General features: G+C 44.7%; 6 protein-coding genes, 2 non-coding genes and 2 pseudogenes across 12 annotated transcripts; 4 read left to right on the top strand and 6 right to left on the bottom strand.

Moving 5' to 3' along the window:
* Positions 1-5,741: 5,741 nt before the first annotated feature.
* Cx3cl1 (C-X3-C motif chemokine ligand 1) lies at positions 5,742-14,668 on the bottom strand. The gene is made up of 3 exons (XM_027405652.2): positions 14,599-14,668; positions 8,391-8,511; positions 5,742-6,699 (listed from the first exon to the last, which is right to left on the bottom strand). The coding sequence occupies exons 1-3, from the start codon at positions 14,666-14,668 to the stop codon at positions 5,742-5,744; spliced, it is 1,149 nt and encodes a 382-aa protein (XP_027261453.1).
* Positions 14,669-25,077: 10,409 nt separating this feature from the next.
* Positions 25,078-26,050, bottom strand: LOC100763777 (annotated as a pseudogene).
* Positions 26,051-34,873: 8,823 nt separating this feature from the next.
* Ccl22 (C-C motif chemokine ligand 22) lies at positions 34,874-39,277 on the bottom strand. Its single transcript, XM_027406111.2, has 3 exons — positions 39,205-39,277; positions 37,936-38,059; positions 34,874-35,496 (listed from the first exon to the last, which is right to left on the bottom strand). Exons 1-3 carry the CDS (start codon positions 39,275-39,277, stop codon positions 35,412-35,414), a joined length of 282 nt encoding a protein of 93 aa, XP_027261912.1. The 3' UTR covers positions 34,874-35,411.
* A 40,722-nt stretch (positions 39,278-79,999) lies between these two features.
* Trnal-cag lies at positions 80,000-80,082 on the top strand. The gene has a single exon. It is a non-coding gene; the product is annotated as a tRNA-Leu (tRNA).
* Positions 80,083-80,359: 277 nt separating this feature from the next.
* On the bottom strand, positions 80,360-80,442 carry Trnal-cag. The gene has a single exon. It is a non-coding gene; the product is annotated as a tRNA-Leu (tRNA).
* Positions 80,443-90,732: 10,290 nt separating this feature from the next.
* LOC118238501 lies at positions 90,733-94,240 on the top strand (annotated as a pseudogene).
* A 6,326-nt stretch (positions 94,241-100,566) lies between these two features.
* Positions 100,567-107,980, top strand: Pllp (plasmolipin). Its single transcript, XM_035441687.1, has 5 exons — positions 100,567-100,622; positions 101,323-101,644; positions 104,722-104,895; positions 106,831-106,953; positions 107,678-107,980. The coding sequence occupies exons 1-5, from the start codon at positions 100,567-100,569 to the stop codon at positions 107,792-107,794; spliced, it is 792 nt and encodes a 263-aa protein (XP_035297578.1). The 3' UTR covers positions 107,795-107,980.
* A 4,355-nt stretch (positions 107,981-112,335) lies between these two features.
* On the bottom strand, positions 112,336-121,167 carry Arl2bp (ADP ribosylation factor like GTPase 2 binding protein). The gene is made up of 6 exons (XM_027405649.2): positions 120,904-121,167; positions 120,172-120,233; positions 116,884-116,990; positions 115,662-115,747; positions 114,754-114,850; positions 112,336-113,755 (listed from the first exon to the last, which is right to left on the bottom strand). The coding sequence occupies exons 1-6, from the start codon at positions 120,939-120,941 to the stop codon at positions 113,654-113,656; spliced, it is 492 nt and encodes a 163-aa protein (XP_027261450.1). The 5' UTR covers positions 120,942-121,167; the 3' UTR covers positions 112,336-113,653.
* Positions 121,168-127,285: 6,118 nt separating this feature from the next.
* On the bottom strand, positions 127,286-172,779 carry Rspry1 (ring finger and SPRY domain containing 1). 3 transcript variants are annotated; one of them, XM_027405636.2, is made up of 16 exons: positions 172,282-172,779; positions 167,999-168,086; positions 158,822-159,323; positions 154,210-154,262; positions 153,279-153,391; positions 151,221-151,347; positions 150,453-150,511; positions 148,394-148,460; positions 146,931-147,062; positions 145,276-145,391; positions 143,790-143,933; positions 140,752-140,863; positions 136,305-136,407; positions 135,836-135,988; positions 132,217-132,321; positions 127,286-128,650 (listed from the first exon to the last, which is right to left on the bottom strand). In XM_027405636.2, the coding sequence occupies exons 3-16, from the start codon at positions 159,169-159,171 to the stop codon at positions 128,554-128,556; spliced, it is 1,731 nt and encodes a 576-aa protein (XP_027261437.1). In that variant the 5' UTR covers positions 159,172-159,323; positions 167,999-168,086; positions 172,282-172,779; the 3' UTR covers positions 127,286-128,553. The 3 variants fall into 3 exon arrangements, with proteins under 3 accessions (XP_027261437.1, XP_027261436.1, XP_027261438.1); XM_027405635.2 differs by lacking the exon at positions 167,999-168,086; XM_027405637.2 differs by lacking the exons at positions 132,217-132,321; positions 167,999-168,086.
* A 250-nt stretch (positions 172,780-173,029) lies between these two features.
* Positions 173,030-206,298, top strand: Psme3ip1 (proteasome activator subunit 3 interacting protein 1). 3 transcript variants are annotated; one of them, XM_027405647.2, is made up of 8 exons: positions 173,030-173,225; positions 185,881-185,974; positions 186,442-186,578; positions 187,279-187,377; positions 187,959-188,080; positions 193,988-194,118; positions 198,665-198,729; positions 205,355-206,298. In XM_027405647.2, the coding sequence occupies exons 3-8, from the start codon at positions 186,452-186,454 to the stop codon at positions 205,570-205,572; spliced, it is 762 nt and encodes a 253-aa protein (XP_027261448.1). In that variant the 5' UTR covers positions 173,030-173,225; positions 185,881-185,974; positions 186,442-186,451; the 3' UTR covers positions 205,573-206,298. The 3 variants fall into 3 exon arrangements, with proteins under 3 accessions (XP_027261448.1, XP_027261446.1, XP_027261447.1); XM_027405645.2 differs by having other exon boundaries at positions 173,030-173,229; XM_027405646.2 differs by lacking the exon at positions 173,030-173,225 and adding an exon at positions 173,248-173,541.
* Positions 206,299-206,789: the final 491 nt, after the last annotated feature.

The raw sequence follows: 206,789 nt of genomic DNA, 5'->3' as shown, positions 1-206,789 counted from the left end.
ATATCCTGCCCCCCTACTTGCACCCCCCCATTAGGCGTGGTGGCAATCCCAGCACTTGGGAGGAAGAGGCAGGAAGTTCAGGAATTCATAATCACTCTTAGCTACACGGTGAGCTCAAGGCCGGTCTGGCCTATGTGAGACCTTGTCTTTTTTCATTATTTATTTGTTATGTATATGTGTGTGTCTGTGTGTGAGTATGTGTACATGATATGGTGACTTTGGAGTCAGAAGAGGGCATCGGATCCCCTAGAACTACTATTATCTGAGCTGCCTGCTGTGGGTGGGAGAGCAGCGAGTGATTTTTAACCTCTGAGCCATCTCTTCGGCCTCAAGATCATGTCTTAGAAGTGTGTGTGTGTGTGTTTGGTGGGGGTATCAAACCATTTGGAAACATGGATCATGGGTTCTGTTTACCTCCTGGGAACCCATGGGGCACATCACTTTTCTTAAAAGTTTGGAAAGGATTATGTTATGACTTCTTTACTCTGAGATTAGTTATTATTCCTCTTTTATATAGGAGAAAAACAAGATCCAGGGAGGTTAAGTAACTTGGTTAAAGTCACACCGTCCCTGTATTGCTAGAGACAAGGCACTCATCCTGAACAGTTCTGTTCTGCCCCCTAGGGACAGCAGAGTCCCCTGGAGGTTAAGGAAGGACATCTGCTCTGGAATTCTCCTGGCTGTGGAGGCAACACTGACTGCAAAGTGTTGACATTACAGAGGTCCCTCTGGGGTCCTAGCTGCTGAACTTGGCTGCTGGTTCAGGCAAGCCAGCCTGGAACTTGGTTTTCAAGTCCTTGGAGTTGAAACATTATTTACTGAGCACATGTGCATGGTCCCTTGAGGCCCTTGAGTTCTCCCCACCATTCAGAGCAGCTCATACACTTGAACATACATACTCTACATGCATGTGCACACACACACACACACACACACACACACTAATACACACTCACACATACACATTCACACACTCACAATACACATTCACATAAACTCACACACACATTCACACACACACAATTACATTCACACACACACACATTCTACATACTCACTCTCACACATATTTACACACACACACACACACACACACACACACACACACACACACACACTCCAAAACATCTATTATTCAGCTCAAAGCTGGAATTTCCCAGTCATTCATTTGTATGTTTTTTTGTCTGGCCTCACCCTTCTGGGGAATGCACATTGGAGCCACAGATGGAAGGGATCTAAGGGCAAAAGGCCTAAGGTGGGAGAGCTGAGGCTGGCTACTGCCTAGGGTCCCTGATGCCCTGGGGGGAGGCATCTAAGACTCTGGCCACATGGCAAAGTCTAAATGTGAGATGGAGGCAATGGGAGAGGAAGAGGGGCTGCAGCTTGGTGAGAGGCCAGGCCCACACTCCTAGGGGCTGTGTGCAGGAGGTATCAGGGGGCTCAGGGGTCTGCACATTTAAAAATTCAGGGCTCATGCTTGCAGAAACAGGGCTTCGTTGGGCATGGTGGCACACATCCATGAACTTGGAGGGGTAAGATGGGAGGGTAGACCATCTAGGCTTCATTTGGCAGGTAGCTCAGCTCCTCTATGCCTGCTGGACTCCTTGCAATGTAGTAAGTAGAGAAAGGTCAGGAGAAAGAGCATCAAAGCCAGCCTGGGTCACACAGGGGGAGCTGGTCTCATGAGCCAAAATGAAAGCCCTCAAAGCCTAATGACACATTCCCTAAGATTTGAACTCTGGAGAAAGACTTGGTCACGTCCCAGCTCTGCAGTACCTGTGGACTGGAGCAAGTCACACATGTCTATATCTTGCCCTGGGGATGGATCAGGTGCTCTACCACTGAGCTGCACTCTCAGCCCAGTTCACATATCCTTGGCAAACTTGCACGGTAAAGCTCACTGCTGGAAGAGTTTGCCACACAGGCTGGCATGTGGAAACCATGAAGAAAGAATGGCACCTACCAGTATGATTGCATGGGGTTTCAGAATGACTGCCCTTTCAAACTCGACATTGGTGGTAGGAATTGCTTTGGCTAAGTCTAGCTTGCTAAGTGAAAGAGAAAATGGGAGGCCACAGTGCTGCAAGGTCCCTGGGGAGCCCTGAACTGAGACCAGGTTTCCCCACTCCCTTCCTCTTCCTGAACTTTCGTAGGATGTTGCTCACACCTCCAGAAATGCCAGCCAAAAGCCAAGTCCTGCAGAGTAGGAAGAGCCTGGGAAAACAGGCTGCAGTGGTTCCTTCTTGGATGTGGGAATCAGGTCAGTAGGATGCAGACCTGAAGCGCTCCCACCACAGAGGGAGGGCTGGCTGCTGCTGCTTGCGCGGAGGTGGAGAGGTAGCCCCATCCTTCAGGAACTGCAAGTCCCTGCTCTTGATGCAAATGGGTAGGAAACACTGGAGTAAGGAAGGCCCCAGAAGTGAGGGGAGTGAAATCATGGTCTGCCTTTCATTGATGTGTTTTTGATAAAGACAGGAGCACCAAGAAAAATATTCTTACCATAGGAAAGCTAGGATGATGATGATGACAAATGGCGACTGTGAGCCTGGAGCACCAGGAGTGACTGAGATGCAAAGGTCAGCTGATACAAGGCTCTAACTCCCTCTCTCAACCCCTACATGTCACCTTGAGGGAACACAGGCCCATGGGGTTGGATCTTTCAGAGTCACTGAGAGAATATAGAAAGATGAATGTATGTGCCCCCCCCCCGATTTTAAATGCTGTCTCTAATTTTACTTTCAAAGAACAACTTATTTTTATTTTATGTGTTATGTGTGGGTGTCTGCATGTGTATGTTAGGTGCCTGTGGAGGCCAGAAGAGAGCATCAGATCCCCTGTGAGCTGCTTGATGTGCATGCTGGGAACCAAACCTGTGCCTTCTGCAAGCAGCAAGCACCCATAATTGCTTAACTACCTCTCCAGCCCCATGTTGCCTCTAATTTTAAGACTCTGATATAGACACTGAATCTAAGATGCTATTGATAGAAAGATGTTCTGATATTTAATAACAACAATATTTAATAATTACAGAATATGTAATCTTAGCTTCTCAAGAGGTTGAAGCAGGAGGATTGTAAGCCCTGCTTGGGCTACAGAATGAGTTCAAGGCCAGTCTGAGCAATTCAGACAATGTCTCACAAAAAAACATTGAAAAGAGCTGAGGGTGCAGGTCAGGAGTACAGCACTTTCTTAGCATGCTGGAGGCTTTGGGTCTTAGTATTACTCCAAAAGAATAAAAATAAGTAAATAAGTATATAAAATGAAGAGAGGAAGGACCTGCTTTTAAAAAATGTCCATCTTAGAATTCACGAAAGATACTAATAGGCTAGACTTGACCTTTGACACCGTTATGCTGTTCTCAACCAGTACAACAGCTCACACATGGGTCATGCCTTTGAACTTCCTGGTCTCTTGAGAAGATCTAGCCCCTCTGTAGACACTGTAGAGGAAAATGTGGACACCAGACAAGTGACAGCAAGATCGGGGTACCTAGGTCGTGATATCTGGGACACTGAGGAGGACCCGCAGGGATCCTGAGTCTTGCCAGACCAAGAGACCAGTCACACCCACATGCATAGAGGCCCAGAGAGGTGAAGGCACTGGCTTACCATTGCGCAGCAAGGCAGCACTGAGGCCAGCCCAGGGCCCAGTCCTCCCTATTCCCATCTGCAGTGCCTTCTCTAGAATCCCTGTCCCTGGTGCAAATGAGCTAAGGACAGGGTCTCGGAATTTGCCCCCTCTCCTGTCCCATCCCCCCCATTGCCTCTGTCTCCTATTCCACCCCATTGCCCCCTCTCCTGCCCCTGCCCAGGCCTGCCCCAGAGAAAAGCACCCTTATTTGGTTCACAAGACTTTTAAATTTTATTAGTAAAATACAAAATGGCACAGACATTGATAATGATGCTTGAAAAAGCCAAAGGATTGACCAACTCCCTCCAAAGGCCTCCCCAGATCATCTTGGCCCACATCCTGCTGGGGAGAACCCACAAAGTCCATCAAGGGGACCACATGCCCCAGCAGCTTTCTCAACAGGGAAGGGGGCATCCCAACCCTTGAAGGCTCCCTACTGAAGGAGCCAGGGCAAAGTGCACTCAGGCTGCTGCTCCTCCAGCCCACAGTGAGTACCCAGGAGCTGGACCAGAGCCTCCCACAAGCTTCCCAGAAGGGAGGGTCACCAAGGGGCTGGCTTCCTCACTCTGGGACAGAGCCGACTCTTCTGAGCTTCCACCTGTCAAGGAGTGAGTCACTGGGCGAAGCTTACCTATGGGAGGCTCTGAAGGTGAAGGGTTGGGGCTATTAGGAGCAGGGTGGGGAGAGCTGCCACCAAGGGCCCTGAGGGGTGAGGTCTGCAGGTACAGCTCCACTAGGGTAATACCCAACTGTCCCCTGCTGGGCACACTAGAGGCTGTAGCAGTCACTTTGTGCCCAGGTCAGAGTCCATTCCAGGAATTTCCATAGGGCTCTTGGAATGTTATGAGAATGTTATGAGAGTTCTGGCCCTGCCTGTAGTGGGGCAAAGGTGAGACCTTGGCGTGAACAGTGCTTTCAGAGTTGAGTGAAGATCCAGCCTCCTAACCATCTGGGCTGTGCAAGTACAAGCACAAGTTCCTAAACTTAAATCAGGTGTGTGGCCACTCCAGGTGCCTACCCTGGATCCTCTGCCTCCCAGGGGCTTGTCATCCCCTTCCTTCTGTGGCTTGTCCTTCAGGCAGAGTAGAGCTGTGGCTGTAATCTTGGTGAGCAGGGTAAGGGTGCCCAGTGAGGACACAGAGGGGCCTTCTGAGTTGGCCTTTGTTCCTGCAAGTCCCCAATTCAGCCTCCATTTGGGAGCCCACAGGGTAGGACCTGAACTCTCAAGTCATCGCTTGCCAGCCCTTGGAGTCACAGGGTACAAACGTGTCAGTCCAGTGGGATGACAGTGACTATCAGTGTTGATAAGGGCTGGGAGCTGCGTCCAGGAATGCGGACAAGGATCTCAGAGAAAGTGATGATATCAGGGCCATGGGTTATTGCCATCTCTGGGCCACGCTTCTTTTCTTTTACAGACAGGGCACCTTACTGTGCAGGTAGCTTAGTGGGACTAGGCCCTGCCTTCAGATGCAGCATGCCTTCACAGCAGTCTGGGGAGAAATGCATCAAAGCCCCACACTAGCTCATCTCCCTTCCCAGAGAGCTCCAGGAAACACAGCGTTAACCTCATGCAAAAAAGGACACAACACGGTGTTGATGGTGATGGTGGTGGTGGTAGTGGTGTGTGCTCTGTACAAGGGGCAGAGAGAGATAAGAGAGATAGCACCGCAGCTGGCCAGGGAGGAGGAAGGACTGGCGACTGCAGCAAACCCAGGAGACAACGAGGAGGTCAGGGGGCACAGGCAGATGGCCTGACCTGCTGCTTGTGAGATGGGTGGACCACGGTGCTCACAGGAAACAGGTGTCATGGGGGCTGGGGACTCAATAAATAACTGTTCACTAGGGTTGGGGTGTCAAGGGCCCCTCCAACCAGCCAGCAGCAGAGGAGTCTCTCAAATATTGGTGAGTTGGAAGGTCACCTGCTATCTCTGATAAGTGGATAATGGTAAAAGGTGGCCTCCAGGGCCACAACTAGGGGCCTGGAGCACACGGCTCCTGGAGGACCCAGCCTCCCCATTCCCATTGCCCCAGCTTGGGTGAAGGTGGGTATGCGGATGGGGGTCCCCAGACAGCTGTCTGAATCAAACTATGAACACCAGCAGTCAGATAGCTCACACTGGCACCAGGACATATGAGTTACTGCCACAGCTGCGGGGGACATAGCGGAGGCCTTCTACCATCTCCCCTGCCATTTTGCGGGGACAGCCCTGGAGGCTCTGGTAGGCAAACATGGCCACCCCCAGGCAGAAGAGTAGGCCCAGGAAGGCCAGCAGCCCCACTGCCTGCCTCCGGGTGGCTGCCTGGGAGTCAGGGACAGGAGTGATAAATACACTCAGCTTCTGGGGATCTGCAGTAGCATGGATAGGCTCCTCTGCCTTGGGAGGCCAACTGCCTGAAGCCACCAGGTCCGGGCTGGGGGTCCCTTCAGAGGAAATGGGGGCCACTGAGGGATGGACTGTGTTGCCAGGCTCCCTGTTCTGGAAATTATCAGTATGAGCTTGATTTGTCTCCTCAGACCCTAGAGACATCTCTAGACTGGGGGTCTGACCTTTAGACCCAGCATTCCCTGGGGTTGAATGTGAAGTTGTGGGTGCCTGGGTAGATGGGGCTGAAGTGGATGGGGACTCAGTAGCCTTTTCCTCAGGTTGGAGCCTAGATTTAGATTGGTAGGCAGCAGAACTCTGCCAGATGGTGGTCGAGATGACAGCCTTCTCAAAAATCTCAGTGGCTTGAGGCCTAGCAGCAAGCTCTGTATCCTGAGCCTCGGAAGTGGAGGGAGATGACCCAGTTACTGGGGCTGCTGGCTCCTGGGAAGTTCCCATAGGCCTCTGGGACTCCTGGGAAATAGTAGTCAGCTCCAAAGTCACTGTGGTTTCAGGCTCTGTCAGTACAGATGGTGACAGTCCCTTGGTGGCCACGGTGATCCCAGATGTCACATTGACTAACTTCTCAAACTTGCCACCGTTCTGAGCCGGGGCAGCGGCCTGGCGGTCCAGATACTTCATGGCGTCTTGGACCCATTTCTCGTTTGGGTCAGCACAGAAGTGTCTGTGCTGTCTTGTCTCCAAGCTATAAGGAAGATAGGGGGCTGGTGAGGCCAGATTCTAGACAGCCAGACTGGGGTGGTGGTGGGGGCACTGCCCACATGTCCTGCGGGCAAGCTGTCCTGACTTACTGCATGAGACGTTGGGTCACTCCATCCCCTATGTCTCATAGCCCTTGGCTGAGACATGAATGTGATCTGGGAGGGAATCCACCACCTCAGAGTAGGCATTCTCAGCCTGAGGGACTTCCCCTTTCAAAACCAGGAAAGTCCCAGGCAAATGGGAACCCTACTCCTTGTTATTGTTAAGCAAAATAAAGACCTAGAGAAATGATGGAGTCAGAGCAGGCATCATAAAATTCAGGAATAATTATAGTGTTAATAACTACATCACTAGCATCCAGGCAAGCAGCTCTGGACTCAGGTCTCCTGGGGATGCTATAGTTCTCTGGGGATGCCTGGGGATGCCATAGGTTTTCTCTGATACCAGGAATGAGACAAGGCAGGTTTCCTCACTCTGGAAGGATCCTGTACATAAGCTCCCTGTCCCATGGTGATGGCTTCCCTCTGGACCCCAACTTCCTCCTCTAGGTTTTGTCCAGACTAAAGCAGCTTCTCAGAGCCAAAGCTTGATGGTCTCTTCACTGGCATCCCGAGTGTAGTCTAAATCTAGAGCCTCCCATGAGGCTGTGCATGGCTGCTTCTCCCGACAGCAGCTCAGAGCTGATTACCATTCCATGCTACAGCCTCTGCAGATCATATACAGTCTGCATTGCAGCTACCATGCTAACCCCATTTAACCGGTGGGAAGATGAAGTTGACAGATGAGTGTGCCCAACAGGGATATCCTGGGAAGCCACTGCACTCCCAAGGCTGCCATGTTCCCCTCTTCCACTTTCCTTAGAAGACAGAAGGAACTATTTGGGGGAGTCTGGAAGAAGCAATCCATGGTTGAGAAATAGAGAGGGCAGGCAGGAATACATTTTGAATCTCACCCCTTGGGGGAGCTGTCTAGGGGACAGGAAGCACTGGACTTCCGCTAGCAGAGCCTGAGTTAAAAAGGACTCTGGTCATTTCCTGCATGGCTGAGGTGCTCGGGGGCCCACCGTCAGTCCTGGGGAGCAGACTCAGACTGAGGAAATGGGCAATACTCACCATGTGCCCCAGACAGAGCAAGGGACCAAACTGGCCAGGTAGAAAATGACTGACTGAGCCTGTTTCCGCCTCAGACACTCTGAGGGCTCTGCTCCTCTGTCACTTGGTGACAGCCATCCTCGTGCCTTCCAAGTGCTTAGCCAATCACTTTAGTTCCTCCATGTCCTCTCACCCTCCTGCTACCCATCTCCCAGGTAAGGAAACCAAGGTATAGAGGTAAGAAGTGATCAGGGCCCCCGGCTGACTTGCTGGAGTCTGGATCCTGCTCTGGTAGGCCACCTCATTCAACCTCCCCATGGGGTCTAGTGGGCTCAGGGCTGTGTAAACAGGACTTTATCCTGGGAGAAAGCACCATCCTGGGTGTTCCCCTGGACCACTTTGGGCCATCCAGGAAGCCATTCCTCACCTTTGTGGCTAACCACTGATCTTAAGGTCAGTGAGATAGCTTGTGGGCCTGGAACAAGGGGGTACTTGCCAAAGCCTTTGGCAGGAAGCCCAGGGTGAGGCAGGAAGGAGAGGGTTGGGATGTCCCAGGGCCTTCTGAGGCCCGAGTGATACCTACACAATTGCGCGCCTGCCGCATGATTCCTGGTTCGGCCGATAGTGGATGAGCAAAGTCACTGGGATTTGAGAGGTCATCTTGTGGCAGGTGATGTTGCATTTCGTCACGCCGAGGTGTTGACCTGAGTCCACAGAGGCCCCCAGTCAGTAGGACCCCTGGGCATCTAGTGTCCCATCCCCATCTCAGCCTCTTCTGGCTACACTCCCAAGTCAGAGCCCTTGACACACATCCATATCACTCCTTGACAGCCTGCCAGACATCAGGAGTCTGCCTCTGGAGTTGTTTTGGACTGGTAAACCTTTATCTATAAAGCTCCCTTTGCCTGGCACCTAGGAGGCATTTAATTTTGTTGTTTTATTTTTTGTTGTTGTTGTTGTTTTTGTTGGTTTGTTTTTGTTTTTGTTTTTTGAGACAAGGTTTCTCTGTGGCTTTGGAGGCTAGCTCTTGTAGACCAGGATGGTCTCGAACTCACAGAGATCCGCCTGCCCCTGCCTCTTCCTCCCAAGTGCTGGGATTAAAGGCGTGCGCCACCAATGCCCGGCAATTTTGTTGTTTTCAAGACAGGATCTTTCTATGTAGCTATGGCTGGCCTCGAACTCTCCAACATCGACTTGCCTCTGTCTTACGAGTACTGGGATTAAAGGTGTTTTGGACTGGGCCTTCCTGGCACGGCCCAGCCAGGAAGGGTTTAATTTTTAAAATGAAGTCATAGCAGGGGAAAGGAATTTAAGGGAGACAAGGACCTGCCTATGGTCCCCTAGCCTGCATGGTGAGGGAGTGACTCTGCTCAGTCCCATTCCCTGGCCTGTGGTCTTACCTGCCCTGCCCAGCTCTGTCTTTGGCACAGTAAGTCATGTACTTAGTCATCAACCTACACCTGAACCCTCCTCCTGCTCCTCACACGTGGAACAGGTAAGCTTTCCTGCCTGGAAATGGGGGCGGGGAATCTGCTGAGCAGGTTGCCCCTGTGTTCTGCAGAATGAGTGAGATAAGTTCAGAAGAAAAGGCAGGCAGAATAGGGTGCAATGGCATCCAGATAGCTATGTTGCAAAAGCCCCTGGGCAGGGGTTTCTGTGAGTGGAGAAACCCAGTTATCTGATATAAACATTTGACACTTTTTGCATTTTTTAGCATTCTATTTCTGTCAATCCCTTTCTTTCTTTTTTTTTTTTTTTTTTTTTTGTTGTTGTTTTTTTTTGTTTTTCGAGACAGGGTTTCTCTGTGTATGTAGCTTTGGAGCCTATCCTGGCACTCGCTCTGGAGACCAGGCTGGCCTCGAACTCACAGAGATCCGCCTGCCTCTACCTCCCCAGTGCTGGGATTAAAGGCGTGCGCCACCAAAGCCTGGCCTGTCAACCCCTTTCTAAATCAGTGGTTCTCAACTTTCCTAATGCTGCAACCCCTTAATACAGTTCCTCATGTAGTGGTGACCCCCCAACCATAAAATCCTTTTCACTGCTACTTCATAACTGTAATTTTGCTACTGTTATGAATCATAATGTAAACATCTGATAGGCAGATGGTCTCATGAGACCCCTGTGAAAGGTTATTCGACAGTTCCCAAAAGGGTCACAGCCGGCAGTTGAGAGCCACTGTTCTAAATTTCCAGCAGAGTGCCCTGTCATCTAACTAATGTATACTCATGGAATATGGGGAGGAAAAAAATGAAGAGGAGCTCGGGTTCTGGACCTGGGTAAAGGCCATTGTTGAACATCTAGAACCTGAGACACTCCAGGAAGTAGTGTGGAGAGGCTGAGCTGATTTGGCTCAGTCTTTAGGACCTAGGAGCCTAGATGCTCTGCAGCCCTCACTGAAACACATTGCTTGTGCATAACACTTACACATATACGGATATGCAAGCACACCTTGCCAAGAATGACACAAGAGGCTGGAGGTGCAGCTCAGGGATACAGTGCTTGCCTGGTATGCATGAGGCTGGCTGTTCTCAGTACAACCCCTAAAAAAGAACTAGCCAAAGGCAAGCACACACCCAGACTTCCAAACCAACTCGCCTCCCCATTGCTCCTGGGCCATGGGCCACTCCACATTGTGGGAATGGAAGCTTGGGCTTCGGGTCTGAGCTGGGTTATCAAAAGCCAGCACTAGTAGCTCCTGAACTCATTGGTTGAATCACAGTGCTGTCCTCTCCCCCCCAAGAACCAGGATATGAAAGTCACAGTTCAGGGCTAGGGAGGTGGTTCAGTAGGTAAAGTGTTTGCCACACAACTTGAGAACCTGGTTTGACGCCCCAGAAACCAAAAAAAAAAAAAAAAAAAAACAGGCATGGTGGTGTGTGCTTGTAATCCCAGCACTGGAGGAGCAGAGACGGGCAGATTGTTGGGGCTCACTGGCCAGCCGGTAGAGATGAATCAATGAGCTCCAGATCCCAAGGAAGAGACTGTCTCAAAATCAAGGTGGATAGTGGATAGTTCCTGAGGAACAACTTTGGGGTTGATCCCTGGCCTACACACACACACACACACACACACAAACACAAACACACACACACACACACACACACACACACACACACTATAGCACAGACTTGTCACCATCCTCCATCCCCAGTGGACCTAACAGTAACTTTGCTGTACTCCCCCTCCCCGCCCAGTCCCTGGTAGCAGTAGCTTGGTGGCCACTCCTGCCTGGGTCTGGCAGATACCTTCCTGAGAAAGCCCAGGGATGACCTCCGATAGGAGGAGGAAAAGGAGTTTGTGTGCCAGGGAAGAACCCAGACTAGGACAGAGAAGACCACTGTCACCTGCAGAGCAGTGCAGAACCAAAAAGCCAACCTCTGGTATGAGCCCCTTGGCTGGGATCAGAACTTGGCCCTACTAGGACAGCTATGTCACTGACTAGGGGAGGCCTTTCCCTTCTTTAGAACAAAGTTCCCATTTTTAGAAAGGGAGGCAGAGCTTCTGTGCAGCCAGCCGTCTACTGTCCACCAAATGAGTCAGGGACAAATGTGCCAGAGATGGCATTGTGTCTGTCTCACTGTCACCGTGTATCTCTGCACTGACCACAACATGGGTCAGTTTCATAAAATAAAGTAATATTTCAGTCTACTTGTCCCTCCTTTAGACAAATCCACCCACTAATCCATCCATTTACTTATCCATCCGTCATCCACCAATCTTTGTACCCTCTTACTTCCTCCGTCCTCCTAGCTACCTTCTACTCATCCCCATCCATCTATCTACCCACACAACTCACCCACCTGCCCATCTGTCATTCTTTCAAAGTCCCACCTTTCCCATCAATTTCTTTTCACCTACTGCCTGTCACCAATCCACTCACCAGTCATCCATCCATCCATCCATCCATCCATCCATCCATCCATCCATCCATTTCCTTAATCAGCCAGCATTGGCTTGAATTACTTCCGAGTCTATACACAGCCAGGAACATTCTTGTCTTTAACACTGAGAGCTTCCTCCTGCAGATGCTGATGTTGTTTGTGGTGATCACTGTTTATTGAGGCAACGGACAAATGCTGGCTCCTCTCTCTTGTCAGGTCCTGTGCTGTGGGGCATGGAGGAGGGTAAACAGGGCCTGTCTCTTTCTTCAGAAGGGTCCCAGATTTACAGGCAGGCAAGATAATGGGGATGAGAACCTCTCTGCTAGCACCTACTGGGCATCAGCTCCTGTGCAATCTGCCCCCAGTCCCTGCAAAGGATACATTGTTACCCTCTTCTTACAGATGCAGAAGCTGAAGATCTGAGAGGTTCAGATCACAGAACCAGTCTACTTTGTGGCAGAGCTGGTTTAATCCTAGGAAAGGGTTAAAATGTTCTGGGCATACACAAACATACTAGGATTTACAGGAATGTGAGATAACTTTCAAATATGAGTAACTAGGGGAGGCTTCCTGGAAGAAGTGTGCTTTAGGTTGTCCCTTAAGGACTGTGAAGACACACTTGGTCCTGGGTGCACTAGCAGAGAGGGCTTGAGCCTTTACTCATCTGGGTCTTAATTTTCTCACCTTCAAAATGGACGTGACAGTATGCAATGGCTAGAGACTAGATGTTTTGTAATGGTTGGAGCATTCTGCCCTTGGGGCAGCTTTTCTCAATGGCCATACTGTTCACACTTTGGACCTGCACATTCTTTGTTGTGGAGGCTGATGCTGTGGACTCTATGCCAGGAGCCAAAAATATTGGGACATCTGTAATAATAAAAAATGTCTCTGGGGATTGTGAGGACCATCACCCTAGAGAGAGAGCTCATTGGTTCCCTAACATTCGTCCGTAGATAATGCCAACATAGTAGGCCAGGGCCAGTACATTTCCCACCCCAGTCCTCTCCCAGGAGGCTGAGACAGGATGAGCATGAATTTGAGGCCTGCCGGAATACATGGAAAGACCCTGTCTCAGAAACACAACAAAAGCCAAGCAAACCACACAAGTTGCAATGCTCCTTCCTCCCAATAGACCAAAGGGCTTACTTAGGGTTTATTTTGTGTACTGCAGTCAAATTTCAGCTGGGCTCCTTGGGCCCTTTATTCACTGCTAAGGTCCCAGCACCCAGACTTGTGCTTGTCACACAGCAGGTGTCCTTCTTGTGTTTGCCAAACACAAGAAGAATGGACAAGATGAATTGGGAACTGCTTACCGGCATATAAAACCTTGACCAACAGAGAAGTGGGGGAGCTTTTAATTAAATCCACAGGGCCCTGGATCTGACACCGAAGCTGTCCGTCCCTACCCCCCTCCACCCCCACTGAGGGTGGGGGAAGCAGGCTCTAAGAGCCTAAAGCAGAATTTTCTCTTTTCTTTCTTGCTGAGACTTGAGTGGGAGTGAATGCGTCAGTGCTGGGGAGCAGTCTTCCCTGCTCTAACTTGCATTTGCAGGTTTGTTACATAAAGCACTGAGCTATCGCCTGAGACAGCCCCGCAAACCCACATTTGGGGACTGACGCAGATGCCCTGCACCATCCATGCACCTGCCTCCAGAAGCACTAAAGCCTGAGACCCCTGCTGGGGAGCGCCAGGGTGGACCTAGCTGAATACCTCATTTAGGGGAAGAAGAAACTGAGGGTTGCATCATGCTTAGCAAAGACAGCAACTATGATTAGGGTCCTCAGACCTCAAACATTCAGGGTCTCCTTTCCAGTCTGGCCTGGGATTTTCCCACAAGCTTAGTAAAAGTGATACCCCTCTGCCACCATACACACCTTCCAAAATGCCTCCCTAGACACTAGAGCCTTCTTACCAGCAAGCAATGGCTATATTGACAGGCATAGCAGCCAAGACCAGAGACATCAAGACCCAGCTCAGGGGCACACAGCAAGTGATGGCAAAGCATCCTTCATCTGATTTCCATTTTCCAGTGCTCACTGTCCCCAGATATTCCCAGGCCTGCAGCCAGAGCTCAGACAGCAGAAAGCCAGGCACAATTTTATTCCACCACCCCCACTCCCCACCCACTCATCACCAGCTCCCTGTGGTGATTTAGTTCCATGGAGATATCCTGGAAACTGGGGGTTGGTTCTTATTCTCCCAGTTTCACTGTGTGTCCTAAGGCAAAGTGCAACCTTCTCTGAGCATCAACCTGCCAAATGGCCTGGGTCCTCCCAGAGATGGGGCTAACTCTAGAGGTTCGCTGAGGTGGGGCAGTCAGCATCACCCTCTCCAGTCCTGAGTACTGACTGAGCATCTTCAGATCCTTAACCGTCTCTGGGTCTCCATCTTTCCTATGTCACTAGGAATGTCTACACCTTGTACTACCAGGTAGTGGAGTCCAGAAAGCAAGTCCGTGGAGATAAAATATTTTCTAAGCTGGGTTTGGAGGAGGTGGCCAGGATGATGGGGGAGACACAGACAGAGAGAGGGACAAGCTGCACGACAGTACAAAGACAAGCCCCATCCATAAGCTGCAGTGACCTTGACCTTAACTACTCCTGGGGGCCTTGAAAATCAGGGCAGAGCAAAGTCTTCACTCTTTTCTGGCCTCGGGCTTACACAGGTTATAGTTAACCTCGGTAGGAAGAACTAGACCAGTCCACCAGACAGGAGCCTGCTCAGGTTCTCCCAGCCCTCACTCTCCTCCCCACACACCTTGTGCCTCCCACAGACCCTCCAAGCTTTCGCCCCCTGCTCCTGCCCCACTGGGATGGCCTGGACTAGCGCGGGGTGGAGGGGGAGTTCCCCCAGGGAAATGCTATCTGCACCCCAACACACTCCTCCCTTCTACCCCAAGACCCACTCACCCTCCAGCAGGGTGCATAGATGGCAGAACGCGGCCAGGCACAGCAGCCACGCGAGCGGCGAGGGAGCCATGGCTGGAGTGCAGGAATCCGGTGGGTTAGAAGGCTGGGCCGCGTCGCAGCTCCGATTAGTGCCTCCGTCACCAGCCTCGGTTGCTTTTTATAATGGGCTGGCAGCCTCCGCCCCCAGCGCCCGCAGTAGGAGGCGGTGGGAGGAGAGAGGAAGAGCCTGTGGCTGCGGCTAGATTCCTCCCAGGTTGCCAAGGAACCATTCCCGCGCAGAGCTCTGCTCCCGGAGCAGAGCGGCGCAGCGAGAATCCGGGGACAAACTGGGCCACCTTCCCTGGAGAGCCTAAGTCTGGTCTAAGTGGACACTGAATCAAGGACATGCAGAGCGCTAGACCCTACCATTCCGAATCTGCCAAGCCCTTTCTTATCTGGGGGCAGTCGGGGTCTTCCGCACATGTGATGCAAAACCCCCAGCCTTCACTCCTTAGAACCTCCAAGTACCTTTCCTCCAATGCATCTGCGGGGCTCAGCACACAGCCCGGCAAACAGTTTGCTCAAAGAATGACCCAGTCCTCTCGCCTATGGACAGATGGGGAAACTGAGTCCCGGAGAAGGAGGGACCATTCTAAACCATACAGAGCTTCACTGTGTAGAATAAACTTATCAGGACTATAGAGGAATAGACAGCAGAGTCGGGGACTGCCTAGAACATGGAGGGAACCCGGGCCTTCAGGCCTCCTTTGCTGTTGTTTTGTCCTGGAAGCCTGGTAGCCTTTGCCCTATGTTCTGTCAGCTCTGCCTCCTGCCAGCACCCAGAACAGCACAACCACGAACTTATTGTCGGAGCCATGGGTCTCTTGGCTCTCCCTGAACCCTAACGAAGAGCCTTGGAGAGGTCCTGCCTCCCATCAGGACAGCTCTGTTGCTGTAAGAGAAGGGTCTGATCTTCTAGAAGCTGAGACCAGGCAAAAACTAGCAGCAAGGCTTGAGGTACTGCACATAACCTGCTTTCACAGCGGGCTTTCCTGAAAACAGAGGGAAGGGGCACAATCCTGGGAGTCTAGAAAAATCAGCTAGAGCCTCTCCAGTCTTGGGCCACAAGTGAATTGCGCTACTCTTTTGGGCTGCCAGCCAGCGGGAAAAACCAGTTTGTCTAGAAAAGTGTCCCTGGCTATGGAGCCAGCTGGATCATAGCCAACCTGGTCCAGACTTGGCCAGGCATCGAGGTTGCAGCTGCCACACCAGAGGATCTCTGTTCTCCCCTGGTACCCACTAAAGCAGAGCTGGCACCTGTCGTGGGTGTGGGGCAGCTGGATACTTATAGAGTTGGGGGCGGCTCCCCTGGCAGAGGTCAAGGTTCAGCTGGGGCCCAGATGACCTGCCCTTACCTGGCCAGATAAGCTGGGAAGCCTCATTTTACAGCTGGAGAGACTTAACAAGGGATGATAAAAAAAAAAAAATGGAGACCCCCGGTCAAGTATGGTACCTCATACTTGGAATCCCAGCTCTGAAGAGGCTGAGGGAGGATTGCCTGAAGTTCCAGGCTAGCCTGAGCAACATAGTTACTTCCAGGTCAGCCTGGCTAAACAAATACAGAAATCCAGAGGCCCAGCCTTCTCTATGCTGTGCTATGTAAGAGCAGAAGGTAGGATAAGAGAAGGCAGGAGGAGAGAGAGCAGAGGGAAAGGGAGAGAGAGAAGAAAAGGGAGGGTGGGGAAAACCAGGGAATATTGTGGGAAAACAGCACTTGCATTTAAAAAAAAAATTATTAGTTCAAATTAGGAACAAGCTTGCTTCACATGTCAATCCCTTCTTCCTCTCCCTCTCCTCCTCCCCAACCCCCCAAGCCCCCACCCATCCCCCCTCTGCTCCCCAGGGAGGGTAGGGCCCTCCATGGGGGCTCCCCAAAGTCCACCACATCATCCTGGGCCGGGTGTAGGCCCTTCGCATGTGTCCAGGCCAAGAGTGCATCCCTTCACGTGGGATGGGCTCTCAAAGTCCCTTCTGACACCAGGGAAAAATACTAATCCACTACCAGGGGACCCCTAGAGTGCTGAGGCCTCCTCATTGACATCCGGCAGCACTTGCATTTTTAAAGGAGAAGGATGTAGAATTAAAAACCTGGAATCTCTGACTTAGTGGTGTGCTCCAGAGGAGAATCTGGAGGGAGGGGAGAGAGGAGAGACAGGACGCAAGCCTGATTCTGGAGTTGTTGGACAATGTTTGGATTCTGTAAAACCGGGAAGGAGGTACTAAGTTGCTATGAGCCAGGTATTCTCTAAGAAGGCTTCCCAAGGTGCTGGAGTCGTAGCTCAACTAGCATGAAGAAAGCTTGGAGTCTATCTCCAATACCACAAAACAAAACTCAAGAGGGTTTCCACGACTGGCCCATGTAGTCATGACCACAAACCCAGGGTATAAGATTAATACCTATCACTGTGGTAGCTGAAGACAGGAAGTGAAGAAGGATGGCTTGACCCAGCTAGCTGTCTTTTGAGTTTGAGTCTCCATCCTTTGGCAAGGAACCATTTGACATGCAAGTGTCCAAATGCCAACACGGCAGGTGAAAAAGACAAAAAACAGCTTTATTCTAACTTGCTCAGTTCCAGAGACAGCCTATGCTCCCCATGGGTTCAACTTCTCACTTACAGAAGGTTGTTGCCACCCATCTCACCCAGGTATCAAGAAGTAACTGTTGAGGTGTAGTTTGGACACAGCAGCCAGGCTTTCAGACCCACTGGATCCAGTACAAACACAACTCTGCCACTCCTAAAGTTCTCACTAGGCAGGGTGCAGTATCCCCATCTATACAATGAAATGCTAATGGCCACCTCAGCAAGTCTCTGGGGAGTGAATAAAACTAATGGCTTTCTTGGTGCCTGGCATGAAAGAGTGGCAGTTTACAAAGCCCATGTGTGTGTCTGGGACTGTGGTAAGACAAAAAGACCCAGGGGCAAGCAACTAAACCATAACCCTTGGCCTCCATGAGCCCCAGTTCAATACTAGGAGGGAGATACAAAGCCTCCCAAGGGCTCTCAGGCTGTGGGGCTGAGGCAGGAAGCAAGAAAGCAGTAAGCTGGAAGTGTAGCTCAGTGGTAGGGTATTTGGTTGGCATAAGTGAGGGCCTGGGTTCCATTCTTAGACTGTAAAAATAAATAAATAAGAAAGGGAGGAAAGGATGGCACTGGGAGAGTGGTTCATTTGGTAAAGTGCTTTTCTACCTTTACAAAGCCTTGGGTTTCATCACCAGAACCACATAAAACCGGGTTGTTGGCTCATACCCCTAACCCCAGTACTTGGGAGGTGGAGTCAGGAGGATCAGAATTCAAGATCATCAGCTACCTAGCCTTCAATATATGAGACCCAGGAAGAAGAGGAGGAGGAGGAGGAGGAGGAGGAGGAGGAGGAGGAGAAGGAGGAGGAAAAGAGAAAGGAAGGAGAGGGAGATGAATTCTTAGCTCAAATATAAGCAAAGGAGATGTGGTTCTTCAACCATTTTTTGAAAAATTTCAAACAAAATAGAAGAGTGACACAAAGGGTTTTCATATTTTAACCTCAAGATTCAACAGTCAACATTTTTCATATTTGTTTCAACTTTTTTTTTCTTGGCCAAACCATTGCAAAGTAAATTCTGGATGCTTGACATTTTGCCTCTAGTAAACCAGTGTGTACCTCCATTTTCACTCATAAGTATGATACAATTATAATTGTTTCATCTCACAGAATTAGTAGTAACTCTTCTATGTCATCCAATACCCAGTTCACATTCAGATGTATTCTTTCTCTTTCCCTACCTCAAATCCTTTTCTTGCTTTCTGTTTTGATCTTTTTTCTTTCTTTACTTCAGGACGTGCGTGCGTGCGTGCGTGCGTGTGTGTGTGTGTGTGTGTGTGTGTGTGTGTGTGTGTGTGTGTGTGTGCCACCTGTGTGCAAGTGCCTATTAAGGTCAAAAAAAGAGTATGAGATCCTCTGGAGAAGGGTGACAGGCAATGGTGAAATTGGTTGCTGGGAACTGAACCCAGGTCCTCTGCAGGAGCAGTAAATGATTTAACTGCTGAACCATCTCTCCAGCCCTTCTTTGTCTTTCCTTCCCCTTCCACCTCTCTTTCACAAGGTCTTAATACATAGCCCAAGAAGGCCTTTAACTCAAGATCCACCTGCCTCAGATTCACTAGTGCTGGAATATCCAGGCTTGAGTCACAGTTAGCAACTCCTGCTTTTATTTCTTGAATTAGGCTAAAACTAGGTATGTGTGTTGTGCACAGTTATTTTTCTGTTAGCCCCGGTAGATCATTTAAATGTTCTTATTTTTATGACATCGACCTTTCAGAGTCAAGACTATGTTTGTACAATGTTCTCATTCTAACTTATCTAGTTACTTCCTTATGAGTCATCCAATTTCCCCTTATCCTGTGTGCTTCCTATAAACCAGAACTTTAACCGACGTGTTGGATGAGACCCAGAGTACACATTCAAGGCAAGACACTAGTGTGAGGCTCGTATGCCCAAGATGCTCACACTTTTCCTTTTAATGGAATAGATGGATTGGCGGGTGAATGAGTTTACTTCATGTGTAACTACTATTGTCTAGTGACTCACAAACTTTGGGGGCATGCCCTAGCCCTAGAATGTGCATACTGGCAGGGTTGTTTATTGGTTTATTTCTTCATTCATCCATTTATCTTTCTCTGGTGTAGTCCAGGCTGGTCAAGAACTCACTATATAATCCAGACTAACCTTGAGTTTGGAATCCCCTGCCTGCACTTCCCAAGTGTGCAGTGATACCAGGCTTACAGGCAGTGTTCAAACCAACTCTCCAGGCAAGGAAGAGCCTGTTCCAGATGAAGGTGCTGGCCCCTTCATAACAAGGGGGATGTCTATGCCAGTGGCTCTGAGGAAGGGGCTCTGGGGAAGCTGCAGCTGGACCACAGCCAAGTAATGACAGAGAAAAACTAGGGATGGGGGGAGAGACTTTGATCTAAGGAATGACCAGGGAAGCAATTTTAAATTGTGCAGCATGAGGAAGGGGGGCTTCCTATAGCCACATTGAGGGTGACTCTGAGGTCACCTGGGGGGTCATAGCCTTTTCAGTGCCCCCCAGCTCTTCTCATTTCACTCTGGCCAATCAGGATGGCACAGCCACATTTCTGCTCTCTCTTCCTCCAGCTCCAACCCATAGACTTATATGTTCAAGGGGCTGTTGACTGTCCATGCCTCACCTGTTCTTCTGTTCTTATTTTCACCTCATTTGTTAGTTTATTTGTATAAAATGTGCATTTCATTTCATATCATTATATAGTGGGTATTTTCTGAGTGGGGGAGCAGATTCTTATGTAGCCCAGGCTGTCTTTGGACTCTGGAGCCTCCTGCCTCTATCTCATGAGTGTTGAGATGCCAGGCATATTCCACCAGGCCCCAGGTTTTTATGTGAAAGAGGTAGAAGCCAGGGCTGTGGACATGCTGGGCATGCACTCTACCAATTGAACTGAAACCCAGGACGATGCGGTATAACCCCAAACAACAGGCAATAGAGTGGGTTGTTGTTACTGTTTCATTCCAGATGTTGAATGTTATTGACATATTGAGCATGAAGATGGGTTAGTTAAATTGTCATGCAATTTCAGAGATGTTTAAGGGATGTCTGTGTGGCTCATATGTTAGCCATAGACAACAAGTTGGGTAGTGAGGCTGTGGAGTTGGAGAAAGGGGACGAGATGGCGAGTGTGAGGGATACTGAGGTCAGTATCTACTACTACTGAATTTTCAGGGAAACCAGTGGCTGAGGATCCAGAGAGAAACTGGATTTGCAGATAGAGGGGATGGAGTCTCCTGCCAAAAAACTTGAACAAGACACTAGAATTCTCTGAAGGTCTCCAAAATCATTATCTGTGCAATCTTAGGCATGGAAATTATCTAACAGCCTCCCTGGTAAGAGCAAACAGTCAGATTTGAAAACCCTGGAGGGGTGTGGTATTCACCCTCACTGTGTGAGCTTGCATAAGAAGGGCAGCTTTCTCATTCATATTTTATGCTTATGTGGCACTTCAAGGTAGGAAAGCATATCTGAGATCTAGGGAAATGAAACAACATACACTATACATAGTCCACCCTTCTCTGCCACCAAGCAAGTACAGATAAACTCAAGCATAAATATAAAATTGAATCTGAGGCATCAGGTTTGCTATATTCTTAGGTAAAACTGCTTTTAATCCACAGACCATAGTCTTACACATTTTTCTCTTTAAAATCACATCCCCAGCACCATATAATTAATGCTTTTCATCAATAGTTCTATGAAGTACCTTCCCTAATCCTTTATCAACACAGAAAGCTGGGAAGACTGGAAACCTACACTAAATGCCATCTCTCAGAGCTGGTTCAAGTTCCTGGCTTCAGGGAACACAGACATACAGGATACTGAGTCTCAGCTCATGGAAAAACTCAGGACAAAACACTTAGTGTCTACAGAATTCTAAACAAAAGACCACAGGAGGTAAAGTGTGGTGTGTGGTGGTTCACACCAATAACCTCAGCCCTAAGGGCGCTGCATCAGGAGGATGGGGAGTTCAAGACCAGCCTTAGATGTATAGGAAGACCTGTGGTATACAAAAATAGAAAGCATATTTTAGGCCCCTAGGTGCCCATCCAAACCCTGTAATTTGGAAAGAAAAAATAATCCTTCTTTTGCTCAGAAGACCACAGGGAACTTCTTAGAATTTTTGTTTTTAGTACCCCCCAACCCACAAATGGTTGCCTCCCAGTAAATGTGTGGCTAAATACAACAAAGTCACATCATCAGTCTAAGAAATGGCACTTTTTTCTTTTCTTATGTCAAACTGCTTTATTACATCTTAAATAGCAGTATAGTTTAATATAATATCTGTCTTGCATCCAGCCTCCAGATTCCTTGCAGTATACTGACTTTAAAATTAAATACAAAAGCTGAAAAGGGTGCAGACATGGAGAGTTCTGCAGTCCTTTGGTGGAAAGAGAAGGGGCTTCACTGTGTTCTGTCTCCCAGGTCCAGGCCTACAGCACAGTCACAGCACAGTTTTGTACAGGATACCGCTTTAGAAAACAAGAAAACAACAAAAACCATGATTTCTGCTATAGGAAACAGAATGAGGAAGCCACTACCACTACTACAGGGTTATGGGGTGTGTGTGTGTGTGTGTGTGTGTGTGTGTGTGTGTGTAAGATACAGGGAAATGGGAAGGTTCACAGAACACTGTGCTCCAAATGCTGCTGCTGAACATGGCTCAAGATGAAAACCACAGAGATCTGCATGGTGTAAAAGTGGTCTTCCTCAGATGAAAAATGTTATTCCGTGGAGACCGGCTTCTAGGAGGTGACAAAGGTATCAGGTGTCTTTCCTGCCCTGCCTCCGAGAGTCCAACAGCAATCATTCCCAATAGAACTGTGTCCTTTTTTTGTTGTTTTGTTTTGTTTTAAGTAAAGAAAAACAGTGGCTTATCCCATTACTCAAACTCGTAAAGCCCTTGCTAATCCCAATATGTTTGCAGAGTAACAGCAGGAATGGGCAGAACCACCACTGTTAAAATTCAAAGAAAACAAACATCTAAGGACTGAGTCCTGTATTCACTAAAGAGCATTTTCTACAGCAGTTCTAAAAATAAACCTACCCAATACGGCAAAAAAATAAATCAAGTTGTTTAAAATTTAACTTAGAAAATCTGAGATCATTATTTTCAAAATACTGATTTGTACACTGTGTCACACACAAATAACCAACTGACTGTCCAAGCACAGGGCAGGCTCCTCTCTGGACAACTTTCTGACAGGAGGGGCAGGATGGCTATTGTCACATGACTACAAACTTCCCTCCAACTTCCCAGGAAACCCAAGGTACGGGCAGAAACTAGACAGTGAGGTGAGGAGGGAAGGTGTTGGAACGGGTTCACTGAACAGCAAAGGGGAAGGGTTCCGATCACACATTCACGGCCATTGCAACCTGTGCATGGCTACTTTGCTTCTGAATCTTTTTCCTGCCACTCTGCTGTGTTGTGTGGAGCAGCCATCTATGACATGAGACAGAACAAAAAACAAAAACCAGGGATAAAACTGCATCACTGACAAGTTGGGGACTGCCATCAGCTCTGGTGCTCTCTCTCTCTCTTTTGGAGGCGAGGCATGGAGGAAAGGGTTTATTTGGCATACACTTCCACATCTGTAGTCAATCCCTGAAGGAAGCCAGAACAGGAACTCAAACAGGGCAGGAACCTGGAGGTGGGAGCTGATGCAGAGGCCATGGAGGGCTGCTTTCTGACTTGCTTCCTCTGGATTTCTCAGCTTCCCCCTCCCCTTTTATTGGAAATAGATTTTCTCATATATTATATCCAGATATGGTTTTCACTCCCTGTACTCCTCCCAGCTCTTCCCCACCTCCACTCCTACCAGGATCCACTCTCTTTCTGTCTCTTATTAGAAAAGATCAGGCTTCTAAGAGATAATATTAAAATATAACACAAAATGATAAGATGAAAACTATCACATCAAATTTGGGCAGGACAAGCCAACAGAAGGAAAAGAGCCCAAGCAAAGGCATAGGAATCAGAGACTCATTTGCACATGCAGGAGTCTCATGAACACACTGAACTGAAAGCCATAAGATATACACAGAGGAGCTGGTGTGGCCCTGTGCATGCTGCTTTGGTCTCTGTGAGTTCTCATGGGTTTTGTCCATGTTGAGGAGGGTCTTGTTTCCTTAGTGTCCTCCATCCCCTCTGGTTCTTACACTCTTTCCACCTCCCCTTCCTCTGGGCTCATTGACCTCTGCGGGGAGGGATTTGATGGAGACATCTCATTTAGGGCTGATTGTTCCAAGATCTGTCACTCTCTGTTTAATGTGTGGTTGTGGGTCTCTGTGTTTGTTCTGTCTGCTGCAGGAGGAAGCTTCTCTGATGATGGCTGAACAAGGCACTGGTTTTATTCCTACCCCCTTTTGACTAATAGTATTTGGTTTTATGCTAGGTCCCCGGGCTATTTAGTCTCTGGTTCTTAGTAAATCGAGCAGTGTCAGGTATGGGTTCCATCTCATGGAATGGGCCTTAAATCAAGTAAGTGTTGGTTGGTTACCTCCTCAAGCTTTATGCCACCATTGCCCTAGCATATCTTGCAGGCAGGACACCATTGTAGATCAAAGGGTTTATGGCTGCCATGGTGTTAACATTTCTCTTACGGTAGCCTGTACAGTACCTTCCTGTACCAAAGACACTAGCACATAGGGATGAAGGCTCTATGTAGGCACCAGCTTCAGTGAGTTGTGTAGGTGTTGTCTTCAGAAATGGGGACTTGCTGTCAGTTTATGGAGAACAACCTATTGTCTTGGCAAAAGCCTGGGTTGTTTGGGGATTCCCATAAGACCCCTTTGGCCAACAACTCAATTAGATGTAACCCAGTCCTGGTCCTGGAAGCTTCATTCAGAGACAAGAGATAGACAGTTAGGATTCTGTCTTCCCCATTATTTGGAAATTTCACTTAGATTGCCTTCATCTATGTATATATTTTAGGAAGTTTCTACTGTATTAGGTTTCCATACTACCTCTCAAATGCCCTTTAATTTTAGTTGTTTCTCCTTGTATTCCCTCCTTCAATTCCCTCTTCCCTCCCCCTCCCCTCTCGATCCTCCCATTCTAATCCCCCCAGCCCGCCCATAAGTATCTATTCTACTTCCCTTTCCTGATAAGATCTTTCTGTTCCCTCTAGTCTCACTCTATACCTATGCTCTGTGGTTCTACAGATTGTGAGCTCTGGTTCTCTTAACTATTGAACATAAAGGGATATATTTAAAGAAGGAAATGGGAATGTTCCCAAAACCTTGCTACAAATGACTTGATATTTAAAAACAATTATATATAAACCAAGTCTTCAACTAGTTTTTGATGAAGCCACAAAACAGGATCACTATGTGATCAGATAGTCACCAGCTCTGGAGACACCACATGTGCCTTGTGGGATATCAAGAAGACAGGCCAGCGGACAACCACATAACTGGACACTCTGAGATGCTGTGACCCTTTCCTCACATCACCAGACTGTTTGTCTCTGTCTCTGGTGCTTGTGATGGTTCAGCCAAGCTCTGGGATGTTCCAGAAGGGATGTGCCTTCTGTGAATGATCTAATCAAAAGGTATCTGTTTCATGATTGCACTCAGGGTTATCTTCTGATAACATTTTTACTGTAGTATTTCCTTTTAAAATTCGTTCAGGATGAAAAAGAAAACAGAGACAATGACCCAGAAGAAGTGCACAATGTGGTTTAGTTTATAGCACAGAGATCCTTCTTTAATGGGAACTGTGTTCTTGGCTTCAGCAATAAGTAAAAGGGAAAAGATCTTGCCCCTTTGAAGCTCTGAGGTGTCTAAGTCAATATGGTTGGATATGAGATGCTATTGCTATATAATTCTTCAAGGTTGAAATGGTCATCCAGTCACTGTGGCATCCACTTGTGGCCTTAGTTCCAGATCTTGAGAAAGCTGTCCCAGGACCCTGTTGTTACAGCCATGCCATCTTCAGTCATCCCCAAGCAGCTGATGCAGTTGTGGTATCCAGCTAAGATACCTGCTCTGTTGGCTTTGAGTGCATCCCAGGTGTCACTGTTGAAGACATCATTGTACCCAGGGAGGAGGAGGCAGTGGCCACTCTTGGAGAAGAATACAGATGTGATCCCACAGATGATGTCATGAGCTCCTGGTTTGCATGGATGGTAAATAGCACGTAGCATCATCTGAGCCAGTGGCAAAGGCATTGCCATTGGGAAAGAAGCAGATAGCTTCAATGTGAGACTCATGTCCTGTCAAGGTCTGCTGGCACATCCCTTCTGGAACATCCCAGAGCTTGGCTGAACCATCACAAGCACCAGAGACAAACAGTCTGGTGATGTGAGGAAAGGGTCACAGCATCTCAGAGTGTCCAGTTAATGTGGTTGTCAGCTGGCCTGTCTTCTTGATGTCCCACAAGGCACATGTGGTATCTCCAGAGCTGGTGACTATCTGATTGCTGTCCAGGAACCAGCAACAGGACAGATAATCTGTGTATTCTTCCAGATTGCAACTGTCACACACATTCCCTCAAGAAGTTTCCAGATTGTAAATGGAGAAGATGTTATACAGGCCACCACAGGACATATAATTCCCAGAAAGAATGTCTGCATAAGTCATGACCCAGGAGGAGTGAAGAGAGATGGCATGGGTCTTGTTTGTGATGTAGCTGTCCCAGCTGATGTGTTTTCCATCATGAAGGAACTGACAAGGAGCCCGGAGTCTGTGCCTCAGTGTATGGCATAAATCTTGGCCAGATGACCCCAGCATTCTCCTGGTTCACATCTGGATTATTCCCACTGCATCCATGCTGTTTGTGATCTGCAAGAGAGTTGCATCTGCATATGCTTTATGAGCATCTATGATCTGCTTCTTCAGCTGCTCAGCCTCCTGCAGTGCCTGGCCAGGCCCATTCATCTTTAGGTCTCAGTGCTTTCCACGCTATAGAATCCGTGATCTTAACTCAGAAGAGTTTCTGATCTGGTGTCTCACACATGTAAGCCTATCTCACTCTCGGCTGTCCTGGCACTCCTTCTGTCTTGGTCTTAGCACTCCTGGACTGCGGGCAGGACCCAGCAAGCAGGTCAGTCTGGGTAGAGGCTGTTCCAGTCCAGGTCCCCTACCTGAGCCCACAATTGCCATCCTCCAGAAGTGGCACATTTGACCCACATTGCCCCTACACAGGCTCTCCTTGGGTGCACCCCAATGCCCCCTTAACTGGTTCTTTCGGAGGCTTCCAGCACATTACACTGGCTGACCATAGCAGTCCGTCTCTGGAACTCTCACCTTCCCTCACTGAAACCATCAAAAGATGACTGGCTTCCCTCTGCCCCAAGTAACCACTATTTCACTTTTTGCTTTGTTTTGTTTTCCGTCTCTTTTCCATTTTACTTTTTGCCTTTGAGATTTTTTTTAAAAAGTGTGTTGTATTTTAGTTATTTTTATCCCCTATTACCTTCTCTCATCCCCACACTTCCACCCCTGCTAAAATTCTTTGTCTTAGCCAGTGTGCTATTATTGTGAAGAGAGAGCATGACTACAGCATCTCTTATAAAAGAAAACATTAATTAAAGCTTGCTAATGGTTTCAGAGGTTTAGTCCATTGTCGTCATGGTGGGACATGGTGGCATGCAGGCAGACATGGAGCTGGAGAAGGAGCTGAGAGTTCTACATCTAGACCCACAGGCAGAAGGAAGGGGGGGACACTGGGCCTGGCTTGGGCTTTTGAAACCCCAAAGCTCACCTGCAGTGAAACACGTCCTCCAACAAGGTCACTCCTCCTAATCCTTCCCAAGTAGTCCCATTCCCTGATGACTAAGCATTCAAATATATGAACCTATGGGAGACCATCCTTATTCAAATAACCACATTCCACTTCCCGGACCCACTTCTGGAGGATGGCAATTGTGGGCTCAGGTAGGGGACCTGGACTGGAACAGCCTCGACCCAGACTGACCTGCTTGCTGGGTCCTGCCCACAGTCCAGGAGTGCTAAGACCAAGACAGAAGGAGTGCCAGGACAGCCGAGAGTGAGATAGGCTTACATGTGTGAGACACCAGATCAGATAGGCTTGCAAGCATATCACAATGAAAAAGATGTATTCAGTTCAACTTCAAACGTTCCCATAGCCTATAACAGTCTCAACATTGTTAAAAGCCCAAAGTTCAAAGTCTCTTCTGAGAGACTTTTTATGGCAGTTTAAATGTAACCCCCTGTAAAATCAAAAAAGCAGATTACATACTTCCAACGTACAATGGCACCAAATATATTTTACAGTCCAAAAGGAGGAAAAAGGAGCATAGTGAGAAAGTACTGGACCAAAGAAAGACCTAAAGTCAGGCAGACAAACTCCAAACTCTGGAGCTTCGTGTATGTTGTTAAAGTGCTCTTCAGGTCTCCAACTCCTATCTGTTCTGTTGACCACAGCACACCTCTCTTGTGGGCTGGCTCCACTCTCTCTTAGCAGCTCTCCTGGGCAGGTATCTCACAACTCAGGTATCTCCAACATCTTGGGATCTCTGAGGCCATCCAGGTTTCACCTTCACAGCTTCGTGCAATGTCCTTTCTGGGCCTCCATACAGGGACACCCCTGATACATGCCTGGCCTCAGCAGCTTTCCTTAGCCACAGAAGGAGAGTCCATAAGCCCTTTCTTGTATTCTTGACTCTAAAGCCAGAACCATGAGGCTGAAGCTGTCAAGCTCTTTTGCTGATTGGTGCTAGAACTTGGCTCCCTTGTTCAAATACTTTCACCATCTTTGGCTTTGATGGTTTCCATCACTGCTAAAGCTTTTCCTTAATTCCTTTTCACAAGTGGGAAGCTTTGATGGATGGGATCTTGCCCTGAAGTCATCCCTCTCTTTATCCCATTTAGCATTTAACTTTTCTTTAAATTTTGTATCTCATTGAACCCTGAGCTTAGCTCCATTACATGCACATACATCTAAATAAAATAATAAATCTTCAAAAAGTATTTCCTAGGCATTTTTCATAATTTTTTAAAAATTGATAATTTGTTGCTGTTGCAACTGTGTGTGCTTGGTGGAGATGCCCATGTGCCCCAGCGTGTATGTGGAGGTCAGAGGACAGTTCTGTGGACCCAGTTATCTTCCACCTTTACATAGGTTCCAGGGTTTGAATTCAGGTCACTAAGCTTATGCAGCAAGCACCTTTGCCTTCTGAGCCATCTTTCTGGCCCTCCTTTACCATTTGCAGTTCTTTTGGAAACGCTAATCATTTCCATAACCCTCTTTCTAACTTTGTTCATTCTTTGTCTTTACTTATCTATTTCAAAGTAGGGTCTTTTTCTTTTTTTCTTTAGGATAAATGAAGTGATCTGCACTTTGCTAAAAGTGATTTCACCTGAAATGCATTTCAGATTGCTTTTTAATTTTTTTTATGTTTTAATTACTATTCATATTTACATATCCATCCCCCCATTCCCTCGCCCTCCCATCCTCCCATGTTCCCCACCAACCCCCCCAACTCATCCCCCAACTCCTCCCCAGGGATAGTAAGGCCCTCCACAGGGGACCTTCAAGGTCCATCATATCATTTGGGGGAGGGCCTAGGCCCTCCTTGCTGTATCTGGGCTGCAATAGTATCCCTCCATAGGGGATGGGCTCCCAAAGTCCATTTGTGCTCTAGGGATAAAGACTGGCGCCACTGTTAGAGGTCCCATAGACTGTCTTGACCTCCTAGCTGGCACCCACATTCAGATGGCTTGGTTCAGTCCAATGTTGTTTCTGCAGCTTTATGACTAGGGTCTCCATGCTCTCACTAGGTCAACTGTTTCTGTGGTTTCTGTAGCACCATCTTGGCTCCTTTGCTCATCCCTCCTCCCTCTCCACACCTGGATTCCAGGAGTATGGTTCAGTGCTCAGCTGTGGGTGCCTGTTTCTGCTTCAAACAGCTACTGGATGAAGGCTCTCAGGCAGCAGGCAGAGAGGGCAGACCTCAAGGCAGGGTCATATTATGCAGCAGTGTGTTGCTTGGAACTCACAATGTAGTCCAGGCTGGCCTCAAACTCATAGAAACCTACCTGCCTTTGTCTCCTGAGTGCTGAGATTAAAGGCAATGCACCACCATGCCTGGCAGTTGTTTGTTTTTATTTGATTTTTCAGTTCAATGTTCTCTGTGTAGATTTGTCTACCTTGGAAATTACTTTGTAGATCAGGCTGGCCTTAAACTCAGAGATCCACCTGCCTACACCTCCTGAGTGCTGGAATTAAGTTCATGGACCACCACACCAAGCTGAGGTTGATGGTTTCTTGATGTTTAACTTTTTTTAAAAAATCAAGTCTCTGTGTAGGTAAATGCATGTGTGCCTGTACCCTCGGAAGCCCAAAGAGGGCATCAGATCCCCAGGAATTAGAGTTACAGGTGGCTTAGCCACCCTACATAGGTACTGGGACCCAAAATACCTTGAAGTCAGCACAAGACATACCAAGACCAACTTCTCAGCATAAAGGAGATTTACTTGTCCCAGAAGGACAAAGGAGAAGGAATAACTCAGATATGAGATAGAAGACAAAGGAGAAGGGAAAAGGAACAAGGGAGGTGGGGGACAGAATACTTGCCCTGGAGGGACAAAGGACTACCTCTGGACAGAGAGGAGACAGATGTGACCTGTAGGCAAGTGGCAGTTTATACAGGAAAAAGGGGAAGCCCTGTGTTAGGATGAGGTGTTTAATTTTGATTGGGCATGTTAATTAGGGAAGTCAAAGGGGGTCTTTTGATTGTGGATTTCAATATTTTGATAGCTAAACCTTGGTGGTCAGCCTCAGGAGGAGAAAGTGGCCAAATAAGGGAATAGACCTTGGTGGCTATTAGGAATGTAATCTAATGGTTAGCAAGGAAGAAAGGATGGGGGAAGGGCAAAGCCCTCCATGTTTGCCATGCTCTGGCCTGCTAGAGCCCTTTCAGGACTCAAACTCTGATCCTCTGCAAACACAGCCAGTGCTCTTAACCTATAGGCCATCTCTCCAGCTCCCCCTCCTCCCTCTTAAAGGCGATTGTGGATGGAATTGTTAGCCTGATTGTTCAGTATGTCTGTCTTTGATATTTAGTGATTTGGGGCATGTTAATTTTGTAACCTGCCATTTTGTTGAAAATGTTTGTAAGATCTAAGCATTTTCTGTGGCATCTTTGGGGTCTCTCATACACAGAATCATATATCATCTGTAAATATGGATACTTTGACTTTTTCTTTCCTATTTGTGTCCCTTTTATTTCTTTCTCTTGTCTTATTGCTGTAGTTAGACTTCAAGTTCTATATTGGATAGAAGAGAGTGTGGACACCTTTGTCTTGTTCCTGATCTTAGTGGGGAATGCTTTGGGTGGTGTGTTATATAGAGCCTATCATTTTAAAACATGTTTTCTCTATTCCTAGTCCCTTCAGGGCTTTTATTTTGAAGGGATGTTGGAGTTTATGAAAGGCCTTTTCAGGATCTATTGAGGTAACCATATGATTCTCATCTTTAGTCCATTTATGTGATGAATTGTATTTATTGATTGCTGTGTGTGGAATCACTCTTGCATGCTTGGAATGGAGCCACCTTGATCAGAGTGTGTGATCTTTTTGATGTGACATTGAATTGGGTTTGTACTTTATTGAGATTTTTTGCGTCTATCGTCATTGGGGAGATTGGGCCTATAATTTTCTGTTTGTTGTGTATTTATCTGGTTTTTGTACTTAAATAAAACTGGCATCCTAAAAAGAATTTGAAAGTGTTTCTTTCCTAATTTTAAAATTTTGCTTATTTATTAGCATGGGGTGTGGGTGAACATAAAAACAAGGGGACAACTTTTTAGGTTCTCTCTTACCACCTTTCTGTAGATTCCAGGACCTGTAGCAAGGACCTATAGCTGGTGAGTCATTTACTGGCACCCTTCCTTTCAGTTTTGTGACATAACTTCATATTGTTATTCATTCTTCTTTTTGAAGACATGGTAGGATTCTATATTGGATTCACCTAGCCCAGGCCTTTTTTCAGTTGGGAGATTTTTAAAAAAATATTACTACAATCATGTTGCTTGTCATGCATCTATTTAACTTTGGTAGGTAATTGTCTTAGAGTTTCTTTTGCTGTGAAGAGACAGTGACAACTCTTATAAGGAAAACATTTAATTGGGGCTCACTTACAGTTTTAGAGGTTCAGTCCATTGTCATCATGGCAGAGAGCATGGCAGCATGCAGGCAGACATGGTGCTAGAGAAGGAGTTGAGAGCTCTACGTTTTGATCTGAAGGTAGCAGAAGGAGACTGAGTGCCACCCTGGGCCTAGCTTGAGCATATGAGACCTCAAAGCCTACCACAACAGTGACACACTTTCTCCAACAAAGCCACACCTACTCCAACAAAGCCATAACTCCTAATAGTGCCACTCCCTATGGGCCTATGAGGGCCATTTTCTTTCAAAACACCACAATCATAATAATCTAGAACAGTGGTTTTCAACCTATGAGTTGTGACCTCTTTGGGGTTCAAGCAACCTTTTCACAAGGCTCGCATATCAGATATCCTGCATATCAGATATATTCATTGTGAGTCATAATAGTAACATAATTACAGTTATGAAGTAGCAACATAATAATTCTATGGCGGGTTGTTACCACATGAGGAACTGTATTAAAGGGTCTTAGTGTTAGGCAGTTTGAGAACCACTGCTCTAGAGAGTCATACACTTCTGTTAGATCTTCCAGTTTAAATGAGTTTTACTCATTAAAACACACCCTAATGATTTTCTGATCTCCTCTGTCATGTGGTGTCTCCTTTCTCATCTCTGACTTTGTACATTTGGGGCTTCCCACCTTTCTTCTGGTTAATTGGCTGAGGGTTGGCCGGTCTTGCCTTTTTAAAGAACCAACTCTCTGCTTCATTGATTCCTTATATTTGCTTCATTAGTTTCTCACCTGATATTAATCACACCCTGAGCTTTTGACTCCTCTTAGGGCCTTCTAGGTCTGTGGTAGAGCACAAACCTTGCAAGAATTAAGCCCTTGGTTCAATCACCAACAGGGGTAGGGGTGGGTGAGGGCTGTCAAAAAAAGGATGAACAACAGCAAAAAAATCCCCCTACAAACAAAAATAGAATAGTTATTCCTTTGTGACTGGATAATTGTATTTCCCTTAGTATAATGTCCTCAAAGGTCATGCATGTGATAGCATGTGTCAGAATTCTCCTCTTTAAACTCTGGCTGAGCTGTGTCTCCATGCCTGCCACCGCGGACACCTTGTCTATTTTGTTATTGGGTTGGTGGCTGGAATTTTCTTGTCTTGTCAGTTTCTCACTGATGCATACTGTTTTCCTCCTTGCTCACACAGAGAGAACTGAGGCTCTGGGGCAGAGCATCTTGGTACACCCTCAGAAGACTTACACCTGCCTGAATCCTTCCAGATACATCATTGTGGCAAGTGCTCTGCATCTGCAGCTACTGCCTGGAGAGTCATGAAGCAGACATGAAGGGAACCCTTGTTGACAGGATTCAAGAAGACAGCAGTCAGTACAGGTTACCTCAAGACCAAGTTCTCAACACAAAGGAGATTTATTTGTCCCAGAAGGACAAGGGCGGGTAATAAGAGACAAAGACAGGAGACAGAGGACCAAGAAGAAGGGAAAAGGAACAGGGGAAGAGTTACAGGATATTTGACCTAGAGGGACAAAGGACTGCCTCTGGATAGAGAGGAGACAGACATTGGGCCATAGGCAATAAATGGCAGTTTATAAAGAGAAAAGGGGAGACTCTATGTTTTAATTGACCATGTTAATTAGGTGAGTCAAAATAGGCTTTTGATTGAAGGACTTTAATACTTTGGTAGCTGGACTTTGGTGGTCATCCTCAGGAGAAGGGAATGGCTAAATAAGGGAATAGAACTTGGTGGCCAGCTTTAGGAAGGAAGAGGGAATGGGGGAGGGTAAGATCTGCTAGAGCCATGTTTGCCAACCTTAGGTAGGCTTTGATGTTTCAGATGTTCAAGCCGTGCCCAGTGTTTTGCTCTTTTCCTGCTGCCTGCTTATCCAGATGTAGAACTCTCAGCTACCTTTCCAACACCATGTCTGCCTGCATGCTACTCTACTTTCCTCCATGACAATAATGGACTGAACTTCTGAACCATAAGCCAGCCCCAATTAAGTGTTTCCTTGTAAGAGTTGCTGTGGTCATGGTGTCTCTTCACAGCAAAAGAAACCCCAAGACAGTATGAGGACCCAAAAAAGGGTTTGGACCTGTGAAGAATTGAGGAGCCCAACCCCAGGGAGCCCCCATATTACCTGACTCTGTTTCCCAGCTTCCCGTGCAGTCAGGACACCCATGTGACTGAGTCCTACTAAGGACACATGGCACAATGGGTGCACACTCTCTCCCACCATCCCACAAGCCTCCCTTCCCTTCCATGGAGAAGTTCAGACCCTGGAGGAGGGCACAACCAGGAGAAGGAAGGCTCTATGTCCCTGGGAGGCTGTCTATTGATCAAAATGTTGGATGTGCCTATATGAGAAAGAACTCTTCTATTGAATGAACATTCTGTGCCTAGCTCTGGACCTGGGGGCAAGCAATGATCTTATGCATGGCCAACCAGGTCAGTGGGGGACTGGGGACAAATTCCCAGCTTTTCTGTTCGTATTTGTGTAGCTGCCCCCCCCATCAAGCCTTGTATCCACCCATAGGGTGACCTCATACAAGTCTCTTTATATTTAAATGTCAAACCTTCTCCAGCAAATGGCACAGGTTATGGTGACCCATCCTATTTTACAGCGGCACAAATGACAAGGAACCAAGACAGACACTGTTGGTGAACATTTATTTTCCCAGAAGTAGGAGAGGAGGTGGGTCTCAGGGCACTTGAGGCTCTGTGCATAGAGAATGGGTAGACTGATGGTGCTCCTGGTTGGCAGATGTTCCTCCTGGGTTCTGGAAGGACATGAGCCCTGGACACAGCTGTGGCTGCCAGTGTCAGTTCCGATGGCTTGGATTGAGCCCTCCTTAGTCCCATCTTCTGTCAGCTGAGGCTCAGAGAGGTAAAACATTGTCCTCAGGGTCACACAATTCAGTCACTCCAGAGGAGCAAGCAGCTTTATTCCCCCACCCCCAGGACACTGCTGTCCCCAGCACAAATGGATCTTAAATCTTTGGCCTGGTCCCAACCACCCAAGAATAATTCCCAACCAAGCTCTTTAACTTAACTATGCCGCCCACTGACATTACCACAATCAACTGTTTTCTGAGGACAAGAATGTATGGCCCTCCCTGACCCCAGTCCCCAAAACTCTCCAGTTCATCTGTTTGGCCTGCTACATATTTATCCTCTTTTCCTCTATAAATATAACTATAGCTTATAATACCAAGCCATGGTAGTCACTGACACCATAGTGTGAATTTGATTATCAGCAATTCAGTCAAGTAGTCAGGAGAAGTAGAGTGAGGAAGAAAAAGTAAAAGACCCCAACATATGGTTAAAGAGGGATAGAAGGTGATTCTCATAAATTTAGGGTTTCACAGTTGACTTATATAGCCCCTTTCTAACAACCCGAGTCTCTGTGTTAACAATAAACGGTCCTGTATCCAGGGATGGGGGAAATATTACTTTTATTGATGGAGTCTGCAGCTCCTTTCGGAATTCTGATTCTGCCCCTTGCTCCTGTGCTCCCTACCCCATGCCCCTGTGTCCCCTGCCCTACACTGGAGGCCAAGAGATAGGAGGAGCTCTGGTGGGGACCTTGGCCTAACCGCAGGGCCTGGTGGGCCAGCATGAATCCCTGAGGATTCTACTGAGAGACGGTAGAGGCTAGGTGGGTGCCCACTGGGATTGACTGAAGCCTGCGAGTTGAGGGGCACTGGACCAGTGCAAGTAGCATGAATAACATTTGAGTATCAACAACCTCCAGGGAAGTGGAATTGAGTAGCACAGACTTGAAACATTTTGGTCTTCCCTAGACTGGGGAGAGGGAAGATACCAGATCTGCAGGACCAGGACACCAAAGCAAGGGCTGCGGCCTCATCTAAAGCAGTGAGGAGGGGATTCTGGGAAAGGGTGGGCCTGAATGTGCTCCCTCAGCTGCCATATTGGAAGAGGATGGGTTAGAGAGGTTGGAGGGGAGGTGGAGGGACAAGAGGCCTGACAGAGTGACAGCCCAGGGCATGGTGGTGAGCGAAGGCAGCATTGTTGGCAAGGCTCTTGCTGGGATGGCAATGGGATAGGGCTTGCTGAGCCTTCCTGGAGAGACCACGCCCATGGCCATCAGGCTCTCTTCAGTAGGCCAGCTTATGGATAATCCTCTTCACCCAGGGCAGTCTGGGGTCAGCACAGATATCCCGGTTCTTGATGGTTATCAAACTGAAAGAGATGCCAGGGAGTAAGTAAGCATTAGTAGGCTAGTAGCCACAAGGACTCTGGAGCTGGCCTATCGGATTGGATTCTAGCTTTGCTCCTTGTTAATAAGTTAGGTAACTTCTCTGAGCCCTGGTTCCCATATCTGTAAAATGGGGTGGCAGTCTTGCCCAGCTGCGTGAGATTTTGATGAAGCTGTGATTATATATTCTGACCTGCAAGAGCTATAGCACTATATGATTGTCAGAAGATGGCCTCAACTTTTTACATTGGTTTCTCTCTCTCTCTCTCTCTCTCTCTCTCTCTCTCTCTCTCTCTCTCTCTCTCTCTCTCTGTGTGTGTGTGTGTGTGTGTGTGTGTGTGTGTGTGTGTGATGGATGCCTGTGCACAGGCACGTAGAGGCCAGAGGTTAACATAGAGTGTCTCCCTCACTTGCTCTCCATCTTATTTTTAAATAAAGTTCACTGAACTTGAAGTTCCGATTCAGCTAGACTGGCTAGCCAGGATATTCCTCACCTCTCCAAAACTGGGTTACAGGCACATGCCCTTTCATCTGGCTTTTTTGCATAAGTGCTAAGGATCCGAACTTGGGTCCTCTGCTTACTTTCCTAGCTGAGCAATTTCCTCATCCCCTTGTATAATGGTTTCCTTAACTCTTGCAACAACTCCATGTGTCCCTGCTCTACCTACAGATGTAAAGAAATTTGGATTAATAGTAGAAGGAGTAAAATATATGTGAGGTGGGGGCTGGACTGTGACCTTAAAGAACATCCCTCCCAGGCCTCTTCTAGAGTCCTAGAGCATCTGGTGGAGAAATAGGTTTTCCCTGTGGTGATGGAAGAGTTAGCCACCAATTGTCAGCATGTAGGATCACTTCGGAGACCTCTGGGTATTATGCCTGTGGGGATATCTTATTTTAAGCCATGAGAGAAGACCCATCTAAATTGTGGGTGGGGTATCCCCTGGGCAGCAGACCCTGGGTATCGTGGAGACACAAGCTGAGTATTTGCATTCATCCCTCGGTTTCCTGACTGTGGATAAGATATGACCAGCTGCTTCTGGCTCCAATCACTTGGATTTCCCTGCCCCGACAGCCTGCACCTTAAACTCTGAGTTAAAACACACCCTTTCTCCCCTAAACTGTGCTTGTCAGATTATTTTATCACAGCAATTGGCAAAGAAACTCAGACACCCAACAAGTGTGGCCCAAGGCTCCTGCCCTGAACAGCTGCAGTGAGTACCAGGTGTAGACACTGAAGCTGTGGTTGGTGAGGTGGGTACAGACTGCCTGATGGTGGGGCCTCTGCTCCAGTTCCATAGCTGCATCCCAATAGTCCGGCTATACATCTGGGAGCTGCTGATGCCCCACAACCCTGGCCTTTCCTTGTCCCACAAAGTATTAATGAACAGAGCCTGAGGACAACAGCAACACCAAGCTTGGCTTTTTTTATTTTTTTAAGACAGGGTCTCTCCCTGGTTGTCCTGGAACTTACTCTGTGGACCAAGCTAGCCTTGAACTCACACAGGTCCACCTGTATCTGCCTCCAGAGTGCTGGGATTAAAGAAGCCAGCCTGAGTGAGGCTTCTAGGACATCTTACACAAGGCTGGTCCCTCCCTGTGATGTGCTGGAAACAGACTCTAAGGGGTTAGAAGCAGCTGGATGGGCTACCACAGAAAAAGAGGAGTCTTCCCACCAGGTGGAGAATTCTGGGGTGCAGAGGGAAGAATCACAAGAGAAAACTCCTCCCAGGAACACAGAAGCTCCTGCTGCAGCCTGGGAAACCTTGCCCCAGGCTCTTCTTTACTGAGCCTGCTTCCATTCTCCTGATGAGCGTAGGTTCCCATCCCTTTGCTAAGTCTAAGACCTCTTGTCTTCCTTGAACCTGGGACCTTTTCCCTTTGCTGAGCCTGGGTCCCTTCCCTTTGGTAAGCTTGGGCCTCACCTATGAAACGGGCTAACATCTTTGTAGAATTGCTTCAAAGACTGAATAAGTCACACAGTTAGTGCTTAGAATAGCCTGGCACATGGGCAACCATCTATAGGCATTAGCATAGACCAAAATAGCTACCCGGAAGAAATCCAGGGGACTGGGAGGACCCCGAATGTCTCAACAGGGAGTGACTCTAGGCATGCTGTTTGTACCCTACACCCACACTACTTCCCATCTCCAATAGCCTGTGGCTATGTACTGCCCACATGTCCGTGCCATGCTGGGGTGGTACCCATCTATTTAGCTGCCATCCTCACATCTGTCATGTTATGGATGTTCAACATTCATCTGTTGAATGGTATCATCATTTTGGGATTCAGAACTCCCAAGCCTACTTGAACCATCCTATCTAGCCACGCCTCCTTGCATTGGAGCACAGTAAATCCTGCCCACCCTTGGGCCACATCTGTCAGGCCCCTCCTCCAAAGCCCTGTGGCCCAGCTCCCCACTCACACAACGCCAGGCTTGCGGCAGGATTTTGAGGTCCAGAAGAACTCCTTCACTACACGTGATGGCAGGGGATAGCGGATGTAGTCCTGGCAGCAGATGCTGTCTTCCACGTTGGCACCATAGGGACCTGGTGGAGGGTGCCCAGGGCACATTAGCTGGAGTACAGAGAGGCCAGCCCCAGCCCTGATCTCAGACTGGCCTATAGGGAAAGGTTCTCTTCCACACCGATGGATATCTTCTCTACCTCATACAGAGATGTCACTAAGGGCCCAGGGTCTACACTGTGGGACAATCAGCTCCAGGAAGTGGATTTAGAATGACTGAGCACCAACAGGCTTCTAAATGGGGTCCTGCACCTCTGAGCCAGAGGGAACCGCAGTGCTCACATTGGGTCAGAGTGTGGACAACAGGTCCAGCTTCCCAGGAGCTTGTTAGCCCTGCTCCAGACCCACCAACCCTCATACTCGCAACACAGAATTAGAACTATCTTCCTCTTCTCTGTGCCCTGATGAGGCAAAAAGAGGAGAGCAAGCATCCATGGTCACAGTGAGTCTGCAGCAGAGTCAGATCAAGGCCCAGACAGATGACAGTCACAGCATAGACCTGGTTAGAGCCCCATTCTGTCCCTGAGTGACTCTAATCATTTATCATCTCCAAGGCTCATGGAAGAATACCAATTCCATAGGATTTAGCTACATCGAGGCTCTCTAGAAGAAACCTGATACTGTGAGCTGCAACTGGTTTATTGTAGTTGCCTCATTCCACTGTGGAGACCCTTCTCCTGCCCAGCCCAAAGCAGGAGTATTGATAGCATGATAGAAAAGAGAAGTCAGAAAAAAAAAGAAAAGAAAAGAAAAGAAAAGAGGGGTCGGGACACTGTATGGACTGCAGGCTCCAGAGCAAGCCTCGGGTGTTGGGATGGCAGGGACAGCTTTCTAAGAGAGTCTCTTCCCCAAATCAAACCTGATACCTTGTGGGCCCTGTATCCATTTCAAGAGCTTCTATGCTTGAGCTGTCTGGGCAGCAGGATCCCCAGGCCTTGCATACAATAATGCCCAAACCAACTGAAGCAGATCCTAAAAGCCAAGCCTCCCTGACTACCCAGTTTATAAATGGGTATACCAGTTTATGAATGGTATTGCCTATTTAAAAGTAATAGTGCTAGCCCAGGGAAGCGCCAGAGCTAGCCTTAGGCCACAAGAGCCAATGGCAGAATCACTCTGGGACTCTTTCCAGACACTCCAGTGTCTATTCTCCTACTCTCATCCTCACCTGCATCCGATGTCTGGAGTGCCACAGCAAGAAGAATGAGAGCCACCAGAAGCCGGATCCGCAGGGTAGACATGCTGTACTATCCTCACCAGACGTCTAATGGCCAGGGGACAGGGAGTCCTGGTACTTAAGCGCTCTCTCCACCCACCGGTTCTGACATCTCTTAGTCATCACCAAGCCTGACATTCATGCCCTGAAAGAAGAAGTCCTACTTCCCCAGATGGGGAACTACTCAGAGGGGACTGCCACTCTTCCAAACTGTGGGTCTCCAGAGACTTGTAAAGTCCCCTCAGTGGTGCTCTCCAGAGGCTGCTTGCCCTATGACCTCAGCCATGTTGTTAGGGGTCTTGGGGAGAAACTTCTCCTGGTGGACATGGGGAGCTGAGCAAAGCCGGCACTGCCCACCTCAGTGACTGTCGGCGCTCGGACAGCACACACTGCATGGAGTTGTGGCCTTCTTCATGACTCAAGGCCGGGCATCCCTGCTCCTTTCAAAGGTGGAGGCCCATGAGCCCTGCGGGTCAGGCTTCTGATCATAATCTGACTTTTCTAGGGCTTTTCAGAAAACTCACCCGGCTCAAAGCGGGCTGCTCCTCAGCTTGCACAGAGTCCGAACCTCCTCAGACTTTCCTCACCCGCCTCATCTCCCCTCCTACCATCCCGCTGACTTACCTGGTTTAGAAACAGCCCCTTGTCCCCAGACCTGTCCACCTCCACCGCCCGCCCACGTGGATACCAGCAGATTCCCCTGCCCACGATGCGGCCAGCCAGAGTGAGTGTGCAGACTCAGAGGGCCTTGTGTCCCTTTCCTACTGGGGCTCCCCATTCACCTGGGGGTCAAACCCAGACTCCAGACTAGGACCTTCAGGGCCACTTATTCAAAACAATTCCCCACAGCCAGAGAGACCACACCACACGACTAACAGTTCCTCAAAGAGGTCTGTGGCCTGACCTGACTAGATTTCCACTTTCTACTTCTCTACTGCAGAAACTCCTACTCAAACGTCAGGAGCTGTTTGAAATGTCACTTGTTTGGTAAGCCCACCTCCTCAGGACTTCATGTTCCCCAAGTAACCTGAAATGTGGCCCAAGAGGAGCCAGAGGAGACTGTCTTATAAGCACAGGAGAGCTGATTCCTTATTGTTCTCAGTATCCAACCTGTTGAGCTGCCTGCTGCTATGTGCTCCAGGTTCCCAGTTTTGTGAGCTGTCCTGGTGCTGGACTAGGCCTTGGTGGTGTAGCTGTCTTTGAATCATTTTTATTCCCATAAGAAACCCCTCATCCATATTCCTGCAAGTAACCCCCCAAACACTTATTGTTCACCAAGATTGACCTTCATAGTACCCATACTTTAGTCTGTCTATGGACTCTATCTGGAGTGAGCAGTTGTGTATGTTGCATCTCCTCATGAAAAGTCTTGTCACATAACATTCAGCAAAATGAGTGGCAGCCACAGCTGCAAACATCTGGGCATGCCTAATGCTGCTGAAAGTACTTCACATGGTTTGAAACACCAAGTACATGTTGTGTGTTGCATATCAGAAATGTGGCCCTCTCCAAGTAAACCAAGCTTTCAGCACTAATTTTTGGTTAGAGAAAGTACAGCGTTGGATGTGATAGCTCACACTTGTATTCTCAGCTGCTGGGGAGGCTGAAGAAAAGGGTTGCTTAGGCCATGAGTTCAAAACCATCTGGGCAGTCTAGTGAGACCTAGTATTTAACAAAACAACAACAAAAACTGAGAGAAAAATAAGTTATCCCACAAAAGCAATTTGCCAATCCCTAAAGGACTTCAGACCTTCAATCAGCTGCCCCAGATTTCAGTGTGTGTGTGTGTGTGTATGCGCGTGCGCGCGCGCGCGCATACACATAAATATATGCTTCAAAAATTAGGGCTGGTCATGGTGGCCTATACCTGTAATTCTAGCACTCAGAAGACTAAGGCAGGAGGACCCCTGTGAGATTGAGTCCAGTAATGACCCTATAGTACAAAGCTGGGGTTGTGGATATGATTTAGTGGACAAAGTGGCTGTGGTGCATGTGTGAAGACCTGACTTTTGGTTCCCCAGACACACAGTGGGCAGACACATGACTGCAACCCAGTGCTCCATGATGAGCTGGGAAGTGGAGCCAGGAGGATCCCTGGAAGCTAACCTGACTCACGAAGTGATGAGCAAGAAACCAACGCCCCATATCAACTTCTAACAAAGACCTTCAGAAGCCGGGTATGGTGACTCACTGACAATCTCAATATCTGGGTGTTAGACAAAAGGGCAGTCAGGAGTTTGAAGCCAGCCTGGGCTATACAGTGAACTCTATATAAGCATGGACTAGATTTAGATCCTGACTCAAAAAATAAAACAAAACCAAAGACCTTCTAGAAATAATTGGGGAAATTTGAATACAGATTGGTATTAGATGCTATCGTATCTTAAAGTAGATTTTCTTCATGCATTGAAGACTTCAAGGTGTGTAAGAGATGCTCTTGTTCCTAAAGGAGGTACATTGAGGTATTGAGGAGTGCGAATCATAATTTCAGAGTTGGGGAAAAACATGTGGCAAATGTAATTTGTGCACGTGACACCCTTGGCTGTGGTATCAAATGCATACTATGTGCATAGATTGATATACAGAGAGTATTGTGTATGTGCTTTATTGACATAGATGCATTGTAAGGTACATATATGCATAAGACGCATATGTGGATGTGTGTCTAGAGGGCAAACAGAGCCTAAATGGTAAGATGAAGTTGCTAAAAATAGTTGCTAAAAAGGGACTTGGTCACTTGCTGAACTAATCTAACAGCACACTTGACCATTGAACATGTATCTGATTGAGTCTGGTGATATGCTCCTGTAGTCCCAGCACTTAGGATGCTGAGGCAGAAGGATCAAGAGTTTGAAGATAGCTTGGGATACATAGTAAGACCAGGTCTCAAAAGTGAAAAAACACAAAGCTGTCTTATGTCTTTGCTTTGAGGCAGGGTCTTGCTGTGAAGCCGGGCTGGCCTCTAGCTTGCAGCCACTCTCCTGCCTCTGTCTCCCGGGTGCTGGGATTACAGGTATGTATCACCATGGTTCACACCAAAAACAAATGTTTGTGTGTGTATAGTAGAATCTCATTATATTGTCTAAACTGATCTCAAACTTCTGAATTCAAGTGGTCTTCTTGCCTCAGCTAAGAAATATTTCTTTAAAAGACTTTCTTATTTATTTATAATTATTGGGAATATGAGGGCAGGATCTATGCTTCCATGACTAGAATTAATCTCTAGTCATCAAATTTGAGAGCAAGCACCTCTGCTCTCTGAGCCATATCACCGGCCCAAGAATTATTTTTTTGCATGTGAAACTTCTTTATCATAAGAGCACTGTAAGTAAGTAATGCTGGGGCTTTCTACAGGGCCTCTTAGGGCCCAGGACCCTCCATGGTGGCCTGGGGGTCTCCCCCTGGAGAACACCTGGGTCCCCAGGGACTTGGCAGGCCCCAGGGCTCTCATCCTGGCCCAGCCTGTGGGCTTAGTGCTGGCCTTACCCACCAACTGCCTGCCCTGGGCACACCTGCACTACCAGGGTTCTTGGCCTCCCTGACTGGAGGAGGGGCGGATATGGAGTTAAAGGAGCCCGGACACCCAGTCAGAGCACAGGGCATGGGGATGAGCTTTCAAGAGAAGGACGAGGAATACTTGGGGCTGCATTGGTGAAGCTCTGGGACGTACAATGGCAGTAAGGATAGGGTGGGGCTCTGATGATCAAGGGGCTGATCTTTCCTCCTCCTGGCGGCCACACTGTCTCACTTTGTACCTTGCAAGGTGTAGAATATCCTAAACAATCCTCTTGTCTCAAACTCCCTTTTTTGCTTTGTTTAAAACAATGTTTGTTTTGGAGAAAGGGTCTCCCTATGGAGACAGCTGGCCTGTGTAGACTAGTCACTATGTAGATGAAGCTGACCTCAAACTTGCATTGATTCTCCTATTTCTGCTCCCAGAGTATTGGGTTTATAATCATGTGCCGCCATTCCAAGCTCTAAATTAATTTTTATCCATTAAAAACATAAAGCAGGAGTGGGGTGTGGTGGCATACACCTTTAACCCCAGAACAGGAGAGACAACAACAGGAGGATATTTGTGACTTTGAGGCCAATCTGATCTACATAGTAATTTCCAGGACAGCAAGGGATATCCTGTCTAATGACATCAAAACCATAAGGCAGAACCCGGTGGAATGTACCTCTCATCCCAGGTGCTTAGGAGGCTGGGGCAGGAGGATTGCTTGAAGCCTGGGAGCTAAGGATCTGCCTGGGCATCTAGCAAAACTCCAGAGAGATGGGGGAGAAGGAGTTGGGAGATAACTTAGCAAAGTGCTTGCTGAACAAACAGGAAAACCCAAGTTCAGCTCCCTAATACCCTAGTAGAGAGCCAGAGACTGGGGATGTAGAAACAGGAGGCTCCTTGGGGCTTGCTGGCCAGCAAGCCAATCTAGTGAAAGCCATAAACTCCAGGTTCAGTGATAGACCTTAACTCAAAAACTAAGTGAGGGCTAGAGAGATGATGGCTCAGCTGTTAAAAGTGCAAGCTCTCTTACAGAGGATCTGAGTTCAGCTCCCAGCATTCACATCAGGCAGCTCACAGCCACATGTACCTCCAGGTCAAGGAGATCAGATGCCCTCTTCTGGCCTTTTGAGGAACTGCACACATATGCACCTACCCACACATAGATACACAGAGAGACAGAGAGACAGAGAGACAGAGAGACAGAGAGAGAGAGAGAGAGAGAGAGAGAGAGAGAGAGAATTTAAAAAATAAAAATTATGGGGGGCTGGAGAGATGGCTCAGAGGTTAAGAGCTTCAATTCCCAGCAACCACATGGTGGCTCCTCACAACCATCTGTTATGAGATCTGGTGCCCTCTTCTGGTGTGCAGATACACATGGAAGCAGAATGTTGTATACATAATAAATAAATAAATAATAAAATCTTTAAAAATAAAAATTACAGCCAAGCATTGGTGGCACATTCCTTTAATCCCAGCACTCAGGAGGCAGAGGCAGGTGGGGCCAGCCTGATCTACAAAGTGAGTTCCAGGACAACCAGAACTGTTATACAGAGAACCTTAATCCTGTCTTAAAAAACAAAAACAACAACAAAAAATACGTCTTAAAAAATTATATGGAGAGTGATTGAGGAAGTCACATGACATGGCTTGTACCCTCCACATGCACAGTTACACACATGTGCACACATGCACACACATGTACACACATGCACACACACACACACACACACACACACCAAAAGAAGAAGGAAGGGGGATAAGAGGGGAGAGAGGAAGGATGGAAGGATGGAAAGAGGAAACACGGAAGGAGGGGAGGAAGAGAAGAATGGGAGAGGAAGGGAGTGGAGAGGGAAAGAGGGAGGGAAAGGAAAGGGAGAGGGGCACTCGAAGAACACACACCTTGCTCTTTTTCACCTAAAATGCATCTTGGCTGAAGTCCCCTGTGCCCCATTGTCTCTCATAGTCCATGGTTCTCTGCTGTGTACATAGGCACATGGTCAGTGTCCCAGTGATAGACAAATTGGGGTTTTCTAGTCTTTTGCCTTTACATAAAAATGCCCAAAGTTCCTTGAGCGAATTTCCAGGGGGAAGACATGTGGGTAGATAATTCCTAGAAGTAGGGAGTCTGTGCTTTTGCTTTGATTGCGACTCAAAAAGAAACTCTCTGACCTGAGCAGCCACAGGAACTTCCTCCTTTCAGCTGAGCAGGGGGTGCCCCAAGTGAGGGGTCCCCATGCATGCAGGGGACTGTGAGGGCCCTCTGTTCTGAAGCCTCCCCATCCCCATCGTGCCAGGCCTCTCCTGGGCCAGGAGGAGATGGGCTTCCCAAGAGCAGGGAAGGAAAGCACACTTAGGAAAGAGACAGGAACACAGCCAGGTTCTGGCAAAGCCCGGGGGAAGGGGGCCTGTGAGCAAAAGAGCAATAAGAGCCAGTGAGGAGGCAAGTTTCAGAGTTTTAAGGCTGAGCCTAGGCACCACATGGGCCAAACCAGGAGACTGAAGCTGGCAGGAAACTCTAGAATAAAGAGAGGGCTGGGATGGAGAAGTGAAAGCTTTTTGAAGCTAACTGGCCCAATGACGACATCACTGCCATAACAATATTTAATAGTAATTCAAGCTGTGATATAGTTTGGATCTAGAATATTCTCCAAATGTCCGTGTTCAAGTACTTGGTTCCGTAGCCACTTGCACTTTGTTATGGCATGTCTCAACCTTAAGAGGTAAGACCTGATTGACAGGAGGTGGACGGGTTGTGCAGCACACTCTCCCACCAGTATGTGCTGTCTCAACACAGGCCCAAAACAACAGATCCAAACAGAGCTGAAACATCCAAAACAGTGAGCCAAAATGAACCTTTTTTCTTTATAAATTGGTTACCTGGGCTTGGTTAACAGAAATGGATACTTACTGGTACCAGAGTAAGCTTATCTTTATTTTACAACCATTATCTCATTATTTCCCCTATAGCAACATGTTGAAAGGTTGGTATTGTTCCCATTTCACAGATGAAGAAACTGAGACTCAGAGTAGCAGGGCCTAAGTGAGTGCATAGGTTGGATACTAGGCCCTACTGCCTCCTAACTGTTCACTGCCACAGGCTGAGGTCAGATTAAAACAACAGAGACAGTGACATTAATAAGCCACATGTGGAACCCAGCTAAGGCTGAGTACCCCATTCTGACACCCCCCCACCCCTACCCCCCCCCCCCCGAGAGAAACTGAGGCTCAGGGAAGAGGTGAAAAGCCATCTACCAAGGCCACTCTAATAAAGCCTAGGGTTGACTCCAGATTTTTTAAATCAATATGTCTTTTGTTTGAAGATTTAATTTTATGTTTTAAAGATTTATTTATTTATTATGTATAGTGTTTTGCCTACATGTATGCCTGCAGGCCAGAAGAGGACACAGATATCATTATAGCTGGTTGTGAGCCACCATGTGGTTGCTGGGAATTGAACTCAGGACCTCTGGAAGAGCAGCCAGTGCTCTTAACTGCTGAGCCATCTCTCCAGCCTCCTTATTCCTATTTTTAATTATGTATATGCATACATGTCTGTGTGTAAACATGTGCACATTTGTGCAAGTGCCCACAGAAACAAGAGAACATTGGATCCCCTGAAACTGGAGTTACAGGTAGTTTTGAGCTACCTGAGGGAACTGGACACTGAACTCAGGCCCTTTGGAAGAATAGTATGTACTCTTAACTCTAGATCCATTTCTCCACATCATAGGTATTTGGTCTTTTATAAACATGTTTAGTGTTGCTGGGCGGTGGTGGCACACACCTTTAATGCCAGAACTCAGGAGGCAGAGGCAGAGGCAGAGCCAGAGGCAGAGGCAGAGGCAGAGGGATCTCTGTGAGTTCGAGGCCAGCCTGGTCTACAGAGCGAGTTCCAGGACAAATGCTCCAAAACAATACGGAGAAACCCTGTCTCAAAAAACCCAAACAATTTTAAAAAACCATGTTTAGTGTAAGAGTGTGTATGTATGTGTGCATGTATGAGCCATGACACACGTGTGGAGCTCCTAGAGTCAGTTCTCTCCTTCCACAGTGTCAGTCCTGGGGATTGAACTCAGGTCCTTAGGCTTGGTGGCAAGTGCATTCACCCACTGAGCCATTTCTCCAACCTTGAGATTTAATTTATAAACTCCTAAGTTCATCCTTTTAAAGCATAAGAATCAGTAGTTTTTGATGCATCGAGGGGTATGTTACCACCACTCTCTAATTCTAAGACATTCTTCATCACTACAAAAAGAAAAAGTAGTCTCTATTCTCAACCCCTGGCAACAAGTAGTCTCTTTTCTCCCTCTGTCTTTTTGCTTTTCTTTCTCCTGAGACAGAGTATGATGGCAATTCTTGGTTGTCAATGTGACTATATCTGGAATGAACTACAATCCAGAAATGGAGGGCACATTTGTGATCTAGATCTTGAGCCGGGAAGGCACACCTTTAATTTGGGCCTTATATAGGCTTCTGCTGGAAGCCTGTGTAAGGACAATGGAAAAAGGAAGAGGGTGTGTTTATCCTTTGCCTGCTTGCCCTCTCTCTGTCAACACATCCATTCCTTCACTGGTATTGGAGCCTCCTTCTTCAGGATTTCAGCATATTCAGAAGACAGCTGAGACACCCGGCCTTGTGGGACTGAGCAACTACTGGATTCTTGTTCTTGGACTTTCCATTCATTCACAGCTAGCCATTGTTAGATTGCAGCCTTTAAGTCATTCCATATATATATATATATATATATATATATAGAGAGAGAGAGAGAGAGAGAGAGAGACAGAGACAGAGACAGAGAGACAGAGAGACAGAGAGAGACAGACAGAGAGAGACAGAGAGAGAGAGACAGAGAGACAGAGAGAGGAGACAGAGAGAGACAGATAGAGACACACTCACACAGAGATTCGTTCTATAAAGTCTGTGACTCAATATACAAGATCTCACTACATAGCCCAGGTTGGACTAGAATTTGATACATAGACCAGGCTGGCTTGGACCTCATAGAGAGCTGTCTGCCTCTAACTTCTGAATGTTGGGATTAAAGATGTGTACCACCATATCACCATGTCTAGTGGGTTTACCTTTCATGGGCATTTCATATAAATGGGATCATAGGACATGTGATTTTTGAATCTTCTTCGATTTAACTCGTCTATATGAGAGCTCACATCAGCATTTTACTTGTTTTGATCGCTGGATAATGTTCCATTTTATGGACATACCACATTTCTTTTATTCATTCATCAGCTGGTGGACTGGGGTTGTTACATTTCAGGACTATTGAATGAATACTGAATGAATATTGCGTGCAAGTTTCCATGTGGCCATGTCTTTGGTTCTTTGGGGGTTAGTTACAGGAAGGAGGGAGATTTCCAAGTCATATGCTAATCATATTTGAGTTTTTGAGCGCCTGCAGAACTGTCTCCAGAGAGACCTGCTATTTTCCATCCCCTCCAGTAATTCGTGATAGTTCTAATTTACAGTTCCTCAATAACTTGCTACTACTCCTCCTTGACTGTCTTGACTATGGACAACATAGTGGCTGTGAAGAGGTGTCCTGTGGTTTTGATTACTGGTGTTGAGTGTCTTATCTTGTGCTTATTGGACACTTACTTGTTCATCTTCTTTGGAAAAAACTAAGTCTGTCCATGTCCTTTGTCCATTTTGAAGTCAGGCTTGTTTGAACAGTGTTTGATGTAGGTATTAGAACTCTATCATGCAAGTGATTTATAAACGGTTCCTTCCACTCTTTGTGCTCTCTTTGCTTGCTGGGAATCCCCACTGTCAAACCCTCTAATTTGCTACTTATTTGGTTCCTGTGTTTGCATGGCATACCATACCATTGCCAAATCCATGGCCATGCAGGTTTCCTATAAACAACACATAGCATCATCTTCCATGTTTTCCTCTAGGAGTTTTAAGATGTTAGCTCCTCTGGTCAGCTCTTTAACCCATCTGGGTTGATAATATGTGTACCTTACTGCACACCCAGCTGTTAGAACTACTTATTTTTAAACATTACTTACTTTATTTAACTTGTATATGTGTATGCCTGAGTGTATGTATGTGTACTTCCCATGTACAGAAGCTCACAGAGGTCAGAAGAAAGCATTGGATCCCCTGGAACTAGAGTTACAGATGGTTGTTAGCCACCATGTGGGTGTTGGAAACTGAACCCAGGTCCCCTGGAAGAGCAGCCAATGCTCTTAACTGCTGAGCCATCTCTTCAGCCTCAGAACTACTTATTGGAAAGACTAATTCCCCCATTAAATTGTGTTAGCACACTTGTCAAAAATTAGTTGCCCTGACTACACTGTCCTGATTACCATGCTGTTTTGCAATTCTCTTCCCTGGCTTTTTCCCTTTCCTTTCAATTTATTTCCTTCTATTGTCCACTCCCTTCCCTTCCTTTTTTTGAAATTTAGTTTCTCCTTCTGTTCTGAGAAAGAGTTTTACAGTGTAGCTTTTCATTTAACAATCCTTTTACTCAAGTGCTGGGACTACAAGTGTTGACAACCAGCCTGGCCTTATCTTTTAAATTCACGAATCTCTCAGATTTAGAGGTGAAAGTGTTAGGGTCCACTGGCCAGGTTAGGCAGTAGATAACATTTTACTGTATTTTGAGTCATGTCTTTATGTATTTTTTTTTATCATTAGGAAGTTAATTCTTTTTGATACAACCAAAGCTGGCCTGCCTTACCCTTTGCCCCTCCCTTTCTCTGTGTGAAACCACAAAGCCAGGACCCTGAAGTCACTGATGATCCTTCCCTAAGTATATGTTTACAATTCTGTAGTTTTATAAATAAAACACATCATTGTTTTGTGTTGCTGTGTTGTGTTCCATAACTTTTTAGTCAGCTTTTTTTTTTAGGGGGGGTGGAGAATGTTTGCACCTGCTCTCTTGCTGTGATCCCTGGGGCTCTACACTTACATTTCCATGGTATAAGTCCTTCTTCTGTGGTCTTCTCTGTTGTCTGTGAATTCCCTCAGCACAGAGCTGAGGTTGTTTCCAGATTTTCTTTACTGACAGCTCTTCCATAACCCTGGGGCATCCCTGTGTGTGCTTTCCTTCTCCCTCCATTTCTCCACTCCCTCTTTGGTCCTTTTTGAGGTTTATGTAGTTCTTGTTGGCCTCAAGCCCACCATCTTAGTCTCCCTGAGTGCTGGAGTTACAGGCACAGTCCTCAGTATCTGGCTTCTCATTTTTTTTTTTTTTTTTTTTTTTTTTTTTTTTTTTTAGGATTTCTCAACTGTTAGCTCAGTCTTTTTTCTTTTCATTCATTTATCTAGTTCATAAATAAAGTCATGCACAATTATGATACAGAATACAGTATGTTCACAATGGCATGGCTAAATTAAACCAATTAACATGTTATATCACACATATTCATCATTTTTGTTTTGAGAACACTTAAGGTATACTATCTCACAACTTTTAAAATATAGCATATTGTTATCAACCATATTTATCATGCTCTCAGAAGACCTCAAGACTTCACAGAGTCCATGCCTCTTGTCCAACTGCAGTTTTATATCCTTAAACCAATCGTTTCCCCATTGTTAAAAGACCCACATTAAAGCCTAATATTGGTTTCTCATTCTTTTGGCTTCTGAACTTGCTGTCTTTAAGGATTTCCTGTAGCCTGAGAGGTGGCTGCTGCTCCCACATAGCTGTCCCCTACAGGGCTGGGGCTGGGAGAGTCACACCCCCACTCTCTTCGCCACTCCTTCTGAGCCATCTCCTCCCTGAAAGCTCTTGCTTGCTTGCTATGAATTCGACATGCTCTGCCCTCTATCACCTACTTTCGTCCTTGGTGACATTGCCAGCTGCCAGCTCATGGTCACTCTCTTCAATAGGGTTCTCTATAGTGAACTTTTAGTAATTGTTCCTCTGGGTTCCACAGCCCCCTCTCATCCTCTCATCCAAGGAACTTGTGCCTCACCTCCTCGGCCTCTCCTGCCCGAGGTAATGCCCTTGACCATATCAGCACTAGTAACTGTTCAAATATGATCTCTATTTCAAACATTCCAGTTACCCCTATCTCACCCTCCATTGAACTCCAGCCATCCAGTCCCAAGAGGCTGAATCAATCCCTTGTCCTTGGCTCCCTGCCACATTCATTATCTTGTCCTTACTGCAGCTTCCCTTCTGCAAGCAGTGTTTGCCTAAACTCTTATACCCTCAGTGGGCGCCCCTGATTCTCCCACTCTTGTGTTTCCTGCTGACTCCTGGAGAATCCAGGACCCCAGTGAAGCCCCGCCCCCCACCAGCTTTGCTCCTGCGCTTATGCCGCTGAGCAGAGCTAGGAAAGAACTGATCGTGCCAGCTGCTGGTCCAGGCCACAGCCTCCGTTCATCCTAAGTGCCGCTCCTATCCTTATCACATTTCCCCCAACCCACCCACCTCCCAGCCAAGCGCAAGTCTCTTCCATGTGCTGAGTCTACAGTGGCATCTCCTGAGCCAGGGCAGGAGAACAGCATGGTTTTGTGTCTGTGCCGTGTTGTGTTCCAGAGCACGATGGCCTTCCGGTCCAGGACTGGACGCTGACGCTGAAGCCATCTACCCTGATCACATTCAATCACGTGACCTTCCATCCCTGCACAAGAGGCTAAGAGGGGGCCCAAAAAGGAAGGTGGTTTGGTGAGGGCCAGAGTGTCTCCATAGTGATTGGTGACGAGGCCAGAGTAAAACGACACACATTTCACGACATTGTCCAGAGTGGAGACTGTGCTCCAACCTGGGTCCCTAAAGTAAGATCTACTGCAAAATTCTGAATGCTTTTGTCTGAGCCGCTTCAGAAGGTCAGCAGCCCTCCACACTCTCTCTGCCTCTTTTACAATTTGGTGCATTGTAGGGATTGCTGATTTGGGTTTTCAGTGCAGCATAAAAATGACATGTTTGAGCCTGTAGGATGTGACCTGTGTGCCAATGTCCCAAGTCCCAGAGATACAGCTGTCTTGCCCCTACTCCCAGCTAGCAGTGAGTGGGGCTTGTGGGCTGGTGAAACTTGCTGCTGCCAGCTTGCTCTGAGGACCGAGGACTCACAATAGCCACTGGTGCTGGAAGTGTGTGGATAACCCTTGGAAAGACCCACTCTGGAGAGGCAGTGATGCTGGACTCAGGGAAGCCCCAGCTCCTAATACCTAGACAAGGGGTGCTGCCTAAAACTAGATGACATCCTTCTGGAAGAGAAGCAGAAAGGGGAAGCAAAGAAAGGCTAAACTACCGTGGTAGGAGGGGAAGAAAGAAAGCCCCGGACATTCATCCCTTGACCCTGGGTTCTTTCCATAGCCTCTCCTAGTATGCACTGTCCTGGTCAGACAGCACATAAATAACACTTAGGGACAGAAGTGACATGTTCATTTCTGTAGGTACAGAAAAAGCCAACAAAATCCCACACCTCTTCATAATAAAAAGCCCTGAATAAACTAGGAACAGAAGGAACACAACTGAGCATGACGAAGGCAGCATACAACAAAACTTTAGCCAGCACTGTGTGATAGGGCATGACCCAGAAGCATTTTCTCGAAGGACAGGAGTCAGACAGCAATGCCCACTGTGACTCTTATTCAATACAGTACTTCAACTATTAGTTGGATCAATCAGAAAGAAATAAAAGGGTTTATAGATAGGAAGCGAAGAAGTCAAATTGTCCCTATTTGCAACCCACAGGATCCTATGGGGGAAATACCCTGAGGACTTCAAAGAAAATATTTAGATCTGGTAAAAACTTGCATCAAAGCAGCAGGTTAGGAAGTCAAGACACAAAAGTATCTTTCCTATAGACCAACAAACTTGTGGAGAGAGAAAGCAGGCAGAATGATGCCTCTGACAGTACCTAAGTAAATGAACACTTAGGGATAGATCAAACCAAGAGGTAAAACACTACCGCAGTGGAAGTTTTAAATCACTGAGGAGCTGGGCTAGAACCTTTGTAAAACAGAAGAATATAGAACCCAGTGAATGAGCCGTCTTCCTCCTTTCCATGGGAGAGATTTGTGTACCTCACATCTTCCCTCAGAACAGACAGGTCCCATGTTTGTAGGCACATGTCCCCATTCCTGCACATCAAAGAGCCTGAAGCACCACGCCACTGGACACCGCCTTTCTAAGGGTGCAGGATGGAAGTGTGGCAATGTGCCATGTTCTTCCTCTCTGGGAGACAGGTTTATATGGGACAAGTTTGTGTATGGTGGGTCTTTGATACTGCATGAACAGATTCTGTCTTATTAGCACACACCCCTATTAATCTCATATACAACATGCAATAATGTGATAAGAACCTGCCGAAGCTAGCTGTGGTGGTGGTCAGCAGTAAAATGTCAAAGCCAAAGAGAAAGGCAGGAGGATCATGAGTTCACTACCTGCCTGGGCTGCTGCTGCTACTACTACTACTACTACTACTACTACTACTACTACTACTACTACTACTACTCATGCACGCACACACGCATGCACGCACGCATGAACACATACACACAAGCAAATAAATAAGAAAATAAGAATCAGGCTGAAGAGATGGTTCAGCAGTTAAGAATACTGGTTGTTCCTTTGGGGAGCCCCTTTTGAGGGCCTTACCCTGCCTGGGGAGTGGAGGGGGGATGGCTAGGGGCAGGTGGGATGTTGGCGGGGAGGGGCGGGAGAAGGGATTGACATCTGAAGCAAGCTTGTTCCTAATTTGAACTAATAAAATAAAATGAAAATTAAAAAATAAATAAATTTGACAATAAAAAAAGAATATTGGTTGTTCTTCTAGAAGACCACGGTTTGATTCCTAATACCCCATGACATCTTACAATTGACTATATAATTCCAGTTCCAGGAGCTCTGATGCCCTCTTGGCCTCTATGTGCTCTTCATGCTCATGGTGCACAGACAAACATGTAGGCAAACCACTCATACACATAAGATTTAAAAAATAATAATTAATTAAAATAAAGTTCTCTGTCAAAAAATAAAAATAAATAAAAGATGCAGTGGCAGTTTGAATGAGAATGACCCCTACAGGTCCATATGTTTTACTATTAAGTTCCCCACTGCTAGAGTTGTTTGGGAAGGATTAGAAGGTGTGGCCTTGTTGGAAGAGGAGGCCAACATCCAGTATCTGCTCACTGTTAGGAGGCACAGTTTGGAGGGCACAGTCAGGGCATGTCTAATTACCCTGGCCTCAAGATTCAACTAGGCACACACAAACAAAACCTGGAGGAGGATAGCATCATACATAATTCTAGTTTGAAGGACAGCTTTGTAAAGTGTTCTAAGTTTTATGTCTTTGAAGGCTTATGTAACCCAACAGGCATAATATACATATGCATGAGCTAGCAGCAATTAGAATCATTACACAGAAGAACTATGTAGATGCCCTTTACACATTATCTTTGTTGCTTTTCTACTACTGTAATAAGATACACGGGACCAAGGCAACTTAGGAAAGAACGTATTTAGTTTGGGCTAAATGACCCCAGTGGGTTAGAGTCCACGATGGTGGAGCAAAGGCATGGTGGCAGGAACAGCTGAGAGCTTAAATCTTGATCCATAAAAAAAAGAGGAAGTGCTGGGCGGTGGTGGCACTTGGGAGGCAAAGGCAGGTGGATCTCTCTGAGTTCAAGGTCTGCAAAGTGGTCTGCAAAGTGAGGTCCAGGATAGGCTCCAAAGCTACACAGAGAAACCCTGTCTCAAAAGAACAACCCCCCCCCAAAAAAAAGGATGCAGCAGGGTGGTTTGAATAAGAATGGCCCCATAGGTTCATATATTTGAACTCTTGTTCCCTAGTTGGTGGAACTGTTTGGGAAGGATTAGGGTGTGTGGCACTGTGTGTGTGTGTGTGTGTGTGTGTGTGTGTGTGTGTGTGTGTGTGTGTGTGAAGCCCCCACCATTCCCAGTTAGCTCTCTCTCTGCCTCATGCTTATGGGTCAGGATTCAAATGCTCAGCTGCTGCTCGAGCGCTATGCCCACCTACCTGCCACCATGTTCCCTACCATGATGGTCGTAGATTATAGCCCTCTGAAACTGTAAGTTCCCAGTAAACTTTCTTCTGTAAGTTGTCTTGGTCATGGTGTCTATCACAGAAAGTAACTAAGACAGTCAGAGAGAGAGAGAGAGAGAGAGGTGTTTGAAACCTCAAAGCATCTCCAGTGATATACCTTCCAAAGGCCACATCCTTCCCAAACAGTTCCACTGGGGAGCTGTTCCAGTTCCCTGTTCCAGATGGAAACCAAGTATTCAAATATTAGCCTATGGGGGCCGTTCTCATTTAACCATCACACATTAATTTCGTTTTTACATTTTAAATGATTTTTTAAATTTAAATTATAATTTATATCACTCCTGCCTTCCCTTTCCTTCTTCTAACCCCTGCAATGTAGCCCACCTTACTCTCTCTCAAATTAATGACATTTCTTTCTTAATTGTTCATATATATATGATCTCAGGGATGACCATGTGGTGTTTGATAACCAATTGTTGTGCTCTTCCATGGGGAAGACTATTTTTCCCACTCTCAGGGTTCCTTAGCATTCTTTATTTGCCTGTAGTTCTGTCCAGGGTTGAGACCTCATGAGTTTTGCCCCTTCCACTTCAGTATGTCTATTGTGTTGTTGCTGTTCCCATCTTGCTTAAGCAGCCATGTCAATGGTTAGCTTTAACCTTTGAAGCAAAATTTAGAATTGTTGAATGAGTAGGATGAATCTATAGTGTTGGCAAAAATGATCAAAATTTTAGACCTTGTACAGTTTTAGAAAGTTGTGTCGTAATAGTTACTATAAGCAGATTTATTGCTTTTTGTGCAAGTGTTTCATATATATATATATATATATATATATATATATATATATATATCTGAGTCAGGTCAAGTAGATACAGGCCAGGGTTTTTAATAGTGGGGTTGCCTGAATGGCAAATTTAGCAACTATATGCCTTTTGGAACACCTCTTCTCTTGCGTGCAGGATCCCCCTTAAAAAACAAAACAAAACAAAACTCTTGACTATTTTTTTATATCATTTTTCCAGTTTTTTTAAATTTCCAGTTTTTCTAAATTTTTTTACAGTGGGTAGCAGTGTCCCTAAACACCCGTGCTGTCCACCTCACGTGCTGTTGGTCTTAGGGATCAGAAGCTAAGGAGACACTGAGCAAATCCAACATGAAGGTCCAACACAGCCTGCAAAGATTCTATTGCTTGTATCAACTGTTTCCTCAGGATTGCTGTCAGGCAGGCACAGCTGTGTGGATGGGGGTGGGGTTCCCTTGTTAGCTGGCCTGAGCTTCAGTCTCTGTGAGGTATCTCTCTTCCTCTTCTTGGGGTGCTGCTATGGGTGTGTCTGCATTTCTCTTCACTCTTAGTGAGGTTTGTTCAAGGTAGTCTATATTCCACCTACCTCACAGCAGAGGAGGCGCAGAGCTGCTCTCTGGCCTGTCGGCCCATTGCTTAGCTGACTCTGCTGTTATCTGGCTGCTGTTATCGGCCTGGTCTCTGTATATACTAAACTTTATAAATTTTTTAATTATATGTAAATTTCAGACATACTACTCTCTTTTTAGTTGCTGATGCCTAAGGATTAACTGCACTAAAACCATCATAAAATAGCTGCTTACAAAGCATCCACTCAAAGGGTTTTAACATAAACAGTCACTTGTGTGAACTTTGACTTTGTTAAGATATTTTCCTGGGGCTAGAGACATATCTCAGTGAGTAAGATTGTGCTTCAAATACTAGGACTGGAATTTGGAATCCCAGCACACAGGTGACAAGCCAGGCACTCCACAAATGCACATAATTCCAGATCCAAGTGGGACCCTATATTAAAATATACACACACAGGAGAGAGAGATAGTTTGGACCACAGAAAAAGCATCACAGACATTGGATTTGTAGATACTTGCTTTTCTTTTAGATGTCTCATGCCCAGATAAACTGCATCTGGACAGCATGGTTCATTATAGTTACTAGGCAGCGTCTCTTAAAGAGAAACAGGGCACAAAGGGAGGAAGGAACTACAGCTGTTTCTAGGTCTGCTGGGTGCTCTAGTTAAAAAGGTAACTGATGAGTTTAAATTAAGCTTTAGAGTTTTAAGTAAAAGGAAAGGAAAGGACATGGGTAATTAAGACAAACTCTAAGTGTAGAAATTTCATTTTAAAATGTCTCAGGGCTGGAGAGATGGCTCAAGTGGTTGTGAGCACTTGCTCTTTTAGAAGACCCAGGTTTGGCTCTCAGCACCCACATGGTAGTTCACAGCCATCCATAATTACAGTTCTAGGGACTCCAACAGTCTCTTCTGGCCTCTGGGAGCACCAGGCATACATATGGTACACAGACATCCATGGAGGTAAAACACAGAATGCATACAAATGGATTACAGGGTAAAAGTGCTTGCCATCAAGTCTGATGACCTGAGTGCCTTCCCTGGGACCCACATGGTAAAAGGAGACAACGGACTCCTGTTTTCTGATATCTGTATATGTGCCATGGAGTACATGTGAGCATGCACACACATACATCATACATGCATACAATAATAATAAAGCTCAGAAAGTTAAAAATCAGTAAATAAAGTATTAGTCTCCTAATAAGAGTTTCCATTCAAGTTCATCTAAGACCTTCAGAAGTACACAGAACACACCAGGAGGGAGAGGACACAGCATCATAGTTTCAACATACAAAAAACGTAGTCTAGTCACAGACCAAGGTTCCAATAGTGGGTGTAAGTCTCAACACACCAAGGAAATAGCAAAAGGAAAATGGAAGATGTGTTTGGATGGAGAGGGAGTGTGGAGATCCGATTCTACAAGGAAGGATTGAGACTTCTTTCTCCAACAGCAGAAAGGGCAAGCTCCTTGGTACGTTGTTGATGCTGGAGACTGTAAATATACATACCTATAGCCACTGTGCTTCATTCAAACAGGTCTGAAAGCTAAAAATAGGAACAAAATTTCTAATAACATTTTGCTGGTTTTGTCTGTCAGAGTTACATTGCATATGTCCTAAAAACATGTTCTACCACAAGCAAATTGAGCTTAGTGACAATAATCCAGTACCCTAAATCTAACATTGCCTTCCTGTGAATGAAGCTATTTTTATCTTGCTAGTTCTACAGTGTACATACACACTAAAGTATGTGTTAGAATGGCTAATTTTGGGACTGGTGAAACCACACAGTGGGTAAAGGCACTTATTGCACAATCCTGAAGCCATGCAGTGTCGTGGCCTGGCCCATCTCAGCCCCAAACCATGGCAGCCATGAGGTTCGGCCTGAGTGGGGGGCGTGGACTTGGAAACTCCTAGTAACCTAACGGTGATAAAGACCAAACACAGGCACCTTGTCATCTTTAGAGAGCTCTCAGTTCCATGTTGCAAAACTGGAGTCTCTTGTTTGTTTAGCATCTTCTTGGCTGTTTCTTAACCATGCTTCCACGGCCAAGAGGAGACTATTTCTCTCCTCCTGATCCCTCTCTCTGCTAGATAGCTCCTAACCTCTCCTCACTTGTTACTCACACACCTAACCTCCTGCCCAGGTGCAGGCCTATTCAAACTAGGAGGCATTCTACACTGAGGCTATGCTATACAATAGCAGACTTGCTCCCATTAGCAATACAATTGTAGGACTGAGCCACTGGGTGCTCCTGTTCACTGAAACCAGAGGTTGGATCTTAAGATATTCCATAATGGAACTTTTTTGGTCCCCAACAATTCAGTCAGTCTCCAGAATCCATGTAAAGGAGGAAGGACCAATCCTCTGACCTATATACACCATGGCACACACAACGCACAGCAGACACACACAAGAAGAAGAAGGAAGAGAAGGAGGAGGAGGAGGAGGAGGAGGAGGAGGAGGAGGAAGAGGAGGAGGAGGAGGAGGAAAAGGAGAAGGAGGAGGAGAAGGAGAAGAAATTTACAACAAAACATATTACCTTCTAACAATTATTCCAGTAGCAAAACTAACCATCTTAACCAGTGTGGTGGTGCATTCCTTTAATCCACTACTTGGAAGGCAGAGGCAAGCGGGTATCTGAATTTGAGGCCAGCCATGTATACATAGCAAGATAGTGAGACTCTGTCCTTAAAAAAGAAAGAAGAAAAAAAAAACAGTCAATCTCAGTATTGAAAAATTTAACCATATTTCATATATACCAATGCCCAAATATCATATAAAAGTGCTTCTCTACATATAAGCTACTCATATAATTAATCTTTTAAGTTTACATTTTAAGTTTGCCTAGCAAAAAAAAATTAGAACTTTTTGGTTTGAGACAGTATCTTCTGTGTAGCCTTGGTTGCTCTACATAGAACATAGTTCTACTCACTACACAACATAGACAAGGCACCCTGGAACTCACAGAGATCATCCTGCCTCTGCCTCCTGAGTGCTGGGGTTGATTAAAGGTATGCACCACCATATCGCGGTCCAATTTAGAATTTTTTGACCATTTAACAAAAGCATATTTAAATTCTAATTTTTTTGTTACCCTTGACTACTTAACAAATGAGAAAAGGGGCTTGAGAGATGTCTCAGTGCTTAAGAGCAATGGTTGCTTTCCCAGAGGTTTGAGGTTTCGTGTCCATGCTGGGAATAGAACCGCAGATCTCTAGAACTCCAGTCAAGGGATTCAACACCATCTTCTGGGCTCCACAGGCACTGCACACAGTACAGAGGCACATATCAGGAAAAACACCTATACACATAAAATAAAACTGAAGGTTAAAAACAAATTTTTGTAATTAATTTTTTCATATAATATTTTCTGGTCATGGTTTCCCCTCCCTCATCTCCTCCTAGATCCTCCCCACGTCCCCACCTATCCATGCCTTCTTTCTCTCTAGAAAACAAACAGGCAGAATAAAATGAAATATAAATAAGTAAATAAATCAGAATAGAACAAAACAAACAGAGGGAAAAATCAGAAAATGAGGAGATGCACATACACTTGCAGACACACACACAAACCATAAAAAAGTAAAATTGGAAACCACAATATGTAAGCAAGAGACTATAAAATGAAAAAAGATTGCCCAGACAAAACATATGGAACAGCAGCAACAACAAAAACCTCAAACACTGTTGAGTTCACTTTGAGCTGGCCATCCATCCTTGAGCATGGTTTGTATACCCAGTGAGACTCCATTGGAGAGAAGGAATTTTCCTTTGTGAGCAGTTGTCAGTTGGAGATAGCTTCTCGGGGAGGATGGAAGACCACATCCACTGCCCCCTGTCAGTGCTGGGGGCCCCCATCTGGCTTGGACTTGTGCAGACCCTGTGCATGCTGCCAGTCTCTGTGAGTTCACATGTACATCAGCCCTGCTGTGTCTGGAAGGCATTGTTTCCTTGTTTTGTTGTTGTTTTCCATTCCCACTGGTTCTTGCAATCTTTCTGACTCCTCTTCCAAAAAGTTCCCTGAGCCCTGAGGGGAAGAGTTTGATGGCGACATCCCATTTAGGACTGGGTATTCCTATGTCTCTCACTCTCTGCACATTGTCCAGTCTGGGATCTCTATTTGTTTCCATCTCCTGTGGGTGAAAGGTTCTCTGATGATGGCTGAGCAAGACACGGATCTACAGATATGGCAGAAAGTTGTTAGGAATCCTCATATTGTTGTGTTCCTTTAGCAGAACAAAAGTATTTGGTTTACCCCTAGGTCCATGACCTATCTAGTTCCAGGTTCTTGGTCACCCAAGCAGTGTCAGGGACGGGTTCATCTCAAGGAGTGGGCCTTAAATTCAATCAGATAGTAATAGTTGATTACGCCCACAACTTTGTGCCACTATTGCTCCAGTGTACCATGTAGGCAAGACACCATTGCAGACTGAAGGGTTTATAGCTGGGATGGTGTTTACATTTTCCCTCTGGTGGCATGCAGAGTACTGTGTATGCTGTTCAGTAGGGATGCAGGCTCTATTTGGGCACCAGCTCGACTTTTCTGTGCTCAATGAGTTGTATAAGTGTTGTCTTCAGCAGTAGGGCCTTACCATAAGTTTGATGGAAAACAACCAGTAGCCTTGGCAATAACCTAAATTGTTTGGAGGTTTCCATGGGACCCTTTTGACCAACAACTTAATTAGATGTAACCCATTCCTGGCACTGAAAGTTGCATTTGTGGATAAGAGATGTCTAGTTGGGGCTTTATCTCCCATTTAGATTTTTTTCATATATGTATATATAAGAGGAAGCTTTTCCTGTACTAGGTTTCCATATGACCCCTCAATAGCCCTTAGTTTCAGAAGTCCCTCCTGTATTTTCTCCCTTACCACCTTCTCCATTTAACACACCTATTCCAGCATCCCCCCACCCCCCACCCTCACCTATCTCTTGATAACTATAAATTCTATTTCCCTTTCCTCAGAGAATCCTTCCTTTCTACCCAGTCCCTTACTCTATACCTAAACTCTGTGGTTATACAAGTTGTGGCATGTCTAAAAAGGCTTAAAAGCTAACAGCCACATAGAAACAAATACATACTGTATTTGTCTTTTTGGGTCTGAGTTGTCTCACTTAGGATGATTTTTGTAACTCCACCCATTTACCTACAACTTTCATGATTTTTTTAAAGACAGAATTTCTCTGAGGTGTAGCCTTGACTATCCTGTAGACCAGGCTGACCTCAAGCTCACAGAGATCTGCCTCCTGAGTGCTGGAATTAAAGGTGTGTGCCAATACCACCCACCATGATTTATTTTTTAACAGCTGAGTAATAATTCTGTTGTGTAAATGTACCACATTTTCTTTATCCATTCTTCTATTGACAGCCATCTAGGCTGTTTCCAATTTCTGGCAATTAGGAACAGAGTAGCAATGAACATGGATGATTTCCATGTTCTTTGGGTTTGTGCCCAAGAGTAGTAGGGATCTTAAGGTAGGTCTATTCCCAGCTTCCTGAGGAACCATCACCCTGATTTCTACAGTGGCTGAGCAAGCTTGCACTCCCACAAACAAAGGATAAATGTTCTCTTTACCCACCTCCTTGCTAGATTGATATACCATTTGTTTTAATGATGTTGGCCATTCTGACTGGCATAAGATCAAATCTCAAAGTGGTTTTAATTTGTATTTTCCTGATAACTACGGATGTTGAAAGTTTCTTCCAGCCATTTGTGTTTCATTTTTTGAAATTCTGTTTAAATCTGTACCCATTTTTAATTGGGTTATTTGTTTTCTTTGTAAGGGGCCATGGGCCCAAAACTATGCGGCTTAAAGCCCACCTTTGTAAATCTTTTAATGACCTTTAAGTTTGCGGCTTAAAGCCAGCTCTGTGAGCCTCCTGTAACCTGTAATTAGACACGGTTTGGCCAAGTGGAACTGCTAACTGCTTCTGTTCCGAGAAAGGGTCTGGGGCTTTTCTGTTCGCTGTTCCAAGGAAGACCACTAGATGTTCCTGCTGATAAGAAGAATGTTCCAGTCCCAGCAAATACCTGATGTTCCTTCTGTTATTCCCCCCAATTCTATTGTTGCAGGGCTATTTAAGCCCACTCTAAGCCCCAATAAATCGAGACCTTGACATTGCACAGATGGACTCTTGTCCTTTTTTTCGCTGCTTGGTCTCCTTTCTTTCTCTCGCCCATGACTCTTTCAGGCAGCCCCCCCTCAGAACCCTGAATGACTGGACCTGTGGTACGGGTCATTTCTTGATGTCTAGTTTTTTGAGTTCTTTATATTTTTTAGATATTAGCCCTCTAACAGATGTGTAATTGCTAAAGGTCATTTCCCATTCTGTTGTCTGCCTCTTTGTCCAAATGATGGTGTCCTTTTTCATGCAGAAGCTTCTTGGTTTCATGAGGTTCCATTTATTAGTTGTTCTTAGTGCCTGTGCCATCAATGTTCTGCTCAGAAGGTCTTCCTGTGCCAGTGAATTCAAGACTATTCCCCATTTTTCTTCTGTCAGATTTAGGGTATCTGGCCTTATGTTGAGGACCATAATCCATTTGGAGTTGAGTTTTGCACAGGGTAATAAATATGGTTCTATTAGCACACTTCTACATGTACATCCAGTTTAACCAGCATGATTGGTGGAAGATGCTGTCTTTTTTTCCAGTGTGTATTTCTGGCTTATTTATTTATTTTGGTGTTTCGAGACAGGGTTTCTCTATTTAACTCTGGCTGTATTGAAACTCACTCTGTAGATCAGGCTAGCCTGGAACTCAAAGATCTACCTGCCTCTGCCTCCCAAATGCTGGGATTAAAGGCATGAATCACTGGCCAGCCTATTGGCTTCTTTATTAAAGATCAAGTGTCCATAGGTGTGTGAACTTATGTCTGGATCTTAAATTCAATTCCATTGTCCATTTTTATGCCAATACCATACTGTTTTTACTACTATAGCTCTGTAGTACAGTTTGAGATTAGGAAGGTGATACCTCCAGCAGTTCTTTTTTTATTTGGGCTTGTTTTAGCTATCCTGGGGTTGTTTTTTTATTTTATTTTATTTATTATGTATACAATGTTCTGCCTGCATGTATGCCTGCAGGCCGGAAGAGGACACCAGATCTCATTATAGATGGTTGTGAGCCACCATGTGGTTCCTGGGAATTGAACTCAGGACCTCTGGAAGAGCAGCCAGTGCTCTTAACCTCTGAGCCACCTCTCCAGCTCCTTATCCTGGTTTTTTTGTGTTTCCATATGAAGCTGAAAATTGTCCTTTTTGGGGTGCTGGGGAGATGGCTCAGTGGTTAAGAGCACTGGTTGTTCTTCCAGAGAACTCAGGCTCAATTTCCAGCATGCACATGGCAGCTCACAACTGTCTGTAACCTCAGTTTCAGGAGACCCAACACCCTCACAGGATGTACATGCAGGAAAAACATCAATGCTCATTAAGGAAATAAGATAAAAAGAAAGGAAGGAAAAAAGAAAGAGAGAAAGGAAGGAAACTTCTGTGAAGAATTGTGTTGGGATTTTGATGGGCATTGTATTGAATCTGTAGGTGGCTTTTGGTAGATGGCCATTTTTACTGTTAATCCTACTGATCCGTGAGCATGAGAGGTCTTTCTATCTTCTGATATCTTCTCCAATTTTTTCTTCAATATCTTAAAGGTTTTTATTATGCAAGCCTTTCACTTGCTTCATTAGAGTTACCACAAGATTTTTTTTTGCCTCTGGAAGAGAAAGTTTTATTGTTATGTATTTACCTTAATAGTCTCTCAGAAAGAACAGAGTAGCTCAGACCAACATGATTTACAGTGAGTAAAATCTAGTGAAGCAAGTGTACCACAAGGTTTTTATTTGAGGTACTGTGAAAGGTGTTGCTTTCCTGATTTCTTTCTTAGTCTATTTGTCATTTGTACATAGAAAGGCTCATGATTTTTGTGTGCTAACTTTGTATCTTGCTACTTTGTTGAAAGTGTTTATCAGCCATAGACATTTCTTGGTGGAGTTTTTGGGGTCATTTATGTATGTAACCCTATCATCTGCAAATATCAAAATCTAAATAGCCAATATAAAACTTTGTAGCTTAACAAAACTTTTATCTTACATCTACAATAAATTTAATTTTCAATAAATAATTTATACTGTTAGTACTTAGATGTTATCATTCTAAAAACAGTATTTATAAGATATCTTGTATGCATGTTCTTAATTTTTTTCCTCAGCCATGGTTTCTAGAATTAAAATTATATTTTAAATCATTTTATCATTATTATTTATGTGTTTGTGTGCTAGTTGGTATTTTTCAACTTGACGCAAACCTAGGCAAGTCTGGAAAGAGGGAATCTTAATAGAAAAAGGCTTCCTTAGGATTGATCTTAAGCAAGTTTATGGGGGTATTGTCTTGATTGATGATTGACTGGGGAGGGTGCAGCCCATTGTGGGTGGTGCCACCCCGGGCAGGTTGTCCTGGGTTGTCTAAGAACACAGGCTGAGCAAGTCATGAGGGACAAGCCAGTGAGCAGCACTCCTCCATGGCTTTAGTCCTGCCTCCAGGTTCCTGCCTTGACTCCTCAGTGATGGAGTGTAACCTAAGAATTTTAAGACTCCATTCTCTCTTTCTAACAGCTGCCAAGATTTATAGCCTGCACTGTTGTTTTTCTCTCAAGCCCAAATAAAATTGCCCTCAAGTGTCCTTCTGAGTCTGTTTTAAGTGTGTGTGTGTGTGTGTGTGTGTGTGTGTGTGTGTGTGTGTAACGGGACTCCTGCCTGGGTCCCATTGCCACTCAGAACCCCCAAATAACACACAGAGACTCTATTAGTTACAGTGCTGATGGCCAATGTCTAGGGCTTCTTATTGGCTAACTGTCTCTGTCTTAAATATATATATATATATATATTATATATATAATATATATATGTATATCCAGACTCATGTGTCCTCGCTTCCTGGGATCACATGTCGACTTCCTTCTTCTTCATTTCTCAGAGTTCTCCTTCTTCTAGTCCCGCCTATCTTGCCTGCCTATTGGCCATCAGTGTTTTATTCATTAACCAATAAGAGAGAGATAAACACAGAAGGACTTCCCCCATCATATATGTGATACTAAAAGCCCCCAAAAGAGAACCCCCAAGTTTCCCTGTTAACGTCATGTTCCTGAACAAAGAATGTGGGCAATGGGGAGCCATGGCAGACTAGAGAGTGATGGTAGCATCTGTCATAGAAGGATGAAGACCATCCCAGAGAAGCCAGTCACAGAGACGGAGCACGTGCTGTAGGAGCAGAGGTTCTGTCCCAGAGGACAGAGGCTTCTCAAGCGGGAGGAGGAAACTGTGGCTCAGAGGGGCCCATGTGACTCTTGGCTACCCTGTGGTCCCCATCCCACCCCAGCCATTTCACAGCATTCCCTGTCCTTCCTTAGAGACTCAAGGGAATTCTTTCTGGGTCATAAATCTCTGCCTCCCTTGCCAACTGGCCAGTTATTCTGTAGCCTTAGACAAGAGGGCCTCTGTAAGAAATGGGGGCCTCTGTAAGACATGGGAGCCTCTGTAAGACAAGGGAGCCTCTGTAGAACATGGGTGCCTCTGAAGGACATGGGGGCCTCTGTAGAACATGGGGGCCTCTGTAAGACATGGGGGCCTCTGTAAGACATGGGGGCCTCTGTAAGAAATGGGGGCCTCTGTAAGACATGGGAGCCTCTGTAAGACAAGGGAGCCTCTGTAGAGCATGGGAGCCTCTGAAGGACATGGGGGCCTCTGTAGAACATGGGGGCCTCTGTAAGACATGGGGGCCTCTGTAAGAAATGGGGGCCTCTGTAAGACATGGGGCCTCTGTAGAGCATGGAGGCCTCTGTAAGACATGGGAGCCTCTGAAGGACATGGGAGCCTCTGTAAGACAAGGGAGCCTCTGTAGAACATGGGGGCCTCTGAAGGACATGGGGGCCTCTGTAGAACATGGGGGCCTCTGTAAGAAATGGGGGCCTCTGTAAGACATGGGGCCTCTGTAGAGCATGGAGGCCTCTGTAAGACATGGGAGCCTCTGAAGGACAGGGGAGCCTCTGTAAGACAAGGGAGCCTCTGTAGAACATGGGGGCCTCTGTAGGACATGGGGGCCTCTGTAAGATATGGGGGCCTCTGTAGGACATGGGGGCCTCTGTAGGACATGGGGGCCTCTGTAAGATATGGGGGCCTCTGTAGGACATGGGGGCCTCTGTAGGACATGGGGGCCTCTGTAAGACATGGGAGCCTCTGTAGGACATGGGGGCCTCTGTAGGACATGGGGGCCTCTGTAGGACATGGGGGCCTCTGTAAGACATGGGAGCCTCTGTAGGACATGGGGGCCTCTGTAGGACATGGGGGCCTCTGTAAGACAAGGGAGCCTCTGTAGAACATGGGGGCCTGTGTAGAGCATGGAAGCCTCTGTAGAGCATGAGAGCCTCTGTAGGACATGGGGGCCTCTGTAGGGCAGGAAGTTCTCTCTGCTCAGTGTATTGCAGCCCCCACCACCATGTCCTCACTCCTAGGAGAACTCCTCTGTTTTTGTACCTGAGAATTCTCCTGAAGTTCCATCAGTTCCCTTGAATCTCCCCTTTCCTCACTCTCTGGGGGTCTTCCACACTGACTGAGGTTGGAGAGAGGGTTCTTCAGAGCCAACTACATAAGAGCATGAAACCCGAGTCCAGAGTTGTGGCCACAGGGTCATCCTCCTGTGTGGCCACGTGCCCACCTCTCTCCAAGCCTGTCTGTGGGTTTATTGAATTTTCCGAAAAGCCTTTAGTGGTGAGTACCAGTCTTCTCTCTATTTTTACAGAGAAAGAATTGAGGTGCTGGACTGTTGGCATGCTTGCAAAAGTCCACAGTCCTGAGACATGAAGCCAGGATTCAAACCCTGGCTGCTTGCAACAGCAAGGCTCTCCCATCAGACATTCTGCTGCCTCTCACTGACTGAAAAGCCCTGCCTCAGAGCCTCACATCTTTGTTCTTTCTGTCATAGTACTGGCTTTCCTTCTCCTCCAAGCAAAACATTTTTTTTTCTTGACCCAATCCAAGAGTCCTCCCTGCTGTATCCCCAGGAACACACACACACACACACACACACACACACACACACACACACACACACACACACACACACACACACAGAATCCCAGAGTACTCTGTACCCTCCAGTTTGACCTCACTCCCCAGAAGGCCAGGAGCATTTCCAGTCAGACCTTGGGCCGGGTCCACCTTAGCCTCCAGCATGTTGCAGCCAGTTCCAAGTGAATTCAGTGTCCCAGGCTGGGACTTGCTTCCTCTGACTAGCTGCAGGCAGAGACTTTGGGTGAATGCTGGCCTTGTGCCCCTGCTTCTCCTTCCCTTGGGCTCCAGAAGTGAGATTTTCTCAGCTTGGTCCCTGTTACTTGTCATATTGCTGTGGCAAAATAGCTAACAAAAACAACTCAAAGAAGGGAGGGTTATTTGGACTTAGAGTTCAAGGGTACAATCCATCATGCCAAGAAAGGCATAATGGCAGGATTGTGAGGTAGCTGGTCACCTTACATCCATAGTCAGTGTTTAAAATGGGTCTGGGGACATCTTAGGAAAATGACCGTATAATCCAAAGCACTTCAGCAAAGCAAAATGCTGTACTTCTGCAGACGTGTGTGTAGGTGCATTGGAAACTGCCAAGCCCACCTATGAGGAGTACCGATAGATTTGTATTCCTAATGCAGAGGGGCCCTGTCCCTCACTCTGGCTGGTCAGAGCTGGCTTCACACCCCACCCCAATCTGCCCATGTAAAAGTGGTGGCGTTGATAAGCAGAGTGTATTTTCCCAGAACAGGATGCAGCTTTGAGTGCATGCTTTGATCTTGGACAAGTGCTAACCGGAAGAGGGATTCTTTTGACCAATAGTGCCTTTTACCAGTTCATATTAGGTCATGGGCCTGACCCTTTAAACCTGGAGGCCAAGCTCTGTCTTGGAGTTGGTAGGCTCCTGCTGAGAAGATAAACCCATAGGTGGGTCTCAGGAAGTGATCCCAGGACCTGAGACAACACCAAGGAGCAGATTAGGGCTGACTCTGAAACCTACTTGCCTTTTAAAGAGGAAACTTCCTTGTTCCATTCAACCCTTTGATAGGAAAGCCATGGGGTTAGATTCTGTTTCCCAGGTCAGGAAACAGAGGGAGGGGTGCAGGGCTAGCCTTCTCCTTTTTGTTCAGGCATGGCATAGTGCCACCCACATTTGAAATGGATCTTACTGCCTCAATTAATGTAATCTATAAACTCCTTCACAGATGTACCTGAGGTCTGTCTGCAAGGTGATTGTAGACTCTGTCCAATTGACTATCAGTATTAGCCAACACAATCCTGGTGGCTGGAAGCCCCCTCTTTACCCACAGGGGAATCCCCTGGGACCATCCTGTAGTGGATGGCTCTGTACCCAGTGACTTGGGAGCTGCTAATTGGGCAGTTGGGGCTTTCCAGGATCCTAAGTCTGTCCTATAGGAATGTTTGAGTCACTTCCCTGCTGTGGGTAATAAAAGGCTAGTATCCAAATACCACTTTACCTTCCAGGGCCTGAGCAGAGGCATCTTCTAACTGCCCCACTGGGAAGAATCAACACTGTTTATACACTTACCCTGTCAGTCACTGTATGCACCTCCCAAGGCAGGGAGACAGGGACACAGGACAATAAGCTGGAGCCTGACTCTCCCAGCCTTAGCTTCCTCATTTGTAAGATAGAACAAGAGCACTTTTCCTGGCAGGATGCTTTGACAGTGTGCCAGCAAGCCACACAGGACATGCAGCTGCTGCTCAGTACTTGGGGAACCTGTGGTCTAGGACAAATGGTGGCCACCATCTGGCTCATACCATCACCACATTGGGCTCTGCATTGCTTGCTGCATTGTATGCCAGATACTGGCTGAGTTCTGCAACTTGGAAAGTTTATTTAAACATCATTTTAACACAATGATGTTCACTCTTCCACATATCTCTGACCTCCCAGGACAGGATCTCTATCCAGAAAGGGGAAAAGAGAAAAAAAAAAAGACATGGAAGTTTACAACGGTCAAACCTTGCCAGGCATGGTGGCACACACCTATAATTTCAGTACTTGGGACGTAGAGGCAGGAGGATCATGAGTTCTAGGCTAGCCTGGTCTACAAAGTGAAACACTATGTCAAGAAAGATAGGCTGTCTATGAATCTAGCCTGGTCTACATAGTGAGTTCTATGCAGAGGCTACACAGTGAGACCATACCAACCCCCCCTCCCAAAATAAAATCCAGAGGGGAAAGAAGGGAGGGATTAAGGGATGGTTACAGGGGTGGCTCCGCAGTCAAGAGCGGGTGCTGCCTGTGTAGAGGACCCTAGTCCAGTTCCAAGTACCCATAATCAGATGTCTCGAATTTGCCTGTAACTTCAGCTCCAGGGAAATCCTGCACCTCTGGCCTCCTGGGGCACCTGCACTCATGTACACATACACAAACATGCACATAATTAAAAATAAAATACTTTGGGCTGGAGAGATGGCTCAGAGGTTAAGAGCACCAACTGCTCTTCTAGAGGTCCTGAGTTCAATTCCCAACAACCACATGGTGGCTCACAACCATCCGCTATGAGATCTGGTGCCCTCTTCTGGTGTGCAGATATACATGGAAGCAGAATGTTGTATACATAATAAATAAATAAAATAGAATCTTTACTTTTAAAATTTCAGAGAGAGAGATAAGAAAAGGGAAATTCAAGTCCCATTGTGATGAAGGTCTAAAAGGAAAGTGAAAGCTTTTTGTCTCCCCACCCCCTCAGAGGGAAGGAAATATGACAGAAGCTGGGAGCTTTGGATAATTCACTGGGAGGAAGAATTATGTGCCCTTAAATGGAAAAAGGCAAAGGAAAACAGGCTATAGTTGGCCAAGTCCCATCTCCCTAGCTTTGGCAGGTGACAGCCATTTCTGCAGGTAGCTGTCCTCTCCAGTAACTGGCTAGGCTCCAGGCCCCAGGCTAGTGTCCAAACCCGAGGGACTTCTGGAGGCAGCATGCTTGTCTTATGCATGCCAGGCAGGGGCATCCCAAACTGCCTCACTGGAGCCTTCCCAGCCCTGAAGTCCTGCCAGTGGCTAGCCTCACACCTTGTCCTTAGCCACAGTGGTTCTGATTTTCTTTCCCTAGGACCCCAAACATCTCCCCAGCCATCCCAAAAAAGGAATGGGCTATTCCAACATGCAAATGTTGTTTTTAGCTTCTTTTGTTGTTGGTTTTGTTTCTTTGAGACAAGTTCTTGCTAATATAGTATTATATATGGAATGGAATGGAATAGAATGGTATGGTATGGTATGGTATGGTATGGTATGGTATGGTATGGTACCCAGGCAAGTCTCCAGCTTGAGGTCCTCCTGCCTTCTTATAAGCATCTCCAACACAATCTCACCGCCTCACCCTCTGAGTAACTGGGCACTGGGCCCTCAGACATGAAACACTATATCCAGCTTAAAAGTGGTCCACTACTGCCTCCCCACCACACACACACACACACACACACACCCTGAAGCCTTCCCTGGCCTCTAGCCTGGGTTCTGTACCCTTAATGCACCAGGCTGTTCAGCACACTTGTGGCTGTTTCTGTGACTATAGATGTTCCCACCATAGACCTCCCTCCACATGGCAGAGACTGCTTGGACTTCCCCACCCCCTGGGACCTTGTAAGCATCCTAGGAATGTTCATTACTGAATACACTTCCAATTCAGACTCTTTTGTGTGTTTGCAGCTGAGGACTGAGTCTCTGTGTTCCTCTCTTGGGATTGCATCTTGGGACTGGACTCTCCCCAGCTAATGTCTGGCTGCTGAGGAGGGGATCTCCTCCTCCTATTCATTCAGCTTTTTGAACATTCCCCACAGGATCAAGTCCCACTCTATGCCAGCCCAGGGCCTCCTATGTCCATGTGGGTGAATGAGGAAATGTTGAAATCCTCAGTGGTTCAGAGCCTATGGGAAAGTGCTGTGCTTGGTTCCTGCTCCCTTGCCCTCTCACAGCCACAGCCCCTCTCTCTCCTCAGAAGTCCTGCTTAGATGGGGTTGGGCCTCAGAGAGCTGGTGGTCCTGGACCCATACGTCTTAGATCTAAAGCTGACCATGAAAGGCTGGGGAAGCAGCTGCCCATCTAGGACCTCACGATCCACATGCAAAGTGCAAAGGGATAAGGTCTCTGTACATTCCCAGAACCTCAGCTCCCTAGAGGAAGTGCATGCCCCATCTCTACTTTCAGGCTTCTGTGGCCATCCAAGGGTCTCCTTACACTCATGTTCTTTGTCCTACCCAGGGCTTTCAATCACTCTGGGGTCCCCAGGTAGAGTGCCTTCTCTTCCTCTCAGCACAAACAGAGCAAACTTTTCCTCCTCTGCCTCCTTCTCCATTCCCTCCTCTCTGCATCCTCAGTGATCCCCATCAGCAGGAGGATTTAATCTCTTGTTTCCTGACATTGCAAATGGGTGAGCCAGGGAGCCCAGCATTGTCCACGAGAAATACAATACCTGCCATAGTGTCGACAACCCAAAAATGTAAGTAGAAATGGGTGAAGTACTATAGTGTGGCAGAATTTTCAAAAAGGTGTGACTAGTGTCCTGGCTAGTTTTATATCAACTTGACAAAAGCTAGAGTCATCTGAAGGGAGGGAACCTTAACTGAGAAAATGTCTTCATAAGATCCAACTGTAGGGCATTTTCTTAATTAGTGACTGATGGGGAAGGACCCAACCCATGGTGGGTGGTGCCATCGCTGGGCTAGCGTTCTGTAAGAAAGCAGGCTGAGTAAGCCATGAGGAACAAGCCAGTAAACACAGTTCCTCCATGGCCTCTGCATTGGCTCCTGCCTCCAGGATCCTGCCCTGTGTGAGTTCCTGTCCTGACTTCCTTCAGTGATAGATTATGGTGTGGAAAAATAGGCCAAATAAACCCTTTCTTCCCAACTTGCTTTTGGTCATGGTGTTTCATTACAGTAACAGCAATGCTAAGACGACTAGTATTGCACGTGCTAATGAAAATAGATATTCACAGCCTTTGTGCAAGGGAAAGCCTGAGAGTAGACTGAGCAGAACAGGACAGTGTATGGGGATAGGGGTAGGAGTGATGGCAGTTTCCTGCAGAAAGACACTTCCCAGCTTTGCTTGCAGACAATGGAAGTCAGTTCCATCCCTATGAGGGGCTGCATCCCATCTTCTGTAGGCATTTTAGCCATTTGCACATGTGGGGGGACAAGAATTCACCCACATGGTCCTGCCTAAGGTCAGGGCAAGCCTCTGTTTCCAACTTCTGTCTCTCTACAGCTGCCTTAAATAATCTAACAGGTGGGGGTGGCAAGGATGTGGTGGCAGGGAATGGGAGGCTCTTTCCCATGTTGTATAGCGGTGCTTCCTGTTTTAATGGTTTTAGCCCAGGAAACAAGTAGCAAGTGAATGCCCAGGTGTTCTAGACTTAGACATGTCCCCATGTCCTTAGGGCACAGCCTCCCGAGAAAGCTCTGAAGTAGCAAAAGAGCAGGAAAACCCATCAGAGGGTCTAGAAAGGTGGCTCGGTGGTTCCCTGCTCTTTCAGAAGAGCAAGTTCCTTCCCAGCACCCACAACAGGCTCCGGGGGATCCAACACCCTCTTCTTGCTACTGTAGGCACTGCACACATGTGGCATACTGTCCCAGACACACACACAACACACACACACACACACACACACAAAAGTAATTTAAAAATTAAATCTGCTAGACCAGAGAGGCAGAATGAATGAGCCTTCAAAAGAGGCTGGAGGGAAAACAAAACAGTACTCACAAACAACATGTTAGTTTTTAATGATCCTTGAACTTGTATAAATAAATAAATGAATAAACAAAATCTATATCAACAGGAAGGCTGGAAGTTCCTAGCCCAGGCAGGGAAGGACTGATGTGCCAATGGGGAGGGTTGGGCAGTGAGGCTCAGGCATAAAAGTTCTAAGGGAAGGAAACCACCAGGATACCTCAGTATAGGGGACCCCAACTTCCTGGCCTATACCTATCCATTTGTCTGTCTGTTGTCTGTCCATCCATTTTTTCCACCCATCAACCCATCCATCTGTCTATCCACCCATCTGTCCATCCACAATCTATTTGTCCTTACCAAACCTCTAGACCAGCATTTCCCAGGGAGGAGCCCATGGCCAGGTATCCGCCTTCCCATAGCTGAGCCTGGTGGGAAAGAAACATAATCAACAAATAAATTAGACCTGAGTCAGGGAAGCCGGACAGTGAATGAGAAGAGGGTGGAACACATTAGCCAGGGCACCACAAAGACACAACCTGTCCTGTGTGATCTGGGGAAAGATGACTCAGGACAGGCCACAAGGAGCAAACAGACTGTGTGTGGGAGATCAAAAAAGCGGGAAGCAGGTGAGTGTGGTGGCACACGCCTGGGAGGTTGAGGCAAGAGGATCATGAGTTGGTTGCTGTCTTGGCTAAATAGTGAGATACAAACAGGTGTGTTGTAGTTGGGACTGAAGATGTAACTCAGTAGAAGAGCATTTGCCTAGCACGAGCAAGGCCTGGTTAGATCCTCAGCACCAAGAAAGAAGGAAGGGAGAGAGGGAAGGAAAGGAAAGGGATGGAAAAAGGAGGAGGAAGGGAGGGAGCGAGAAGGGGAGAGAAAGAGGAGATGGGAGGGGAGGGGATGGAGGGGAAGGGTTTGGAGATGAGGGGGAGGTGGAAGAGATGCTGGGCAGGTTTCAGGGTACCTCGGGTGAGGCAGGCAGGACAGCCTGGGGTTGGGTGGGTGACACTATAGAAAGCCCCTTTTTGAGGTCAGATTGGCAGTGAGACCCCGCCCCCACGGCATTCACCGGGTGGAGAAATGCAGTCTTGCCTGTGTCACCAGAGTCCCCCTCACAGGCAGCACTGTGTGCCTGGCTTGTCCTAACTTGTCCACAGATTCTATTGCAGAATCCACCTTTGAAGGTTGGTAAACTGTGGCTGAGTCACTTCCCCCCAAGATCGCAGAGCTGGGGCAGATAGCAGAGGTTGGTGTGAACCCCGTGTCCCCAGCCCACATGCTCTCACTCTTAGTCCCATGCTCCTGCTCTGCAGGGTAGCAAACAGGAGAGTCTCCATTGCAGGCATCTCTTTCTAGGGTGATCAAAGTTTTCTCAGGCCATGCTAAGCATTCCAGAGAACTTGAAAGTAAACTCCTGGCTTTGATACCATTCTGGTCACACAGAAGCACTCACAGTCCATGTGACCTATTCAAAATGAAAAACTGGGGCACAGAGGGTGGGTTGGAGGGGGGTAACCTTGGAGGTCTTTGATAGGCCTCATCTCTTGCCTTAAAGACTCTGCCTACCTCATCCATTTCATTGTCGCACTTCCTGCCCCTTGGGATGTCCTGCTTTCCCACAGTAGCTGAGATGCCAGACCAGAGCCTTGGCACAAGTTATTCCCTGGCGCCTGATGGTGTCCGCCCTCCTCCTTCAGCCAAGGAAAGCACAGCCAGGAACACAAAAGCCTGGCCATACTGCTTGGACAGCCATGCTGGGGAAAATCTATCCGTTCTTTTAGTCTCCTTCAATAATGAAAACAGTGCTAAAAACAGCCCTTCAGGTCCAGCCTGCACCTGACTCAGCAAGCTCTCATAGCTTAAAATTTTCTTCTTCCTCTCAAGGAGGCAAGGGAAAGAGACCAAGAGGAGGCAGTCATGAGGTACTGCAGGGCTGGAGGGTAATGACTCATTCAAGGGCCTGCCTTGGAAGCTGAGCTCGGTGGTTCATGCATGTAATCTCAGCACACTGGGGCTGAGGCAGGAGGATTGCCATGAATTGGGAACCAGCATAATTATAGAATGAGATCTCTGTCAAAAAAGTTTTAAAGTCAGTATTGTGAAGCTAAATAAAATCTGTTTCAGCCACCTCGGTGTTAATTACAAAACTGGATGGGCTGGAGAGACGACTCGGCTGTCAAGACCATGAAGAGACTACCTAGAAGTCACCCAGCACAGCAGCAGGCACACAGTACTCCTGGAGAAGCTTGTATATATGCACGTGTAGGTGCCCTTGGAGGCCAGAAGAGGGCGTGGGATCTCCTGGAGCTGTAGACCTGGGTGTTGGGGACTGAACTCAGGTCCTAAATAACAGCAAACACTCTTCAGCACCAAGCCCTCTCTCCAGTTCCAAGGAGGGAGTTTTGTTGCAGATAAATCAGGTGCATTTATTAGCTGTCTATCAACGAGTTACTTGCCTCTCTGAAATTTATTCTTTTCATCCGTTAAATTAGTGTAATATACATCATTGTGGTGCTGTTAGGACCATGAACTCCATAGTAGAGAAAAGAAGGCACTTGCTAAAATTTGGCTTCCTGCCACCCTTTCCCCAGGAAGAGGGTGTGACAAGAGCCAGTGTCACGGGAATGCTAGGAGTGCACCTCGCAGGGCCCTTGGCTGGATAGTCACCGTGTGGCCACTTGGCTCCATTGGTGACCAGAGCCCAGCACCTCAGGAGCCACATAGGGACTTCCCCTGCTGCTGGTGGACTTTCCAGGTCAGCCCAGGGACTTTCCTCTCCCAAGAGGGAGAGGTGAGGTTTGTCCCTCCTTCAGGCTGTTGTGGCTGTTCTGGGGATTAGAGGAAGGAAGACATTGTTGGCTTTGGGGAGTTCAGGTTGGAATGAGGCTGTGAGAAGCCTCCTCCAGGCCAGAAAGTGGTCACCTAAAAAGGTACAACGGGTGGCAATGGGAAACATGGCTGTCTGGCAAGTGTTCATCCCTACAGGCCAGAAAGGTGGCTGCAGCAGGCCAGCCTGTGCTCTGAACCTGCCTTCTCTGTCTCAAGTGATCTGCACTCAGGACAGCTGGGGATACTCAAGATGAGGTGGTCCAGGAGTGCTGGGCCCCAGTGCCAATAGGGACCTTGGACACCAGGGTACAGAGAGTCTGCCTGGCCTGTGGAGGACACCAGGATACAGAGAGTCTGCCTGGCCTGTGGAGGATGAGGATACAGAGAGTCTGCCTGGCCTGTGAAGGACACCAGGATACAGAGAGTCTGCCTGGCCTATGGAGAACACTAGGATACAGAGAGAGGCTGCCACAGGAAGTCATCAAGACCACAGAGGGGCCAGAGTTCTCATTCCACTTTGAGGCAGGTGCTTACAGGCAGATGCTGAAGTTGCACTTTCAACCACATTGCTCAAGGTCCTGGTGTCCTCCACAGGCCAAGCAGAATCTCTGTATCCTCATCCTCCACAGGCCAGGCAGCCTCTCTGTATCTTGGTGTCCTCCACAGGCCAGGCAGCCTCTCTGTATCTTGGTGTCCTCCACAGGCCAGCCTCCAGTCTGTCTGACCTTCCCAGCCAAGTTTCCCTGGTTCCTCTCTAACTCCCACCTGTTTTTCCATGTACAACTAAGGGTCATCAGGACCCACCATATCCCACATGAACACTCTGGCGAGTACATTTCAAACAATGGAAAGCTAAAGTCCTTTTCCTAAGACCCAGCCTGGTGTAACACAAACCTAAGTCCCCCCTTGCACCCTGATTCTGTCTCACTGACCTGGATGTCTCACTCCTCCTCCTCTCTGCCAGAGAACCATTGCATTCACTGTCTCCCATCTAGAATGTCACCGCCCTCCTCACCGATGATACTCACTGAAGCTTTAGAAGGCCTTCTCTATCCACTGTTTGTAAAAACCCCAACCATTCTTTTTTTTTTCTTTTTTTTTTTTTTTTTTTTTTTTGGTTTTTTTTGACAAGCCTTGGAGGTTGTCCTGGAACTAGCTCTTGTGGACCAGGCTGGTCTTGAACTCACAGAGATCCACCGGTCTCTACCTCCGGAGTGCTGGGATTAAAGGCGTGCGCCACCACTGCCCGGCCCTTAACCAACCTTAATTGCTACTTCTGTTTGTTTTTGGTTTGGTACAGGGTCTCACTGGATACCTTGGAAAGTTTGGAACTCACACAGAGACCAATTGGCCTCTGTCTCCTGAGTGGGATGGGATGAAAGACATGCACCACCAGGTGTGGTTCCCAATCACTTGTTTGTCTGTTAAATGTTATTCATTGTTATTTTTATTATTATTGTGGGGAGTGGCTATATGGCATGAGGTGTGTGATCCCTTTACATGGCATGCTTATAAATCTCTGCCCTGGGGAAGTGGAGACAGGAGGATCCAATGGGGGGAGAGGGGGATGGTCAGCCACCATCGCATAACTGGCAAATCTCACATCCTAGTGAAAGACCCTGTCTCAAAACACAAATGGCCAGGGCCTGAGGAGAAGCTCCTGAACTCATTCTCCGGCTGCCATGATTGTGCACACACATACACCCCACAATCATACACACATAAGAAACAGAAATGAGGGCTGGGCTGTGGTGGTGCACGCCTTTAATCCCAGCACTTAGGAGGCAGAGGCAGGCTGATCTCTGTGAGTTCAAGGCCAGCCTGGTCTACAAAGCTACACAGAGAAACCCTGTCTCCAAAAACCAAAACAAAACACAAAACCCAGAAATGATTAAACAAATATCTCCTTTGTGTGGCATAGCTCTGGTAGGATAATTACCCAGTATGTCAAGACCCTCAACCCCATCCCCAGCACAATAACTAACTGGCTTTCTATCTTATTGATCAGAGTGGGAGCCAGTGCAATGTTAAGAACTGGAAGACATGCTTGCTGACAATTGAGAAGGCTGGCACGAATGTATAAATGGATAGAAATCTGCTTGGTGCCTACAGGACAATAACCGGTTGTATTCCATATTGACAAAAAAGGCTTGAAAGACAGGAGTCCTTCATGTTCTCAGCCACTGACGCAGGGCCTTGTGGTGTACATGGCTTGTGATGATTAACCCGACACACCTGGGAAGAGGGAACCTCAGTTGAAGGATTACCTCTGTCACACAGCCATTATTATTATTATTATTGGTGTGTGTGTGTGTGTGTGTGTGTGTGTGTGTGTGTGTGTGTGTGTAAGGACCTACTAAAGGAGCTGGTTCTTTCCTTTCACCTTTAAAGGTGAAAGGAATTGAACATAAGTAAGATTGGCCTACCACTAATTTGACAGTGAAGGCCCAGCCTACTGAGGGCTGTACCGTTCCTAGGTAGGTGGGCCTGAACCGCATAAGAAAGGCAGCTGATCCAGAACTTGGGAGCCAGCCATCAAGCCCTTCCCCTGTGGTTTCTGCTTCAAGCTCCTGCCCTGTCTTCCCTCGATGATGGACTATTTAGATGAAATAAACCTTTTCCTCCCCAAGCTGTTTTTGGTCATGATTGTTTGTCATAGCTACAGACAACAGACAAGCAAATTAGAACTCCTGCTATCACAGCACTTGGGAGACAGAGTTCTGTCTGAGTCTCAAGGCCAGCCAGAGCTGCATAGAGAGGCCCTGTCAAAAAAAAAAAAGAAAAAAAAAATTGAAGGGTACAGTGAGATGCATCAGTGGGTAAAGGTGCTTGCAGTGTAAGCCTGACAGCCTGAGTTTGAGTTGTCTTGTGACCTCCACATGCACAAGCACACAGACATACAGACACACAGACACACACACAGACACACACACACACACACACACACACACACACACACACACACACTGAATAAATAAGTTTATTTAAAACTAACGGAAATGTTAGTTGCATGGGTACGCCCAAGGGGACACAGTATATCTTTTCTTCTGCTTCAGACTCTCAAACATCCTCTTCTGCCCTTGAGCTTGTCCATCTAATTAATGTCTTGCCTTCCTCCCATGAAGGAGTCTTGAGTTTTGCTCATGGCACCCGGAAGATTGTGGCACACACCAAGGGCTCAGTAGATGTTTAACTAGGTTTGGTTGTACAGTCGGGACGATGTGCTTTTCAGGAAAGGCCATTGCAAACCGATTGTGGCGGGACTTTGGGGACCGGGAAAAGGGCGTGGGAGTCTGGTCACATCTGGAATAATAACCAGGGTCTCTGTTGACTCAACCAGATTACATCCCAAGCCCTGAGGATCCTGAGGCAAGTGTGGGTGGTACTGTCTTCTTCCTCAGGCCTGTCTTTACACAATCTCAGACAAGCGCGAGGGCTCCAAGGGACCAGTAGAATCGTAGTGATCATAGTGTCTTCTGAGTTTGACCCCCGGACTCCTCAAAGAACTCATTTCAGATCCTCTTTCGGACCTTCAGCACAGAGAGAACCGGAGCCGGCCATCGTCACACAGCAAATCAGTGGCAGGCCTCCGAGGAGCCTAGAGCCCCAGAGGTCTGAGACCCCTTATACCTTTAGAAACCCCATGGGGAACGACACCCTCTGGGCTAGGATTTTCTGGTTCTCATGAGCAGGTCTGAGGTTTGGGGAGAAGGGCATGAGTCACGAAATGACAGGCGCGGGTGAGGGGGAAGGAAGGTCTGTCCTGCACACGTACTGCGTTCCAGACACTGTGTGGGCACTGGGGGCACCGCCAGAACCCGGATCACACCGTGTCGCCGCAAGGTTCACCCAAGCCGCAGTCTGAAACAAACCAGTAACCATGCAAATGAAAAGCTGCTGTTTTGATCACAGCTGGGCAACAGGGATGGGACGTCACCGGGTCTGGGTAGCAGAGGCTAAGCACTGTTAGCTGTCACTAGATTGTCACGTGAAAAGACACGCAAAAAAATAAAAAATAAAAATAAATAAATAAAAAATGCAAGGTTGCTGGTCATCCTCAGGAAACAAAGTCGAAAGGCACAGTTTTCTGCATTCGTCCGAAAGAACAGCCGCAGAACTAGTGCCTTTCGGGTTTTCCAGCAGGAGGCGAGCGCCCTCCTCTGGCCACTTAGTCGCACTGCACAGGGCACTTGCTCCGCCCCATACGGAAGACCAGGCATAGGCTGCTACTCGGTACGCATGCGCATACTGAGAAGCCTACAAAGAGGTTTGACTACGAAGTTTATTTGTGGTTGTCAGGATGGCCGAGCGGTCTAAGGCGCTGCGTTCAGGTCGCAGTCTCCCCTGGAGGCGTGGGTTCGAATCCCACTTCTGACAAGTCTGACATTTTTCTTGCACATTACTACTCATTGTAATTTACCTTACGTAGGTAACCACTGAAGAACACTCTCGTTTTGGTATTTTTAAGTGCCGTCTTACACCTTTCAAATCCACCTTCTTCCTAATACTTCTTTGAATTGAAACTGTAAAACGAATTGAAGAAAGGGGGCGGGAAAAACTCCCCTTCTGCTTCTGCCAGTGAAACCCCGTTTCGAAATTTGCTTCCGGATTTTCGGAGAGGAAAACATACACAAAAATAGTAAAATGAAAGTACTGTCAGAAGTGGGATTCGAACCCACGCCTCCAGGGGAGACTGCGACCTGAACGCAGCGCCTTAGACCGCTCGGCCATCCTGACACATGTCCAGCTTGTGTCTCATGTTTACTTTAGTTGTTGGCACTCTGTGATATCCGGCTGCTCTACATCCTTATTCCTGTTCTCATCCACATTTTGCCCTCACCCCCGCTGCCACCACAGGTGCCCCCGACCGCCACCCTCTGCACAAGCTTGCTTGGTACCTTCAGCCTGCGTCTCTCCCTCTCTGTGCGACTTGTACAGTCCCGTCCACCCAGGGTTAAAAATCACCGACAGTAGCAGGGCGCGGTGTAATTCTAGCACGCGGTGATCTAAAGCAGAACAATCGCCTTGAGTTCCAGACCAGCCTGGGCTATGGAGCTAGACTCAAAAAAGCAAAAAAACTAAATAAACAACACACCACACACACACACACACACACACACACACACACACACACACTCATGCGCGCACCCACACCACAAGCACACAAGCAGCTCAGAGCACTGGCTGCTGTTGCAGAGGATCTGGGTTTGAGTCCCAGGATTCATTCACATGCCAGCTGGAATTCTAGATCCTGGGTATCCACTGCCCTCGTCTGGCCGCCTCGGGCACCACATGTATGTGCACACAAACATTCTCAGGCAAAACAACCACATGCAGAAAATACTAATAATCCCATTTTTAAAGTAAATGAAAGGTCTTGAAATAAACACACCCAATCTCTATATTTCCACATATACACATCAGTGAAAACTTAAACACAGAAAAAGATCTGAGAAAATTCATCCAAGTCTTGGCAGACATTCATTAAAGGGCAGAGATGGGCCTGCAGAAGGAGCAGTAACTGGAATAAATCATGTGAATTAATTAATTAATTCTTAATTAATAATTAAACTGGAAAGAGCATGCCCCACAGCATCAGCACAAGAATGAGATAACTGTCAGTATGTGTGAACTGGAAACCAAGAAGCCCACAGGAAGCATCCTGTACATTTCTCAGAATTGTTCATTAAAATGATGTTAGTATCCTTCAGTGACCTGTTTTGTATATTGTTTTTTCTTCACAGCATCTCTCAACTCTAGTCTGTCTTCTTATTTTTGTTATGTGAGCGTGGTGTGTAGTACACACACATAGGGGCGCAGGGGGACCCACCATGGGGCATGTGGAAGCCCAGGGCAGGGCATTGGTTCCTCTACTATTACTCTACCTTGTTCCTTTAAGACAGCATCTCTCATGAACCAGTGTTGAAGTCACAGTTACCACCAGCCCTGCCCAGCTTTTTACCTGGATACCAGGGATTCGAACCCTGGTCCTTAGGCTTGTACAGCCGTGAGTGCTATTTACCCACTGAGTCATATTCCCAAGGGTTTTCCCAGCCCTTGTTGAGTTTTTTAAAGATCATCTCTCATTTTAAAGATTAATTTATTATGCATACAGTATTCTGCCTGCAGGCCAGAAGAGGGCACCAGCTCTCTTTACAGATGGTTGTGAGTCACCATGTGGTTGCTGGAAATTGAACTCAGGACCTTTGGAAGAGCAGTCAGTACTCTTAACCTCTGAGCCATCTCTCCAGACCAATCTCTCATTTTAATTAACCAATTAATTAGGGTTTTGTTGTGGTCATGCGTTTGTTTTCTGAGGCTCTCTCTGGGTAGCACTGGCTGAACTCACTATGTAGACCAGGTTGGCCTCAAGCTCATAGAAGTCTGCCTGCCTCTGCCTCTGCCTCCTGAGTGCTGGAATTAAAGGCATGGGTCACTCACTGTTCCTGGGCCTGTTGACATTTCTGAGATAAGGTCTTTCTATGTAGGCCAGGCTGGCCTGGAACTTGGGTTGATCCCCCTGTCACTGTAGTTTGGACTACAGGCCTTACATGACAAGGTCCATCTGCTCTGTGAAGAATCCCAGTGTCTCCCCGATGCGGACAGGCCCAGAGTTTTGCCAGAATACAGCCCTGTGCAAAACTGAACAGGGAGCAAGTGACTGGCCACAGGTGCTCTGGGTGCGCAGAGACCATTCCTGGAAAGAGGGTCGAGCTCTCTCCACCCCCAGCTGTCTCTCTGTCCCTGAGCTCTCATTACATCCGTGTTACTCTGGGTGGGCGGCTGGCTCCAGCCTAGCTCAGATCCCCTCCCACTTTTTCTGATGGGGGTGGCTGCAGTTGAGCCAGGGCTCCAAGATGCCATTTGAAAGGAATGAAAGTGGGATTAACCAAAACGACAGAATGCAAACCAAAGGCAAAACAAAAACACACTACTGTTTTAGAATCTGCCTCAAAAACAATCCCCTTATTGTTCTCTGTGTCATAATAAAGTTAAGGGCTCACTCCAGCTTTGTGCTGAACTTGGACTGGTCTCTGGGTTACAGTTTTGCAGTACTGAAATTCACTTTTCATTTGCAGAGTAGCTGTGTTTCGATGGTGTGTGTGTGTGTGTGTGTGTGTGTGTGTGTGTGTTTGTGTGTGTGTGTGTGTGTGTCCATGCCCAAGGGTCCCAGGTGCACAGGGGAGAAGAGTTTGCGTGGGTAAAAGGTTAAGTCACCATCAGCCAGACATTCTCTCAAAGTTCCAAGATCTAAAAACCCTCCCGTCTTGTCTTTCGGAGAAAGGGTCTCACTAAGCATGTGAGAATGACCTCGAACTCCTGGTCCCATTCGGAGACCACAGGCTTGCAACACTGTGGCAGTTTAGAACACTACAGACATCATTTTGGAGGGCTAAATAATGGCCATCCAATGATATTCCAAATATCCAAATTTCTCAAAATTTGTGGACTTACCTTATTAAAAAAGGACTAGTTGGGCAGTGGTGATGCACACCTTCAATCTCGGCACTCCAGAGGCAGATGCAGGTAGTTCTTTGAGTCTGGTCTACAGAGCTGGTTCCAGACAGCCAGGGCTACACAGAGAAACCTTGTCTCAAAAAAGAAAAAGAAAGTAAAAATTAAAAACAATAGAAAAAGGATAGACCCAGGCATAATGACACACACCCATAATCCCATTGTAAGAATTCAGGCATTATGCTGGCCTGTCATCTGGCAGAATGCATTCAGGCAGTACCCTGGTCAGCCCAGGATTCCATGACTACTAGTCTGCACCAGGTGCAAAGGACCCTTTAAAAAGACAGACCCCGCCCACTTATGCTCTTTTTCAGCTCTCTTTTTCCCTCTTCTATTCTGTCCTCTCTCTGTCTTAGTGTCTCTTTATCTCTTTTCTCTTTCCTCTCCCCACCCCTCTACCCCTTTCTAATAAAACTTCTCAATAAGCTCTGTCTGCCTGGAATGTTTGTCCCCGGACTCAGTCACCCTCGCTGCCTTGGAATCCGCCAAGGTTCCCTATGTGCATTATCATAACACCCATCACTTGGACCATAGAAGTAGGGATATCATCCTTTCTCCTGGCTGGCAGCCTGGAGGCCGCACGATGCCTGGAGTTACTTGTAAAAGATGTTAACCGGCAGGAGTTCCTCAGAGTTCTGGCAGACTTCCTCAAAAAAGTCCGGGAAGCTGAAAGTCCCCGAATGGGTGGACACAGTCAAGCTGGCCAAACAGAAAAGAGCTTGCCTCCTGTGATGAGAACTGGTTCTACACACAAGCTGCTTCCACAGCACCGCGCCTGTACCTCCGCTGTGGTGCCGGGGTTGGACGGCAGAGAAACGGTGTCAGACCCAGGCACTTGAGCAGAGGCTCCAAGAGTGTGTCCCACTGCGTCCTCCAAGCCCTGGAGGGGCTGAAAATGGTGGAAAAGAATCAAGATGGGGGCCACAAGCTAACACCTCAGGGACAGAGAGAGCTGGACAGGATTGCCGGACAGGTATGCAGCTGCCAACAACAAGCATTAGAACAAAGGATGCTGGGTTAATAAATAGCCTCGTTCATAAAAAAAAAAAAAAAAAAAAGGAGGAGGAGGAGGAGGAGAAGAAGAAGAAGGAGGAGGAGGAGGGATATCAGGAGTTCAAGGTCGTTCTCAACTATGAAGTGAGTTCAAAGCTAGCCTAGACTTTAGAGTTAGACCCTGTCTGAAAAGGAAGGGAAGGAAGGGAGGGAGGGGAGGGAGGAAGGAAGGAAGGAAGGAAGGAAGGAAGGAAGGAAGGAAGGAAGGAACGAAGGAACGAAGGAAGCAAGGAACGAAGGAAGCAAGGAACGAAGGAAGCAAGGAACGAAGGAAGCAAGGAACGAAGGAAGCAAGGAACGAAGGAACGAAGGAAGGAATCTTCAGGTGTGGTAGCTCCCAGAACTAGAGAGATAGAAGAGAATCCAATCTGCTGCAGATTTGAGGCCAACCTGGGCAACCTTGCAAGATGCTCCTGTCTCAAAAAAGCCAACCAGGGTAGATTCAGCTGGCTGGGCAGGTGTCCCCTTCCTCCCTCAGGGCTCCATGGAAGCCCCTGCTGCACACCCAGGGGAAGAGAACAACCCTTCCCTGAAGGATTGCCCTTCCCTTGTGGATCTCTGAGCTGCTGCATTCTGCTGCTATAACCTCTAAACCACAGATTCTCAACCTGTGGTCATGACCCTTTCAGGGGTTGTACATCAGATATCCTGTGTAGCAGATGCTTACATTATAATTCAAAACAGTAGCAAAATTACAGCTATGAAGTAGCAACAAAATAATAATGTTATGGTTGGGGGTCACCACAACATGGGGCACTGAATTAAGGGGGTCACAGCATTCAGGAGGTTGACAAACCACTATTCCAAACAAACTTTCAAGAAATAAAAGAGTCACTGGTGTAGTGTGTTGGTCATAGTAACGGCTTGGTGTTAGAGTGTTTAGCGTGTTCAAGGCCTTGGGTCCAACTCTCAACACAGTATAAACTGGTGTTTGTATTCCCAGCACTTGGGAGGTACAAACAGGCCAGAAATCCATCCTTGGCCACATATCAAGTTGGGGCTAGCCTGGGCTATATGAGACTTTGTCTCAAAAGAAAAGGAAAAGGATCCTTGCAGATTGTTAAGTGACTGATGACGGAATAATTAGTTAAGTTTCCTGATTTGAGGAGATTGAATTTATTATTATCTGATGGGTCATGACTACATTCTTACACACACACACACACACACACACACACACACACACACACACACACGGGGGTGGGGGGAGAGGTCCTGTGTGTAGAAAGAAGAGTTGATACCCAGAAAAGCAGGGCTAAGCAGGATACCTGAATCCCACTTATGGCTCATCTGTAATCCTAGCATGTGGGGATCTGAGGTAAGAGGAAGGTCAAAAGTATGATGAAGTTAGTCTGGGCTACAGAGCAATCACCCTGTCTCAAAACAAAAAATGAAAGAGTAGAAACCCCAGAGGCTGCCTGGCTAGGACACCATGACTATGACTCTAGGACACTGCTTTTGTGTAGCTAGCCTCCATTACTAAGATAGAAGAGATTTTTTTTTTATTTTACTTTAAGACATTGATCTTGTGATACTTTGTAATGGCAGCCATAGGACAGTACAGTCCCCTGCACAGCCTCTGTGCCTTGGGTCCTATCTACCATGTCAGTCTCACCCTCATGTGCTCTGCTCCAGCCCCATTTCTTCAGCTGCCTAGCTTGGTTCTGCCACGGGGCCTTTGCACAGATTTAGTTCTTCATCTAAATCCTTCCAAAGTTTCCTCCTACTCACAGATTCAGGCCTCTGCTCAAGTGTCATTACTTTGGACAGCTCTTCCTTGACCAACATGTTAGTTAGTTTTATGTGAACTTGACACAAACTGTAGTTATCTGACATGAGTGAACCTGGATTGAGAAAATGACTGAATAGGACTGGGCTATAGGGAAGCCTGTAAGGCATTTTCTTAGTGATTGATGGGGGAGGGCCCAGCCCATGGTGGGTGGTACCATTCCTGGGCTAGTGGTCCCTGATTCTATAAGAAGGCAGGCTGACCTAGCCAGTAAGCAGGACCCACAGCCTCTGCATCAGCTCCTGCCTGCAGGTTCCTGCCTTGTTTGAGTTCCTGTCCTGACTTCCTTCAATGATGAACAGTGATGTAGAAATATAAGCCAAAGAAACCCTTTCTGAGTTGTTTTGGTCATAGTGTTCATCACAGCAATAGAAACCCTAAGATAGTCATGTTTCAAATTCTCCTCCTGGTCACTCTGTCTCAGCCCTGTTAGATTACGTCACAGCAGCAGTTGTCACTACCTGAATTTATTTTTCCCTCCTTGGTCTATCGCTTGTCACTTATTGCCTGCCCCACATAGACAGTGGGACCCTTGAGGACTGCTCTGGCTGGAAATGGTGAGGAATGCACAAAGTGTCTGTGCAAACCTCTGTGACTCAACAAGTTTGCATACATCACAGCAGTGAAATCCAGCATCACCTCCCACCTCCAGGTCAACTCTCCCTGACACAGTCCCAGGTTTTCACAGAACAGCTTATTTGCACTCCTCAAACCGTTCTCCATAGTGAGCACTAGCACACCCTCTAGGACAGAGAAGGAGCCATCTCCAAGTTCTAGAGAGTCAGTTACAATATGCAGAGCTGAGGATCCACCCAGGGACTTGTACCTGCACTGCCACATGAGGGGAAGAACTCTGCCATGTAGCTCCATCTCCAACCGTTTTTTGTATTTTTAAAATTTGACACACTCCTTTAATCCCAGCACTTGAGAGGCAGAGTTCAAGACCAGTCTAGTCTACAGAGTGAGTTCTCTTCCACATAGAAAAACCCTGTCTCAAAAAACAAAAGAAAAAAATTGAAATAGCTGCCCAGGAAGTTTCCCAGTCTAGTTTTGAGCTTACTCTGTAGCCCTGAATTTTATATATCCCTGCTTTAGCTCTCTAGTACCTGGGATTAGTATGTGCCACTAGATTAGACTTCAGTTGTTGTTGACAAGATACCATGTATCTCAGGCTTGCTTGAAATACATTATGTAGCCCCAAATAATCCTGAATTGATCCTCCTGACCTCTCAGTGCTGGGATCATATGCCTCTCTGCCTTGGGTAGTGTTAGTAGTTAGTCAGTTAGTTAGTTAGTTAGTTTTGAGACAGAGTCTCACTCTGTAGCCTAGACAAGCCTGGAATTCATTATACAGCCAGGTTAGCCTTGAATTTTCCGTGATACCCTCTCCTTCACTCCTCCTGAGAGTTGAGATTACGGTGTGAGTCACCTCCCTGGTTTGCATCTGTTTAGAAAGGAACGCCCCTACCCCTACCCCCGCCCCAGTCTAGAAAGGACAGACCTCCACTGTACCCCTAGTCTGGGTGGACCTTTCCCGGACTCTGATTCACCGACCCGTTTTCCTCCTAGGGGGGCACGGGGGATTCCCCAAGGACACACAGCACCCTAGACTATGTGGGAGAGAGCGAGGCCGCGTCGGTGGGTATCTGCGACCAGGATTTCAAGATCACTGTCCAGAGCAGCCAGGCGAGCCCAGGGTTAAGGGGCGGAGCCTCAGAGAGGGGCGGGGCCTCGGGCGTCGCGGGGCGGGGAGTCGCGCACCTGTAGGCTCTGCCTGGGGATCCCGAGCAGAGCCCGCAGCGGGAGCCGGAGTCGCAGCTCCGGAGCAGCGCCGGGAGCGCGGCCGGAGCGTCGTGGGCTCCCGAACGCCATGGCCGAGTTCCCGTCGAAAGTGAGCACGAGGACCAGCAGCCCCGCGCAGGGAGTGGGAGCGTCGGTGTCTGCGCTGCGCCCCGACCTGGGCTTCGTGCGATCCGCCCTCGGGGTGCTCGCACTACTGCAGCTGGTGAGCGGGGTGGCTCGGTGACGGGAGGGGGGACTCTCCAGGGACCCCCCAGGACGCACGTCCCCGAGATCGCCTGGAACCTCGCACCTCCGGACGCCCGTGTGGCATCCCTGAGATCGCAGTAAGACTCAAGTGGAGGAGACTCCACACCCTACCTGGGCGGTTCCCGCGGCGAAACCAGACAGGGCAGGACAGTCCCTCGGTGGCCCCGACGCATGAGCTCCCTCCAGGGCACCTGCTCAGGGCCCGCAGGTCGAATCTCCTGCTCTGGGCTATGAAGATTCGCAGGAGACCAGAAGTCACGTGCCTGCCATCCCTGATCTCTGTGCCAGCCCAGCCAAGGACCTAAGGATTGCCCCCTAACAACTGGGTGCATCCTGAGGTGTCAGCGGTCTTTTCACAGTACTCACCTGTGAGAGTCTGGAGGCTTGTGGCTGCCTTGGGGAGCAGTCTCCAAAAGTGGAGGCATAGGGTGGCCCTGGAAATAAGATTAGATCCCTTTCTGTCACCATCCCTCCAATGGGCACATCTAGCCAAGCTGCCAGGGCCAGGCTGGGGAGTCGAGAGGCCCTCCGCAGAGATTAGGTCTTCCCTGCTCTCCAGGGGAGCGGCCACCTCCACCTGGGGCCTGCTGCCTTGGTTTCGGGATTTCTTATCTTCCTTCGTGAGCCCCCCCCCCCACCATCCTCCTGCCTGGGTTTGTTTAAATTCAGATTCTTGGGCCCCACCCCCGGAAAAAAATGTGACATTGCTCGTTGAATCTCTGGAAGTTCAGCAAGAAATTTGCATTTTAAAAATCTTTTGGTTTTGATGAGATTGGGGGTGTGTGTGTGTGGCATGATGCCCTCTTCTGGGACCAATTTAAATCTGCAGCAGTAGACTTTGTCAGCCCGATCGGGTGGGGCTCTTGGAGATTTGTTTGTTTGTTTTTGTTTTATTGTTTGTTTGTTTTTTGTTTGTTTGTTTGTTTGGTTTGGTTTTTTAAGACAGGGTTTCTCTGGGGCTAGAAGGCTAGCTTTCCAACTGGGCCTTCAGTGGAATGGGAGGTTAGGGTAGTACAGGGAATGGTGGAAGGTGGGTGGAGGTGGGGAAAGTAGCCCACAGGCTGAGCAGGAGCTGAAGCATCCGTTTTTGGTCTGCACCCTAAGCGTCTAGGGCCAGAGCTGGGGTCTTGGTGACGTTGGTGGCCTTAGGAGGTTTTGGAGCTGAGATGTGGTGGTGCCTTTTACTTCCTAGTTCCTTTCCCATATTGGTTCCATAGACTTCACTTGGAGACTGTTCCAGCCTGCTTGTCTGAGATGCTGTTTCCTAAGATGTTTTTTCTGTGGCAACCTACTACTCACCTGGGGCCAAGATGGGGGAAGGGCGCAGACAGGCACCATACCTGCTGGGAAGCCACAGAAGCACACTGGAAGCTAGCCTAGACCTTTTGGCTAGGCCTCTTTTTGTTTGTTTGTTTTTTGAAACCGGGTTTCTCTAACAGCCCTAACTGTCCTGTAACTCCCATTGTAGACCAGGTTGGCCTCGAACTCACAGAGATCCACCTACCTCTGCCTACCAAGTGCTGGGATCAAAGGTGTGTGCCACCACCACCTGACTGAATTTTCTTCTCTTAACAACAACAAGAAAAAAAAACAGGCTTAGAAGTTTCTTTCTAATCACTCACTTCCCTCACTTCCTGGGAATGGTTTTTCCAGCTTCTCTGGCCACTGCTCTCTATTTATTTATTTATTTATTTATTTCCGAGACAGGGTTTCTTTGTGGCTTTGCAGCCTGTCCTGGAACTAGCTATTGTAGACCAGGCTGGTCTCGAACTCACAGAGACCCACCTGCCTCTGCCTCCTGAGTGCTGGGATTAAAGGCATGTGCCACCACGGCTCGGCGACTACTCTTTATTATTATATTGGTTTTTCTCTTACAGTGTATGGGTATGGTACTTTAGAGGATGTGGGAAAGGCTCCCTGCCTAGTGCCTGCCCCTGGGAATCAGGGAAGGCTGCTTGGAGGAGGCAGTAAGTGAGGAGATGGTGCTCCTTGCTGCCCAGGTTGCTCTGTACCCCAGAGTATAGAGTGTCCTGCAGTGCTGGAAAGGTGGATGAGCCAGAAGTCCAAGCTGCTTGGGCTAATTGTTCTTCATTTAGCATGGTAGCTGGCCAGCAGAACCTGTCTCAATGTTCAGATGTCTGATGGTCTTTCTACTCTGTAACCTTACCCATTCCCCTCTAGCCCCAGAAGGAATATCAGAAGCTATTAATCCTTAAAACAGAAGAGTTAGTGTATTTCTAAAACCTGATAGTTTGGAGAGAGAAACTGACTTTAGAGACCTATGAAGTGACATTGCCTAGCAGGAAGCCTGCAGGTTTAAAATGTTGGTTCATGGCTGAACTTCCTAGTGACGTAAGCAGAAGGAGAAACAAGAATCTCACAGCTAGCTTCAAAACAGGCAGGCAAGTGTGTCCCAGAGACAACTCTTCTAGTCACAAAGCACCAGTGCTTTGCACTACAGTTCTTTGTGTGGCAAGGGAGTGGAAGGATGCTGAGAGTGTGGGGATGAAGTGCCCATCTTTTTGCTAATTTTAAACTACTCCTCCACCCAGCTTTGGGACAAAGAATGATTGATCTTACCTGGGACTCTGGGACTCAGCACAGAGCAAAGTCACATGACCATGGCCGGGGTGCATGCAGCAAGGCTGCTGCCCACATGTAGGATTTGCACTCAGATCTGGCTCCAGCTGTTTCCTGTTGCCTCTGTTTGGGGTCTGGGTTCCTAGAGGGTTTTACAAGAGAAGGATGACTACTTCAGGAAGAAGAGTGCCCAGGCTTTGGGGAAGAGCTTCCTGGCAGAGGTGAATTCTTAAGAGTCTGTCTAGATGGATGGAATTTCAGAAGAAGGTTCTAGCAGGGTGTGGTGATGCACAGGCCTGTAACCCTGGTGCTCCTGTGAGTGGGAAACTGAAGCAGGAGGATGATGATTTGAGGCAAGCCTGAGCTAAATAATGAGATGCTGTTTGGGGGGAGGGAGGGGAAACAAAGGGAATTTAGGAGAGTCCATGGATTAAGCTATATAATGGATACCTTGAGGGAATGGGGCATTGGCATTGAGCACTTCCTAGCCTTCCTTCTAGGATTGGGAGCAACCACACAGTTCTATTTTTAAGTAAACAAGCAGATTAGAGACCTCCTCTTCCATCATAGTGCTCTGGGTATCTTTGAAAACGCTAATTGTAGGCCTGGAAGCAGAGCTCTTGGGTTCAAATTCAGATTCTGCCTCCTTCAACTTGGAGTCCTAGGGAAGTTCTTAATTCCCCACCCCTGTACACTTGTCTGTAAAATGGTGATGGTGGAAAGTGACGCCTGCCAAGGGCTTAGCCTGGCACATGATAAAGGCAGGATTCATTGGACCCTAAGATGCTAGGGTTCTTAGGCAAGCTTGAATGTTTCTGGGGACAAGGAGCTCAGTTTTTAAGGCTTCCTTCACCCTTCTGCTCTTAGGGACATGAGGAAGTTCTTCCTGGTGATTCTGGCTCTATGTCCATCCCAGCAGGCAGGCTGGTTTCTCTCCATGGAGGGATAACATAAGGCCCAAAAGAGCTCTGGCTTCGGAGAAGTACCTGCTGTGTTGCTGAGATGTGAGCAGTGGCAGGTGGAATTGGGGTAACGGTGCTGGGGGCTTCCTTCACACTGACCTGAGATTCTTTGTAGTCTCAGTGGAGCCTTGCAGGTTCCTGTGCTGAAGCCACAGTGCCCTGCATGGTTAATTCCTACCACGCTCTTACTTACTGGTGGGCAAAGAGCGTGACAGCTATGGGAATTTGTTTTTGTTGTTGTTGTTGTTTGTTTTTTTTCTTTATTTCTTTGTGGGGGGAGGGTTCAAGGAAGGGTTTCTCTGTGTCTTTGGAGGCTGTCCTAGAACTAGCTCTTGTAGACCATGCTGGTCTCAAACTCACAGAGATCCACCTGCCTCTGCCTCCCGAGTGTTGGGATTAAAGTGCACCACCACTGCCTGGCTGTTTTTGTTTTTTTTCAAGACAGGGTTTCTCTGTGTAACAGCCCTGGCTTTTGAACCAAACTGGCCTCAAACTCACAAAGATCTGCCTGCCTCTGCCTCCCTAGTGCTGAGATTAAAGGCACTAAAGGTGTGCCACCACCGCCCAGTGGGAATTTATTTGTAATTACTTAATGAGCATATGGATATATTCTCCTTTAAAAAAACTAAAACAAGGCCAGGCATGGTGATGCACACCTTTAATCCCAGCACTCAGGAGACAGAGGCAGGCCTGGTCTACAGAGCAAGTTATAGGACAGCTAACACTGTTACACAGAGAAACCCTGTTTTGAAAAACCAAAAACAAACAAGCAAAAATCCTAGCCAGGTATGGTGTGTGTGTGTGTGTGTGTGTGTGTGTGTGTGTGTGTGTGTGTGTGTGTGACCCAGCATTCAGGAGATTGTGGAAACCCAAAGCAGCTCAATAGGCTACATAGACCCTATCTCAAAACAAACCAAAAAAACAAATGTGCTGATAGTGCTAAAGTTGTCCCTGGAGCCAACGAGGGCAGCTATTTTAGACTATTTTCAGTTCCTTTACTAAGCACTAAGGAACACTGATGGTATGGGTGGGGTGATGGGATGGTGGTAGAGGGTTGTGTGAGATGGCTCAGCAGGCAAAAGCTTGTGTTTCTAAACCTGACAGCCCACGTGGTAGAAGAGCAGACCGTTTCTGGCAGTTTGCCCTCTGACCTCTATAAGGGCACCATGGCACAAGAATGCCTGAGCATATAACTTGTGCACACACAATAAAATGAATAAAAGTGTAGCTTTAGAACCTAGTGATGGTTTTATGGTATGCCTGATGTGTGTGGGTTGTTAGTGCCACGTGCCTCTTTAGCTGCTGTGGAGCGGCTACAGAGTCTTTGCAGCCCCCATTCACTTGGCTACTTCTCAATTTCTCTACAGACCAACCACTGCATTTTTAAATTGTTTTGTTCGGCTGGGTGGTGGGGGCTCACGCTTTTAATCCCAACATTCAAGTAGCAGAGGCAGGCGGATCTCTGAATACCAGGTCAGCCTAGTCTACAGAGTGAGTTCCAGGACAGCCAGGGAGAGAAACCCTGTCTCGAGAAAAACAAACAAACAAACAAACAAACCATTTTGTTCTTTGAAAACAACAACAAAATCAGATTTACAGCCAAGCATCCCAATGGTACAAAAAGAAATCAATAAAATGTGATCTTCATCTCTGACCAACCCTCAACTGTCCTCACCAGTGTGTGGGGCAGGAGGGCTGCAGGGGAATGTGTGTGACTGCACAAACTCCAACCTCATTGAAAGTCTGTAGGGGACAGTGTGAGCCACACCTGCTAGAAGCTGGCTACAGGTGTGCCTGACCTTCAGCGAGTCTGTCAGAACTCAATTGCACCTTCCAGGAAGTTCTCCATTGGGGGCAACTGGAAGATGAACCGGAGGAAGAAGTGGTGCCTGGGAGAACTCATTTGCACCCTGAACGCTGCCAAGGTGCGGGTAGACACAGAGGTGGTTTGTGCACCCCCCACTGCCTACATCGATTTTGCCAGGCAGAAGCTAGATCCCAAGATCTCCGTGGCTGCACAGAACTGATACAAAGTGACCAATGGGGCCTTCACTGGGGAGATCAGCCCTGGCATGATCAAAGACTTAGGAGCCGAATGGGTAGTGCTGGGTAGTGCTGGGGCACTCTGGAGAGAAGGCGTGTCTTTGGGGAGTCCGATGAGTTGACTGGACAGAAAATGGCCCAAGCCCTAGCCGAGGGTATTGGAGTGATCGCCTGCATTGGGGAGAAGCTAGATGAAAGGGAAGCTGGTATCACCGAGAAGGTTGTTTTCCAGCAAACCAAAGTCATCGCAGATAATGTGAAGGACTGGGACAAAGTTGTCCTGGCCTATGAACCTGTATGGGCCATTGGTACTGGCAAGAGTGCAACACCTCTACAGGCCCAGGAAGTACGTGAGAAGCTGCGGGGGTGGCTGGAATCCCATGTCTCTGATGCAGTGGCTCAAAGCACCCGAAACATTTATGGAGGTTCTGTGACTGGAGCAACCTGCAAAAAGCTGGCAAACCAGCCTGATGTGGACGGCTTCCTTGTGGGTAGTGCTTCCCTCAAGCCTGAGTTTGCGGACATCATCAACGCCAAACATTAAACACCAGCATCTTCCCTACCCTCCGCTAGGCCAGGACTAGGTTGCCCAGGAGCTTAGGAACTACTACTACCAGTCATATGCTTCTGATATCATCTGCCCTGTCTTGTGTCCTAATCCACACTGTACCTTCCTACACCTTTTACTCCTCCCTATAATGGGTGGGACCAGGCCAGTCCCTTTACAACTTGAGTGTGGTGTCACAGTGCAGGGACCATGCCTGCCCACACCCATATCCGACAAAGATGTGCCCTACATCAGGCAGAGGAAGCTGTATGTACTTTGGGTTTTTTTCAAACCTTCATTTCCTTATTTTTATGGTGTTGGAGACTAAAGATGCTAAACTACTGCTTTTTTTCCTGAGGGCCAGGCCCCAGATCTTTTAGCTTTTACATTTCATTATGTATTATTTTTTATTTTATGTGTATGCGTATTTTCCTACATGTGTGTCTATGTGCCACCTGTGTGCCTGGTATCCTGGGAGGCCAGAAGAAGAGATCGTTGGATTCACTGGGACTGGAGGAGAGCCTCCGTGTGGGTCCTGGGGTTCAAACCCCAGACCTCTGGAATTGCAGCCACTGCTCTTACCCACTGAGCCATCTCTCCAGTCTAGAGGGTTCATTTTTAAAATAGGGGCCTCAGGAGCCACGTAAGAGCACGACTGAGAGTTGTAGCTCCAGGTCTTACTTAGCACAGGGAACATACTTCCTGGTTCAGTAGCAACTCATGGTGGAGCTTCACCCTGACACGCTTGAATTCCCATTCTTTTGCTATTTTACACTCCTCTACCATGCGTGACTTTACACATGCCACTGATACATCTGTGTGACACGTTTCTGTAAGTGGGATCCCAGAGATCTCAGGGTAAGAGGGCATGTACAGTGTGTGTGCATTCCATCTCACCCTGCCCAGGCTGCAACAGGTAGAGATCAGGCTCTTCACCTGCAGTTTTCACAGTGTTGTGGATTTGTTGTGTTCCATTTTAACACACTCCCAGTCTTCTTTTTACTCTTTTCAAACTTGACATAGGGTGTTCCTAAATTGCCCAGGCTGGCCTTGAACTCACTTTGTAGCCCAGTCTGGCCCTGAACTGGCTTCAGCCTCTCTAGTAGCTGAGAAGACAGGCCTGGGCCACCACACCCTGCATCTAGGAGTGGAATGGAGAATGCCAAGTGCCCTCCATGGAGGTCACAGCTGTGTTCTCTCTCCAATAGGTACCTGCCCCCATGGTCACCCTGGTTGGTGATAAGACATACTCTGGACACACCCCAATCTGATAGGCAGAGGTGGCAGGCCGGTGTGTGGGGTCAGTCTGTCTCCGTCCTTTAAAGAGAAATTGTCCCCTCCAACTTTATTTCTTTCTGGCTTCTGGAAATTGAGGCAAGTTGAGACCTTTCCCCCAATTCAGTGTCACTAAGAAGGTCTGTGTTGAACTTGGCCATCTGCATTAATCACAGCCTGGGGAACGTGTCAAGGAGACAACCTTGGCTACTTTTCCAGTGGCTTAACCTACTATAGTCACCTTTTTCCAGAGGACACATTCTGAGACTGGCTAGGTACAGTTCCACACATACGAAGCTGTGGTAAATTTAATTTATAATTGAACACAGCAAGAGATTAACAATAATTGTAGCAACACACTTTTATGAAAGATTTTTAAAATTTATAAATTGGGCCATGCATGGAGCAATTATTTTAATTAATTGTTTTCTTTTCCTTCGTTTTTCAAGACAGGGTTTCTCTGTAGTTTTGGAGCCTGTCTTAGAACTCGCTCTGTAGACCAGGCTGGCCTTGAACTCAGAGATCCACCTGCCTCTGCCTTGTGAGTGCTGGGATTAAAGGTGTGTGACACCACCACTGGGTTTAATTAATTACTTTAATTAACATTAAAGTTAATTAAATGACCAAAGCACTGAGATTGGAAGGCAGTGTCAGGCAGACCTCTGAGTTTGAAGCCAGCTTGATCTCTACATAGTGATCTCCAGGCCATACAAGACTACATAGTGAGACCCTGTCTCAAAAACCAAAACAGTATCTAAATAATATGAATTATTATTTAAGTTAAATATTACTTATTTGTGTGTGTAAGTCATAGGCAAGCTACTAACTGAGTAAAGAGGCCAGAGGACACTTGTGGGAAGTGGTTCTCTTTTTACCACGTGAGTCTCAGGTATGGAACTCAGGTCATCAGAGTGGGTGGCAGGCACCTTTACCTGGAGCCATCTTGCCAGCCCTATAATACTTATTTCAAAATTATATAACAAGTGAAGCATGTTGGCATGTGCCTGTGGTCCCAGCCGTCAGGAGGCTAAGGAGATTTGTGAGTTCAAGGTCATCCTGGGCTACATAGGGCATACCAGCCATCTTGGGCTAAGTAATAGGACCCTGTCTCTAAAAACCAAAATTAACAAATGAACAGCCATTAAGAATTCTTTTCTTGGGGCTGGAGAGATGGCTTAGAGGTTAAGAGGACCAACTGCTCTTCCAGGGGTCCTGAGTTCAATTCCCAGAAACCACATGGTGGCTCACAACCATCCATTATGAGATCTGGTGCCCTCTTCTGGTGTTCAGACATACAGGGAAGTAGAATGTTGTATACATAATAAATAAATAAAATCTTTGAAAAAAAAAGAATTCTTTTCACCAGGCAATGGTGGCACACCTCTTTATTCCTAGCACTTAGGAGGCAGAGGCAGGCAGATCTCTGAGTTAGAGGCCAGCCTGGTCTACAGATTGAGTTCCAGGACAGGCTCCAAAGCTACACAGAGAAACTTCGTCTTGAAAAACCAAAAAAAGAAAGAAAGGAATTCTTTTCACTGGGTGATGGTTGCACACACCTTTAATCCCAGCACTTGGAAGGCAGAGGCAGACAGGTCTTTAAGTTCCAGGACAGCTAGGACTGTTACACAGAAAAACTTTGTCTTGAAAAACCAAAGGAAAAAAAGAGAATTATTTCCAAATAAGCAGAAATGTTAGGAAGTGAGGAATTACACATAGTTTGTGACTATGTCCAAAGCTGTGAGGGCATGGATGCCTATCAGAACCAAAGAGGGGAAGGTACTTTCCTCACAGTCACACTGCTGTAGTCCAGGACTACTCGATGCATAACCTGGGAGTTTTCCTAGTCATCTGTAAGCAGAAAGTGACCTCTATTTCAGGAAGGGACCAGGTCACATTTGCGAAGCCATTCTGCGCATCGGGCAGTTGCCATGTCTCGGGCTGCCGTGGCTGGACTGTGTCGACCATTCTCTTCATGGTTGTGGTGAACCTATGCAGGGGTGCTGTTTTCTTTGGCAAATGCTGACCTAGCCCTGGTCCTGACAGAACAGGGCTCTGGCTTTTGCTGCTGGGCAGGGTGAGCTCCTCCTGTTTGCTCAAGGAGGGGAGGCAGGGTGGCACACCAGGACCTCCAAGGGAGGACTATGCTGAGGGTCAGGAAGGACCCAAAAAGCAGGCGGCTCTGAAGCTATGCCAGGGCTGGATGATAGCTGACACCAGATAAACTTCTCTTCTGCCAGCCTGGGGTGTGTGGGGTGGCACCAGCCCCACCCCCATAGGGGAATGTGGAAGGCCTTGCCCCTGGCTACTCAGCCAGATCTGTAGACTCACAAGCTAAGCCAGAGCCTCATCGGCTAAAAGAGCCTCAGTTTCCTTCTGTGAAATGGGCTGAGTGCTTCTCTGGGGGAAAAGTTGGATCCAGAGAGAAGAAAGCCCAGGAAGTGAGGGGGCCTGGCCAGCTGGAGGCTGGAGCATGACTGGAGCAGTGAGTGCAAAGGACTTTACCTGGACCTTCTAAAGAAGAATAAGAACTTCCTGAAATGTCCCTCATGGCTATAGGGGTTCCTAGTGGAGGGAAGACCCAGGCAGGTGTTAAGGGGACCCCCTGGGGAAGAGAGACCAGTGGGCCCTAGACTGGGTGCTGTGAGTTTCTGAACCTCTTTTGGGCACATTGCCACTTGCTGGGGAGCCAGAAGAGACCAAGGGAGGGGAGGAGAGGGATGGAAGTCACAGAACCTCCTCCTGCTTCGAATACCTGGATGTGAGCGGAGGAGACCTGCATAACCTGCAGCAGAGGGCGCATGGGGCTCCCTCTGGAGTTATGTAGGGAGGGGCCCGAGTTCATGTTGCATACATTTTCCTATTAAATAATAATAACTAATATGTTGAGTTACTTATTATTGTTATTATTGAGACAGGATAGGGTCTTATGTAGTCCCTGCTGGCTTCAGACTTGTGGCAACCCTCCTGCCTCTACCTCCCAAGGATCACATAGTTGAAGCTATTCCAGGTCCATAAGACTCAACCATTAGGGTGTGTGTGTGTGTGTGTGTGTGTGTGTGTGTGTGTGTGTGTGTGTGTGTGTTTACCCTTGTACCTCTGGAATTTAAACACTCTTCTGGATCTAGGACTTGCAAATAGCCGTTTGCATGGGGAAGGCTGCATCTGGAATACTGTGATGCTAGTCAAGGCCCAGGTGGCCTCCTGCAGGCCAGGCCCAGCTGCCCACCACACTGCTGCCTTTCATGTTCCTGGAACAGCCTGGCACAGAACTGGCCCTGGGAGAGTGTGCGCTGGCTGAGTGACTCAGTGTGGTTCCTTGTGTGCCTGTTTCAGACAGAGAAAGGGACAGCTGGGTGGCTCCTGTCTTTCTTGAGATCTTGATGGACCCAGTGTTCTAGAACACTTCACATCCAGAGCAGGAATTCCAAGGTTCCTCCCACAGTCCTCCTTTGGCACAGAGCGGGTGGTGTGTGGTTGTGGTGTGGCCTGCCCAGGCGCCTGGAGCCTGTCTCTTGCCCCTTTGTCTCCTGTGACACAATGGGTGACTTTTTGTCCCCATAAAGTCCTTTTCAGTGTGGGGAGAAGGGTCAGGATGGGGGTGGAAGTTGAGCTAGTCCAGGCCAGGCTAGGCCAAGTTCTGCGTATCCCCAGCTGCCTAGCTGTGCCCTGAGTGGGGGAACCCTGGAAAGGGTCATGAGGCCACCCTGGGCCTCAGTTTCCTGGTAGTGTATTGGGAGCAGTCACTGAGATCTGTGAAAGACTTGGTGCCCCTACTTACCTGTGGAGGGCTGGCCCTCACTCTTTCTAAATCATCGTCCTGAGGCTGTGTTTGTGGGGCTGCAGTCAGAGCCAGTCGAGGTTCGTACCTGAGAGAGGGAGTGCGAACTAAAGAAAGGCTAGCTATAGATGGTAAAGGAAAGACAGAGACACAGAATAAAATCAGGAGGGTAGATTCAATTAATACCACTCTTATATACCTTAACCAAAAAGGAGAACATGGTAACATGTATATGGAACAAACAGACTTTTCTTCCTCTTTTCTCTAAGGGTTCATTAACCACACCTTAGATTCAACTTCTTGCTACCTGGCCTTGAGGGTCAGGAGTAACCACACCTCAGACCAGGTCTGTTGTTATTTAGAATAAGACATCCAAGGCAACTAAGAAGATGCCACATAATTAAAAAAACAAACAAACAAACAAGCAATTTCTAACATCCCCTCAAGACTTAGTGGCTCTGATGGGAGTGGCCCTGGACCAAGCCCTGGTCCAGCATGCACACTTCCACCTAGCAGCCCTTAGCTCCCCAGGGCTGGGTTTCCACCAGCAACACGCCAGTGTCAACCTCTAGGTCTAGTTGCTTCCCCTATGGGAAGCTTCCTCGCTCTGCCATTGCTTTCCTGTGTTTTAACTAAACCACATAACCACACTCCCCTCCATATGGCCCTAAGGTCCACCCCCACTGGCACACCTGTACAGTAACCAAGGCAGGCATTTCTGTCCCTGAACTTCTCACCCAACAGAAAACAGTATGTGCCCCAAATGAGGACATAGACCAGAAAGGTTAGGTGAAGACTCAAGGCCATACAGTGAGTTGACTCCGATCTGACACTGTCGAGAAAGTAGTGGGTAGATGGACACAGAGGTCAAGGTGACCCGAGTGCCAGTAGAACTGCATTCTCTTCTAGAGTCCCTCCTTCCCTTCTCTAATCCTTACTGAAGGTTACTTTACCTGTGACATGCTCCTTCTGGTCCCCTCTCACCTGAATTGGTTCCCACAGCACCCACCTTGTTGAGCATGCGTATTTGAGCAGTTTATGCTCCGATCTGGCCCAACTTGCTGGTGTGGGAGACCTTGAGGGTGGGGCGCCCTGGCTCAGAAGTGCTGCTGTAAGACCCTCAGAAAGCTGAGGCTTCCAGAATCTTAGCCCAGGACGGCAGCCACCCCAAACACAGAATGGAGGCGAAAGCTTGATGCAAACTGCATGAGGCTTTATTGTAGTTTAACGAGCTAACCCCATGTTAGCTCGGGTCTTTCACCCACCCGCCATGGTGGATGGCGGCCAGGAAAGACGGCCGCTGCGCATAAATCTTTATAGGGCAGCGTAAGGGGAGTGTCTAGGGGTACGCACAGGCTCACAATTGGTGTGCCTCCAGGCTTGGAGGGCTTGCCCTGTGTTGATTGGTCAACTGGTTGTTATGGCTCATAGGCCCTCCCAGGGTGGTTGCTATGCTCTCTACATCATTGCTGTGCGCTAGTCCGTAAAGCACACCCAGGGTCGTAAAGCATAGCGCCACCAGCTAACTTCTGATTGGTTCCTTGTCACGAGACAGGCATCTGACTTTCTAGTGACTAGGTCAAGGTCATAGAAGCACATGTTCGGCTGTTATGGCTGCCGAAAGGGAAGCCGGTTCCTTCACTGCAGTGAAGGGCTGTGAAGAGAGGCACCCTGGGACAGGCTGTGCTGGAGGGACCTGTGAGCTACGAGAGACATGCTCTGGACCAGAGTTCTGGGAAGAGGTCACAGGATTAGGGAGTAGAACTGGGGACAGAGGACTCAGGCCTGATTCTTTGCTCCCAGTGACCTTCTGCCCTTTGCTACCCCTGAAGAATGTGCCCCCATGCTGAGTCAAGGCTTCTGGCTCTTCAGCTAGTGTGAGGTCTGCACCAGTGAGTCCCAAGGGGTCCTGCAGCTTCTGGAACCTCTCTGGCAGGACCACACACATGGGTCAAGGGGTGAGGGCCAAGAGAAACCAGTTTGTTGGGTTCTAAAAGAGGAATGGACCTTCCTTGTTTTAGGGCAGAAACCAAGTCTCCTGCCTGGGCTCAGGGCCAGGCACGACAGCCCGAAGGGTCACAAATTCCCCTACTATCTACTGCTTTATCTTTATTACGTGTTTGCTGATTTGGGAAACGGGTGGAGTGGGACAGGTGGGGAAACCTGGGCTCCCACAGTCCTGCCCTTGGAAGGGGCTGACATATTTTGCTTTATTCATCCCCCAGAAACCCATTACTCACAGGTTTGGCAAGGCAGATCTGGGTCCCAGGCTCCCCCACCTTTTACCTGCAGTGTGCAGTGTGGCTCCTGAGCATTTGTGGAAGCACAGAAAGACAGCCTGGAGAGAGGTGGGCATACGTGTAAACATGCATGGACCTTTCCTGGATGGTCACTCAGAGGCCTTTTCCTACTTCCTTTCAGATAGTAGGGACCAGCCAACCCAGTGTCAGGGTGAGGGACCCGAAACCTACTCCACACAAGAGCTCACAGCCCCTAGCAGGCCCACCTTCCCACTCTTCACCTGAGAAGCTACCTTAGATGTTTTCCAAGGAGTCTTCATTCTCCTGACAGAAGTGACCCCACCCAGCTCTGGGGCTTTGTGGCCTTTCTAGTGTGTCTGTTTCAGGCATGGTGATGGGGGGTGGGGCAGGTGTGGTGCCACATGCTTGTAATATCAGTACATGAGAAGCGGAAATGTGAGTTCAAGGCCTGTCTGGACTAATGAGACCTTGCCAAGAGAGAGAGAAGCAGGGTGGGGGAAGAAACGGAGGGAGGGAGGGAGGGAAGAAGGTGCGTGTGTAGCCTATTCCAAGATAACGTCCTGAGTGTGTGTGTGTGTGTGTGTGTGTGTGTGTGTGTGTGTGTGTGTGTGTGTGTGTGTGTGTGTGTAGGCATAAGCATGCCAAAGTATATATATGGAGGGTGGAGGACAGCTTTCAGCAGTCAGCTCTCCCCTACCATATACATTCTGGAGATCTAACTCAGGTCAGCAGACTTGGTGGCAAGCGCCACCTGCTGACCTCTCTCCCTGGCCCTTGAGTTGTAATTAAACGAGAGCTTTGTTCCTAGTTTGGCATGTGACCACAGGCCAGGAAGGCTCTGGTACTCTATCCCATCTTCTTTGCTGTAAAGTGGGTACAGAGGCCTACACCTGGGCCTGCTTGTGAGGGTCAGAGACAACAATAAATGGAAGGGTGCTATGTGACATCGGGTGGCCGGGGCTCACCCTCACTGGGGAGAGCAGTTACAGAGCCCACTTTGGCCTGCTCATCTACAGGCTCTCTGTCATTACCCTTCAGGTGCATATTCTAAACCAAAGAAACTTCTCTGGGTCTTTGGTGGGGTGTTTCAGGAGAAGGTGTCTGGCAGGGCCCCAGCTTTGGGTCATGAGCTCTCTGGTGAGGACCTCTCTTTAGGTTCCTGGGAACTCTCAAGTGGCTTGTCAGCAGGGGACTTGTTCTCAAAGACCAGCCTCCAGAGGACAGCTTTGCTCCTAATATCTGACTGATCATGGCCTCACCCTTGGCCTGGGGCCACTGACTTTCATGTATGCAGGCAGAAGGAACAACCCTTCTGTGCCTTAGCAAAGGATGCCTTCTCCAAAGACACAGGTTTTCAACAAAGTTCATGCTATTAGCTTCAGCACACATAGTCGGGGATGTCCAGCCATCCTGCCACAGGGGAAGGAACAGTTTAACAGACAGTCTCTTGGCTTTCCTCTGTGAGATAGGATGGCAACACCTGTAGGAGAGACAACTGGGAGTTATGGCGATGGGGGGTGGGGCAGGCTGGAGGACTCAGAGCCCTGAACACAGACTCTGCTGAGCCAGAATAAGCATACATAGTATGTTCCCATTTGTGTGGAGGATGTGCTGGGAACATGGTTTTTTTCTTTCTCCAAAGGTCCCATGGTTCAGGGGTTTGAGGGGAGGAAAGGGCCTGAAAGAGATTCTAATCTTTTTTATTACACCTATTTAGCTATTGTATGTATACATAAACACTGTTATGTACACATGCTTGTATCAGATGACAGCTTGCAGGAGGCTGGCTCTCTCTAGCATGTGGGTCCCAGGATTCAAACATAGGTCATCAGACTTGGTTGCAAGTGCCTTTATCCCCGAGGTCATCTCTCAGTCTCTTCTCATACAAAAATTTTTTTAAGCCAGGCATGGTAGATCATGCCTTTAGCTCCAGCATTCAGGAGGCAGTAGCAGGAGGATATCTGTGAGTTCCAGGCTAGCCAGGGCTACATAATGAAATCCTGTCTCAACAAAACAACCCCCCAAGTTCTTAAATTTTAGTGTGTGTGTGTGTGTGTGTGTGTGTGTATGTGTGTGTAAGCTGGGGGTTTGCCTTAGGCTGTCAAACTTGGCAGTAGGCAAATTTAGCTGATAAGCCATTTCATCAGCCCCCAGAGAAAAACTTTGTGAGTGAGCTCTCCTCTTGCACTGTGGGTTCTGAGGGGTCAACTCAAGTTGTCAGGCATCTAGGTTTTCAAGCTTGGGCAATAACTACTATTACCCATCAAGCCATCTTGAAGCTCCTCACCCCTGCTTTTTTAGACAGGGTTTTTAATAAGATATTTTTATTTACTTTATGTGTGTATGAATGTCTTGTCTGCATGTGTATCTGTTTGCCACATGCATGCCTAGTGCTTGGGAGGTCAGAAGAGGGCATCAGATCCCCTGGAACTGGAGTTACAGGTGGTTGTGAGCCGCCATGTGGGTGCTGGGAATTGAACCTTGGTCTTCTGCAAGAGCAGCCAGTGCTCTTAACCACTGAACCAATCTCCAGCCCCTAGACAGGGGTTTTGTTTTAAGATGGGTTCACACAGCTCAGGCTGGCCTTTAACTCAGTAGGTAAATGCTGGCCTTGAACTCCTAAATCTCCTGCTTTTTCCTCCAGTGTTGGGATTACAGGTATTGGCCTCCATGCCCATTTTTTTTTTTTTTTCCCCAGCATCAGTAACAAAGCAGAGGTCCTGTTGTGGGCAGTAATGGAATAAGAAGCAAACACTCTATAGGAGAAACACTGTTTGCACCTTGGGTGGTAGTGTCTGGGAACGTGGGGAAGGGCCTTTTGTCGTACAGCACAGTGGAGATTGAAGAGGCAGAAGAGTGGCCAGAGAAGATTCCCAGCAAGGAGGTATACAGCAGGAAGCAAGCCAAGGTTTCCTTTAAAAAAACAAAAAACAAAAAACTTTTTTATCATGCTTGAGTAGATGTCAGTGGACAACTTTCGGTAGCTAGTTCTCTTTTTACACCCTTGAGTTCTAGGCATCAAACCAGGTTTGTGGCAAGCATTTTACCCTTTGAGACATCTTGCTAGCCCAAGGTTTTGCTGAGTTAGCAAGAAAGGAGGCCAAGGCCTGGGCCTCCAGCTAGAGCTGTGGGGCTGAGAGACTCCTGTTCCCCCCCCCCCCAAGGTGCTGGGGCTGCTGGTGTGGGCCTTGATTGCTGACACTCCGTACCACCTGTATCCTGCCTATGGCTGGGTCATGTTTGTCGCTGTCTTCCTCTGGCTGGTTACAATCGTCTTCTTCATCATCTACCTGTTCCAGCTGCACATGAAATTGTACATGGTGCCCTGGCCGTTGGTGGTAAGTCTGGGGGCAGGGGTACTGTGTGGCTCCAGGCTGAGCGCTCTTGCCTGTGAATGATCCTTGACCTTCTGGAATTGTGAAGTAGAGGGGGTGTTGTTAGTGATCCTCCTGCCTCTTAGCTACCTAAAGAGCTGGGGTGGGAAGATGTGTAATGATTGAGGTGGATGCTTGGCTTGGCCCTGGAAAGGGCCCAGCAGCGAGGGGGCCCACACCATGCCCTTGCAGATATTACAGATATTGTACCTTCTTGAGGGTGGTCAGAATTTGAGCTAGGAGGTCTGAGTTTGTCAAGTGCTGGCTGGGGCCTAGCATGGATACCAGCTGCCTCCAGGAGGCCTTGCAGCCCTGGAGAGGATGGGTGCCTCAGGTTTGTTTCAGGCCAGCCTCCTCTGACTAGAGGAAGCACCCTGGCCAGACACAGAAAATGGCTGGATTTTTTTCTTCTGGAACCCGGAAAACCCATGCAGCTGGGTCTGAGCCTTTTAGTGAGCACAGAGGCACATGATTGTAAGACAAGCGAGGCTGGGACTAGGCGGTGATTGTTTACAATTCAATGCCTGTTGAGTCAGAGGAAACGTGAGTCATGCTGACACAGAATGGGTTTGTTAGATCTTGTATCACTGGCTAGAGCCAGGGAGGGTGTGTGTAGTGGTCACTGTACTTGGGGACAGGATTTGGGATTGAGGTGGTGGCAGCTGGATTCCTGACTGAGGGTCTAACCTCCTCTGAATATCCCTGGACCCCTAAAGAGTACTGCAGGGCAGGTGACTTGTCCCTGAGGCCAGGATGGGGTTCCCACACAGCACTCCATGAAGGAGCCGATTGAGTTCTGTTTCGGTGATTCTGGACTTTTAGCAGCAGGGCAGGAGGGCTGAGCAGGGTGATGACCCCTCAACTCTGGGAGAGACACTCCCAATCCCTGAAATGGCCAGGCAAGATGGACTAGTGAGCTGGGCCCCAGGAAGGTTCCAGAAACCTTGCATGCACCTTGCCCTGAGGAGCTGCCTCTGTCCAGCTTCAACCTCCAGGGAATGCTGCGTTGGTGCTAAGCCTTGAGGTGTTTGTTTTTTGGTGGTCCTGGGGGTCAAACTTAGGGGCTCACAAGGGCCGGGACAAATGCTTTACCAGTGAGATACACGTCCCTCGAGATTGGTTATTTTTTTTTTAAACAGTTTTGATGTGTAGACTGGGCTGACCCCTGCAATTCATGGACTTCCTGCCTCTGTGTCCGAACACATTGGCATTCCTAAGCTACTATGCCCAGCTTTGAGTATTTGGTTTGGTTTTTAGAGACAGGGTTTCTCTGTAGCCCTGGCTGACCTAGAACTTGCTCTGTAGATCAGTGTAGCCTCTGCCTTTGACTCCTGAGTATTAGGTTAACCAGAGTGTACCACCATGTCCAGAAGCCTTGAACATTTTTAATATGAAAAAATGAATATGAAAATTTTCAAGTTTTTATGTGAAATCTAATTTTTAAATGTTGGCAATTAAAGAAAAAAGATGTGTAGCACAATGAACTGGGGGTATGGAATGGGCCCAGCTGCCAACTGAGGGTTCTCATCCAGTCCTCTTGGTGTTGTATACAGTTTCCCCAGGGTCCTGGCCCTGGTATTTGCCCTTGAGTTTAGGACCCTGCCAAAGGGAGTCACTGGTGGGGAGAGGGATGTGAGGCCCATCCTAGGGCCAGCCACAAGGCCAAGCGCTGGTGTAGTTACAGGGAAGTTGGGTATGGCCATGTGCCACACACAGAGTGGCCTGCGTTTCTTTAGCTGGCTAGAGGTGAGTGACTTGTTGCCATGGCAAAGGAGTTGCCTGGTGTCTTGGCACTCTCCTCTCCCAACACTTCAGGCCTTCCTGCCAGGGCTGCCTCAGCTTCGGGGGTGGTGATGTTCCCTGTGGCTGTTTTACAACCTCTCTCCCTTCCCCCTACAGTTAATGATCTTTTTTGTGGCTGCCACCGTTCTCTATATTACTGCCTTTATCACTTGCGCTGCGGCGGTCAATCTGACATCCCTGAAGGGCTCCCGGCCATACAACCAGCGCTCAGCTGCCTCTGTAAGTATGTTCCCAGGGCTCCAGCCTTCTCCAAGGGGTCCACCAGCCCAGGCCTCTGTGTGCTCATAGGTTCCTGTCTGAGTGGTCACTTCCTGGACGCTCAGTGAGCTCAGCCTCACTCAGTCTTCCTTAGTGAATAGCAGAACCCGAGGGACCTGGACACCTGGGGGTCACTGTGGACCTCCACTGAGCTATACTCATTTTGCTCTGTGTGTCACCTTGCGGTGGCTGTTAATCACTTGGGCTGTGTCAAATGGCCATACACACTCCATCCACAAGGCCATGTACACTTTGCCCTAGAGTCACAGCCTATGGGTTCTTTTTCAGACAAGGAAGCTGGAGTTACAGTTATGTCCAGGACAGGGCCTTGTGAGGCTAGGCAACTACTCTGCCTCAGAGCTGCATCCCCAGCCCTGAATGTTGCCTGCTAGGTGTGTGAAGTTACCCATGGTCACTGAACAGTTGGACACTCTTGGTTGCCCCTGGTACCACTTGACATGTCTGGCCTGTGTGGTTGTTGCCCCAACCCTCAGAACATCCAGCTGTGTGGTGTGTGTGGCTGGGCATAAGGGGTGTGGCTTCCACACGTGGTTCTGAATAACTCTGCTGCTCAGGCTTTTGTCCCCAAGTCTGTCTAAGGCGACCCACTTGGTTTGCTGTCACTGTCCCATTTGGTTCCCTTGCTCTCTCTGACTGACCACCTTGGCCTCTTCTTCCCTGCCAGTTTTTTGCTTGCCTGGTGATGATTGCCTATGGAGTGAGCGCTTTCTTCAGCTTCCAGGCCTGGCGAGGAGTGGGCAGCAATGCAGCCACGAGTCAGATGGCTGGGGGCTACTCTTAGGTAGGCCGTGCTGTGGCCTAAGCTATCTGAGCACAGGGTTGAAAGGTTCAGGCATTATGCTGGCCTGCCCCTATTACCTGGTGGAATCCACTCAGGCAGAACCCTGGTCAGCCCAAGGTTCCATGGGAACTAAGTCTGCACGCAGGTACAGAGAACCCCTTTAAAAGATAGGCCCCTGCCCATTTACGCTCTCTGTTCCCGTTCTCTGTCCTGCTCTCTGTTCCCGCTCTCTATGTTCTCTGTTCCCCCGCTCTACTATGTCTCCCACCTATGCTCTCGCTCTGTCTCTCTATGGCAACCGGCCATGGCGGTCAGCCATTTACCCTGTTCCTCTTCTTAGTCTCCCCATTCTGCCGGGCCTTGTAATAAACTTATAGTCAATATGTCTGTCTCAGCATTTCTCTTTTCTTCTTTTTAAACAAAACAATAACATTTTGGCGCCCAACGTCCTTTTCCAGTTTCGGGACAGCTGTGTCCCCTTCGGGGCCAGGCCCCCTGGCAACTCCCACGGGCAGACGTGCATCCGGAGAGGAGCTTTTTGCCGGTTTTCCACTTGCCTCACCCATGGGAAATGCATAGAACCACCTTTTTGGTTTCATCCAACAAGCAGGTAAACAGACAAAAGCGGCTTATGGTTGCCGCCATTTTGGTCATGTGACCTACCTGTAGGCATGCACAGCTCCAGCGGCCTATGCCAGCAAACCTGTCTGCCAGATTTTTGATTTCTGCCAGATCTTTTTGCTTTTTATTTTATTTTTTGTCTATGATTTCTTCCTTCACTGGCTCTGTTGTCCATGGCTTGTTTACTAAATACTGTGCCTTTCCAGGGCCCTCCGTTTAAATCTACTCTCTCCCTTTAAATCTCCTGTCCATTTGCTACAATGTACGGATCAGAGATTACATTCTGGTTCCCCCTTTACTGTTATCCAGTCCTACTTGTCTTTGTACCTGTAATTTAATTTTATACTTATCTAGCTCTATATACAATTTAAATTAAACTATACTAAGTCTCATATTTCTAAATTACTATATAACTTTAAATGATGGTAAACAAAGTCATAAAGGTCTAATTTAACTATACTTAAAATATAAGCCAAGTCTATACAACTTAAATTTAACTCATGTATCTTTAAATGATTATAAAAGTTTAAAATTATAAAGGTCTATTTCAAATTAACAAAATATTTATACCACTCAGTCTATCCTATAAGCCGTTTACAAAGGTACAGCTTTTATTACAAAAAGGGATTTTTCTCTAACTAAAGAAACTTTTAACTGCTGAGATCCTAAACTAGACAGCCCTCAAATGCTCAGAGATCTAGAGAATATGGCATTTAAAATGTTTTGTTAAAAAGCTTTTTATAACAGAGAGATAGGCCAGCTGCTGGCCCCACCCCATTTCCTCCAAGAAGACTGATGGGCACTGAAGAAACTTCATCTTGAGTCAGTGACAACGCTGGTCACTGAGAAACCCTGCCCTTCACCTCTACTGCTAACAAAGTATTCCAGACCTTGGACAAGAGGACAACGGAATCGACTTTCCCGGCGTTGCTTGGGCCAACGGTAGGCGAGTCTTCCCAAAGTCTGTAATCCACAGGTCACATGCTATCAGCAAGAAGGCAGATGTCCTGCAGCCCACTACTATGGATGGAGGACCTTGGGGGTGGCTGTCCATGCAGCCTGCTGGCAAGTCTCTGTTATTCTTTAATCATTGATTCAGGTAAAATCTTATCTTTCTCAAGAACTCTGATGCTTTTGACGACTGGTAGTCTTGCCAGCTTAAAGCAAAACAGATTCCAGTAACAGGTATTTTAAGGTTTATCTATGTGAATATAGGAAAGTCTAAGATGTATGAAGGTCTGAGAATGTAGTTACGAAGGCCTGAGGATAAAAAGGCTTAAATGATGATGAAGTAAGTTGAGACATTAAAAAAGAATAAAATATGTTCCTGATTTCTCTATTTCTCATGCTACTGTTCATAATAAAGTTCACCAATACCACTATAGGATCATAACTACAAAGTCAAGATTAAGATGCTTTTCACTGTCCTAAAAAAAAAATCTGTTTTAAAATGTTAATGCTTTTAGCCAAGTTGCTTCTAACATGAATATGCTTCTAACGTGTCTAATACTTATGTTCCCACAAACTCTAAGGATTCTTGTAAGTTCCAGGGAGCCGAATCAGATCCAAACAGGTCAGATTCACTCCAGGTAATATTCAACCTTTCCCCGGTCCCAAATTCCCTTCACTCATCTTGGGACTCCTCGGGAACCCCTCCCTCATCTTACAATCTTCCCCTCAAGTGACAGGACCTAAGAAAAAATTTTTTTTTCTAAACTCAACCTTGTCTTCTACTCTGCCAACATCTTGCCATGTCTAAGAGGCGCCAGGGAGTTCCATACAGCCTGGACTGCAATGAAACAACCAGCTTCCCCAGGACGTGGCAGCACCCCAACCTTCTCGGGTCCCCCAAAGATGGTCAACGCCCCCCACGTCAGCAGGAAGCAGTCTTGAGAATTCGACGCCCTTATTCCTTAACCTGCCATGTCTAAACAAACACCCCACCTTTTTTTAATAATAAGTAGAGGTGGGAATGAAAGTTTCAGGCATTATGCTGGCCTGCCCCTATTACCTGGTGGAATCCACTCAGGCAGAACCCTGGTCAGCCCAAGGTTCCATGGGAACTAAGTCTGCACGCAGGTGCAGAGGACCCCTTTAAAAGATAGGCCCCTGCCCATTTACGCTCTCTGTTCCCGTTCTCTGTCCTGCTCTCTGTTCCCGCTCTCTATGTTCTCTGTTCCCCTGCTCTACTCTCCCACCTATGCTCTCGCTCTGTCTCTCTATGGCGACCGGCCATGGCGGTCAGCCATTTACCCTGTTCCTCTTCTTAGTCTCCCCATTCTGCCGGGCCTTGTAATAAACTTATAGTCAATATGTCTGTCTCAGCATTTCTCTTTTCTTCTTTTTAAACAAAACAATAACAAGGGTCACCCCCAATCTCACGAACTCAAGCTCTCCAGCCCTCCTGAGGAACTCCTGAAGCAGGCACAGAAGAGCTACCTAGAACCAGCAGTGGGACATCCTCCCCACCCCCCTTATTCAGCAGAAGGTGACGGGGGATGTGGGCTCTCATGGCTCTGCCTTGTTCGAGGACTTCAGTATCCAGGGCTGGGCCACCTTCTCTCCAGCACTAAATGCACTAACAGAGCTTCAGACTCCTTCCTGCCACAGTATAAAGCTAACAAACAACAGATTATTTTTGTTCCAGGACCCTCCCCTGCCCCAAGCCAACGTGTCACCTGTAGACAGACTTTTATAGGAAGAGTTGGGATTTTTGGACTCAACTATTTCAGTTGGTTTCAAGCAGTTTCCAAAGGTGGCGAGCCTTGCCATGTTCTCGCCCAGGCTGCTGCTGAGGTACAAGGGACTTCAAGAAGTGGGAGAAGGAAGCAGGGCCTTGCCTGGTGAGTTGCTGTGGAGTTGGTGGTGACTTTTGTTTGGAATTATTTTTACAATTTAAATAAAAATGGAGGTGTCTATTTGGAAAGGTGTTATCATTCCTGGTCTTAGATGTTTGTTAACATTTTACTTTCTGGTCCTTTAAGAAAAAATGGCAACACTTAATATGTAATTAGAATCAAATACTTGGGGCTTTGTTACTGTGTTAGAGGAGGGGGGATCAGGTCTGGCTCTTGGTCCCAGCTCACACTTGTTGTCTTGGTTACTCTGAATATTCACCAGTATCCACTTCACTGTCCAGGGCTGGGGTTTAAGTAATGAGATCGCCCTGTTCAAGATTAAGCTCTAAGGAAAGCTTGGGTTTAATGAGGAGCTGCCAATTTTGAGGCTTAGAGCTCACTGTCCTAGCAGGTATCTCATTGCCCAGCACAGCCTAATTCTGCTGCTCAGGTAGACACTGCTTTCCTATGGATGAGGAAAGAGAAGGTAGCTTTCCAATGGTAGGCTAGAATGGGCCAGATTGTCAGCTTTCTTGCCCTGGCCTCTGGCATCTGCCCAAGTTTGTGGACCAAGACACAAAACCAGCAAGTTTGCAGTCTGCCTGCCTTTTGGGTCTTTTTACTTTTTAAGATTTATTATTTTTATTTCATTTCATGTATGAGTGTTTGCCTACATTTATCCATGTGCACCATATGGGTGCCTAAGGAGGCCAGAAGATGGCATTGGATGCCCTGAAGCTGGAGTTAGTGTGAGCTGCCATGTGGATGCTGGGAACAAACCAAGGTCTTCTGCAACCAAGGTCTGCAAGAACACAAGTACTCTTAACCACTGAAGCGTCTCTCCAGCTCCTTCTGTATTGTGTCTGCATTTTTTCCAATTGCCTTTTTCAACCAGGCAGGCTGACAAATTTTAGCATGCTGCCTGCAGTGTGCAGGCCTGCTCACAAAAGGAGCAGGAAGGCAGAGCCAGCCCAAGAGGTGACATTTACAGAGCTGACCCCATGGGGGTCTTTGATCTCAAAAGACGAAAGCAACAATAACCGAATGACAGTAGTTACATTAACGTGGACAGTGCACGTAAAATTCTTGCCAAACACCTCAAATTTTACTCATTTTACAAAAGCACAAAGAGACACATTGCTACAGAAAAACAGCTCTTAGCTTACATCCTGTAAACTCAGAATAGTCACATGGAAAGTTGGTGTGGATTCTTAGTTTTACTATAAAAGTTAAAGTTAAAAGTATACATTAAGAATTGAACTGTTTTCTTCTTTCTAGAGATGTGACACACATGCTTTCTGGTTGGTGACAGTCCACCAAAGATGACCAAAAAACTGTGTATTGCCCCTCTCCCCAGGCTGAGCTGGATTAGGGAAGCATCAACTTGGAAGGAGAGATTGTGACAGGAACAAATTGCAGAGTCCCTACACTCCAACAGAAAACCCAGCTCAATGGCCTACACAATGGACTGTAGACAAGCATGCACAAGCAGACTGTCATGCCAGGACTGCAGACAAGCATGCACAAACACACTTAGCACACCACACTGTCATGCCAGGAGTGCAGACAAGCATGCACAAACACACTTAGTATGCTGTTGTGACAGAGCTGCAGCCTGTTTCTAGCATACAGTCTGTTTGCACTGGTACCCAAGAAGAGGGGCACTAAATTGGAAAGCAGATTTACACTCGCAGTTCTCACAACTAAAAAAGCACACAGCATATAATACTTTGATCTTTTAAGTGGTTGATCAAGGGCGTTCCAAGATCATACTCACTAGATTAGCCTGAGTTTTCATCTATAAAAATAGGTTTCTTGAAAATAATGCTTAGAGTCTTAGAGGAACAGTGGAACTAAGACCAGCAGAATTCGCTGTTGAAAGGACAAATAATGTAAGATCGGGAGTTCCTTTTTGATTGTGGGTAGAGGACATCTTTCTCAGGAGGTTCAGAAATCAGGACAGGCAGCTGGACCCAGTAACTCCCTAGATATACCCTCCCAAACAAAACCCCATTGAGGCTGAGGACTGAAGCTGACCTGTGCAGAAACAGCTGTGAGCGCACAAGAGCTCATGTAAAGCCTGCCAGGTGACGGGCTCACGGTGGTGTGCTGTCCACACTGCTGACACACTGTACTACCACATTGCTGGGAAGGGCCCCCAGGGGAGGTGGCCAACATGGGCCTGCTCCAGGAGTCACTCAGAAGCACCTGGGAGAGGTGCCTGCATTGGGAGAGGAGGGATGGACACGAAGGTGTTTCTGGACAAGGGCCAGGAGGGTCAGTCATGTTTTCAGGACTCATCTATACTTGACATGATGCATCTGTCATCATTAGCCCATACTTCTCTGAGTCAGCTGGGCTGGTGACCTCACAGTGATCACACCATGTCTGAAGGTGGGACCTAGTGCCGCAGATTGTTCTGGGAAGCTGGTGTAGAAGACGACTTGCACAGAGAAGTCACCACCAAGCCGCTGCTTAAGTCCAGTCCTCGGCCTTCCTTTTCCTACAGAAGGAAGCAGACAACTTCAAGATGCTTTCCTAACTCAGGAGCCACCAGGGCTGGAGAATGGCGGGGACAGCAGGGTAGGCTTGTGAGCTCCCAAGGAGCACACAGGGAGGGGGGCAAGGCAGCAGGGTAGTCCCAGTTTTTCTCAAATATGGCGTTAGACACACCTGGGGGTGGGGATCAAGACTTTCTTGGGGCTGGAGAAACGGCTCAGTGGTTAAAAAGCACTGGCTGCTCTTCCAGAGGACCTGGATTTGATTCCCACCAACCTAGCACATAACTGTGTATATGTCCAGTCCCATGGGCACCAGGCATGCATGTAATGCTCAGACATAAATGCAGGCAGACACATAAAAAATAATAAGTTTTAAAAACACGACTAGCCAAGCATTGGTGGCACACGCCTTTAATTCCAGCACTTGTGAGTCAGAGGCAGGTGGATCTGTGTTCAAGGTCAGCCTGGTCTACAGAGCAAGTTCCAGGATAGCAGAGACTACACAGAGAAGCCCCATCACAAAAAACAAACAAACAAAATACTGGAACTGGACATAGTGCCATGACTTTAATTCTAATACTCAGGAGTTGAGGCAGGAGAATCTCTGAGTTTGAGGCCAGGTTGGTCAACATAGCAAATTCCAGGCTACACAAGCAAGACTCTGTCTCAATAAATACATACATAAACCAAGTAAGGCAGCTGCTCTAGCTTTTGAAACATTTTCTTTTTTTCAATTTAAATGAGCCTGCATAGTAAAGTGAGAGAATGAGACTTGCTCTTTGTTGGGAACACTGAGCTCATTTCATCAAGACATAGAAAGGTCCTGGGCAGCATGGAACAGCAACTTCTATTTATTCCTCAAAAGCTAACAAACAACTACTAGCCATTTTCAGGGGGAACAAAAGATAGAGGGTACATGGCAGGTGGTTGTCTCTGCAGTTCTACCTCTTGCTCTCTGTATGGCTCGCTGAGGCTAAATAGGCGAGCGCTAATAACTTACTGCTCTGTAGTACAGGAACATCTCCTTGAAAGCCAGAAAATCTGTGAATGTGAGCAGCATGTCAAAGATGTCACCAGCCACCTCATCCTTATGGTGCCTGCAAAGGACAGAGTGTTGGTTTTGTAAATCAACAGGAAGACAGACTCCCTTCAAGGTGTACAAGCCAAGCATGGTGGGGCATGCCTGTCAGCACCTGGGTGGAGGCTGAAGGACCAGGCTTGTAGCCAGCCTTGGCTATAAGAGGCCCTGACTCAAAACAAACAAACAAAAACCCAAATAAGTAAAAATACGGACTGGAGAGAAGGCTCAGTGGTTAAGAGTACTTGCTGCTCTTACAGAGGACCCAGAGTTGTTCCCAGCATACATGTGGCCAATCACAACTGCCTATAACTCCAGTCATAGGAGATCTAACACCCTCTTCTGGCCTCTGTATGCTCTTGCACATACATGGTACACATAAACTTATGCAGGCTCACACATACATAGATACACACATACATACATATATACACACAAATTTAAAAATAGATAACTCTCTTCAAAAATAAGAATAAAGGGCTGGAGAGATGGCTCAGTGGTTAAGAGCACTGACTACTCTTCCAGAGGCCCTGAGTTCAATTCCCAGCACCCACATGGCAGTTCACAACTCTCTGTAATTCCAGTTCCAGGGGTCCCAACACCCATGGAAAACAAAACAAAAACATCAATGCACATAAATTAAACAAATAAATGAATAAAAGAAAAATACTGGCATTAAAAAAATAAAATAAAATGCCTTGCAAAGGCATAGAGGGCCTCCCACTCAGGACCCAGCCACCCAGAGTTCTAAGTGAAGAAAAAGAGAGTGGGATTTCTTCAGTTAGGGGAGGAAGATGGGAAGCACAGAAGCAGAGTCAAGCTCAACTCACTGCAGTGTTGTTGTGAAAGCAGCCATGTTGAAGCCTGGGATACGCTCCAGCAGCTGCTCTTCAATGTACTTCTCTACCAGGGAAATCTGCAACAGTGGAGACATTAATGTGTGGGCCTCTGGGAAGAAGTGAGACTTCTTTGTAAAGCCTAGATCTATCTTTAGTAGTCATCAACTGTGTGTGTGTGTGTGTGTGTGTGTGTGTGTGTCTGTCTGTCTGTCTGTCTGTCTGTCTGTCTGTCTGCATATATGACGTGAGTGCAAATGCCTGCAGAAGCCTGAAGAGGGTGCTGGATCTTCTAGAACTAGAGTTACAGGTAGTTGTTAGCCACTGGCTGTAGGTGTTAGAACCAACCTGCAGTCCTCTGGAAGCCATCTGTCCAGCCCCGTGCTTATTACTTTATTCATCATGACTGGGTGTATGGTGTATGTGTGAGTGGACATGCATGTACCACAGTGTGCATGTGGACGCCAAAGGACAACTTCTATGGAACCGGCTCTCTCCCTCCACTTCTTACTGGCACTGTTTATTCTTCACAGCACACAAACGCAAAATAACACAACTGAAGACAACCTTACGGTAAAGGCAACTTTGTGTTAAACAAGAAGTTGCAAGCTCATCAAATACTTCATGAATGCCCTTTTGAAAATAGCTCTAAGAGCAGGGTGTTGGTGGCACACGCCTTTAATCCCAGCACTCCGGAGGCAGAGGCAGGTGGCTCTCTGAGTTAGAGACCAGCCTGGTCTACAGAGCGAGTTCCAGGACAGACTCCAAAACTACACAGAGAAACCCTGTCTCGAAAAACAAAAACAAACCAACAAACAAAAAAATGAAATAAAACAAATAAATAAATAAAAAAAGAAAGAAAGAAAAGAAAATAGCTCCAAGATCTGGCAAGAGAAAATAATCTAAACCAGATTCTCATCAGCATTCCTCTTGGCAGTGCTGGCATATATAAAAAGTAAACTAATTCCAGCTAATCTTGCTAAACAACCTAAGCTGACTCAAAATTCACTAAGTAGCCTAGGGAGGCTTATAACTTGCAGACATCCTCTTGCCTCAGCCTCCTTAGTGCTGGTTTACATGTGCCACCAAGCTTTGTAACAGCTTCTGATTCTAATTCAAACATCTTGAATTAATATATATTAATTATACTTAATGGATCTAAGTTCAAATTTTAAAGAAACCCTAATCTTCTGGTAGGAGAAACAGATCTACTTACATATTCATTAAAAATGGGGGTATATGTGAGTTTATTCTCCTCTGTGTCTTCAAACTCCTGGTAGTACTTGTCCATGAAGTTCCTCTGCAATAGCTGGAACTCATCATCTGAAACAAGGGAAGTCCGTCTTTGTAATGAGGTGCAATGCTACTGTGTTGCTTTCCCAGAAGCCGCATGGCAGCTTACAAGGCAGCTCACAACCTTCTGTAACTCAGTCCCAAGCAGTCTGATGCCTCTGTCTGACTTCCACAGACATCAGGCACACACATGGTTCACATACACACATTCAGGCAAAACACTCATAAATATAAAATAATAACCACAAAAACCAATGAAAAATTTATTAAGATACACCTAAAATTTAAAAGTTCAACCTTTTTAAAATATGCAGTTTGTTGGCTTATAAGTAACTGTGTTCACATTGCTTTGCAATATTTTATTTTTTAGCTTTTTAAGATAGGGTCTCCATAGATGCATATTCTTGGCTGGCCTGGAATTCACTATGTAGACCTGGCTGGCCTTGAAATTGTAGCCATTCTCCTGACTCTGAGTGCTGGGGTCACAGGTATATAACACACCAGATAATGGAGGCACACGCCTTTAATCCCAGCACTTGGGTGGCAGAGGCAGGCACACCTCTGAGTGTCAGGCCAGCCTGGTCTACAGAGCTTTGAGTTCCAGGGTAACCAGGGCTATACAAACCCTGTCTGGAGAAATCCAAAACAAAAAAACCCCAGGTATATGCTACAATATATCCAAACAGGATAACTTGTGAACCTCCTCACATTAATTGTTCACCAAGAAGTACCTGGTACCTCTCTTTCACACAAATTTATTGTGTATACAAAAGGTCAGCTCTCCAGTTGAGAGACTTCAATGGCAAGAAGCCCCATCTCTCCTAGTTAATTTGTTTTATTATTAAATAACATTTATTTATTAATATTTATGTGCATATGTGCACATGCTTGCCATGGTGTAAGGGCGGAAGTCAGAGGAAAGCCTGTAGAAGTTTCTTTCCTTCTACTGCCCACACACGAGTCTTGGGAATTGAACTCAGGGTGTCAGGCTTGGCACCAAGTACTTACACACTGAACCATCTCATTGGTCCTTTTTTTTTTTTTTTGGCTACACATTTATTTTGAGACAGGGTCTCACTGTGTAGCCCTGACTGGCCTGGAACTCACAAAGATCCTTTTGCCTTTTCCTCCTGAGTACTGGAATTGAGGGCATGTGCCATAGTACCCACTAGAGGTTGGGTGTTGATTCTCCTACCATGTGGGTCTCACAGATTGAACTTGGACTGTTAGGCTTGAAAGCCATCTTGCTGCCCCCCTCCCCTCCTTCTCCTATTTTACTATTGTTTTAGCAGCAACAGTGAAAACCACATAATGGGTTAAAGGGTGGGACCTGCAAGAGGCCACTGCTTGGACTCAAACCCTACCTCAGCCATATATTTTGTGTACTCTTGGACCAGTGACCTTATTTCTGCAGACCCCAATCTCTTCCATTGTCTGTCTGTCCCAGGGGCTTGCTAAGTAGAATTCAGAGGAGAGTCCAGGTAGAGATTAACAGCAAAACACTCGAGGTCAGGAAGTAGGGAATTCTGACAACAGAACTGAGTAGCATTTCTACAACTAATAGGGAAATCTTTGAAAGAGGCCCAGACAGGAAGAAGCTCATTTCTCCATAATAAGCAGGATACCCATGGTGGGTGAAACTACTAAAATCTCCTTAGGACAGAGCTTCTGGAGAGACACAGGAGGTAAGGCTTGGATCCTGACAGGGTGGAAAGGTTCAAAAAGTGTTGTCAGTGGTTTTTCAGACTAACGTGGGTTAAGCCACATACCCCAAAATCAGACAGCACTATCTTTTCCTGATTACTAGAAAAATTAGTAAACTGTCAAAATTTTGTTCAATTTAATTTTTTCCTCCTACCTATTTGTCTTCAACTCTGAAGACAAATCAGAGGGATCAGAGGGATCCAGAAATAGGAACTAAGAATGCAAGGAAATAGGAGTGTATGTTGGTTCATGCCTGCAATCCTAGCTCTAGGGAAGCTGAGGCAAGATCAAGGTAAGATCAAGGCCGGCATGCATGTGAGACACTAAAAAACAAAACTCTAAACACAAAACCAACCAACAAAAAAATTCATCAAGAAAACAGATCCAAGTGGCTCACACCTTTAATCCCAGGCAGATGGATCTCTGAGTTGGAGGCTAGCCTAGTCTACAGAGTGAGTTCCAGAACAGCTAGAGCTACACAGAGAAACACTGTCTCAAAACAACAACTACAAAAACTAAACAGCACAAAAAAAGAAAATGAAGAGATCCAAGGAGATTTGACACTTTGTTTTTACATGGACAAGTGTTGCATAGGGTTATGGTTTATGTTCTGTTCTGAATGGAAATGGTAAAGCTCAAAATGACTCAAAATTGCTTTTACTTTATGTGAAATAAAATTGGTCAAACATTACCTGAAGCCTTGCCAAGAGCTCTCTCCTACCCACCAGGTGACTGGTTTTCTGAATTTGTCTCCTCTGAAAGCTTTAATCAATGCCATTATTTAAAAAGCACTGGATCTTATAGAGCAGAGCCAGGATCAGAACCCCCCAGATTCTTTGTGTTGAGATAACAAAGGTGTGCCAAATACTAGCTTTTGGGGTTCTTTCTTTTTTAATTATATTTTTTATTTATTTTGTTTGTGCATGGGCACATACCTGCTACAGGCTGTGTATGAATGCCTGAAGACAACTTTTGGAAGCCAGTTCTACCCAGTGGATACGGAGGATTAAACTAAGGTGGCCAAGCTTGCTGGTGAGTGCCTCTACTCACTGAACCATCTTGCCAATCCTACTTGTTTCTCAGACAACAGATCTTAGTATGGCTTGCTTATTATTACATTGTGTTGTGTTAAACTTTCAGTGTACCTTGATGTTTTGTGTTGTAAAAACTAACTCTTCAAATTTCTTACTTCGAATGCTCTGATAAGCAAAGGTTTGGATTGTTGAGATGGTTCAGTGGCTAAAGGCACTGCTATACAAGCCTGGTGACTTCAGTTCAACACTTGGAACCCACATAAAGCTGGAAGGAGAGAATCAACTCCACAATGTAGTCTTCTGACCTCCACTTGTACATAGTGGCCTAGGAAACCCCCTTCCCCCAGTCTCACACAAAAATGAATACATTTTTAAAAGTTGTTTCTATACAAATTGTTTTATGTCTGTCTACATAAGTATTAAGGGACTCACCTAAGGAACTAGAAGGGTCACTTAGTGTTGTGGAAACTTACCCATAATAATGTCCTCTAGACACCCAACCACAGCATCAAATTCTGCATCAGAGGCGGAGGAGCTGAAAAACACATCAGGATTAGGTGCTGGTCCAAATAATTATTTTAGAAGTTAAATTTGTGTTTTCTGTGGGAGTGGGGGTTGAACCCAAGACCTTGCGCATACAAGGCAATCACAACAATAACCGCAACATTTTTAAATGTAAGTTTTCCAACGTGCATAAAAAGAATCACAAGCTGAACCTCCCATCACTTGGTTTCAGCAGTCAAGGATTTCTGTCTGGCCTTGAAATTCTAAATGCAGGGAAATACCAGTGATCAAACCCTAGTTGTGGCAATCACAAAAGAAGCAAACAGTATGGGGAGGTGAGGCTGGCCTGGCACACCTTCAGACTTCCGCTTTTACTACCCGTGGGATCTACTCACCGCATCCTGGCTCTTAGGCCAGAGAGGGGTGTATCTGCGGGTGAGTGTGACCACCGAAGGAGCACCGGCCTAGAGGCTAACTGGAGTGGCCTGAGAAGGGCGGTGAGGCCGCCGCCAGCTCTGGGCAGCTCAAGGCCTCTAGGTTTTGCTGACCGCTAAGATTCAGGCTAGAGGATTGTGATGGAAGCGCTGGTAATCGGTGACATAGACCCGCAGAGGCCGCGGGTTGGAAACGCCCCGCTAGAGCTGAGCCTCGGCCCCGGCCCGCCTGCCCGCGCCCGGCCCCCGCAGGCAGGCGACACTCACAAGGACAGCGCGAAGCTCTCTTCTTCCAGGGCGTCCATCGTGGGGGCGCCGCAGTCACCGGCCCGCGCCCGCGGCCTCACCGCCTCCTATCGCGCCCGCCGCCGGGCCGGGCTCCGCTCTGGTCCGCGCTGCCTCAACCGCATCAAGGGCCCGCAAGAGGCCGCGCCCGCGCCCCGCCCGGCGATCGCGCGAGGCCGGAGCTGAGGCTCCGGGCTGGGCCCTGCGCCCGCCGGCCTCTCGCGGGGACACCCCAGCCAAGGTCTGTTAGGGCCCGCGGTCCGCCGCAGCCCCGCCTCCCGTCACCATGGTTACCTCCGGGGCTCCAGCAGCCAATCACAGTCTCAGGTTCTCGGGGCTCAGGCAGGGGACTGCAAAATGGTGGCAGTCTGTGTGTCAACTCTTGCTTTTCCTGGTTAGCAGATGAAGCAGTGGGAGCCAAGAGCCTCAGTTTCTTCATTTGTAACTTAGGGGTAGTAAAGATTATGTAGTTGAAAGCGCGCTTTAAGAGCACCGGAGTCAGCCTACACATGGCGGGGGGGGTGGCTTGGTCCTGTCTGGACAAGACAAAGTGACAGACTTCCTAGGGGAGGCTATACCCTCTCCGAGGAGCAGATGGGAGGGGGGGGTGGGGAATTGGGGGGGGATCAGGAGGAGAGGAGGGAGGGGGAACTGGAATTGGAATGTAAAAAATAAATTAATAAATCTAAAAAAAACAAAACAAACAAAAAGCGCCGGAGATGGCCAAATTGCTCAAAAGCTAATCTCATAGTTTGTCCCAGGTAATGCAGACATCTGGTTTACCAGAAAGTTATTTCTTGGAAACATGTAAGGTTCCACGGCTTTAAGTGGATGTCTTGTAATTTAACTTGTAACCTTCAAATCAAAAGCAAGAACAGGGCGTGGTGGCATGAGTATGTCGTCCGAGCATTTGGAAGGTGGAGTCAATAGGTTCTAGGCATTCAAGATCTGCTTCAGCTACACAGTGTGCTGTCTGTCGGCCTAGGTTAAGTAAAACTTTCATCTCAATAAACACAAAACCAGAGACAACAAATTATTAGACAGTAAATCGTTTCTTGGGTAGTTATGCAGAACAAAAAAGTTGACAACCACTTGAAACAAAGTATTCATAAATTAAATAACTTTGTTCTGGGAAAAGTCCCCTCAAAAACTGTCACATGGTGAAAATGGATTTCCTGGGACTGATTTCTTAATATCACTTTTTTTTTTTTTGAAACAGCATCTCAGTATGTAGCCTTGGTTGGCCAGGAGCTCACTATGTAGACCAGGATAGCCTCAAACTCATAGAGATCCTCCTGCCTCAGATTTAAAAGTGTGCACTACCATGCCCTGCTTGGAACGGATTTATCTTGATGGCTCACTAAGTATCTCTTTGGTGATCTGATACCTTTCAGCCAAGTGTGTATAGTACATAACTAATTATGGTATGAATTGACGGTCACATGGCTAATATGAATCAGTAGACATTTTTGAATGGACATAAAATAGGCGTCTAAACAGCATTTGGAACCAAGATGATTTCAAAGACACTGGGAAATCAGTCTCCAGAGTATTCTGGTTAGCACCAGGAGACAAGTGTGCTGGTGAAGATAGGTGTGCTGGTGAAGACAGGTTTCTGTCAACTTGACCTGAGTCACCTGGGAAGAAGGGAACTACAACTGAGCATTTTTTTTGGGTTGGAGACAGGGCTTTTCACCCTGGTTGTCCTGGAACTCGCTCTGTAGATCAGGCTAGCCTTGAATACAAGAGATCCACCTGCCTCTGCCTTCTAACTGCTGGGATTAAAGGTGTGTGTCATCCCTGCCTGGCTTTTCTTGACTTAATGATTGATGTGGGAGGGCCAGGTCCTTTGTGGGTGATGCCTCCTTTGGGCAGGTGTGGGCTAAATAAGGAAGGCTGAGCCAGCTATAGAGAACAAGCCAGGAAGCAGCATTTCTTTGTCTCTACAATTCCTGCCTCCAGGTTCCTGCATTGAGTTCCTGTTCCAACTTCATTCAATGATGGACTACGACACAGAAGTGGAAGCAAAACAAACCCTCTTCCCTCAAATTGGATTTGGTATTTTGTCACAGCTCTGATAAGCAAACTAGGATGACAAGCATCTAAAAATTGTTCCATCAAGCTTGTGGGATATTTGTACACTGTGTGAAGATATATTGTTGTGACTGGCTTAATAAAGAGCTGAATAGCCAATAGCTAGGCAGGAGGTATATATATATGTGGGACTTCCAGGCAGAGAAAAAGGAGGAATCTAGGCGCTCTGGAGGTGAGACACAAGGAGGAAGCAGGATGGGCAGTACAGAAATACGGTAAAAAGCCAGGAGACAAAATGTAGATTAATGTAAATGGGTTAATTTAAGTTTTAAAAGATAGTGGGACAAGCCTAAGCTAAGGCTGAGCTTTCATAATAATGTCTCTGTTATTTGAGAGATGGCTGGCGGGACAGCACTGGTCAAATAGCTCAGAGCAAACGCTGCTAAATCCTATTACACACTATCTCTAATCCCACTTTCTTCTGTGCTACACGAACTTACCTGCTGTTTCACGGACTCAAGCAGGAATGAAATTTGCCTCTATTAATTACCTATTGCTATTTACAATCTCTTCTCCCATGAGAAACGTAGTGAACTATGGGAGAACTAAAACAAATATTTTACAAATACTGTGTGTTTTGGGAAGGGTTTGGCAAGGACAATTAGCCTTTGTTCCATTTGGTGTCATCTGATAGGGTTGCAATGGAGTTTGAAAAGCCTTTCACAGAGCTCAGATGAGAGGCCCATGTGTAGGAGTTGGTGAGCACTGGGGCCGGGAGTGAGATTGCTGAGTTTCCTCTCCACACAGGCTTTCTGGAGACGTTTGGGCTTTCTCATACAACAACTGGGCTCAAGAGCAAGTATTTCTGCTGAGTATAGTAAAGTGCACCATTAATCCTAGTACTTGGGAGGCAAAGGCAGCTAGATCTGTTTGAGGCCAGTCTAGTTCTAGACCACCCAGGAAGGACTATATGAGATCATCAAAAAACAAAACACAACAACAAAAATAAAACACCCCGCCCCCACCCCAAATATTCCAAGAGTCAGAAAGAAGCTTTGGGCAAAGTTTCTCTGTGTAGTCCTGGCTCTCCTGGGATTCTGCAGACCAAGCTATAGACTTGAACTCAGAGATCCACCTGCCTCTGTCTCCAAGTGCTGGGACTAAAGGCGTGTGCCACCACGTTCTAGCATAAAAACAAACAAACCAGCCTTCCAGGCTGGAGGTGGCTCATGGGTTGAATGCTTGATACTCTTGTAGAGTTCAGTTCTCAGCACCCACATTAGACAGCTCTGTTGACTGCCTTTAACTCTAGCTCTAGGATTCAACATCCTCTTCTTTAAAAAAGAAAAAGATGGGTAGGGTGGCACATGTCTTTAATTTCAGCATGAAGGAAGCAGAGGCTGGAGGATCTCTGTGAGTTCAACACCTGTCAGGGGTACATAGTGAGACTTTGTCTAAAAGAAACAAAACCCAGCTCCCCCCACCCCCAAAAAATCCCTTTCCCCTATAATTTAAAAAGATATATATATATATATATATATATATATATATATATATATATATATAATGCATGCATTCACATGGCAGTGCACAGTGCATGAGGTCAGGACAACTTGCAGGAGTTGGTTCTCCTTCTACATTATGGGTACCAGAGATCAAACTCAGGTCATTAGGTTTGGTGGCAAGTGCCTTTGCCTGCTGAATGAGCATTTAGCCAGCACTTTTTCATTAAAAAACCAAAAAAACAAAAAAACAAAAAAACTTTCGAAGATTTATTCTATGTGTATGGATGTTTTGCTTGCATATATGTCTCTGTACCACATGCATGCCTGTTGACTGAGGAGGCCAGAAGAGGGTGTTGGATGGATCACTGGAAGTGGAGTTAGACGGTTGTGAGACACCATATGGATGCTGGGAATCAAAGCTGAGTCCCCTTGAGGAACAGCCAGTACTCTTAATTGCTGATTCATCTCTCCTAACCGTCTTTAATTCTTTTTGAGATGGGATCTTACTCTGTAGCCTAGGTTGGCCTGGAACTCAAAATTGATTAGATCTTCAAATTCATGGCAAACCTCCTGTTCATAGAATGCTGGTATCATAGGGATAAGCCATGATAACTAGCTACATCAAGCCGGGCGTTGGTGGCTCACGCCTTTAATCCCAGCACTCGGGAGGCAGAGGCAGGCGGATCTCTGTGAGTTCGAGACCAGCCTGGTCTACAAGAGCTAGTTCCAGGATAGGCTCCAAAGCCATAGAGAAACCCTGTCTCGAAAAACAAACAAACAAATAAACAAAAAGATAATTAGCTATATCAAAACCATTTCTTCCGGATATAGTGGCACACTTCTTTAATCCCAGCACTTGGGAGGCAGAGGCAGGTGGATCTCTGAGAGTTCCATGCCTGATTGGTCTAAAGACAGAGTTCCAGGACAGGCTCCAAAGCTACAGAGAAACCCTGTCTTGAAAAACACAACAAAAACAACCCCAACAACAAACCAAAAAACAAACCCACTGTTCCTGCCAGGGTGGTGGCACAAGCCTTTAATTCCAGCACTGAGAGGCAGAGGCAGAGGGATCTCTGTGAGTTCCATGCTTGACTGGTCTACGTAGCCAGTCTTAGGCTAGACCAGTGGGAGCTACACAGTGAGACCCTGCCTCAAAAACAAATAAGCAAAAATTGCGTATTTCCTAGGTGAATAAGCAGTAGCACAAGATGAAGTGTGGACATTAGAAAATGGTTTGTTTTCAAGAAATTATAAGTCTGGTGGTGGTGGTGGTGGTGGTGGCAGCAGTGGCACACGCGTTTAGTCCCAGCACTTGGGAGTCAGAGGCAGGCGGATCTCTGTGAGTTGAAGACCAGCCTAGTCTACGAGAGCTAGTTCCAGGACAGCCTCCAAAGCCACGGAGAAACCCTGTCTTGAAACACCTCCCCAAAAGAAATTATAAAAATCATTTTCTACTGCCAAAACTGTTTTAGTTTCTGTAGCTCAATCATTATTTCCTAGAACTCTGCAAATGACACCATGATTTTTTTTCCTGCTTTACATCATTCAAAAGAAGATGGTAATTCTTCTGGCTGAAACTCACCACTGGGGAAATGCCATAACAAATTCTTTCCCCCTATGATTCACTATACTCTCTGTGCCTGCATGTGGCTTACCAATCCATTTTTTCTCTTCTATGTGCAGTATGTATCCTTTTAAAGTAGCTTCAAGATACATTTGCTTCCACCCTGAATGGTTTAATCGATTTACTGCTAAAACTCTTCTGTTTTATAGTCTTGAAGTTAAAAACTGGAAAAGCAGGCAACCTTAGGAACAAAGTTCAAGGGGAAATTTATAGAAAGCTGGCAGGTTCCTGCTGTCTTTTGACCCCTGTTGTATTAGACTTTCTGCTTCCCTAGGTCCACCCCACAGAGGGCAGAGCCATCATCCTCTAAGAACACTATCCAGGAACTTTGAAGCTTAATAAACACCATTGCCTTTTTATTGTATTTAGGAGGAAATACAAACTCCTTACCATGGGCTTCATGAGCAAGCAGTTCCTGACCTTCTGCAACAGAGCACACTATTCCCACCATGTCCTGTCTTCCCTGCACCAGCTTTGTTCCTTAGTGAGGACCTTTGCCCACAGTGCTATGCCCACCTAGATACCCAGTCCTAGAAGCCTGTCCAAAGTTCCTCTGCTTGGCTACATCTTTATGCCTTCCTAGTTTTCTCCTGACAACTTTCCCTATCCATGTAAGCCAAATATCTAACCTCATTCTAAAGTCTGCCTCATTCTCCCCATAACTACATACTTCAGTTCTGGGCAGCATATTCTTTCCCTTCATGGCACCAGCAAATTATTACAGTACATAGGAATTACACTGCCTCTTCCTGCTGCTGCTCTGTAAGTACATGTCTGACAAGCCATACGAGCACAGTGCCAGCACCTATTGCAGCCTATCAGTGGAGTGCTGCAAACTCATGTAAATCTTCCAGTTTCAACCTTCTGAGTGCTGGTATTACCTGTCCCACTTTCTTCCTTTGTTCTTATACTTGGTTCTCTCTTACCCTGAGGAGTAGGAGCTTTAGTAGGAGACACCAATGAGAGCTGTGAAGTCTTAGAGTAAAAAATGCAACAGATATTTTATTCTTCAATGCAAATTACTGCATTCACCACAAGCTGAAGAGAACACATAACTCTATCTGTATATATACTTTAATATATATATATATATATATATATATATATATATATATATATATATATTTGAATTTATGGAAGACTAGTGAGACATGGAAAAATCCAGCACCCCAGCAAGTACAGCCAGGAAGGGAGTCACCTCCGTGGTAGGACATGTTTAATGAACTACAAACAATAAAGAAGGAAAAGAATGTACAGTGAGTTTAAGACACTGTAAAACTCAGAAGACATCCATTGTTCAAGTATAAACTCAGTAAGGACTTGGCATAAATTGAAAGGCAGTTGCTGAGGTACACCATTATGAAATAAGTCTTAAAAATGTACAATTCTACCTTCCAATTTTCTGGGAGCAAAAAGTGAACTCTTGAAGGCCTTCACCAGAGACCCTGAGAGGGATAGAAACACCTTTGATGAAGACAGAGTCAACAATTCATGATTGAACTTGCTATTCAAAAACATGTGTTTATTTAAAACAACAGGATATGTATTCTCAGACTGTCCTCTAGAGACTATTAATTCAAGCGTTTCAAAGTATATTACTTCCAAAAACAATACTGATTAAAAAATTTTTAAAAATAAAAACAAACAAAAAAAAACCTGATTTGATGGTACCTCAAAGATACACTAACTACCAAATTTTCTCCAGTTTAACATTGCAATCAGTTCAAGAGTTCTTCCTGCATTGGTAAAACATTTTTTCCTCACAAAACGTGGGTACTAAAACTCGATAGAAACACCATGAATGTGAAAATAACACCAATTTTCTGTAGTTTAAAAAAACTAGAATGTTCTTTGGAGTCACTGAAATATATAAAAAAAAAAAAATTGGGTTTCCCCCCCGGCCCCTACAATCTGTACACCTTCTTTCAGGATCTCCAAGTCACTTGCAGTAATGACCTGTGTGATGCTACGTTAATAGATTCAAGTCTTGCAGTGCAATATCCATGCTTAACACACCGGTTTCTCTGACCAATGATGCTTAACCCACACACGCTGTCAATTACTTCTCCAAAATGACTTCACTCCAAAATAAAAACTGTAGACTAAGACACAAAACACCTTGTGTTAAACAATCAAATGAACCCAATATGAAGAATTCCAGGGTGGTCTCGGCATTCAGGAGACCCTTGTCACTTGGTGTTTTTCATGGAAGTACCACAGGCCCAGCTGCTGACATCCAGCCTTCCTTGGCCTCAAAAGGAATTCAGGGCTGGCAAGTTGGATTAGATTCTAAGAGAATTTGTCTCTGACAAACTACCAATTTTAGCATAAAATCTGGCCATGGCTATAAGTTTCAATGTGAGTACAACTGGTTAGAGATGTTTGTGTGGTTTTTTTTTTTTTCTTTCTTTCTTTTCAACATTGCTGGAATTGAGTAGAAATATGTCCATGATATCTCTTCAACATGTGTCATGAAATATGAGAAATCTGTCTGATTCTAGACACTATTTCTTTACGACACAATGGGCAGGTCTCCAGTTGCAAGGCACAATCCATGCACAGGTCGCTGAAGAAAAAGACACAAATGCCAGTTAAATTAATGCTTTAAAAGGAGAAACACTTTACCTGCCAGCCAAATCTAAAATGTTAACAAGTCTGATGGAGAAAGTTTATGTATTATGCATGGTTTGGAAAATAACATGAAGAAAATTTGTAAATAAATTTACAAATAAAAAATCTCCCTCCTATTTTTGATTCTCAATCTTCCTTCTCTGTGAGTTAAATAAAAAGTTCATTTACACACACACACACACACACACACACCTGTATGTATGTATGTTCAGGGATATATGCTATTTTCCCCCTATCAGGTAGTCATTTATCCCAGTAATATTTACCAAATACATCTTTAACCACAAATGTGACTTTCTAATATAATATGTGACTAATAAATTAATATGTAGTGACTAATAAACGCCCTTATTATATACTAGATTTTCAGGTTTTTTTTTTTTTTCCCCCTTGTGTAGTTTTGGAGGCTGTCCTGGAAGTAGCTCTTGTAGGCCAGGCTGGTCTTGAACTCACAGAGATACATCTGCCTCTGCCTCCCAAGTGCTGGGATTAAAGGCGGCACCACCATCACCCAGCTCAGTTTTTTTTTTTTTTAATTCTTTCATATATTACATTCTGATGGCAGTTTCCCTTCTCTCCATTCCTCCAGTCCCTTCCCCCACCTCTCTTGTCCCCCAGATTCACTTCTCCATTTCCCTTCAAAAATAAATAAATAAATAAATAAATAGATAGATAGATAGATAGATAAATAAATAAATAAATAAATAAATAAATAAATAAATAAGGGCAGGCCTCCCAGGAATATCAAACCAAACATGGCTTAAAAAGTTACAACAAGGCTAGGCACTAACCCCCATATCAAGGCTGGACAAGGCGAGAGACAGAGTTTTTCTGTGCAACAGAAAAACCCTGGCTGTCTTGGAACTAGGTTGGCCTCAAACTCAAGAGATCTGCCTGCCCCTGCTTCACAACTGCTAGGATTAAAGGTGTGTGTTACCACTGAACAGTTAGATTTTCAGTTTTAAAAAACGTTTTGTGTTTGTGTACTATGTGCAGCACCTGCAGAGGCCAGAAGAGGGCATTGGATTCCCCTGGAATAACATATGATTGTGAACTCCCGGGAATTGAACCTGGGTCCTTTCCTCTGCAAGAGCAGCCAATGCTCATAACTGGTGAGCCATCTCTCCAGTCCTCCTTGCTTTTCTTTATAGAAGCTCGACATACTTCTTGGCTGCATTCTTAGTTTTCTGCTTGTTTCCTAAGCCAGTATAAAAAGGACTTTCAAACAGATCTATGAACAGGTGGGTACTTACGTACACAGAAAGAAGAGGTGCTAACTTATGTTGTAAATCAAAGCAGTGTCAACAGCATCTTTGTTTTATCCCCAACATCTTAGAATGTTTCCAGCATGTAACCATTAAAAAGATGCTCATTAGTATGTCGTCATACCTACAATGCCAGCACTTGTGAAGCTGGGGCAGAGCAGCCTGGGCTCTATAACAAGACTTCATCTCAAAAACAAAATTTTCAAAAGAAAAAAAGAAAAGACGTTGCTCAGTGGTATAGCACCTGTCTAGAATGTGTGAGGGTCTGGGTTCTATCCTTGCACTGCCTAAAGATAACATGAAAACATATTTTAAAATATCATTAAGGAAACTTTTATCTATTAAAAAATTTTTTTAGATTTACTTATTTTTTCTGAGTTTTGCCTGTATGTCCATATTTCTGTGTACCACTTGCATGCCTGGTGCCCTCAGAGGTCAGAAGGCATGGGATCTCTTGGAATTATAGATGGCTGTGAACCACCATGTGTTTTCTTTTAGTGTGTTTGCCATGCAGATTTTGTAAAAATAGGGCTGTGGATTTATTTTGGGTATGATCAAGAGAAGTCTAAATAGATTTGGACTACTTCCCTCTGAAAATTGTAAAAAATTCACCAGTGAAACTTTCCAGGCTTAGTGCCTTTGGGAGGGAAGGCAAAAACAGACTTTATAACCATTCCATTTCTTTCCATAAGAAGAGTGATTTCATTTTCAGTCTCTTCTAAGGGTCAGGTCTCATCATTTATTTTTTCCTCATTTCTTTTATTCACAATCACTCTCAAAAAACTCTAAGCTATAACTCTAAGATATAAGAATATTTAGTTTAACTTCTTTACACTCCTAGTTTTGAAAAGGTGCAGCCTTTATACCATCTAACTGGATTGAGCTAAATCTTGTAATTCTTTTAATTTTCTTTCCAACTCTGTTTAGGATGTTGTAGAAACTATGACCACATATTCAGCAAAATTAGTTCTAAGTCTTGATTAGCCCTCATCAATGAGTCCTAATTGTGTTTTAAAAACCATAGGAAGGGCCAAAGGACTCAAAGATGAAGATCAGATCCTACTGTTTGGAAACAAAGATGGAAAAGGGCATCTACTTTAAATTCTGTATCTGCCTGTAAGGTCCTGATAACTAAATCCTGCAAAGGTATTCAATCTGAGAAATTCTGGGTTACAGAAGAGAAACTGCCATAGTTAGGGTGAAAAGAAAGACACTGCACACACTTCTAACAGCCTACTAGGTAACAACCTGCTTCAGAAGATCTTGCGTCTACAGGCTGAATCGTTCCTGGAATGGCAAAATGTGGTCCATAATTCTAGGATCGAGACACCTGGGCAATGAGGTGACTAAAGTTTTGTCAAAAATCACAGAAATATAAAGTGTTGGGACGTGATGGATACAAGAAGCTTGTACTGTCAGCTTGAGTATTGCTCATAGACAGTCAGCAAGTGTAAAAGGCCACGGCTGCTACACTGCTCACACCTTTCTATTAGCTGAATGGCTTTCTCAGGAAAGGCTGGCTTATTTGCTGCTCTGGTGATGCTAAGAAACTGTCCTACAGGATCCAGGATGTCCTGTAAGGTCCTTTTACAGAGCTGAGATTTGCCAAGATGATATAGAAGCTGCACTTCTTCAATGGCTAGAGTGTAAAAAGCTGGTGAGGTTACCTCTAAGTGGCGTCCCAAGAAGCTCACAAATATCACTAAGCCTTTCATATTTTGTAAAGCCAAAATTATATAAATTAGGCTTGGTGGCACACATCTTTAATCCCAGCACTTGGGAGAGGCAGGCACATCTCTTTGAGTTCAAGGCCAGCCTGGTCTACAGAGCAAGTTACAGGACAGCCAAAGCTACATAAAGAAACCCTGTCTTGAACACCCCTACTCCAAACGTGTGTGTGTGTGTGTGTGTGTGTGTGTGTGTGTGTGTGTGTGTGTGTGTGTGCGAGCGCGCGCCTATCTGATTAAACAAAAAGCAAAAATTCAAAAACAAGGATTTCTATATCAAATAGCTTGTTCTATTCCAGGTACTTTCTGGAAGATAGCAGATACAACTTGGCCACTTACTCCTCATTCAGCCTACTACAGTCCTAATAATCTAATAACCCTGATGAATAGCTATGGATCATTATACCATGAATAGCTGGGATCTAATACCCCAGAAGACATTCAAGAGCAGTATGAAATGTTGCTCAATGTGATGTGTGGAAGATGATCCAACAAGTGGCCCCTCTCACCTGTGTCCACATGGCTTCAGCTGTGTGTCTGCTACCTCATCACAACAGAGCGAACAGCAGTTCTCTCGAATACTGACCTGCTTCAGCAGAGCGAGGCGCCTGTGCCTGAGCAAACAGTGTGAAATTCATATCGTCAACAAGGAGTCAGTAGTGGGGCACATGAAATGCTCTCAAAAAGCCTCACATAGGGAAAATATCCGCCACAATCTTTGTTTAGTAAAGTTTTCACACATTTCAGCCTTAGCAGAGTGAAGGAAGCTTGACTGTCACTTTATAGATGAAACTAAAGCTCAATGAGATGATTTACCTAAAACTTAACAGAAATCAAATTCAAATCCTTTTATTAAGTCCAGTATTCTTTTACCAGCATATTTCAATTTGGTGAAAAGCACAGCCTTTCCCAGGGAAAACACTCACAGTTTTCCCACAAGGACAGGGGGCTTATGACATGTAGACTCCCTGAAAGTTTAGACACGTCAGGTTTGAACTCTTCCACTATACTTCCATTCAGCATGGACAGGAAAGCAGACAGGAAGGCTGTTTTCCTCAAGTTCACTTATGGGCTTGCTAAGTGACTGGCACTACCCCAAGCCCTGGCAATTCAGTAGTGAACAGGAGACCAAATAAGTGTCCTTAGCTAGGCATGGTGGCACACAGTGAGAATCAACATTTAGGAAGCTAGAATAGGGGGACCTCCATGAATCCTTAGCAGCCTGTGCTCTAGAGCAAACAGGGTGAAAAAAAAATAGCAACCCACAAACAGGAAAAGTAGTTAACTGCTTTTATTAAGCCAATGCTCTAGCATGGCAGCGGGGGAGACAGAACTAAAAATGATAATGTTAAATGCTGACAAATACCATGACACAAAATAAACTGGGAAAAAGGGACAGAAGTGCTCACATGTGTGAGAGGCGTATGGGTTAGGATGATGGCAGCCAAGGGGGGCATCACTAAGCAAACTTTAGTAAACATGTGAAGGCATACAGGAATTGAGCCTTACTCTCTGAGAGACCATTCTAGGCAGCAGCAATAGAGAAACTGGAATGGAAATGGGGTTATTAACAGATAGATGAAGGAAGACCACAGGAGAAGCGGTGGCCAATTGTGGCTGACTACCGTAGCTAAGGATGTTTGTGCTTCACTGTATGATTCTTTTAAAGTTTTGTGTGCATTTGAATTTAGCATGATAAAGAGGTTAATAAAAATACATGAAGAGAACAGAGAATAAACATATATAAACAACAAATTCGAGGTAGTAGCTGCAATCCTCCTGCTTCAGCTTCTGTAGTAGCTGGGATTAGAGGCCTACACTGCAAAGCCTGTGTCACTGTCAGAGAAAACAAAGTCTAGCTTCAGAATGAAATAGACTTAACTTGTAATCTGTTGTTCTTATTCAAGATGGGACAAACTCTGAGTGTTACATGAATATTAGTCACCAAGGTGATGAGCATAAACTGGCCATAAAAGATGACTTCCTAAGCCTATTCTGGAAAGTTTTAACCCTGAAGCAGGGGAACTTATAGGTGCATCAGTTGTGCCTTTCACGTGAAATATGAGCCTCACTCCAGGAAAAGGCAGGCAGACAAAGGACTGAGGTATGACAGATGGAGGGAGGTGTCACCTCAGACTTTCACCAAGAGAGCACCACGACAAACTGCATAGAAACTCTAAGAACAAACCTCAGGTGACTGAACACAATCCAAGTGTATAGTCTTAGACTATTGCCAAGGCTCTGCTGCTCCTACTGAGACATGTTCTATTCATCTGAAACTGCTGAGTCACTGAGACAGGGTGTAAGGTAAAGAAAGAGGGCTGCTTACACACCTATGTTTTGCTTCAAAACAAATAAGTCAGGGTTTCACTGCATTATCCTTACATTTATGGGTATTGCATATAGTTCAACACAAGCTATGCCCTGGCCAGTATTATCTCCTCGACTGCTGAGGGACTATCTTATTGATATAACACTAGTAATATGAATCCCCTGCCTCATACTGGCCCAGGCAGCTGCCCTGTTAAAAAATGATAAGCTTTGACTCACAACGTGTAACAGGCTTCAACAAGTAGTAATTACCAAGAAGCAGCTAGAGTCTCTCCCTAGCTGAACAAACAGACTACATTCATCTTATAAGAAAGTCAAACAGGCATTCATTCAGGGAGACAAGGCCAATGTTAGTTTCTGTCAAACAAGGGCAATGAAATTTTACCTGAGATGGCTTTCCTTGTGTTAATGGCTGTAGAACAGTGTTAGCATGCTTGCTATGCAGTTTAAACCCAAAAGGAGATTGTTTCAATAAATCAAGTCTATTAACAGATGTACTGATTTTCCAATATTAAGGACATTTATAAAGATATTCCAGTGAAATTAGTTTGCATGTGTGTGTTTGTGTGTGTGTGTGTGTGTGTGTGTGTATGTGTGTGTATGTGTGTGTATGTGTGTGTGTGAATGTGTTCTATTTTTCTGTTTTTGTTTTGTTTTTTGTTTTTTGAGACAGGGTTTCTCTGTATTGCTTTGGAGCCTGTCCTGAACTTACTCTGTAGACAAAGCTGGCCTTGAACTCACAGAGATCCTCCTGCCTCTGCCTCCCTAGGGCTGGGATTAAAGGCATGTGCCACCAATGTCAGGCTATTTTTCTGATTTTTATTATATTTTTTTGAGACAGGCTCTCTCTTTTCTGACTCCAGGGTGGCTTCAAACTCACAATGATTGTCCTACCTCTGCCTCCTCAGTGCTGGGATTTAAAGTAGGTGCCACTACACTAGCCCTTGTAGGGAGACACCATAACCACATCTCCTAAGGGCTGGCTACAGGTGTGCTTAACCACGCCTGTCAGGGCATGGTCAAGGGGTGTTCAGGATGACTCGTGGGGGTTCTTAAGGTGCTGCAGACACGTGGGACGCCTTCTCTCTGACCACACTAGCTAGTGACCTGTGGGCACACTCTGGCTTGCTAAAGAAATCTTAGCCTTATGGACTATGGATCATCTTTGAGTGCACACATCTCGGAATAATCAACAAGCCCTTTTCTGATTTTTATATCAACACTATTTAACTCATAAAAAGAATGTATACATGCTCCTTCATTCGGTTCTATAATACTTTAAATCAGTGGTTCTCAGCATTCCTAATGCTGCAACCCTTTAATACAGTTCTTCATGTTGTGGTAACTTCCAACCATAAAATTATTTTCACTGCTATTTTGTAACTATAATTTTGCTACTGTTATGAATTGAAATGTAAATGCCTGTGTTTTCTGAATGCGTTAGGCAACTTGAGAGGGGTCATTCGGCCCCCAGGGTGAGAACTGCTTCTTTAAATGATGATGAAACTATCACTCACAATTTGATAGAGAGATCTTGTGAAAACACCTGCTTTTGCCAGACAAAGCTTTTAATTTCTGTTTTCAAATAATTTTACACTATGTCCTGTTCAGTATTGGTTTGTATGTATCTTTCTGGGATCTGTTTTACTAACTTCTATTTCCCAGAAAGCCAACCTTTTTATTGAGATTACTTGTTCAAAATTACTTGTTCAATGCTGAAAAACATCTCCCATAAGGTGTTATGATTTTCCATGAGATACACAAGACAGTCTGGAAAGAGCCTGGACAGTCTCTTACCTTGGCAAAATGATCTTTTCTTCAGCTGTCAGGAAGGCGTAATCATTAAAAGTGCTAAATTTCATAGATGGTGGGTATTTGAATGGTTTTGCTCCAAAATTGAACTCACACTGTTGATATGACATGAAACTAGCTGCAGCAAAAAATCCTGATCTACAAATAAAATGAGCACAGAGGTAATCAGAATTTATAAAACCAACTTCACATACAGAGTCATTTTGAGAAAGCCAAAGTGAGCCAGTCACTTTGGGAGAGGGGAAGCAGGACAGATGATATTAACCTAGTCAGGTCTGTGAGCCAGGGGAGACACCTTTATCGTTCTGTATCAAACTCTAGGACACCGAGGACACTGAAATAAACGTATTTTCATAATTGTTTAGATAAATGAATAAAGGTGTTCATTTTTTTATTCTTGAGAAAAGTGCATTCCATGAATCTACTCGGTCTTAAGCTGAAAGGAGCTACTTACACGGTAGATGAAAAGACTTGCTTCTCAGGAGGCAGCTGGTTGCCATTTAAAAAGAAGATCATTTGCTTTTCATTCAAGTCTAACAGAAAACCTACTGTGTCTCCTAGAAGATAAACCAAACACTGTTAGGCTTGTGCTACCCAGATCCCAGAAGGGACTCAATGGCCTGTGCTAAGCCACATATTCAACACGCTTATCTTTGTTTCCTGTGCGGCTTATCTGACCCTCACACAGCAATATGTTCATGCATCGTTAAAGGAAAAAGGCTTCCATTAGACTGTGACAAGCCACCAATTGTATACGATGCACCCCAATTTCAAGATACTAAAATGTGAAAAAAATGTACATGTTGGGCAAGATAAAATTATGTGCCTCTTGGACAATATATGAAACTCCCTAGATATCAACTACAAAAATGTTTTTTGTTTTGAAACATACATTCTCTCTGATCTTTTAAAATGAGATCTCGTTTTTTTTGTTTGTTTTAGTTTATAATAAAATACTGAAAAGCACTAAAAGTTATTTTTTATTGTTTGTTTTTGGATTTTCTGAGACAGGATCTTTGTGTGCAGCTTTAGCTCGCCTCAAACTGCATATGTAGGCCAAGATGGTCTCAAAGATGAACCCGCCTACTTCACTCAGCCTCTTGAATAGCAGGATTATAGGTACATCCCACCATACCAAGCCAATTATTTTTTATTCTGCATTTTTTTTTAAGACAGTGTCTCTAGCTCAGGCTGGCTTTGAACTTGGTTTGTACTTGAGGATAACCTTGAACTTTTACTACTATTGCCTCTACCTCATGAGTCCTAGGGTTACTGGTTATACCACTATACCCAGATTGTTCAGTGCTAGAGATGGAACCTAGGGCCTCCATATGTGGCAGACAAGCACTCTACCACCTGAGCTACATCTCTAGCCCTAGTAGTGTGATTTTTCATAACCTAGAAACCTGTTCAGGAAATGAAGCATAACAATGGAAAATATATACATACCAATTTAAATGATTAAAAAAATTCTCTAGGGTTGCAGAGGTAGCTCAGCAGTTGAGAGCACTGACTGTTCTTCCAGAGGACCTGAGCTTGAATCCCAGCACCCACATGGTAGTTTATGACCATCTCTAACTCCAGTTCCCTTATGGCTCTCATGGGCACATATGGTATACAAACATACATATATGCAAAACCACCCACACACATTTACATATGTTTATTTACACAGACACATAATATATATATGTGTGTGTATGTCCTAGTTGTTTAATATTCTGTCAATGTGACATAAACTAGGAGTTATCTGGGAAGAAGAACCTCATTAGAGAAAGCATTCCACATCAGACTGGCCTGTAGGCAAGTCTACTGGGCATTTCTTTGATTCAGCTCTTTGTGAGTGGCACATTCCTGGGCAGACAGCACAGGGTGTGTGGGGTATAAGAAAGCTACTGAGCAAGCCAGTAAGCAGCATTCCTCCATGACTTCTGCTTTAGCTCCTGCCTCAAGGCTCCTCAGTGATGGATTGTTAGCTAGAATTAGAAAAATGAAATAAACCCTTTCCTCCCCAAGTTGATTTTGGCCATGGTATTCTATCACAGAAATGGAAACCCTAATTAAAATGTGTGCCTCTGTGTGTGTGTGTGTGTGTGTGTGTGTGTGTGTGTGTGTGAAGATAGATAGATAGATAGATAGATAGATAGATAGATAGGGGAATTAAAATTGCTTTGCACTTTTCTATTTTTTTTTCTTTCTTTTTTTTTTCTTTTTTCTTTTGGTTTTTCGAGACAGGGTTCCTCTGTGGCTTTGGAGGCTGTCCTGGAACTAGCTCTTGTAGACCAGGCTGGCCTCGAACTCAGTGATCCGCCTGCCTCTGCCTCCCGAGTGCTGGGATTAAAAGCGTGCGCCTCCAACGCCCGGACACTTTTCTATTTTTCAAATTTTAAAACAATAAATGTCTTCAGATATATTTCCTTAAATTCTGATTAAAAAAAATGTCAGGGTGGTGGTGGCACAATCCTTTAATCCCAACACTTGGGAGGCAGAAGCAGGCGGTCTGGTCTACAGAGTTCCAGGATAACCAGGACTGTTTCACATAGAAACTGACTATCAACCCCTCCTTCCCCCCTAAAAAAGACAGCCTTTAAGAAGCCAGGCATTGTGGCACAATCTTTTAACCCTGGCATTTGGGAAGCAGAAGGAGGAGGATTGCTCCAGGTTCTAGGCCAGGCCAGCCCTACCTTAAAAAAAAAAAAAAAAATGTTTTGAAGACAGATGCCTCTATGAAACGCATAAGCTAAAAGTGCCTTCAAAAACCTAGGTGCCCAAGGTGAGCATGGTAGTATACACCTTTAATTCCAGCACTTGGGAGGCAGGGGCAGGTGGATCTCTGTGAGTTCTATATCATCCAGGTCTACATAGTGAGTTCCAAGACAGCAAGGACCATGTAGACTGTCTCAAACAACAACCAAACCAAACCAAACCAAACCAAACCAACCTAGGCGCCCTTCTAGTTTTGCAGATTCATCCATTCCCTTTTCCACACTATCAATTAAGTTCTATGTGAGTGGTCAAATCTCTGTTTTCTTAGCATGGGTAGCAATTCAGTTCATAATGTTGATTAGTGTAAGACAATGAGAGAAGGATGCATGGAGAAAGAGCTAAGCTATTTTCCTTATCTAGCTCTAATCCTGAGAATAAAGAGGTTCCATTCCTTACTTATGGAACATAATTCCACATAACACCATTATAGCATGGCCTCTGACTACCAAATACCTATTCTATAACCATTTTATCTCTGAGAATATCCTCATTTTAGTGTCACAACAATTCCAGTGTCCTTAACATATCCATGGTCTCTTTAATTCACAATACAAACACAAAGAGAAAACTAGACTTCACAGTAATTTTGTGGTGTGTGTGTTACTGGGCATCAAATACAGAGCTTCAGGATTAGTAGGCAATTGCTTTACATTGAGTTACAAACAACCCTTTTGTAACTGTAAGAGTAGGTGGGAATAGTGACTCACACCTATAATCTTGCACTTGGGAGGCTGAGGCCAGATCATGGTACAAAGTAACTTCTAGGGCTTTGTGCACTACAGAGTAAAACTCTATCTCAAAACTGACTGTAGGAGGGTTGTTGTATTTTTTTTTCCAGTAAGAATTGCATACTGTTTTTTTCTAATTTGTATTATTTTTTAGAAGATTCTTTAATGTTATTTCATGTGTATGTGTGTGCATTTGTGTAAATATATGCCACATGAATATATGTGCCAGTAGAAGCCAGAAGAGGGAGTCAGATCCCTCAGAGCTGGAGGTACAGGCAGTTATAAGTTGCTAGGAACTGAACTCACTTCTCTGAAATAACAGCAAATGCCCCCTATCTATATTGGGGCAGCACCTCACTATGTGGCTATGACTAGCCTGGAACTAGCTATATAGGCCAGGCTGGGCTTGAACTCAGTGATCCACTTGTCTCTGCCTTGTAAGTGCTGAGATTAAATGCATGTGCCACCATGCCATTTTATTTTTAAAAGATTTAGTTTTATAGTTTTAAATGGTACTGTGGTGGTTTGAATGAAAATGGCCCCCATAGATACTAGGGTATGGCATTATTGTAGGGATGACTGTATTGGAATAGGTGTGGTCTTGTTAGAGGAAGTATGTCACCAGGGATGGGTTTTGAGGTTTCAGAAGCTCAAGCCAGGCCCACTGTCCCTCTCTCTTCCTGCTGCTTGTCCAACCAGATGTAGAACTCCTTGCTTCTTCGCCAGCACCATGTCTGCCTGGGTGCCACCATGCTTCTCACCATGACAACAACAGACTAAACCTCAGATCCTGAAAGCCAGCCCCAATTAAATGTTTTCCTTTATAAGAGTTACCACGGAGCTGGGCATTGGTGGCACACGCCTTTAATCCCAGCACTTGGGAGGCAGAGGCAGGCGGATCTCTGTGAGTTCGAGGCCAGTCTGGTCTCCAGAGTGAGTACCAGGATAGGCTCCAAAGCTACACAGAGAAACCCTGTCTCGAAAAACCAAAGAGTTGCCATGGTCATGGTGTCTCTTCACAGCAATAGAACACTGACTAAGACAGAAGTGTACATATTTAATGTGAGTGCAGGTGCCCATGGATGCTAGAAGGTATTTGATTCCCCTGGAGCTGGAGTTAGAGGCAGTTGGGAGACACCCAACATGGGTTCTGGAAACTGACCTCAGATCCTCTGGAAAAGCAGCACATGTTTCTACATGTGAGCCATCTCTCCAGCACCAAAGAATTTAATATTCTGAAATGCTTTTGCTTCAGAAGGGTTGCCACCATAGATAAGTTTATCAGGGAGGAGCATTTACAATCATGGCAGTCTCCTATGAAGATATTCTAAAGCCTACCATAGTAAATGCCTGCTAATAACTAGATGTCCTAACCCAGGTGACAAATTCAAGGTGAAGAATGCATACCTTCCTTCCAGCACGGGTGCACATGAGGCTTACTTCTGGCATTGTACCAAATCAGCTGCCGGCAGCCATCATAGGCACAGGAGTACTCATCATCCCCAATGCCGTATCCTTCCTGGAGAGAAACAAGGCCCAAGATTAACAAGACTCTACCTGCTCTAACCTGGGGACACCTAGTAGGTGGTATCCTAACTTTTTTTGAACAAAGGAACAGCCTATGGTACTTGGAAGATACCAAAAGTTTGACCCTAGTCAAAAGAAGCCTAGTTCCAAGTAAACAGACACTAGCTTTGCCAATGAAGATCTAAGCGGCTCCTTTGCTGCAGCCCTTCCATACTTGTCAGTTCATTTGTTCTATGCCACCATGAAGCCGCTGTCGTTCCTAGAAAAGGAAACAGCTTCCTTGTAGACTGGTACTAAGAAAAACAGATTTCAGTTTAGACTTAAACTTCCAACACCTTTAGCCTTGCCACTTCCCTGTGGCCAAGCAAATAACTTTCTTGAATGTGGTGGATTCAAAATGTCCATATCATCAGATTGTATGAATGGATACTCAGCTCAAAACTATTTTGAGAACAGTCCAATTTGAAAATCTTATAGGTTCTCAGCAATTTCTTTTATTACTTGCTATCCTTCAATTATTGCCCAGAATTATTAACATACAAGGGTGAATGGGAGCCAGGCACACCTATAATCCCAGTACTTAGGAGGCAGAGGCAGGAAGAGGAGGATTCATGAGACCCTGTCTCAACAAATGAATGGGGTGAGCGAGATCTTTTATTACTATTCTTTTAACTTTTATTAATTCTTTGTGGATTTCACATCAGGCATAAAATCTCACTTATCTCCCCAGCCCCTCACATTCACCCTCTGTCCTTGCAACTTCCCCCCAAAAATAAAGCAAAATTTAACAGAAAACATAAAAACCAAACCAAACAACAACAACAAAAAAACAAAATAAAAAAGAAGAATCTCATTGTGGAAGCTATAATATTACTCTGTGAGTCACACAGTTTACCCTTTAGTCCATTCATCTTCACTTGTGTTTATTGCTATTAGTTATTGGTCTGATTGAGGCCTCTGGCTTCTGCTATACTATTGATAATGGGCTCTCAGTGGGGCTGGCTCCTCTTGAATAACCCGCTGTTGTCATTTGTTGTGGAGATCTTGCAGTTTTAGATCTGTAGGTTTGTCCCCTTCGCATGTTCCAACAGTTCACAGAAGAGGTGGATGTTGCAGTGGGGCCTCAGATCCCCTGCATATAGTGGGATAACTCACAGCACTGGTTCTGGGCCTGGGTAGTAGCTGGGTTGGTCAGCCTGCCAGTTTTCCCTCATTGTGACTACTTGGGTGAGCTCCAGCACTGCCTCAGCTAGCTCACCCAATGCAGTCTGCAGCAAGGAGTGGGACCAGTTCTCCTGCTCTCAGGTCAGGATCACCTACACTCACACTACCAGGGCCAGCTCAACTCTTTTGCCCAGGTGAGGTATAGGGTCCTCTCTCCCAGGAGGGGGCAAAAGGGGAAGAGGTCAGGATCAGCTATCCTACTCTCATGTTCTCAGAATTGGCTTACAAAAGGGTTAGCTGCAGAGTGTGGGGGTTGGGGAGGTGGTCATCGAGATCATACTGCCAACAAACAAAGAAACAAAGAAACAGACAAAGTACGGATGGGGAGATGGTTAGGTGAATGAAGGCACTGGTTTGATCTCTGGGACCCAAAAGGTGGGAAGAGAGAACTGACTCCCACAAGTTGTCCTCCAACCTTCACACGCATGTCATGGGGCATGCATACTGTTCCTGTCCAATAAAATAAATTATAATAAAATATTTTTTAAAGATTCATTTTATTGTATGTATGTATGTATGTATGTATGTATGTATGTATGTATTTTATGTATGAATGGGTACCTAAAGAGGCCAGAATGGGGCCTCAGATCCCCTGCATATAGTTGGTTATAGGTCATCCAACATGGGTGCTAGAAACCAAATTCAGTCCTCTGGAAGAGCAGCAAGTGCTCTTAACAACTAACCCATCTCTCCAGCTCACAGAAGAACAGTTTTTTAAAGGGAAGAAAAAATGAGAAATAGAAGTATGGAAGAAGAGGAAGAGACAGAAGCAAGGAAAAGTATCCATCTGAAGGAAGGACTCATGACACTCCCCTATCAGTGATTATCCCAGGTCTGCTTACTATAGCAGATTTAGACTTCCCTTTGTAGACCAGGCTGGCCTTGAACTCACAGAGGTAGGTCACTTGCCTCTGCCTTCCAGGTGCTGGGATTAAAGTTGTGTGCCATTACCACCTGACACAGTCCTTTTTTTACAAGATGTATTTTAATGTTTTTACTTATGTGTATGTTAGTGTGTGAGTGCCATATGTGTGTGGGTACCCACAGAGGCCAGAAAGGGTTGTTGGATCTTCTGGATCTGGAGTTACAAGTGGTTCTAAGCAGCTTCATGTGGGTACTAGAAACCAAACTCAGGTCTTCTGGGATGAGCAGGAAGCACTCAACTGCTGAGTCATCTCTCTGGCCTCCTATAAGGTTCCCAAAACTTCATCTCAAGGTAAAAATCATCCATTGCCAACAAGGCTGTGGTAGCACACACCTTTACTCCTAGCACTTGGGAGGCAGAGACAGGTGGATCTCTGAGTTCAAGGTCAGCAAGTTCTAGGATAGCCAGGGCCGCACAGAAAAACCTGGTCTCAAAATAACAAAACACAAAATGGAAAAAAAAAAAAAATCCCTTGTCACAGTTTGAGAACTGGGTCCTAAATGTGGCTGGGACTACAGGAGAACCATAAAAACACACCTCTAGGGAGTAAACTGAAGTGAACTTAAAACTCAAGGGAAAAAGCCCAGAGGTTGAGCGGCATTTCCACTTGTTTCCTATTTCTACATCAGCATGGCAAGCCTCTGTTAGGAATCTGGCACCACCAAGCTACTGAGCAACCTGAAAAATAAACACATCTGAGTATCTCTACCCGTCCCCCAGAAAAGCAAGCTGCTGCTGCTGCTTCCTGTGCATGCCCCCTGGTACTCACGTGGTTGAGAAACTTGCTGTCTCGAGTAGCCCAGCCAATCTGCATGACACCAGAAGTGACCACTGTTACTTCGTAGTACCACACCCCAGTATCTACACAAAAAGTGCAGCGTACACTCTCAAAGGAGGAGGCATCACAGCGAGCCTGGCAGAACCAAGGAGTACAAATGGATTCATCAGTGTCTGACGACCACCAAGTAACTGGCAGAGGGGAGGAGGGATGGAGTTTTCCTTATCAAAGTGGATACCACTGTCCATCTTCAGTGATTTAAAAAAGCATAAGCCCGAGTGAAGCAACCCTTTTATTACTTCAGTTTGACTCCTAGGATTTCAAAGATAGCTGCAACTGCAAGTAGTCAAAGCTACTGGCTTTGTTTTTCAGTTCTTAGAGAGCTTGCTTTGAGTTCAGAATCTTTACAAATGCAAACATGTCTTCATCAGACAGGGAAGGGTAAAAACAGGGTACCTGTATATAATTCAAAGCAAAAAAAAAAAAAAAATGGCAGAAGGGATTTGTCAACTATTGTTCAAACTGTACTTTAATACTGAAATGCCTTGTCCTGTGGTGCTTTCCTATATATAAGTAGCTCTTACATCAACCTGCACTATAAAATTGGCTATATTCAACATGGGGTCTAGTACAATTGGCTATGTGGGCATTTGCAAAAGGAGAGGCTTCTTTGGGAAACACTTGTCTTCATACTTTTAGTTGAATAAAATGGCAAAGATTAAAAACAGGTATGAAGCTAAGAGAGATGTCTCAGCAGTTAAGATCATCCTTGGCTACAAAGGATGTAGGTTTGGGTCCCAGCACCCACATGGTAGCTCACAAACTTCTGTAACTCCAGATCCAGGGGATGCACATACTGGCCTCCGCAGGCACCAGGCAAGAAAATAGGACATAGACATACATGCAGGCAAAATACCCATATACATACGATAAAGTATTTTGAAATGTTTAAAAACATCTATTTACGTGGGGCTTTGGTGACGCACACCTTTAATCCCAGCACTCGGGAGGCAGAGGCAGGCAGATCTCTGTGAGTTCGAGGCCAGCCTGGTCTACAGAGTGAGTTCCAGGACAGGCTCCAAAACAATACAGAGAAACCCTGTCTTGAAAAAAACCAACCAACCAATCAAACAACCCCCCCCCTCAAAAAAAAAACCAAAACATCTATTTAGCTAGGGCTGTAAGTCAGTAATAGAACACTTATTTAGCAATTGTGAGTACTACAAACAAACAATTCAGACATATTTGAACTATTCAACTAGCACTGTCATGTTACAATAGATAAAGTAATGTGGGATGTAACAGAGTGAATTAACAGAGTGAATTAATTCTTCATCCCTACCACTTTTACCTCTAACTACTGTTCAGATAGAAGAAAAGTTCCTACCTATTCTGTTAGACATTGCTTGTTCTAAAGCAGAGCATGAAAAATGGAACAAAGTAATTTTAGCCCTCAAAAGGTCTGTGAAAGCTTTACCTCCAGGCCATGAGGTGAGATCTTCAAGTACTCGCTGACATCATTGCTGTTCAGCATGGCCCTAATATTATTCAAGTCCACTTTCTCGTAGGTTAGTTGTCTGCCTTCTTTTAAAACTGCAAAAGAAAAGGTGGTCATGTTTCCTAGGGCATGCTGTGCTGATTTGGAAAAAAGGGAAAACTGTCATCTCCAGCTGCCACACTTGTCAAAGAAAGGAGAACTAGTAGGGCCTAACATTTTAGCTGTGCTGTTACGTGGATCAAGCATAGGTCAGAAAAGGCAGCACTGTGGGTGTGGTGTTCACAGTGTCTGTATTTACTATAGTGCATGAAATAAAATCCAAATAGCAGGTCTCACTGTGTAGCCCTGACTGGCCTAAAACTTGCCATGTAGACCAGGCATTCTAGAACCAACAGAAATCTACCTGTCTCTATCTCCCAAGTACAGGATTAAAAGTGTGTGCTACCATGCTCAGGTTAGGTTTTTTTTTTTTGGGGGGGGGGCAGAGTCTAACATGACTCAGGTTGAGTTTAAACTATGTAGCTGAGGATGACCTTGAACTTTTTGCCTCTCAAATGCTAAGATTATAGCTATCTGTCCTCAATCCCAGCTTCCAAATTGCATTTATTCAGAATTACTCTTTAACTAGCACTACATAGGTTTTACTCTATGTTAGAGCAAGAATTGGATGTTATGTGTTTAACTGTGCATTAGCACAGTGCTAACAATAGAGACAGGTAATTTTACAGCAGCTAGGTTTGTATTCTAGTAGCCAGTGGAGGAAAAAAAGTTAAAAATAACTGCCACCGTGTAAATAAAAATTAATTTTGGTTTGAAGAGACCATCTGAGCTAAGAAAAGTACAGAGAAGGTAGATTGCTTTACTAGCATGAACAAGGTTCTATACCCCATGCCTAGCACTGAAAATTTAATTAAAAAATAGGCATTCTGACTTTTTTTTTCCTAGTCTCCCTCATCACGCTATCTTCCTACCATCCTGCCATGGCAAACCGAGAGCTCTGAAACTATGGAACTAAAATATATAAATCTTCCCATTAGGTTGTTTATGTAAGACATTTTGTCACATGACAATAAAAACACCACACATGCATACATAAAAGAAAAGACAAAGAAGAAAGTACAAGTGTGAACAGGTCCAGAGGTGGAGCTAGCAGGACCTAGTTGGAGGGCAGTGAGGAAAGTGTGTGCTGTCAAGTTCTCAGAGCTATATAATTGAGGCATCTGATTCAGCAGGTGTCAGTAAAGGTCTATGAACTGGAGAAGGCTGGAATTAGAAGCATTCCATTTAATTCTCATCTGAAATGTGCCTAGGACACTTTTCTATTAGGGTATAAACAACTTGCACTAGAGATGCATATTAAGAACTCCTACTCACTACAGCAAAAGGAAGGCTATTGATCTTACTGAAGACAGGGATTTAGAAATGTAAACAAATTCTGGCTGGTGAGACTCCTCAGCAGGTACTGGCACTTGCCTGATGACATGGAACCCATATGGAAAAAGAGAACCAACTCCTGAAACTTATCCTCTAACCTCTACATATGTGCACACCAACCCCCACCCAACACAACATAAATAAAAGTATTAATATATAGAAGCAGAAACACATTTTAGTAAAGGACAACACCTACTTACAGAGATTGTCTAAGCTCCACTGGGCACAAAAGCCAACTTGACGCTTCAGATAATCAGGATCATCAGCCCACAACTCTAAGGTGACCAGTCGGTCACTAATACTGGATTCAGAGATAGTCAATTTATTTTCACCTGTTTGGAAGGATGAAATCTTTAGATGATAATGGAAGAGGAGGAGGAGGAGGATGTGCTGGGCAGATTAGTGGTGGTAAGGAATGAGGGGAGACAACAGAATTTGGAGACTAGCTGGTCAGTGATGGCACATGCCTTTAATTCCAGCACTCAGGCGGCAGAGGCAAGTGGATCTCTGTTGAGTTCCAGACCAGCCTGGTCTACAGAGTGAGTTCCAGGACAGCTCCAAAGCTATAGAGAAACCCTGTCTCAAAAAAACCAAAAAATAAGATGTTGGAGACGAGAGCAGATTTCCATTAATGCTTCCTTCTAAGGATGACACAGCCAAAGAGCTGTGACTAGTTTCTACAATTTCATCACTATTTTTCAAATATTTATTATTGATCATCATCATTATTATTTATTATTATTACTATTATTATTATTTTGGTTCTTTTGAGACAGAGTCTCTCTATGTAGCTCTGGCTGTCCTGAAACTCACTATGTGGACCAGGCTGGCCTTGAACTTAGAGAGCCACCTGCCTCTGCCTCCTGAGTGCTGAGATTAAAGGCATGCACTATAATGCCCACCTTAAGATTTACTTTTTATTTATATATATGCATATGAGTTTGTGAATGTGTATGCCACATGAGTCTAGAGGCTAGAAGAGGTTGTCAGATTCCCCTGGAGCCAGAGTTAGAGGTGGTTGTGAGCTGTCCAACAATGTTGGTGCTGGGAAGCCAACTCCAGTCCTCTGGAAGAGCATCAAGTGCTCTTAATTGCTGATCCATCTCTCCAGCTTCATCATGTCACTGCAATTATTATTTTAAACTCTGTATGTGTATGGTTTATATATATGTGTGTTTATGTCTGTGTGAATATATGAACTCATATGTGAGGCATGCATGGATGCCAGAAGAGAGAAAGCACTGGGTATCCTTGTCTATAACTTTCCACCATTCCTTTTGAGGCAGTATCACTCCTTGAACTGGGGGCTAGCATTTTCTTGACTGGGCTGGAAGCCAGCAAGCCTCAGCAATCTTCTTGTCTTTGCCCCGAGGGTATTCATGCTGTGCTGGACTTGTTAATGAGTGTTAGGTTTTCATGAATGCAAAGCAAGCCCTCTTAACTGATGATCCAGCTCTCCATCCCTTAATGCTAAAGTTTTAGCTATTAAAGTAATTATAGTCACCATGCTTGGAATATTAGCTGAGAAAATCTTTGTTTTTGTTCTTGATATACTTTGATGGTCTTATAACCAGAATGTATGTACATTTCATGGAGTTCAAAGTGTAGGCTCACTTTTTTACAACCAACAAAGATCATTAGTGCAAGAAGTCACTATACCTACTTGTCTGGGCAAACTTTTCCAGTGCAATCAGTGCAAAAAGCATGACTGTGGGGTGGGACTGTAACTTCTGAAAGACAACAAAAGATAAAAACAGAAGTCACCACCTGCAGAGGCAGTATGGTATCAATTTCATATTCTTGCTTAATACATGCTAGATTATGTATTTGGAAAAGCAGAAAAGTCTCCCTTATTCAAACTCTCCACTGTCCATTTGACTAATGGAGAATCAAGATAGAATCTCTTAATCTATTTTTAAAAAGTCATCGAGTTAATTAATAGATATGGACATTTTAGCACTATCTCATTAAATGCATTATGCCATTAGACTTAGTAACATTTGCATTAGGGCTTTGTTAACTAAAATAACGATCATGCTTACGCTCATTAAAACAAGCCAAAGAGAAAACTAGAATTATAGCTAAAAATGATCTTTAGGACCCCCCAAAGAAATAATACCAGTTCCAGAATTATAAATAATGATATTATCAATTAACATCTTAGTTGTTTGTTTGTTTGTTTGTTTGAAACAGGGTCTATTATGTAGCTCTGGCTGTCCTGGAATTCTTAGACCAGGCTCGCTTTGAATTCACTTGCCTCATCCTCCCAGTGCTAAAATTAAAGGTGTGTACCACACCCAGCAACATCTTAGTTTTAATCTAGTTCCTGCAGGGAATTCTACAGATGCTGATGATGACAGGAAGTGCACTTAACTTACATTTGAGTTTGCATCACATCGGTTCCCACTTAAAAGGAGGCCAACATGTTTAATATCTCATCTCACATTCTTGCTTTCTCCCAGCTATGCCGGGAGCCTTAGGAGAGTCTGGAACACTAGTGTATTCCCATGCATTTCTGTGGTGCCTGTGAAGCTCAGCACAGCTCACAGAAGCACTGTTCTCTGTAAAGCCTCTTCAGCATCTTTATCCTTGCCACATCCTTAATCCTTCTGCCTGGCTTTTGAAGCCCCAACCTTCCACCTGGCTACTTCAGTTGTCTTCCTATCTCTGAACACTGCCTTCTCTGATCAGATAACTCTGTCATTAGGCTTCTGCCATGTTTCTTTAGCCAGGAAACTCATTGTGAGTTCCTAATCTTAACCTTGTCATGAGCTAGCTAGACCACATCAGGAAGTCTGTCTTTCATGATTACCACAGGCCCCTTTTTACCCTACCACACCCCCACCCACCCATCCTTTCACTTTCTTAGAACCCTTACAACACTTGGTCTGGGGGAAGTAATTTTGCCCTTCATCACATCCCGTCATAAAGTGTAAGTTAACTGTTGTCTGAATGGTTCCTTTAAGTTATAGTCAAGTGAATTTTATGAAGGTAAAGGGCTCTCGTATGACTTTGATATCTACCAGTGCTCACTCAGAGCAGTGTAAAGGTTATTTTAATCACATACTGTGTAGGCATCAACAATGAATTCTTTTAGACTAGAGGTTTTTTGTTTTTGTTTTTTAAGAAGGCCAATGCTCATTAGGCTTGCAAAAATAACTTAGAAACACAGGCTAATCAAGATTGCAGTCAAGTGCTGTGAGCGATACAAAGACACAGCTTCAACCAACCACAAACTTTATGGGTGATACATCAAACACTTCACCAATGACAGTTTTAATTGTAAAGGGAAGAGTGGGCAGGAATAGAGATTTATATACACTGGGAACTAGGCCTGCCATTGGAATGCCATGTAATTTTGTGTTGTGGTGTGTGTGTGTGTGTGTGTGTGTGTGTGTGTGTGTGTGATGATGATGATGGTGGTGGTATTATTGGAGGTATTATTATTGGTAGACTGTAAGAACACACGAAAAGTCCTAGCAGCTATCTTATGACTAAATTTAAAACTAGACCAACTCAATTGTTATTTGCTTATAATAAATCCCCACCTTTCTCTTTCCTTTCTGTCTCTAAACATAGGAAGTGATAAATAAACACTCAGAAAATGCCTGTACATAAAATTTATAACACACCCTATCCTTTGCACCAGGGATTATGCTAATGATTTGAGAAAAATAGACAATCTGTATGATGAGAATAATCAGCTTTGATGTCTTACTTACCAGACACTGTAGCAAATATTCCAGTATTCCTGGGCTAAGTAAACCTATGCTTGCAGGACCTAGACAAACACAGCAAACACTGGATATAATTAAAAGTGTCACGCTATTTTAAATGCTTGAATTCTGTGCTCTGATGCATACTACTCAGGCCTCCTCCCTCAGACTGTTCCTACCACCATCCCCGTTTCACAGCTTAGCAACTGAGTCCACCATGAAGAGAGTGGTTCCAGGGCTGTTGGGGAGCCATGATAGTCTAGACCAGCACCCATGTGATCTAATTTTCAATCCATTATTTCTTCCACTATATGTACAGTAAGTGGCTGAGATATTCTCATATGATTTGTGAACCTAAAATGGGTAATATTCATACTATAAATGCATATAATAATTATGTTACACTAAATTTAGCCTTTTCCCTGTTTTAAGCAAATAAATATGACAAATTTATCTTAAATTTCTCTGAGAAAATAAACAAAGCTAAATTAAATGAGTAATTTTCTTTCTTTTAGTCCATTTCTGTTCATCCCCTTTTTAATTTTTTCTCTTGTTTTGAAAAAGGGTCTCCCACAGTTCTGGCTGGCCTCTAACTCACTATGCAGGGGAGGCTGGCCTTGAACTCTTAGCCCACTACTCTTACAGTGCCCTGGTCATAGGTGTGTGCCACCACATTCAGCTTCTTGCTGCTATAACAAGTTGCCCAAAGATCTGCAGTACAGATGTCTCAATGTCAAACAATTAAGGCTTTTGGGTGGTGTGTGCTAGAGTTACCTGCTAGTTTCTCAGCCAAGCAGCCCAGGACTGCGGATGTGTTCCTATGTTTGGCCGGGTGGCCTGAGTCCTGGCATGCTACTTCTCCATTTAAATTGAGAATTTCTGTCAATTTCTGGAGTGCATCCTTTAAGAAAGTTACAAATAGATTTGGTAAATATATACTCTGCAGGTTATTTTCCCAAGGGAATTCCTGGAAACAAAACTATAAAGAGGTATTCAAAGAACTTGGAATGATCACATAAAATTATAAAATTACTCCATTATTGATGGAAATATCTGATCAACCTTAAGTTTTCTCAATACCAGATTTCATTTTATTCAAAATGTACTAGTTATAGACAATACTTATTTTATACTTTTGTTTTTTGAGATGGAGTCTTGGTATATACAGTCATACATATAACCATACATACCAAGATCATCCTGGAACTCACTATGTAGCCCAGGCTGGTCTTGAACTTGTGGCAATTTTCCTGCTTCAGCTTTCTGAGTGCTGGGATTACAGATATGTACTATCACTTCCAGTTTATAATATATATACTCTTGAATCATTAAACAGATCAAACCCATCCAAATATCAATATGATTAACCATAGTAACTTGGTCATAGTGGAACATACCTAAAATCTCAGCACTCAGGAGGCTGAGGTATGAAGATTGTAAGATCAAAGCTAAACTGAGCTATTCAAGACCAGCCTATGTTACACAGCAAGACTGTCTCAAAAAGAAACCAAACACACAGAGTTAGACTCTCACTTAAAACAAAAAAATCCCAAAACATAAAACCAAAAATAAATATGACCTAGTGATATTGAAATAAAAAGCTACTTTCCCCCCAAGACAAGGACTCAGGCTGGCCTGTAATTCCCTATATAGTCCAGGCTGCCCTTGAGATCATGCAGTCCTCAATGTTAGCTTTCCAAATGGTGGGATTACAGGCATGAGCCATCTTGCCTATTTATTTATTTATTTATTTATTTTAGTTTTTCGAGATGGATTTGTGTAGCCTCAGCTGTCTTAGAACTATTCTCTGTAGATTAGGCTAGCCTCGAACTCACAGAGATTCACCTGCCTCTGCCTCCTGAGTGCTGGGATTAAAGGTGTGCACTACCACCCCCTGACTATTTTTTTAAAGACAGGGTCTCATGTAGTCCAACTTACTATGTAACCAAGATACCAAGGCTTTCCTTAGACTCCTGGAATTTCTACTTCTACCTGCTGAGTGCTAGAATTATAGACATGTACAACCATGCTTGCTTTACAAAAAGCTGTATCAGGCAAGAACAAATCCTACCAATTTTTGAGACAAATTAAAAATGGAAACCTTTCTAAGCATAGTAATGACCAAGCTGACAATGGGCAGGCTGAAAACACTTCTCTCTGTTCATGTTTTCCTATTAGAGAGTTCAAGCATCTGAGGCTTCAACATACAATTAAAATATATCAGAATCCAAATTTTTAAAAGTATGTATGGGCATGGTGGTACATGCTTGTAATCCAGCACCCAGGCAGAATTCTATGAGTTTGAGACCATCCTGGTCTACAAAGTGAGTTCCAGGCCTGTAAAGGCTGCATAGTAAGACCCTGTCTCAAATAAAACAAAACAGAACATGTGCATGGAGACAGCCTGTAGAAGGTAAAAGCCAAAACAAAGAAAATTTAACATTTGTGTCCTAGTTAGATCATGAACTTGGCCATGCAAACCTCTAATGTGCTTAAGTAAGACTCAAAAGGGCTTTCAGTAGAGGACTTTTCCTCTTAATAGAAAAATCTTTGTTATGAGGAAGTTGCTCAGAGACAGATAAAATCAGCTCATTTTCTTCTAGTTTTCAAGCCAAGACTGTCCTTGAAGACACAAATGTTTCTACTTTAAACATTAAAAAAAAAAAAAAACCACTGAACTAACTAAACTTATTAATAGAGGATAAAATTTTTCCTGATATTACCCAATAATGCAGATCTCAAGTATATAAAGTCTATCAAATTTTTCAGTGATAATTCAACCTGTGCACAGTTGACACAGATGACAATTCCATGAAGATCAATTTAACTTACTTTAGTGGGCAATGGACATTCGTCTAGTAACAAGGTTATAACAGCTGGTCCCAATGGATCTTCCAATGGAATAACTCTGATTAAAGACTGGACAACATCCAACCATCCTTCATCTAAGGGTAAACCAAGAAGATTATGTAATGGAATCACTATTTTGGAACATGGAAACATACAAAAGGACTTCAAATTAACAAAGAAACATTTTTGGCCTTTATGCGGTGGCTTTAAGAAGCTACAAGTTGACATGGGTACTATCATAAATCCCTAGTCATCACAATGGAGCCAAAAATCCTGTTACAGGTGTCTGGTGACTCAAGGGCATCTTTAATTGGAGAAAATTTAAGCTATGACCTTGATTTTTGGATTATGATTAAAATACTTTTAAGTATCTCATTTGTCGAATAGGACTTAAATATGTAAACTCAGCGCCTGACTCCATTTTAGAATGATACTTAGGATGCTGAATGACAATTATCATCACCATTATAGGACAAGTACAAAGACCCACCAATAAAATAAATTTTTTTTATCTCAATTTCAAATGAAACACAACCATCACTGAGATGTGCAGTTCCATTTTGAGGTTCCTATTACACTTCAAAAAAGATTTATTTATCATGTATACAGTATTCTGTCTACATGTATGCCTGCACACCAGAAGAGGGCACCAGATCTCATTATAGATGGTTGTGAGCCACCATGTGGTTGCTGGGACTTGAACTCAGGTCCTCTGGAAGAGCAGCCAGTGCTCTTAACCTCTGAGCCATCTCTCCAGCCCTCCTATTATACTTTTTACAGGGGACTTCCATATACCCAGAACCTTTTCTATGCTACAAATGGACATTTTTATGATCTTTTATCTTTAGTGGTCTTACATTCTTCATTACTTTTAATTCATTAGGAAGTATTAAAGACAAAAACTTTAAAATACCTGTTTCTGCCATTTCATGTAATGTAATCATTGAATAGGGAGGTTCCTGATCACTGAAAAACAAACATTCAAGACATTAGACTTGAATTTAATTCCAAATAAAATTTAAACAGGAAGTATGGGGCCAAAATAGACAGCAGAAATCAACATGAATGTATGTTAAGGAAAGAGATGGAAAACAACCAGAGCTACAACTATAAGAACAAATGTATGTCATATGTGCTAATTTCCAGTCACTGTGATGGCTCCCAAGAAAAATGAGCAGGTAGGGACACACACAACCCCACTGTTATCTGAGATAAAAGCACAGTACTAAAACTAGGGATGAGAGTTCTCAGCTTTATTTCTCAAGGCCCAGTGCCAGCTGACATGTGCCAGGAAGGCCAACATCTCCCTCACACTTACCTTAGACAGATATTAGGATGGGAGATGGTAATTCCACAGAGGACTTAGGGATCAAGGGCCTACAGATAAACTGCACTTACAAGATTTACTCTGAAAAAATAGCACTATTTGTTTAAACTTCATAAAATAGTAACAGAAGAATCCAAAAATGAAAGCAAGAATTATTTAGTAATGTAGATACTTCTCTAAAGTGGAATTAAATGTCTAATGGATTTTTATACTGTCATTCCAGGAATTCTTCTAAAGAAGTATTTTAGGGGGGCATCAGTGCTGAAACATTTTCTACCAATGATAATTCAAACTGCGTGAGGACTTACCTTTTGTTTATAAGTTTTAGATTTGTTTTCTTTGTGCACGTGGGTGTGTACATGTACAGGTGTGTGGGGGGGGCAGAGATGGATGTCATCCTCCTCTATTATTCTCCACCTTATTTTTTTAGACAGTGTCTCTCAGTAAATCAGGAGCTCACCATTTTATCTATACTGGATAGCCAGTGAGCACCCCTGGGATCCACCTGCTGCCACTCTCCCAGTGCCAGGGTTACAGCTGCACCTAGCTTTTTCATGGGTGCAGGGGATCCAGAACTCAGGTTGCTCAGCTTGCCAGGTAATGGTCCTCATGCTGTTCAGCAAGCAGTTTACCCACTGAGACATCTCTTCAGCCCTGGATTTCTGTTTCCTACTATGGAAAAAAACAAGCAAACAACATGGGAACTATTGTCTTATGTCATTTAACCCTTAGAACAACTTTGAGATAAGGAAATGACTATATTTATCTCAGATGTTCATTAGGTGCTTGTTGTTTGGCGTACCTCTGTGTCTGTTCCCAAGATGGGTTAATTATTACCTAAAAGATGGTTTAGGGGCAGTGAGATGGCTCAGAGGGTGAAGATGCCTGCTGAGCAAACCTGATATCCTGAGTTCCACCCCCAGATCACTCCCAAAAGTTATCCTCTATCTTCCACATGTATACCATATCCCAGGAGCACCCATGCCCCTCAACACAAAATAAATAGATGTTTTAAACGGAACATGGTAGCACATGCATGTAACCTCAGTACTCAGGAGACTGAGAAAGAAAATCCTTAGTTCAAAGGCCAGCTTGGGTTACAAAGAGAAACAGGAGCTCTTGTCTCAAAAGAAAAAAAAAATAAAGACAATATAACTATTTCATATATTCCCAAAGAACAGCATGTCAATAATAAAGTCAAATATGCATATGCCTAACATCTTTACAGAAACTTTTACATAAGTTTGCACACAAATGTATATTCTTGCTACTTATCACGGGGCATTGCAATAAGAAATTTGCATTTGCCTAAGTAACTATTACCATATGAAATTTGTCCATACAGGACAAAATATGGTACTTTGAAGACAGCCACAGGAATAAACCTGGGTATAAAGGCATACTGCAATTAGGCAATTTATTAAAAAAAAAAAGTTGTGGAGAACTAGAAACCAACAGCATAAAAACTCTCTTCCCAAGCACCTCTTTGCTATGGCACTGGGCACCTTCTATCTTCTCCTATTAGTTGCATTTCTTCCTAAGTAAACAATCAAGAAAAGACAATGAGGAGACTATTTGGTAACTGCCACACCTGCATCTGTAACAGATTTAGATATATTCTTGCTACAACCCTTTGTCCTGTCCTTCATAGTTCTCATTCATATTTCATCTTAACAACCTCAAGATCTAAGTTAACAAAATTATCCTTTGGTATCTTCTGAAATCAAGCCACAGGACTGGGGAGATGGTTCTGCAGGGAAAGCACGAGTATGAGGACCTGGGTTTCAGTCTTCAGAACCCACATAAAAGTCAGGTGCAGCAATCCCCGAGCTTCTACAGCAAGATGACAGGCAGAGACAGAAGTCCTCCAAGTCTGCAGGCCAGCTCACCTGGCACTTGCAGTGAGGACAACAAAAGAGACAGGTCTCAAACAGGTAGAGGGGCCAGATATCCCAGTTGTTCTCTGACCGCCACACCCATCTATAGGAAGCATGTGCCTGTACTCACACATGACTTTGTGCGCACACACAATGCATGTGCACGTCATACATAAAATGATAAAAAGTAATAAAATTAAACTATAAAGCTAGGTCATGCTTGTAATCCAGGTATTTTGGAGGCCAAGACAAGAGATTGCAAGTTCAAGCCTATTTTTCCAGTCTCAGAAATTATACCTAACATTCTGGAGACAGGTTTAAGTAAAAGTAACCTTGTTAATCAGGCATATAGTACTTACCTCCCTCTCTCCCTCTGTTTCTTTTCTTTTCTTTTTTTTTTTTTGAGTTTCTCTGTGTAACCCTGGCTGTCCTGGAACTTGCTCTGTAGACCAGGCTGGCCTTGAACTCAGAGATTCACCTGCCTCTGCTTCTCCTATGTGAATTAAGACCTTGATTAACAAGGACACTTAAAATTTGTAATATTTGCTTGGAACCTGGAACTTAGGCTTCTATATTGCTCTATATCTTTAGATAGTTGCCTTCAACATACAGCAAAATCTACTCTGCACCTCCCCCCCCCATGTGTTTAATTAACATTGTTGTGGTTTACTTCCTTATTTGAAAAGGATAATTTTCTACTATGATTATATAATACAAAGAATAACTTTTAAAAGAAAGACTGGTCTTCTCTGTGTGTATGTGCTTCTGGAGATAGAATCTAGCTAAGAGCTTAAAGGATATTATTATTAGTCAAGTACTCTAACCACTGGGAAATAGCCCTAATCCCCAAAATTATTATTCTTGGAGATCAACAAATACTTCAGTATTGTGTGGAAGATTCTAATTTACCTCTAAGGATTTGTTTGTATATTTTAAGTTCACAGTGATTTTTTTCTTTATCATTTTTAAAGAACTAAACATAACTGCTTTTATTAGTGTGATTATTAAATACTTAGAAATTTTTTAGCAGGGCTTAAAGTAAAAAGAGCTTAAAATGACTGCTATCCTTTGAGCATTTTTTCTTTTTTTTCTAATATAAAGCACCATACTAGACCATTTACACAAACTATAAAAGAATAGTAATAATTTTTTGTTTGTTTGTTTCTCAAGAGAGGGTTTCTTTGTGTATCCCTGCTATCCTGAAACTCACTCTGTAGACCAGGCTGGCCTCGAACTCACTAAGATCCGCCTGCCTCTGCCTCCCAAGTACTGGGATTAAAGGCATACACCACCATCACCTGGCAATAACTCTTTTTTTTTTTTTAAAGTTACTACGTATGTAAAAGAAGATTTACTTATTTTATGTGCATTGGTATTCTGTCTGCATGTATGTCTGTGTGAAGGTGCCAGATCCTCTGGAAATGCAGTCTCAGACAGCTGTGAGCTGCCATGTGGGTGCTGGGTATTGAACCTGGGTCCTTGAAAAGAGCAGCCAGTGCTGCTGAGTCATCACTCCAGCTCCAACAATAACAATTCTTATTTAAAAAAAAAAAAAGAATTAGAGAAGTATCTTGCTCAATGTCATAAACTTAGTAATGAGCTAGAATATGAATCTAGGTCCTTCATGGTCTAAAACTTAGGCACTTACTAAACAACCTTAAACTGAACTTTTTTCCAGTCTGAACAAATCCTTTAATTTCACTGTCATTTAAACTGAGGATTTGTTTTCAGGCAAAGCAGAAGAAAGAGATCACAGGCCCAGGTGTACCCTGCAGTTTCAACTTACAATTTCCCCAAATGGATCTAACAGGCTAAGTAAGAAATAAAAAAATAGGAGAGAGAGGTAAAATTCTCTTTGCACAGAAGTTTTGTGCAGCCACACTCTTGGTAATCTACTCATCTTGAATACATGGTCAGCAGAACAAACTGTCAAGCACAGCAATCAATCTTCAAGAAAGCATTTCCTCATTTCCTACTTCAGCAAGTAACACAAACTCACTCCAAGGTTACTGTACTCCCTCATAAAGATCGTATTTCCTTTCTTTCTTTCTTTCTTTCTTTTTTTTTTTTTAAGATCATATTTTCAATAAGAGTTTTCTGTACAAAACATTAAAACTTTTCCAGACACGAGTAGATGATAGCAAGTAAAAACATCCGGCCTTATTTATTCTACCATCAGAGGAGAAATAAGTATTCTCTCTTGGCCTAGGAGCACAAGGCTTGGCAAATATATCCTAAGTGAATGGAAGGAGTCCAAAAGTGGTGGTTCCTGGCAGAACACTTTCCACGACACTGGTGGCGACAGTAAGTCAGATACTTACTTATCTACAAGAGTCCGTATTACCGCCAGTGTGTCCAGCACTAACCCATCCACATTTTGTTTCTTTCTCCTTGGTTCATGAGGTCCTCGGCCTCTCCTTGGAGGCCGAACAGGGTCCCGAGGTTGGCTCCTAGTGTCAGCAGTTGGGACTGCACTGTTTTCAGCCTGTTGCTGGTGGGTGTCAACACTGTCTTCTGCTCCACTGTCATCTCGGCAGATACAGGAATTACCCATAGTAGTAGTGGCACCTGTAGTCCCCAAAAGGTGGGCTATGTGCTCCTCGAGAGTCACCAGCAGACCCTGACCAAGGCTTCTGCTTGCTAAGAACACAGCCCAACCAAAGACAATCATTTAGATAGTTTTCAATTTTCCGAGTGCTGTTTTCATAATGTGGAGTTGAACTTGCATTCTATTCATTTTTAACAATTGAATGCTGGAGAAAGTTGAACAGCTGGTTTCCAACATTATCAACCACCAGGAATGCTGGCCATGCACTGGCAGTTCTAAAAGAGAGGAAAAGAGAAAGGAAATTAACAGAAGATCTAGGCCACTCAATTACTCAAATTTTTCTAGAGTGGCTTTAAGAGCATTTATATTACAATGAAAAGTCACCTTGGTTATTTTTATAGGTTCCCACCATAAAGACATCTTTGGATAACAGGACTAACAATCAACAATTCAATTTAAATTAAAAAAATAAACATGCTTGTTTTGTATGTGTATGAGTGTGAACAAGTGCATGTCACAGCACACATAAGGAGGCCATAGGACAACATTCAGAAATCAGTTCTTTCCTACCATGTGGGTCCTGGGGACTGAATCCAGGTCATTAGGCTTGCACAGAAAGTCACCTCACCAGCACCAATAATTCCTTTTTATCACTCATTAAATTTAAAGTTGATTGACTGCTAAACCATATCCTTGTAAGCCACAGGAGTTCTAATCAATGTTTAAAAACCATATATGTAGTTCTTATCTCTACAGAAATACATTTAACAAATTTGTGCAGTTATTTTCAAAGGCTCCTTCTGTGATAAAAAATGAAACACATCCTTTATTTAAACATGGAACAACTTATTTTTCAAATAAAATATCTAATTACAAATGTCTGTTGTTGAAAAAGTTATGATACAAATATCATAGCTTCTATCTAACAATAAAGGAATGTTTTTCTTTTTCTTTATATTTTTTTCTTTTTGGTTTTTCAAGACAGGGTTTCTCTGTTGCTTTGGAGTGCCCTGGAACTTGCTCTGTAGAATAGTCTGGCCTTGAACTCACAGAGATCCACCTGTCTCTGCCTGCTGAGCACTGGGATCAAGGGCGTGCACCACCACCACCACCACCACCACCACCACCACCACCACCACCACCAAGATGAAATGTTTTTCTTAAATGAAGGAAACTACACTGATTTTCGAAAGGAGAATCACTTAAGAATTTACACAAACAGGCTGGGGAAATGACTCAGTGGATAAGAATACTTGCTCTACAATCATGAGGACCCAAGTTCAAATCCCAGATTGGGTATGGCAATATGTGCTTGTAAACCTAGCTTTGGAGCCAGATCCTGGTAGATCCCAAGCAGCTAGTCTCCAGTTCAGTAAAAGATTCTCTCTCAAGATAGTAAGACAGACAACAACAGAGGAAGACATTCTGCTCTGACCTACAGAGGACATATGCATATGCACACGTACCCCCCCACACACACCCTCTCTCTCTCTCTCTCTCTGAAGGGGAAGAATTTATAGAAATCATGCAAGTGGTTATACACAAAGTTTTTCTGTTATAAAAGGAAGAAGTTTAGAAAAATGTGAATTCATGTTGAAAAGTTATGTTCCTCATGATGATTAGTCTGTTGCTACAAAGTTAGGATAAAATGTACTGATTATCTCCGCCTGGAACACCCTAAGCACTCTCTGACAAGCACCAGGCTGAGCCTAGGATGGTAAAAACAAGGGCAGCACAGTTTCTGCACTCCATGAATCCATGGATGATTGGTCTCATCCACACAAGGTGCTCATCATCATAAATGGTGATCTGAAAACATCTGATTAGGTTCTGGAAAGAAGCCTTGGAAGTAGGAGATACAAAAAAGGATGGTATCTAAAAACCCCCAACAATAGGCCAGATGTGGTAGAGCATTGTCTTTAATTCCAGCACTCAGGAGGCAGAGGCCGGTGGATTGCTGAGTTTGAGGCCAGCCTTAAAATAGTTCCAGGACAGCCAGGACTACACAGAGAAAGTCTGTCTCCAAAAAACAAACAAACAAACAAACAAAACCCCCAAAATAAAACAACAGTACCCCCCCAAAAAAATGGAGATGAGAATTATTTTTTCTTTAAGGTTTGAGGAAAATTTTATTAGAGTTTAAAAGAAAAAAACCTAGGGCAGGCAACCTGTAAATCTCAGTGGCTACTTTGGGGAAAAGAATGGAGAAAGAAAAAGACCCATGTCATTTGAATTATACTGGCATATAAAAAAACACGGTAGGAGGGGGGAGGGTCTTTGAGAAAGAGTTAGAAAGCCTAAAGTATCAGAAAAGCACACTTGGGCTCTGGCCAGCATCCAGAAGAAAAAGTCAGAAAAAAGAAGAGCTGTACCTTTCAAAAAGGTAGGCAGACTCAACAGAATCTCATGGCAGCCTGTAGAGAACGCCCAAATAAAATGTTTACATACATACATGTACACACACACACACACAGACACACACACACACACACACACACACACACACACACACACACACCATTTATATACTGGTGTACATAATTTTACCTAGTACCAGAGAGGAGAATGGAAGTATGGGAATAGACAGATATTATCTACCCCAGACTACCAGAGCAGCAGAGGCTTAACCAAGTAATAGCACAGATGTCCTTGGTTTCCCCAGTAAGGCAACCAGTAAGACTACCTTTAAAATTTGAAGCTTATACTTGAAAGGATGTACCAGAATATATAGGTAAGAACATGATGCTAGGACTCAGCTGGAAATAGGTTTTTAACATAAAACACATACGAGGCTCACAAAAAGTCACATGACATTCCTATTACTGTGAAGTCCAGCACACAATTCCTTCTGGAGAGTAGATAATCAAAGAGTTTTCAGTGCTTAAAAGGACAGAAGAAAAAGAAACCAGAAATAACTTGACACAGTTAAAGGGGCTTTATAAATTATGCTGATTTCTGAAAAAGACCAAGTGACATTTAAAAACACATGCTCTAAGCTAGGCCTATTAGCACATGCCGGAAATTCTAGCACTCAGGAAGCTGAGGCAGGATTGTGAGGTTTTTGTTTGTTTGGTTTTTCAAGACAGGGTTTTTCTGTGTAATAGCTCTGGCTATCCTGGAATCTGCTTTGTAGACCAGCCTGGCCTCAATCTCACAGAGATCCTCCTGTCTCTGCCTCCCAAGCACTAGAATTAGGGATGTGTAGCACAATGCTTGGCTAGAGACTTTTTCTTAACAAAAAGTTATAATGACCAGGTGTAATGTAGGTGGTAAAAGCCATGGAATTTTACATACAAAGAAAAAACTAGAGCAGTCATCTTTAAAGAATTTATGAATTGGCCATATTCTTTAGGCTTACAGCCTTGTCACATACATGTGCAAAGTATAAACTCCTTTGGATTCATTCAGTTCTACAAAGAAAGTTCTTACTTAGAAATGGGAGCCATCCATGACATGTTTTCACACCAAGGAAGCTGTGACTACTGGTTATATGGGTGATAAGGCTAAAACAATTATACTCCAAACAACTTTGTTTTGTCTCTAAAGAGGCATTATGTGCTCCATCTGCCAGGGACCATGTTTCAAGACAGTACCCCAGCTACAATTTTTGCACAGGAGGCCACCTACAGCACAAGCGCAGTGCATGGACGTCATAGTCAGACAGACTTGGCTACAAGTCCCAGCTCTGCTCTATTCACTGGCTTGAACTCTAATGAATCTGACCTTGAGACACTTTACAAAAGGGAAGACAGTAACAATTATTACCTCATACTAACTTCAAAGAGTCAAGAATCCACATTTCTAGGATGTGGCCCAAACCTGTGACTATTTAAAAGCTCCCTAGGTAATTTTGATGGCAGCCAAGTCTGGAAATTACTATTAGTACCTGGCACAGAAGCTGGCACCTACTGAATGAATTATGGGACAAACTGAAACACTAAATGGTGATTCTTGTGAGGTCAAATATGTCAATATTCCTTCCAGAAAAATAAACAGATTGTTTTTGAATGTTTGGAGATGACAGCCAAAATAGCCATTAGAAAACAGTCATATCTACAAAATTGTTGGGGTAGGGGAGGGCTTCAATCTGCATGTATGAAAATTTTATAATGAAACACTTTAATTAGTGAAAACCAATAAAAATAGCTCCATATAGTATTTTCCATAAGATCTACCCTGTGAAGAATCATAAAGAAAGTAGCTAGCATCCTGCTTTTGGGTACTATTATCCAGAGTTTGAGAAGACTAGAAAAAGGCAATACGCTTTTAACACCTATAAAATTCAACATTATCTTTTCATTATTAACTCATGAAGCCAATTTTAAGACCAAACATAAACATAAACAAGAACAAAGCCCTGGTCATTTAAGTATATACAACCATTATATCTGTGACTGGGGCAATCCTCAACTGAGTCAAAGAGAGTTCTTATCACTGAGTATCAATGATTAGTATATTTTTCTCACTATCTTAATGACAATTAAAACCATTAACTATTTTGCTGCAAGATGATAATTATAAATATTTGCAAATACATTATCTTTGAAGTAAGGCATTTTTATTACATTTGTACATTTAAAGTTTTCAAAATTCCTGAGAGGGGAAAAAAAAACCCAACAAGCTCAGTAGATCTTAGTAGAAGGTTCTGGGACGCACTGTGTTTCACCGTCAGTAAGAAACGTAAGCCTCTACCCTCAAAGCCAACTCACCACAGAGGTTTTGGCCAGCTGGTCTAACCCTCGCTAGCAAATGGTCCAGGAATTAGTGATTCATCTCTTCAAATATTTGCTTGCATTTAGTTATTAAGCACATGATAGAAAGAACTTCCTTTTCTAATGCTGTCAAGAATGGAGAAGCTGGTTAAATGAATGATCATAAGGACAGAAAACAAATCAATGGGTCCAAAATGCCAACTAATGTGATCTTTACCACATCAATCCAAAACAGTGTTACAATATACAGGATGTTTTCTAGCCCTTCACCTCTCAAGGCTAAACCAAACAGCATGAAAGGCCATATTATATACTGCTTCAGTGATTTTCTCTCACTAGAAATAGTGTGTCTCACGAAATGGCTTCTAGCAACATCTCTTATTGTCCTCAGCCAACATTTTATGATGAACACTTTCAAGCATATAGCAAAGATGAACTAATTCACTGAAAACAGTATCTATATACTTGTCACTTAGTCTGCCATTAACATTTTGTATTTGCTTTATCACAAAATTGTCCATCATTAGATCCATCATCAAGCCATCTACATTTTAAAAAATGTTTTGAAGTAAACTGCAAGCTTTAGAACACCCCCAATAACTCAGCATACCTATCACCAGTTAGACCTCAATGTTTTTAGAAGTTAAATTTAAATGTATCATGCAACCTTTAAGTATTTACATGTGAGCTTTGTTGAACCCATGTATCTGTGTCTGCAACCCCTATCAAGATAGGTACATTTCCAGCAGGGCACTTGCAGTAACCACAGAGGAAGAAAAGAAAAATACAGGATACATTACACAGAAGTAAGTTTTCTTTGAAAATATTTTATAGGATACCCAAAGAGCATAATTTCTTTAATTATTGAGGTTAGATGGAGGAAAACAAGACTGACTGTTTAGTACTGCAATAAGATAAATGCAGATATATTTTGAGAGCATACATGCCAGTTGAAATACAAAATACCTGAACTTTATGTTTATGGGTGTTTTGCCCACATGTGTCTGTGCCAGAGGAGGTCAGAAGCAAGATCCCTCAGAACTGGAGTTCCAGATGGCTGTGAGTCACTATGTGAGTTCTGGGAATTGAACCCATGTCTTCTGAAAGAGCTGCCAATGCTCTTAATCACTGAGCTATCTCTCCAGGCCTCCTAAAGATTTTTTAAAATTATATAAAGTATTTAAGTTCTAAAGCATTGTTATTTTGTTGGAGGAGAAAAGGGAAAGTCTGAAATAGTCCTCTATCTCCATGGGTCCTGCATCCATAGGTTTCACTAACTATAGACAAAAGATATTTGAACAACAACAACAACAAAAGATTGGATTTCCTTTCTGTTGCCGTGATAAAAAAGACCCCAACAAAAGCAAACTGGGGGAGAAAAGATGTCTTTCAGCTCACAGTTCCAGGCTGGAGTCCATCATAATAAGGATGTCACAGAGACAGGAACTTGAGGGAACTGATCCATCATATCAATAACCAGGAACACAGAGTAGTGAATGCATGAATGCATGGTCAGCTGACCTCCCAAGCCCAGGGAATGGTGCCACCCACTTTTAGGCTGGGTTTTTCCACATAAATTAACATAATAAAGTCACTACCCCACACTCATGACCACTGGCCTACTTGATCTGAGCAATCTCTCATTGGCACTGGAGTGGTTCTAGGTTGTGTCAAATTGATAAGTAAAACTAACAATTAAATGTGCTAAACATGTACAGGTCGTTCTTGGGTTATTATTCCCTAAATAATACGCTATTAACAACTATTTATGAAGCATTTATATTTTATTAGGTATTGTAAGTAATGTGGAAATGGCTTAAAGTGCAGAGGATGCATGTAGATTATATGCAAACATCATACAGCAAGAGGTACAGATTGGATTTGGTTGGAATTTTACTTTACCCCAAAGGGAAGGGCAGTCTTGATAATTATTTTTATATGTCACTCAAATGTCCAAAACTATGTCAGCAGTAGTGCTGATGAACACCTGAGATTTAGGTTATACAGGGGACTATTATCCCACAAACTGTAACCTTCAAGTTGACTGGGACAAGTACTAGATGATTCCCTTCCTGTGTGCTGAGGTTGGTGTAAGAAAGGACATTTTTCTTTTTTTTTTTTTTAAAAGAAAATCAGGTCATTTCTCTGGTTGAACTGAAGGAGTACCTGGAAAAAATTTCACTTAAAATATTTAAAGTTTCTAATCCAATGGCAGTAACATTTGGAGTCAAAAACTTACATAAGAAGGTGAAACTAGGGCTGGAGAGATGGCTCAGAGGTTAAGAGCACTGACTGCTCTTCCAGAGGTCCTGAGTTCAATTCCCAGCAACCACATGGTGGCTTACAACCATCCCTTATGAGATCTAGTGCCCTCTTCTGATGTGCAGATATACATGGAAGCAGAATGTTGCATACATAATAATTAAATCTTTTTTTTTTTAAAGGTGAAACTATGGCAGAAAGAATGACAGAATAGATCCTGACCTGACCCATCACAAAGGAGAAAACACAAAACCTTTTAGCGTTCAAAACATGAGTTAAAAAATAAAACTGGCTGGGTGTAGTGGCACATGCCTTTAGTTCTAGAATTTGGGAGGCAAAGGTGGACAGATCTGAGTTCAAGCTGCAGTTTGGTTTATAGAGTGAGTTCCAGGTCAGCTAGGGCTACAAAGAGAAACCCTGTCTTGGGGTGGGGTGGGGAGGAGATAAAACAACAACAAACTGTGGCTGGGAAGGTGGCTCAATGGATAGAGTGCTTGTTGCAGAAGTGTAAGGACCGGAATGTGGATCCTGAAGACCACATAAAAGCTGGGCAAGCATGGCGGATCACCCACAATCAATCCCAGCACTTGGGAGGCAGAAGGATCCCTACAGCAAGCTGCCTAGCTAGATTAGCTGAACAGATGTACTCTGGGCCCAGCCAGAGATCCTGCCTTAAGTGATTAAGGAAAACAATGTCAACCTCTGGTTTCCACATCCATGTGCAAACACACATGGAGATACATACACACACACACACACACACACACACACACACACACACACACACACACGCACACACACACGCACACACACGCACACACACTACACACATATACTACACACATATACACAGGCAAAAAACATTTAAGTAAATAATAAAAATGAAATTTAGGCCTTGATTAGAGCAAGGAATTTTCAGAAGTGAATAATATAGAAAAACAAATAGAAAATAGCCTTCGATTAAGTTGTAAGTATGAAAAAAAAAAGGGGGGGGGGAATTCCAAGTAAGAACTGAGGTAAGTGTTAATGATGGCTGCAGAAGAGGGAAGAAAAACAAATTCAATATTCTTGGTTACTTGAAGATTTCATTCCAGAAGACCCAGTAACAGGAAGCATGTTGCTACTACATTATCCAAATACACATATGTTTTAAGGAAAATACTTTTTCTTTTGAAAAAAACTATGCTATTAGGAAAAGTAAACAAATATGTAAGTGGCACAAATGGCAAAGATTTCCTTAATATCTGTTTAAAATGGTGTCTAAAATACCTGACTGTACACACAGTTGTATACCCATCAGATCCAATAGGTGGAGTCACAAATACCTAGGTGGATTTATTCTAAAATCTGTAAAATATCTAAAAAACAAAATATTTACAAAATGTTTAAATCTTTAATGTATATCAGGTACTGAACAAAGATGAGAAAATGTCCATGTACTCTTGGCAAAAGGAGCTGGGGTTAGGGATGAAGGACAGCTATAGTCAATACACTTAAGTCCCTAAAAAAAGCCTATGGATAAAACATGAGGGCCACTAGAAGGAGACTTCTGGCCCCACCAGTGTTCTAGTTGAAAAGGAACTTGATCACACTGAAGTGTCTCTGTATGGGCAAGTTCTTAGAAGACTATAAATTAGCACTAGCCACTCACTACAACACACTATCAAATTATCACAGCACAGATCAGTGAGATAGCTTAGTGGTCCCACACAAGCCTTATCACCTTGAATCCTGGAATCCATGTAAGGGTAGAAAGAGTAAATAAAGTTGCTCTCTGATCTCCACACACATATGCACATACAGAGAACAAAAATAAATTTCTAAAAATTCAGATATTTAAAAACCACACAGTGAAAGGTTAACAGAGTTTAAAAATTAAACTGATAAAGCTAAGGCTAAAGAGTAAGTTTAATGAAAACAACAACAAAGACCAAAATCAAAAAAAAAAAAAAAAAAAGACAAGATGGATGTTTTACCCCAAATTAAACCACTGTAGGAATCCACATTCTGTACTTGATAGGCGAGAAGTTTTGCATTGGTGCCAAGTGTCCTAGGACAGACCACCTGAGGAAAAAGGTACCAAAGACTATAACAAATTCTCTTGGAAAAAAAAAATCTTGCATGTTCATGTTCACATGTGATTAGAGGCATATGTGCCACAGAATATATGTGGAGGTCAGGATAACCTCAGGCATTGGTCCTTCCTTCCTATCTTGTCTGAGGCAGTCTCTTGTTTTGCTGTGAACACCAGGCTTGCCAGCTTCTGGAAATCCTACGAATACTGCCTCCCATCTCCATGTAAGAGCACTGGGGTTATTCATTCACCCCATGGCTTTACATGGGTTATGGAGAGTTGAACTCAGGTCCCCAAGCTTCTATGGCAAATGCTTTTGCCCACTGAATCATCTCCCCAGTCCAATTGCAGTAAATTCTAATTGCTTTAGTCTGAAGTAGCAAATACAGTATCTTAGCAAGCCTTAAAAGTTGACATGGAAAGTTATTAATATGTAGTTCATAGGCATCTGTAACTATGAACAATGATGAAGCAACAAGAACTAAATAAAGGAGATGCATTTCCCACGAGGAAGGGTGGAGTAAGAGTCATATTTTGAGAATACTGCATTCAGTGAACAAAGAAGAGGAAACTTAATTCTTTAGGAGGGAGAAGTAAGAAAAAACCAACTCTGAAACATAAACTACAGAGTAATAATACACTTGCTGAGTAAGAAATTTCAAACCTTCTAATTGAAGTGTACAGGACCTATGGACTTATGCTACTTATACTATCATTTCAAGCAGGAGGCAAGCTGCAAGCTGAGGTCAGTCCTTGCCAAACTCTGGGAATACATCAACTTCTTGCTATTCAAATATTTTCTAGTCCTCAAAAGCTCAGACAAAATGGCAGGCAGGTAAGCAGGATTTGGAGCGGTGGCTCAGCAGCAGAACACACACTGCTCTTGCAGAAGACCCAGCAGCCATGTTGCAAGGCTCACCAGTGCCTGTAACTCCAGCTCCAGGAAGAAAATACTCATTCTTTTGCCCCACTAAAAGTTGTAAAAGTTTCCTAAGGGCTGTGGCCCAGGTTTTGGCATTCATTACTTCCTGACTATTCAGTTTTCCAGTTTTAAAATTTGAATACCAGAAAAAAAAATCCATCCAATTTAATGGTGGATGCCTTGAAAATGCCAAAAACTAGAAGAAGAAAGTAGGAGGGAGGAAGGAGGAGGGGGAGAGGGAGGGGAAGAAGAAGAAGAAGAAGAAGAAGAAGAAGAAGAAGAAGAAGAAGAAGAAGAAGAAGAAGAAATAATCAACCAATCAATCAAACAAAACAATGGTTGAAATTGACTACTGATTCAGTTGGTCATTTGTGGTGCCTGCCTACTTCCCCCTTACACTTAGACTCTCCTGATGAATATTAAGTTTTACTTTACAAAGATCTAACCTGAAAATACAGAAAAATTCCCATGTAATGTTCTGTAATAGAGATTACCATCTTCAAGAATTCCTATAAGGGTTGGAGAGATGGCTCAGTGGTTAAAAGCATCCAAGTTCTGTTATGAGTATGACAGGCTCACAACTGCATAACACTCCAGCTCCAGTGGATTGATACCTCTAGCTCCAGAGACACCTGCACACATGTACCATATTTCCCTTCCACACTCACATAATTAAAAATAATAAAAATAAAATCCTTTTAAAATTTGCTTGCCAATTTTTGAAAAAAGAATTCCTAATAGTTTTTTTTAAAGCTACACAGATTTAGAGTATCAGAGAAAGCTGTATTCTAAAACCTTCAAGATGATTCTCCATCATAAAAAGTGACTTCACTGGATATGATGGTGTACATCTTTAATCCCAGCACTCTGGATGCAAAGGCATGCGATCCTGGTGAGCTCTAGGCCAGCCAGGGTTACAAAAGGAGACCTTGTCTCAAAAATAAATAGATAAACAAATAAGTAAATAACAAGGCTAGGTATGGTACACACCTGCAGTCCCAGCACTCAAGAGGCTGAGGCAAGAGGACCCACCAGTTGCAGGTCAGTTTAGGAAAACATAGTTAGACCTTGTCTCAAAAAGAAATTTACTTCATTATTAGAAGAAAAAAACATTATATACTCCTTGAATAATAATTTAATCTCATGAGTTTAAACAGATTGTTTCAAGTATATTTCAGAAACACAGTTACTGTTACTAACCTTGCTAACCACACTTCAGAGCTGACAGAATGGTTTATTCCCTATTCAGTACATAAAAACATAAATGCTAAGCTTTTCGTTCCCCTTGATGCTTACTAAAAGAAGTTATTTAGCTAACTAAGCATAAAAATCTACAGAGGTGATGATGGACTACTTTATGTAATCAATAGCTTAGAAATATTGAGTCTAGAAAAAATGAAGGTCTTGTAAAAATAGCAAAAAGCAGAACTTACAAAGATATTAAATTAAGCAGAAACCCAGGGTACGGAAATCAAGATGCTCACAAAAATCACCACAGCCAATAAAATAAAGTAACAACAATCATGAAATGTAAGATTAAAAACAGAAAGTTCAGGTCAACTAAAAAACAAAACAAAACAAAAAAAAAAAAAAACAAAAAAACCCTCTATCTTAAAAAGACAACGACAACAAAAAACTCCACAAGTGAATCCCTAAAATTTTGGGACACCAGCCCTAACAAAACAGCTCTAACAGGTACCACTAAGCAAAGGTCACAAACTGACATAGGTTCTTCTTTTTTTAATAACTTATTTAACTTTATTTTATGTGCATTGGTGTGAAGGTATTAGATTCCCTGGAACTGGAGTTTCAGACAGTTGTGAGCTGCCATGTGGGTGCTGGGAATTGAACCCAGGTCCTCTGGAAAGGCTGCCAGTGCTCTTAACTGCTGAGCCATCTCTCCAGCCATGACATAGGTTCTTGTATTATTATTATAACCTCATAATAACAGGGATCTACAAAGCAAGTTATCACTCCAAGAAATGCAAACTCAACAGAAAATGAAAAATCAAAAGAAGTGCCTTGTAATCTATATTCTGGGGGTACCACAAGGTAGAATTATGGATGGAAAAACGCAGGCTTATTTACAAATTACAACTGAGGGAGGCAGCATAGTGTTCACTACCTGCAGCCATCCAAACGCCAGAAGTACATAGAAGTGAGCCTACAATATTGAGAACAAATTTCTTGGAGAAATATTTCCCGAAGCAAGTGCTGACTCCTACCAGCACCATTAGAAGTTGAAAGCAAATTAAAACTCTGCAAACAAAAACTGGAAACCTCTTCATGTCAAGGAAGCAGGGTTTGAAATCAGAGTTTAGACTGTAACATCACCTAAAAAGCTGTAAACCTTGAAGCACTAAGTAAGGTGTGGTTCTCAGATCGCAATAGGTAATCAACACCTATATTTATGCTCATCTCTTACATCAACTGTTTCACAGATCAGAAAACACTATGTCTCAACAGCAATTCATTACACTACCTTACTTTCACACATAGCATTGATTATTAGGCTGTTAAATCACTTCAACTAAGGACAAGCAGATGGTAAGTGAGGGGCCTGGGAGACTTCAGGACGCTACTCAGGCAACTGCCAACTTTTCAAAGTTCAAAGTACAACACTCCAGGGGATGCAGCCTCACTCAAGACATCTACAAAATACGGAATCTAAGCGTTTCAGCCCAGCAGCTCTACCTAGGTCTCCTGTAAGGAGAGGGAAAGCGAGGCAGACAGCAGGCAGGAAGTAATGCCAAATTTGGAGGCTCGCAGGGGTTGCTGGTGGGACGACTCCCGCGTCCCACTCTGGCGCTGAGCCCAGAGGCAGCAGAATCATTCGTCTAGGACACCTGGTCAATCTCCAGAGAGAGGGAAGAACCCTGGCTATTCCCGTTTCCGCTTACTATCCCGAACTCAGGCTTTCCAATGGAAAGAGCTGCCCAGAAATCTTCCCTCCCTAGGGTTTTACCCAAATTTTAGCTCAGGCCTCGAGAGTAGGAGAATCCGCTAGGTCTGGCTCCCGCCTCCAGCCTCTCTCTACGGCATAGAACTCTCCACAGCCTCTCTCCACCACGTAGAACTCTCCACCCCAAGATACCACCAGACCTCCCCAGGGGAAGTCTGCTTCCCACTGAAACTCAAACTCCCTGAAAGAAAGCCCCCCTCCCCCGCCCACGGCGGGCGCCCCTCGACCCCTCTTGCTCCGAGCAGCCAGGACCGACGACCCTCCACAGCCGGAGCCTCCCCAGGGGGTACCTGCCTCTCACCTGGGCCCGGTTAGCCGCAGTCTCCTCGGAAGGGTGACCCCAGGACCTCCTCCAGTCAAGATTTCTCAAAGGGGAACACCCTCTTCCAGGAACCGCTTCAGGCGCCTCCAGCGCGGGCCTCGGAGGAGAACGTTCCGGCTGCTTCCCAGGCTCTGCCCAGCGCCACCTTCTCCCAGACCCCTGCCCGGAGCCGGCCGCGGCCCCAGTCCGGTCTCTCCGACCCAGGCTCTAGCGGCTGTTCCCTTCCCTCATAGACGTCCCTAGCCCGTAGGCTCCCTCCCGGGCCACGTCTCCAAGGGGCTTCCCAGAGCAGCGAGGTTGGGCTGTGGCACTGACTTTCACTAGCTACCGGGCCCACCGGAGGGAGGGGACACCGACAGCGGCGCGACTCCTTTGTGACAGGTCCAGGAGAGCGGTAAAGATGGACGCGAGGACACGGCACTGCCATTACGCGCAGGGGCCCACCCCCGCTTCGCACCGCCCGGGCCCTCCTCCCTCAGTCCCCTAGGAAACGCCCCTTCCTCGGTGGCAATCCCTCTCCCCAGCAGCCAATCATATGCCGAAGCTTGTGTCACGTGAACCCGCGGTTCGGCCCGCCACCCTGGAATGAACTGGCTAATCCCCTTGCCGAAGGGCGAAGGGCCCAATCAAATCTCTCCATCCGGTGTTGGAGCACCGGATTTCCACGAGGCGCTCCGGGAGGGAGGGAGCTGTTGATTGGTCTACGCTGCCGGAAGCGGGGTGGGAATTTGTTGTGGCGGTGAGGAACAGGAAGCCCCGAAGGGTCAAAAGGAATACAAAAGCAAAGTCTGGTTGCTTGCTTGAAGCCGTTGTTCTTTCTCTCTTTCTTTCCTATTTTTTTAAGAGCGAGTGGCCTTGGCGGCGGCGGCGGCGGTTTGACTTAGACGCCGCGGGGGTGAGGGAGGCTCGCCTCCCGCGCTCTGGTAGGTGAGTGCGGCCTGGGTCCGCGCCGGTAGGCGAAACCAGGCTTCTTCGTGGCCGAGGCGTGGGTGAACTACGGCCGGAGTTAGGGTTAGGGCCCAGGCTTGTCTTCAGTCTACGTCCTTGCCCGTGCCCGGTGTCCTGAGTGTCCTGGGCTGGGAGTTTGTGGTGGCCACCCTGAGCCTCCGGAGCCGCGGGAGCCTGCGGGACGGCGTGCGGTCGCGGTGGGAGGTTCCGACCCCTTCTTGCTCGCCAGAACTGTCGGGCCTCTTACTGCTTTCAGCACTTTTCTGCTAACTGGAACCATCCAGGCCTCAAGTAAGCAGCCGCCTCTGTTCCACTCGGAACAACACTACGCTCCTTAGAAAACGTGGCATGCCTGATTTTGAGAATCGTTGAATACCAGAGTGTAATTGCAGGATGGGAAACACATTTGTTACGTACCATGTTCCAGTCGCTGTGCCCCTGTCGTTCTCTTCTAATAGGAAACACAACGGTGTACCCATTAGAAGTAAGACTGATAGTTGAAATGTCTTATTTGAGAGTTGGTGCCTCTTGGAATGTCAATCCACGTAGAAGTAAGGGCTTCTTAGAGGAAAACAAGGTTTTCAAATTCAGATCTTGTACCTCACCTCTTAGGTAGTCTGACTGGTTAAGTCTAGAGTGGGGCCACAAAGGCTGATATGAACCTGTTGCTTAGGATTTACGGAGACTTCTTGTGTGTAAACCCGTAAAACAGGTTTTATTGGTTAATTGATTTATTGATGTGTCCCCAGAGACACCATAAAATGATTTGGACGAACTTAGTGATCCTGAAATTCTAGGTCCATGGAGGCTGGGGAGGGGTCAGGGGAGGGGGGTCAGTTGGAGACCAGCCTGACCTTCATAGCAAGACTCTGTCAGAAAACAAAGCAGGATAAACAAAAGTGGTTTGGAGGGTACTGTTTCTGAAATGTTTGAAAGGCATCTGTAGAGTTCTCTTTGATAGAAGGAATTGAGTTGAAAAAAAAAAGACAGCTTGTGTATTTCGATTAGGTCCTAAGATAAGCTATGAATAATATCTTAAGGAGTTTGAAAGTAGGACGGCCCAGTTACCTTTTGAAGTTGAAGTCTTAATGCATTTAAGAGGAAAAACTGGATTTTAAAAAGGAAGAATTATGCAAAAAACATTTACCTGGTTGTCACCCTTCATTGTCACCATCCAAGGATGTGAACGTTTGCTTAGAGGCAATCTTCTGCTTCAGAAATTGAAAGCCATCCATATTTTGACAGTGAAGTAATTGAACAGCATGGTTCAATTTTAAGTTTGGTTATAGTGTAAAATGCCTTTAGGACAGCAAGCTTAAGCAGTTTTAGTATGTTCACCTTTTTGACATACTTGTCTTCATTTATTTATTTTTTAAGATTTATTATGTATACAGTGTTCTGTCTGCATGTATCCCTGCAGGCCAGAAAAGGTCACCAGATCTCATTACAGATGGTTGTGAACCATCCATGTGGTTGCTGGGAATTGAACTCAGGACCCTTGGAAGACCAGCTAGTGTTCTTTACCATTGAGCCATCCCTCCAGTCCCTTTTCTTCATTCTTAAATATGACCACTTTCACCCAGAAGTGCTTTTAAGAGTGTTTCAGCTTTGTTTTGTGTTTTCAGGTATAATGCTTCAAACTTCGAGTTGTTTTCTTTCAATTGTCTTGGTATTTAACTGTTTTGATTGTTGTTTTTAGATGGTCTTGTGGCCAGGCTGGCCTTGGATTTGATATGTACTGAAAAATAACCTTGGGCCCCTGTGGTTTTTTTTTTTTCTGTCCAGCGTTGAAATTATAGGTGTATGCTACTATATTTGTCAATGTTAAGTAGACTTTTGACCTGTAAAGTTATAGTCACTTATATTTTCTATATTGCTTCTTTGATACTGTTTCTTTTTTCTTTTCTTTCTTTCTTTCTTTCTTTTTTTTTTTTTGGCTTTTTGAGAGAGGGTTTCTCTGTGGCTTTGGAGGCTGTCCTGGAACTAGCTCTTGTAAACCAGGCTGGTCTTGAACTCACAGAGATCCACCTACCTCTGCCTCCCGAGTGCTGGGATTAAAGGCATGTGCCACCAACGCCAGGCGATACTGTTTCTTTACTGACTTCCATAGACATTTTCACCCTGTATCTCCATTAGGCTGTTTTTGTTTGTTTGCTTGCTTTTGTCCTTTTTTTGAGATAGGATATTGCTTTGTGGCCCAAGCTGGCCTAGAACTCAAGATCTTTCTGCCTCATCCTTCCAGACTTGGTAATTTCTTCATTAATTCTCTTCTGTTCCTACATTGTTATTAAACACATCTTTTTCATTTCGTTTTGTTTTTTTGAAACAGGGTCTTCCTATTTAGTCCAGGCTATCCTGGAACTGGCTATATAAATCAAGCTGGCCAGAGAGCCATCTGCTTTTGCATCCCCAGTGCTAGGAATAAATGAGTGTACCACTGTGCCCCTCTTAAACACAGACATCTTAAATTCAGTTATTGTAGTTTTAGTTCCTGAAGTTTTTGTTTTCTCTTGTCACTTTAAAGAAAGTTTCATATTTTTTTTTGCTGTTATTTTCAAGGCTTGGTTTTTATTTTAAACATTATAAGCATATTTGTCTTGTGGTCCATGTATTTAATATCCATGGATCTGTTTCTCTTGCTATCTTCCCTTTCCTTTCAAGGTAGTTCTTTGGGTACCAGATTAAGATGGGTATGGAAATGGTTATCAACACACCCTGTGAGCAGCTTTGACAGTTCTGTTGCCTCATTATAGAATTACTATAGTAAATCTTTGTGGTCAGAGAAATCCTTAGATTGAAAGAAATCTACTTGAATCTTGGGTTTAATTTTAGGTTTTCACCTTCTAGATTTTGTGCAAAGTCTTTGCCATCTTTTTGGCTTTTTGATTTAACTATTAGTTTACTTTTGCTTGTGATGTGTTTGATGTGTATGTGTAGATTTATACACTACATTGCATGCTGTATCAGAACAACTTTGGGTATTGATCCTCTTACCTTTATTTTTATTCTAAGATTTATTTTGTGTGTGTGTGTGTGTGTGTGTGTGTGTGTGTGTGTGTGTGTGTGTACCATGTGTATACAGGTGCACAAGGAAGCAAGAAGAGGGCACCAGACCCCTGGTGGTCGAGTTACAGCAATCATGAGCCTGTATTCGGCCTGGAACTGAATTCATCCTGTGGAAAAGCAGCATGTCCTCTTAACTGCTGAGCCATCTCTCCTGACCTTGACTTTCATCTTGTTTGAGACAGGGACTCTAGTTGTTTAACATCACATTTGTCTGGCTAGCTGCCCATAGCTTCTGGGGATTTTCCTGTCTCTGCCTCCTATATCTAGGAGGGAACACTGAAACAGCTCCAGTGTCCTGTGTTTATGTGGGTTCTGGAGCTTCAAACTGAGATTTTCATGCTTAGTTGACAGACATTTTATTCATTGATTCATCTTTCAGCCCATATTATTGTTACTATTATTACATTTCCAGCTTTTTAAGCATAAAAGTAGAGGACAGGTTATAATATTTAGTCCATCTTCTCTAGAGAAGAAAGCCTCTTGCCCCTTGATTCTCATATTGGAATGTGAAGTTTATGATTTACTGTACACTTAAGTGAAAGATGATATTTCTACATAAAATGTCCAATATTTTCATTATTCAGTGTCACAGCAACTATAAAAATTAGACTTCCCTGCCTGGTGCCTTGTACTAGTCTGCCTACAAGAATTAGTGTTTAAGCTGGGTGTGGTGATGCACACCTTTGATCCCAGCACTGGGGGGGGGGGCAGTGGCAGGCGGGTCTCAGAGTTTGAGGCCAGCCTGGTCTACAGATCGAGTTATACACAGAGAAACCCTGTCTCAAAAACACCAAAAGGATGAGTGGGTACTTAGTGCTTAGCTCCTACTCTTACGGCATTAACTGTGTCCTACTTCTCCTTAAATTGCTGTGTGCCACACTCATTACCTTATTGCATGACTATTTAGTACCTAGCACTGCTCCTATTTAGTACCTAGCACTGTGCCTTGAGAAGATTTGCCTAAAAAAACAAAACAAAACAAACAAACAAACAAACAAACAAACTGGCTGGCTTGGGTGGGAAGTGATGGGCCTTTATTTAGAGGTAGGGAGATCCCTGAGTTTGAAGCCACTCTGGTATGTTTATCAAATTCCAGGCCAGCCAAGGTTACATAGTGAGATTCTATTTCAAAAAAAAACAAAATAAAACATAAAACAACTTTTAAAAGTTGGCTTGGTTAGCTTTTTGCCACTAGTATCAACCAGGCCCATTCCTTTTTTCAGTTTGATTGTAGTGTTAAGGATGGGTGTGCAGAAGATGGGATAGGATTTGGTGTGTGGGTTGGGTCTAAAGGCAACCCAAATGCTAAAATTGTTTAGAAAAAAGCTACCCTTGAACATTTCTCAGAAAGATACCATGCTGAAGACTAATTCGGAAAATTTTAATGTAATTGTGTCGTCTTCCTGATTTGGGGGAGGGCCTTGGACTGTAGTGACAGGATCAAAAGATACTGCTGTTTTGATTTCCCTGAGTTCCAGATAAAGTAGTTGCTTTGCATTCACTTGTTACAGTATGTAGCAAAATACAAGTAAAATTAGAATCACACACAGTGAGGGATTGTTTATATTCTGAGAGTTAAAGTGTGAAATAGAGAGCGGAATACCAGCTAAAGGAGCAAATATTTAAATTAGTTTTCCTTTTCCCTTTAGTGTAAGGAGATGAATTAGATGTGTATAAGAAGAGATTTCTACCTTGTACTGTGAAAAAGTGTGTGTGTGTGTGTGTGTGTAAATACATTAAATAATTAAATATTTGATATAGAAGTGAATGTTTACATGTTTCTTTGATGCTTCAAAATTTATTAGAAAACTGCCCTTTCTAATACACGTCTTAAATATAGATTAAGATGCTTATGCTGTAATCTCATTTTGATTCATTGGATCTCTTGCTACTGTAGTACATTATTAATAAGCTTCAGTGTTAGAAGATTGATTTTACTTTGCCCACTGATTGCTTTAACTGGTAATAAGTATTAGCAGAGTTCTTTGTTAATTAATTGTCTTTCTCTGAAGAAGTTTTATAATAAGGAAAAGTTGGCTTAGATCTAAATTACTATTGCTTGGTAGCAGTGCCTTTTGACCAGAAAGTAGTCTTTTCTTTTCGGAAGTTTAGTTGGGCTATCTTGCAGGTAACTTGCTCTAAGTTCTATCTTGTGTTTTTCTTTAAAAAAAAAAAAGAATCTAGGGGTGTGTGTTCGTGCACACATGCACTTGCCCACGCCCTTGCTCATACTTGTCTGTGTGTTAACATGAAGGGTGCATGAGGGTGCTGGGTATAGTCTATTGCTCTGTTGTCTATTCCTTTGCTACAGAGTCTCTCTCTGAACCTGGGACTTGGGTTTTTGCAGATTGGTTGCCAGCTAGCAAGTCTCAGCTAGCCTCTTGTCTCCATCCTGTCAGAGCTTGGGTTATAGAAGTATGCTTGTTACTTGAAACATGGGATCCAAACTGTGACTGCACAGCAAATGCTCTTAGCTACTGTGTCATCTCTCCATTTTTATGTTTTGAAGTACAGGGAGACTTACATCCTAGGGCAAAAATATTGAAAATCAGTCAACTGACAAAACAAAATGGGTTGGCTTATTTTTGCTATCCTAAACAAACTCTTATAACATAGAAATCTGATTCCCTGAGTATATTTCTACATATAGGGTCTAATTTTAGAAGGCTAGGATAGCCAGCATGATGTAAACTTAGTCTGCCATCACAAAATTCAACTCCATATGAAAACAAATCCCATTAACTTGCATCATGGCACTAGTTAAGTAGACTAATTTTTCAATTCTAGGGTAGCAATTACTTTGTAAGTTGTGTATTTTAGAATTTGCAGAATATTCTATTTAAGACACCACCTATTTTGTTTCACCAGCCTGGAAGTTAAATACAGTCTCCAGTAGAACACAGTAGTGCAGTGTATAACAGTTACTATGCCTTGAAACATCTTTGTTTTTTGGCTGTTAAACAAATTTGTAAGCCATGGCTGTTTTTGGAGACAGAAGTCTCATTATATAACAAACCAGGTTGGCCTCAAACGTTTCAATCCTTTAAACTTTTTAGAGTTTAAACAAAGTGACTTTGGTTTTCTACAAAATCCATATAGAAGAATATTTAGTATTTCTTTAAAAAATATGTTGGGCTGGGTATGTAGTTCAGCCATAGTGCGCTTGCCTACCTAGCTTGTAAGTTGCTCTAGGTTTGATCAGCACTGGGGGAGAAAGTATTTGGTTTCATAGTTGAACTTAAGGACCTTAAAAAACAAAACCTGGGTAAGTAAATGAAAGTTGACCTTATTTAATCTCTCTCTCCCTCTCTCTCTCTTCTTTTCCCTTCCCTCCCTCCCTCCTTCTTCCTCTCTTCCTTGATCCAGTCTCTCTGCTTAGCCTTGGCTTTCCTAGAATTCAAGAATTCATCATGCAGACAAGGCTAACCTGGAACTCACAGAGATCCTTCTGCTTCTGCCTCTGCCTCTGCCTCCTGAATGCATCTGGCAATAAAGGTGTGTGCCACCACACCTGGTTTATTTAGTCTTCCTAAAATTGAACCAGGAAGGTTCAACCAAAGAAGCCTTCCAATAAATCCTTTGTGTTCTTTGTTGATATCGATAGTTAGATCTCCATAACCTTGGGCTCTATCATTATTTTAGCAAACAAAAGGGGAGGGGAAGTATAATTTGTGAAAATTTGGCTAAGCAATAGGAATTGGAAGTCAGTGTAGTCTAAATCCCTAAATTTTGTAGTTCAGAAGAGGGTTAGTACATTGTGGGTACTGCAGAATAAACAGCTAGTGTGGACTCTGAAGAAGAATGTCCATTTCTCAATGCAAGTTTTTTATTAAAAAACTTTAAATATTGTCATTTAGTTGTGGGGGGTATGTATGTGTGAGTGTAAGGGTGCAGATGCCATTGAACACATGTGGAAGTCAGAGGACAACTCCAGGAGTTTGGTTTTCTTTCCCTCTGAATTCTAAAAAATCAAGCTCAGGTGGTCAGGCTTGCACGCCAAGCTCTTTTACCCACTAAGCCATCTCGGTGGGGACCCAATACAAGTATTTTTAATCAGTTGCAGTAGTTCTCAACCTTCCTAATGCTGCAGCCCTTTAAAACAGTTCCTCGCCAAGTGGTGTTGGCTCACACCTTTAATCCCAGCACTGGGGAGGCAGAGGCAAGTGGATCTCTGTAAGTTTGAGGCCTGCCTGATCTACAGAGTGAGTTCTAGGACAGCCAAGGCTATACAGAGAAACCCTGCCTTGAAACACACACACACACACACACACACACACACACACACACACACACACACACACATTTTTTTTTCCCCTCATGTTCTGGTGACTCCCAACCCTAAAATTACTTTTGTTATTTGCTTTATAACTGTAGTTTTGCTACTGTTATGAATTGTAATTAAATATTTTTGGAGACAGTACTTTGTCAAAGGGGTCATAACCCACAGGTTGAGAACCACTGAATAAAAGGAACATAGCAAGAGTTGTTTTTTGAAAGATGGTTTCAATTGTATAGCAAAGAAAGTTGTTTCAATATTGGTTCTGTGTTTCCTGTTGCCCAAAGTTGTCTGATATTTGAACAAAATTCCTTGAAACACTGAAACTGCAGTAAGCCCTTGAGTCATGGCCACTGTTGCCTAACTTAACATTGAACAGTATTTGGGAATATTTAATGAATTCATTTTTCCCTGCTCAGACTCTAGTTCCTCCTAGTGGTTGGTTTATTCAGTAAACACTGACATATGCTCCTCACTGTGCTGACAGGCAGTGTTGGTAAAGGGCTGTTGGAACATTCAGCAGTGGTTAAGCATAGTTAATGGGTGATATCTAGAGTTTTAAATGTTTTAAAGGGACACAGGAAAGAAATACACATCCACTACTCTAGGACATGGGAGCTTCTTAGAGATGGGGATCTTCATTTCAGAGGAGAAGTTCACATGAGGTTCAAAGATGAAGCAAGGTAGAGGCAACAACCTGGCCAAGGTCTGCATCGAATGAGACAGGTTGTGAGATATACAATGTGGCTCTGCAGTGCCATATGTGTTGGGATTATTGTAAATTAAGTTAGGGAGACGGGGGGGTGGGGGTGTGAGACAGTCGAGAGGATCACACAGTGAAAATTGACTTTACTCTGACAGAAGTGTTTTTCTACCCCAGGGTAATTTCACCCACAAGAGCTATTTGTGTCAATGTCATTTAACATTTTGATTTTCATTCTAGAGTGTGTGTGTGTGTGTGTGTGTGTGTGTGTGTGTGTGTGTGTGTGTGTTAATGATAAACTGGCATTTTAAGTGGACAGTAACAGGCAGATTTACCTTTTAGAAGGACCATTAGATTGATAATGGGAAGAATGAATTGAAAGGAGGCTAGAATAGAAACTACCTGTAGAATACTTGTAAAGTATCCCATGCAAGATGGAACCCTGAAAAAGAATTAGAAAGAAAGGGGCCCACCTCCCACAAAAAGAATAGATTAAGAATAGGTCATTGTGAGGTAAAAAACAAACAAACAAACAAACAAAAACAACAGAATTAGGTGACAGGTGGGATATAAAGGTATAAAGAATGAAAAAGAACCTATGTGCACATTCAAGGCTTGATCCTGGGAAACCATCCATTCATACGTGTGTCCTGCAGTACCTAATCTGCCTGTACTGTTCACTTTAGTGGTTTATTATGTATCTATCATACTATCTAGTTTAAGTGCAATATTATTGACCTTGCATTTTCTTGTGTACTTCATAAAGTCTAGTACAGTGTTGGACAAATAGTAAATTAACAACTTACATGTAGAGAGAATTAGATATGTGCACCTTAAAGTTATATGTATTTTCTAACTTCTCAGTTTGATGTGGTGCCTTTTCCATTTAAAGGTCATATTTGTTTATGACTGATTTCTTCCCATTCTTGAGTATACACATTTCTCTCACTGCTGACCCTGCCTAGGTGGTAGCAGGAAGCCTTTCAAAGCATCTTGAGATGTGCCAAAGACTGTGCCAGGTTCTCTGCATGAATTGTCCTGTTTTCCTACACAAAGACTTTATGTTGTACAGTGCTGTCTTGATCACTTTTGGTGTGTGTGACCCATGGATAAAGACATCAAGGCTCAGAGGAATGAAGTGATTTGCCCAGTGTCATACCAAGTTCTTACCCTGGTAGAACCAACTTTTGAACTTATTTCTCTTGCTGTCAGAGTCCATAGTCTTTATCATTGCCTGTGCCACTTTAATAAGAAGAGCACAACAGAAGATACTTGCTGTTGATCAGTTGAAATTGAGTAGATTATATTGAAAGATATCTAAAATTAAACAAGCTTGCTTTGCATTCTTATTTATTTATTTTGAAACCTGGAACTTAAGGTCTTTCCACTTCAGCCTCCCTAGTGCTGGGATTACAGGTGTGAGCTACCACACCCATGTTTGTAGTTACTGACTGTAAAAGAGGATTGTAATCTTTGAAAGATCTGAATGTTTTTTGGAGAGGAAATAGTCTGAATATTATACAGAATACAGAGAAATTAGCTACTCATTCATTATTGCTTTTTAAAATGTGTGTCTTTGTAGATGCACTCATATGTACAGAGAACCGTTTGCAGGAGTTCTTTTTTCCTTCCACCATGTGGATTCTCGGGTCATCAGACTTGGCCGCAGACACGTTTACCGTCTGAGGCATTTGGCTGGCCTGGTTGAGGTATGTCTCATATGTCCTAGGCTGGCCTTAAACTCTTGATCCTCCTGTATCTACCTCAAGTGCTGGAATTACAGACATACATGTGCCATCAAACCAGGCAAGTTCACTGCTTGGAAATACATTTCTGTCCATCTTGTAGAATTAAAATACTGGATGTGTGCCTTGGGAAAGTAGCAAGTTACGAGTTACCTTCCTATAATTGAAGCACTATCCTCTTGGAAAAGATTCATCTTGATGGATTAGATTTATGTGTGGCATTCATAGAACAGACTTAAGAGCAAGAAGTGTAAGTTTGAGAGTTGGCTGCCTGGAAAGGGCATGCAGTGACCCATCTTGAAGGTCTAAAATAGAAATTGTTGCTTCTCTCCTTGGTGTATGTGATGGATTCTGATGCCAGGTGGTGGCTGTAAGGACCTGTCCTGTTGTGAGTTATTCACTATGAAATAGGAGTAGGGGAAGGATATACAGGCTGGGAAGGGAGTGCTTCAGCAGATAATAGAAACGGGGAAGCAGGGAGAAGCAAGGGTCTCCCATTCCACCAGAGCCTGCGTAGCTCACATTCTCTGCTGGGGACATTTTGTAAGCTGTTGGCTCTTGTTTCCTAAGAGATTGCTCTGAAGAGCTTGAGGAATTTTGCAGAATCACAGAGGCGGAGCAGTCCTGCTTGTGTCCTAGCATCTTGCTGGAGGCATTGGGTGCTGCTACATCAGAAAAAGCTGCAGTGTGGGCCAGGGTGGGGGTAAAAGCTTCCCTCAGCTGACTTAGTTTTCTTTCTAGTAATTTTCACAATTCTCATTTCTTACATTGAACTAAACCTCAACAGTAGGATTCAAGCTGAGATCCTGTTTCGAATGTTTGGGTTTATTGCCCAGATTCCATTTTTGATCTTTACTAAACAAAAACATTGCCTTCTCAGCACTCAAATTTGATATAGAAAAAATAGCTGAAATTGACATGCCCTTCTTTTCTCATGTGTCTCCCCCCATGCTGGGCAATGAAGCCAGAGCCTAGTACACTGAGCTACATTCCCAACTGTGGTGGTTACAATGAGAATGGTTTCCACAGGCTCATATATTTGAATGCTTGGTTTCCAACAGTTGATAGAACTGTTTGGAAAGGATTAGGAGGTGTGTCACTGGGGGTGAGATTTGAGGTTTTAAAAGCCCTTCTCCATTCCCAGTTAGCTCTCTTTCCGCCTTGTGCTTGTGGATCAAGATGTAGGTTCTCTAGCTACTGCCTTAGCACCATGCCTGCCTGTCTGTTGCCATGCTTCCTGCCCTGATGGTCATGGGCTCTAACCTTCATGAGCCCTGTGCCCCAAATCAAAACCTTCTATCACTTGCCTTGATCATGCTGGGTTTTTTTTTCATAGCAATAGAATAGTATTTTTCATAGCAATAGAATAGACATCAGCCCTTAGTCTTTTGAAACAAGGTCTCACTGTATAGTACAGATTAACCTCTAACCCATCTTTCTGCCCTTATCTCGAGTGCTGAGATTACAGGTATTGGTCACCATGTCCAGCCATGTCTTTGTTTTAACTGAGATTATGTGGCTTCTGGGGAGGAATATGATGAAGTAGGTAAGAATGAGGGTGTGTGTGTGTGTGTGTGTGTGTGTGTGTGTGTGTGATTATATAGCTCAGGCTAGCCTTAACTTGCTGTGTTTTCCAGGCTCATCTTAAACTCATGATCTTCCTGCCTCAGTCTCAGTCTTCTTGAGTGTTGGGATTACAATCATGTGCCACCACATCTAGCTGAGAATACAAAAAAATAGATGTCAGACTTGGATTTGATTCTCAGCTTTATCATTTGGTATGTAGATACTTTGAACAACTGGGCTTCAACTTCATCTATAGAGTATTTCTCATAGGTTCTGTTTGCATATAAATTTGATAATGGACATCAGAAGTATATAACACATGGTAAAAGCTTCAGAATTGTTGCTTTTTTTGAGATGTAGACTTTAATTTTTTTTATTTTACGTGTATGGGTGTTTTGCCTACATGTATGTCTATGTAACACATGTATGCCTGGTTCCCAAAGAAGCCATAAAAAGGTGTCAGATCCCCTGGGACTAGTATTACAGACAGTTGTAAACCAAAATGTAGGGACTGGGAATTGAACCCTGAACCTCTGGAAGAGGAGTCAGTGCTGTTAATCACTGAGTCATGTCTTTAGCCCCAGACTTATTTTCTAATCAACTACTATTTGGGTTGTTAAAGGTCATCTTGGAATAGACATTAGGTTGAGCTTGTGTCTCTTTGGTAGGTAGTAATGTTGTAGATAGCACAAAAAATGCCAGAGTAGATGTTTAATTCCATAATTCTTCAGGGGAAAAAAAAAGCCAGCAACCCAAGGCTTGCTCATGCGAGGCAGTTGGTATACCATTGCTACATCCTCAGCTCCAGCTCCAAAATGTTAACTTTGAAAAGGAATAAGTCCTTCCTATCTTTATTTCTTTCTACTTACTTCTCTGAAGAGTTCAGGAAAGAATGAGTAGAAAGGAGGTTTGATATCTTCTACATCAGCATGTGAATAACAGGCTTGAATTGTAGGAATAAGAAAGACTTGCAGTCACCTGTTTGGCACAAGTTTTTAATCCCAACACTCAGGAGGCAGAGGCCATCAGATCTGTTGAGTTTGAGGCCAGCCTGGTCTACAGAGCAAGTTCCAGGACAGCCTGGGATACACAGAGAAACCCTCTCAGAAACCAAAAACAGAAAGAAGGAAAGGAGTCAGAGTCCTGGGTGGCAGATATGGCTATTGCTTCACAGGGAAGAAGGGCAGTGTAGATAGCAGCAGCTGGCTAATATCAGAGTGTTGAGCTCAAGTTTGGGGAGTCTGGCTCCTTACACTCATGTTTTGTGTACCTAGGTCTATCACATCCCTGCTGTACAGACTGGACTTGACTAAGACTCCTTGAGTACCTGAGATTCTCCATTAAAATCTGCTTTGGAAACAAGAACAGGTAAATCAGGATAGTGTCGTGCTCTTGAAATAACTGAAAGAAGGTGCACTGACAAATACTACAGCTACAAAGTGGGGTGCCCAGAAGGCCAGTTTGTCTAGAGTGCTGGGACAGAGAAATGCCTTCAGTGTGACATACTATGGAACACTGTGTCAAAAGGATGATTCCAGAACCTCTCGAGGACTGGAAAACACAGATGTTACTGGCTGATAAGCCAGGATAGCCTCCACCTGAAAGGCTCCACTTCTCATGTTCAAGGAGTATAGAAGTGTACTACTGCACCCAGTGCATGAGGAGTACAGATGTGTACTTTTACACCAGTGCATGAGGAGTGCAGGCATGTTACAGAGCCCAGGGCTTCATGCATGATAGGCAAACACTTTACCAACTGAGCTACATCCCCAGCCCTTCTCTTCAGAATTTTAATTGTAATTCTTCAAAACAGTATAGTTTTTTTCCCCCTGTAGACTATCCATTATGGATGGAGGGGATGATGGTAACCTCGTCATCAAAAAGAGGTTTGTGTCTGAGGCAGAACTAGATGAACGGCGCAAAAGGAGGCAAGAAGAGTGGGAGAAAGTCCGAAAACCAGAAGATCCACAAGGTATATAGACCTAGAGTTGTACACTCACTCATTTAACTCTTTTTTCCTAATGATTTACTTGTTTGCTTTTATGTATGTTGTTGTTTTGCCTACATGAATGTCTGTGTGAAGGTGTTGTCAGGTCTCTGGAACTGGAGTTAGCAGTTGTAAGCCATGTGGATGCTGGGAATTGAACTTGGGTCTTCTGGAAGAGCCGCCAGTGCTCTTAACCACTGAACCAACTCTCCAGCCACTCTTTAACTCTTTAATCCTGGTAAAAATCCTGCCAAGAATGTGCTAATTGTCCTCTCAAGTTTAGGAACTGGGGCTCACAGGGTGAAGTAACCTATCTGAAGTTTCCACAGCAGAACCGGAGTACTCTATATTTGCCCTCTTCTCTGCACCAGTGCCTTCCAGGAGACTCTGCTAGTTTCTTCCGTTGTTACAGGTGGAGGAGGCACAGTTTGAACTGAGGATGCTGCTAATAGGTTTGCACTGGCTGCTCATCTGGTTAGCACCGTGGCATTAATAGTTGCCTTTGAAAATGACCTGCCTCTTTCTGACTGAGGTGCAAAGGGAAGCTATGGATTTTGTGCTATTTTTGATATTTTCATCCTTGGACCATGTGTATAGACTTAAATATTTTTCCAGCTCTTTGTGATTCCAAAATAATATAAAACAACCTAAATTCTGTGTCTCCTTTATCTTGTCTTCCTTTTAGAATGTCCAGAGGAGGCTTATGACCCCCGGTCTCTGTATGAACGGCTACAGGAACAAAAAGACAGGAAGCAGCAGGAATATGAGGAGCAGTTCAAATTCAGTAAGCCCCGGAAAGTTCACATTTGAGGGATTCACTGAGCCTTTTGATGCACTTTGGCTTCATGAAACCATCTTTGTTACTAGCAATAGAATTGTCTTGATTATCCAGCCTCCAGAAGGTAGGCTGGTAGAAAAAAGACAGTCTTCTGCTTTCTAAGACACAGTGGACATTTTTACTTCTTGCTTCAGATACCATTTGAGTTCTATGCTAATATCTAGTAATAGGGGGAATACTTTGACTTTATGCCATGCTATTTATAAAAGAGCAATGGTGTTTAATGGTTCTTTCTTTTAATTGCCTGAAGAATCTGCTGCTTATTTAAAAGGAAAAGGGCCAGCAGTGTGGCTCAGTGGTACAAGGGCTTGCTGTGCCAGCTGACAACATGAGTTGATCCCCAGATCCCACAGTTGGAAGGAGAGAATTGACTCCAGAGGGCTGTCCCCTGGCTTTTAAGTGTGTGCCATGGTACTCATGTATACACACATCATAATAATTTTTTTTTTAATGTAGGAAAGGAAAAGTCAGAGAAGACTTTTTTTTTCTTAGTCTTCTTTGTATCCCTTGTTCAATTACTTTCTCAGAAAACATGGTAAGAGGTTTAGACGAAGATGAGACCAACTTCCTTGATGAGGTTTCTCGGCAGCAGGAACTCCTAGAAAAGCAGCGACGAGAAGAAGAGCTGGAGGAGCTGAAGGAGTACAGAATATCCTTTGTGCTTGGATAGAAGTGACACGCTTTTCTCATGGATAGAAAGCAGCCTTCTACCTAGTCCTTACGGTCTGTTGGCAATAGTCCTTTCAGTCTTTCAGCACCAATGTCCCTGTAGTCCTTTCAGTCTGTCGACACCAATGTCCCCATGACTCTGAGTGAGTGACTGGCTGTGATCAGTGGGGTGTGCTGCATGTTCAGTTTGTTGTTCAGAAGACTACATTTTCCAGGCATAAATTCTCATAGTTTCTAGCAGGATATTCTTGCCTTGTAGTGTTAGACTTAGATGTGCAATGCAAGCCAACCTCACTGGGGAGAAATTGGCTCCTGAGATTTAAAAGGGCATGAATTGTCTTTTGTATGCATGTGTGTGCACAGTACATGCCTATTGAAATCAAAGATGATCACGTCCAGTGTCCTGCTCATTCACTTCCTGCTCTATTCCCTTGAGATGGGACTTCTCACTGAACCTAAGTCCTGCTGCACTAGCTAAGCTGGGCTAAGCTGGCTGGCCAGTAAACTCCTAGGGTCTGCCTATCTGTACCATGCCTGGATTTTACACAAGTGCTGGGGATTTGAACTTGGCTCCTTGTGCTTGCCAGACAGTGCTTTTATTCATTAAGCCATCTAACCAGACCTCAAAAGGCATGTTGAGAAACATTCTTCTTTTTGTTTTTAGCAAGAGTAGACAGTCTTCCCATACCCTGAGAACTATTCCTGCAGTGGGCTCAGAGAGAGAAGAAGATCATTTTGCTTTGACTTAATATTGCCTTGTTGGAGGCATCTACTCGTCTAACTTTTCCCCTCTATTCCTGAGATGGTCTCACTGCATAGACCAGGTTGGCCTGAAACTTGTGATCCTCCTGTGTCTTGAGTGCTGGAATTACAGACGTATACCATATGTCTTTGAATGTCTTAACAGGCACCTCCAAATCTAACGTAGCTGATGAAGAACTCTCAGTTCATGCCATAGTGTAGTCTTTTTCTCATCTTCTTGGTCTTCTCTACTTTGCCTCTGCCAAAATGGCTTACCAAGGGCACTCCAGACCTATCTAAATCTGTCTTGCCACTCTGGACTCTCTGTATTGCTAGAGTTACTACTAATTGGTATCCATTTCTATTCTTATCCCCAGCTTTTTTCTTTTGAGACAGGATCTCACTATGTAGTTCTGACTGGCCTAGAACTCACTTTGTAGACCAGGCTAGCCTTGAACTCACAGAGATATATATGCCTTGCCTCCTGAGTGCTGGGACTAAAGACGTGCACCTCCATACCTGGCTTATATCGGCATTCTTTAATTGGATTCTACATGACTTGGAGCAGATCTGTAGACACTCTTCTTCATGTCCACTGTACTCTAGCCTCTGGCCTTTATGTTCCTGTCTCATCACATGGATTCCATTTCAAGTCCTCAAATTCATAGATTCCTCAACCTGAGTGTTCTTCCCTCAGATTTCCCAAGGCTAGCGTTTCATGGCTTAGGGTCTCAGCTCTGCACTCCTTTCCCTAAGCACCTGTGTAGTTGCAGCTCCTGATTGCTGTCTGTAATCCCATTTGGTGGTACTTGGAGTGGCATCCAGGGACTTACACATTCTAAGCATACGCTCTACTACTGAGCTCTACCCAAAGCCCCATAATTTTGTTTTAAATAGGGGAAATTTTCATTTGTTTGCTTTGGCTCATTTTCTCTCTTTACTGCTGGAATGTAAAATAAGTTCTGTAACAACCAGAATGACTAATTTTTCCCAGTGTCTGGAACGTAGTAAATTTTCAATAAATATATAAATGAGTGAATAACCCATAGGCCATCGTAACTTTCCCCTGGTGTGAGGAAGCTTATTTGGATATTTCAGGGTCAAAAGTTGAGTAAACTCACTGTTCTATTTGAACAGGCTTTATCTGTGAATTGATAATTGGTGGTAGGACAGAGTCAGTGTGCATCCCTATTTGGCTTGGAATTCACTATGTAGACCACACTGGCGCCTAACATACAGAAATCTATCTGTCTCTGCCTCCCCAGGGCTTAAAGGTATATGCCACTATGCCCAGCTTGATGGTAGGATTATATTTATGCTAGCTTGCGTTTTCCTGCGGAGAGTGTACAGTAGATCCACTACAGAGTTGCATGGGAGGAAATGTGGGCAGATGCTCTGGAACTTAATGTCAGGACTGGAAGGATAAGTACTGGCTGCCCGTCTTGGTTCCATTAGTGGCATTTGGGTACAGTCTAGGCTGGGAGTTGATGCAAAGTTACCCTCAGTTTCAACTGTAAATTTAAGATTGACTTTTCTTTTTTTAAGATTTATTATGTATACAGTGTATGTATGTATGTCTGCAGGCCAGAAGAGGGCACCCAATCTCATTACAGATGGCTGTGAGCCACCATGTGGTTGCTGGGAATTGAACTCAGGATCTTTGGAAGAACAGCCTGTGCTCTTAACCTTTGAGTCATCTCTCCAGCCCCAAGATTGGCTCTTCTAAACCTCCACTTCTGCCCTAAGGGTTCCAGAATACTATTATGAGCCTATTTGTGGAGATAGGCAGATCTTTCTGTGTCATGTTTCAGACACCAGGCTTTTCTCCTCTAAGAAAATATATTATACTTTTCATATAAATTGTTTTATTTTAGGTTGGCAGATTAACAAATAAATGTCCACCAGAGGGACATTCTAGAGAGTAGTGCTAGGAATGTAAAATGCTCTTCCCTTTTTAACTTGAAGGAAAGGACAAGAAACCTTCTGCTTGGTGGCACCGTAGTAGAGGATTGGAAAGGCTTCAAGGTGTTGGCTTTAGTTGGAAACTAGGAAAGCTCTGATAAGATGTCTTGCAAGACTGAAGGAAAGCAGGTCCTTTGCTGCAGATATATAATACTGATTCCAAACATCCAAGTAGCCAGATATGTGGAGACAGGACTGGAGGGATTGGATATTTATTTATGGGCACTCTAGATTAGATGCTGACTCTTAGCTTTGCTCTTTGACACGGTGTATTCTATAATGCAATACTTGTGAATACAAATGAGCTATGATGTGTCATGTAACAGTAGTACTCATTCAGATTATGCTAATATTTAGCAAAATTACACATATCCAAAATTGTATAATTAAAAATGCCTTATCTGGAGCATGAAGAGATGGCTCAGTCTTTGACTAGCTCTTGCACCCATTTGACAGTGCACAATCATCTGTTTCCAGTGCCAGGGGATCTTATGCCCTTCTTCTGACCTCCACAGATGGCTGCACACATATGGTGTACCTACAAATATGCAGACAAACACTCATGCACATAAAATAAACTTAAAAAAAAGTTCGTCTGGGGAAATGGTTCAGTGGATGGTGTACCAAGTGCTCTCTGTACAGGCATGAAGACTTGAGTTCTACTCCCCAACACCCATGTGAAAAAACCAGGTATGGCTGGCTTGGGACAGTGAGACCAGAATATTCTTGGGCTTGATGGCCAGCTGGTCTGGCTGTTACTAGCTTTGGAATGAAACAGCATTCAGTGAGAGACCCTATCTCAAAGGAATAAGGTGGAAAATGATAGAGGAAAGATACCTGATGTTTTCTCCTATGGCCTCTACATATAGGTGTATGTCCCCCAACACACACACACACACACACACAGACACACACACACACACACACACACACACACACACACACACACACACAGTAAAGCCCCAAAATTTTGAGATGTGTTTGTTTCAGAGTGAGAGAGTTTAAGGAGGAAAAAAAACCCTGCTTTGAATGTGAATAAAAAATTTAGTACCCGCTTCCTGTCAAAGGTTAGAACTTTTCCTTGAGTGCTAAAAACCATTTATTAGTTGAAGAATAGGAGCATGCATATGAAGGTGGGTCAAAGGACAACTTGTAGGAGTCAGTTCACTCCTTCCACCATGTAGACTCACACTCAGGTCGGCAGGCTTGGCAGCAGCTGCCTTTACCTGCTGGACCATCTTGATGGTCTTTTCTCTGCTTTAAAAAATGAAAAGCTAGTGGGTCAGTGCCGGCACACATGTTTAATCCCACCACTTGGGAGGCAGAGGCAGGTGGATCTCTGAGTTTGGGAATAGCCAGGTCCACACAGAGAAACCCTGTCTCACAAAACCTAAAGAAAAGTTAAATGGTTTTCTAAAATCTGTGTCTTGTTATAAATACTTGTATGTTTTGGTGTGCTTATTTTCATGTTTTGCTACTTATAAGTAGATTTGTTTTTTTCTTTTTGAGTTTCTGTGCCTTAGTGACAATTATAGATAAAAACCACAAGGTGCTGATGATCTTGACATTTTTCCCTAGGAAAATTAAGTCTCTTCTCTCTTTCATTCATAAAAATGAAAAATTATTGCTTAAGGCTAAAAAGGTGGCTCAGCAGTTAGAACCTGATGGCCTGAGTTTGATTCCTGAGATCCATATAGTAGAAAGAAAGACTGACTCCTGAAAGTTATCTTCTGACTTCTATACATTTGCCTGGAAATGTGCATTGTGTGTGTGTGTGTGTGTGTGTGTGTGTGTCTCAGGGGTTGTGGGGTGGGAATGGTGAGGTCCCCACAGGCTTAAACATGATTTTAAGAAAATGAAGATTTAGGACTGGCAAGATGGCTCAGTCGGTAAAGACATTTGTCACCAAGCCTGATGACCTATGTCTGGTAACTAGATTTCTGTTTTTCAAAGGCTGCTTCTTAGATTTCTTGGGCACTAGATGTCACTGTTGTGCAGGAAGGCATTATTGCATCCTGACGACGTCGGAATATTTATGTGCTCAGTAAGTTGTGAAGAAGAGCATAGAAGGGAAGGAGCTAATGGGGAGAACAGCAGGAGTGACAAACCTGATGCTAGCGGTGAACATGATGTGACAAGTGCTCTGCTTAGGGCTTCTCTCCCTTTTTATGATACTAGGGAGTGAACCTAGGACCTTGCATATGCTTGGCAACCTCTCTACCACTAACCAACATTCCCAGCCCTTTTCTACTTTTTAGTGTGAGACAGGATCTTTTTAACTTTCTCAGGCTGGCATGATCAGTCTGTAACTCAGGGAAGAGCTTAACTCTAAGATCCTCCTGCCTTACCCTCTCAGGTAGCCTTACCCTCTCAGGTAGCTGGAATATAGGCCTGTGTCATCAGGTCCAGCCTGTCAGCCTACCTCCCACAACCCCACCCCCAGTATATATGTGTATGTGTGTGTGTGTGTGTGTGTGTGTGTGTGTGTGTGTGTGTGTGTGTGTGTGTGTGTGGAAAGTCAGAGGACAACAATATCTAGAACCATGTGAGTTCTAGATATTGAACTCAAGCACTGTGTCAAGGGCCGTTTACTCCCTGAATCATCATTCCAGCCACAAAACAAAGATCTTAAGGAATATAAAGGAAATTGAAAAATTATATATGACTTCCTTAGATAAGTCTCACCTCCCAAGGGTGAAATTGAGTTTTGCAGAATGTCCTCATGACTATTAGTGACATTCAGTTGTCAACCGTGAGGAGCAGCTTGTCCTGCTGGTGCAGTACCTCAGATTACTTCCACTAAGAAGATTTTAGATGAGATGTCTGCAGACATAAGAGTCCAAAGGCCATTTTAAAAATCATAAGCAGGGCAGGGCACATTCAGGAGTTTGAAGCAGGAGGTTACTTAATGAAACAAGTCTCAAAAACAAATCCTGAGGTTGTCCTGACATCCACACATGCACACAGTCACAGACATGCCTGCACTCAAATACATATATGCACATACACACAGGATCTGGTGGTTTAAGCCTATATCCCAACCACATGGGAAGCCAAAGCAGGAAGGTTCTTGTGAAGTTCTGCCAAGGGGGCTTGTGGGCTCTATTTGTTATCCACTGGATTTACCTTTTGCTTTGTAGCATTTCTTCCTTTTGCTTAATCTGACCCTTAACCTGTAACTCACAGTAATCTCAACAAGGTTGGAATTTCTACAGAAAATAAGGAAGTCGAGAAGAAGCTGGCTGTGAAACCCATAGAAACCAAGAACAAGTTCTCCCAGGCAAAGCTGCTGGCAGGAGCTGTGAAGCATAAGAGGTCAGCCAGTGTGCACACGGTGTAAATCTCTCTTTGGCCATGTCTCTCTGGCCACTTGTAATGCTACCCAGTGCAAATGGTTATTCAGCATGTTGCTATGACAAAGCTCTTAGTGCGCTTGCCTTTCTCTTTCCTGCCAGATTTAGTGTCCCTGTAGCCTTTGACCCTAGACTGACTGGATCACTATTCACCTGACGTGTAGCTCTTCTTCATTGAGTGCCTACAGTGTGTCAGATTTCCTCTAATGATCTCACAAATTCCTCTCACCAGTTCCATAGTGTATCATTTATTATGACCCCTGTTTTACAGATGGAAGGACAACTTGACAGATGAAGAACTTTTGTCCAAGGTCATAAAGTAATAAAGCAGTAGTTCAGTGTTTGAGCTTTTGTATCTCTAGGCAAATGAGGCAGCAGGTGCTTCAGGATTGTTGCTGGTGAGCCGTGACAGCATGAAGGAGGAGCACAGCTCTGCTGGAAAGTTAGAGAGGGGCTTAGAAAGATGTTGATGGGGTAGGGCACCAGGGCTCTCTGACAGGCAGGCAAGGGAGAAAACAACCAAGAGGACAGCTGCTATAAAGGCACTGAGAGAATACCGCAGCTGTGACAGGGTTATAGGCCTGGCTACAGCTCATTTTGACTGATGTGGGGGTAGAAGCACTACCACAGATTCTGATAAGTTCTTTGTCATGTTTGCTCTTCTCTTTTCAAATCCTGAAATGGCACCAGAGTGATTGAATCAGCTTGACCAACCAGCCCGTGGGCGAAATGATGTTAAGTGCAGTCTATTAGGAAAATCAATATGGTGTGTTGGCAACCAGCCACATGTTTTGAATAGAGTGTATTGATGCAGTCTTGCAGTTTGGCACAACATCTGTCTGCTGCAGATGTTCCTAGGAACACTGAGCACATGTAAAAATGTCATCATGGTACAGCAGCGCATGGGGAGGATCAGTGGTCTGAGGAGGAACTTTAAAAAGCCATGGATCTTTTACCATCCGTGTAAGCTTCCCAAAGTTCATTGCTGTTAGGAATCAGACCTGGGCCAGTTTCATGAGCTCTCCAGTTGGTACTCCTGGGTACTCTTGCTGTTACCACGTGGGTATTTCAACTGTCTCCCTTGATTAGTCTTTATATCATACTTAGGAAGGGCTCTGTTAGCTTTCTTGTTGGTCTGTATAGAGGCTCTCTTGGGTTTTCAAACTATATCATTTAATGTTGCTTTTGTAGCAAGGTGACACATTAGCCTCTTGGGGCAGTAGTTTCTGATCTCCCCCCCCCTCGCCCTAGTTTATTCAAAATAACCTGAGAGTTTGTTTATAATATGGACTCCTGGGCTTCATACTAATTCTGGTTTAGTAAACTTAAAGTGTGGGAATCTTCGTTATCAAAGTTGCATGAACGATTCAGATCTCCTGTGAAAGTCTGGAAGCCCCCAGGGTGTGTATGAAGCATCAAAACAACCTGTTTCATATCTTTAAAGTGATCACCTTCGCTTTTTTCAAGTTTATTCTTGTATTTATTGTTATGAACTCCTGTGGGATATCCATACTCACTCATTTTCAGTCTTTTCAATTAGAGGCACTCATTGATAGTCTTTCAGCTCTCAAATACAGCTTTATATTTCCTACTATGTTTTTAAAATTACCACTGTGATTTCTTCTTTGTCTCAGAAATAATATTGAAATACATCTTAAATTTTCAATATTGAGATAATGTGTCCATACTTCACTCAGTTCTAATATTACCCCCCACCCACATTACTAACACATTATAATCATAGTATCTTACAGGCTATGAAATTCAATATTTATTTTTCCTTTAATAATTTCTAACTTAATTGGGTTGTGATATTGTGGTTTATATATCATAACTTGTGGGGTTTTTTCTTCATTTTTTTATTTGAATTAGAAACAAGATTGTTTTACATGTCAATCCCAGTTCCCTCTCCCTCCCCTTCTCTCCTGCTCCCCCCCCCCAACTAACACCCTACCTATCCCATACCCTTTCTGCTCCCCAGGGAGAATGAGGCCTTCCATGGGGGGGGTGTCTTCAGAGTCTGTTATATTCTTTGTGATAGGGCCTAGGCCCACCCCTGTGTGTCTTGGCTCAGGGAGTATCCCTCTATGTGGAATGGACTCTCAAAAATCCACACCAATGCTAGGGATAAATACTGATCTACTAGAAGAGGCCCCATAGATTTCTGAGGTCTCCTCACTGACACCCACATTCATGGGGTCTTGATCAGTCCTATGCTGGTTTCCCAGCTATCAGTCTGGGGACCAAGAGCTCTCCCTTGTTCAGGTCAGCTGTTTCTGTGGGTTTCACCAGCTTGGTCTTGACCCCTTTGCTCATCACTTCTTCTCTGCAACTGGATTCTAGTTCAGTTCAGAGTTTATCTGTAGGTGTCTGCTTCTACTTCCATCAGCTGCTGGATGAAGGCTATAGGATGGCATATAAGTTAGTCATCAATCTCATTATCAGGGGAGGGCATTTAAGGTAGCCTCTCCACTGTTGCTTAGATTGTTAGTTGGTGTTATCTTTGTAGATCTCCAGACATTTCCCTAGCGCCTGATTTCTCTTTAAACCTATAAAATCTCCCTCTATTTTTTTTTTTTTTTTCCTTAAGACAGTGTTTCACTGTGTAGCCCAGACTGGCTTGGAACTTGTATAGACCAGGCTATTCTCTATACTTGCCTCAGCCTCCCAAGTGCTAGTATTACAAGTGTACTCCACCATGCCTCCCAATCCTAATTCTTTTGGTAGGGCTTTAGACTGTGCTACTTGTTCCTTCAGTTGATGTTTTAAGTGATTTTGAGGAAAATCTTTATCTGTCTCTTATCTGTCTGTCTCTCTTACACTCCCTGCCATGATGATAATGAACTAAACCTCTGAAACTGTAAGCAAGATTGTTTTACATGTCAATCCCAGTTCCCGAATAAAATGTTTTCTTATGAGAGTTGCTTTAGTCATGGTGTCTCTTCACAGGACTAGAACAGAGATAAGACACCCTGTTAATCCCAGATGCAGTCAAGTTGACCGTGAAGAATAGCACCATAGTACCTAGGCTTTTTCTTATTAGTATTTGCCTTGATTCTCTTTTGATCCATGCTTTCACATTTTTTGTTTGTTTGTTTTGTTTGTTTTTGTTTTTTGAGACAGGGTTTCTCTGTGTAGCTTTGGAGCCTATCCTGGCACTCGCTCTGGAGACCAGTCTGGCCTGGAACTCACAGAAATCCACCTGCCTCTGCCTCCCGAGTGCTGGGATTAAAGGCATGCACCACCAATGCCCAGCCATGCTTCCACTTTTAATCTTTCTGGGTATTGAGTTTTGGGGGTTTGTTTTTCTTTTGTTTTTAGATATGCACCTTTACATGATTGATTTAAAATGTATTCACTTCATCTGTTTTTTTTTTTTTTTTCCCCGAGTTTGTGTGGTCTATATTCAGATTTTAAAATGTCTATCATCTTAGTGTTGTCTTTTTTACTTTTGCTCTTTGTTTCATTTATATTTATTTATTATTTATTTAAAGAGCAGGGTATGTGTATACCAATCTGGTCTCAAACTCCATGTACAGCCAAAGATGGCCTTGGACTTCTCATCCTCCTGCTCCACCTAAGTACTGGGATTACAGGAATGTGCCAGTGTGCCCAGTTTATGCTGTTTTGGGGACTGAACCCACACCTTTTCCAGGGCATTGGCCACAGTCTACCTGACTGAGCTACATTCCCATTCTTCCTTTCACTTTTTAAAATACTTTTTCTTATATTCTTTTGGGGTGGGGAATGAATAAGACCTTAAAATATTTTTTCTTTCCATTATATATACTTTGTTTCTATTCTTTTAGTAATAGTTCTTGAAATTTACCAGGCAGGCATATAAATAGCTATCTTACCTCCTTAAAAATTATGCAAACAGAAGACCTAGGACTGGGGCTGCAGCTCTGTGCTAAAGCACTTGCCTTCTCTTGAGAAGCTGTGGATACAATCTCCCTAGCACCACACCCCTCCCACAAAAGAGACCTTCAGATCTTGTGCTATATTCGCTCTCTTCTATGCACTACTACTTGTGTTTCATGCCACAAATTAGACTATGGCTCATATATATGAGATACCTGTTTAGACTGTGTCACCATCTCTTGCTCTGGTATGATGTCTTTCACTATTGAAACATATTTTTTTAGATACTATTTTAGTGAAAATCTTTTGAGTGACTCTGCATATCATCAAAAATACTTCCTTTAATAATTTAAATTTTTGCCATTGTGAAAATGTATAATGCTCTTGAAATCCATCAGTGGTTATACCCAAGTTGAATGACAAAGATAACAGAAAGCCAAAGTTGGCATTCTGTGTCCTTGTGTTTGTCAGGAGGTAGATTTTATATTTGGGCAGAAGTTTGGAAGTGAAATGACAGCTTTTCATTTCAGTCATCCCAGCTGTTGAGACTGCCCCAGACTCTCATAAATGTCTCTGCTGCTCCAATTCCCTCAGTGTTGATCTCAAAGAGTCAACATAGCTCAAATCACCATGTTTTTTTGTTACAGCTCAGAGAGTGGCAATAGTGTGAAAAGACTGAAACCAGACCCCGACCCAGATGACAAGGCTCAAGGTGGGTGTGGTCCCTTCATTTCTTCCTTTTACTCATGATGGACGAGAACTGTAGAAAAGACAGGACTCACTGCATCTTGTATAAACGGGTGCATTGTTTCTCTTCAAATAAGCCTGCCTTAAATCTAATTTGCCAAACTGTTTTATACTAAGCAGAAATTCCTACCATGAATGTGTCAGCTGCCCTACAAAAGTAGTGTGTTATGAACCAGTAGAGCTGATAAATAACAATTGTGTTCTCCCAGGAGTGTTTATAAGCCCTAGTCAGGTGGCCTCTGCTCACAAAAGGTTTTTCTATGTCTTGCCAAATGTCAGGTTTCTTGATTTCACTTGTGGGAGACAGAATGCCCAGCTCCTGCTAGTGGTTGGATTGGATTGAGCCTAGAGTCTAATGGTATTCAGGAGTCTTTTTTCCTTGAAGGTGGTGACGTTTTATCTGCCTCTGTATTAGGTAGCATGAAACTGTAAGTAAAGGGGAATGTTCTTGGGCCAAATGAAAAATTCAAGAGTCTGTTTTTTGTTCCACCTGTGGAACTGCGGATCTAAATCCAACTCAGTTGGTCATTTATAAAACAGGGATTACATTTATTTCTTTCTTAAACAAGTAGAGGATACTTTTTCAGTTGCTTCTCCATAGTACCAAGTACCTGTATCTTTTAAAAGGGTCATCAGTGAAGAGTCTGTTCCTCCCACACCCTCTTCCATCCACTTTCATTTCCACAGAGAAACACCATTGTACATTCCTTCTGTCTCCATCCAGGCCTATCTTACATATGTGTAAGAGGTTTATATTTGTCATTCAAAATGCTGCCGCCTTCCTAGCCCTGCATTCTTGTATAAGCTAGACAAGAAGTACCTTCCTTTGCTAGGAGAAAAGACCTAGAATCAACCAGCCATCCTTGAAGCTTGCTTCACTTTTGGGCTTTGTGGGGGAAGGCTTTGCCTTGGTCCTCCAGAAGGTAACCTCAACCCTGACAGAAATTGAGCTACCCCACAGAAAACTGTCTTGAGCAGAGCCAACAAATATGCAAGGTGGCCTGTGTGCTCTCCATCTGCCTGCATTCCATGAACATTCTCTATTCATGATTTTCTCTGCTAACTTGATACGACAGTGTGGCTGGGCAAAGGCAGGCGTTGGCAGGAAACATCCCAAATGGTGAGATCAGAGGGCACCAATTTGTTCTCTTTGGGCAGTTAACTGCTTTTGGAATGAAATTTGTCAGAGTTGCAGTCTCTTTTCTCTCTTTAAACTTCCTGGATAATTGGAGGTTCTGGTCCTTTCACTTAAGCAATTCCAGTGTCACAATAGTCCAAATTCCTGTTGCCACTCTGTACTTAGCTCCATCCTTCCAATGGCCCTCCTAGGCACTCTGAACTTGAGTCTTTTATTCTCAGCTATGTAAGCACTCTGTGTGGTGCATAATAATACAACAAGGGAATGAATTATATAACTTACTGTCATGTCTCAAATATTAAAACCATCAGATTTTTACCATCACCCCACCCTCCCCCAAAATTAGCCATTCTGCTCTGATTGAAATGGCCAGGATGCTCTTTGAATTTTTTATTTGCCTTTTTAAATCAATGTCTAAATAAGTAATATATGTACATAATAACTTAGAAAGGGGGTTAAAAAGAACACAGTAGAAAAGTAAGTCTCCCCTGCTCACTAGTCACCAGTTTCTTCCCAGACCACACACTGCTAACAGTTTTTCATGTTTTTGGTTTTTTGGGCTTTGTCATATATGTGCATGGGCATGTTTCTGATTCTCTCCAAATGATGCATGTTGTTCTGCTTCTCACCTTTTTCATTTAGCACATCTTAGAGACCATTCATGTCCATTGAAGATAGACTTGTTTCCTTCCCTCTTCCCCCACAGTCCTGTTGATGGAACCCAGAATCTTGCGCACTTGGGTTGCACTCTGCTCTGACTACACCGAGTTGCAGCCCCAGCTCAAGAGTCTTTATTCTTAGCCTCTTACCTGCTGGCCTAGTTTGCTTCTCTGTTGCTTTAATAAACCCCTGACCAAATCAACTTGGAGGAGGAAAAGGTTTATTGTGCTCTTTAGTTCACAACCTATCAATATAGGAAGTCAGGGCAGGAACTCAGGAGCCATGGAGGAACGCTGCTTACTGGCTTGATGGCCGTGGCTAGCTCTGCTTGTTTTCTTATACAACCTAGGACCACCTGCCCAGGGGTGGCACTGCCTACAGTGGACTTGGCCCTCCTACATCTGTCATTAATTAAGAAAATGCCCCACAGACATGCCCACAGGTCAGTCTGATGAGGACAATTCCTCAGTTGAGGTTCCCTCTTCTCAGGTGATTAAGTTTGTCCCAGGTTGGCAGACACTGACCAGCACAGCCTCTATAGATACCTCCCTTTTGCTTCTGTAAACAGTTCTCAGGAACGTCACTAATGTAGTGAAGACTCCTTCCCGACAGAGACGTACACATCTGCCCCCTTCTCATAAAGCCTCAACAACCAACCAAAGGAAGAGTCCACCAGAATTCACCCTGGAGAATAAGACATTATTGGGCTCACTTACAGAGCATGGATGAGAGGTTACTGCAGGAGCATGGGAGATCCCAAAGTAGCCATACTGGGGAGTCTTCACCCTGCATGGATAACGGCTTGCTTCCCTTAGTTACATAGATGGAGTCAGCTAACCTTTCCCAGCCTGTGTACTCTACCACCTTCCAAGATACCCCTACACTCCACCTCAGGTGTAATTAGGGCAGAGTAATAGATGGCTGAGAGGGGTGACAGGAGTCTCCTTTTATAACACAAGGATGACCACAGTCGTCTTCTAGTTATCTGGGTTGTTTTGTTGTGCTAGGGCTTTTTCAGGGAAAGCCTAGGCACTGTGCCCAGGACATAGAATGAGCCTTCACCTTTAGAAAGGGTGGTCTAGTGACCCTCTCTATCCTCTCCTCCTCTAAGGGAATGTCAACAGTCAGCAGGCCTGATTGGGATGGTCTCTTGCAAGTAGCTACAGCTGGTCTGATGAAGATGGTGGTTATTTTGCTCAGAGAACCACAGTCCACAACAGTTGGTTAAGTTTGGAGGTCATTGCCAAATTTTCTTGAGCCTGTAACTCACACATTCCTTCCTAATAATTGTTTCTTTTCCTGTGTTTAGAACTCAGGCTTCATTATTCTGTGAATTGCTTGTTATGGGTCTTTTTTTTTTTTGGCTAGGCAAGGTGGCCATGCTGGCCTCACACTATAGAGCCAAGGGTAATCTTCAGCTTCTAATCTTCCTGCCTCTATTTCCCAAGTACTGGAATAATAGGCATGCATTACTGTCTTAGGGTTTTTATTGCCATGATGAAACACCATGATCAAAAGCAACTTGGGGAGGAAAGGGTTTATTTCACTTGCACTTCTATATAACAGTTCATCAAAATCAGTGAGGGAAGAACCTGGAGGCAACAGCTAATGCAGAGGCCATGGAGGGGTGCTACTTACTGGATTGCTCCTTATGGCTTGCTCAGCCTGCTTTCTTTCTTTCTTTCTTTCTTTCTTTCTTTCTTTCTTTCTTTCTTTCTTTTTTTTTTGTAAATTTTATTCAAATTAGAAACAATCTTATTTTACATATCAATCCCAGTTCCCTCTCCCTCCCTCCTCCCATGTCCCCCACCAATCCCCCATCCCACCCCCCCATCCACTCCACAGGAAAGGTGAGGCCTTCCATGAGGGGATTATCAAAATCTGTCAAGTCATTTGGAGCAGGACCTAGGCTCTCCCCTGTGTATCTAGGCTAAGAGAGTGTCCCTCCATGGGAAATGGGCTCCTGAAGTCCATTTGTGCACTAGGGATATATCCTGGTTCCACTGCCAGAGGCCCCATAGACTGCCCAGTGCTCCTAACTGACACCCACAATTCAGGGGTCCTGGTTTGGTCCTATGTTGGTTCCCCAGCTGTCAGACTGGGGTCCATGAGCTCCCACTTGTTCAGGTCAGCTGTTTCTGTGGGTTTTCCCAGCATGGTCTTGATCCCTTTGTTGGTCACTCCTCCCTCTCTGAAATTGGATTCCAGGAGTTTGGCTCAGTGTTTAGCTGTGGATCTCTACTTCTGCTTCCATCAGCTACTGGATGAAGGCTCATGTTTGTCTTTCAATGTGATTTCTCTAAAATCAGGTATAAGACAAGGTTGCCCACTCTCTCCATATCTCTTCAATATTGTATTTGAAGTTCTTGAAAATATTGGCGAATCCAAGAACACATCAGAAAAATCATCCACTATGATCAAGTAGGCTTCATTCCAGGGATGCAAGGATGGCTCACCATACGAAAATCCATCAATGTAATCCACCATATAAACATGGGGATCATGATAAAACACAGAAATCTGACCAAGTCCTTGTTTTTGTAGTCTGTAAGGCTGTATCTTCTCAGCTGTTTTGGATGTAGGATCAGTTGGGTCACTGCTTCAAGGGGTCTTGCTTGATCAAACCATATTAGTCTGGAAGGAATCCACAGCTTTTCATTTTCTCTTATCAGGCGAACTCCCTTGCTGGAGGATCACATCGCAAATCTCTCAGCCTGCTTTCTTACAGAACCCAGGAACGCCAACCCAAGGATGGCACCACCCACAATGGGTTGGACCCTCCCCCATCAATAACCAATTAAGAAACTACCCTATAGCCAGATCTTATGGAGGCATTTTCTCAGTTGAGGTTTCCCTCCTTCCAAGTAACTCTAGTTTGTGTTAAGTTGACATGAAATGATCTAGCACAATTGCCATGCCAAGTTTTTGCAATGTTGGGGATCAAAGCCAGGACTTCATACCATGCTAGACAAGAATGCTACTAACTGATTATATCCCAGGGTACCCATTATTTTTTTATTGTCATCACCACCATCATCATTATTATTTATAGCCCTGGCTGGTGTTGAACTTGCAATAGCCTTCCTGTCCCAGCCTCCCAAGTGTTGGGATGATAGGTATGTACTGCTATATCCTGCTGCTCTTTGTGCTTTTTGGTTGTTGATGGATGGCTTCTTGATTTTTTTCCTTTCTTTTTTTTTTTTTTTTTTTTGCAGTGCTAGGGATCAAAAAACTCAGAGCCCTAGTACATGCTAGACAAATGAAAGCGCCTACCACTGAATTCGTTTCCCCGGTACCCCCACAGCTTGTTTGTTTTTTAACAGATTAGAAAAGCTCTTTATATCTTTAAACTTGCTAGCTTTTGTGATATTTGTTGTAAGCATTGCCATTGCCTCCCAGTCACTGCTCTTGTGCTTTCTGAGATGTTTGAGCTTTGCTTATCCCCAGCAGCTTCTCTGTTGCTTACTGGAAAGGAACAGACACCCTGAGCTGCATTCTGTGTCCAACAGCTGATGGCTCTTCTCAATATAGCCTTGGAGTCAGTGTCTCTTGCATTCTCTTGAGGTATCTGCACAAGTGAGATGTAGATTTATAGAAGGCAAACACCAAAAGGGATGTCCTTGTCAGCCCCAGGCGGTGACTTAGGAACTGAACCTTCTCTGCTCCGTTGAGCTTTGGCATCACTTTAGTGCAGCATCTTCTGGCAAAGGTTTACTTTAGTGTTTTATACTCTAACCTGTGTACTTAGCAACTTATTTGACTTCCCTCATCAGTAAGCAGGGAGAACACCTACATATAAGTTGTTACAGTGACTAAATGAGGCTAGAAACATTCAGAGGGAAGAAAGAATGAAGTACCATTCTCAATTTAGGTTTGTTTGAATTTTTTTAAAAGAGATTTTGGTTTTTAATTACGTGTATACGTATATGTCTGGGTGTATATGCATGAATGCCATGCCATGGAGGCCATCAGAGGGCTTCTGGGTCCCAAATTATAGGTTGTGAACAGGCTGTGTGTGCTGGGAACTCAACTCAGGTCTTCTTCGAGAGCACAGTATATGCTTTAATCTCAGCTATCTCTCCATGCCCCTAACTTTTCCTTTCATCATCAAGTTCTGCATTTTGTAGATTGAGGCCTTTGTCATTGGAGTAACAGAATCCCTGTGCGTATCCTAGAAAGAAGAGCTCCGATATATTGTGACAGTGTACATGGTTTTAAATGTTTCCTTCAGTGGCTCTCAGCATAAAAGGACTAAAAAGCGAAAGTGATAAATGAGTTTCTGAGGTGCCCATCTCCCCATCATGGGAAAATGCCTCATAAAGAGCATAACTGTATGGATAATCTCTGCTAGTCGATACACTGGTCTCTAAGTATGGCATCATAGAATTGTTAGTATCACTCACAGTTGGTCTCTTGATCTAGCCTCCAGTTGAGGGCCACAGCAGTAGCTAAGGAAGACATCAGACTTGATTCACACTTGCTATAATATCATGACTTGTGAAGACAGGGAATCAAACTATGATAGGTGACTCTATGAGGTTTGTTACTCCTCAGAACTGGTGGGTGGCAAGAGAGTGGGCAGACTCTGAGTCTCAACTCTGTGTTTTCTCTTCTCTGTCAGCTTCCTCACCTGTAACACGAAGATGTCCAGAGCCTCCAGTAACTCATAGAGTTTGTTCTGCAGCACTGGGGCTGTTTTCTGTAGAAAGCCTTGGCATGGTGTCCAGGACCTGGGGATGACCCTTCAGCATTAGGAAGTGTGATAACTGACTTCCTGTCTTCCCTTTGGCAGAGGCTCCATCCTGCATGACTCTTGGAAGCTCTTCTCTGAGCGGACCCTCCATCCATTGTCCGTCTGCTGCTGTCTGCATCGGCATCCTCCCTGGCTTGGGTGCCTACTCTGGGAGCAGTGACTCCGAGTCCAGTTCAGACAGCGAAGGCACCATCAATGCTACAGGGAAGATAGTCTCTTCCATCTTCCGAACCAACACCTTCCTCGAAGCACCCTAGCTCCTGACATTACCACAGGGAGCATCTCCCCAGAGGGTTAGATGTCTGTCCTGCCTCGACATCATCTCCCTCAAAAAACTTCATCTGCTTCCTGTGCACATGTAACATTTTAACCTAACTCAGAAATGTGCCACAGTCCACTTGTGGCTCAAACTCTGCTTGATTTTTCTGTAAACTCCAGTGCAGATGACTGAACCTGTCCCACTGATATGAGGGGTTAGGGTGCAGGCAAGTCTCAGAAATGCCCTCAGAAATGTACCTGTGCAAGGACAGGTACCAGCTGGCTTGCAAGAGTTCACTGGACCTTGTTGCTTTCTTGTTTTTCTCCTTTCCCAGTAGCACAGGAAGCAAGGACAGACATTATCTCAATACTCTGTTACAGGGGAAGGGGCTGCTTGGTTCTACCATGTTGTGTGTGGGCAGAGAGAAAGGGGCTGACTAGCTGATGCCATGAGCACTGTCCTAGAATTAACCCTTCCTGGATGTTGTGTGACTAAAGATTGCAAACCATACCCACAAGGCTATGTGCCACCCACAGCCCTTGAGGTGATGCCCTTCCATGTTCTCCTCCCTCCACCCAGCCTGAGGAGGTAGGAAGGACCTGGTAAGCCTGAGGAGGTAGGAAGGACCTGGTAATGACATGTCCATCTTCTGCCCACCTTTTCTCCATGGAAAATTGTTTTTGATTTTGTTTTTGAAATAAAAAAAATAGTTTAAGATTCTAAACATCAGAGAAGCAAATTTATTGAATCATAGCCAGAAGCTGTAACTGCTGATAGCTATGTTAAAGAGATGACTAATGCTTAGCAGTTTCTGGAATCCTCAGACTGCAAACTAGTGGGACATGCCTGTTATGGCTATACTCTACTCCTCCAAGGCACTGCTGTTTGTACATAGAGTTGTAGCTTTTGACTGTGAAGGAATTTCCAGTCTAAGGTGTTGCCTCAGTATTTTCCTTTATCCACCACCCACACCCACACTCACACCTACACTGTCCCTGCACTTCCCAGACAACAGCTCCTGGGCCGTGAGCAGCAGGTCTTGCCTGTTTCTGTCTCATGGAGGAGGGAGGGAGCAGGTGTGCAGGACTCCAGTTGGGAGACATCTATCTGACAGTCTGTGTGTTCCTGCTGCAGAATGAGCCTGAGTTCTCACTCCTGGTTCCAGTAGCCATTGTTTTTTTCCTTCCTATGGGTGTGAGACGAGTGAGACACACA

The sequence above is a fragment of the Cricetulus griseus genome, chromosome 3, assembly GCF_003668045.3.
Source record: "Cricetulus griseus strain 17A/GY chromosome 3, alternate assembly CriGri-PICRH-1.0, whole genome shotgun sequence".
Lineage (NCBI taxonomy): Eukaryota > Metazoa > Chordata > Mammalia > Rodentia > Cricetidae > Cricetulus > Cricetulus griseus.
Note: the sequence above shows the minus strand (reverse complement) of the source record. Positions and strands in the feature narration are given on the sequence as shown.

What these genes read in the sequence shown, in the direction of transcription:
- Cx3cl1 (XM_027405652.2), bottom strand. Translation starts at nt 14,668, where the DNA reads ATGGCTCCCTCGCCGCTCGCGTGGCTGCTGTGCCTGGCCGCGTTCTGC. An exon ending in TCTATGCACCCTGCTGGAGG is followed by an intron (nt 8,512 to 14,598) that starts GTGAGTGGGTCT and finishes CTGTGGACTCAG; the next exon opens with GTCAACACCTCGGCGTGACG. An exon ending in TGCGGCAGGCGCGCAATTGT is followed by an intron (nt 6,700 to 8,390) that starts GTAGGTATCACT and finishes TCTTCCTTATAG; the next exon opens with CTTGGAGACAAGACAGCACA.
- Ccl22 (XM_027406111.2), bottom strand. Translation starts at nt 39,277, where the DNA reads ATGTCTACCCTGCGGATCCGGCTTCTGGTGGCTCTCATTCTTCTTGCT. An exon ending in ACTCCAGACATCGGATGCAG is followed by an intron (nt 38,060 to 39,204) that starts GTGAGGATGAGA and finishes ACCCTCCACCAG; the next exon opens with GTCCCTATGGTGCCAACGTG. An exon ending in TGCCGCAAGCCTGGCGTTGT is followed by an intron (nt 35,497 to 37,935) that starts GTGAGTGGGGAG and finishes CATCTCTTTCAG; the next exon opens with TTTGATAACCATCAAGAACC.
- Pllp (XM_035441687.1), top strand. Translation starts at nt 100,567, where the DNA reads ATGGTGGATGGCGGCCAGGAAAGACGGCCGCTGCGCATAAATCTTTAT. An exon ending in GAAAGACAGCCTGGAGAGAG is followed by an intron (nt 101,645 to 104,721) that starts GTGGGCATACGT and finishes CCCCCCCCCAAG; the next exon opens with GTGCTGGGGCTGCTGGTGTG. An exon ending in ACCAGCGCTCAGCTGCCTCT is followed by an intron (nt 106,954 to 107,677) that starts GTAAGTATGTTC and finishes CTTCCCTGCCAG; the next exon opens with TTTTTTGCTTGCCTGGTGAT.
- Arl2bp (XM_027405649.2), bottom strand. Translation starts at nt 120,941, where the DNA reads ATGGACGCCCTGGAAGAAGAGAGCTTCGCGCTGTCCTT. An exon ending in TCTAGAGGACATTATTATGG is followed by an intron (nt 116,991 to 120,171) that starts GTAAGTTTCCAC and finishes CCCTTGTTTCAG; the next exon opens with ATGATGAGTTCCAGCTATTG. An exon ending in TGTTCCTGTACTACAGAGCA is followed by an intron (nt 113,756 to 114,753) that starts GTAAGTTATTAG and finishes TTCCTTCTGTAG; the next exon opens with GAAAAGGAAGGCCGAGGACT.
- Rspry1 (XM_027405636.2), bottom strand. Translation starts at nt 159,171, where the DNA reads ATGATTGTCTTTGGTTGGGCTGTGTTCTTAGCAAGCAGAAGCCTTGGT. An exon ending in GGAAAAGTTTGCCCAGACAA is followed by an intron (nt 147,063 to 148,393) that starts GTAGGTATAGTG and finishes CCTTCCAAACAG; the next exon opens with GTGAAAATAAATTGACTATC. An exon ending in TCTCACCTCATGGCCTGGAG is followed by an intron (nt 143,934 to 145,275) that starts GTAAAGCTTTCA and finishes TGGTTCTGCCAG; the next exon opens with GCTCGCTGTGATGCCTCCTC.
- Psme3ip1 (XM_027405647.2), top strand. Translation starts at nt 186,452, where the DNA reads ATGGATGGAGGGGATGATGGTAACCTCGTCATCAAAAAGAGGTTTGTG. An exon ending in GGAGCTGTGAAGCATAAGAG is followed by an intron (nt 194,119 to 198,664) that starts GTCAGCCAGTGT and finishes TTTTTGTTACAG; the next exon opens with CTCAGAGAGTGGCAATAGTG. An exon ending in CCCAGATGACAAGGCTCAAG is followed by an intron (nt 198,730 to 205,354) that starts GTGGGTGTGGTC and finishes TCCCTTTGGCAG; the next exon opens with AGGCTCCATCCTGCATGACT.